Genomic DNA, 288,358 nt, shown 5'->3' with positions numbered 1-288,358 from the left:
GGAAGCAATGGCGCAGTTAATTAAAAAATCATTTATATTTGGCTTTGCAGTGCATTTCTGTTCTTGGATTGGAATATGAGTATGTTCTATGTTCTAGGAATACAGTGTGACTCCATTTAATTTTGTGGTTTATTTTTTTTTAGGGATTGTTCAAGAAGAGTTTGAGAGCTTGTTTTCTTCTCACCTCACCCATGATGCCCCCTCCCAACACTGCTTCCATTGTCACCTTCCTTCCTGCCTCCCCTGCTCCATTTCTCATCTACCCATTTCCCATAAGCCTTTGAGATAGAGACAAAGTATCCACTCAAGCAAGTTTCTTTAAATGGGTTAAAAGTCTAGCCCAGACCTTTCTTTGAGTTGAGAGGGAGTGATTCTATGTACCCTTGAAAGGTACTGCTGGGTTGGATTATAAAAATAACGAAGAAGAAGAAGAAGAAGAAGAAGAAGAATTTATATGGTGATTTAAGATTTGCATAGTGATTTACAAATATCATCTCATTTTATCTTCCCAACAACCTTGGGAAGTAGGTGCCATTATTATCACCTCCACTTTACAGATGAGGAAACTGACGTAGACAGAAGGTAAATGACTTGCTCAGAATCACATAACTAGTAAGTATCTAAAATGGGGATTTGAACCCAGGACTGGTATGTGTCCTCTCTTCTCTCTTTCCACAAAAGGTAAATAAAACAGTCCCTGCCTTGAAGCAGCCTATATTCTACGGACGTACAGAAAGGAATGGTGGCCTGTTAAGGGTGTTTTGGTTTTAGAAGCCCCAGGAACAGTGAGTGGAGCCGTAGGATGGTTGGCTGGCATGTCCTTTCTAGGAATGGTTTGATTCCTGTTCCCAGAGCTGGAGGTGGAAAGGAGTTGAGGGATCGGGGCATGGCTAGAGCACAAAGCTTCTGAGGCCAGGCTATGTCAGGTGAGCTCTCTCCAGGAAGGTGCATAGGACCATGAAGCTGGAGTGCCCCATGAGAGATAGTGAGTGACTCACAGCTGCATGGCCAGAGAGTCTGGGGCTGGGACTGATATGGCAGACCTGCACAATCTTCCGCTTATTCCTTGGGTCTACTTAAGGAGCATGAGGGTATACTCTCATCCCTGATGTTAAAAAGGCTGCCTAATGGGGGCAGCTAGGTGGCGCAGTGGATAAAGCACTGGCTTTGGATTCAGGAGGACCTGAGTTCAAATCCAGCCTCAGACACTTGACACTTAACTAGCTGTGTGACCCTGGGCAAGTCACTTAACCCTCATTGCCCTGCAAAAAAAAAAAAAAAAAAAAAAGACTGCCTAATGCAAATGACCCCAAGCTATGTGGAATTGGGGTGGGGAGGAGGGAGAGGGGGGATAGAGAGAGGGAGGGAGGGAGGGGGAAAGGGAGAGAGTTGAGATGACGAGTTGAGAAAATCAGAGAAGTCTGTGAATGAAGGCTTCAGCCCAGCCCTAGGTATTTGGGGCTCAGTGTGACCAGAATATCATCAGCAGGGGAGTTCTTTTTTTGGATCCCAGTGACCCCCAACCCTGATCCCATGCAGCACTCCCAGGAGTTTCTGATTTCCTTGCATTTTTTTCAAGGAAATAAAGTATAGGGAGGCAAAGAGGGGAAATGAAGAGAAAGGGAAAGGAGACCTAGAGAGAAGGAATGAGTGAGGGCAACATGACTTTGAATATGAGGCTCATAAAACTTAGTTGCGGTTCAGCTGCTTAGCTGGCTGCCTACCTATCCTTTAAAGTTCAACTCATAGGGTTGGAAGTGAACCAGAGTTTACAGAGTCCATTTTACAGATCAGGAAACTGAGGTACATAAAAGTGGAATAACTTACCCAGCATCACATCATTAGCTGAAGCAGAATCCAAATCTCAGTGCTCCTGACTCCCCATCCAGCATTCTACCCACTACATCATGCTGCCTCTCAACTCAGATGCCACCCCCTCCAGGAAGCCCTCCCTCAATCTGCTCCATTTTATAACAACCTTCCCCCCCAGATCTCATCTAGTGCTCTGTCTTCCATTCTGTCTGGTGATATCAGATAGCCTAGTTGTCTGTGTTTGAGTTCTTTCCTCACAAAGGACCAGGTTTTATATGAATTTCATCTCTGGCCCGGCAGCAACACAGGACCCTACACAGTGCATGTGCTTGACAAATGTTAATTTCATTGATAATAACAACTTACATTTCATTTCTATAGTTCAAGTGCACACCGCATGAAGCATGTAGTTCTGCAAAGATCGTTCTTGTCATTTGCCAGATGAAGAAACTGAGGCATGGAATAGAGCAGCAACATCCTCAAAGTAACACAGTGGATCAGTGCTGAGAGTCCAACCCAGGCCTTCTGACCCCGGGTTCTCTCTCCTCCTTCACGGTGCCTCCCTTCATCTCTGCTGATGTATTTCACAGAATCACAGAACTGGACTTTCGGCCGGGACCTGGGCGGCCAACTAGTCTGACCTGTTTAGGAAAGGAATCTCCATTATAATGTACTGGCCGACAAGGGTTGGGGAGAGCCGGGTTTGTTGGCCTTGTTCAGTCATAAGGATCCCAAACCCCCAAGCAGGGATCATGTCTCTCTCGACACCCGTTTCTCTTCTCTGCAGCCCAGAGCACAGTTTAAAGTTCCTGAATAATTAATAATGCCAACATAAGCTGAATCGGTAACTGTTGTTACTGCCCTCAACCCTCCCTCACAGGGGGCACAGAGAGAAAATCGGGGTGCAAATTCAGTCAGCTGATCCAGAATCCTAATTTGGGTCTCTTTTTCCCACAAACCCCATCAGACCTCCCTTTCCCCTTCCTCCTTAGATTCACGGACTATTAAAGGAAGACAAGACCTTAGAGAAAGACTCATCATTGTAGAGATGGAGAAGCTGAGGCCCAGTGATTAGCTCCAAGTCACACTGCCACGAAGCCAGGATCCAGACCCAGGTCCTCTGGCACCAAACCCAGGGATCCTCAGGTGTCCCGAGTCCTCAGAGTCCAGCTGTCCTTCCCCTTTTCTCTGAAATCCTTCCATCCCTCCAGGAAGAATGACCCAAATTGGCCCCTCAGTTCCTGATGGAATTCTGCAGTGGTTTGATATAATGGTGCAATATTTCCTATATCATTTCCTCAGCATGTTTTTTAAACAGCCCCCCGGAGGCTCTATTTACCTTGCAGCCAGAGCCCAGGATGGCTATTTCCATTGGGCAGCTTCCAATAAGCCCTAAGTATCCATGATGACTCTTAAGTTGTTTTTCCTGGGAGGATTCTGCAGGTTCAGAGCCCAGAAACATATAAGGTAATAAAGCTTTGCCTTCACGCAAGCAGAGAGCTCAAAGCACATTATAGTCATTAACTCATCCATCTTCACCGGGGACTTGGAAGGGAGGCTGGTAGCCAGCGGATCTGGCTCGGCCCAGCAAAGAGATTGGGAGAATTCCCAGTCACTTAATAGCCCGAGCAGTCTTGGCTGTGTCCCCTATCCCCGTAGACTTTTCCTATCCAGCTGTTTCCTTTCTACTTTTTTTGTTTCCAAAGTAATTTATAGCCACAAAGCACAAAATACCAGTTTCTCCAATGCTGTAGACCACCCAAGGGGCAATGGAGAGACATGAGCAGGCTACAGCATGTAACCAAGGAAGAATGCCTGGAAGACATGGCATAAAAGATCACAGATGGGGGGCTAGAAGGGACTATAGAAGTCCCTGGGTTCTGATCCTGGCTCTGCCACTTACCACCTGTGGGAGTATAATGTGCCTGGGCCTCAGTTTCCTCCTCTGTAAAATGGGGTGGAGAAGGAAATGGCAAATCACTCCATCATCTTTACCAAGAAAAACCCAAATGAGGTCATGAAGAGTCAGACACTATGGAGCAACAACAAAAAATCCCCTGCTACCCAAATCAGTTCTCTAGGTCTGGGACATTTCTCCCTTTCTAGAGTCTAAATATGCCCCTTTGCAACCTCTGTCCAGTGTTCTCAATTCTACCCTCTGAGATCAAGTTGAATAAATCTAATCTTTAACTACTAGAACCAAATCATCTTGGCCTCCCATCCCCAAGTCTTCCCTTTTCTAAGCTAAACAAGACAAGGCAACAAGCAGTTATTAAGCACTTAGTGCTAAGAGTTGGGGCAAGCAAAAAAAAAAAAAAAAAAGACAGTGCCTGCCCTCAAGGGATTTTCAGTCTAATGGAGCAGAAAAGGGGGTTGAGGAGCACTCAGCCAATCCATGCACAGGGGCAAAGTCTAGAGAGTCAGAAACCCAGCAGGAGGGAGAGGAATGAAACATGGTCAGGTTGAGCCTGTCCCCAAAATGGAACCCAGCCTCCCAAGAAAGAGCTCACCAATGGAAGAAAGGGCCCAGAACAGTGTCTTGAGATTCTTCACCTAATTCCATGGTGTGATCTCAAGACCATTCACCATACTGGTTGCCTGCCCCTCTGAATATTCTCCAGCTTTAAATGTGTCCATCCTAAAATGGAGAGTTGTGAACTGAACCCAGCATTCCAGATACAATATGACCAGGGCAGAGATGATAATGAGGCCATCATCTCCTTAGGAATATTGGACACTAGGCTTTTTTTTTTTTTAGTTTTCAACATTTGTTTATGTAAGATTTCCAATTTCAAATTTTTCTTCCTTCCTCCACCCTCCCCAAGACAGCAGGTAATCTGACATAGGAGATATATATACATACATATATATATATATATGTGTGTGTGTGTGTGTGTGTGTATAATAACATTAAACATATTTCTGCATCAGTCATGTTATAAGAAAAGAATCAGAGCAAAAAAGGAAAAAGCTTACAAAAGAAAAACAACAGCACCATATTCCACAGTTCTTTTTTTTCTGGATTTGGAGAGACTTTTCCATCATGAATCCTTTGGAACTTTCTTGTACCATTGGATTGGTGAGAAGAATCTAATCTATCACAGTTGATCAACACATAATGTTGACGATACTGTGTACAGTGTTCTTCTGGTTCTGCTCATCTCACTCATCATCAGTTCATGCAAGTCCTTCCAGGTTTCTCTAAACTCCTCCTGCTCATCGTTTCTTACAGCAGAATAGAATTCCATTGCATTCATATACCACAACTTGTTCAGCCATTCCCCAGTTGATGGGCAACCCCTCAATTTCCAATTCCTTGCCACCAGAAAAAGAGCAGCTATAAATATTTTTGTACATGTGGGTCCTTTTCCCTTTTTATGATCTCTTTGGGAAAAAGACCCAAAAGTGGTATTGCTGGGTCAAAGGGTATGCACAGCTTTATAGCCCTTTGGGCATAATTCCAAATTGATCTCCAGAATGGTTGGATCAGTTCACAGCTCCACCAACAATGCATTGACACTAGGCATTTTTAATGCAGTTTAAGAGTATGCTGGCTTTTTTGGGGGGGGGAGGTGATACCCTATCTTGTGATAAAGCAAATCACCTCTCTTTTACTGAACCTTATCTGTGAAATAGGTACAGTTCACTATCGCCCCACCTGCTTCACAGGGTTGTAGTAAGGCACAAATTAATATTTTATATATATATATATATATATATATATATGCACAGATATATGTACTTTGAAACAGCCTAAAAGCTACCTACATACTTTCTTCAACATCTCAAGGACCTACGATTAAACCAATTTGGATATTGTCTCCACTGATGTACATTATAACCCCTCAGTGCATTAGGGGGGAAAACCCCAAGCATTTAAGCACCATTGCAATGACAGGCTAAGAATTTTACAAATATTCTCTCCTTCGATCTTCACAACAACCCTGGAAGGTAGGTGCTATTATTATCCCCATTGCACAACTGCGAAAACTGAGGCAGACAGAGGTTAAGTGACTTGCCCAGCATCATGTAGGTATCTAAGACCAGATATCTACCATACCCTCAAGCTGTCTCAGTCACAGCATCTTAGAAGATAGTCTAGAAGACAGTTACTGTGACCAAAAACCCTTGTTCTCAGATGTCTGTCCCCCAGACCCAGCCATGAGCCTTTCTCTGCACAGTCAGTCTATACTGAGGCTAATATGCATAATCTTTACATTTTAAAATTATAGGATTGTGAGCTGTCAGTCACTGAGTACTTATGAAGCACCTGCTGTGTTCAAGGCCTCGTGCTAAGGCTGCAAACAAACATGGAAATAACTTTAAAGATGATGCTCTGGGATAGAGCACTGGCCTTGGAGTCAGGAGGACCTGAGTTCAAATCCGGCCTCAGACACTTAACACTTACTAGCTGTGTGACCCTGGGCAAGTCACTTAACCCCAATTGCCTCACTAAAAAAAAAAAAAGATGATGCTCTGACCAGCTCACTTTTATGCATTCAGAAATTTGGTAGGATCTGCCAGATCTGGTCCTCCTCTGACGCAGCCTTCAAGAATCAAGGGTCACGTGGAGCCAGGTGCATGGAAGGCTCTTCAGAAGTGCAAGATAGATGGATGGATGGATGGATGGATGGATGGATGGATGGATGTTGCAATGTGGCATCTGAATTATACAACATGAGGTTTGTTATATGCACAAATACGACCCTTAATGCATGAATGTACATGTCTGGTATGAACCAATTCTCTTTGTCGTTGTTGTCTTTCAAAATTTTAATGAAAAGACTTTGCTTTTCGATCACTTTCACTTCCCAATAGAACATTTCTTCCTTTCTCTACCCAATAAGATGCCCCTTGTAATAAAGTATGAGAGCAGGAGAAAAAAATCAGTTCTGGGAAACTAAACACTATTTCAATCACATCTGACAGTGAGAGCAATATTCCACAACTATGGGTTCTCACCTCTACAGAAAGAGAAAAGGGAATGGAGGGGGAGAGGGAGAGAGAGAGTGGGGAGAGAGAGAGAAAAAGAGAGAGGGGGGTATGCATCTTCTCTCTTCTTTGGGGACAAGTTTCATAGTTATAATTCCACACTTAAATCATGCTTTTTAATAGACTGTAATCACAGAATATCAGAGCTGGGAGGGGACTCAGAACATAAAATGTTAGCCCTGGCTGCAAGGGACCTTGGCAACCAACACTCCAACTGTCTCATTTTACATTTGGGGAAACTGAGGCTGGGAATGGTGAAATGATATGCTGCTGATTGCAGAGCCTATAAGTGCCAGTGCTGGGACCCACTCCCTCATCTTCTGAGTCCTTTCTCCATTTACAAGGTTTCAGAGTTCATTCTTGGCACGTGGTGCTTTTCGTTGAAGTAGCAGGATAGCAGGAGATCAGTATTTATCCATCTCTGTATTCCTTCCTTTCATGCTATCCTCTATATCATCCCTCATCATTCTGTCATTCACTCACTCATTCAACAGGTTGTTAAGGATCTAGGCAGCAAGATGGAACAATAGATAGAATGCTGGACTCATAATCAAGAAGACCTGAGTTCAAATCTAGGCTCAAACACTTAGTAGCTATGTGGCCCTGGGCCCTCTCAGTCTCAGTTTTCTGATCTGAAAAATGGATATATAATAATAGCACCTACTTCAATCAGTTGTTGTAAGGATCAAATGAGATAATATATATAAAGTACTATACAGGGGGGCGGCTAGGTGGCGCAGTGGATAAAGCACCGGCCCTGGATTCAGGAGTACCTGAGTTCAAATCCGGCCTCAGACACTTACTAGCTGTGTGACCCTGGGCAAGTCACTTAACCCCCATTGCCCCGCAAAAACAAAAAAAAACAAAAATAAAATAAAATAAAATAAAATAAAGTACTATACAAATGCTAGGTTATCATTATCATTGCCAACTGTAAGTGGCAAAGTTGCCTAGTGGATAGAACTGGACGTGTAGTCAGGAAGTCCTAGATTTAAATCCCATCTCTGAGCCTTAAGTCACTCTTTTTTTTAGTGAGGCAATTGGGGTTAAGTGACTTGCCCAGGGTCACACAGCTAGGAAGTGTTAAGTGTCTGAGGCCGGATTTGAACTCAGGTACTCCTGACTCCAGGGTCGGTGCTCTATCCACTGCGCCATCTAGCTGCCCCTTAAGTCACTCTTAAAGACTATATATTTGTAGGACTATAGATCCTGGAAGTCACTTTAAATGCCATCAGGTCCAACCAACTTATTTTATAGGCAAGGAAACTCGGGCAGACAGAAGTGAAGTGACTGGCAGAGTCACTTGGTTAGTCAGTGTCTGAGGTAGCATTTGAACTTAGATCCTCTTTACTCCAAGCCCATCACTCTGTGTACTGTGGAGCCTCCCCTACCACCTTTCTGTCCACCTAGCCTCAATGGTCAAAGTCCCCACACCGGTGAAATCACAGGTCTTAGATGAATTGATGATCTCCTATGTACAGAGAGCTATGATGGACCCTGAGGATGCCAGAGTAAATTTTAGAGAATACATTCTTCCCTACATCTTAGGGCCCTCATGTGTCTCCCGTACTCCCCACCAGGAACAACCTGACCTGGACCTCCAGAAGTCAAGCGCCTTCCCCCCCCAAAAAAACCTGAGGGAGTTAACCCTTGCCACTCCACTTGGGCCAGGACTGTCCTGATTGGAGGGTGAGTGAATGAGTGAAAATTCACCTAATCCGCTTCCTCTTGTGGACTCAGACCATGCTTCTAATCCCATCCAGTCACTGACCAGGAAAAAAGGTCCTAACTAGTGCACACATCTTGCTGTCAGTGCCCATGTGGCATTCTTTGCCCTCTTTCCATCCCTTACTCCTGCTCTGAGGGCAAGAATCAAATCAGTGTTAATGTTGATACCCGGAAGGGTGTGACCCTTGACTGCCCTTCAATATTACTCACTACCTTTGTTCCCTCCCAGATCAAAACAGCCATCCCTGACTCTCTGAAGGCAAAGACCATCTCATCCCTACCTTGGTATTCCTAACATAGTGCCTGCATTAGAACAGGAACCTAATATATGCTTATTTCTTCATCCATAGATCTCTTATTATGTGAGAGGGATGAGATACAGAGACAGATAATTAAAATGCATGCCAAGATCATGGATGTGGAGCTGGGAAGGATATTAAAGTTCATCTGATCCAACACCACCCCATCTCCCATTTTACAGATGAATAACTGAGGCCCTAGAACAATGAGGTAACTCACCCAAAGAAGGCCACACAGGTAGTACATGGCAGAGACAGGTTTTGAATCCAAAACTATTGATCCCAAACCCAGCATGCTCAATCAAAGTTTGATGGACTAATGAATGAATGAGTCCCCAGTGACCTTTCCAGAAACATGAAAACAGGCTTCTCTTCTCCTTTAGGACTGTCCAGCTTCTAATTCTGTCCATCTGTTTGGGCCAAGGAAGGACAGATGGGAAGACAGGCCTGGAGGAAAGATTTTGGCTGCAAGTTATTTTTCCTGCCAAAGGAGGGTACTGAGAAGCAACCAAAGCATCGAGCAAGAGAGTCTGGAACAACTCCTGGCCTGGCCACAGCTGATAAAGGATTTAGGAAGCCTAGCCAGGAAGATCAAATCTCCAGGGGGAGTTCTTCCAGGAAGTAAGAAGGGGGTTTCGAAGCCACAAAAACCTCTCTTGTTCAAGAGGGAAAATGAGAGTCAAGGAAAAGAGAAAAATAATCAACTTTGATGAAATTCTCTCCAACCCTTGCCTAATGTTCAGAACCCTGGAGAGCAGCCACCAACAATGGTGGCCACTGGCTGGCTACAGAACCATTGCCTTCTTGCTGAGAAAATGAGCCCACTCCATGGCTCCCTTGTTCCTGTCCCCTGGCCCAGAGCTCCTGGCAGGACCCCAGGTACAAGCCCATGCCAGCCCTGAAAAGCAACCTTTACTATCTGCTAGTGGCTTTTGAGTCAGGTCTGCAAGGCACCAATAGGGGTGGGGGGTGCCTGGGGAACAGCAGGGAGGCAGAGGAGATAGACGGCAAGAGAGCAGTCTGGCAGTACTGAGATTTGGCCCAGAGAGACTCAGACATTGGACTTGTTTGGGCTATGAGAGAACCCAGGACACCAGGCAGGAAGAACCACACTGAGAAGCATAAAATACCATACATACCATAAGCTGTGTGCTTCAGGGTGGCACCTTCTCCTCTCTAGTCTCAGTTTCTCCATCTGAAAAATGAAATTGGATTATCTAGTCACTCTGGTCCTTACTAGCTCTGACATTCTATGTTCTAAGGTCTTTCTTCAGCTCTGATATTTTACATTCTAAGGGCCTTTCTGGTTCTAAAATTGTTTGTTCTAAGGTTCCTTCCAACTCTAACATCTTTTATTTTAAGATACTTTCCAGGTCTGATAATCATTGTTCTAAGTCTAACATTAAGGAACCACCACTATTGGACCCATAAGGGATTGAGGAAGTATTCCCACAACCTATTCTGTACCCATACACCTAGGCATGACTTTTGGACCTTGGTCAGTCCTGAGAGAACCTGCCTCTATCAATAATGGGCCAGGCTTCCTTATGTTGCACTTTGCTGCTCCTTAAACCCCAACTCCAGCATCCTAGGGACAATTTTACCTAGATCTTAGGTTATGATTCTAAGGCTTCCTCAAAAATGGGGGAGTAAAAAGGTACTCATTAAACAATATGAATCAGATATGGGATATTCCTACACAGAAGGAATTCTAATGAAGTTGGCATTTGACAAAACAAATAGTAACAGAATTCAGTAATTTAATGTATAACTACTGTATCCATCCATTTAGTGGCTGATACTTCAACCTCAATGGGGCATCAAGCAGTTTTCAGAACGGCTAACTGGGCATTTTGCATTTCACCTTGGCTCTGCGCTGTCCAAATAACTCCTGGCCTGTGTCTGCTGGTGAAATAGGCAAGCTTGGGCCAGTCCTCTTGTCAGTAATCTCCAAGAGCATTCGGAGTAAACTACCAGCAGATTTTTCTCCTCTATCTCCATTCAGCTCCAATCCAATGGGACTTCTAGAATTCTTGAAATCCAAGATTACTGCTAAGCCTGGATGCCTCCATCTCTAAGTTCAGGAAAAAAGGAACACAAAAGAGGCAGCCCCAACCCAGGCTCAAGCTTGCATAGGACACCCTCATGCTTTAGATGCCATGTGCTCAAAGTGGCTTTGGCCCTCCTCCTACTTGGCTGGCCACCCCCTGCTGCAGATTTCCTCTAACCTCCTGGTCCTTGCCACCCCCTGAGCCTAATTCCAATATACTAGTTTTACCCCCCCATTCCCTCAGGGTCCTGAGAGGCTGTTAATTTGAAAAACTAATCTATGCTAATATGCTCAGTGGATGCTAATGGACTGGATGGCTTCCCCCAGTGCCAGGTAATGTGCATTTCATTAAGAGAGGCCTTCAGTTCCTTAACCCAGGGGAATGGCTTTAATAGGAGAAGTTGGCAGCAGCAGGGCAGTCCAGTAGGGAAAAGATTTGGGAGAAGATGGGTCTTTCAGAGGGGCCCTTGAAATTTCCTAGTCAAAGACTGTCATATCTAGATGGAACCTCTGAACACAAAACATTAGGCCACCCAGAAGGAGTCTGACTCAGCCAGGGACTAAAAAAAAAATGAATGCAATTTAAGGAAATTGAGGTTACATCAAGAGAAGCCCAGCTTTTAAGAACAGGGAGGTCACAGTGCCAAGTCCTCTGCCCTAGTCAGACCTTATTTGCTGTTCTGTGTTCAGGTCCAGACATAAAGGTCTAGGAAGGACGTTGATAATCTGAAGCATGGACAGAGGGGAACAACCAGGATGGAGAAGGGCTTTGAGTCCATGCCATATACCGGTTCAATTGAAGGAACTAGCAATGTTTAGACTGGGGAAGAGAGGACTCATGGGTGATGTGGCAGCTGTCTTTGAGTATCTGAAAATCTATCATTGGAAGAGGGGTTAGATTGGGTCCCAACAGCCAGAACTCTGACCAATGGGCGGAAATTGCAAAGGAACAAATTTAATTTCAGGGGGGGAAGATGTTGTGACAATTAAAGCCGTCTTCTAATTAGAATGGGCTAGAGGTAATTGGTTCCTCTCGATTGGAGGACTTGAAACCGAAGCTGTCAGACCACCTGGCAGGTGCATTACTGTTAGCAGGAATTCCTTTTGCAGGGAGGGGGAGTGGCTGTTCAGACTAGATGACCACCCAGACCTGCCCTAACTCTGAAACTGAATCTGCAGAGATGGAGCGCCAAAGCTGGGACAGACCTTGGAGATCTCTAATCTGGTCCCTTCCCTTTGCAGGTGGGGAAACAGAAACTCAAAGACAATTAACTTGCCCAATATCACCAGTGGGGCAAGAGCAAGCAGAGCCTTCCAGAATCCTCCTCTCCTCTCTCATCCCAGGGCAGTGCTCTCTCCACTAAACTACCCATGTGGGCAGGGTTCCGTTCCCAAGCACTCCCAGGGATTTGTCATTCCTCTGTCATCCACTGTCCAGTCTCCCAAGCAAGGACGCGGAGCAGGAAGCCCAGCAAATCAAAAGACAGGAAGTCTCCCCCTTCCCCAGCCCCCCTCACCCCAGGCCCAGCTGAACAGGCTTAGTCTTCTCCCCCTAACCAATTAGCAGACCTGGGGAGGTCTCTGGGGAGCCCTGCTCAGCAATGGTGGTATTGATCAGGTCGAGGATTGGAGTGTCAGGCTGGAGAGAGTGCTCATTTAAGCAGCGTTCTCCTCCTTCCGAGACAGAGAGAGACAGGGAGAATCCGGAGGTGAAAAGTAAGTTGTATTTACTGTGATGGTAATTGAAAGGCAGTGGCAAGCACCCCACATTGTCACCGCCAATACCTAATTGCTACACAGAAAACTGCTGGGCATGGTGGGGAGGTGAAGGGGGAGGGGAGAGAAAAAAGTTAATATAGCTAAGAATCAATAGAGAAAGCATTCACAGTGTCAGGCACAATAAATGGGGCTGAACAACTGGAAACTGCAGAAAATTAGCCTCCGGGCTGATGCTGTTTGAAAGCTAAAAGCTGGTAAATGCAGAAACAGAAGGGAGTTCTCTGTCGCTCCTTATGTTGATGTGTTTACAGGAGACTGGAAGGCAAGCCACAGGATGGTAGGCTTGATCAAAAATGGTCCTCCCAGACACATGGGCTGTCAGAACCAGGAGGAAACTTGGGGGTCACCTAGTCCATCCCCCTCATTGTACAAAGGAGGAAATCGAGGCCCAGACAATAAGCAGCATCATATACCACCACCACCGTACTCTATCTGTAGGATGCTGGGAAATAGAATGTGGAATATAGAGGAAACCTTACAAAATGGAAATTTATGCTGGAAAGGACCTTAGAACAGAGGGGGGGCTTAGATTACTGAATGTCAGAGATGGGAGGGCCCTTAGAACATAGGAGGTCAGAGCTGGGAGGGCCCTTAGAACACAGGAGGTCAGAGCTGGGAGGGCCCTTAGAACACTGAGAGTCAGAGCTGGGAGGGCCCTTAGAACACAGGAAGTCAGAGCTGGGAGGGTCCTTAGAACACAGGATGTCAGAGTTGGGAGGGCCCTTAGAACACAGGATGTCAGAGCTGGGAGGGCCCTTAGAACACTGAGAGTCAGAGCTGGGAGGGAGGAACCTAGACAATAAAGCTCTGAGGCATCTGGGAGATGATACATCCAGTCCTTACAATTGCAGAATGGCAAACAGATGCAGAAAGCAGTGAATTTTCCAGGGTGGAGCCGACCTGCCCGACCTGGTGATGATCTGGACCACAGAAAGGCTTCAGTCCTGTATCCCTAGAGCCACAAAGGTGGCCACCTAAGGGGGAGGGACGCTTGAAAATCTCTTCAGGCCTAAGATTTGCATAAATCAGGCAACAGGGAAATCCCATTTGAGTCCATCTAGATGGACTAGTGGACCCTGGACCCCAGTCTCTTGGACCAGAGAATTAGTTTTAGTTTCTCCCCTGGGTAGGAATGGCTTCAGTCAGAGGTCAAGGACTATCAGATACCAGGACCCAACCAAAGGGCTGATCCCACTCCCTATCAGGGATCCTCTCCCACCAACTGATACCCAGATGCTGTCCCCAAAGAGGAACATCAGTCATAGCCTTGTTGGCAACCGGCTGCTTGTCTGGATTTGGGTTGTTGGAAGGGGAATGAGGAGGAGTGTATAGAATAAGGAGAATGGAGACTGATGGAGTTAAATATCAATAGGCAATAGTTTTCTTTTGAAAGCTCTCAAGCTGACTGATAGTATGTCAGGACTGGAAGAAACGTTAGAATATGGGATGTCAGAATTAGAAAGAACCTTAGAGAATGTCAGGACTGGGATGGGGCCTTAGAACATGGAATATCAGATCTGGGAGGGCCCTTAGAACCCAGAATGTAAGGGCTGGGAAGGCCTTTAGAACACAGAATGTCAGTGGTGGGAGGGCTCTTAGAACATGGAATGTCAGAGCTGAGAGGACCCTTGAAACATGGAATGTCAGAGCTGGGAGGGACCTTAGAATATAGGATGTAGTATGTCCTTATTAATATTTAATAAATAAATGTAGAATAATACATGTAAAATAAATGTAGAATATTAGACCTGGAAGAGAGATTAGAGCCCAAACAAACCTAAGAACACAGAATATCAGGGCTAGGAGGGACCCTAGAACAGAGAGCATCAGAGCTGGAAAAAGCTTAGATTAGCTAGTCCAGTCCACCTCTCCTGGCCACCCCATCATTTCTCCCACATGACAGGAGCCATGAGGGAAGCCAGTTGTCTCCCATCCATAGGCAAAAACAAGGCTGGTGGAAATAAACCATTCTGAGCAGCTCACAGTGGGCATAGGGCACTGGCCCCCACCAGGCAAGGGTGGAGGAGGAATGATGCCACCCATGCACCTTTCTGTCTTCTTGGAAAGCTGATTGCTTGCAAATGTAACACCTGCACTTGGTCTCCCTAATTGGCACTCACTCATTAAAGCCATTTCATCTAGATAATATATATATATATATATCTACCTATATATTTCATATATATTTCCATGAAATATCTGAGGATGACGAGGCAGGACTTCTGAAATATAAAAGGGAGGTTCTGTGGAATATGGGTGAGCTGGGCATCAGAATAAAGAGAAGAGAAAGGCCCAGAGAGACAGGAAGGGGCCCCAGAGGGGCCGAAGGGGATTTAGTCAGGAGCCTTCCAGGCCGATGGGATGAAAATTGGATATGTTTGTTGTGTCACTGATAGCTCCAGCTTCCAATGAGCCCATGTGGAAGTAGATGGCATCGAGGGGTATGGCATCTGGGAGCAATGAAATAGCTGTCTGCCCAGCCTTCTGTTGTAGAATAATGGAATGAGAATTATAGAATTTAGAGCTAGAGAGCTCGCCAGAAGGGACAGTGGAAGCCACCTCAGCCGGAACGACTCATTGAATGAGAAGCAAGGGAAACGCAGTGACACGCGCGCACCCTGAGAGGAAGAAGAGCTAGGATTTGAACTCAGGTCCCAGGACTCTGAGTTCAGCACTCTTTGCACCACACTGCCTCTGAAGGATCCCAGACGGACAGCCTCAATAGTTGTTATCCAATACAACGCCCTCATTTACAGATGAGGAAACTGAATTGAAATTCCAACAGGTTTCCTCTGACTACACGTCCAGCGGTCTCCCTGATACACTATGAAAGCAACAAGCTAACTAGCATCTATTAAGTGCTTGCTGTGTGCCAGGTACTGTCCTAAGTAATAGGATACAGATAAAAGCCAAAAAAGGGGGGGGGGCAATGCCTGCCCTCAGGGAGTTTAGTCTAATGAAAGAAGACAATGCATAAAGGGAGTTGAAAAGGGATGGATGGAAGTGAAGAAAGGGATGAACGGTACCTGGTTTGGGGGCATAGTTTTGAAAGCTGTAAACTTAGGAGCAGACCCAGGGAAATGAAGGTTGGCCATGCTGGGACCCTCTCCCAGATGGAGACCCCAGAAGGAACTCTCCAATGGGGGAGGAGGGCCGGACTGGCAGAGGAATATTCTCGGCTGAGAAGGACACTGGGATAGTTGAATGTTCCAGGGTGAAGAGGTCCCAGGAACTTAAGGAAGTTCCAGGATGAGATAGCGGCTGAGGTATGGTTCTGAAGTCTAAATTACTATGTGAAAATCTCTGGACTTGAAATCCCGAGAGCTGAGTTCAAATTCTCGTTGGGTATTTTCTAGTTGTGTGAATCTCCTTTCTCGGAGTTTTTATTTTCTCATTTATAACAAGAGAGGGTTGGATCAAAGGGCTCTAAGATCCCTGACATTTCGAGAATTCTTGAGTTCTTTCAGTACTGCTTTATCAGGGAAGTACAGGAGGCAAAGAAGATTATCTGAATCACTGGTTTTCAGCCCAATTAATATCTCCCCCACCCCAGCCCCTTGTCCCAGGGACCCATTGCTTAAGTTGCTTGACCCACCTCCTAAATAGTCAGCAGTGGTGAAACCCCTAAGGAAAAAAGAGATTGGTGGCTCTCAGATCTGGGAGCCCCTGAACTGGCAAGCCAAACCCAAGACTGGATGCTTTTACCACCAGAAGAGAGAAGGACAATGATGCCAAGCCCATATTGAGAAAACTCTCTAAGGTCACAGGACGGACCAATAAGGACAAACCAATGAGTCTACCCTTCTTTCCTCCATCCGACAGAAGCTGCCATGTAGTGTTTGGGCTGGGATTGGGGCAGGATGGACAAGCTGTTTGGGGTGGACACAAAGGAATAGTCCCCATCACTTGATATGCAAGGGCTGGCAGTTGGAAATGCAGCGGAGAGGAGATAGGATGTCAAATGTAGAGAGGACCTTAAAACATAATGTCGGAGCTGGACAGGACCTTAGAACACAGAATGGTGATGTTGGGAGGGATTTTAGAACATAAAATGTCAGAGGTAGAAAGGATTTTATACCAATATTCCCATTTTATAGCTGAGGACACTGAGTCCTATAGGAAGGAGCAGCTTTGTCCAAGGTCATACAAGATATTAGTGATCCTTCCTGTCCCAGAGGAGAAGAGAACCTCTGACCCTCCCTGGACTGGTTCATTGTCTAATCTTTCCCAGTGGAAAATCAGCCTGATTCCTACACTCCTTTTAAAGAAACAAAACCCGGGGACAGCTAGGTGGCTTAGTGGATAAAGCATCAGCCCTGGATTCAGGAGTACCCGAGTTCAAATTTGGCCTCAGACACTTGACACTTACTAGCTGTGTGACCCTGGGCAAATCGCTTAACCCTCATTGTCCCACAAAAAAAATAATTTTAATTTTAAAAAGAAAGAAAACTCTGGATTAAGCCTCCAGGAGTTGAGAGAGCTGAGTTCAAATCCTGCCTTGTCCATGGTTTCCCAGTGATCTTGGACAAATTGCTTTACCCTCCTGATGCCAAACAATGAAAGCCCGGGTAATGTAGCCTGCTCCTCCCAGGGGACCAGCAGGATGATGACTTCTCTTAAAAGTCTGTCAGGGGCTGCTGCTGAAGAGCAGAGGTGTTATGTCACCACCAGGTGTTTCTATAGGAAGGATAAGGTGCTAAGTCTATACTTCCAGTCTCTCTAAGTGGTTGTTTAGCCAACTAGAACAGAGAGACCTGAGTGCTAATTGCATCACACAACACCCCCATCTCAGCGTCTTGCAGAGAAACACTGATCCAATTAACATGGATCGAGTGACCCTGGTGTGTCTCTCATGTTGATGCATTTCTCCAGTGAAATTGTTTCCCTTCCTCCACACCCCTCTCAGTTGGTTGCCATGCCCACATGAGGTCAGAGAAAAAGCAGAGGGAAGGAAAGGCTCTTCCTGCACAACAGGGTATTATGGGGAGGGGTGGGGACAAGACATCCTAAGGTGTGGGTGGAGATGGGGGGGGGAGATAGTGGGGAGAAGAAAGAGGGCAGGAGGAACCAAAAAAGGCAGAGTCAGGGTTGGAAGGACCCTTGGAACACAGGACATCAGAGTTGGGAGGGCCTTTAGAACCCAGAATGTCAGAGCTGGGAGGGCCCTTAGAACAAAGGATGTCAGAACTGGGAAGGGCCTTAGAACATATCATGTCAGACCTGGGAGGGGCCTTAGAACACAGAATGTAAGAGCTGGGAGGGCCCTTAGAACACAGAATGTTAGAACATAGAGTTGTGAGAGCAAGAAGAAACTTAAAAATGATCTAGTATGAATGCCGTCAATTCAGAAACGGGTGAACTGAGGCTAAGAGACAACTGACCTCCCCAGTATCCCTCAGTGATTTCTCTGCAAAACTGGGACCAGAACCCTGAACTCCATACAAATAGCCCAGGATCCCTCCCTGGGCATCCAGTGGCCATGATTGTGTGTTTCAGAGCTGATCTGCTCTGGGATAGGAAGCCCCAGGTAGAAAGATGCAGCAGGCATCCTAATACGGGCCATGACCTCCCTGATGTTGGTTTGCAGGCACACATGGGCTTTCCCCAACCAGCTGTCAGAGGTCCATTTCTATGCAGAGAGACTGGAAATAGACTCATAATAGAATTTGATTGTGTTTGCTTAGTGAGAGCTCACCTGGAACTGGGAGGGTAGAAGCAAAATCTCAACAGAAGCCTCCTAATAAAGAAACACACACACCACCTGGTGCTGGTCCTACTTTTAGGCACTACTGGCTCCCATGGGGCCCTGCCTCAACTGTTGTTGAGTTATTTTCAGTCGTGTCTGACTCTCCGTGACCCCATTGGGAGTTTTCTTGTCAGAGATACTGGAGTGGTTTGCCATTCCCTTTTCCAGCTCATTTTACAGATGAAGAAACTGAGGCAAACAGGGTGAAGTGACTTGCCCAGGGTCACACAGCTAGTAAGTCTCTAGAGTCAGATTTGAACTCAGAAAGATAAATCTTCCTGACTCCACTGCACCACCTAGCTGCCTACCTCAGTACAGAGATACCTAGATTTTCCTATTTGTGGGAACAATTTCCAGAGAAATTCATTCACTCAGGAAGCATTGAAGTGCCTAGAGACAGCTGGTGACACAGTGGTTAAAGCACTGGTCCTGGAGTCAAAAAGACCCGAGTTCAAATCTGACCTCAGACATTTAGTAGCTACATGGCGCCGAGCAAGTCACTTGACCTATCTGCCTCAAGTTTCCTCATCTGTAAAAATGGGGATAACAGCAACATCTCCCAGGGTTGTTGAGAAGATAAAATGAGCTACTAATTGTAAAATGTTAAAAAAAAATTGTAAAATGCTACATAAATGATAGCCTTTCCTACAACTACAACTACGGCAATGTTGACTACTAGTCTCTGGGACCTCAGAAGGAACTCTTCTTAAGTTGTGTGTGTGTGTGTTTGTGTTGTCCATGCTCTCAAGCATTACAGACCCCTTAGTCTAGGGACGTCTGTGGACTTCATCCCCATTTCTTCTCCCTGTATAATTTGCATCCAAGAGTATCGATGAATCTCCCATAGCAGATCCATCCAATACACTGCGGGTTTCTGAAGGCCCCTGCCTTCATTGCTTCATCGATGCCTGGCACTTCATAAATCTTTATTGACTGATTGATTCCCCTGGTTCCTCCCCAGCAGTCTTCAGGCTTTCTGGCCATCTTCCTCTCCTTTCCTCTTATTACATGACCAAGCCCCCTCCTTTTGCCATTGAAAAGATTTAAATTGATCCTGTATCATTTTCTTATGGACCCTACTTACAAGGTATTGATTTCGCCCCCAACTGCTTTTGTCCTGTAACTGCTTAACTCACGATCCTTTGTCTCTGAACTTGGTCCAGAGTTTAGCTGGCCCGCAATGGGTTAAGTTTTTGAAAATCCAGCTCTTCTTGCCTCAAAGAATTTTGCTAAGCTAGGGGAGTGTGTGGGAAAACAAGGGAGTCTGGAGCTGATACCTTCATTCCACTAAGCTATATTCAGGGATGTCTGGTTTGCCGTCCAAAAGTCTGGACCACAGCATTGCACCTGGACTCAGACAATGAGCGCTTCTTATCATCATGAGGGAAGAAGGAGAGTTGTTGATTAGAAATAATAACATAAATTTAATGTGTTCTATGTAATACATTTACATACGTATCTGTATATAAATCTCATTCAAGCCTCACAACCATTTTTTGATATTACAAATAGGACAATATTCATTTTGCAGATGAGGAAAGTGGGGCTAAGAGGAACTTCTGTCATTCACGACCCCGTTTTGCCAGAGAAATTTTTACACAACCCCTGGTATATTGGTATGTAATCAAACATTTCCTGCCAAATTTTTCATGAGCCCCACATTCAGTGACGCAGCCCCATATGGGGTCACAACCCACAGTTTAAGCTTTGTCCAAAAGTTTCTCCCTACTCGAAAATTCCATGTTCTGAGTCCCCTTCCAGCTCTGATGGTCTGTTTTTAAGCATGTCTGATTCTGACAATAGTATTCTATGTTCTAAGATCCTTTCCTAAGGGCTAACATTAATATTCTATTTCCTAATGTCTCTTCAGTCAGTCAACCAGTCTTAAGTGTCTACTATGTACCAGGCACTGTGTCTGAGGCAGCTGAGTGGCTCAGTGAATAGAACACTGGGCTTCAGTGAGGAAGACCTGAGTTCAAATTTGGCCTCAGGCACTTACTAGCTGTGTGACCCTGGGAAAGTCATTTCACTGGAGAAGGAAATTGCAGAACATTCCAGTATCTTTACCAAGAAAACACCACGGGCAGTATCAGCATTTTATGGTCCGCGGGTCACAAAGAGCCAGATATGACTGAACAACAACAAATATGCCAGGCACTATACTAAATTCTGGGGAGACAAAAAAAGGCAAAAGAGCTGCCCTCAGGGAGCTCACAATCTAAAATATTTAAGGGTAAATCAGGAGCAATCTCAGCGAGAAGGCAGATTAAGATTAAGGGGAATTGGGAAAGACTTCTTCTAGGAAAATGGGGCTTTGAGAGAGACCTGAAGGAAGCCAGGGAAGGGGGAAGACATAGATGAGGAGGGGGAGAGTCCCAGGCATGGGGGAGAGCCAGGGAAAATGGACTGAGCAGGGTCTGAGGTAAGGGACAGCAGGGAGGTGAGTGCTAACACTCCATGATCCCCAGTGACTGCTTAGTTAACTACTGCAGTTACCAAATGATTTTTTTTTTATTCATGTAAGCATTTAAAGCTATAAATTTTTCCCTAAGCACTACTTTGGCTGCATCCCATAGATTTTGGTATGTTGTCTCATTATTGTCATTCTCTTCGATAAAGTTATTGATTGTTTCTATGATTTCTTGTTTGGCCCATTCATTCTTTAGAATCAAATTATTTAGTTTCCAATTGATTTTCATTCTACTTTTCCCTGGCTCTTTCTTACATGTAATTTTTATTGCATCATGATCTGAGAAGGATGCATTTACTATTTCTGCCTTTCTACATTTGACTATGATGTTTTTGTGCCCTAATACATGGTCAATTTTTGAAAATGTGCCATGTACTGCTGAGAAAAAGGTATATTCCTTTCTATCCCCATTCAATTTTCTCCAGACATCTATCATGTCTAACTTTTCTAGTAATCTATTCACCTCTTTCACTTCTTTCTTATTTATTTTTTGGCTATATTTATCTAATTCTGAGAGGGGGAGATTCAGATCCCCCACTAGTATAGTATTACTGTCTATTTCCTCTTGTAACTCATTTAACTTCTCCTCTAAGAACTTGGATTCTATACCACTTGGCGCATACATATTTAATATTGATATTACTTCATTATCTATAGTACCTTTAAGTAAGATGTAATTTCTTTCCTTATCTCTTTTAATGAGATCTATTTTTGCCTGCACTTTGTCTGAGATAAGGATTGCTACCCCTGCCTTTTTTACTTTAGCTGAGGCATAATATATTCTGCTCCAGCCTTTTACCTTTACTCTATGTGTATCTCTCTGCTTCAAATGTGTTTCTTGTAAACAGCATATTGTAGGGTTCTGGTTTTTAATCCACTCTGCAATTCACTTCCGTTTTATAGCAGAGTTCATCCCATTCACATTCACAGTTATTATTAATGACTGTCTAATCCCCTCCATTCTATTTACCCCCTTTGTACTTTTCCCCCCTTCTTTCACCCTATTCCTCCTCACAGACGTTTTACTTCTTACCCCTGCCTCCCCCGATCTGCCCTCCCTTTTTATCACCCCCCTCTCTTTTCTTTACCCTTTTCTCCCTTGCTTTTGTCCTCCCTTCTATCAGTCCCCCCTTTCCCTTCCCCTTTTGTTTCCCTAAAGAATGAGTTAAGTTTCTTTATCCCAATGAACATATATGTTATTCCCTCTTTGAGTCAAATCTAATGAGAATAGGGTTGAAACAATGTTCCCCCCTCCTTTCTTTCCCTCTATTGTAATAGTTTTTTTTTCCACCTCTTCATATGATATAATTCATCCCAGTCCTCCTCCCCTTTCCTCTCCTCCCCATAGACTCCCTTTTTAACCCCTTAATTCTTTTGTATCATCACATCAAAGACAATTTATATTTATACCCTCTATGTAAAGTCCTTCTCTCTGCCCAAATACATTTACAGTTCTTAAGAGTTATGAGTATTATCTTCCTGTGTAGGGATATAAACAGTTTAACCTAATAGGGTAACCTTTTTTTCCCCCCTCTGTTTGCCTTTTTAAACTTCTCTTGAGTCTTGTATGTTGAGATCAAATTTTCTATTCAGTTCTGGTCTTTTCACCAGGAAAGATTGAAAGTCCCCAATGTCATTAAATGTCCATCTTTTCCCCTGAAAGAAAATGCACATTTTTGCTGGGTAATAGATTCTTGGCTGCAATCCAAGCTCCTTTGCCTTCCGGAATATCATATTCCAAGCCTTGCGGTCCTTTAATGTTGAAGCTGCCAGGTCCTGAGCAATCCTGACTGTGGCTCCATGATATTTAAATTGCTTCTTTCTGGCTGCTTGGAGTATTTTCTCCTTCACCTGATAATTCTGGAATTTGGCTACAATATTCCTTGGAGTTTTCCTTTTGGGGTCTCTTTCAGGAGGTGATCGGTGGATTCTTTCAATGATGATTTTATCCTCTGATTCTATGATATCAGGGCAGTTCTCCTTAATAATTTCCTGGAATATGGTGTCTAGATTCTTTTTCTGGTCATGGCTTTCAGGCAGTCCAATGATTCTCAAATTGTCTCTCCTTGATCTGTTTTCCAGATCAGTTGTCTTTCCAATGAGGTATTTCACATTTTCTTCTATTTTTTCATTTTTTTGATTCTGCTTGACTGATTCCTGGTGTCTCATGGATTCCTTATCTTCCAACTGTCCCACTTTAATTTTTAAGGCAGTGTTTTCTTCAATGAGATTATGCACCTTTTTTTCCATTTGGCCAGATGAATTTTTTAAGGTATTGTTTTCTTCAGTGAGATTATGCACCTTTTTTCCATTTGGCCAAATGAATTTTTTAAGGCTTTGTTTTCTTCAGTAAAATTATGTGCTTCCTTTTCCAAGCTGCTGATTCTTTTTTCATAGTTTTCTTGTTTTGCTTTCATTTCTCTCCCCATTTTTTCTTCTACCTCTTGCAGTTGATTTTTAAAATCCTTTTTGAACTCTTCCAGGAAGGCTTTTTGTTCTTGAGACCAATTCACCTTCCCTCATGAGGCTTCAGATGTAGTCAATTTGAGGCTATTGTCTTCATCTGAGTTTGTGTTGGCTTCTTCCCTATTGATACAGAAGCTCTCAATGGAGAGGGCTCTTTTTTGCTTCGTACTCATTATTGCAGCTTATTTATTTATTTTTTAAGTTGAGCTGAGGTCTGCTCTGGGGGCACCAGGGTCCCTGTTTTGGGCTTCTTGTGCAGGGGTATAGGTGCTGTGTGACCGGGTTTTTACTCTGAGGCCTTTATGGTGTGTGGGGATCCCCCGCCCTGCACATCCTGTCTGATTGTGCTCGGCCAGCCAGGCGCTGGACCCCGGCGTCTGATCCCGCCTGACCTGTTCGTGGCCCTCTCGGCCGGTGCAGGTAGGTTTTTCCACTGTCCTTCTTGGCCACCAGATTTTTAAACCAGGTTCCAGGGGCCTCAGTTGTTCGGCTGTGGCCAGCAGCTCCTGCTGACTTGCCCCGACCCCCTCGGCGCTGGGCTGCTGCCCTGCACTGGGTCTCCCTTTTGCCCAAGTCAGACTGACCTTTTCCTGAAGTCTTCTAAATTATCTCTGGTTGGAGGACTGTGTCTCTCTGTCTCTTTGCAGGTTCTGTAGTTTCAGAATCCGTCCAGAGGCTTGATTTAATGTTCATTTTGAGGGAACAGAAGGAGAGCTCAGGCAGCTTGCTGCTTCCTCTCCGCCATCTTGGCTCCACCCCCCCAAATGATTTTTTTTAATAGTTAAGGCATGGACAGAATTCAGCTGATTGTTTCCAAATTAATGGGTTGGATTTCCTACCTGTGTGATCATTGGCAAGGAAGGAGTTTAATCCCCCTAGACCTTTGTCTCGCTATAGAATGAGATTGGTCTATACCAGCCCTAAGGACCTTCCCACCTCTAAATCCTATGCTCTTTTTCAGGTGGGGGTGGGGGGTTGTGGTGAGGCAGTTGGTGTGAAGTGACTTGCCCAGGGTCACACAGCTAGTAAGTTGTCAAGTGTCTGAAGCCGGATTTGAACTCAGGTCCTCCTGACTCCAGGGCCAGTGCTCTATCCACTGTGCCACCTAGCTGCCCCAATCCTATGCTCTTTTGAATATAATTTGTTACTTAAAGAACAGGTTCCTTTTTGACTCAGCTCAACCAGTTGTTTTCCCAATCTCCAGTCAATGGACAGAATTTAACTAGTTCCTTCTTTCACAAAGTGAGTCTGTTTTTTGTTGGTGTTCAGTCCAGTCTGACTCTTCTTGACCCCATTTGGGGTTTTCTTGGCAAAGATACTAGAGCGGTTTGCCATTTCCTTCTCCAGCCCATTTTACAAATGAGGAAACTGAGGCAAACAGGGTTAAATGATTTGCCCAGGGTCACACAGCTAACAAGTGTCTGAGACTGGATTTGAACTCATGGATATGTGTCTTTTAGAAAGACTGCAAGCCCAGTGCTCTATCTACTGTGTGTTGCCAACAGCTAAATCACAACCCTGGCTGGGAGGTGTGAGGACATCCAGTTATCCCCTTGGCTGGAGCACCACTCTACTTATCGGGCTGTTTGTTTGCATCGGAGAGGGTCCAGCAGACAGATGATGGTGGCGGCTACAAATTGACTGTTCTTCGGGACCTGCTCCAAGCTCGTCTGTTTGAAAAAGAGGTCAGTGGGCAGAGTTTCTGCATTGCAGAGCCCACAGGCTAGCAGGGGAAGGAACTTGCCTGAGGATGTTTCTCTGGTCCCATGCTGACAAACCTGATGACTATTATCGGGATGATTATTGATAGGCTGAGCAGGGTGGCTCTGGCACTTGATAAAACACAGAGAAACCGACATTCTCCGCTCGTTGTAGCTTTGGATCCCAGCTGGAAGATAGCGATGGAGCTCCGTGATTGGGGAGATGGGCAGCAAAGGTTGGGATGAAGCAGCAAACCCTGTGGAGGAATTGGAAAGAGGAGAGGGAGGCCAGAAGAGGAGTAGCGGAGAGAATGGCCCAAGCAGTGCTCATCTGTCACTGTGTGTGGAAAGATTCTGAGAACACAGAATGTCAGTGCTGAGAGGGCCTTAGAACACAGGATGTCAGAGCTGGGAAGGCCTTAGAAAACAGGATGACAGAGCTGGGAGGGCCTTAGAACGCAGGATGCCAGAACTGAACTGAAAGGGAGCTTAGAATGTGAAAGGTCAGAGGTGGGAGGGCCCTTAGAACACAGAATGTCAGTGCTGAGAGGGCCTTAGAACACAGGATGACAGAGTTGGGAGGACCCTTAGAACACAAAATGTCAGAAGTGGAAGGAAACTTAGAACACAAAATGTCACAGCTGGGAGGGAGCTTAGAATACAGAATGTCAGAGTTAAGAGGGTCTTAGAACACAGAATATTCTCTTTTATATATTTTATTCTTCCCCAATTTCATGCAAAAACCACTTTTAACATCCATTTTAAAAATGTTTGAGTTCCAAATTCTCTTCTTCCTTTCCTCCCTCCCTTCTTCCTTCATTGAAAAGGCAAGCAATTTGATATAGGTTGTACATGTGCAGTGATGCAAAACATATTAGTCATGTTGTGAAAGAAAACACAGACCAAAAAAAAAAACCCAAGAAAAATAAAGAAAGGCTTTTTAAGTGCTTTGATCTGCATTCAGACCTCATCAGTTCTTTCTCTGAAGGCAAACTGCATTTTTCGTAAGTCCTTCAGAATTGTCTTGGATCATTGTTATTGTTGAGAAGAGCTAAATCATTTACTTGATCATCAGACAATGTTGCTATTACTGTTGTAAAATGTTCTCCTGGTTCTGCTCACCTCACTTTACATTCGTTCATGTAAGTCTTTCCAGATTTTTCCGAAAGCATCCTGCTTGTCATTTCTTAACTTACAATAATATTCCATCACAATCATATACCACAACTTGTTTAGCGATTCTCCAATTGATGGGCATCCCCTCAATTTTCAATTCTTTGCCACCACTAAAAGAGCTGCTATAAATATTTGTGTACATCTTGGCCCTTTTCCTTTTTTGCTTTTTAACTCTTTGGAATAAGGGCCTAGTTGCTGTATTGCTGGGACAAAGGGAATAAATGAGCAGTGGCCACTCCCTGATAAAACCATATAGGCAGATGGGTTAAACCAGGTTGAAGGTAACTGATGGGAAACTTATGAGTTATGGGGATGTCTACCCCAAGCATATGAAGAATTCTTCCCAGCAGAATGGCGGGTGAGAACAACTCATTCCAATAGTCTCGAAAGCAGCTGAAGCAGGAGTGCTTAGAGCTTGGTCAGATACCAAATCACCAGTGGAGGGGCAGCTAGGTGGTGCAATGGAAAGAGGACCTGTCCTGATTTCAAATCCAGGCTCAGACACTTACTAGCTGTGTGACCCTAGTCAAGTCACTTAATCCTGATTGGAAGAAAGACACCATAGTCGTCCACTGAATTCCAGGGCCATCACCAGTCATTCTTGACCTTTGTCTTGCCACTTGACTTCAATGACTCTAGAGGAGAAAGTGAGGGTGATGACTTTGTGCAACTCTGCCTCACATAAATCCAATTCATGCACAGGTCAAGACATTACCTCATGGTGTCATTGGTCCTCTTGGAAAATCAAGGACAAACAACAACACTTTGAACCTAATGCTATTCTCTGGGGCCAAGCAAAGTCTCTTCTCCATCCAAGGCAGCCCTTCTTCCAATACCAGCATCTCTTTTTCATATTAATTATTGTCTAGTGTTGTCCAGTGCCCCCCATGTTTGAGGAGTAGAAATGATGCTGGCACTGGAGTCAGAAGACCTGAGTTTGAATCTTATTTCAGCTCCTGATGACTGTATGACATCTAGCACATCACTCCCTGTCTCTGGGCCTCAATTCTGTCCTTTCTAAAATAACACTAGTCAGTCTCTCGGAGCTATAGATCTGTGGTCCTACCATTCCCGTCTTGCATTGGTGATGTTGATTTTCTTAACCCTATCCATATTCTAGTTCACCTCATAAGCTCTACCCACTGAGACTGGTTTAGATCCTGACTCTAGCGACCGACATCTTGGTTCTTCCTCTTGAATTGAGCTCAGTTGGAAAGTTCACAAATATGCCAACTGTGCTTCCATCCAAGTAATTGCCTACAAGGTAGTGTCAGTTGATAGCTCCTAGCATCATAGATTTGGAAGGGGAGGAGCCCTAGAGTCCAGCCCACTAGAGATCTCCCTCCAAGTGGGTATCATGTCATAGACTGCATTCTCATGCCAGCCATTGGATCAGCTAAATCCACTTCACTGTGTGATAACCTCACCCATATCTCCCCACTTCTTCCCAAATATAGTCAGAGAGACTTTATGGAGTTGAAAGGGAATGTAAGAATCATCAAGTCCAACCCTCTTATTCTTCAGACAGAAAAACTAAGGCCCAGATAGATTAAGTGAATCGCTTACAGTCACTCAGTTGGTCAAGGACAGAATTGGGTCTAAGATACAATCTCAGGAAATGAGGAGAGAGAGAGGAAATAAATCTGGAGACTCATGTAGAAGACAGTGTTATAGATATTTATGTCAAAAAGACCTGAATAGGCAGTGGCAATAAGAGCACTATACTTATAATCAGAGGACCTGGGTTCAAATCTTGATAATGGCTATGATCACAAGCAAGTTGCTACCCTCCTCTGGATATTTGCAAAATGGAGGTTGGAGGGGTCAGGTGGACTAGATGGGTGGGGTCAAATGCAAATAGAAACAGCTGGGACTAAACTGTAAAGCCTTGTTGTGGTGGTGGTTGTTCCGTCCTCACTGAACAATAACAACATTATCCATGTTCTATCGTATTTTGATTTATTTTGTTAAATATTTCTCAATTACATTTGAATCTGGTTTAACCCTACAGAAGAATGTTGCCTATGATTGTTGTGCAGAAACTGCATTTCCCTTCCTCTGTGTGTGTGTAAGAGAGAAAAAAAAGAGAGAGATTGATTGATTGATTGATTCTGGAGTATTGTATTCAATTGGGAACAGCACAGTTTGAGATGGACATTGGTAAACTGGAGAGTGTGGGGGGGCAATCATGATGGTGAAAGAACTAGAGGTTATGTCATAGCAGGGTCAGTTGAAGGAACTGGACATGTTCAGCCTAGAGAAGAGAAGATTTAGAGACATATGACAGTGGGTTTTAAGCATTTAAAGGGGTGTCATATGGAAAGATCAGACTTGTTCTCTTGAGACCCCCAGAGCAAGACTGGGAACAATGGATGGTGATCCAAAGAGGAGAATTTAGGCTTAATGATATCAGGGAAAACTTCCCCAAAATGGGGGGGGAGGGCTCTCCATAAATGGCACTTGCTGCTTGGGGAAGTAATGGGCTCCCTGTCACTGGAAGGGTTTAAGCAGAGACCAGATTCCCCACCAGTCAGGTATGATATCAGAGCACATTCTAATGCAGGGAGGTATGGGCGGGTCTGGGTGGTCTTAGGGGAAGGGGCCTCCAGCTCTGAGATCCTGTGGTCCTGTCATGTGAACATTCTCTCCTGCCTCAGACATGCAAACTCTTGAGTCTGGAGCCAGAAGCAGACTGTATGTCCCCAGAATTGCCCTTTAAATTAACCTTTAGATGTATCCAGTTAACAACTTAATCCATCTTCCATTCCACCCCACCCTGAGACAGACAGACCCACTGGCTCCCCTCTCTCTGGGTGTGGCTCACAGCAAGGTGAGGTCCCTCACCAGTCAGACAGTGGAGCTGGGTGAATATTCTAGGGAAAGAAGGCTGTTTCCCAAGGGTTAAAACTGAAGGCAGAGGGACCATTCTTTTGAGGACTGAGATAGAAGGATGCCAAAGCTTCTCCCCTTGTTAGCATGCACAGGGCTAGTGCTGGCCATTGATTCAATCTCCCTTTACCAGCCAGCTAGCTTTGTAGAATGGAAAATTTTTTGTTCATTGAGTCCACACAGCACTTCTGGACCCATCTGGTTCATAAGGAAAAGAGATTATTTTAAGTAGGCTGGGAGAGAGAACGTGGGTAAGTCACCGATGACTACTGCCACTCGCAATCTTGGGATTGGAAGGAGCTTTGGAGGTCACCCCATCCAGTCCCCTACCTGAAGCAGAAATCCTTTCAATGATCTCCCCAAAAAGTAGTCATTTGGTGTCTATAACAAAGTTAGAGAATTTCAGAGTCAGAAGGGACCACTCTAACTAGCTAATCGAGCCCATACCTCTAACCCCTCAAAGTGGTCATCTGCAATGATGAAGAACTCACTACCTATAAAGGTAGCCCACTTCTCACAAAAGAACGAAACATAGTTCCTCTTGCTGCTGGGTCACAGGTATCATCCCCCCCCCCCCACAAAGGATAGGAAATTTAAAATGTAACCCTGAGATATTTTTTTGGAAAGGTTTATAGGAACGTATTAAAGACACTCAGAAGGCCCTTCGAATATCAAACAGCTGTGAGCAAACACTAATTTGATGCTATAAGTGTTAATGAATCCCAGACATGCAGATTAAATTCTCTTTAAATCACACGTGGTTTTAAAATGTATTTCTCTGTCTAGAGTACCTAGTTCCATACAAGGTTATTGAAACACCTGGGAGACAACTACACCAGGCTGTGAGGGATGAAAGAAACAGAAGACCTCTCCCCTGCCCTCAGGAAGAGTACAGTTTAGAGAGACCAGACACACAGATATGGACCCATTCGTTTTAATACTGAAACAAGGCTGCTTAGAATTAAATCATGTGTTGTGACATCTGGGCCTCAAGTTCCTCCTCTGTAAAATGAGAGGTTTAGACTAAATGATCTCTAAAGACTTTTCTGGGCAGTCAGTTAGAGCTCTGGGCTTGGAATCGGGAAAACCTGAGTTTAAATCCTGTCTTAAATATTGACTAGTTGTGTGACTCTGGGCAAATCACTTTATTTCTCAACCTTAGTTTCCTCATCTATAAAATTCAAATAACAATTGCATCTAATACATAGGATTGATATGAGTATCAAATGAAGTAATATGGGTAAATTGCTTTGAAATCAATTATTAACAATCTGTGTTCTGAGGCCCCTCACAGATCTGACATTCTTTGTTCTAAGATTCCTTCCAGCACTGACATTCCATGCTCTAAGGGTCTTTTCAGCTGTGAAATTCTGTGTTCTTAGGGCTCTCCCAGCTCTGACATTCTGGGTTCTAAGAGCCCTCCCAGCTCTGACATCCTGTGTTCTAAGAGCCCTCCCCAGCTCTGACATTCTGGGCCCTCTCAGTTTTGATGCTCAGTGAGGGCATTTGAAAACATCACCCCCAGAAGGAAGCCTTTCCCTGATCCCTCAGTAGATCATGACCTTGCCTCTCAGACATCCCATAGCCCTTTGTTTTTTTCATGTCCTCTAGTGTGTTTATCATGCCATAGGTATATGATTCTTCCATGTCTTATCCATCAGGCCTCTTGTCTTTTTAAACTTTGTGCTTTCCCGGCTGTATTGCATGTTGTTCGATATTCACTTGATACATGTTTATTGGACGGATGGATGAATGAATGAAGTTGGGTCGTTCCTCTTCCTCAGAGATGAAAACCTCTTCTCAGGAGGAGACTGAAGTGAACAGAAGAGAACAGTGAAGACCGGAGAAATTCTTTCCCTGGGGGCCTTGGCCACAGAAGTGAACCCTGTGCCTTTGTGGATGGAAGGGGACTGATGAGACAGGGAGCAGAACACGCTGCCCTGGGATGTGCGTCCTGGGGGTTCCCCTCACCAGAGGTCTTCAACCATAGGTTGGGTGGCCACTGTTGGGGTTCATTGCAGAGGGGACCCCTGTCTGGGCACTGGTTAGACTGTAGGGCCTCTGAGATTCCCTCCTGACTCTGGGATGCCACGATTCCCAGAAGTGGCCTGAGGCCTAAACTCTGCCCTCCAGTCTGGCCAGCTCAGGCGCCTCCTCTCTAGCCATCTGGGGCCACCCTTTAGAGGACACCAACTCAAGGTCGCTCCTTATGCCGTAGGGGACGCTGGAGCACGGCTCCGCCCCTGGCCCGGGACAGGGTTGAGGTAGCACCACGCGTGGCTGGGATTCTGCTCTGGGCCTTGTTGGGGAAGGGCCAAAACAGGTTGAGGAAAATAGCCGTACTCCCTGTTCTGTCCAAACCCATTAAGCACCTATTTCATTTCACTTACAGCCCGAGAAGCCACATCAACACATAATCAGAACTACCTCAGCACACTTGTCACTTTGGGTTTACACAATTTTCTTGTTTGGCTCTATTGACAAGAGGGAAAAGCCCCTGGCAGGGAGCTGGGGGCAGGGAAGGGACTTTCAGCACTACTTGTCTGCAGAGGCAAAGGCCCCCCTGCTCCCAGAAGGGAAGGACACTCATAAAGCCAGAGTTCCAAGCCCACACCTGCCCTCAGAACAGAGGATCTCAGAGCTGGAAGGAGCCTTGGAACAAAGAATGACAGAGCTGTAGAGCCCTTAGAACACAGTGTCAGAGCTGGAAGGACCCTTAAAACAGAGATTGTCAGGGCTGGGAGGGCCCTTAGAACACAGGATATCAGAGCAGGGAAGAGCCTGAAAGCCTAGACTCTCAGAGTCAGGAAGACCCTTAGAGCATAGAATATCAAAGCTGGTATAGTTCTCTGAACATAGAATGTCAGAGCAAAAGGGAAACGTAGAACATAGAATATTAGAGCTGTAAAAAAAACGTAGTGCTGGGGCAGCTAGGTGGCACAGTGGATAGAGCACTGGCCCTGGATTCAGGAGGACCTGAGTTCAAATCCAGCCTCAGACCCTTGACACTTACTAGCTGTGTGACCCTGGGCAAGTGACTTAATCCCAATTGTCTCACCAAAACACACACACACACACACACACACACACACACACAAACCAACAACAACAGCAACAACAACAAAGTGCTATGGTCCAGACCTTATATTCCACAAGAGCCACACCCAGGGTCTCAGAATAGCCTGAAAGAAGCCTGGAGATCTCTCAGTGCTTTGTCGAGCCTGCATGGCTTCAGCCTCACCTGCACTCCTCACATAACCCTGAGCCCTCACCTGCCTCAATCCATTCAGACACTATCCCATCCATCACCCTCAATGCCAGTTTCCTTTGTCCATCTCTGGGTCCTTGTGTACGTAATTGAACAGTCCAATGATACTGGTGCCTTCCTCTCTGTCCTGCTTCAGCCCACTCTTCTGCTTATTATCAAATGCTCTCCTGGCCCTCGCTGGTTGTTAGCTCTTCCCAGTCATGGAAACAGAGAAATGATAGGGCTGAAAGAGACCTTAGACCAGAGACTAAATGAACACAGAATGGTCAAGCTGGAAGGAAATTGAATCATCATCTAACCCTGGGCTTCATAACCTAGGGGTAGGAAGTGGTTTCCTTTGTAATCCTGTTGTTTTTATTTTGTACATTTAAGAACATTATTCTGAGAAGGGGTCTGTAGGCTCCACTGGACCCTGCCCAAGAAAGGTCCAGAAACCCTGCTCTAATACAACCCCTTCTCCTCCACCTGAGATGGCAGGTGACTTGGCAAAGGTCACACAGTGAATATGGATAAGCTAGGATCTGAATCCAGCTCATGTCTCCCTTTCTACTAAACCTTCCTGGAAGTAGCCCAAGTCTAGGCTCACATAAGGGATAGGGTTTGGGGTCCAAGTTGAGCCCCTGTAAGTCCTTTACATCTCTCTGTGTGTGTCTCTGTTTCTCTATATATCTCTCTTTGTTTCTCTCTGTGTCTCTCTCTGTCTCTGTCTCTCTGTCTCTGTGTCTCTGTCTCTTTCTGTCTCTCTGTCTGTCTCTGTCTGTCTGTCTGTCTGTCTGTCTGTCTGTCTGTCTGTCTGTCTGTCTCTCTCTCTCTCTCTCTCTCTCTCTCTCTCTCCCCCAAGTGGTGACACTTGGCAGGTACCAGTTTCCTAGGACTATTCAAGGTTCTAAAGTAAGGGAAGGAGATAGGGGGATGTCACACTCTGATGATCTGTAGGACTCTTTATTTTCCCCAAATATGCCCTCTGAATCAGTAGACCCTTAAGGTACCCCTGATTATAGGAAATAAAATTGCCAGTTCAACAGTTACACATCAATGGGAAACTCTATCAAGGACCGGGAATTTGTCACCGAAGACCCACTGGACCAGGAGCTGACCAACCTCCATGGGGCCAGGATTTCCATACAAGGAACTGGGATTTGAGACTTGGTCCTTGATTAGACCCTCAATCACCAAGCTCATTTACGACTCCATGCAGTCGACAGAGTCTTCATCTCTCTCCCAAGCTCCGGTCCCTCGTCTCTGCCATTTTTGGACATCTCTACCTAGATGCCCCATAGGCATCTCAAAAACAGAACTCATTGCCTCCTTCCCTAAACTCATCCCTTCACCTAACTCCCCTATTTCTTTCAAGGACACCACCTTCTTCCAGTATCCCAGGTTTGCAACTTCAGAACCATCACTTCTCTCTCCCCCATCAGATCCAATCAATTATCTTGTACTAATAATTCTACCTCCACAACAATCCCATTCATACCCTCATTATTTCTTCCCTGGACAGTTGAAATTGCCTCCTAATACATCTCCCTGCATCCAGCCTTTCCCTTCTTCAATCCATCTTACCCTCAATTTCCAAATTCATATTCCTAAGGAACAAGTCTGTCCATGTCCTTCTGTGTTTGGAAAGTTTCAGTGGCCCCCTATTACCTCCATGATCAAATACCCATGCTTGTGTTTGGCATTTCAAGTCCTTGTTAAGCTGATTCTTCCTCCTCATGCTCTCTACATTCTGCTCAACTGGCTTAATTGCTATTTCTTGTTCGCTCCAATCCATCTCCACCTCTTTGCACAGCCTGTTCCCCAAGTCTAGACTCTTAGAGCCTCTGGCTCTCTTTAAGGCTCATCTACAATGCCACTTCCTACAAGAGACTTTTCCTTGCCCCATCTCCCAAAATTGTTACTTCATATTTATTCTTTTTTGGGGGGGGCAGTTGGGGTTAAGTGACTTGCCCAGGGTCGCACAGCTAGTGTCAAGTGTCTGAGGCTGGATTTGAACTCAGGTCCTCCTGAATCCAGGGCTGGTGCTTTATCCACTGCACCACCTAGCTGCCCTTCTCTTCATATTTATTCTACTGGCACAGTGGATAAAGCACCGGCCCTGGATTCAGGAGGACCTGAGTTCAAATCCAGCCTCAGACACTTGACACTAGCTGTGCAACCCTGGGCAAGTCACTTAACCCCAATTGCCTCACACACACACAAAAAAGTCCCAACTACTCTACCAGTATTTTATTTTTACTTTTCTTTGTACATGTCATAGCAACCACCCCAATAGGGTATAAGCTTCTTGAGCACAGGGACTATTTTCTTTATGTCTTTGTGTCCCTTGTACCTAGCACAGTGCCTGGCTGTTGTCACTGAATTGCCAGTAAACACATCCTCCTCAGGGATTTCCAGATAGCTCTAAAACCTACAGGGAACCAAGAGCCTTCTGCTCAGCACTGGGATAAAAAAAAATTACCCAATCCCTGACTTCAAGGGGCTTACAGTCTAAGAGTGGAGATCATACACTATACATATAAAAATAACTAGCATTTATATATTGGCTTAAAGTTTGCAAAGCACTTTTCATATATTGTCTTATAGGATCCTCATAGAAACACTGTGAAATATTACTATTAACTCCATTTTACATGTGAAGAAATTGAGGCAAACAGAAGTTAGGTGACCTGCCAAGAATCACACAGCTAGTTAAGTGTCTAAGGCAGTATTTGAATATGGGTCTTCATGACAAGTTCAAAACTCTATCCATTATACCTCCTAGATAAGAATAGTACAAGGTAGGGGGTAATTTGCTAGTGGGGATGGGGGGTGGGAAGGGAGGAGAGAAGAGATTCAAAATGCTCCAGGATTATTTGAGGAGGGGAAAATTGTTTTCACTCAGGGAAGGCTTCATGGAGAAAGTGGGAGCCAAATGAGGCCATGAAAAAAGGGGGAGGCTTTTCAAAAGAAGAAGTGTGGAGGAAGGGCATTCTAATTACACAAATGGACAAATACCAGGGAACAGCTGATCATCCAATCTGGCTGAAACATACAATGTGCTAAATGGGATAGTGAATTGAGACTAGAAAAAAATCAGATTACAGGCACAGCCTCAAAAGCCAGGCTTAGGAGTTTGGACTTTATCCTCAAGGAAATGGGCAGCCATTGAAGGTGTAAGCAAAGAAGTAACATAGTCGAACCTATGTCTCAAGGAGATTGTTTTTTACAACTGTGTGAAGGATGTAAAGAGTCAGTTCACCTCTTTGTATGTCAATTTCCCCATCTGTTAAATGGGAATGATAATCATTTACTACCTACCTCAAAGGGTTGTTATGGAGGAAGTGCTTTGTAAACAGTAATGAACTATAGAAATGTGAGCTAAGATTATTATCAGTAGGGGTAGAAATAGGGAAGAGGTAGCTGGATGAGAAAGAAGAGGGTTAAGAGCTCTTAGGGACTGAGGAGACTTGGAGACAGGGAGACCAATTAGGGGGCTACTGAAATAGTCCAGATAAAAAGTGATAAAGACCTGGACTAGGGTGGTGAGAGCTTCAATAAAGAAAAAGGGAAGGATTTAAGAGATACCGTGGAGGAAAAAAAATCAACAGGACTTGACAACTGAATTGGATAGAATGAGTAAGGGAGAGAGAAGAGTCAAGACTGGGGATCCTGGGGAGATGGTGAGGGTAAAGTCAGAGAGGATGCTCTGTCTCTTTCATAGTTGGGGAAAGTGAGGTCCAAAAGAGAGGAGGCGATGGACTGAAGATGATATGACAAGTCAATGATAAATCCAGCACTTGAACCCAGGGTCTCTGCCATCTATCCATGATATTCAGGGCACTTCTCCTCATGCCCCTTCTCTCCCATGACCCAAGGCCTCACTCTAGGGAGAATAAGACCTCGTGGCAGCCCCCTCCCTCTCTCCCCAGGCTCCAGCCAGCACCTGACATCAACTCCCTCCCACCAAGCAGAGGCCCACGTGGGTGCCTTGCGATCACAAACACTCCTCAGGACGTCTTAAAGTCTTTATCAGCGGCAAGAGCGATGTTCTCGGAACACTTGTCTTTCAAGGTTCAGGGAGAAATAAAAATAGATTGGGGACAGCAAAAGTTATCATTGTCTTCCTTTTGTCATTCCAGCCAACGGGCTGAGGCGAGCCCCTAATCCGTCATGTTGTCTCATCACACTCAGGATCCGCTGCTGGCAGGCGAGGGGCCCTGGTGGCAGCTGATGACGGTGGCTGTCAGTCTCTTTATGAACACCTTATTTACATGATGAGAGTTCAGAAGCCCCTCCTTGTCCTGGGGGGCAATGATGAAGATGCCAGGTTGGGGGTGTGGGCTGGGGGGAGGCTGGGGAAGAGCACCTAGTCTTCTTGGCTCCTTCAGGCACTTGAGATCATCCAACCACGGAAGCCAGAAGAGGATCCCTTTTGTCAAATTTTTATTTTCCCACAAGCTCCCTCTCATCCTCAGCTCTAAGAGAGTCAGATATCACGTTTGTTCGAAGTAATGAAGTTGTGGTATCTCAGGGATAATCACAAAGATGCTCTCAGTGGGAAAGAGTTGTCTCATATGCTGATAAAATGTGAATGTCAAGGGGCAGCTAGGTGGCGCTTTGGATAGAGCACCGGCCCTGGAGTCAGGAGGACCTGAGTTCAAATTTAGCCTCAGACGCTTAACACTTACTAGCTGTGTGACCCTGGGCAAGTCACTTAACTCCAATTGCCTCACTAAAAAAAAAAACAAAAAACCCACAACCAAATGTTGAAAACTATCTCTACATGTAACTAGAAAATAATAAAATTCTAAAAAAAAAAAAGGGGGGGGGCAGCTAGGTGGCGCAGTGGATAGAGCACTGGCTCTGGAGTCAGGAGGACCTGAGTTCAAATCTGGCCTCAGACACTTAACACTTATTAGCTGTGTGACCCTGGGCAAGTCACTTAACCCCAATTGCCTCACTTTAAAAAAAATGTGAATGTCAGAGCTGGGAGGGCCTTAGAACACAGGATGTCAAGAGCTGGGAGGGCCTTAGAACATAGAATGTCAGAGCTGAGAGGGGCCTTAGAACACAGAATGTCAGAACTGGGAGAGCCCTTAGAACACAGAATGTCAGAGATGGGAAGGACATGAGAAATTTTCTGTTTCCACCCTCCTCCTCCATTTACACAGGAATATATATTTTTTCCAACATGAATCTATCATTTCTCTACTCCAGAGGGGTCTTGATCCCACACTTATCTCTTCCCTCTCTAATATTTTCATTCTTTAACCCTCCATTCACTCTGTCCTCTTTGAAATCCCTAGCTAAAAGACACATAGGTGGTGCAATCCTGAGGTCAGGAAGAGCTGAGTTCCAATCCACCCTTAGACACTTTCTAGCTGTATGACCCTGAGCAAGTCAGTTTCCCTCTCTCTGCCTTGGTTTCCTATTCTGTAAAATGGAGATAATAATAATAATACCCACCACCTGGCAGCTGTTATGAAGATAAAATTAGATAATATTTAAAAAGAACTTTGTGAACCTTGAAGCACTTTCTAAATGCTAACTATCGTTATTCTTACTGTCTTACATGTCAAATGGGTAGTAGATATTTATGAGTGCCAGTGCTTCTTCTCCCTCATCTCTTCACCATTCTAATATTCTTCTGGATGTCTTGGCCTCCAGAGTCTGGCTTCTCTACCCTGGGAGGATGGAGGGAAAGCATAAGGGTTGTCTTCAAGAATTTGAAGGGGTGACTCCCCCAAAAGAGAACCGATTTGTAATGCTTGACCCAGAAAGACCAATTATGGACCAATGGATGGAAGAGGCAAGCATGGGTTCAAGATCAGAACAGGTCTCCAGATAGCGGGAACTGTCCAACAACAGGAGGCGCTGCCTTCCCCAAAGGGTCTTCCTACCACTTGTCAAGGATGTTATAGGGAAGATCTTGCTCAGATTGGGTCAGATGTTCTCTGAGGTCTCTTCTGTGTCCAAGATTCCAGAATTGTCATCGATCCTTCTCAATGTGGCCCCAGCTACCACCACGCTGAGGAACCTGACTTCTTTATTGGACAAATCCAATATAGTTCTTCTCTAGAGCCTTTCTATTGTATTTGATACTGTTGACCCATGCTGCCTCTCTTCTACGGAGCCTTTCCAACTCTTTGACTGCCTCCTCTTCTTTCTCCTGACCCCTAAACAAATGTTCTCTTTCCTTTTCCTTCCCTCTTGTCCTCTGTTCTTTTCTCTCCTGGCTCTATCTTAGGGAGCTTAGTAATTTTCATAACTTCAGCTCTCACCTCTGAGATGATGATTCCCAAACCCATATTCTTGGCCCTGACCTCTCTCCCAAGCAAGCCCAGATCTCCAGTTACTTGAGAGATGCCACTGTCTGTATATCCCAAGATCTCTTCAAACTCAACATACCTGAGTCTTAACTTATCTTCCCCATAAAAATCTTAACTTCCCTCTTTCTGTTGAGGCCACCATAATTTTCTCAGTCACTGAGATTCATCCCTCTCTCATACCCCTTTCCTACCCACCCTGACCACACACACACACACGTATTCAGTCACCAGCTTGTAAACTAAACTTGTCCATTTCTGAGCACGATTTATAACAGAGTTAGAAGGAATTTTAGACATCTTTATAGGTATGGTCTAATGCCTTCATTTTAGGAAAGAAGACAGGGTGAGAAAGAGGAATTGAATTGCCCAGGTAATAAACACAACAAAGGGGATCCAAATTCTGGTCCTCTCTCTCCAAGTCCAAATCATCCTGGACATTGCCATGACTACTTTATCCTTTGAGGGTTATTCTTTGTCCCTTTTAGTACCAGTGTTAACTCTGACAGAACCACTCTGTTCTAGGACCTGACCCAGCATTTGCCTTTCCCTTTCCCTCACAATCTCTGGGCCCCAGGACAGTTGGCCAATCTGCACTCTACCCTTGGTTAGACCATTGACTTATCAGGTCAGGGATATCATTGCCACCCGTATGCCAGGAAGAGACAAAACTTGGTAATAGACATCAGGTAGAAGTGAGATGCATGGAGTAGGACCTAGGGTCAGAAATTATCATTTTCTTCAGAGAGCCACGGGGAAAAGGGGACCAGGGAAGCCAGTGAGATAGCATCCATCCTAGAAAGCTGATGCTATGTGTTAGAATTTGTCCCAAGAGGGACAGCCTTGGCCCATTCTCTGCCAAGTGCCAAACCCACCCTTATTTTCCCTCCAATGGCCCTCCAAGGCCATTTAGAATAAACTGGATATCCTCAAACATCAACCTGCTGAGTTAGGCCCCAAAGCTAATGATCCAAAGGCCAAAGTCCAGGTCTGAAGCATGCCCCTTCCTCAAAGTCTCTTAGACTCCTTCAAAGCTATCAAGTGTTGGGGCAGCTAGGTGGTGCAGTGGAGCACCAGCCCTGGATTCAGGAGGACCTGAGTTCAAATCTGACCTCAGACACTTGACACTTACTAGCTGTGTGACCTTGGGCAAGTCACCTAACCCCAATTGCCTCACGTAAAAAAAAAAGAGAAAGAAAAGAAAAGAAACAAAGCTATCAAGTGCTATCCTGCTGCCTGGAACCTTTCCTGATTCCCCCCCAGCTCCCTTATGGACTCCTCCATCCAGCCCACAGGCACCTGTCTCCCCCATCACTACCTTTTCAGGTTCATTTTCTATGTTGTCTTCTCCACTGGAATATAAGTTCCTTGAGGGCAGGCTCTTTCTTGTATTCCTATCCTCAGTTCTCAGCACAGTGCCTGGCATATTTATTGTTCGGTCATGTCCAACTCTTCACAGCCCTGTGGACTTTACTGTCCATGGGGTTGCCTTGGAGAAGATCCTGGAGTGGTTTGGCATTTTCTCCCCCAGACCCGGATATAGTAAGAGCTTAATAAATGCTTCCTGGTATTGATTTTTGCTCTTGGATTCCCATTTGTAGTATCTGGCTGGGCACTTAATAAATGCTTGTTCATTGATTATTTGATTGATCTGTGAGGAAGCTGGCCCAAGTCCACAGGAGGTTACACCTTTCTAAAAAAACATATGATATAAAGAAAAGAGCTATGAACTTATGGCCCAGAGACCTGGGTTCAAATGCTATCTCTAGGGGCAGCTAGGTGGTGCAGTGGATAAAGCACCAGCCCTGGATTCAGGAGGACCTGAGTTCAAATATGACCTCAGACACTTGACACTTACTAGCTGTGTGACCCTGATAAAATCACTTAACCTTCATTTCCATGAAAAAAAATAAAAATAAAAAGAGGGGCATATCAAATGCTGTCTCTGCTACTTCTTAGCTGCAAGATGCTAGACAAGCAATCCTTTTCTCAGCCTCAGTTTCTTTAATGAGAATAAAGGGGTGGTGACTCACCAACCTTCTCACAAGGTTGCTGTGAGAAGTGCGGCAGATAAACTTTAAAGCATTATGGAGGGGGCAGCTAGATGGTGCAGTGGATAAAGCACCGGCCCTGGATTCTGGAGGACCTGTGTTCAAATCCAGCCTCAGACACTTGACACTTACTAGCTTTGTGACCCTGGGCAAGTCACTTAACCATCATTGCCCCGCAAAAACAAAACAAAAGCAAAAAATGCATTTTGGAAATGGGGGTGCCCAGAGGTGCCTCTCCAGAATGTTAGCACTGAAAGGAACCTTCAAAGCCATTCAGTCTAACTCCCTAATTTTAGAGATAAGGAAACTGAGGTCAGAAGAAATAAAAGACTCTGTCCAAGGTCTAAGCCGCTTACCTTGGGGACCTCACTCCTTGGCCCCAACAGGGAAGCAACAGTCAGTGCTTTGCCAAACACCAAATGCCCCAAAACTGAATGTGGAACCTAGGAGGGGTCCTGGGTTCACCCCACCTCCCCAACCAACCTGACAAACCAGAGGCAAAGGAAGAAAAAGGAGAAAGGCGCTCAAGGGCTCAGTTGTTAAATGAAAGAAGGGTCACTCTACCATAGATTAATGTTCTGCTCTTCCAGTGGGAAGCCCTCCTCCCAAAACAACAGCTCCCTCCTCTCAAGTCCTTTAGGTGTCACCAAGCACCTTGCTGTAATATCCCTATTTTAATAATAATAATGACCGCTAACATATGGCACCTACTGTGTGCTAGGCGCTAAGCACTTTATAAATATCTCAGTTGATCCTCCCAACAACTCTGAGAGGTAGGTGTTATTATTATCCCCATTTCACAGAGGGAGAAACTGAGACTCCAGAAGGGAAGTGATCTACCCAGAAGTTGCTCTCCCTAGCTAGTAAGCATCCAGACCAGGAATTCAGGTCCAAAGCTTTCCTGACTCCATTTCCAGGACCTGAGGGGGCCAGGAAGCCAGAGCAGAGGACAAAGGGTCCCGAAGTCCTCATTACTTCCTCTCAAAAGCTCCCAAGGGGGGCAGCTAGATGGCGCAGTGGTTAAAGCACCGGCCCTGGATTCAGGAGTACTTGAGTTCAAATCCGGCCTCAGACACTTGACACTTACTAGCTGTGTGACCCTGGGCAAGTCACTTAACCCCCATTGCCTGAAAAAAAAAAAAAAAAAAACCAAAAAGCTCCCAGGCCCAGACCTCATCACCCTTCAGCCCTGACCCTCGAAAGGCCTGCTCCTCTAAGGGTGCCCAACTTCTCCATGCTGCCCCCCACCTCTTGCCAGTGCTCCCCTCCCACACAACCCCCAAGCTCTCCCTGTAGGATTCACCGAGCTCGGTACCCACACACAATATAACCACCTGCAGTGAAATAGATTGAATTCCTGAAAAGGTGAAGTGGGGTAGAGACTATTTAATGTATTTCAATGATGACACAGGTCCAGGCCATTGGTATGACTGAAGGGAAGGGAGGGGATCTGAGGTCCCCTAGAAGGAACCTTCGAGGTTGTCCAGCCCAATTCCTCATCTACAGTAGAGGAAACTTAGGGCCCAGAGATGACTTGACTCACCCCAAATCACACAGGTAGTGAGGGATTTAAACCTAGGACTCTTGTGGAGTCACCACACTCATTGGAGGTAGATGGCTCCATGGATAGAGCACTGGGCCCGGCGTCAGGAAGTTGTTGTTCAGTCATGTCTGACTCTTCGTGATCCCATTTGGGGTTTTCTTGGCAGATTCTGTTTCCTTCTCCAGTTCATTTTATAGATGAGGAAACTGAGGCAAACGGGGTGAAGTGACTTGTCCAGGATCACACAGCTAGTGAGTGTCTGAGGCTGGATTTGAACTCAGGTCTTCCTGACTCCAGGCCCAGAGCTCTATCCACTGCACTACCTAGCTGACCCTACAAGTATTATTGTCCCCATTTTATAGGTGAAAAAACTGAACCTCTCAGAGGTCTTGTTCAAGGTCAACTGGTTTGTAAGTTTCCAAGTGAGGACTTGAACTCTTAATACAGGGTTCTTTCTACTAGATTCCCCCAGAGGAGGGGATCTAGGAAGACTTTAACCTCTGATGAGGTCATCAACAGCATACATTTAGAATTGGAAGCAATTTTAGAGGTCAGCTAGTCCAGCTTCCTTCTTTTACAGCTGGGGAAACTGAGGCCCATAGAGGTTAGGTGACTTGCCCAAGGTCATGCAGTAGCAAAGCCAAGATTTGAAACAAGGGCCCATGACTACAAATTCAACTTCCCAAGACGCTACTTTGTCTTATCCTGGTCCTGCCCACTGATAGAACAGGGGGTCTAGTCACCAGTCTGATCCTGGGCCCTGGGGGTGGTTTACAGAGGAGGGGAGGACTCCTTGGGAGGATAGACGCACATACCCTACACCCAGAGTGTGAAGACAAGTAAGAGCCCTGTAACAAGTGGGGGGTAGGGAAAGGATGGGGAAGGGCTGCATGTCGTCCCCATCAGCCTCAATAGAAACAAATGATTACCATGGGGATGGGGAGGAAAGTGAGGATGCAGAGAACAGGGAGGGGGTGTTAAAGGGTTAGCAAAGCCGCTTCAGAGGCCTTGGCCTCTGCTGCCCCCTGGTGGCCACACCTCGGGTTTCATTTTTTTTTTTTCCAATGGCATCCAGGAACGGCTAGACTTGAGAGATGGACAGGGGAAAGAAAGAATGACTATATCCCTATGGATACAGAGAGCCTCGCACAAAGACATGCCCATTGGAGGCACTCAAATATTGCTTGAGTGAATGAATGAACGGACCCATTGTATGAGAAACCAGGGTATATACTTCAAATAACGAATATTTTTAAAAGAATGTTTTGTGGGAGGGCCCTTAGATACAGAATGTCAGAGCTGGAAGTGACCTTAGAACATGGAATGTCAAGGGCAGAAGGGATATTAGAATATACAATGTCAGAGCTGGGAGGGGCTCGAGAACACAGTGGGTAACACTTTAGAACAAAGATCGGCTTCTGTGTTGTCTGCAAGTAACATGTGACTGAAAGAAAGTCACTCATCTTTTCTGAACCAGAGACTCAGAATCTGAGAGCTTAAAGGGACTTTGGTAATGATCTAGTTTATCCCCAAATAAGGAAGGTTATATAGGGAGGCAATTTTCCCAAGGTCACCCAACTCGTTGATGGCAGATACTGTGACAGGGACCTGAACTTCTGTCTTCCAGTCCCCTGTGACTTTCAGCTCTCCACAGGGAACCTAATGAAAGTATCTCTGCCTTCCACCTTCTGGGAAACATTGCCCTCCCAGGTAAGGGCCAGGTATGACATCCTGAGACCTCAGATGTGGCCAAGGAGACACAGGAAGCCAAAAGATCCGATGATTGCCCTCCTTGGGAACCTCTGCTTGGTCCTCTGTGAAATGGAAGAGGAGAGTAGTCTAGGTTTGGGGTGCCTCACCTCTTTTGTGGACCACTTGGACAGTTTTTGAAGCCTATGCAGAAGGGTCTCACAAGAATGTTTTTCTTTTTTTTTTTTTTTTTGGTGAGGTAATTGGGGTTAAGTGACTTGCCCAGGGTCACACAGCTAGTAAGTGTCAAGTGTCCAAGGCTGGATTTGAACTCGGGTCCTCCTGAGTCCAGGGCCAGTGCTCTATCCACTGCACTGCCCAGCTGCCCCAGAAGAATGTTTTTTTCAATGCATAACTCAAAATACAGAGGATGACAAAAGAAGCCAATTACACTGAACTACAGTGATCAAATATTTAAAAGCAGGTTCATCGACCCCATGTTAAGGACCCTAGGACTAAGGTCTTTTCGGCTTCAAATCCTATGATCCTAATCCTGGGTTGGAATCCTGTCTTGGCACTTCCTCGCTATGTGACCATGGGCAAGTCATTTAACTCTTAAGGCCTCGGTTTCTGCATCTATAAAATGGGACTTTTACCACTGACCTCACAGGACTGTGTGTCAACCTCAAGATGCTATAGAAATAGAAGCTATTGTTATGATTATGTTGGAATCTTGAGTCTGCCCTTCATTTTGTGCCTACCTGGAAGGATGCTGAGGTTGGAGTCGGTGGTCCCTGCAGGGATTCTTGAGACTAGAAAAAAATAAATTGGGCTCCATCCACCTGGAAAGATGAAGAGGAGGGGGGGGATAGGATAGAAGTCTCTAAGCCCCTGAGGGAGATGGAGACAGGAGCACACCAAAGCCTAGGTGCATTAGAGCTTAGAAGAGAGACATGGAGACCAAATAAGAGGCTTTTCTATTTCCTACAAGAGGGAGTAAATGAATGGGGCTCATAACTACAAGACGGGTACTGAGAATAGATATCGACTCAAGAATACACACACACACACACACACACACACTCACACACACACACAGAGGAATACATATCACTTAACAAGGAAATCAGAGGGAAAGGGGAGGTGGGAGGGGAATTAGGCGGAGGGTAGATTAAGGGAGGGATTAGTTCTAAGCAAAACAAACTCTAACTAAGGATATACAAAATATTTATAGCTCTGTTTCCAGTGGCAAAGAATCGGGAACTGAAGGGGCGTCAATCAACAAGGGGACGGCTGAACACGTTATGGGAGATGAATGTGACAGAACGCTATTGTGCTGTAAGAAATGATGAAGGAGATGGTTTCAGAAAAACCTGGGAAGGCTTCTATGAACTGATATACAGAGAAGGGAGCAGAACAAAGAGAACAATTTACACAAGGTCAGCAATATGGTAAAGACAGTCGACTTTGAAAGAATTAGAAACCCTGATCAGTGTTAATGACCAATCTCAATTCCAGAGGACTGATGATAAAGCTTGCTACCCACCTCCTGATAAAGAAGTGAAAGGCAGGGGCAGCTAAGTGGCGTAGTGGATAAAGCACTGGCCCTGGATTCAGGAGGACCTGAGTTCAAATTCTACCTCAGACACTTGACACTTACTAGCTGTGTGACCCTGGGTAAGTCACTTAACCCTCATTGCCCCACAGAAGAAGAAGAAGAAGAAGAAGAAGACGAAGAAGAAGAAGAAGAAGAAGAAGACGACGAAGAAGAAGAAGAAGAAGTAAAAGGCAAAATGAGAAGACAAAGTATGTGAATATGTTGTGCATATACACACAATACATATATATGGGGGGGGTGTAATATGCAATCAGGGTTTTTGCTTTTCTTTTGTTCACAGTAGAGAGGGCAGAGGTTGGGGTAGGAGATCGAGAAGGCAGATTTTACTGAATGGAAAAATATTTTTTTTTAATAAAAAAAGAATTCGGATCAAGAAGGATTTGAGTCTATTAAGGGAATTGGGGACTATTTAGGGGCATAAGGAAACAGCATACAGTAGATAATCAAGAGACCTACAATTCAGTCCTGGCTCACCATGTGACCTTGGGGGAGTGATCTCCCCGATACAGACCTCAGGGTCCTCTCCCGCAAGAGGACGAGTTTGGAATGAATGTCCTCTAAGGCTTATTCAAGTTTATCTGATATTCTGTGTTCTCAGGTAGTTCCTGTGCTAACATTTCATGCTCTAGCACTCTCTCTTCTAGCCTTCTTTGTTCTAGAATACTTCCCGTGTCTGATGTTCTATGTCCTAACATTTTTTCTTCTAGATTTCTATGTTCTAGAGTCCTTTCCATGTCTGAAATTCTCTGTTCTAACATGTGCTATGCTAAGGTTCTATAAGATATCTTAGCCCCGATATGTCAAACATGTAGCCCAAAGGTGCTTCCTGGAGAGTGGCTGAGCCGGATTACATTGTGATTGGGAAATATTTAACAAAGCTAATATAAGTACAATAAAACATAGGTAATGTTAATTTGTGGTTTTCTGAGTCAATATGCAGTTGGCAGGGATCCACCTCAGCTCTCATGTTTCAGAAGTCAGCATGAGCATCCTGACCAGAGCCCTGAATAGTGCATGTGGTTGACCCAGCATCACGTGTCTTAGGTTTTAATGAACCCAGAAGTCCTGCCCTGCCACCAACCACCAGCCTTCCCTTTCTGGGTCTGGGAGCTCACAGTTTAGAACAGGAATTTATCTGAATAAAGGTTCTCCCAGAATACCCTGAATGATCCTGCCTCTCATCAGCTCTTCCTTGGTTCGATGCCCTGAGTCTCCTCCAGGTTGTAGGTAATAAAAAGGGGCATCAGTCAGGCCCGAGGTGAATTGTGTACCTGCCACCAGGAGCTGCCAGGGACTTTTATCACTGACAATGTCTTTTGCTTCTCTCTGTGTTATCATTTGCCGTCTGGCTGGGTCATTTTTAAAAATTTGAAGCCTCATCACATGGAAATTTTCTTTTTAAAAAATCAGAGCACTGGGGTTTCACTGGGGCTCAGAAATTCATTTTCCAATATATCCTAGGATTTATCACCTTCAAAAGAATGTGGTCCCTAGCTCAGTGCTGAACAATTTTTTAAAAAAACACTGGATTTGGCATTTGGAACCTGGATTCAAATCCCAGTTCTGCTATTTCTTAACCGTGTGACCTTAGGCAAGTTACTTAATTTTTTAGTGTTCCAAATAACTCTCTACGACTATAAATTGCAGAGCAATTGCTTATCTTCTTTGTTAGGGGGAGTTTCCTTTTGAATGCTTCCATGGTCTGAGACCAATTAATATTTTTTTGGAAGTTTTAGATGTTGGAGCTGTGACTTTGTTATTATCTTTTTCTGAGGGTGTATTTTTCCCCAAAAAAAGCTTCCTATAATCCACTGATTTCTTTACCTACTCATCTCAACCCAGAAGCAGATGTCCAATTGAAATCTGATTCTCTATGGTCAGAAGTTTGGTGTGCCTGTGCCCCTCCGCCACTAGGCTGCCACCACTAGAGTCCACCCACTGGATCAGAATCTGGGTGCTTTGCCCCAAATCCAGCAGAGACCGCAGCCACTTCACCCTGGCCAACCGCCGAGCCCCCTCACTGGTCTGCAAGATGAGTCTCAGAAGAAGCCCCTGGCGCTGAAGATTCCAAGGCCCTGGAAGCACTGTCTGTTCCAGGCCGGGTCCATACTGAGCACCAAGCTCCTCTCTCCATCCGTAGGCTGAGTTCCAAAAGCATCTGCTGCCACAGTTGAGTCAGAGGTTCCCAAGGCCTGGTTCTCTGAGGCTGGGGCTGGGTCCACTCAGTGGGTTCCACTCTCACCCTGGTATAACAGACCTCTCCTGGTGACCCTCTAAGCTGTCTTTGGCTGGAAAATTATTTCAGCCTGTCCTTTTTTGGGTTCTGCTGCTTCAACCATTGTCCTATGGCATTATTTGAAGGTATTTGGAGGGGTTTGGGGGAGAGGTCAGGGAAGTCACTGCCTTTCCTCCGTTATCTTGGCCCCAGGGAGAGTTTCCTTACACTAATGAAATTCCAGGTCTAACCCCAAGAAAGGAAAATGCCTCCTTCACTTATGATCCTTGATGCATAGTCTCCCAAGCCTGGGCCAGCCTTTCCCTTTCCTGATGTTTAGTCCCCTCTACTCTTGGGAGGTTTCTTCAAAGTCTGCCTTCTCTAGGAAGCCTACCAGGCTTTCTCTAAATCCTTCCAATAGTACCCAGCTACTAATTAATTCCCTTTTGTACCTATTATGTCAATAATAGAGCCCACTCAATCACCCTATAGAAGGTCTATAGCTTTGTTTGATGGTAATAAAACTCAGGGGGGCAGCTAGATGGCGCAGTGGATAGAGCACTGGCCCTGGAGTCAGGAGTACCTGAGTTCAAGTCTGGCCTCAGACACTTAACACTTACTAGCTGTGTGACCTTGGGCAAGTCACTTAACCCCAATTGCCTCACTTAAAAAAAAAAAAACTCAGGGAGCTGCCCAAATCCAATGACCGTAAGGACAAGATCTTGGGTTTGAGAATGATAGGACCTTAGAATATAGGATAACAAAGCTGAGAGGAATGAGGTCCATGAACTTTTTTTAATATATCTTTTTTTTTTGCAGGGCAGTGAGGGTTAAGTGACTTGCCCAGGGTCACACAGCTAGTAAGTGTCAAGTGTCCAAGGCTGAATTTGAACTCAGGTCCTCTTGAATCCAGGGCTAGTGCTATATCCACTTTGCCACCTAGCTGCCCCCTTAATATATCTTGATAAATGGATTTCAACATAATTGGTAATCCTGTGGATTTTATTTTATGCATTTTAAATATTATGCTGAGGAGTCCCTAGGTTTTGCCAGATGACCCAAGGGGCCCAGGACACACAAAAGGGTTAAGCCCCCTAAGACAGTACAAGACCCTCATTTTACAGAGGTCCAGGAATTTCTCAGTCACAATCTGTCTGAAAAAGGTATGGGGGGCAGCTAGGTGGCGCAGTGGATAAAGCACTGGCCTTGGATTCAGGAGGACCTGAGTTCAAATCCAGCCTCAGACACTTGACACTTAACTAGCTGTGTGACCCTGGGCAAGTCACTTAACCCTCACTGCCCTGCGAAAAATAAAAAACAAAACCAAAAAAGATATGGGGGTACTAGTGGAAGGAGATGGGGGTGTTTTACCAGGAGAAGAGAAGGTAAGATGGGGTTGGGGGATACCTGGTGACTGTCTGCCCCACAAAAGAGGGTTTAGACTTCTTCTGTTTGGTCCAAGAGGGTAACACCAGGAACAATGGGTGGTAGGTGTCAAGGGATAGATGGAGGCTGGCCATCAGGAAACATTGCCTGGAGGTCAGAGGTGGGCTGCCTTTAGGTGCCCGTGGGTCCCTTGGGCAGAGGTCAGAGGGTCCCCTGCCAGGGATTCCTAGCCAGAGGCAGGCTGGCTTTTGTGACCTTTGGGGTCCCTTCTGGCCCTGGATCTCTATGATCCTGGGCTTCTTTGCTTTCTATCCTCAAATCTTTGCCAACTTGAAAGCGTCGTGGCATCTATCCCCATTGTGTTGATCCAGTTTCTAGAGGTAGAGGATTGCCCCTTTGGCTCAGGAACCGCAGCGTTCCATGCCCCATCAGATGGAGTTCCGGGACACAGACCTAGACTACTGCATGTGTCTCCACCACCCCCTCCTTCCCTAGTGTAGTTAGCTTCTCCAATAAACAGAGCTAACAGCCCTCAGAGGGCCCCAGGTCACCAGCTTTCCAACTGCCTTCTATGAAATGAGCATAAAATGAGAGTCAAGAGAGCTGAGTTCTAATCCCCACTCTGCCTCTTACTGTCTTTGGGCAATTTGGGGCCTCAGTTTCCTCGTTTGGAAAATGAGGAGGAGGTGGGAAGATGTGTGAAACGGCATGCAATGCTTAGCTCCATGTGAGCTAGGACTGGGTCTTATCTAAACTATTTTTATCTCCCCCAGTGCTCTTCAAACAATAGCCATTTAATAAATATTTGTGGAAGTGATTATAATTTTGTCAGAAAGAAAAATATCACTCAGGCGGAATACAGAAAGGCAGCATCAAAGCAAGAGAAGAGAGAAGAAAGGAAATCAGATAAATTAAGAAGATGGCCTCCAAGGCCCCTTTAAATTCTAAAGCCTACATTCAGTCATTCAAACAACATTTATTTAGTGTCTGCTGTGTGCAGAGTGTTTGGCTAGGCTGCAGGAGAGGCAATGTGTACAAGGTTAAGAGAAGACTTGGGCCATGCCTCCATCAAGTTTCTAGTCTAGAGGAAGTGTCACAAACACAGAGAACTAGGAGATACAATTTGATGTAAATGTACTCTGGAGGAGCTATAAAACCGTATAAGGGGAGAGTAATCAAGGAAGGCTGCTTGGAAGAGCCTTCATTTGAGTTGGGCATTAAAAACGAGACTATAACTCAGCAGATGAAGCAAGGAGACCATTCCAGTCATAGAGAACCAATCTTCAAAAAGTCTATAGTCGAAATTCTAACAGAGCTATGATGGCCTATGGTTCAAGGGCTCATGTTGATGTGGTAGTGTACATTCTAAGGGCCCTCCCAGCTCTGACATTCTGTGTTCCAAGGGCCCTCCCAGCTCTGACATCCAGTGTTCTAAGGGCCCTCCCAGCTCTGACATCCAGTGTTCTGAGGGCCCTCCCAGCTCTGACACCCTGTGTTCTAAGGGCCCTCCCAGCTCTGACATCCTGTGTTCTAAGGGCCCTTCTAGCTCTGACATCCTGTGTTCTAAGGGCCCTCCCTCCTCTGATATCCTGTCTTCTAAGGGCCCTCCCAGCTCTGACATCCTGTGTTCTAAGGGCCTCCCAGCTGACATTCTGTGTTCTAAGATACTTACTTTCCAACTCTGACATTCCATATCCTAAGGCTATCCCAGCTCAGACATTCCATGTTCTAAAGTCCCTCTCAGATCCTCCATTCTATGTTCTAAGATCCCCCAGCTACCACATACCTCCCAGCCCCCTCGCACCTCTACTGCTCTCTTGTTCTCTCTACTAGTTCATATTGCAGCAGCTCCTGGCCTTGCCTTATCATGCTCTCTATCTGGCTTCACAAATGGGCCTGGGCACAGTTCCCTCCACCCCCCACGCCCCCTCCACCTCCCCCCTTCTCTTTAGAGGCCATTGGGTCCTGCCTGAGCAGGTCCTGGGTCCCTGGGGTCCCTGTGCCCCCTTCAGCCTTCGTTGGCATTCAGGGGATGATGTGAGCGAGGCAGCCTCAAGCAGGAGGGCTATAAAGGGGGCAGCCACCTGTCCACTTCCAGCCCCATAAAACGGAGCTGGAGCGTGAATTGATGGGCCTATAAAAAGCCCAGAGCACAGCTCCGCGATGTCTTCCGCAGTTTATAAACACATAAAAAAGGCCTCGGTCGCAGCCACACACCAGGGCCTCCTTTAGCCCAGGATAAATGGGTCTCCCCAGGAGGGAGCCAGTGGTGACAATGCCGCCAGGCTGTTCCCTATAATACGAGATGGGTGGGAGAATGGATCCTTCTTCCTGCACCTCACCTAAGGATTCTCAGGCCTAGAATGTAGCTATATTGTTTTTTTTTTAATTAATATCATTAATGACCATAGCTCACATTTCACTTGGGCTATGAAGTTTGTAAAGTGCTTTCTTCATGGCTAGATGGTGCAGTCAGTCTCATCCCCACTTCACAGATGAAGAAACTGAGACTGGGAGAGGAATACATGATTGGCCCGCAGTTACACCGCTAGTAAGTCCAAGATCCAGGATTTGAACCAATTAGTCAAGTCTTTCCTGACTTGGTGGAGCTTGGTGGCACAGTGGATAGAACTCCAGGCCTGCAGTAAAGAAGACCTGAGGGGGCAGCTAGGTGGCGCAGTGGATAAAGCACTGGCCCTGGATTCAGGAGGACCTGAGTTCAAATCCGACCTCAGACACTTGACACTTACTAGCTGTGTGACCTTGGGCAAGTCACTTAACCTCCATTGTCCCACCAAACAAAAAAGACCTGAGTTCAAATCCAGCCTCAAACACTTACTAGCTGTGTGACCCTAGGCACTTAACTTTGTTTGCCTCAGTTTCCTCATCTGTAAAATGTGCTGGAGAAGGAAATGGCAAACTGATCTGGTATCTTTGCCAAGAAAATTCCAAATGAGGCCATGAAGAGTCAGAAAAGACCAAAGAACAGCAACATTCCTGACTTACCAACTCCAATATCAAACCATCTCTTCCTCTGCCTCCACTTGGGGATCCAGCCTGGGCCCAAAGCCACACTTCCCATACTTTCCACATGATGCTGCTTTGATCTTTGTTCCCCTAAAAATGTTTTCTAGGAGAGGAAGGGAAGAGCCGGGACAAAGCCGGAGAGAGGCTGCTCAGCCTCCAGTTCCCAGGTGGTCAGGAGCAGGACCAGGATTCAAGGGTGTCTCTTAGAGCCACGCTGACTCGTTCATCTCTTCAATCAGCATATGCTGAGTAGCCCATCCCCCATCTTCCAAGCGCTGGGCTAGGTACTGGGGGACAAAGATAAAAACAAAAGCAGTCCCTGCCCTCTGGGAGCTTATGGTCTGCCAGGGAAATAATAAACACAGAAAAGTAAATACTGCACAAAAGCTATTCAAAGAGCCAAGAATTAGGAGCATCAGGCTGGGATTCTTGTAGAAGGTAACATTTGAGTTAATCCCTAAAGTGATATAGGGATTCTAAGAGATAGAGGGGAGCAGGGAGAGTGCACCAGGCAGAGGGTATAGCATGTGGAAACAGTTGGAGGCTGGAGAGGGGGTCTCACATATGGGGAACAGTAAGTGGGCTGGCTCAGCTTTAATGTGGAATATGTGAAAGAGATAAATAGGTGAGGAGCCCGAAAAGCTTTACCCACCAAACAGAGGTGTGCCACTGATAAGATGGGACCACCGTAGTTTCTTGAACAAGGGAGTGACCCCAGCAGATCTGCGTTCTAGACAAGATGACGTATGTCACTGAACCACAGCTGCAGCATGCCCGGAGTGCAGATGTTCTACAGATGTGAGGCTGGGGGTTATCTCTATAGCTCACTTTTCTCCAGTTCTCTAAGGCTTGCAAATTGCTTTGCTCTTCACAACCCTGTGGGGCATTCAGTGTGAGGATTATTTTCATCCCCATTCTACATATAAGAAAACAGAGGCTCAAAGAAGAAGATCCAGACTAGGACCCAGGTCTCCTAAGTCCTCCTCCAGCAAGCTCATGTCACAGAAAAGTTCACACAGATATTAGAGGGCAGGTCACATGGACATGCTAGAGATGTTGTCTAGGACACTGTGCCAACTGTGTGGTCCTGTTACTATTTTCTCTCGGGTCTCCTAGGTTCTTTCTTCTTCCCCTTTTCAAAAGTTCCCTCATTTTGGGGCAACTAGGTGGCGCAGTGGATAGAGCACCGGCCCTGGATTCAGGAGTACCTGAGTTCAAATCCAGCCTCAGACACTTAACACTTACTAGCTGTGTGACCCTGGGCAAGTCACTTAACCCCAATTGTCTCACTAAAAAAAAAAAAATTTGTTTTTTAAAGTTCCCTCATTTTATTGGTCTTGTTGTTTCCTCCATCAATGCGCAACCCAACCCATCTCTGAAGTTTACAAAGCACTTCACACAACCTGTTCTCTCACCTGATTCTCACAATGGGCTCTACACACACCTCTATTATTATCCCCATCTTATATACGTGGAAACTGAGACCAAGGAAGGTGAAATGATTTTCCCAAAGCAACACAGGCAGTGTGGCAGAGGTGGAATTTGAAGCCAGGTCCCTACTAAGCCCAAATACACTCTTTTGACTAAACTATGTATCCTCTTAGTATTGTGGGAAAGTCTTAGAACTGGAGATTAGATAGATAGATAGATAGATAGATAGATAGATAGATAGATAGATAGATAGATAGATAGATAGATAGATAGATGATAGATAGATAGATAGATAGATAGATAGATAGATAGATAGATAGATAGATAGATAGATGACGGATAGATGGACAGATAGATAGATAAATAGACAGACAGATCTTTATTAAGTCCTTACAATGTTACTGACACTGTGCTAAATGCTGAGGATACAAAAAGAAGCAAATGCCCTCACCTTTCACAGCTTACAGTGTAAGGGCACACAATACGCAAACACATTTGTACAAACAGGCTATGTTCAGGATAAATAGGAAATATCATTGTTTGTCTTTCAGTTTCAATGAGGACCAATGTAACCACAGGGTGATGTCTTGACTTGTGCGTGAATCGGATTGAAGTGAGGCAGAGTTGCACAAAGTCGTCAGGCCACTCTCTCTTCCAGAATCATCTAAGTGCAGTGACAAGACAACGGATGAGGGCTGGGATGGCCCAGGACACAGTGGATGAATGACCTTTGCATCTTCAATGCCTGACCAAGCTCTAAGCACTCCACAGCGCCTACTTCAGCCACCTTCTTGGCCATTGGCACAAATTATTCTCATCCTCCTATTTTGCCAGGGAAAGTCTTCACATGACACTTTCTAACTCACTGACAGGCTTGAGATCTGTCTGTCACTTTCAACCTGGCTTAGCCTGTCTCCCTACACAGTTTTACCTGCTGCCCAGGCTACAACTTCTTTTTCTGTGTGTGGGGCAATGAGAGTTAAGTGACTTGCCCATGGTCACACAGCTTGTAATTGTCGAGTGTCTGAGGTCGGATTGGAACTCAGGTCCTCCTGAATCCAGGGCTGGTGCTTTATCCACTGGCTGCCCCCAGGCTACAGTTTCTTGGAGTCACAAGTAAGAAATGGATGGATCAGGAGGACGCAAAAGGTAGATGAGCAGCCCTCACCCCAGAGGTGCTAGTCCTCCTGAATACCCCACAGACCCCAAATAAGAAATTTACTAAAAGGGAGAAGGCTCTAGAATGAAGAGGAGTTGGAATAGGCTTCCTGCAGAAAAGGGGCTTAAATTCTACCATGAGGAGATGACACACTTACAAGAACTAGAAAGCTGGGAGGGAGGAGGGAGATTCAAGGCCTAGCTCCAAGACCTGCTAATTGTTTGACTTAGGGACATTGTTGATATTGTTCAGTTGTTTCCAGTCATGTCCAACTCTTCCTGACCCCCATTTGGGATTTGCTTGGCAGAGATCCTGGAGTGGTTTGCCATTTCCTTCTCCAGCTCATTTTACAGATGAGGAAACTGAGGCAAACAAGGTTAAGTGACTTGCCCAGGGTCACACGGCTAGGAAACATCTGAGGCCAGATTTGAATTTGGGTCTTCCTGATTCCTCTAATTCTGGTGATTTATCCACTTTGCCACCTATTACTTAACCTTTCTGATTGTTTGTTTTTCCTCTATCAAAGGACCATGTTAATCACATTTATACTTCCTATGGCACAGGATTTTTGTGAGTAGAGCATCTTGTAAACCTTAATGAGTTGGCATTTTCATTATGAATTGCTGTGGCTCAAAAAAATTCAATCTGCCGTCCTTAGGGGGCCAACCTCCAGGGGATGCAGCTCTCAGTTCTTAGCTAGGCTGGTTCTTGGATGCTATGCACCAAGTCACCCACTTGAAGTCTTAGCCCAACCAGCCTTGGCTTGTGGTCTGCTAGGCCTGCTCTGCTGAGGGATCCAGGAGGATTTTCCATGAAAGGCCTTGGGGAACCACCAATCTTCTCTACTGCTAATGATGCCATGTTCCCCAGGGTCTTGTCCTTGCTCTGAGGCCTGTGACCCAACCTGGCCCTCTTCCCTAGCCCAAGGCCAAGAATCCTGAGGCACAGAAAGGGCTCAGTCCCTTCCCCTCCGGAAGACAGAGAGGGGAAGGGACATCAGGATCATTCCCCAGCTTCAAGGACAAGGCATTTACATTCTACGGGGTCAGAGCTAGAAAAGACCTTATGAGCCAGTGACTCCAACCCTCTTATTTTATAGAAAACTTTGGCCTAGAAAAGCTAAATGACATAGCCAAAGTCACACCAGGTAGAAAGTGGCAAAAGCAGGATTCAAAGCCAGGGCTTTGGACTCCAAATTGAAATGACTTTCCCCTGCACCATGCTGCCACCTTCCCTGTAAGCAGCAGGCTGGCATCTGGGAGGCGAGAGCACGAGGCCAAATGTCCCAGAGCTGAGCAGACCCTTCCTGCCCCCTCCTCTGAGGACAGGACCCAACAGGTAGGATTCCTCCAGAACAGGTTCTACTGCTTGTGCTAGAGTGAGGAGGGCACCGAGCCCAGAGAACCAGAAGGCCCAGCTTCAAAAAGACAGCTCTCACGGGCTCTGGGCTACTTCCCCTATGTGGGCTGGGCTTTTCTAGAATGTCTTACAGACTGCTACTTTTATTATCTATCTCACTATAGTCTCACAGAATGCCACCCTCTCTCCCTTCCCCTGTCCTCAGTCAATCAGAAAGGATTCTTCGCACCTGGCATGGCCTCCTCATTTTTTTTTCTCCTCTCTGGACATGATTTGGAGAACAGAGATACACTGTTGTTATTTTTCTATGTAGTCCAGTCCCGTCCGGTGCTGAAATTCTATTGTTCCAAGAATCCTCCCAGCTCTGACACCCTGGGTTCTAAGGGCCCTCCCAGCTCTGACATTCTCTGTTCTAAGGGCCCTCCCAGCTCTGACATCTTGGGTTCTAAGGCCCCTCCCAGTTCTGACATTCTCTGTTCTAAGGGCCCTCCCAGCTCTGACATTCTCTGTTCTAAGGGCCCTCCTGGCTCTGACATCCTGGGTTCTAAGGGCCCTCCCAGCTCTGACATTCTCTATTCTAAGGGCCCTCCCAGCTCTGACATCTTGGGTTCTAAGGGCCCTCCCAGCTCTGACACCCTGGGTTCTAAGGGCCCTCCCAGCTCTGACGTTCTATAATTCACTATTGGATAGGACAAGGGCCAGGAGGATCATTCCATCTCCTTCCTTGAGCCTTTTCACTAGACAAGGAAATGGCTGTCTGACCCAGCTGTAGCCATTACAGGCAAAGGACTATCCCTTGTTACCCTCCTCCCCTTCCATCCCTAGGGAGCATCTCATGTACTGGAGGCCCACACGCCAGTATTTTTTTTTTCATGTGCTTTGGCACCACCTAGTGGCTACTTGTTGCAATGCAGGCTACCTTTACTGAGCATCATCTTCCCAGACTGATCCCCTGGCTTAGAAATGACGACAATATCTTTGACCAGAGGTTGCATTTCCAGAGTGCTTATTTTCCTACCACCCTCTCTCCCTTCCCCTGACCTCAGTCAATCAGAAGTTATTCCTCACACTTGTCATGGACTCTTCATTCTCTGTTCTCCAAATCATGCCCAGAGAGGAGAAAAAATGAGCAAGTCTCTATTGTGTCCGTTATGTTGCCTTTCTTTTTAAGTTCAACCTGAAATTTTCAAAGCTGTCCTGCCAGTCTGTGTTTCTTCCCAGCCCAGGCAACTTTCCAACGTAAGTTACAGGGCAGCCAGGTGACAATACATAGAGTGCCAGCTCTGGACTCAGGAACACTCAGCTTCATGAGTTCAAATCTGGCCTCAGACACTAGCCATGTGACCCTGGGCAAGTCACTTAATCCTGTTTGCCTCAGTTTCCTCATCTGTAAAATGAACTGGAGAAGGAAATGCAAACCACTCCAGTATCTGTGCCAAATTTTTCTTAGAAAAACCAAATGGGGTCAAGAAGAACTGCACATGACTGAAACAACCAAACAACAATAAAAATTGCAGGGAGATAACCTATTTGTGTTTGTAGAGGGAACATCCTCACTTGGAATTCCCTCCCTATACCAATGAAATCATGGGTCCAGATTCCCAAGTGTGGGAGGCTCTTCAAGTCACAAATTGAACAGGCTCTCCCTTAGGGGGAGGGAGGGAATATGTATTCAAAGACATAAACACAAAGTAATTCAGGAGAGAATGAGCACTAACTGGGGGAATGGGGGCACAATCAGAGAAGGCTTCCAGGAGGAGATAGCTCCTGAGCTGAGCCAGGAAGAAAGCTCAAGATTCTAAGAGGTGGAGGTGAGGAGTGCATTCCAGGCATAGGGGATGGCCCGGGCAAAGGCACAGACAACTAGGAGCACAGTTTGGGAGAAATGCAAGGGACTTGGACAGGAGTAAAGATTGAAAAGACAGCCTGGCGCCAAATTGTGGAGAGCTCTAAATGCCAGGGAGAGGGATTTTTTTATTTTATCCTACAAGGAAGCAGAGAGCCACGGAAGACTTTTGTATAAAAGAGTCTCATTATCTGACCTGTGTTTTACAAGTAAAAAGCTAGCAGCTCTCTGGAGGATGGACTGGAGAGACTGAAGGGTGGGAGACCAATTAGGAGCCTTTGTTGAGTGCCTACTAAGTGCTTAGGGGAAGCTAGGTGGCTCAATAGATAGAGCACTGGCCCTGAAGTTGGGAGGACTTGAGTTCAGATCTCACCTCAGATACTTACTAGCTGTGTGACCCTGGGTAAGTCACTTAACCCCATTTGCCTTTAAAATAATCCAGGGCCATCTCCAGTTGTCCTGATATATATCTTGCCACTGGACCCAGATGGCTCTGGAGAAGAGAGTGAGGTTGGTGACCTTGCACAGCCCTGCCTCACTTAAACCCAATTCAGTGCAAGTCATGACATCTCCTCCCAATGTCATGGTCCTCTCTAAGAATGAAGGACCAACAACAATAACAAAGTGCTTACACAGGGCTATGTACCTAATAGGTGCCTTGTGTAGAAATTTTAGAATTTTCAACCTGGAAGGGACCTTAATATTTAATGTTAAAACACAAAATATCAGAGCAGGAAGATAATGTTAGAATTGGGAGGGACCATTCATTTTAATACCTTTAAGACCAACCCTTTCATTTTAATACCTAGATTTTGAGAGTCAGTTTGCTGCAGCTAGGGGGTGCCACAGTGCACAGAGCATTGGGCCTGGAGTCAGGAAGACCTGAGTTCAAATCCAGCCTTAGACACTTACTAGCTTTGTGACTCTGGGCAAGTCACTCAACCTGTGTTTGCCTCAGTTTCCTCAACTATAAAATGGGGGTAATAGAACCTCCTTCCCTGGGTTTTTGTGAGGATTGAATGAGATAATATTTGTATAAATCACTTAGCACAGTACCTAGAACATAGTAGGTACTCTGCTAAGTATTAAATGCTTATTTAAGTAATAAATGCATATTGCCTTCTCTTCTCCTCATGTTTTAGAGTTCCAGCTATGAAGTTATAGAAACCTGGGTTCAAGTCTTGCTTCTTACACATACCAGCTAAGTGACCCTGGACAAGTTGCTTAACTTCTTAGACACCCAGGGACCAAAAGGCTTATTTATAATTAATAAATTAAGAATTAATAAACGAATCAATTGCAGCACAGACACCAATTTGCACTGCATAAAATTTCCTCACCAGGAGTTCTCTTGGACTAAGAAATCATAAGTCTGGTCGAAAATGGGGCGGGGGGGGGGGGCGGGGGGGAGGGATTGTTGCCACTCTTGTAGAACCTTAAAATTTTCAAAAATTTTGCCAATATATTACACATATTATTTCATTTGAGCTTCACAAGCACATTTTACAGAAGAGGAAACTGAGGCCTTGGTGAGTGAATTGTCTCTATGTAGGGGGGTGGGGTGCAATTCAGATCCAGGTACACCTGATTTTGCATCTAGAGCTCTACCCACTGCACCACAGCGTCTCTATGTGAGAAGGCTGAGGCACAGAGAGGGATAGCACCTTTCCCCAAGACACGCAGCTCCTCAGCAGCAGAACCAGGAGAGTGGTCAGCTCCACGGGCCGGCTGAGTGCCTCCTCTGCTTGGCACCATGCCCTGGCTTCAGGAAAGGCGGTGTGTGCTTTCTCTGCTCCCATGTCCTCACCCTTCCATCCTCCTAAAGACCTCCTTCAGCGGCATCGATTTTCTTTAAAGACTTAGGTGGATCCCTCGATCTTTGGGGGGCTTGTCATTCTTCTCGGCCTCCTGGTCGATTGACCTCTTTGTTCCAGTCATTAGGAGGCTTTTCATCACCAGCTGGGAAGCTCTTTGTCAGGGCAGAGCTAGCAGAAACCAAGCTAGAACATCGAGTCGAACTCCCATTGACAAATAAGGAAACTGAGGCCCGGAAGAGGCTTGACCATGATAATAATAGCTAGGATTTATATGGCACTTTGAGGTTTTTAATCCTCCCAACCACCCCAGGAGGTAGATAATGTTAACTCCCAAATCACGATTCCCCTAAGCCTCGCGTAGATTTATTCCAAGAGAAATGAACCTGCATGTGGAACTCCTATTATTATCCCCACTTCACAGAGGAGGCAGACAGAGGTGAAATGCCCAGAGTCACACAGCATCAGAGGCTAGACCTGAACTCAGATCTTCCTAGTTCCAGGTCCCAAGCTCTACCCGCTTCAACACTTAGCTGCCTCTTGTTGGATGTCACAGCTAATGGATGATCCAGGACTTAGAACCTAGTCTTCTGACACTAAGGCATGGACCTTCCCTGCCCTGCTCCACCTTCTGCTTTTCTACCTCAAGTCTCTAGGAGACTCAGTGATCTCTCACCCAGCTCAGCCTAACCATATGAGAGATAGAGAGACTATATACCCCTGGGCATGGAAGTCCAGTCATCCAGCAGCAGGACGAGTAAGATGGGGATCATGGAATATTGGAAATACCCCAGAGTGGGTAGATTTCATCCAGTAAACTAATGGTCTCCAAATGCTTTTGATCACACACCTCAATCAGGTAAAAAAAAAATTAGCATGCACCCCCAATAGGTGTATACTTACTTATTTATAAACTACTGTCAACTGGATGACATAATGGATAGAGCACGGAAGGCCTGAGTTCAAATTCCACCTCAGACACTTCCTGTAGGACTCTAAACAAGTCACTTGACCTCTTTCTTCCTGTTTCCTTCTCTCTAAAATGGGAATGATTATAGCAGCTACCTTCCCATGGCTATTATGAAGATAAGGTGTGGTAATATATGTAAAATTCTTGTCAAACCCCCAAGTGCTATTTTTATCAAAATACTATTAGTGTTATTATCATTATTGTCATCGTTATTATTATCCTTATCATCATCACCATCATATAAAAATACCCTGATGCAGGGGCAGCTAGGTGACTCAGTGGACAGAGTGCTGGGCCTGCATTCAGAAGACTCAGCTTCATGAGTTCAAATCTGGCCTCAGACACTTACTAGCTGTGTGACCCTGGGCAGGTCACTTAACCCTCATTGCTCCACAAAACAAACAAACAAAAAAAGAATTAATATAAGAATTGATGCGTACCTGAACCACGATGGGGTCTGTGAGTGAAGCTAAGGTGACAAGTGACAGATGCTACAAAAGTGGAAATGATGAGATTTGGCACCACGGTATCTGGGGATGTGAAATGGACATGAGTATGAGTGAGGCATCAGAGAGGACAGTGAACCCTGCAGGCTGCCAGGAGGAGGTAAGGCAGTTCCCTCAACAGAAATAGGAAAATCTGGAGCGGAGTTAGGGGGCAGGAGGAGCAGAGATAATGTTTGCCTATTCATCCTTTGTGACTCCTTCTGTCCCACTCAAAATGCAAAGGAGGGAGGGAAGCAGGCAGAGCCCGCCCTCTAGAGGCTGCCTGTGTAGCCACAGAATGATGTGGGAGGCAGGGAGTGTGCATGGTGGTGGGAAGGCTGGAAAATTTCCCAGTGGTTCCCATTCACATAGCAGCTGCTTTGGATTCCTGGGTAGAAGGTTAGATTTATAACTCCCTTAGGGCTTAGGTTCCCTCCAGGATGGAAGGAAGAAAGGAAAGAAAGAAGGAGGGAGGGAGGGAAGGAAGGGATGGAGGGAGGAATTTCTCCCGCAACACCACCGGTCAGAATTAAACATGTGACATTGAAATAAGGAAAAGGAAGAGGGAGGACTAAATAGCAATTTAGAAACTTTAAATGTATGATATGTATAGAATATAGTATTTGTTATTTATTCATTTTTCAATCACATTCTACTCTTCATGACCCCACTTGGAATTTTCTTGGCAGAGATACTGGAGTAGTCTGCCATTTTCTTCTCCAGCTCATTTTACAGATGAGGAAACTGAGGCAAACAGAGTTAAGTGACCTGCACATAGTCACGCAACTAGTTTTAATACACATTTATATTATAAATTATATATAACATGTTTATATTATGTATATTTCTAAATATACATCTATATTATGTAGCCATATTTATATTATATAGTATAGAAATATATTAAAATATCTTTCTATGAGATATATACATTAAAACTATGTAAAATCATACAATATGATTAACATAGGAAGGAAATGAGCATTTATTAGACCCCTACTATACGTGTCAGACACTGTGCAGATCACTTTACAAATATAATCTCATTTGATCTTTACAACAACCCTACAAGGTAGGTACTAATATGATCTTCATTTTATATATATATATATGGAAACAGAGACAGGCAGAGGTGAAGTGAATCTCTCAGTGTCACACAGCTAGGATGTGTCTAAGGTTGGATTTGAACTTGGGTCTTCCTGACTCCAGGCCCAGTGCTCTATCCACTGTTTTGCCTAATAGCCTCAGCATGATTCCCTGAAATCAAATGTAAACCAGGTAGCATGAAATGAAAATAGCTTGGAATAGAGGGAAATTCCCCAAAACATTCCTGAAAGGCAGTATGGGAGAGTGGGAAGAGTGATCTTTTTGAAGTCAGAAGCTCTGGGTTCCAATCCAGCTCTGTCACCTGCCAACTGTGTGGACTTGGCTGGGTAATTTAACCTACCTGGGCCCAAGCCTTCCCATCTGTAAAATGAGGGGCTTGGATGAGACAGCCTAATATGATCTTCATTTTATATATATATATATATATATATGGAAACAGAGACAGGCAGAGGTGAAGTGACTCTCTCAGTGTCACACAGCTAGGATGTGTCTAAGGTTGGATTTGAACTTGGGTCTTCCTGACTCCAGGCCCAGTGCTCTATCCACTGTTTTGCCTAATAGCCTCAGCATGATTCCCTGAAATCAAATGTAAACCAGGTAGCATGAAATGAAAATAGCTTGGAATAGAGGGAAATTCCCCAAAACATTCCTGAAAGGCAGTATGGGAGAGTGGGAAGAGTGATCTTTTTGAAGTCAGAAGCTCTGGGTTCCAATCCAGCTCTGTCACCTGCCAACTGTGTGGACTTGGCTGGGTAATTTAACCTACCTGGGCCCAAGCCTTCCCATCTGTAAAATGAGGGGCTTGGATGAGACAGCCTCCAAAGTCCCTTCCAACCATGAATGGATGATTCCATGATCCAAGGTCCCAGGCCGTTCTGCCTTCTTTCCCCTCCTAGCCCTGGCCCTGGCTCTGATTGGCAGAACCATGCCTTCCCTATTGCTGGCCCAACTGGAAACTTCCCCCAGTGCATAGGGTCTTGTAGCCCTAGAACAGCCTCCCTACCCAGCCTCCCACTCACCCTGACATATTCCTCCCAGGGGCCCACCTACATTTGGTGGAAGGGCCCAGGCAAGCCTTCCTGCATTCACCTCCTGGACTTGTTCCTGACTTTCTGGACTTGAAATCATGATCCCAAGCCAGGAACATTCATTCCCCATTTCTTCTTACTTTTCAGCTTCCTTTATGTGTTGTCTTTCTCCATTAGAATGTAAGCTTCTTGAGAGTAAGGGCTGCCTTTCTGCTTGTATTTGTGCTTAGCAAACAGTAAGCGCTTAATGAATGCTTGTTTCCTTCCTGTGCCTCAATTTCCTAGGACAGTGTGGGGTGACTTGCCCAATCCCTGAAGTACAGCATGTTATCATAGGATGTCAGCAAAGCAGCCAGAGCAGATACACCGAGAATTCTGGGTTTTCTTGGCCCAGGAACCCCGGGACGGCTCTCTCACCCTCGTCATCACAAACTGGGTGAGACCCTGAAGCCTCAGCTCTGGAAAGTGCCTCACTTTGGGGATACTCTCCCCTTCTTGGATTTTCATGATATGCTGCGAAATCTTTGCCCCTAAATCCACCCTTTGTCTTCCTTACTTCTTTTTTTAGAGCAATTCTTCCATTCACCAAGATTCATAAACTAGATGTCACTCCCCACCTAACTCACCTTGTACAGCCAATCATTTGCTAAGTCTTGCCTGTTCTGCTTCCTCAATATCCCTTACATCTATCCCTTCTCCACTCACAGTAGCCATCCTAATTTAAGCCTTCATCTCCTCTCACCTGGACTCTTGCAATAGCCGACTCCCTGCCTTCAGGCTCTCTCCTCTCCAATCCACCTTCTGAACAGCTGCCAAATTAGTAATGTTCCTAAAGAACAAGCCTGATCATGTTACTCCTTTACTCAAGGAATATCGGTGGCTCCCCGCTACCTCTAGGACAAAACCAAACTCCTCTTTTAAGCATTTAAAGCCTTTCATAATCTGATGCCGGTCTAGTTTTAGAAGGTGATTACACATTACTCACAACCCTAATACTTTACACTCCAGCCAAACTGGCTTATTGGCTGTTGTCCCTACACAGCCTTCCATCTCCTTCCCCCACACCTTTGCCCAAGCTGTGTCCCAAGCTTGGAATCCTATTTCTCCTCACCTCCTCTTCTTGAAGCCCCTAGCTCCCTTCCAGGCCAGGTCTTTCAAGAAACCTTTCCTGATTTCCCCATTTGTTAAGGCTTCTCCTCCCCCCAGATAACTTTGCTTTGTTTTGACTATTTCTGATATTTACAAATCTATGATATGTTGTATCCCTGCAACTGAACATAATCTCCCTGAAACCTCCGACTGCTTCACTCTTTGTCTTTGTCTTGACAGGGCCAAGCACACTGCCAGGCACATGGTATGTGTTTAATAAATGTCTGTCGAATTTTGATTTATCAGCTAGAAACCAGAGGCCCAGGATGCTTTGGTCTCTGCTATTCCTCCTCTCCTTCTTGCACAAACTCTTGGGAGTTTTTCTCTCTCTCTAGTCCTGGGATCCTAAACCTTTTGTGTCATGGACCCCCATTAGCAGGTTGGTATAGTCTATGGAGCTTGAAAATAATTTTTTAAATCAGAAATACTAAATTTTGATTAGAGATTAGTGAAAATAAAGATGAATGTTTTTTTTCCATCCATATTCATGGGCCCCCCTGAGATTCCAGGTTAAGAAATTCATCTTTAGGGGCAGCTAGGTGGCGCAGTGGATAGAGCACCGGCCCTGGAGTCAGGAGTACCTGAGTTCAAATCCAGCCTCAGCCATTTAACTCTTACTAGCTGCGTGACCCTGGGCAAGTCACTTAACCCCAATTGCCTCACTAAAAAAAAAAAAAAAAAAAAAGGAAATTCATCTTTAGCCTGACATTTCTTTCACTCATCTTCTCTCAAGAGTTCTTCCCCAGTGACTTTAAACCTATTTTGTACTGATGAATTCTGTGTATACCTATATATGTACAAATTATCTCCCCTGGTAACATATAAATTCCCTGAGGTGAACAGTTTCCTTTTTGTCTTTATATCTATCCTCCCACCTAGGAGAGTGCCTGGTAGTTTGATTGGCATGGAACCAAATAAGTATGTTAATTGAGGTAGAATTGTCATTTTTATTACATTGTCTTGACCTAATCATGAGCAATTAATATTTCTCCAGTTGTTTAGTTCTGTCTTTATTTGTATGAAAAGTGTTTTGTAATTGTTTTCTTACAGTTCCTGGAATTGTCTTGGCAGATCTACTGTATTTTGTGTTGTCCGCAGTTATTTTAAATGAAATTTCTCTATCTCTTGCTGCTAGGCAGCGTTATATATAGAAATGCTAATGATTTATGTGGGTTTACTTTATGTCCTTCAAGTTTGCTACAGTTGTTAATTGTTTCAACTAGTTTTTAGTTGATTCTCTAGGGTTCTCTAAGTATGTCATCATATCATCTGTAAAGGGTGATCGGTTCCTTTTTGTTATTCTTATTCCTTCTACTTCTTTTTCTTATCTTATTGCTATATCTAGCATTTCTAGTACAATATTGAAGAATAGTGGTGATAATGGGCATCCTTGCTTCACCCCTGATCCTATCAGGAAGATTTTTGGTTGGTCCTCATTCCAAATAATGCTTGCTCTTAGTTTTAGTTGCATATAAGAAAGTTTCCATTTATTCCTATGCTTTCTAGAACTTTTTTTTTTTTTTTAGTGAGGCAATTGGGGTTAAGTGACTTGCCCAGGGTCACACAGCTAGTTCAAGTGTTAAGTGTCTGAGGCCTGATTTGAACCCAGGTACTCCTGACTCCAGGGCCGGTGCTCTATCCACTGTGCCACCTGGCTGCCACTTTTCTAGAACTTTTGTTTTGTTTTTGTTTTTGTTTTTGTGAGGCAATTGGAGTTAAGCGACTTGCCCAGGGTCACACAGCTAGTGTTAAGTGTCTGAGGCCAGATTTGAACTCAGGTACTCCTGAATCCAGGGCCAGTGCTCTATCCACTGCGCCATCTAGCTGCCCCTTTCCTATAACTTTTTGGTTTTTTTTTTCAGGACAATGGGGGTTAAGTGACTTGCCCAGGGTCACACAGCTAGTAAGTGTCAAGTGTCTGAGGCCGGATTTGAACTCAGGTCCTCCTGACTCCAGGGCCAGTGCTTTATCCACTGTGCCACCTAGGCGCCCCCTCCTAGAACTTTTAATAGGAATAGGTGTTGCATGTTGTCAAAAGCCTTTTGTGCATCTATTGAGATAACCATGTAATTTTTGCTGGTTTTGTTATTGATATGGTCAATTATACCTATACTTTTCCTAATATCAAACCAGCCTTACATTCTTGGTATAAATTCCACCTAATCATAATGTGTGCTCTTTGTGAATGTTGCTGTAATCTCCTTGCTAGTGTTCTATTTAAAATTTTTGCATCAATATTCATTAAGAAAATTGTTCTATAGTTTTCTTTCTCTGTTTTTGCTTTCCCTGGTTTAGGTATCAAAACAATGTTATTGGAGCAGCTGGGTGGTGTAGTGAATAGGGCACTGGCCCTGGATTCAGGAGGACCTGAGTTCAAATCCGGCCTCAGACACTTGACACTAGCTGTGTGTCCCTGGGCAAATCACTTAACCCCAAATGCTTCACCAAAAAAAAAAAAAATGTTATTCTTTCCTATTGTTTTATTTTTATTGTGTTATTTTATGTCATAGGGGGAATTTGGTAGGATTATTTCTTTACCTATTTTTTTCAAATTATATGCTATTGGAACTAATTGTTCTTTAACTGTTTGGTAGAATTCACTTTTTTTTGTGGGACAATGGGGGTTAAGTGACTTGCCCAGGGTCACACAGCTAGTAAGTGTCAAGTGTCTGAGGCCAGATTTGAACTTAGTTGCCCCTGACTCCAGGGCCGGTGCTCTATCCACTGCGCCCGCCACCTAGCTGCCCCAAATTCACTTTTGAATCCATCTAGTCTTGAAATGCCCCCCCTTTTAGAGTTCACTTATTGATGGTTCAATTTATTTTTCTAAAATAAGGTTATTTAAGTATTATATTTCCCTATCTGTTAATCTGAACAATTTACATTTTTGTAAGTATTTATCTACTTCACTGAGATCATCAGTTTTATTGGCATATAATTCCTAATAATTGCTTTAATTATTTGATTTGTGGTGTGTTCACCCTTTTCATTTATGATACTGATAATATGGTTTTCTTATTTTTAAAAATCAAATTAACCAATAGTTTACCTATTTTATTGAATTTTTCATAAAACCAGCTCCTAATTTTATTTATTAGTTCATTAGGTGTTTTTTAACATTCAATTTTACTAATCTCTCCTTTTACTTTCAGGATTTCTATTTTGGTGTTTAATTGAGGATTTTTCATTTGTTCTTTTTCTAATTTTTAAAATTTCATGCCCAATTCATTGATCTTTTCTTTCTCTTTTTAACTAATATAAGCATTAAGAGATAGGAATCTTCTCCCAACTACTGCTTTGGCTGCATGCCACAAATTTTGGTGTATTGTCTCATCTTGTCATTATCACTTATTAAATGATTGATTGTTTCTACGATTTGTTTTTGACCCACTCATTCCTTAGGATTAGATTATTTCGGTTCCAATTAATTTAAAATTTATGCTTCCAAGGCCTTTTATTGTATGTAATTTTTTATTGCACTATTGTCCCAAAAGGGTATATTTAATATTTCTGTTTTTCTGCATTTGTTTGTGAGTCTTAAATCCTAATATGATTTTTGTGAAGGTGCCATCCACAGCTGAGAAAAAAGGTATATTCCTTTCTATTCCTATTCAACTTTCTCCTGAGGTCAATCATAGCTAACTCGTCTCCTCAGCTTCTTTCTTATTTATTTTATGGTTAGACTCATCTAATCCCAAGAGGGGAAAGTTGAGGTCCCCCTCTAGTAGTTTTACCATCTACTTCCTCCTGTAACACATTTATCTCTCCTTCATTTTCAAACAGCTCCTGAAACCCACCTAACCCCTCAAGAAACTTTTCCTGATTGACCTTTGCCTGATTGACACTGCCTCTTGCCTAGATCTGAATGGAAACAAACTTGATTTCTATCTCTGACTTCCCTTCTAACCCAACCAGCTCATTCTGCCTCATCCCCTAAAAGGTCACCCCCTAAACTGTACACCCTGGCTTCTTAAACTGCACATCACTGAATGTGGGGGTTGTGAAAAATTTGGCAACAGTAAAAGGTTATGTGTACCTATTTTATGTGCCTATATACCCAGAGTTGTGTAAAAATGTCTCAGGAGAAAAGGTGTCATGAGTGGAAAAAGTTTAAGAAGCCCTGGTGTACACAAAAGTAACCAGATTGTCTAGCTACCCTATAGTCATACTGTATGAGAGACAGAAGGGTCCTTAAATGTCAGAGCTAGGAGAGGCCTTAAAACACAGAATGTCAGAGGTGGGAGGGCCCTTAGAATACAGAATGTCAGAGCTGGGAAGGGCCTTAGAACACAGGATGTCAGAAGTGGGAGGGGCCTTAGAACACAGGATGTCAGAGCTGGGATGGCCCTTAGGACACAGAATGTCAGAGCTTGGAGGGACCTTAGAACACAGGATGTCAGAGAAGGGAAGGCTCTTAGAACACAGGAGGTCAGAGCTTGGAATGACCCTAGAACATAAAATATTATAACTGGGAGGCATTTTAGATCACAGAATGTCAAAATTGGAATTCACCTTTAACACATTGAACATTAGAGGGAGCTCTCTCTCTCTCTCTCTCTCTCTCTCTCTCACACACACACACACACACACACACAGAGCAGAAGGGCAGGATTCACCAAAGCCTCCCCACAGCTTTAGCTCCCCACCCCCCCACCCCTCTGCCAGTGAGTGACAGGGCCTGCAGGTGAGGGACAGCTTCCAACTTGTTGAATAGCCTGTTCACACGCGTGGATTTCCTGCCTCCTGACCCTGACGTGACACAGCAGGTGAGGTCTCCAATCCCTCTGCCAGATCCCCCATCTTTCACACTCACTCACTTTGATATAATCTTGGCAAGGGCACGTCTTCTCCGCTCGAATGCAAGCCAGACGCCAGTTTCTCCGGGGAGTGGGGGTGGGGGCGGGGAGAAGGAGACATAAGGGAAGAAAGGCAGCTCCTGGGGTCATCTTTAAGGGGACTCCCATAGTCCCCACTTTTCCTGACCCTCCAATCTCCCACACACACACCTTCCCAGCCCTCTCCGGGCCCCAAAGTCCCAAAGTCCTTTGCCTCCTGCTGAAATTGCCCCAGCATAGCTTGGGGCGCCTGCTTCCCATTACTCACGACCCTGCAGCAGCTACTGGTCCAGGGCCTGCTGTCAGTTCCCCTTTCCCACCCCATCCATCCTCTTTCCCCAGACAAGGATAAATGGCAGCAGAGGCTTGTTACTGGCAGGCCGATTTCACCCCCCTAACCAAAGGCAGTGAGGCTCAGCCCTCACCCAAAGGCCCTCAGAGACAGGTCAGGCAGCTCATAAGAACTATGAGGGGGCAGCTGGGTGGCCAGTGTGGATCGGGCCACTGGGCAAGCCAGGGCAGATGGTTTAGAGGGTCCCATCCCCACTAATGGGGAGGCAAGTGAAAAGGAGAAGGAGTCTTGGGGTTGGATTCGTACCATCAACTTCTTTCTGAGTTCTTCTCTAACTGGGAGGGTTTCTGTGGAGCCAAAGAGACTCAGGCCTGTGACTGAAGTTGTAGCCAATAAAAGGGATCATAATCACAATTAGCTAGCATTTACCTAGGGCTTTAAGATTTGTAAAAGACTTTACATCCATTATCTCATTTGGTCCTCACAACAGCCCTGTGAACTAGGTGTTATTATTATTATCCCATTTTATAGATGAGAAAACAGACTAAGAAAGGATATGTGACTTGCCCAAGGTCACACAGCTAGTAAGTGTCTGAAGACAGATTTGAGCTCAAGTCTTCCTGACTCCAGGCCTCACTGTATACAATGTGCCACCTAGCTGCCCACACAGCTAAGATCCAGGACTATTTTCTAACATAGAGGAATTGGGGGCCGGACCAGCTCTGAGTAAAGTAATAAAATAGAGCTGATCTTGAGCATCTGACCTACCTTTCTGGCCCAACTCATGGTATAATGAAAAGCTCAAGGCACTGACTGTCAGGAGAATGGTCCTCTATGTTTAATCCCTCAGGGCTAAGTGCAAGAGCAAGTGACAATGAGCAAGTCACAAATCCACATTCTATGACTCAGTTTCTTTACCTGTCAAATTTAGATGATTACTATAGTCCTTTCTAGCCCTGAGTTTCCAAGTCCTAAGACCCTTGGTAGTTCAGACACTGTACGTTTTAGAACCCCTCACAGGTCTACCATTGTCCTAAGCTCCCTCCCAGCCCTTGATAATCTATGTTTTAAAGTCCCTCCCAGGTCTGACATTCTCTGTTCTAAAGCCCCTCCAAGCTCTGACATTCTGTGCTCTAAGGGCCCTGCAAGCTCTGACATTCCGTGTTCTAAGGGCCCTCCCAGCTCTGATATCCTGTGTTCTAAGACCCCTCCCAGCTCTGACATCCTGTGTTCTAAGGACCACTCCAAGCTCTGACATTCTGTGTTCTAAGAACCCTCCAAGCTCTGACATTGTGTTGTAAGGCCCTTCCCAGTTCTGACATTCTGTGTTCTAAGGCCCTTCCCAGCTCTGACGTTCTGTGTTCTAAGGCCCTTCCCAGCTCTGACATCTTGTGTTCTAAGGCCCTTCCCAGTTCTGACATTCTGTGTTCTAAGGACCCTCCAAGCTCTGACATTGTGTTCTAAGGCCCTTCCCAGCTCTGACATCCTATGTTCTAAGGGCCCTCCAAGCTCTGACATCCTCTATTCTAAGGACCTTTGCAAACCTTACATACTAAGTGCTAAGATGCACACTCCCAGTTCCAACATTCTTTATCCTAGGGTCCCTTCCAGCTTGAACATTCCATGCTCTACTATCCCTTCTAGGACATTTTCTGTCCTGAGGCTTCCTCTGGCTCTTACATTCTCCTCCATTCTTTCCTGAAAACAGAGTTTAATTGGATATGGAGTGGGAAGTAGGGGTGGAGAGGATGAAGAGGGATTCTTCTCGCCAAAGGCCAGCTTCACAACATTTAAGTAAGGCCAAGGCACTGCTTCCTCCCATCTACCCCCAAAGGGAGGTTGTTGTAGCTCTCCTTGAAGGGAAGGCTATTTGTGATAAAGACCACAAGGTGGCAGCATCCGTCCATCAACCCACTTAGGAAGCTGGGATTTTCTGGATTTGGGAGTTTGGGTCAACCTAGAAATACTGGACAAGGGAATAAATCCCACCAGAAAAGCCTTTCCCTGTCTATTCTACAAAGCCAAGAGGCCCTGACCTTCCCAGCCCTGCTCACCACTCATCTCCCCAGAAAAAGGTCATGAATAACAATGGCCATCTTTCAAGTCAAGCCAGGAAGCTCTTGAGTGCTTACTAGGTACCAGGCAATGTAAAACACTCAGCACAGTGCCCAGCAAATGATAAGCACTATATAAATGTTAGTGATTATAAGCACTATATAATATAATGATAAGCACTATATAAATGTTAGTTATTATTATTCCTAAAGTACAGGTCTGACCACGTTACTCCCCCTGACCAAGAAACCACAGCATCTGCCTCTTGTCTCAAGAATAAAATGACCATTCCCATCTGGTCTTTATAGCTCTTCACACTGGCTCCCACCCAATTCTCCCTCCCACACTCTACACTCCTGCCAAACTGACCCATGACAGTCCTTCTCCAGTCTGTCTACGTGCCTGAAATGCTCCTCATCCTCACCTGTGCCACTTAGAATCTCTGTTTCCTTCCAAAGCTCACCTAAGTGGAAGCTCCTCTAGTAAACTTGTATCAGTCCCTTCGGTTACCAGTACCACCCTCCAGGACATTACTTTGCATATATTTTATATTTAATTTTCTCCGTACACGTTGTTTGTACCTAGTAGAACAGAACTTCCTTGAGGGCTAGACTGATTTAATTTTTGTCTTTGTATTCCCCATTCCTGATGCAGGGTAGTGAACCTGCATGGGTCTTAACTACTGGCATCCAGAGACACCTTGAAAGAGTGTGATGTGAGGGGCAGCTAGGTGACACAGTGAATAAAGTCCCAGCCCTAGATTCAGGAGGACCTGAGTTCAAATCCAGCTTTGGACACTTGACATTTGCTAGCTGTGTGACCCTGGGCAGGTCACTTAACCCTCATTGTCCCACAAAAAAAAAGAAAGAAATGTAAAAATTAAAACAAGGGTAGGCTAGTTTATCTTTCATCTAAGCATCAGGAGATAGGGAATAAAGATTAACTGAGAATAAGGAAATCCTAGGTTTCAATCCTGCCTCAGATACTGTGTGCCCTAAGCAAGTCACTTCATTGACCTCAGCTTCCTCATCTGTAAAATGGGCGTAGCAACAGCCCCTATTTGAGGATCAAATGAGACAATATTTGTTAAAAAAAAAAATAGTGCCCAGCACATAGTAGGTGCTATATAAATGTTAACTGTTGTTATTATATGTAAACCATTCTATCAATGACTGTTACCATTATTTTTTTTTTAAGTGAGGCAATTGGGGTTAAGTGACTTGCCCAGAGTCACACAGATAGCAAGTGTTAAATGTCTGAGGCCGGATTTGAACTCAGGTACTCCTGACTCCAGGGCTGGTGCTCTATCCACTGCGCCACCTAGCTGCCCCACCATTATTTTTTTTATTTTTTATTTTGTTTTTGGTTTTTGCTGAGGCAATGGGGGTTAAGTGACTTGCCCAGGGTCACACAGCTAGTAAGTGTGAAGTGTCTGAGGCCGGATTTGAACTCAGGTCCTCCTGACTCCAGGGCCGGTGCTCTATTGACTGCGCCACCCAGCTGCTCAACTGTTATTTTTTTTAAAGATGTTCCTTCCAAACAAGCAAGAAGCAAATATTATGTTACAGACACTGTGCTAAACATTAAGGAAACGAGGGTGAACATAGTCTTTGCCCTCCAGAAACTTACATACTAATGAGACCAGGGTAGAACAATATGCAAAAAACTATGCCCCTTCAGGTTATAGAGTAGAAGGGAGGTTATATAGTATCTGTGAGCTATAAAAGTATTATAAATAGTTAATCTGTGTATATTGTTAATATAATAATGATGCATTATTAATGCATAGATAAATTAATTGTGTTGAGTTATGTTCTATTGTGCTCTGTTCAGTTGTGTAAATTATTGTTATTATTCTATAAATCAATTTTATTAAGTAAACATTAAATTAATTTTATTAAATGAACACTTTTCCCACCTTCTTCCTGGGTTATTAGGAGAATGTAGTGCAGTAGAAAGCGCCTGAGGTTTAAAGTTTAGGGGTTTTGATTCAAATCTCATTTCTGACACTCCTTATTTGATCTCAGGCAAATCATCTCCTGTAAAATAAAGGGGTTAAACCAGAGGATATTTCTCAGGAAATGTGGGTCTCTAGACCTTCCATTTGTGGGAAAGGACAAAGGGAGGAGCTGGCCTGGAACTGCCTCCTGTCTCTTACTCTTACTTGCTCCCTAGTGCCTGAGGTCCTTTCATCATGCAGTTAGGGTTTAAGAGCTAGAAGGAACCTTAGAGACCAACAAAACTCCCCTTCCCCTAATTTACAGATAAGGAAACTGAGTCACAGAGAGGAACTTACCCAGGGTCACACAGCTAGTTAATCTCTGGTGCAGGATTTGAACTCCGGTCTCTTTTTCTTTTTTTTTGGGGGGGGGGCTTTTTGTTTTATTTTGCCTTTTTTGTATCACCAGTACTTAGCACAGTGCCTAGCATATAGTAGGTGCTTAATAAATGCTTGTTGACCAATCAAAAGTCCAGGCCCTGTCCCATTATGCAGTGGTGAAAAATTCAAATGGGGGAAGAATTAAGCCAAACATAAGGACCCCTGCAAGGGGCAGCAAGGTGGTGCAATGGATGGAGCACTGACCCTGGAGTCAAGAGAACCTGAGTTCCAATCTCACCTCAGACACTTATTAGCTGTGTGACCCTGGGCAAGTCACTTAACCCCAATTGCTTTAACATCCAGGAGCATTTCCAGTTATCCTGATATCTATCTCAGTGAACCTAGATGGCTGTGGAGGAGAGAGTGAGGTTGGTGACCTTACACCAGCTTTCCCTCACTTAAAACATGCTCCTCTTTGAGAATGAAGGACAAACAACAAGGATCCCTGCAGATCACATTTTGACCTAGCTTTTAACTGTAAATTTGTTTTGTTTTGTTTTGTTTTTAATTTGGGGCAGCTAGGCGGCTCAATGGATAGAGCACCAGGCCTGGAGTCAGGAAGCTCTTCCTGAGCTCGAATCCAATCTCAGACACTTCCTAGCTGTATGACCCTGGGCAAGTCACTTAATTCTCTTTGCCTCAGCTTCCTCATCTGTGAAATGAGCTAGAGAAAGAAATGGCAAACCACTCCAGTGTCTTTGCCAAGAAAACCCCAGCAGTCACGAAGAGTCAGACACAACAAAAAACAACTAAAATAACAAACGTTTTTTATTTATTTTATAAAATATGATCTGGTTTGGTCCGCACCAAAACATTTACTGGCTGTGTGACCATGGGCAAGTCACTTAACCTGTTTGCTTTAGTTTCCTCAACTGTAAATAGGGATAATAATAGCACCTACCTCCCTGGGTTGTTGTGAGGATCAAATGAGATAATATTTCTAAAGCACTCATCACAGTGATGTGCACATGATAGGTACTATACAAATGTTTATTTCCTTCTTGTTCCCTCTCGGGCTAAAACCATAGGACTGATCTTTCCCCAAAAAAGGTGAATAACAAAGCTCTGTCAAGTTTTCAGTTAGTTGAAGCAGCTAGGTGGCACAGTGGAAAAGGCACTGGCCCTGGATTCAGGAGGACCTGAGTTCAAATCCGACCTCAGACACTTGACACATACTAGCTGTGTGACCCTGGGCAAGTCACTTAATCCCCATTGCTCCACCAAAAAAAAAGTTTTCAGTTATTTTAGCTGAAGTGAGATGCAATGTTCTGGGTTTTGGAGATCTGCAAGGCTGCTATTCCTGGTGCTCCCTAGGGCAAGAGCTCCCTGAACTGCATCAACTAATTAAGGAAACTCAATTTGTGCTCAGCTGAAATGCCCAGTGCTTCCCTGGCCCAATCCCCTCATTGACTGGGAGATGTGTGTGTGTATGTGCATGTGTTTGTCCTTCATTCTCAGAAAGGACCATGACATTGGGAGTTGATGTCATGAACTTGCACTGAATTGGATTTAAGTGAGGAAGGGCTATGCAAAGTCATCAACCTCACTCTCTTCTCCACAGCCATCTGGGTGCAGTGGCAAGATATACATCAAGATGACGAGATGGCCCCAGATGTTTTAAGGCAATTGGGGTTAAGTGATTTGCCCAGGATCACATACCTAATAAGTGTCTGAGGTGAGATTTGAACTCAGGTCCTCCTGACTCCAGGGCCAGTGTTTTAGCTACTTCACCACTTAGCTGAATGGGACATAGGTCAGGTACGGATACTCCCAGAGCAGAAAGAGTCAAAACAAGGCACACCCACTTGGCCCCAAGCAGACACGGGATGCTTGGGTTCTGGACAAGGAGCAGGCAGACGGCAGAGCACAAAGCTGAAAAGAAGGAAGGAGACATGTTCACAAATTACATTTCGGACAGTCTGCTGAGAAGATTAGGATCAAGCCAGGGTTGGGAGCCAGCACAGGCTCCCAGACAAACAGATCTTTGTAAAAAGAAAGAGGAGAAAGAAAGAGACCGAGCCTCAGACAGGAGGGAAATGGGAGTGGACACAGGAGGGAGAAAAAGAAGGGAGGGAGAAAGAAACAGAGAGAGGGAGAGTTCAGAGGACAGGAAAAAGACTGAAAAGGATCCAGAGAAATGGAGAGAGACAGAGAAGAGGGGGTATGGACGGGAGAGAGACCCAGAGAGAAGAGAAAAACAAAAAGAGGTGACAGGAGACAGAGAGACATGAGAGCGAGAGACAGAGAGTCACAGGAGAGGAGAGAGATACAGAGAGGGTTATGGGAAAACACAGAAAGCGGCAAAGGGGGAGATCTGGAGGGGGAGAGTCAGAGGAACTACATACAAAGTCACAGAGAACCAAGGAGACACACACACAGGGAGAAAGACAGTCAGGGGAAGAAGGGAGGGGGGAAGGCAGACCAGGCAGGGAAAGGAAGGGAAGAAAGAGAAGACAGAGGGACTCCTTAAATGAAAAATGGGATTTCCTCAAGGCCTTCTGGGGATTTGGGTCATCCACAGGAAAGGTGTCTTGGCTGGGAACCAAGGAGCTACTCGGAGTTAATGATGAGGATGAGGAAGATGAAGATAAGAGGAAATTGTTGTTGTGTATTGCCATTTTCTTATTTCACCATTTTCCCCTCTGTTTCCTCAAAGCATCCCTCTGAGGGAGGCTGGCCATGAACTGGTCTCCCATTTTGCAGATGTTATATCTGAGGGCTGGAGATGAGAAGTGACTTTGACCTCGGTAAGACATGCTGCCCCAAACACAGCATGGTATAGTAGAAAGAGGGCTGGCCTAGGAATCAGAGACTCTGGGTTTGAATTCCAGCTCTGCTCCGAATGTAATAGTTGACCTTGGACAAGCCATGAGGTCGTGGGACTCTGCTGTGCCTGTGTGCACTGCAGAGTCCCACGTGCACTTCATTCAATCAACAAGCATTTGTGAAGTGCTTACTGTATGCCAGACACTGGGCTGGTCACTGGGGATACAGAGACAGAAATGAAGCAGTGCCTGCCCTCAGGGCACTTACATGCTATTGGGGAAAACACTGTGGATGCATAGAAATAAACATGAGATAGTTTGGGGAGGGAGGGTGCTAACAGTTGGTGGATCAGGAAAAGCTTCATGCAGGAACTGATACTTGAGTCAAACTTTGAAGGGAAGTCCACATTCTAAAAGGGGAAGCAAGGAGGGAGTGCATCGCAACTAACCTAGGCAAAGACTCAGAGATGGGAGGCTGGGTTTCATGAATGGGGAACAAAGAGAGGGCCAGTTTAACCAAAGAAAAAGGGAGATGAAGGAGTATGACGTTTATTGAGGATAGATTTTAGCCAGGCTGTGAAGGCTAGATGTAAATAGAAGAAAGTCTACTTTATCCTAGAGGTGATAGGCAGCCACTGAAGCTTTTTGAGTGAGTGATCTGGTCAGATCCATGCTTTATTAATATGAATTTGGAGTCTGTGTTGTTGTTTGTCCTTTGTTCTCAGAGAACCATGACATCGGGGTGATGTCAGGACTTGCAGTGAATTGGATTTAAGTGAGGGAGGGCTGTGCAAAGTCACCAGCCTCACTCTCTCCTCCAGGGACATCTGGGTCCAGTGGCAGGATATAGATCAGGACGACTGGAGATGGCCCCGGATACTGTGGGAGACCTTGGCCTTTTGAAGCTAAGGTCTTTCCCAGGTCTTGGTGTCTGTGTGGAGGATGGTTTGAAGAGGAGATAGTGAAGGAAGGGAAGCAGGTCAATGGGTTCTGCTGCTTACTACCTGTATGACCTTGGATAAATCACTTCACCTTAGTAGTTTCTGCATCTATAAAATGAGGGAGGTGGGACTAGATGAATGATCTCAATGGTCCCTTCCCTCTCTGGAACCTATGAGGGTTGGGAGGAAGAGGAGGAGCCTGGGGATTCTTCCCTGAGCATTCCTCCCCCACCTCATCACTACCCATCACCCTCCCCTCCATGCTGGCTTGCAGCTGCCTTGGCCTTGAAATTTGAGCTCTCTCATTGTTCTCCTGGATAAAAATCGGGAAATGATTCTTCACCAAACCACAGAATCAGCCCATCTTCACACACAAACAAAACCCCAGGGTCATCTGAGGCAGGAAACAAACTCGAAATGCGAAACCCAATTCTCCTTCCCCCTCACCCCATCAACAGCATCTCCCGCCTTTGGGCAGTAGACTGGGAACCTACAAACTGGACACCCCGGAGACATCCGAAAGGGGTGGACTCCACTGCTCCCTTGTGGCCCAGCATAGCACTGACCACAGAGCCACACAGCCTTGGGGAAAACTCAGGGCCTTAGGATGCCAAAGCTCATCTTAACCAATGTCCTCATTTAACAAAGGGGTAAACTGAGGCTGAGAGAGAGGGAGCAATGTTTCGAATCCAGATCTTCTGACCCCAAATAGGGGATTCTTTCTGTTGTATTTCACTCGCTGAAAAATCTCCTATTGGAGAGAATACTGGTTCTGGACTCAAAGGTGCACAGTTCGAATCCTGCCTCTGACATTTACTACCTTAAACAAAGTCACTTCAATTCTCTGGGCCTCAGTTTGCTCATTTCTGAGATGATCGGGGAGGGGGTGAATGACTCAGAAAGCCTCTTCCAGCTCAACAAGGCCGAGAGGTCAATATGATGGTTATTATGACTCTCCCTTTATAACTGGAGAAACTGAGTCAGAAAGTTAGGGCATGTCCAAGGCAGCATCTAAACCTGACTCAGTCAGCCCCACTATGCTGCCTCATGCCATCCTAGGATGGGCACTGGCATGGCCCTTAAAAATCATTTAGTCCGACCCCTCAACTTTGTAATGATTGGAATTGAGGACAGTGGATCTTCACAGCTGAAGGTGACATAAGCTAGAAAAGGGCAGATCAGGAATTCAAACCCAACTCCTCTGACCCAGATCCAATATTCTTTCCATTCTACCATAGCTGAAAAAAATGTTCCTGGTCCCTGGTCAATAGTAGTCAGGCAGTCAATCAATCAACATTTGTGAAACATCTACTATGTGCAAAGCGCTGTGAGCTAGGAATACAAAGAAAGGTAAAAGATAACCCCTCCTCTCAAGAAGCTCATAAACTAATGGGGAGAGAACATGCAAACAGCTATATTCAAATAAGCTACAGACAGGTAAATGTGAAAAATCAACAGACAGGAGGCATTAGGGTGATCAGGAAAGACTTCCTGTAGAAGGGGGTCTTTAGCTAGGACTTGAAGGAAGTCAGGGAAGTTAAAAGGAGGAAATGAAGAGAGAGAGAGTCAAAGCATGGGGCACAGCCAATGAAAATGTCTGGAGTTGAGAGCAGGAGTGTCTAGTTTGAGAAGTAGTAAGGAGGCCAGTGTTACCAACAACATACTTGGTGGGGTGTAAGGTGACTAGAAGGTGGGGGGTGGCAGCCTAGGAAGGGCTCTGAATATCAAACAGAGGATTTTTTAATTTGATCTTAGAGGTAATAGGGAGCCACTAAAGTTTATTGAGTAGGGGAGTGAGGAGTTTACTGAACAGGAGAGACCCGTGATTCAAGAAGGTCACTAATAGCTGAGTGGGGAGACATGTATGACAGGGAGACCAACCAGATGGCTTTTTCAATAGTCTAGGCTTGAAATGATGAGGGCCTATACCACGGTGGAGGCAGTGCCCAAGAGAAGAGGGGAGAGGTATTTGAAAGATGTTACAAAGGTATAGTATAGTATAGTAGTGAAGGGTTGCCCTGAGTCATCCCCAATCCCTTGTCATGTGTTCACTGTCTATAAACCAGCCAAATTGTGTTTAGAGAATAAAGCAAGGGGGCAGCTAGGTGGCGCAGTGGATAGAGCACCGGCCCTGCATTCAGGAGGTCCTGAGTTCAAATCTGGCCTCAGATACTTGATACTTACTAGCTGTGTGACCCTAGGCAAGTCACTTAACCCCAATTGCCTCACCAAAAAAAAAAAAGAGTTCTGAGAATAAAGCAAAGTCAACTGAGCCTGTTTGGGAATAAGCCCCATGGCGGTGGCTTTACCAACTGCAGGTTACTGAACTGGGGCTCAGAGATAGGCAAGAACTGGCCCAAGGTCATTCGGAAAGATGATAGAAGATGAGAGTTGAACTCACAAGGGTCTCTGGGCCTGTCCTACCACCAAGACCTTCTGGTGTTCACTGGCCAATTCTGTCCTTTGCTCCCAGCTTGGAGAGCTAGACTACAATGAGAAGCCATCTCACTGGGAGCTGAAGAAACCACAGGGCCCAACAGCTCAGTTAAGTCTGAATCAGAGGGAAATAATTGAGGTTAATTCCTAAGCATCTACCCCATACCACCCACCTCTCTCCCAGCAGGCTGGGGAGGATTTAGGAGTTAACAGAGGCATTGTCATGTAAAGGGCTTTGAGATCCTCCAAGGGAGTGCCCTGGGGAAGTGGGAAGTATGAAATGGGAGGTATAATGGCATTAGTGCCCAATTATTCCTGGGAAAGACTCTCTCTCTCCTGCCGCGGAGATCACCAGAATCAAATCACCCTCCCCCACACAGACTCCTGCTCTTCAGTGTGAGGGGAGGCTGGCTCTGATGTCTAGGGCTGGGAGCAAAAAGCCCCCAGACTACTGGGGAGAAGACCTGCTTCTCCCGACTAGCTTCCTGCCTTTAGGCAAATCACTTCTTCTCTGGACCTCACTTTCATCCTCGATCAGAAAGAGGGGGATAGATAACAGGAGTTCAAAAGTCCTTTCTAAAACTCACATTCTACGATCCACCCCAGCTCTGACATTCTGTGTAACAGCTTTCTATGTTCTAAGGTCCCTTCAAGCTCCAACATTCTCTGTTTTAAGACCCCTTCTGGCTTTGCCATTCCATGTTCTAAGGCCTCTCTGAGTTCTAACATACTACGGGCCCTGCTAGCTCTGACATCCTTTGTTCTAAGGCCCCTCCCAGCTCTGACAACCTGTGTTCTAAGGGCCCTCCCAGCTCTGGCATTCTGTGTTCTAAAGCTCCTCCCAGCTCTGACATCCTGTGTTCTAAGGGCCCTCCCAGCTCTGACATCTTGTATTCTAAGGGCCCTCGCAGTTCTGATGTTATGTGTTCTAAAGGCCCTCCCAGCTCTGACATCCTGTATTCTAAGAGCCCTCCCAGCTCTGACATTCTGTGTAACAGCTTTCTATGTTCTAAGGTCCCTTCAAGTTCCAACATTCTCTGTTTTAAGATCCCTTCTGGCTTTGCCATTCCATGTTCTAAGGCCTCTCCGAGTTCTAACATTCTATGGGCCCTGCTAGCTCTGACATCTTTTGTTCTAAGGCCCCTCCCAGCTCTGACAACCTGTGTTCTAAGGCCCCTCCCAGCTCTGACATTCTGTGTTCCAAGGGCCCTCCCAGCTCTGACATATAACATTCCATATTCAAAGCCAAAGGAGTCAGAGGATGTCAGTATGTCAATAAACATTTATTAAGCACCTACTATGTTCCAGTCACTGTTGTTATTTGTCCTTTGTTCCCTAAGAGGACCATGACATCAGGTGATGTCATGACTTACACTGACAGTGCTAAGCACTGGAAATACCAAAAAAAAAAAAAAAAGGGAAAAGACAGTCCCTGCCCATAAGGAGTTTACAGACTAATGAAGGAGAAAATAAGCAAACAAATATGGACAAACAAGTTATATACAGGATAAATAGGAAGTAAATTTAGAGAGGAAAGACACTTGTGTTAAGATGGCTTGGAAAAGGAGATTTTAATTGGGCCTTAAAGGAAGCTGGGAAAACCAGTAGAGAAGGATAAGGAAGGAGAGCATTTCAGGAAGAGGAGACAGGGGCAGCGAGGTGGCGCAGTGGATAGAGCACCAGCCCTGGATTCAGGAGGACCTGAGTTCAAATCTGACCCCAGACACTTAACGCCTCCTAGCTGTGTGACCCTGAGCAAGTCACTTAACCCCAATTGCCTCACCCCCCCCCCAAAAAAAAAGGAAGGAAGGAAGAGGGGACAGCCACGAGCCAAGACATGGGAGTAACTTATTCAAGGAAAAGCCAGGAGGCCAGTGTCCCTGGACTGAAGAGCACAGATTGGGGAGTAAGGGATAAGAAGACTAGGAAGGGAAGAGGGGGCTGGGTAAGAAAGGCCTTGAATGCCAAACAGAGCATTTTGTATTTGATCCCGGAGGCACTGGAGTTTATTGGGCAGTGGGGTGGTGACATGATTGGATTTGTGGAAAATCACTTTAGTAACTGGAGTGAGGAGTGACTTGAGGCAGGCAGAACTACTAGCATCCTACTGCAATAATCCAATCATGAAGTGAAAAGGGCCTGGACCAGAGTGGTGACAAGGTTAGAGCAGACAAGGGTGTGTATTGGAGAGTTGCCAGAAAGGTAGAATCAACAGGTCTTGGCAAGGATTGGATATGGAAGGTGAAACATAGTAAGGGGTTGAGGATGACACCTAGGTTATGAACCTGAAGGATGGGAAAATGGTGGCATCCTCAAAAGTAAAAAGGAAGTTAAAAAGGAGGGAAGGTTGGGGCAGCTAGGTGGCACAGTGGATAGAGCACCAACCCTGGAGTCAGGAGTATCTGAGTTCAAATCTGGTCTCAGACACTTAAACACTTAGTAGCTGTGTGACCCTGGGCAAGTCACTTAACCCCAATTGACTCACTAAAAAAAAAAAAAAAAAAAAAAAAGGAGGAGGGAAGGTTTAGGTGGGGAAAGATAATGAGTTCTGTTTTAGACATGTTGAGTTGAAGATGACTGCTGGACACCCAGTTCAGCATGTGTGAAAGGCTATTGGAGATGTGAGATTGGAGATGAGCAAAGAGATGAAGGCAGGATGGATAGATTTGACATGAGTTCAGGTGTTCTAAGGTCCTTCTCAGTTCTGACATTCTTTGTGTAAGATATTTGGTCTCTTACCAACACCCCCCAACCAAGAAGCCCAAGAAGCCCAGGATCTAATCACAGAAAGTATGAGTCTTATAATTAATGTTAAACTAACTAGGAAACATCCATTTACGAAGAGTGAACAAATTTCTTGACTGAATTAAATGAGATCATGACCATTGGCTAGGAGATGATTGTCCACACCCTTAAAAGACAAGTCATTTTCAGATAGATAGATGATAGATAGATAAATGGATTGATGGATGGATGGATGGATGGATGGATAGATAGATAGAATCTGCATTAAATTGTAGCTTTCTTTAGGGCAGGGGGTGGGGTTGGGGATAGGAAGGGGGGATTAAAAAGTGCACAACAGAAAACAAAATAAAACCCAGAAGAAAGCAAAGCTGAGTGGCTTTGAAAACATTGTGTAGTATTTATTATATAGGTTTTCTTGAAATGGAAATGTGCTGTTTTATATTGAATGTTATCCTATGTTTGGCTTGTGTACATGGAGATGTTCTTTTTTTTCTAATTTTGTACTTAAATTTAAAACCAATTAAAAATTTACCAAAAACAAACAAACAAACAAACAAGACAAGTCATTTTGAGTAAAGTCAATTCTGGTGAATCTAGGCTAGAAGCATCTTTATAGAGTATAACCACTCTTGGGGGTTGGAGATTTTTCTCTCCATACCCTGCAGTCAACCATAGTACCTGGCAACAAAGTTACTCAATTTAGAGGAAATGTCCCATTTAGTCAGTTTGATAGAGTAGGAGGCATAGTTGAGGAAACAGAGACATACTCTTCAGACAATCAAAGACACAAAGAGAAAGTCACTGGAGACCAGACGCAGCTTCAGGAATTATGAAAAGAAGAGAGATATCAGAAAAGAGATAACTATAAGTTCAAGGAAGAACTAGCCCTGGTCATTGAGGATCAAGTCGATCAAGTCCTCAAGAAAGAACTCCACAAGTTCAGGGAGGACCTTGGGACCCTGTTGTACTAAAGTGTGAGTTTCCTTCACATTTTGTACTCACTTCAAGTTTTTACCCACTTTTCTCACCAGTGCTGTGCATATTTTTAGAAGAGTACAGCTCAGGTTTATGGCAGAAATGTTTTACAGCTATTGTTCTTACAATGCCATCTTAGTAAATACCTTTTCTTTACAACAATTGGGTCTAGTGGCTATTAATAGATAACATAATGGTGGGGGCTCATAACTTATAGTTGTAGGAATAGAGAGCCAAAGGGTAAACTTTAAACCTGAGAATCATAATCACGGGATTGGTGGGAAAGGAGGGAAAGGTAGCCCCAGTAAAGTGTTACAAATGTAACAACATTCTATGATCTAAAGTATATTCAGCTCTAATATTCTAGGTAATAGTATTCATTGTTCTAAGATCTCTACCAGTTTTGACATTCTGTGTTCTAAGGTTTCTTCCAGCTCTGACATTCTATTTTTTTAAGATTCTAGGTTCTAAATTTCCTTCTTGCTCTAAAATAACATATATGTATATGTATACACATATATACATACACACACATACACACATACATATATACATACAAATGCACATGTATCTATAGCATATATATGCTAAAAATAAAAAATTTTAAATCACTAAAATGTACATATTCTATGACCAAGGAATCTCACTGCTAAGAAAATCCCACATTTGTTGACCAGCTGATTGACTGACTGACTGATCAATGAAGTCAAAGACAGATGGACAGTTCCCATACATACAAATCTTATAAAACAGAAGCACCACTTAGCTGGGATTCACCAAGGCTGGGGTGCTGGCTCCTCCATGTCCTATACCAGCTACTGTGCTTTGCAGACTGGGTTCTTAGAGACATGAGAGTCCCCTTTCCAATACCATTGGCTCACTAAATCCCCACCCCAGAATCCAGAGGACAATATTACTATTTGATTCAAGTCTAGACCCCTAGACCTAGATTCAAGTCCAAAAAGAGGAGAGTAGGAAACAGATAATTCAACATACAGTATTAATCAAGTATAAAAATAGACATTTATTCCTATGTTGAAAGCAATTATGACACTAAAAAGAATCATAATATGGATCAAAAGAATGGTCTAAACAAGACTCAGTAACTGGATGTATGATTATAAGGATAATTCTCTATGTGGGTAATGTTCAGATCTTGTTGGAAGGGAGGGAACAACATTTATATATCACCTACTACTCACCAGGCACTGCGCAAACATCATCTCATTTGCTCCTCACAACAACCCTGGGAGGTAGGTGCTATTATTATTCCCATTTTACAAATGAGGAAACTGAGGCAGGCAGCGGTCAAAAGACTTACCCAGGGTCTCACAGCTAGTAAGTATCTGAGGCTGGGTTTGAACTTGGGTCTTCCTGACTCTAGGCCCAGCTCTCTATCCACTGCCCCACCTAGCTATCTTCAGAAGTGATGGGAGATATTTCAGAATTTTACATTTCTCTTCAGCACTAGGCACTCGGATCAAACTGTTAAAGCTTCACCTTCTTTCCATAGCCTGTCTCTCCTTCTGATGTAGCAGGGGTAACACTCTGCAGCTGCCGCTTTTCTCAGGTGACTCTTTTGTTGTTGTTGTTGTTGTTGTTGTTGTTGTTGTTGTTGTTGTTTAGGTGTTGTTTTGGTGAGGCAGTTGGGGTTAAGTGACTTGCCCAAGGTCACACAGCTAGTTAAGTGTCACGTGTCAGAGGTCAGATTTGAACTCAGGTCCTCCTGAATCCAGGACCAGTGCTCTATCCACTGAGCCACCTAGCCACCCCCCTCAGGTGACTCTTTCTGTATCCTTATGCCCCAGGTGTGTCTCTCAAGTCCCAATGCCATCATCCACTAGCATCAGTGGATGCCACTCCTCAGGTGGTAGCCACAGACCTCCAGCAAAGAGCTAGAAGGAAAGTGGGTATTCACCAATTGGTGAAAGGCTGAACAAATTTAGGAATATATTGAGCTGTTTGGTTTTTTTATCATACTGTGAGAAATAACAAGTATGAAGAATGCAGAGAAACTCAGGAGCACTTGTGTGAACTTATGCAAAGCCAAATGAGCAAAGCTGAGAAAACAATATATGTAACAGCTATAATAATGCAAAAGAAAATAACTTTAAAAGACATAAGAATTGGGGCAGCTAGGTGGCGCAGTGGATAAAGCACCAGCCCTGGATTCAGGAGGTCCTGAGTTCAAATCTGACCTCAGACACTTGACACTTACTAGCTGTGTGACCCTGGGCAAGTCACTTAACCCCAATTGCCTCACACACACACACACAAAATTTTTTTTAAATAGAAAGTGAAGCATGCCTGCCCCTTGCTTCTCAGCAGAGAGGTGGTGGTCAATGGATGCAGAATGAGGCATACATGTTAGACAAGGCCAACATAACTTATTTGTTTTAACCGTACTCATTACAGGGGAGACATCTGAAAGTGACCAGATTTTAAAACATCAACAAGGGGCAGCTAGGTGGTGCAGTGGATAAAGCACCGGCCCTGGATTCAGAAAGACCTGAGTTTAAATCTGGCCTCAGACACTACACTAGCTATGTGACCCTGGGCAAGTCACTTAACCCTCATTGCCCCACAAAAAAAAAAAAAAAAACATCAACAAAACACGTGTGTATGTGTGTTCTGAGGTGAATGTTCTTGTGCTCTTGTTCCCACCATGCCTCTCTTTCCTGGCCCTCTCCCTTAGGGGAACCTGACTTGACTTCTCTATAAACTCTACCATTTCTTCATTATACAGGCAGTTCTATCACTTTATTCCCTAAGAGCTGAAGGGTTGTGACAAAAATTAAGATAGACGTCTGTAAGGGGGTGGATCTTGTTTAGGGTACAAGCTGGTCTAAGGCATAAGGAACTTTGAGAAAATGAGAGACAGGTAGACAGAGACAGACAGAGACAGAGAGACTCAATTTTACCCCTGCTCTCCAGGAAATATACATTCTGGGGATGAAGCTTGCTGGTCAGCTATTTATAAAGAAAGCCAGCAGAGACAGAGAGACAGAGACACAGAAAGAGACAGAGAGATGGGGATGGGGTGGGGGAGGAGACAGAGAGAGAGAGAGAGAGAGAGAGAGAGAGAGAGAGAGAGAGAGAGAGAGAGAGAGAAGCAGACTAAGAGGCATCAAGAAAAGTAGAGAGAAAAACAGAGTAACAAGGCCAATACCAAATGCTCCAGATGAGGCCTACTCTCCCACCTTCCCTCCACTCCCCACCCCCAGCCAAAGGCAGCCCCCAATTACTCAAGGATTAGGAGCTGGAAAAACAACCAGCCACTACCAAACCCCGCAGAATACAAAATATTTCTAGCCACTCCATGGCTCCCACTCCCCTACCCCTGGGGTCACTGGGTGCCTTGAGGGAGGCCTGCCCACTCTCCCAGGGCCTGGAGCCCCTCAGGCCCAGCCTGTCATCATCCAGGTCCCAAGCATTCACTGGCTAGCCTCCTCCTCCAGTCAGTCCACCACACTTGCCTCATGCTGCCTTCTGCCCTTCAGAAGTTAATTCCTCAGAAACTTTATTTGGGAGCAATTTTCAGCTCTTATTATACCCGCTGCGCTAGCCCGACTCCTCAGCTATCTGGCTCCTTACAGCAGGGAAGATAGTTAGACTTTTGCCTGCAATAACAGAGGTGATGGTGCAGGGGGAAGGCTCTCGGGATTACGATAAGGGTTGGCTGCCCGATTGGTATGCCAAGCATGGCCACTAACTTTCCTTTCCATATTGGGGTGATAAAGACAATTTTCCACACGGGGTCCCTATCTCCTATCGAGACCAAACATTCAAATGCAGCAGACGTTCAAGAGCCCACACCTCCCTGGCAGATTCCTCCTCTTCCAAAGGAAATTGAACTATATGATTTAAAAAAAAATTAATATAAGTAGCCAGGTCATTTATTTCCTCCCTATCAACTCCTAGATTTAATGAAAAAAGAACATTTTGAAAATATGGGGGGAGGGGGCAGTCCAACCTACCACTGGAGGGGCTTGGTAGACTTAGGCAGACAAGAAACTGCATCTATTGGCTCAGGTGGCATTGAGAAGGCCCTTCCACTGGGGGTCATTTGGAACAATGTGATGGCATTCAAAGAACCCCAGATCTTGTGCCCAAGAATCTGGGTTCAGCTCCCGATTCTTTGGCTTAACTCCATGTGACCTTGTAGAAGGCACCCTGGGCCTGGAGGCCTCCTCTCTAAATAAACTGAGGGTGTCACACTCCCTGTGTAAATGTAAATATAAACTCCTTGTAAGTAGCAATTGTTTGAACTTGTATCCCAAGTGCCTAGCACGGTGTGGACACATTTATCAAGCACATAGTAGGTGCTTAATAAAGTCGATTGATCGAACTAGAATGAGAGGTTCTTAGTTTTTTGTGTGTCTTGGACCCCTTTGGTGATCTGGTGTGGCCAATGTAGCCTTCTAGAAAAAGAGTCTTAAATACATAAAAATAAAATAACACAGGATTACTAAAGAAATCAGTTATGTTGAAATATAGAGGAAGGGAAAGGGGAAAGGAATAAACATTCATATAGTGCTTATTACTATGCATCAGATGCTGTGCAGTTTTACAAATACTATCTCCTTTTATATATTTTTAAAATACAATAATCAAAAGTATTTTTTAAAAAACCACTTAATGGGGGGCAGCTAGGTGGCCCAGTGGATAGAGCAGCAGCCCTGGAGTCAGGAGTACCTGAGTTCAAATCCAGCCTCAGACCCTTAACACTTACTAGCTGTGTGATCCTGGGCAAGTCACTTAACCCCTATTGCCTCACCAAAATAATAAATTAATTAAAAAAAAAAAACAATTAATGGGCTCTGGCTTAAGAACACCTGAGAGATGATGTCTAAGGGTCCTTCTTGTTCGAAGCTGATGGGCCACTGATCTTATGAAGAGATTTTTCCCCAAATCATTTCTAGGGTACTTTGGCATCAAGGTTCTGAAATTTAAGATTAAGCAACCTTATGGCAGGATACCTGGACCAAAATAAAAATACAGTGGGGGGAGAAGGTAGGGAAGACAGCCTGGCTTAATTTCCCTTTTCAATGAAATCTCACCAAATGAGACACTGACTTTTTCAGGTTTGGGGTTTTTTTAAGTGTTTTTGAATTGTTTCCTGGGTTCAGAGCCTGTCAGCGGAATATTTATTGTACTTTATGGTGCATTAGTAACTAGATTGTCTTCCATTTCAGAGCTGACTTCAAACCCCTGATCTATCTGGATGGAAAGTATATGAAGTAGGAGAATTTCTTTCTGCTACAGTCAGCATGTCCGCCAGAGCCTGGAAACTCACAGGAATCCCCCAGGGTTTCTTGGCTTCTGGGGCTGCCTGGGCCTCCTTGGACCACAGTTTGCTTTGGTTAACAGCTGGGCCTTCTCCAAGAAGTAAGGCAGGCCACCCCACTCCCCACCTCAGAGCCCAAAGGGAATGGACCCACCCTTTATTAGGCCCCACTGGACACCTTTCACCAGCACCCTTCCCCCATCCTCCAGCAGAGTGGGCACCCAAGGGCAGACTAGGCAAGCAGTTTCACGGGATATGGTGACAAAAGGCTGAGGGAGAGACGGCATCCCTGGACAGATTTTTTTGTGTGACTTTTTATAATCGTGCATATGTTTAATGCCAGCAAATTCCTCTCCCTGTTGCCCAGAGGGATTGTGTTACTTTATGGTGACATAGGAAAAGGGCAGTGGGGAAGTATTAGGGAAGGGGGCTGGGTTTGAACTCAGAAGGCTCAGTTTCGAATTCCAGCTCGGCTGACTTGCTCTCCTATCCGTGTCACCTTAGGCAAGCCATTTAATTTTTCTAGGTTTCCCTTTCCTTATCTGTAAAATGAGCTGTTTGGAAAGGAGGGCTACATGGACGACGGGACATTGGGGAGGGAGGTAGAGTCGTTGGAAAATGACATTGATGTGGAAAAAAAAGAAAGAAAAGAGAAATGATCAACCTGAAAAATGAAGTGGAGATGAGGCCTCTGGAATCTTTTCAATGCTGCCATTCTGGAAGGTTCCAAGTTCCTGTATTCTGTAACACCCTCATTCCAAGGTTGGGATTTTCTTAAACCTTGTCCTGTATATACAAATAGCCAGTGTCCTCTGCTGAGCAGGGACAGCCTAGAAGACAAAGCCCTCCATTGAACCTAAAACAAGCGGGCAGGAAGGGTGAGCAACCACAGTGCATTCAACAGACCTAGAAAAGAGAATGTACTGAAAGAGACATAGAGAGAGTTCAGAGGGCCTTTAGAACACAAGATGTCAGAGCTAGGAGGGCCCTTAGAACCCAGGATGTCAGAGCTAGGAGGGCCCTTAGGGATCATCTAATGTAACTACTTCATTTTACAGAAGAAGAAACTAAGGTCCCCAAAAGGAGAAGTAACTTGCCTAAGTTCACTCAGCAGGTGAGAGGTAGAATCAGGCCTGAAATGGTGCCCAAGGCTCCCACAGATGCTCTTCCAAGACAATCTGACTCCTTTTTTGAGTATTTCCCACCCTACTTTCCTAAGCCCCCATCTCTTTTACCTCCTGAACTTTTCAATGTACTATTATTAGGGACTACATGTGGGGAATGAAGAGGGGAAAACAGAGGCGCCCCCTCGAGAGCTTTGGCCCCTTCCCCTCCTACTTATGCCCTCCCCCTTCCTCCTCCAGCTCCAGCCTAGTAAACCCAGCCTCAAACAGCCCCCAAATTACAAGATAGAGAGAGCCCAGATGACGGTCCTGCAGGAATGGAGCGGCCCCGGGGGCCAGGGGATGAGGTCCACCCTCGATGGGGAGCCAGCAAACAAAGGCACAAAGCCTGTCTGCATGAAGCCGGCCTTGCCAAAGAGCCCAGAGAGTCCCTGGGTGAGCTGCTCAGAGCTAATTGGAGCTCCTCATACAGGTTTTACAGGTCTTTGGCAAAGGCAGGGGGGAGAGAGGCTTCCACAAGCCATTAATTACAAATTGGTTAAGGGAGGGGAGAAGGTCTCAAAGAGGGTTTCACATCACTGCCTCAGCACAGGGGGGACCCACAAGCTCACTGGGAAATTCCAGGCCTTTAAACACAGAGGAGCCACACGAGGCTGCGAAACATCCACCTGGGGGCTGGGGCAGGCCAAGGGATGGGGTCCCCTGCCTTTCTCTCTGCTCCTCTCTGTATCCCCGGCACTTAGCGCCAGGCCGTCACATAGCTGATGTTTAATCAATGCTTAGTTCCTTCTTCCCATCCTTGTTCGAGTTATGGCTTCATCACTTATTAACTGCATGAGCTTAGGCTTGTCATATCCTCTCTGGGTCTCAACTTTCTCCTGTCAAAGGAGAGTCTTGTATTCAGGTGGTCTCTAAGGTTCCTTCCGACTCTCACATTCTACATCCTAAGGTCCCTTCTAGCTGTGACAGTCTGTGTTCTAAAAGCTCTCCCACATCAGATACTTTATGCTCTTAGCTCTTTTCCAGATCTGACTCTCTGTGTTCTAAGGCCCCTTCTGGTCTTCCAACTATGATATGCTGTATTCTAGGCTCCATCCCAGCTTAATATCCTATGTTCTAAGGTCATGTATTGTTCTGACATTCTTTGTTCTTAGGGCCCTCCCAGCTCTGACATCCTGTGTTCTAAGGGCCCTCCCATTTCTGACATCTTGTGTTCTAAAGGCCCTCCCATTTCTGACAGTCTATATTCAAAGACCCCTCCCATTTCTGACATCATGTGTTCTAAGGGCCCCCCCAGTCCTGACATCCTGTGTTCTAAGGGTCCTCCCAGCTTTGACATTCCATGTTCTAAGGGCCCTCCCATTTCTGACAGTCTATATTCTAAGGATCCTCCCATTTCTGACAGTCTATATTCTAAGGATCCTCCCAGCCCTGACATTCTGTGTTCTAAGGACCTTCCCACCTCTGACAGTCTATATTCTAAGGGTACTCCCAGCTCTGATATCCTGTGTTCTAAGGGTCTTTCTTTCAGTGCACAGAACAATCCACCCGCTTACCCAGACACCGCACACCAAGAAAATATCCCAGGAATGGGGTCACAGAAAACCTAGCAAAATTTGATGGTGAGACCCTTTTTCCCTGGGTTGATCATTTTATCTCTCTCCTGGAAGATGTCACCTCTCAACTGAACATTGAGGACAAAGGAGTAGCCAAAGAGACACTGATGAGAGGTCAGGGATGCATAATCTCAGTCCCAGGTCCAGAGAGCTCAGAAATAGCCATTTCAATTCCACCAACAATTCTTCTGCACCTGCGCCACACGGAGGCCCTGGCACCAAACATAAGGATGAAAAGTAACATTTTCTGCCCTTGAGAACTGTCACACAACCAACAATGACAGTTAGCATTCACAGGGCACTTTAAGGTTTGCAAAGTGCTTTATGGATTTGCTTATTTGGGCCCCACAGTGGCTTTGGGCAGAAACTGCTATTCATATCAATATCCCCATTTTACAAGTGAGGAAACTGATGCTGAGAGTGAGGTTATGTGACTCGCCCAGGATCACTCAGCTAGGAAAGTTGATGAAGCCAGATTTGAACTCAGGTCTTCCTGACTCCAGACTCAATGCTCTAGGCACTGTGTCACCTAACTAAAACACAAATTCTAACATGATCGCTTTGCAGAGATGGACCCCAAGTGGTTTAAGAGGTTCAAGATTGTGAGAGAAGAACACAAATAGTCACAGTGTTGTGGAAAAAATGAATAATGCAGGAGAGAAGTATAAAGCAGGTACAATGAGAACTGCAAAGAAAGATCTGAGGCCAGGAAAGGTGGAGAAAGGCACCTCCTAAGCTGGGCCTTGAAGCAAGGAGGGGCAGGTATCTTGCACATTTGGTACCCATGGCATTGGAACAGATGTCCATGCCAGCTCTCAAAGTCTACGTTCTTAGAACCTTATTGCCCCCCACAAACATCCCTAAGTCCTTCCCAAGTCACAGGAGCAGGATCATCTCCCTGACGGAACCAGTCCCTGTGGCATAAGGACATCTGCTCAGGATAATCAACTACGACAGCCGGAAGAGATCTTAGAACATACAACATCGAACGTTAGAACCACGAGGGCCCCTTAGTTCCTGAAATGTTAGAAAATAGAATGTTGGCAAGATGAGGGTAAATTTGAGAGTACTATGAAAATACGGACTGTAGCATCAGCATCAGCATCATTATGGAAAGTGAGAATCAGAAGGGACTTTAGAGATTTCCTGAGCCTGCAGTTATCACAATGTGGTCCAGGGACCTCTGGGTGCTACCCCACCCCCGCCCCAACCTTTCAGGAGTTCCATGGGATCAAAACTATTTTCATCATAAGGCTAAGACTTTTAAGTTGCAATACAGTAAATATAGACAGATATAAGCTACATTTCAACAAAAGCTCTTTGGGGTCCTCGATAATTTTTAAGAGCTAAAAGGGGTCCCGAGGCCCTAAAGCTTGAGAAGCACAGAGGCCCAGAGAGGGCAATTGATTTAGCCAAGGTCACACAGCCGAGACAGCACTAGTATCGTGTCCCTTGACTCCTAGCCCAGGGCTCTTTGGGAAAGACAGAACAATGGAGTTTATTATCTAAATTTCAAGGCTTTCAGTACAACTTCTCCATTCCCCTGGGCTGGGGGGAAGAACAGAAAGAAATCTTTGCGGGGCTCAATTGCTACAAAAGTTTTTCAAAGCCTTTGCTAACCTAATATATGTAAAGAAATCTTTGGAGAGCCCTCGCCTGTTAATCAGCTGTCAGCAGCGGTTGGGTGGTGGGAGAATTGCAGAGCAGAGACACTCAGCTCATTACCCAGGCTCTGTCTTTAGGATGGCTGAAATGAGTTTTGAGAGTCCAGTTTCTCTAAGGGCGTCTTCTAGGATGGACAATTTCTCCAGGGCCACTAACCCCATCAGATGATATAACCCTGCAAAGTTAGTCAAGACAAGGACCATCCAGAAAGAATTCCTTGTCCTTTTGGGAGGAACGGGGAAGGGAAGGGGGTGAAATTAACAATACCATTCTGATTTACCCTTAAAATAAGTGAAGTTGTGGTATTGGAAACCAAGTAGTTCCCCCTGTCTATATAGTCTAAATCACTCTAATGGCCAGGTCTACACTGTCTCCCCAATAAACCCATAGTACGTAAAAACCCACTAATAATAAGATCCTGAAATCACAATTTTGGGGCTGGAAGTGACCTTAGATGCCATCAAGTCAAACTCCCTTATTTTACAGATGAGAAAACTACATCAGAAAGGTTAAGCATCTTGCCTGGGGTCACACAGCCAGTACTTACTGAGGATTTTAACCCATGAGTCTCTAATGCTTGATAAAGTATATTCCTGAAATTCTGCACTTCCACTTCACACCCTCCCCGCCAAGACTGACAAAGATGACAAAAAGGGAAAATGACAGTGGGGGGGGGGGACTTCTGGAAAACAGAAATATGACTATACCATTGCTGGACTTGTCATTGGTCCATCCATTCTGGAAGGCAATCTGGGAGCCAGGCACCTCAGATGGCTAAACTGTGTACCCTTTGACCTAGCAATACCACTAGTAGGCTTCTACCCCCAAAGAGATCAAAGAAAGAGGAAAAGGACTCTTATGTACACAAATATTTGTAGCAGATCTTTTCCCAACAGCCCCAAACCGGAGCCTATTGTGAAATGACTAAATAAACTGTAGTCTATGGATGTGATGGGATATTGTTGTCCCATAAGAAATTGGGAAGGCCTCCCTGAACTGTTGTCTCTCTGAACAAGACTAGAACAATTTCTATGATATTATAAAGCAAAACCGATTTGAAAGACTTCAGAAATCTGATCAACCCAATAACAGACCCATGATTCCAGAAAAATGTAGATGAAGTGTGTCGCCCACCTCCTACTAGAGAAGGTAATAGACCTAAAATCCAGGAGACCTACATTTTTGGACAGAGCCATTGTGGGAATTTGTTTTGCTGGACTGTGTATATTTGTTATGGGGGGAGGGTTGTTCAGTCATTTCAGTCTCGTCTGACTCTTTGTTATGACCCCATTTGGGTTTTCTTGGCAGAGATACTGGAGTGGTTTGCCATTTCCTTCTGCAGCTCATTTTATAGATGAGGAAACTGAGGCAGACAGGCTGAAGTGATAAGCCCAGGGTCACACAAATAGTGTCTGAGGTCAGATTTGAACTCGGGTTTTCCTGATTCCAGGTCCTGTGCTCTATCCTCTGCATTGCCTAGCTGCTCAACAACTGCTTACGAGGGACCTACTATGTTCCAGGCATTGGACTAAGCACTGGAGATACAAAAGAAAGGTCAAAGCAGACCCTGATTTCAAGGAGCTCAGAATCTAAAGGGGGAGACAACTTGCAAACAATGAAGTATAAACAAGATGGAAGGTGGTCTCAGAAGGGCAGGTACAGTCTGGAGAAGGCCTCCTGTGGAAGGTGGCATCCGAGCTGAGTGTTGAAAGGTACCTGGGGCAGAAAGAGCAAAGCTGAGTACATGCTCATGTCACATATGTCCCCACAAATTTTTACATCACACGTGACCACACACACACACACACACACACACACACATATGCACGGGAGGTTCTGTATTTCTAAATTTTGTAGTAAAGAAATGTCACCATTCCTCAGGTATTCCTGTTCAAATATGGTTTTCTCCCAGATCTTGATGGAGAAATCCATTAGTGTGGAAAGCCGTGGTCCAGTATAAATCCTCCTTGACTGTGTGAGGCAGAGCTGAAGCCGTATTGAGTCTGGGGGCTGGGGTTCAATACTTTCTGTTTTCTCCATGGTACCTTGTCCCTCTCCCCACCTCTGTACCGGGAGAACAGAGTGATTCAGGCCTCGATCTGCTTCTCTCTCCTCCCACCCCCCCACCCCCGCCCCGGTCTGGGAGGGAGAAAAGCATAAGAGGAATTACTCTGAAACTGCTTCCAGAAAGGGGCCCACTGAGGACTTCTTAACGCCATCACAAAGTGTCCTTCTTTCCCAGCATGACTGGAAAATTGCCTATCTGACTAAATTCAGAGTTTTATTTATTTATTGTAATATATATATATATATATAAAATTTTCTCCCCAATTATACGTTAAAACAATTTTTAACATTTTTTTAAAAGTTAAATTCAGGGGCAGCTAGGTGGTGCAGTGGATAGAGCACCGGCCCTGGAGTCAGGAGTTAGCTGGGTTCAAATCTGGCCTCAGACACTTAACACTTACTAGCTGTGTGACCCTGGGCAAGTCACTTAAGCCCAATTGCCTCACTAAAAAAAAAAAAGTTAAATTCGGAGTTTTAAAATTTTGCTTGTTTTTCAGATGGCTAGAGTTCAAATTTAGCTATGTGTGTCTGTGTGTCTGTGTGTCTGTGTCTGTGTGTGTTACCCCAATTAGGGCACAGTGCTAAGAAAGGGAAAGGGTTCAGTTCAAGGCCCATCTTGGACCATTAGCCTCACTCAGAGAAAAAACTGTTTCACAGCCATCAAGGGCACCTTAACTTGGGTCAACATCATTGGTCACAAAAGGGAACTGAGTGTGTAGGATTCAGTAGACCCCAAAGTCCACAGATGAAGGGGGAAAAATAACTCTGAGAATTTAGCAGAGGGTCTAGCACATTGTAGGTGCTTAATAAATTCTTGTTGACTGACTGCCATCCTACCGACAGTGAAGGGAGTCAAGGACGTTAGTCTGTACACCCAGGACAAAGATATAGTGTGGCAGCTGTTAGAGTCAGAAAGACTGGGTTTGAATTCTACCTTTATGAATACTAGCTGTGTGACCACAGGCAACTCACTCAATCCCTCTGAACCTCAACTATCCAAGATGTATCTGCTAAATTATAGATGGTTGTGATTTATATGACTCAAGGAAGTTTTATGTGTCAGATATAGATACCATAGATAGATAGATAGATAGATAGATAGATAGATAGATAGATAGATAGATAGATAGATAGATAGATAGATAGATAGATAGATGGATGGATGGATGGATGGATGGATGGATGGATGGATGGATGGATGGATGGATGGATGGATGGATGGGTGGAAGGATGGATGGATGGATGGATGGATGGATGGATGGATGGATGGATGGATGGATGGAAGTGGATAGATGGATGAATGGTAGGATGGAAGGAAAGATAGATAGAATGATAGGTATATAGAATGATAGATAAATAGATAATAGACTGATATATGGAAAGATAGATAATGGATGGAAGAATAGATAGATGGTTGATAGATGGATAGATAGATGGATGGAAGGTTAGATAGATGGATGGATGGATAGATAGAAGGATGGGTGAGTAGGTGGATGGATGATAGAAGGATGGAAGTGGATGGATGGATGAATGGAAGGATGGCAGGAAATATAGATATAGAATGATAGGAAGATAGATTGATAGATAAATAGATAATAAACTGATAGATGGAAGGATAGATAGATAATGGATGGAATAATAGGTGGTTGATAGAAAGATGATAGGTGGATAGATATATGGAAGGATAGATAGAAAGATGATGGATAGATAGGTAGATGGATGGATGGATGGATGGATGGATGGGTGGGTGGGTATGTGGATGGATAGGTAGAAGAATAGATAGATAAATAGATGATAGATGGAAGGATAGATAGAAGAGATAGATGGTAGATAGAAAGATGATGGATAGATAGATGGATGGATGGAAGAGATAGATATTTTATTTTTAGTCCAGATTTTTTATTTCATCAGTGTTGGGAACTCCCATAATGGGAACTCCTTCCACCAATGGAGACGAGCAGCTCTTCTGTAATTTAACACCATAAAGAGGTGTTTGGGACATTGGGAGACTAGATGTCATGCCCAGACTCTAGAGTACAGAACAAGTGTGTGTCTGAAACAGGACGTGAACCAAGAGCCTCCTCACTCCAACTCTGTCTACTATAGCATGCCGCCTCTCATATAACATAGTCTGGTCTGGTCTGGTGTGATATCCCATCACATCATCTTATCACCCCACACCACACCATGTCATAGCCCCCATGTTGTAGTACATGACGCCATCCTAGCTTAGTGGAGCGACAGGCACATAGGAAGCGCTTTATAATTGCTTGTTGATGACTCACAGTACATGTGCATATATATATATATACAACATATATATATGTATACCTACACACACACATGCACAAACTTGGAGAGGGCCCCCAGACAACTTTTTAAATCTCAAAGTCCTACAGAAGACACGTTTCTGGATTGATAGGGCAAGTTTCTTGGGTGAAATGGCAGGTCTGGTATATATGTATACATGCACACATGTATACATATACATAATCACATATATATGTGTGTGCATGTGTTTCTACACATAGACACACATGCACACTGTTTAGGTACCCCTGTGTGTGCACGTCTACACATATACAATTGCCCCTACACATTATAGACTCTCCCTGATAGGGGGTTCCTTAGAGACCAGCTGGTTTTTAATACCCCTCATTTTATACAAGAAGAAACTGAGGCTCCCAGTGTGGAAGTGACTCTGCCAAGGTCCTACAGTGACTCAGTGATGTGGAGTCTCCCTGCTTCTTGGATTAATAAAGAGAACATCCAGCTCAATACTCCATTTCCCCCCAATTCAGCATCTGGAGGTGGATGGGGGCGGGGGTTGGGGGGAAATCCAGGTGAATTTTAAAAAGGACGACAGGGGAGGGAGGGGAATGAAGCCCTCTGCAAATGCCCCTTTTTGATCTGCTCTGGCTGCTAGTATAGAGAATTAAATGAAATTCATTTTTATGATGAAGGAATTAATGGTGATGGAGAGAATCAGGTTCAGGTGGAAGACTTGAATCCAAAGAAGGGAATAAAGCCTTGAAATTCAAATGAAAAATTATTATATAAGCATAAAGGAAACCTATTTTACACCTGTAAGACTAAATGTATAAATATGAACCAACTGCTCCCTCTGGGAAACGGGGATTGTGCTTGTAATTCACCTAGACAAATACTCAGCCCAGCTCCCCTCCAATCCCATACATTTCAATGAAGGCCAGCAGACCGAAGAGCGGCTGGCTCCCCAGTGCCCGCCCCACCCCCCTAGACCCCCATCGCCTTCTGCCACTCTCCTCCTGGCGAAAAGAAAGCTTCCGAGGGAGTCCTTTCTGCCCTCGCCTTCCACAATCCTCCCCCTGACCCACGGCCTTGCATCAAGAGCTTGGCTAATAATGCCATAAACCAAGTAGCTCTACCTTAATGAAGACCCTGGCTCTACCCCCGCCCATGCCTGCCATTCTCTCCTTCCTCACCTCCAGTCCTTAAAGCCCCCAGCTCTACTCCAGGCTCAGCACAATGGCCACTGATTACAAGAGGGCCTTCAAGATCCACCCCCCACGCCTTCCCATCCCCTCACTTATTCACAGCGATCTCTCCTACTCCTACAATCACTGTAGAATCCCCAGCTCCATTACCCCTCACTGCTAGTGACCTCGATATATCTCCAAGTCCAGAACTCATATAAGAGCAGTGTCTCTGCACCAGCAGAAAGTTCCCATCAAAGGAAATCCTTCTACGAATGAAATCAAAGGTCTGGATTGAAGGGTCTACATCACAGCTGTCACACACACACACACACACACACACGATATATACATATACACACACACATATGATATGGAAATACATGTACATTTTATTTCCCCCATTAGATTGTAAGCCCCTTGAAGGTAAGGATTGTATTTTGCCTTTCTTTGTGTCCCCAGTGTTTACCATAATGCCTGGCACATAGTGGGTGATTCATAAATGTTTGTTGACTGACCGACCGACTGGCTTCCTTCAAGACTCAGCTACAGGGGGCAGCTAGGTGGCACAATAGATAGAGCACCGGCCCTGGAATCAGGAGTACCTGAGTTCAAATCTGGCCTCAGACACTTAACACTTACTAGCTGTGTGACCCTGGGCTAGTCACTTAACCCCAATTGCCACACACACACACACACACACACACACACACACACACACACAGACTCAACTACAACACTTCCTGCAAGAGGACTTTCCGTGTCTTCCCAAATAATACCAAGGTTATCTTTCATCAGCTCTGTACATATGGTGTACATGCCCCCACCAGACTATAAGCTCTATGAGGGCAGAGCCTGTTTAATTTTGTCTCTGTATCCCTAGGGCCTAGCACCATACCTGGAACATAATAAGTGCATAATAAATTCTTTAATTAAATTGGAGTAAAATGATTCATAATAATCATAATAGCTTAAAAGTTTGCAAAGCACTTTACAAACATGATCTCATATGAGCCTCACTAATGCTGAGAGGTAGATGCAATTATCATACCTATTTACCAATGAGGAAACTGAGTCAAATTGAGAATTGCTCAGGGTCACACAGTCAGGAAATATCTGGGGCTGGATTTGAACTCAGATCTTCTTGACTCCAAGTCAGTCGGAAGCAGCCTATGGACTCAAGAAACATAGCTTGTAATTTATTGTAGCCTCCTATAAAAAGAGTTGACTTGGGTTCCAAAGGACTTGGGTTCAAATTCTCCTTTTGATGTTTATGTGATCTTAGGCAATTCACTTTTTCTCCCTAGGCCTTTTTCCATTCTAGATTTGGGATCCTCCCATGCTTCAAATGTCACAAAGTGATTCCCTCATGAAAACCTAATGTGGTTAGTGTGATTCTCCTCATTAGACAGGGGAGGAAACTGAGGGAGGCTTCCAAGAGGCTCATTGGCTTGTTCATAGACACAACTAACATGTTAGAGCTGGGATTTGGATTTATATTTTCTGTCTTCTGATTCCAAGACCAAAGCTCTTTTAATTCTGCTTTGATTCAACAATTCCCAGATATTTATTGAACACAGGATGTCAGAGCTGGAAGGACCCTACAACCCAGAATGGTATAGGTGGGAGGGGCCTTAGAACCCAGAATGTCAGGACTGGAACAAGTCTCCAATAGGGCCAACAGGAACAAAGTGAGGCTGAAAGAGGTCAACTGTCCAGTTCATTATGACACATTATGGTCGAGCCACAATTAAGCTCAGGTCTCCCCAGTTTCCCTCATCTCCAAAGGGCCCGTCTTCTCCAGACATTTCTGCTTGGGTGCCTAAAGTCTAAATCTTCAGGCTCATCTCCACTTCCCACCCCCATCTCCTTTTGCTCCTACCATCACAGGAGCCAAATAAATGTGAGGGAAAGGGAAATCAATTAAGAGAGGGATGATAAGCCAGAAAAACATAATGATACTTCAGTGAGACTGTTTCCTCCAAGCACCAACAAGCTCTAGAGCTGTTGGTAGGTATTGTTCCATCTTCTGGAAGCTCCTAAACCCAGCAGGGCTGGGGATGAGAGACGAGCCGGGGATCGTTGGTTTTCTTTGGAAGCTCGGAGCACGATAGCCACCGCTGGGCCCGGCCTCCTTATTTTGGTTTGTTTAATGAAAATACTTTGCCCATTCCAGAGATGTCATGCTCTGATAAGGTAATTGTCCAAGGATGCAGTTTACGTCCTATTAATGCTGGACCTGGTGCAAATTGAACTTGGAGAGTTGATCCAAGGAGGCCCAGGGAGAGATAGCCACAAGCTTTGACACTCGCTCTTTTGTTTGGGGAGCTGGGAGCTCCCAAGTAAACTTATCTCCCCCACTGCAGACAGGCCCCTTCCCAAAAGAAATTCCCATGGCCCAACCCCAGTGCAAACACACATGCCTGCACCACACTCGTTCGTTTATTCATTCATTCATTCAGCTGACATCTTCAAGCCCCTAGTCACCCCAGGGGATAAATAAAACTCAAGTAAGGCCCAGGGGCTTATCCTAGCAACCTGTGGAACACATACACACACATACACATCTGAGTAGACACAGACACATACATATATGTATAGGAATACACATTCAGCACAGAAACATAGGGTACAAAGAACATGAGACCAAGTCCTCACCCTTCCACTTACTACCTGGGTCACCTTGGGCAATCCTTTATGTTCCCTAGGCTTCAGTTTCTTCATCTGTAAAATGGAGATAGGGGTGGAATGAAAAACCCCTGACATCCCTTTTTTATATTATCTTTTTTTTTTGCAGGGCAATGAGGGTTAAGTGACTTGCCCAGGGTCACACAGCCAGTAAGTGTTAAGTGTCCTGAGGCCGGATTTGAACTCAAGTCCTCCTGAATCCAGGGCTGGTGCTTTATCCACTGCACCACCTAGCTGCCCCTTGACATCCCTTTTTGCTCTGAATCCATGATATGTAATCTTACATAGGAAGGAAACAAGCATTTATTAAGCACCTACCATGTGCCATGCAGTGTGTTAAGTGCTTTACAAATATGATCTCATTTGATCCTCACAATAACCTTGGGATGTGGGGGTTCCTATTATCTAGGTTCTACAGCTGAGGAAACTGAGGCAGACAGAGGCGAAGTGGCTTCCTCGTGATCATTCTTATAATATGGGTCAGAGTCAGGGCTTTCTGGCTCCAAGGCTAAATTTCTGTCCACTCTCCCACTCTGCTTTTCCATATGTATAAATTCAATTCAATACACACCTACTCTGTGCCCACAACCACTGTACTAGGGCCCTGGGAATACAAAGACCAAAAACTCCCATCCTACTGGGAGGGAACAGTATATGTACAAGTAAGTAAATATTGAAGCAAATACAGGACAACTTTAAGGAGTCACTCAGTATGCAATGCATGAACAATTAGACACAAGTATCTAATCTCATACTAACAACGGTATACATGTAGCTAAACTTGTTGGTCCCCAGCATTTATAATGTGCAGAAGTTGTTCGGGTTCCGTTTTACAGCTAGGTGGCACCATAGAGCACAGAACACCAGGCCTGGAGTCAGGAAGACTCATTTTCCTGAGTTCAAATCCAACCTCAGACACTTATTAGCTGTATGGCCCTGGACAAGTCGCTTAACCCTGTTTGCCTCAGTTTCCTCATCTGCAAAATGAGGTGGAAAAAGGAAATGGCAAACCACTCCAGTATCTTTGCCAAGAAAACCCCAAATGGGGTCACAAAGAGTCAAACACGACTGAAAAACAACAAAATATCGATGTGTTCATATACACAGGTTGGTGTAAAAGTACAGTTAGAACCCACCCACCACCACCAAACAAAACTCAGGGTCATCTTTCTCATCCCCAGGGGTTCCTCTCAAGCATCTCAGGACAGGAACATTCCTGGAGGGAGGCGGGTAGGGCAGAATCACTGTATTTCTTCCTCTTGATGGAGGAGGGGAGCGATGCTGGCAGAGAATGACTGGGTAGAGGGAGACCTTAGAAGCCACATAGTCCGACCTCATCTGTAAGATGAGGAAACTGAAGCAGAGATGTGAATTACCCAAGAACATGCAGGCAGAAAGAAACCTAAGCAGTATCTGAACTCAGAGCCAGTCCTTTGCCTCAGTGTCCCACACAGCTCTGCAGACCATCACACAGGTAGATACATAGAATAACTGCTTTTTGTAATGAAATACAAATATTGGGATGTGAGCTCATTTTTAGGCTCACCAAAAGCACCTTAATCGCAAGTATTACCACTCTAAAGAATAATAGAAGGGGACACTTTCTTTATTTGAGGAAAACCTTTCTAACAGTGTGTCATCTCCCTGTTCAGTTCTGAGTCTACATTTCAAGGTCACCGGTGGAATAGCTCGAGTGGTTAAGAAAAATTGGATTTGGGGTTGCCAAAAATGTGTTATTTTTCAAGGGTGCCTTTTCAACTCTCTCAGGACTGAGGGTTAGTCTCCTCGAGTCTTCCCTTTGTTCATCCCTCTCTCATTTTCCCCTCCTCCACACCTCCACCTACTTCTTACTTCTACCTGGTTATAAAATCTTTGCGTATGGTGGGGTGGTGGGGGGAGTGGAATTTACAAAGTGAGCTTCTGCTCCTGTGGTTGAAAAAAGTCTAGTCCGGTCATTTGCAAAAGCAAAGACCCCTTCCAAAGAAAGCCCTCTGGTTTTCAGAGTGGATTTATCACCTTTTTAAAGGGAGATTTATTGGTTAATCGCTTTAAAAGAAAATACTCATTGCTGGGAGATCTCTGCTCAAAAGAGCAGGCCTTCCTTTTTTCGGCAGCTGCTCCTGGTAATGATCTGGTAATTCCAGCTCTGTTTTGAAATAGCCCTGCTCTCCCCAGTCATAATTCAGCCTCACACTTTGAAACAATCCATGAGAGGGGGGAGTGGAGGGAGAAGAGGAGGACATGAGGGATAGAGTGGAAAACTAAGCTAGCCCATTTCTTCCCTGCTTTCTGCTGGGTTTATGTCATGGCTATGCTACTTATTGGCATGTTATTAGCTGGGTATCATTGGGTGAGTCACACACACTATTGACCACAATTGTCCCATCTGTAAAATGGGACTAGACTAGGTGATCTCTAAGGTCACTCACTCATTTCCAGTTCCAAGACCTAGAATCTTATGCCAGGAAACTCCCTCCTCCATTTCCTTTTCTGTAAAATAACATCTCTATAGCTAGACTGGACAGAGCTGATTTTTTAAAAGATGAATTTGGGAAATTTTATTTGGAAACCACTGCATAAAGATGTCTTGTTTTGTTTTTCAAATTATCCTTTAAAAGGATGGTAGTCGGGGCAGCTAGATGGCGCAGTGGATAGAGCACCGGCCCTGGATTCAGGAGGACCTGAGTTCAAATCCGGCCTCAGACACTTAATACTTACTAGCTGTGTGACCCTGGGCAAGTCACTTAACCCCAATTGCCTCACAAAAAAAAAAAAAAAAAGGATGATAGTAGTGGGTAAATAACCGGGGTGGGGGTGGGAAGGCAGAAGGAAGTTTTTTTAGAGTAATGGAGGAGGAGGGGGAGGCTACTAATGTATTCCTTGACCCTACTTTCTTGGACAATTCCAACAGCTTCAAAGGCCCCTTTATCCAAAGCCTCACTCTTAAAAGTTGCTCCTCTGGCCCCTCCCTAGATCTGAGGGAACACGTCCACCTGTGCGAAGGCGATCGCGCGCGCGCGCACACACACACACACACACACACACACACACACACACACACACACACACTCTCTCTCCTTCCTCCTCCCAGTATTCTCCTAAAAATTTTTTTAAGATATCTACACTAAACACTGTCTTTCCAGTTTCTCCCCAAACCTGTCTCTCACCAGCCCCCAAGCCTTGCCTTTCTCTAGGCCCCCCCAAACCGGCTTCTAATAACTGTCCCTCCCATGAAACCTTTGCCTCCCTCCCCTAATCCCTTTCTCTCTCCAGCCTTTCTTCCCACTCCAGCACCTTCCCTACTCCAAAGAAGGGGGACGGGGCGGGGGGGGGTCTTGAAGTTGATTTCCCCAACCATTTATTTATCCAGTCCACGTATCAATGGAAGACATATCTTAAAGAAATTATGACTTATACACAGACACATGAGAGAGGGATGTCAGAGACTGAATTGCACAAGCCCCCTACTCCTTTTCCTCAAACGGAGCCCCCTATTAACAGGACTTTTCTTATTTTATTTTTGGGGGGGGTGGGGGAAGCTCCGGGTTCTGGGAGTTGAATGATGTTTGTTTTAATGGATGGGAGAGTCGAAGACAGAGACAGAGAGACAAACAGAAGGGGAAAAGTGAGAGAGAGAGAGAGAGAGAGAGAGAGAGAGAGAGAGAGAGAGAGAGAGAGAGAGAGAGAGAGAGAGAATAAGCAGAAAACACAGAGAAAAATAAAATTGTTATAGACAAAGACCCGGAGAAACCGACAGGAAGACAGAAAGAGAGGCAAAGGTAGAAGCCGAGAAATAGACAAAGACACAGAAAGTCTGATGTAGATGAGAAAGAAAGAGACTCAGAGAGACTGGAAAGACCGAGACACAGAAAGAGGAAGAGACAGCGAGACTGACTGACCGACAGGCGGACAGAGGCAGCGGAAGATGGAGGAGGAGGGGGAAGCCCCGGCTAAAGCTCCTCCCTCTCTCAGTTAACAGGTAAATCCCTCCCCAGTCTACTCCCGCCACCCACCCCGCCCCCACCCGCGGCCTGGATGTGAAATCGCCATTTCATCCTGCACACTGCTTAATTGTTGCAAATATTATTTGTGAAATTGGCCTCCAACAGGAGTGAACCGCCACGCTCATTCTACCCGACAATCCCCTGCCCCCCAGTCCCCCGCCTCTGTCCTCCTCCTTCTCCTCTGCCTCCCCCCCCCCATTCTCCTGTCCCGCAGAGCTGACCAGCTCCTGACCTATGAAATCTCCACCCCTTCCAAAAACAAACAAACACTAAACGAAGGACTCTAGTGGCCTTGCTACACCCTGGGCCCAGTTGAAGGAAAGGTAAATTGGGTGTTGGGCAGAAGGGAGAGGAGGGTTAATCCTCTCTGCACCTTCAGAAGTAAACAAGTTTATTTGTTTGGGACCGGGGAGGAAGTCAATTCCACGTTGTCCCTTGACTTGAGAGGCTGCCCCGGCAGGAAGAGACCAGAATGTGGCCCCGTTCATTTACGGGCTCTTGGGGAATCCTGTTTTGAATATCAATCCCGTTCCGAGCTTTGCCTTTTAATTCTGATTAAGGACCTAGTTGAGGGCGGAGGGGAGGCGAACGCTGAACGCTGCTCTAGTTTGGACCGTGTACTCGCGAGATGTAGCAAAGTGGTCTGGAAAGAGCTTGGACTAGTGTCTGGTATATAGTAGGAGCTTAATAAATGCTTGTTGGTTGATTGGATTTGTCGTTTGAAGGTCTGGGTTCTAAACCTTACTCTCTGCGCCATGACGTTGAGCTTCGGTTTCCCCGACTTGTAAAATGAGGGGGTCCGACCAGGAGACTTCTAAAAGGACTTCCAGCTCTGAAATACACCGCCCCCCCCTCCCCCCAGCCGCTTACTGCATGCGTGAACTTGGACAGGTTATTTAGGTTCTTCTTTGGAAAAATGAGGATGTTGAAATAGAAGTCCCTCGGAGTTCCACCCAGCTCTGAGTTTACGACGCTCTGAACATATGATTCCTAGGACGAGACAAATAAGGAAAAAAGGGCTGCAACTGGGAGACGAGGGGAAATGGCCTGGCTATTTGGAGAGACTTGATTTTGCGACCAAGTGGCAGCAACTGTGGGCCAAGCCCACCACAGGGTCGGACGGAGCCTCTGCGCCCTGGAACGACTTTCGATCAATAACCAGAATGGCCGCTTGGAAATTAGATTCTTTGAACACGTTTAGCGGTGTCGAAGACCCCCAGGCTCCGGCTGCTGGGGCTGCCTCCCTCTACTCTTCTCCCTCCCCCTATCCGCCTCACCCCCCCCCCATCACCTGCTGGGTGTCTGCCCCTTCTAAGTGGAGTCTGGCCCAAGAGCTCAGACCTCCGGGCTTTTCTTTCATCTGTCCTGGGGGTGTGGTGGGTGTCCCGCCCCTCCCCTCCCCGAAAACTAACATACAAATACCCTGAATGTGGGTTCAGTCGGACGTCCCAGAATGAGATCCTGCCCCAGAGGTGTGAGGAGAGGGCTAGATAAGAGAAAAAAATCAGCACACACCCCTCTGCCACTTACTCCCTGGGAAACCCTAGGCAAGTCATTTAACCTCCTCCGGCCTCAGTTTTCTCGTCTGTTAATTGAGGGGATTTGGGCTAGGTAGCCTCTTAAGGTTCCCTTAGATCTAAGACCATAATCTCTCTCTAAGGTCCCTTCCAGAGCTACATACCACAACTCCGGACTGCATTGCGCCTCCCTCTGGAGCCGCTCGGGACTTCCAGAGGCGTCCAGGGCCTGGGGGAATTCTGCCAAAGATGTGTAGGGGCTGGGAGTGCAGTGCAGATCTGCGCAGGGATCTTACTTTCCCGGCCTCTACACCGCCCAGGACACCCGGGAGTCTTGCTCGGATGAAGGGCTCAGTGAATACTGGGGAAAGGACTGCGTGTGCCAATAAGGCGAAGCAACACTGGATACTCTCCCTCTCCAAGAATTCTTACTTCCGTCTTTGGGTACACACAGATATAACCTTAGGACAAGAGTGGGTCCATACTGATTTTATTCTCTCCCCCGATGTCTCCTCAGTTTCCTAGTTTACGGAGAGGAGTGGCCAGAATTTCACTGAGTTGAACCTCAGAGGTCATCTAGTCATCCCTCCCCGTGCCCATTTCTCCATTGCTTGAATCGGGGAGTTTTCAGTGCAGGTTGAGGGGAGGCTGGGTTGGCCAGCGGGGAAGGCAATGTCATCTGGAGCCTGGGGAGGCCGAGGGCCTCGGATTCAGCACCGGTTTGCTTGCCTTCCTGCCTTGCTTCGGTCTCCCGGGCGCCCTGCGCCTTTCTGATGACCCCGGGGAGGTTTCAGCAGCAGAGTTTTGCTGGGCTGGGAGTGGGGGTTGGAGGGGAGGGGAGGGAGCCGTACAGAGATGAAACGCTGAGTTTGCAAAAAAGAGTTTGCAGGTAAGAAAAAGGAAGGAAGCGTACGCGAAAGCTTTGGCCTGATCGGCTCTAGGTATCCGCGGGGTCAGGCTGAAGGACGACCTTCCACAAGGCCTAGGAGTCGGAAAAAGAGGACAAAGTTTGCTGGCTGGGTTCATTTTATTGTATCTTGCCTCCAGGGTAGAGCCCGAGATCCGCGGGGGGGGGGGGGGGGGGCAGAGACAAAAGGCCAGCAGCCCTGGCGTCCTGCCCCGCTGGGAGGGCGTTCCCCCCCCAAGTCTCCCCTCCCTAGATCTCTTCCTGAATCGAGAACTTCCGGTCACTATGCTGTGCTGGACCGAGGGTTCGAGGACCCCTCCCTCCCTACTGCACTCACCTCAACATCAGGATTCAGTCCCTTAAGCCTGGAAAGTCTCTGATAGTCCCACCTTCACCCTTCGCTTCCTTGCCCAGGTCCCTCAACAACTCACCGCCACCCCCTTGTCCCCAGCTCCTGGTCCCGATCCTTAGTGGGCCTGATTCGCTGATCGGTGGCACGGACTGACTGTAACCTCAGTCCGGAGAGATGAGCCCACCTGCTGAGGGCAGGACCGCAGGAGCTTGCAGAGAAGGTTTGGACTGGGGAGCTCGGTTTAGGCAGAACTGGAGATTACTGTGTGAGGATTGGGGAGGGGAGAGAATTAAGGGGAGGGGTCCTGGCAAACGGGAAGGAGTCTCCCCTATTCAAAACTGGCCCCAAATACAAGCCATATGCCCCCACTCCCAACTCCGCCTGGCTCCTGTAGCAGGTGGCACTTTGGGACTCGGGACAGGCCCTGGCAGATGAGGTGGCTGCACTATCCCGAAGACAGTACAGAAATTCCTCCCCAAATCGCTTCCCTTTTTAATTCTCTTCATTTCCTGACCTGTGCGGGTGATGCCCCCTGAAAGAGGAGCAAAAGGGCCGAGTGAGAGAATTCGATTTGTAAACAACGGACCCTTCCCATTCTACTTTGATGGGAAAGGGGGGCATGTAGGGACGGCACCAAGGCACCCAGAAAGCAAGAGGGAGAGGAGGAGAGAAATGCGCATTCCTTTGGGCTGGTGATGAGTGTCGCCGCCGCCACTTCTTTTTTTGGGGGGGGGGGGGGAGGGTGGTGGAGGAGAATCTTCTGTGGATCTAGTCCATTCATCAAAGAAGACATTGGGACAAAGTTTGGCTATCTCCTCCAGGCCCCTCGATTCCCCCGCCTTTTCTCCTCTTCCTCAGCTACATTCGCACCCGGTTTTAATGGGCAGTTCTGTTCCTCTCCCTGACCAGGCCGAACCGCGGGTTTTAAAATACAGATATATTCGTTGTAAATTTCTTTTCACTATTGGCCCTTCGGTCCCTTCCGCCGGGCCCCCTTTCCTCCTCATGAATAAAAGAAAAAGTCAGAGCCTATCAGATCCCAGTCACTACTGCTTCTCTCCTCCTCCTCCTCCTCCTCCTCCTCCTCCTTCCTCTTCCTCCTCCTTCTCCTCCTCCTCTTCTTCCTCCTCCAAGAAGTAAAGTACTTTAAACAACTTACGTAGACGATCACTCTCCCTCCACCCTCTCTACTCCCCTTCTCTCCAAAAGTCTCCCTATATAACCTCCCTTCTCCTCCCACCCACACCCCCCAAACCAACTAGACACCTTCCTCCTCCTTCAATCACCCCTTCTTGGAAGGGAAAGGATTGTGTGTGTGCGCGCGTGTTGGAGGGGGGGGGGGTCAGAGAAAGAGAGGGCGTAGTGGAGAGAGGAGAGGAGAGGAGGGAGAGAGAGAGAGAGAGAGAGAGAGAGAGAGAGAATAGAAATAAATAAATAACCCCAAAGAAATCCGCTTCGCAGCTTCAGCTCAGAAACTTTAGCTGCTAGTGTGAGAGCCGGTGTCCTTAGCTCTTCTGGGGCTGGGGGGGGAACAGGATTCCCACCCCGCCTCCTCCCCCCATCTTCACAGCGCCGGCTTCCAGCTTTGCCTCCCCACCTCTGCCCCCACAACTTCTGGCGGAGGGGGACCGAGGGAGACTTGGGTCGGGTTTGTTTGTTTTAACTTCCTTACCACCCCCGCCCCCACCTCACCCCCCCCCCCGGTTTCCCAGCTTCTGGACGCGTTTGACTGCAGCCGGGGGTGGGGTGGGGGGTAGGGAGTGTGTGGGGGTGGAGGGGGGGAGAGGTTTTTTTAAAAAAGGAGAAAGGGAGAGAGACGGGAAGAAAGAGCTCACAGTGGGGGAAAAGAGAGAAGACAGGAAGGATTTCTGAGGACTCCGGACCTGTCCCTGGCGTGTCCAGAATGGCGGCTCTCCCCGGCACCGTACCGAGAATGATGAGACCCGCTCCGGGACAGAACTACCCCCGGACAGGATTTCCCCTGGAAGGTAAGGCCGCTTGGGTTCTACTCTCTTCCGCTCCTTTCCGGGCAGCCCACCCTTCCTCCTTGTCCTCGGGGACCCGGACTGTCTCGAAGGGCACACTGCGGTGGTGGCTGCGGAGAGCGGGTGGTGCCCCCAGATTTCCCGGGCACTGGAGGGAACGAGCCTTCCTCAACTTCGGTCCCCGGGAGTCGCTGGGACCTGGGAACTTTCCCGGGACCTCCACTTGTCAATGTCCTAGTTAGTTTCCTTGCCCTGGGGGCTTCGGCTTCACTCCCCCCCTCCCAGACTTTCTTCCCCCCACCCCCAACCTCGGGAAGGTTCAGCTGCTAGTAAATTTCACCTCCTTATCCAATTTCACTTACTTTCCCTGCGACGTTCTCCGCCTTCACCAGACCCAGCCACCCGGCCATATGTTGGTTTTCGTTTTTTATTTCGACCACGAAGATTCGTTTACAAAACATTTTATTTTAGAGGATTATCCATAGTGAATATTCTGGGGGCAGTATCGTACAGATGATGGCTTCAGTATTCTTCCCGGAAAGAAATTAACCCTAAAAAACTCTCTCCCTTCTCGGCCTGCTCCCAAAGCTATACGAAAAGAGAACGATTTAATTTTAAAAACTTTTAGGCCGGACTCCCAAACTCTGGGATTTTCAGAGAGCACCCCCCCCCCCATCGCGCCCTCATCGCCTTGAACGAGAGACGGTAGCTGCATAGAGAAAGGGGAGCAAAGAATTTGTTTCCCAAAGTTTTTCCCAAAATCAAATTTGCAAGGAAAAGGCACGGTAAAGCGCCTTCGTCCAGTCAGGAGAGGGTGTGTGTGTGTGTGTGTGTGTGTGTGTGTGTGTGTGTGTGTGTGTGTGTGTGTGTGTGTGTGTGTGTGTGTGTGTGTTTATGCAATTTTAGCTAATTAAAACTTGTCACTGAAAACTAACGTCAGGCAGATTCTGGGAATGGGGGTGTCTCGCGGAAGTGTTTCGAGGGTCCCCACTTCATCCCCAAGATCGCTGAAATTTCAATTTTGAGATTTGTGAATGCGCCGGGAGCCTGAGGAGGAGGAAGAGGAGAGAGTAAAGGGAGAAAGAATCGCTGAGCAGGGGGGAAAGGGGGCTGGGCAGGAGGAATGAGCCGGGCAGCCCGCCCGAGATCGGGGGAGCGAGGAGGCGGCCCCGTCCCCGAAGGAGACGAAGGCGAGTGAGTGTTTCCGTGATCAAGTGCGCGAGAGAAAGTGGTGGGAAGCCACGCAGGCGGGAAAACCTCCACGCCGGGGGGATTTGGTGGAGTGCCTTGCTCTAGCGATGCCGGGGAAGCAGACGGCGCGAGGACGGCTCGGAGGATTAGGACAATATTTGCACACCATGCCGGAGAATACAGAGAAGGCAGAAGTGGCGGCCGCTGGAGAGGCTCTTGAATATAAAGTTGGCCACTCGAGAGCTCTCGTCCGCTAATGGCATAGCGGGCCGCGGAGGCCGGGTGACTCCGCCGCTGTGGCGCGGGATGGCTGATTAAATGCGGAGGTAGCTGCAGACACCGACTTTGGCAAAGAGTGGGGGCTGGAGGGAGGGGAGGGGGAGCACGGGGGAAGGGGGAGACAGTGCTGCAGCCCGAGACTTCTCTCCCCCTCCTTCCCACCCCACCCCCTCCTTGCCTCCCAATTATGCAGCCAGCTTCCTCCATCCGGGCGGCTGTGAAATTGTATTAATCTGCTAGATTTCCTCGGCGATGCAGTCCCCACACTGGGGGCTCGGGTCCGGATTAGAGCAGTCCCCCTCCCCAGCACACCTTCTGGGAGAAAGGGGTGCCAGCGGCGCAGCAGGAGCTCGGCTAAGGAGCCCCCCCAGTAGCGCGCGCACACACCCCAAACGTACAGCCCTAGTCCGGTGCTGGTGTTGGTGTTGGAACTGAGAGGCGCTGATCTTGCCCTTTCCAGCACAGTCCAGGCCCGGGAGCAGCCCCGCAGGCCGGTAGCAAGGAACAAGGGTAGAGAAACGTTTCGGGGAATGCAGAAAGTTTTACCCACGAACCCCTTCCATCCGCCCATCCCCGCCTCTCTCAACCTCGGTCTGACCTACAACGAAATAAATCCTCGGGCAGCGAATCGGGGGGAGGAGGCAGGCCCCAGAGGTCTAGGCCTGGCCCTGGCTGCCCCCTCTGGGGAAACCCTAGTAGAGGCCACTGACTATCGCGATATACTGCGATCTCCCGGCCTCTTCCTACTTGCTCTTCCTTTCGCCGGTTTGCTTAGCCCACAGGAAGTCTGGACACCTCTCTAGTCCATACCAAGTACGGGTTACTTAACTCCCCCAGCTCCCGCGCTCTCAGATGGGTTTGTCCAAACTCCCGATCTGGAACAGACGATCCCAAGGGATTCCTTTGGGTCCAAGTATCGTGACTGGCGTTGTCCCTGCTCAAAAAAAAAAAAATGGGCTTTGTCTCTGAGTTGTTCCGGGCCGAGCCAAACCCGAGGGTCGGGACTCGCAGTTCTCAGCCCAGTGGATTTGGTTTAAGGGTGGATCGAGTACGGATGGGCAAGGGAAAGAGAGTTTGGGGACTTTCCCCCGGATCCTTAGGCTATATCTATGATGCTCTCCACCCACTCTACCTCACCCTACCACCATCACCGGCGTCCCTTTCCTTCTAAAGTTCAATTCGATTCTCCCACCTGCGTCCTCACACATACCTCCGCCCCCCCCCCAATCCCTTGTCCGTAGATATGGGGAGGTCAGGTAATGAAACTGGAGCCTTGTAAGAAGTATCCCCCTCTCTACACAACAGGTACCTTCTTCACCCGAACCTGGAAACCTCCAAATGCGAAGGCTGGGGAGGGTAGCGGACAGGGTCCATCTAAGGACTGGGAGCAAAGCGGCCTTCAGATCTGATTGGGCATATGCTTTCGCAGTTAATGGGCTGGCGCCTGCTCTACAAACCTAGGGAATAAGCTGTACCCTAAACTACCTTCCTTCCATCTTTGTAATAGACTTCTTCCTTCCTTTTCTGATTCTCCTCTCTTCCCACCTTCCCTACAGTGTCCACGCCACTGGGCCAGGGCCGGGTGAATCAACTTGGCGGGGTCTTTATCAACGGCAGGCCGCTACCCAACCACATACGCCACAAGATCGTGGAGATGGCCCACCACGGCATCCGGCCCTGCGTCATCTCTCGCCAGCTTCGTGTCTCCCACGGCTGTGTCTCCAAAATCCTATGCCGCTACCAGGAGACTGGCTCTATCCGGCCTGGGGCCATCGGGGGCAGTAAACCCAGGGTGAGTGTCCTGGGGAGCCCCAGGTTCCTCCACCACCATCCTCCCAGCTCAAGAACCTGAGAGTGGAGGGAACCTACTTCGAGTTCCAAGAGCTGAAGGCCATGTGTCCCCGAGCGAAACACCGACTCAGAGCAAGTTATTTGGGGTGCCATCCCCAAGAACCCTTCCCACCCCCAGTGTATATCTATAAGAGGTAAAGGCAGGAAAGACAGCATCTATACTATCTCCCTCAATAATCCACCTCAGAGAAATGAAGGCCAAATCTTCACTTCCCAAATCCACGGCTCTCCTCAAATAGCCAGATAATTCAAGGGCGTCCTTATTCTGAAAAATTTCCTTTGGCCCTTCACGATCTGGATGATTGAGGACAATTTGTCGGGATCGCTCCGTCTTTTGAAGCCTGGTAGACCTTGCTAGAAGAAGCATGAGTGACATTCCCAGAGTCCCTGGCCTGGAAACAACTCCTTGACTGCCTGGGTACCTATACCCTCCACAAGTTGTCTATTTCCTCCCGGAGCCTGGAGGGAGCTAGGATTCCCTGCAACACAAGCAGCCCTCATCTACTGGCTGGTCTTGGCCAGGTTTAGGGAGCCATAAGGCATCCTTCACTTCCCCCATTCCCTCCCTTCAGCTGTCGCTGAGAACTTCCTTTGAGCTAGAGTGGCAAAATAACAACAGCAAACAACTCATATGAATTTATTTAGCACTTTACAATTTTTCAAAACTCCTCCCTCACAACATCCCCATGAGGTAGGCAGAGCAGTATTAGGGCATCATCCCCATTTGGCAATTGAGAAAACAGAGCCTGAAAGAGGCTAATCAACCGGTCCAGTGGGAAAACTACTCTCAAGTGATACAGATTGGATAAGAAACCAGGTTTTCTTGACCCTGAGGCTTTTTTTTTTTTGGCCCAGCCTCCAGCTTAGTAGAAAGATCAGGGGTTCATAGCTGTGAGACCTGAGTTCAGCGTCTTAGTTTTATGACTAACTCTGTGTCACCCTGAATAAGTTGCTGCCCTCTCTGGGCCTCCATTCCTCCTTCGATAAAATAAGAGGGACCTCTAAGGTCCCTCCCAGTTCAGATTATCTATAACTAAGGTCACTGCCTCTCTTCTATATAGGATTTCTTCTCATAATCTGAATGCCCCCAATTTTAGGTTTATATTGAAAGTGATTTCTTTCCTTCCCCCCCCCCTTTCCTTTGCTACTCTTTCCCCCTGTCCTACTCCCACATTCCCTCACTAAAGCAGGTAGCCACTCCAGACGTGGAAAAGAAAATAGAGGAATACAAAAGAGAGAACCCTGGGATGTTTAGCTGGGAAATCCGAGATCGGCTGCTCAAGGATGGACACTGTGACCGGAGCACAGTGCCCTCAGGTGAGAAGGCAGCTGAGTTGGCTGGGCGCCGGAGCGACAGGGGAAATGAAGCCTCCTGTGGGTACCAGCCCAGGGTGCCTTGCCTTCTATTTCCAGAACTTCCCTGCCAGAAGGCGTCAGATGGGAAATCTATTCAGAGGGGGGGGGGGAGGTAATTCTGTGAAGAGGGAGAGGGACCGTAGAGAGAAACAGAGGAATTAGGAAAGGCGGGAGGGAAGGATGAATGAGAAAGAAAATGGTACTAACAAGCTCTGAGAAAGAGGAAGAAAGAAGTTTGAGGACAGAGAAGGCACTAAGAAAAGGGGGATAAAGATACTGAAAGAACTAAAAAAAAGGTGAGGAAGTGAGGAAAGAAGAACGGAGAGAGACAGAGGGAAAAGAGGATACAATCCCAAAGCTTGTATTATCTAACGAACTGAACTTGGTAGGGGAAGAAAGTTGTGATGGGACTCAGTTGCTGGTTGCAGAAAATCGACCCGGACAGACTTGTTCTCCGGAGCGCCGGAATCCTTGGTTCCGGCACCTAAACCTTGACCCGGGTCAGCAGCCGGCTTCATTGCAGGCTCTCGGCCGGCTCCATCACGCGAGGGTCACAACCTGCTGGTTTAATCTCTTGGGCGGTGGGCTCAGGCCTTCCCCTCTGCGCTTTCAGCCTGGTCTGCACTCGGTGCTGCGCGTCTGGGATTCAGACCCGGAGATGCGTTTGAGAGCCTCGGTCCGGGTGGGGTGGGGTGGCGTGTGCTCCGACAAGCTAGGGTGCGGAGTTCGGTGTGCCGGTGGCTTAATTGTCTTTAATTAGGGACAACTAAGGATGGGGATCGATTTAGATATGTGTGGGAAGTATGTATAAGTGTGTGAGGATGTGTGTGTACAGGTGTTTGTAAGTGTGTAGAGAAACGGAGATATCAGTGTGTTTAGGAGTGTGCATAAAGGTGTGTGGGTATAAATGAGCAGTGTGTTCGTGGATGCCTAAGTGGCTGTAGGTGTATGTTTGAGTGTGTGACTAGGTGTATATAAATATTAGGTGTAAATGTGGGGTTTACACGCGTGTGAATGTGCCTGTATGTATACAACAGGGAAGACATGGGGGTGCACCTGGGGATATATTCGCTGGTACACATGTGTGTAAATTGTATATTTGGATGTGTGTTACTTTCTCGGAGGCTCTGAGTGGATGCCAGTCGCCCTGGGACACTTGCAGGGGTAGCTGAGAGCTTTCCTCTTTCCCCAAACCCTCTAGGGGCCAGGCCCCTGGTGGTAAGGGGGAGAGGAAGATTTATTTTCTTTCTTCACAACTTATACTTTCTCTTTTGCCTTTGAATTTCTGAGGTTTAGTGAGTTCGATTAGCCGTGTGCTCAGAATCAAATTCGGGAAGAAAGAGGAAGAGGATGAGTGTGACAAGAAGGAGGAAGACGGCGAGAAGAAGGCCAAACACAGCATCGACGGCATCCTGGGCGACAAAGGTAGAGAAAGGCCCCTCCGGCGGCCTTTGCGTCCGACGCCTGAGTTCTGGGAAGAGGGGACGGAGAGAGAGAGACTTGTTTGTCCAGTGTGGTATCGGGAAGGGAGACAGAGGTGGAGAACCAACATTGTGCCTTGACCTGGAAGTCAGGACACCTGAGTTCAAGTCTCGCCACAGCCATTAATTGCCAAGTAAACCGGGACAAATCACTTTCTCTCTTAGAAACTCATTCTCCTTATCTGGAAAATGGGCATGAGAGAACTTGTCCTGTCCCCATCACAAAACTATTGTGAAGATCAAAGGATCGAAATGAATAAGATCGGCAAGGGTGTGGTGGGTAGAGTCCTGGACTTGGAAGTTAGTAAACCTGACCCCTAATTCTTGCTGTGTGACCACGGACAAATCGCTTAACCTCTCTGAACCTCAGTTGTCCGTAAAAGGGGCTTACTTGCATTACTCACTCACCTCTTAGGATTATGTGTAAAAGATAGTCCCTGAAAAATTCTAAAAGCTTTATAAAAGCCAGATGTGGTTAAATGGATGTAAAGCGCTTTGTATCCCCAAAGCGCTAAGAAGGGATAGATTGTTATTGAGACGTTAAGGATAAAGCAACCGAATTGCATAGGGTAGGAATTGCCCGAGGTTAGGGGCGATTAATATATTTGGATCTGGAGAAACGGACTCTCTCTTTTCCTACCCCAACACCAATCGCGTTGTTGCTATTATTTCTGGTCTTTGTATTAGGTGAACAAGGCAAGAATGTGTCTCTATACCGTCATTGTATCACCTCCTATTACAGTCTGTTTTCTCAGAGGAGTGAAGTTCAGGGATTCAGAAGGAAGTTATGTGTGAGGGAGCTTTGTGAATGAAAATTCTACACCCATCCCCATTCCAGATAAGTGGGGGTCAGTCGGATCTCCCTTTTCTATCCCCCTTCCTCGTCTTGAGTCCAGGAAGGCGTTGGCATGTTCTCGGGTAGTTGGGTCCCGATCAATTATTTATAGGAAAGTAGAGGCGAGGGGAGGGCTAGGGAAGGGCAGCCGGAAAGGGGGGGGGGCGTATCGCGGTTCCCTAAATGAATTTGTTCGACAGCTTTTTCTACTGCTCTCTAAACGGTCCCTTGAAACTCCTCCTGACAGATGAGTGATCGGTGCAATCAATATCAATTAGAGAGCGCGGGGGAATCCGGTACCTCTCCCTGGCCGGGGCCGAGCTGAGCAGATCGCTGGCTTGCCTGAAAGGTGGGAAAAGCCCGGTCTCCTCTCCCCCGGGAAGAAGTCCGTTTGGGGTGGGCCCACGGCAAGTGAAAAGGACAAAAAAAAAAGACTAGTGCTGAAATTTCCGGCTCGATCGTGGGATAAGGGAAAAGGCATTATCCCCGTAGTTCGGGAGTGTGGGACAGTCTCGAGCCCAAGGCTCGATAATAGGGGCGAGATAGGACTACGGGTCTGCCCGCCCCCTCCTAGACTCTGCTCCCCTCATTCCGAACCCTTGATTTGTTAGAAACCGACGCTCCAACTTCAATCCCTGTGGCCAGTTTCCCTCTCTGCAACCCCGGGTCGCGCAGGACTCGGGGAAGATTTCTCTGGGGAGGCGCGCCCACTAGAAAACGAATCTTGAATTTGAAGCGTAGGAGACGCAGAGAGTAGTTGTCCTATTCCACACTCTTCTTCCAGGCAGAGAGGAGACTGTAACAGCGCACGAGACTAGAGCGCGTGGGTAGAGAGCTGGTGAAAAAGCTGTATGGAGAGGTAGAACTCGGAAGAGTTTCGAGGGAATTGGCGGAGAGGGGTGGGGGGAAACCACTCCAAAACTGGCAGAGCAACAATTCCGGCAAGACAAGGAGGCAGGCGCACTGCTTCTCTCTCTGTGTTGTTGCTACGAGACTTTGGGAAAGGCGGAGAAAGGAGTTAGGCAAAAAACTTTTAAACTCCTCGATCAGACTTTTTTGTTTGTTTATTTGTTTATTTATTTATTTATTTATTTATTTATTTATTTATTTATTTATTTATTTATTTATTTATTTATTTATTTATTTATATTTTGAGCAGTCCCTTTCTCCCCTAACCGCCCGCAACACATCAGGCCCGCGGTTGACTCTTCCCTCCCAACCTTGAAGATGAACTTCAGAGACAAAGCCCCCTAGTTTGTTGCCGCCTCCCGAGCCCAGATCCTGCCCCACAAAGGCAGCCCCAGTACAAGAAGAAGGACGACTGGGGAACGGAGGGAAAGGGCCCAAGTCCTAGGGAGGGGAGCGGGGGAAGGGGCGGGCTATTGACATTCAAAAACGTGCGAGCAGCCGCGCAGCTCTGGGACAAAGGGCCAGGCTGGAGGCGAAGAAAGGGAGCTAAGTTATTCGGCCGCTCCCCGCTGCTCTCTAGAGTGCCGAGGAATATTCTAAGGCCCCTCCGGCGCCGGCCTGAGGCCCCGGACGCAGCGAAATATTGCATCCAGGGAGGGCCTGGACACGCTCAGTCTCTAAGGGTCGGCTGCGGGCTTTGGGTTTTTTTTTTTTAGGGGGATAGGTGAGTGGAATACTTGCGTCTGCGATTTAAAAAAAGAACAGAACAGAACTTTGTATTTCTTGCTAGTGGAAAAAGTCCCCAACCCTGAGCCGAAATAAAAATCCATTTTCCTTCTATGTTCCCTTACTCCTGCACATATGAGGCAGATCGAAGCTGACTACAAGGGATCTTTTTAGTCCGAGCAAGAGGGAGCTGTCCGAGGGGAGGGAAGCTACTCGCTTCTCGGAGCCGGCTCTCTTGTTCCCAGGTAGCAGGTCTGAGGGCCTCAGGGTTGGTGGCACTGGAGGGAAGTCTCCGCCAGGTACCGAGATTTCGCTTCGCTTCTCCGTGGGGCGTAGGGGCGGGCAAAGGGGCCAAAGCAGGGACCAGTCAGCAGAGTGGGAGCTGGTGGTTTCTTAGCCCCACCAGCGGCCTCGAGATGCTAACTCTGGACCATTGCCGAACTGCCTTCGCTAGACAGAGGTTTCCCCCGAAGGACCCGTAAGGAGTCGGAGTTGCTAGGCGAAAGGAAAGGGCTCTGGGGGAGAAAAGCCCATTTATCCCGAGCTTGGGGTGAAAGATAGACCCTGCCTTTCGGTTACGCATGAAAGGAAAAGGATCTAGAAAGAAGAGCTGGCGATTCCGTGAGGATAACTCAAATCCCGAATAAAATGTCCTAACGAAAGGAGCAAGTGTGGGGCCGGAACTGTGCAACGGAGTGTGGTCCGAGAGTCTTGGGGGGGCGGCGGGTGTGTTGGCTCTGAGTGGGTGAGTGAGTCTGGACGTAGCCAGGGCTCCCGGCGCGTGGACCCGATTTGTAACCCTTTATTTCTGAACTTATTTTGGATAAGGGCATTTTGGGGTTCCCCCTCCCCACAGTCAGCCACAGGGTTCAAACCCAAACCTGCGGCCTTCTTCTGACTTGGCCACGGCGAGGGGAAAAGACCTAGGAATAAGGAAAGCTAGGGCACCAGGGGTGCACGGAGGGCGCGGGGGTAGGGGGGGAGGACAGCCACAACTTTGTTTTGGCTTCTCTTGTGACAAATGCCCTCTCGGGGGGTTGCTCCTCTCCTCGCGGGGAGTCGACAAAGAAGGGGCTTAAGAGCTCTCCTCTTTAAGAGCTAAGGAGAGATTCCTCCCTGCGCTGGTTTCTTTCTATCGTCTGCTTGGCATTTAATAATGCTAAGACTTATTAGAGCTGGTAATGAAAAGTGGGGCTGCTGAATAGGGAACTGTGTTGGAGAGGGGTGTAATAGCTTCGAGGCATGGTAAGAAACTATTTATCCGCAATCAGTCCTCACTCTCAGAGTTTGAAGCACAAACGTTAAGTCGAAGGGTTTTAAAGCAGATTAAATTGGGCTTTTATTTCTCTGCACTTTCATCTTTGAACAGCTCACTCCTGCTTGCCTTGGGCTGATATTCATGAGCCTTCGTATTCCTCCTCTCTCTCTCTCTCTCTCTCTCTCTCTCTCTCTCTCTCTCTCTCTCTCTCTCTCTCCCTCCCTCCCTCCCTCCCTCCCTCCCTCTCCCTTGCTCTCTCGCTCTCTCATTCTCTTTTTCTCTCATTTTCTCTTTCTTTTTCCTTTCTTCCTCCCTCTCTCTCCTCTTTCTCCTCTTTTTTCTAATTTTTCTCTTCTCTCTACTCTCTCTCTCTCTCTCTCTCTCTCTCTCTCTCTCTCTCTCTCTCTCTCTCTCTCCCTCTCCCCCCCTTCCTCCCCTCTCCCCTCCTCCTCTCTCCCCCTCTCCCGTCTCCCCTCTCGCTTCCGCTTTCTACTCTTATCCTTGTTAAGACTGAGTTATTACCATCCAAGCTGCTAATATTATTACACCACCGCCCTGGATCCCAGCTTTTAGCCGGCACTGTCTTCCTCACCTGGGAAGAAGATGGGCCACCTCTTTGTCCCCCTTTCCTCCCGCCTCTTTACTCCAATTCTTCTCCCCACTCTAGTCCTGTCCCTCCTTACCACCAGTCTCCAAGGATCGAAGGGGGAAAGAGTGACCAAAAGCTGTTTGTGAAGAAGGAAAGGAAGTTTCTCTACCTCTTGATTCTGGGAGGGACAGACAAGTTGGAAAGAGTCGGGGAAAGGGAACCCAGGTTGAGTAGTCGTTGAGGAAACTAGGGGCACTGGAAGAAGGGTTGTGACTGAAGACAATACACACTACACACTACACACTACACACACGAAACTCGGCGAGTTGCATCAGCGTTGAAACTGACCAGGTCACAGTTGAAACTGGCGGGGTCGGAGCTGGAAAGCAGACCTAGGAAAGAAGCCCAGTGTGGGCACGGGAAACGATTTCGGTCAAACTAATGAAGGAAATCTTCCTTCCCCCTTGCCCCCCAATCTGAAAAACCCACTCACGAAATGTCTCTTTTGGAGTCCGGGAGTCTTGGAGAGAAAGCGGCTGGGGCTCCGGGTGGCCCAGGAAGGGTCTAGGGCAGTGTGTGTGGGCGGATCCGGGTCGTGTCTCTTTGTTTTCTTTTTATTTTACTCTTATTTCTTTTTAAGCGGGCGGAAGGGGGCTGATGAATTTACAGGTGGAGTACAGGAGTAGGAAGTATCGACGGGAGGGGGGAAGGTCTATTTAGACACTTGAAAAGAGGAGGTAGCAACAATTTAATTTGGCCGAGTCTGCTAATGCGGTTTTCTGTGGCTTGCTACACTGGAGGAAGCTGTTTTGATTGTGCGTACAAGGACCTGCCAAATTTAATTAGGCTCCGGGGGAGCGAGTGAATAGGGGAAGGGGGAGCAGCTCCTCTCGGCCCCCGCGGTATTTTCGGCTTCGCACCTGGGAGTGGCATTGTTTACTGGCCTAGTGAGAAGAAGGTGGGAGGGAGAGAAGTGTGTGCTTGCCTCGGTGTGTGTTGGGGAGGGGGGGACGCAGAGGAAAAAACAAGGAGAGGAAGGGAGCCTGAGCAGGTTGGGGGGGGGGCTAGCTGATAGTCAATTTATCAGAAGCCATCTGCATTGATTTAAACCAACAAGTTCCCTCCTCGGTAAATGTGTGTTTAGAGAGAGGTAATTGACACTTCACCAAATCAAAGGATTACCCCGGTTGGCAATCTAATCAAACAGAGACCAGGCTGGATTTGTGCCTGTTCAGAGAAGGATCAACTTCGCATAATGGGGGCCAGGAGAAAGATAGGAGGGTGTCAGGCAATTCGCTGGCTTTCGCCTGGGCTCCTCCGTGCATATTCAGTGGGGCTAGGGAGGGGAGAGAGAGGGAGAGAGAGAGAGAGAGAGAGAGAGAGAGAGAGAGAGAGAGAGAGAGAGAGAGAGAGAGAGAGAGAGAGAGAGAGAGAGAGTTGGGTGGTGGGGGTGGAGAAAGAGGGTTGAAGGGAGTGAGAAAGTCCCAGCAGAGATGGCCATTTCCAGAGAGTTAGAACACCCGGTGCTGACAGCCAGCCCCCCCCTACCCCTCCCCCCCAAAAAGCAGAACACGAAGCTGAGACAAATGCAATACAACAATAAAGAGAGATAACAATTACAAAGGCAAACACAGGCTTTCGCTAGCTAGTAGCCTCAGAACCTGGTGTAAATAAACAAAGTAGGCAAATGTTTGCAAGATAAACTCCCTCCTAAATCAAGTGTGACGGGAAGGAGAGAAGAGACAGAAGGAGATAAGGTTGGAGGGAGAATGAACAGCATAATCGAATACAAGACATTTTAAAAAGCAAACTTTAAACAAGGGGAAGCAGGGGAGGGGAGAGTAATTATCCACCCAGGAGAGGGCAGGGAAGCCCAAGCCGGTGCTCCTAAGGGGGAGCCTGGAAGGGGGAAGTATTGGAGGAGAAGGGGGAGATACATTTCAGGGATTTTGAGAATGTCCAGGATAAGCCCATGAAATCAGACTATCAGGTCTGGAGAGGACCTCCTTGAGAATCCTTAGAACATAGAACATCAGAACCCGAAGGAATCTTAGAACACAGGCTACCAGAACTGAGAGTGCCCTTAGAACACAATGTCAGAGCTGGAAGGGACCTTAGAATACTGGCTGTCCAAGTTAAAAGAGACCTAAGCACACATAGAATGTGACAGCTGGGAGACCTGAGGACACAATGTCACAGCTGGAAGGGATCTGAGATGGGGATCTAGTTCATTGGCTTGACTTTACAAAGGAGGAAATTGAGGCCCAGAGAGTCGTAGTGATTTGGAAAAGGCCATACTTTGTCCAGGGATTTACTGCTTGGGCTTTGTTGTTGAAAGAAGGAAGGAAGGGAGGGAGGAAAGGAGGAAGGAAGGAAAGAAAGAAAGAAAGAAAGAAAGAAAGAAAGAAAGAAAGAAAGAAGGAAAGAAAGAAAGAAAGAAAAGAAAGAAAGCCATATCCTAATCTTGGCTTCCCAGTTCGTCCTGAAGTCACCTCTCCTAAGCATTACCAAATGGGGACCAATCTGCTCTGTGTGTGCCAGTGTCTGTGCCTGTGCGTCCACCTCAAGACATCTCCTAACAGGGAGGTTTTCCAGGCACTGTACATAAGAGACTGGCAATTGGCCCAGTGGTTAAAGGAATTAGATATTTACCAGTTTGAAATAAGCCTGGTTAAGAAAAGGAGGAAGAGCGAGAGAGAGACATTGAAAAGATGAGACAGGGGGAAGACTTCAAACGAATTCATCATTTGGAATGGTGAAGGGGAGATTTACCAGACAGTATTGGGAAGTTATTTAGATATTAATAACATATTTTCCCGAGGCGGGCCGACTGCCGCCATCTGCACTTCTCTCGCAGCTATTTGGCTGGGTGAAATATGGGAGCCTCAAATGTTGGGGAGAGATAACACAATCAGGCTAACCCTGGTCCTGTGACTGCATCATAGCGTTAAACCCGGATTAACCTTCCCCCCCTCCCCCTTCCCTTTCCCCTCCCCCTGCCTCAGCTTTCCAAATTTTCAGTGGAATTTACATGGAAGGATTTAAAAGCACATATAACACTAGCCTTAAAGCGATAAGGTGATTATTTGGCCTTGAAAAAAACACACTCTATGTCTTTGTGAATATGATAGTTGTCACAGGCAGTATTTCTGTATAGGTATGGAGAGGGAGAGGGAGAGAGACTCTAAGCAAAACAAAGATTCCCTCCAAAGTTCTATCACCAGCATCCAAAAGAATACGTTTTTTCATTGGGCACCTATTGTTTGGTCTAGCTAAGCCTGGAGATACAAGGCTAATTTTTAAAAATCAGTCCTTGAGAACACAAGTTCACTATCTCATTGGGAAAAACAAGATTCATGCCCAGGAAAAAAAGAACAAATAGGGGAGTCAGAGGCCATCATCACTACTAGAGGAGTAGGGCATGCAAAGTACTTTTTCTCATCTGTAAAAGGGAGATAATAATCCCTGCTCTGCCCCACTCACAGCAGGGACTTTGAGAAGATCAGTTGGGTAAAAGAGGGCGTTGGAAACCATCCCCCCCCCCAAAAAAAAAACTCATATAAGTAGTTGGCATTGCTGCTGTGATTTACTATTATTGTTATTAATGTTCTTTTAAGAACTGACTTGTCTAGGGTGCAAAGAGAAGGCTTCACAAGGATTGTGGGACATGAGTTGGGGCCTTGAAGGATGGGTAAAGGGGAGGAGGGGACAACATTCCAGGCATTCCTAAGAAGGCATTGGTTAAAAAAAGAAGAAAAGAGATCAATAGAATCTTAGAACCACAGAATGTTAGAGATTCAAGGGGCCTTAGAACGAACATTTTATGTTCTAAGAGTTTAAAGGGGCCTTAGAACACAGAATGTTAGAGCTGAAAGAGAACTTAGAAAATAAAATGTCAGAGTTGGAAGAGACATTAGAACATAGAATATTAGAGCTGGGAGGGGTCTTAGAACAGAGTATCAGAGTTGGGAGGGACAGCTTAGAACATAAAATGGGAAGAGAGCTTAGAACATAGAATGTTAGAGTTCTGGAGAGTTATGGGAGAATTCTAAAATTGCCATTTAGTGACAGTCAGGACCAGAATTGAGGTCTCTTGCTTCCCAGCCCAGGGACCTCTGTACCTAACAGCCTTTTCCCTTGAATTTAGCATGAACCCAAATCCCTGCATTTAAAGTTCTTCAGTGATCAGGCCCTCGTTTCTAAAAAAGACAGTTTATCATTTGCAAATAATGTTTGTGTCGGGGTAGATTCCTACCCCGTTCTTCTCTCTAAATTTGGAAATCGGGTGCTTAATGTAGTCACTCTCCATCCCAGCCTCCAGTGTCTTCCTGAATTCTCTCTTCACTGCCTTCGTCCCCCATAACCTCCCCCCCCCCCAAAAAAAAAAACCCTTTCAAGACAACTTTGGCTGGAAGGGGAAAAAAGGTGTAAGCGGGGTCAGTGCTTCCTTGGGTTGTTCCGGAGGCTGTGGGCCCGGGCTAGGGTCGAGCTGGGGCGGGGGCGGGGGGGGGGGAGCTCCCAAATCGAATCAAGGCAGAACGGTGACCTAAGGCGGGGGGGGGGGAGGTAGGAGAGAAGGGCAGCTATTAGAAAGTTCTTTCCTGAACTTCAAACAAAGAGGGGGAGGGGGAGGCAGGTCAAGGGTCAGGGGGAGACGGGGGGGGGGCAGGGAGAAGGGGGAGAGGGACAAGAGGAGGAAGGGAAGGAGACGAGGGGAGGAGGATTCGGGGAAAGAGGAAGGGATTGAAAGCAGGGAAGTGGGGGGAGCAGATCCTTCCCCTCTTCCCCCGCAGTCACAGACCAAGGGGTCAAAGAGGCGGGTACTTGGACCGTCAGGTGTCCCTGGGCAGTGGTAAAGAGGCTAGAGGGCTAGAAACCACGGTGTCGTGTGCCCGCAAAGGTAGCTGGGGCATCCGTGGGCCCCAGCTCCAGCTCAGGAGCTGGGAATCGCTAGAGGGAGCTACGGGGGTGGGGCTGCGATCTGCGTATTTTATTGCAGAACCCGAGTGTATGCGCAACCCCTTTGTAAACCTCAAAGCGCTGTATGATGAAAGCTACTATTATTTTTTTTTTCTATTTTTCCATTATTATTTGTGTGTCCTCTGCAGAGGACACCCCCCTGCCCCGTAGTTGCTACCCTTGGGACTGGAACCACACAAAGTGTACATCCGTGGGGACACGTCTGTCTTTTTTTATTCTGTGGATGTACAAGTGTGTCCCCAGGCGATACACAAGGCTCTGGGCAGTACTGACCCGTCCAAGTGTGTTTCCCTGGAACTGTCTGGATTGTGACGTTGTGACTGCGTGGGCCTGAGTGTGTTCTTGGCCAGTGGGACAGGAGATGTTTTCTTCTAAATCGGTGGCTGCAGATCTTGGGGCAGGAACCCGGACTTGGGGAGTCGGACAGTGATCTCATTGCTGCAGCTGGGTGCCGGACTTCAACCGGTAGCTCCCCCGCCCCTCCTCCAAGGGAGAGGAAAAGAAAGACGCACAAAGAGAGCGAAAGACACACACAGTGAAAAAGAACCTTAGGAAGACAGATGGGAACCATCTAGAGAGAAACAAGGAGGCAGAAAACCAGAAGATAGGGACAAATCGTGAAAGCTAAGGACCGAAAGAGTCGGAAATGTGGAAAGAGGCTTAGACAGAGAAACACAAATAGACAGGGACTGGGACTCTAGAGATACAGGGAGATAGTGAGGGATGGGAAAGAGACAGGAGAAAGAGGAGAGAGAGACAGAGGAGAGGAGAGGAGGGGAGAGGAGAGATGGGGAGAGGAGGGGAGAGGAGAGGAGGGAAAGTGGCTGCAGGACTGGAGGAAGCCGAGGAGCGAGGGCCTTTTGATCCTCGCTTTGCTTCCCCTTATCAGAAACATTTTCGGTGACACGGGCACAAAGGGAGTTCATCATATTACCGCACGGCCCGGCGGCTCGCAGGGATCGCGGGCTATTAATTAGAGCCTAGCTCTGGCTGGCGGGGCGGGCGCGGACATCTGAGGAGCCCCGATTACTTGCTTCGCTAGCTCTGGCCGAGAAGGGGATGGTCCTGAACGCCTCCCGGGGCTGGGGTAGTGGTGGCTGCAGATGGAGAGGGGGGAGCTGATTCATTCAATAAATAAACAGACTCTTAGACCTACGGAGGGAGGGGTGGTGGAGAATGAAGGGAGATAAGTGAGCCTTGAAGACTGACCACACCTCATCTCTTACCTTTCCCAGACCCAAGAGTCGCTTCAGCGGTCTTGGTTTCATTTTCCGGGGTTTTGACTGAAATGTGCTTGTCCCTCTGGGAGATAGGAAGCGTGGATCATCGTCCCCAAGCCTGCGGCTGGGGAAATTGCTGGTCCCAAAGGGCTAGTGTATGAGAGGCAAATGGGGCAAAAGTAGGACCCAGGGCTTCCTCCTCACAGCCTGCTCCCCGGGTTTCTGTTTATCCGGATAAACGGAATGTTAGTTCTGGAAGGGACCTTAAGAACGTGGTCCCTTAAAAGCATGGGATGTCGGAGCTGGAAGGCCCCTCAGAACACAGGGGTGTCCGAGCTGGGAGGGGCTTAGGATATAGAATGTTAGAGCTGAGAAAGAGCTTAGAATACAGAGACAGCTGGAAAGCACCATAGAGACGGACCATCTTGTCTCTCCCTTTTACAGTTGAAGAAAGAACCTTAGAGAGGGAGAAGTGACTTGTTCAGGAAGGAATTTCCTTTCCTTTCCTTTCCTTTCCTTTGAAAGGGGCTCATCTTTTTTCCCCAAGCCCGGCCAGCTCTCGGGGCACGCACCACATCAGCCAGTTGCTTAAACAGGGGTGATACATTTGAATCCAGGTTGTGTGTTCTCCCCATCCTTTCTGCCCCCCACCCCCACCCCGCAGTGGTCTCATCTGTACCGGGTGTAGTTCAAAGAGACCCTCCTCCAACACCAGAAACAAGAAGGAAGCGCCACAGCACAAAAGAAAAAAAAAAAAAGCTGATCTCTGGGAAGGACTGCCAGCCCTATGAGGGCCCCTGCCACAGCGTAGGGGGCAGTGGGACTGGCGGTAGATATTCTAGGGGTGAAGAGGAAAAGGAGACAAACTCGGACCCTCCCCACCTTCTTGACGTTTCCCAACATCAGTAACCAGGACGTAGGAGGCCAAGCTTGCAACTACAGAATTTGTTGCGCTCTCCTTTCCCAAGTACTGACAAGGGCTCTTCTGGCCGAGGAGCCGGAGGGAAGCACAGAGCAGATACCCTGGAGAGAGTTTGTAGGTCATTTTATGAGTGAAGATTAGTTCTCTGTCCTATAACACACACTCCTCACACCCACCCCGGAGTATTGTTCTTTCTCCTTGGTCCCTCTAGACTGCATGGATGCGTGTGTGTTTGGGGTTGAGTCTAAAATTGGAAGGAAGCCCTCCGCTTGACCCCGGAGAGCACTGTTGGTCGGGGTCCTTCCAGCCTGGGGTCCGAGGTGCCTGAGGGAGGAGGGGCCTAGTACTAGGGGCACCCGGGGGGCTTTCGCCTTCAGTGCTCTCTTTGTCTGAGGCGCCTAAAGATCGCAGATCAAAGAGACACTGGACCTTCCTTCCCAACAAAAAAAGGGGGGGGTGGCGGGAGGGCTCGAGAAACATTCTGAAAACCCTGGTCTGAACTCTCCCGGCGTGTCTATGGCCCCGGCGAGATTCACCTCCCATTCCATCCCCGCCCCCACTCCCCCCCCCCCCCCCGCAAAAGCAATGTGGATGCGGCAAGTTTGGAAAACTCTTCTGTCCCACCACTTCCTCCTTTCCGTTCCAACTATTCCAAAGCCACGCAGAGATTTGAGTCTTTGGGGATTCCCGGGTGGGAGGGGGAGGAAGAAAAGGGGCAAATGGAGCCGGACGAAGAGGAGTGGGATTGGACCCCCGAAAGAGCTTGATAATTCACCCGCTCCCGGCTTCCACCAGACCAAGAGAGATGAGGCTATTTGGCGGGTGCTAGGGGATCTAGGACAGAGGAGGCAGGGGGAACCCCTCGATTTCTCTGCAGAGCCTCCTTTAATGCTGCCCAGGAGTGACTTTCGGGTCCCAAGACAGAGGACAGAAATTACTCGTTGGAGAAGTGTGTGTGTGTGTGTGTGTGTGTGTGTGTTTGTGATTGTGTAATTTTACGTGCTTGCGTGCGAGGTATGGATTGTTTTTCTTCCTTTGTGTTGGTTTCCAACTCTGTTGTGGTTTGTGTGTTGTATTTTTGTATGGATTATTTTGTTGTGTTCTGTAACCTCTCTGGTTTTGCCGTGTCTTACGTGCAGATTTATTGTGGTCCTGGTATTTTCCCCTCTGTTGCGGTCTTTGTGTGTACTGGGGTTTGTTTGTTGGACGTACAGTCGCCACCAGTTTCTTCGGAACTTCTTGTAGGGTCGGCTACAGGCAGAGAGAAACAGCGACTGGGCTGTGCTACGACTCCTACCCGACAGCAGGCCTGGGAGTGCCAGGGGCGGGGAGATTGGGGGCAAAAGCCAGTAACTCGGAAAATCGAGAGCGTGTCCCAGAGAAAAACTTCGGCGGGGGGAGGGGGAGAGGCCCGGGAGAGAAGAGCTCTTTGTGGTCCCCAAGGCCTGGCCCTAGTGACCCTGGCCAGGAGAAGGAGGTTGGGGTCTTCCCCGCCCCACCCCGGCCGGACGCTCAGACCGCCTCCCCAAGCATGACCACTATCGCGGGAGCCACGAAAACTCCTCCCGTGCATAAGCTCTATTTAAACTTGGAGGGTCCCTGAGCCCTAAGCTCGGTGCTAGCACAGCCCCTGCCAGTGGTGTCGGCCTGCCCGGGGCCAAAGGGGTGGGGGGTGGGGGGCAGTAAATAAACAGTCTCTGGGACCCAACTCAAATCTTCTGGCCTGGGTTGGGTGGAGTTTGAGGGATTCTCCCTCAAGTCACCTGCTTCGGGACTTCCGAGGTTTTCTGGGCGATGGCCAGCGTCTGGGCGTGGGGAGGTTACGTGGGGAGCTGGGTGACACCACCCACCCGCAAGAAAGACCCAGACTTCCAGGAAGTAATAATGAGTCGTTCTGTAGCACTTTCTTCCCGACAGTCCATTGAAGTGCAAGGTTTCTAGCGCTTTAAACTTGATCGGGCCGTTCACTACATGTTATCCTTACAATTTTGTGAGATAGAGCAAATATTGATATCCCCATTTTGTAGATGACAATACTGAGGCTTGGTGCTAAGAAGTAATGCGCATAAAATCATTATCATAGTTTGCCTTTCGAGATGGAATTTGAACCCAGTTCCTCTGCCCAAGGAGGGCTCCTTCCCAGGGCCTCTACTGCTCCCATCCTTAGTCTCCCCACCTCGTTTGAGAAAATCGAGCATCGGGGCTAGGGATGGGGAAGGTAGATATGCCCACGAATCCCTCCTACACACTGCCCAAAGCATCTCCCTGGGGAGCAGCGCTGGGGCTCTCCAGAGAATGGAAACCAGCAGGAATCGACCACCACTGAGGCCGCAGAAATAGTTGGCTGAGGGCACTTATGAAAGGAAATAACAGGAGCAGGTTTCGAGCTGGTGTTGACCATCCTCTCGCAGTCTTTGCGCTGGCCATACCCTCTCACTCCGTCAGGGTGGTTTAAGAGTGGGAACAGGTAACACTCTGGGGTCAAGGAGCCCCAGGTTCCAATGTGATCTCCGCCACTTACTTGTGAGGTTAAGCTGTGACCTGGGGAAGAGTCCCTTCCTGTCTCCGCACCTTCTTTCCCATTTGTCAGATAACGGAGTCTGACTAAAAGCTCTCTCCCCACCCCCCAGCTCTGAACTTCATTCGATGGCTGGAGGTCCCTGTGCTCATTGCTAACATTCCACGTTCTTGGGCCATTCCATACAGCTAACATCCCACGTTCTAAGGTCTCTAGAGGCTTGGTCATTCCAAGGCCCCCAACCCTGACTCTCTGTGTCTCGGTCCCCGGATCTCTCTGGGTAGTTCAGAAGTGTCTGTGGCCTCGAATCTGTGGGTTTTCTCTCCCCCAAACAAACTCCCCAGTGGCTCCCCGGACAGTGGCTCCTGGGCCCAAGACTCAATCTGTCCCTCCCCCCAGCTGCCAGGGCTTCAGCCTCTCCTCCCCCCTCCCTTCCCCCACCCTCCCCTTCCCCTCCCCCTCGCAGTTTTGTGAGCCCCCTCGCCCTCTGCAGTCCCCTCCTCCCCCTGCTCCCCCTCCTCCCTCTCCCCCCGCCCCGCCCTCGCGCCTCAGTGGCCACTTTAGAAATACAAACAACTTGAAAGATGAAGTGGCCCTGCCCGACTGGGGCCCTCCAAAGCCGAATGCTTGTTCGCGCCTAACTATGGAGTGTGCAGCGGCCTCTGTCTAATCCCGTTTTCAGTTTCGCCGACAAGCGCCGGGGAAGTTCTGCCGGCCTCCCGGCCCCTCAGGAGGCTGATTAGACAACAAAAAAACCCCATTATCCCAAGAAGAAAACCGGGAGGCGACGCGGGGCGCTCCCCGCTCAGGCCGGGGGGAGGGGACGGGGCGGGGTGGGGGAGAGGGGTGGGGGAGGAGAGCCGCTACAAAACTATTGACTTAGTGGATAAAGTCAAGAGGTGGACACTTCGGAGCCGCGGGGGGGGGGGGATCGCCAGAGGGGGAGCCGAGGGAAAGCCGGCGACCGTGGCCCACGCCTCAGTCAGCATGGATGCCACCCGCCAGCAGGAGATCTCGGGGGTGGAGGGAGACACTTTCCCATCTCTGAGCCTCAGTTTCTTCATCTGTAAATGAAAGGGATTGGTCTCTTCCAACTCTCATTGTAGGCACTTAATAATTACTAGTTGAATAGCTGACTATTCCAACGTCCTTCCCAACTCTAAAATTCTGCGTTCTAAAGTCCTTCCAGTTCTGACATCTATGATCTGAGGTCTCTCCAAGGAACGACGTTCTATATTCTAAATTCCTTCCAGTTCTTAATGATCTGTGTTCTAAAATTATTAGGCTGTGTTCTAAAATCCCTCCCAACTTTGACATTCTATCTACCAACGTCCTTCTCGGTCTATGTTCTCACGTCCCTTCCAACTTTGACATTCTGTGTTTCTGTTCCTCCCAGCTCCGAAAGTCTAAGGTTTTCTTGTGGAACCTTCTGAAAATGGCTTTAAGTGGTGATTTACACACACACACACACCTACCTACCTACCTTGATTTTGCTGTTGTTTAGCCGTTTCAGACTTCGTTACTTCATTTGAAGTTTTCTTGGCAAAGATACCGGAGTGGACTGCCATTTTCTTCTCTAGTTCATTTTACAGATGAGGAAACCGAGGCAAAGAAAGTGACATCCCCAAGGTCACATAGCGAGTGACTGAGGTCGGATTTGAACTCAGGTCTTCCTGGTGCTAGACTTCGCACTCTATCCACTGCACCACGTAGCTGCCATGATTTTTTTTTTCCTCTTATAAGAAAGCAAAACAATGATGGAAAGATCTGGGATTTCGTATGCGTAGAATTGTCAAATGATTCAGTAAAGAAGTCGTAGGGATTTGCTTAGAAGTTAGGGAACTTGCTTAATGTCACACAGTTAGTATCACAGGTGGAATTTAAACCAAAGTCTTCTTGACTCCAAATCCAGCACACAATCTACAGGCTGCTTCAAAAATTCTTCTTTCTAGATATGATTTTTTTTTTGAATTAACTTCTTTGACTTTTCAAAAATAGTTTCTCTTGAAAGAGAATGTTTTAAAGGGGAAAAAATAAAGACAAAAACAAGTCCTGGAGAACCCATGTCACACCAAGTTCTTTAAGGAACAATGTTCTGTGATTCTAAAATTCTACAATTCCAGAATTTTCTTCTCTGGATCTCAGTGGGAATAATCATCTCTACCCTACCTTTCTGATGGTTGTGAGGATTAAGTAAAATATAGGAGTGAACAAGTTTTTTAAACAATGAGACTTTGGGGGCTGGGGGCTCTAGTGGAGGAGAATCCCAAGCACACAGCACCCCAAAAGGCTTTCCCCTCCTTGTCTAGCAAAAGAAAACAAAACACCTCTCCAAAGCCCTCTTTGTTCCTTTCCTTCTCTTGAAGTTTCATTTTTGGGACCACAATAGTGATCAGTGACTAGTAATAATAGTTCGTATCCTACTTTAGAACTCTCAAAGCATTTTTCACTACCTCCCTACTCAAAGGTGGATAATGTAACTACTATAATCCTCTTTGTATAGATAAGGAAACCAAGGCAAAATGACTTGCCCAAGGTTACACAGCTTGTATTGGCAGATAGATATTTCTCAACAGCCGAACCATATCCCAAAGAGCTTAGAAAACGGCCAGGTGGGGCAGCCAGGTGGCGTAGTGGGTGAAGCACCGGCCCTAGATTCAGAAGCACCTGAGTTCAAATCCGGCCTCGGACACTTGACACTTACTAGCTGTGTGACCCTGGGCAAGTCACCTAACCCTCATTGCCCAGCAAATTAAAAAAAATGGCCAGGTGCTGCAGATGGTGATGGGTGATGGTGATGCCTACAACTACTGTGTAATCCTGTCTCTGCTTTAGACTATAGTCCAATCGAGACTTCTTAGAGAGAAGTTTTCACGCATGTTTACAAAGGATTCTGTTTCTCGCCAAAGAGGTGAAGTGATTTACCTGTGTCGCCGTAGGCAAGTCATTTTAATCTTTGTGCCTTCGGTTCACAATCTGTGAAACAAGGCGGGGGGTGGGGGGGGGATTGGAGTAGGTAATATTTAAGATATCTTTCATATAAAACATTCTATTGTCTTCTTGGTCCAGGATTCGACAAATTAGTTCAGAAGATCCCCTCAAAGTCTTGAAAGTTGAGATCCAGCCTTCGGTAAACTGAGGGGGAAGGATCACCAAGGCTAGAGTTTGAACACATGGGTTTTCCCCTGCGCTTTACCAATAACTCATGGTATGACTTTGAGCAAGTCACTTTCTCTCTCTGGGACTCAGTTTCCTCCTCCATAAAATGAGGTATTAGATCAGATGGTGTTAATGGTTCCTTCTAGTTCTGAATTCTGAGCCTCCGGTGGGGGAGGGGCGGGGAACTCGTCTAAGAAACCGTTTAAAGGAAAGAAGTGTATTCCTCCCGGAAGGCTGGATAAGGTGTAGCCCCACAGGTGCTGTCCTCGTTCCTCCCCAATCAGACAGGACCCGAGGTGAGCCGACAATCTCCTATCTCCATCAGCAGTGGGAAGAGGGCCTGGCTGCCTTCCCCCAGTTCTGGGATCAGAGCCCCGGGGCACTGTTAATGGACTTTAGAGATAAGGGCCTATTGCTTATCTGGTGGCAAATGATCCCTCTTCTCTTCCTTTTCCCTTCTTTCTATTATGTGATGGCCCGTGGGGTTTGGACTAAAAGATCTCTAAGCTCCCTCCTGGCTTTAAATCTGAATGACTCTCTAGCGCTTGGCTGCCTGCTCAAATAGAGACCAGGCCCGGCTGGGAATAGGTCACTGGGGGCCTATTTCAGACTCAATTCTTGGCTTGCTGTGGGACCCTGGATGGGGTCTCTAGGCTTCAATTGTTTGGTAAAAATGGAGCTGTGGATGCTTTCCTTAGAAGGACAGTGAGGAGGAGTTAAACCTCTCCACTAAGAGTCCTTTCCTGCAGGAGGGGGTTCAGGCAAATCTGGAAAGGTTAATATAGAATCCTTAGTCTCTCTGAGCTGAATGGGACTTGGAACCATAGGAGGGGGGAGAGGGAGGGGAGGTGCTGGGGGGAGGATGAGGGGAGACAGGAGAGGGTCATCGGCTATATTTAAAGGTAGAAGAGAATCTAGACATTTAATTTCAACCTCCTCGTTTGACATGTGGAAAGTGAGATCCAAAGATGTTAACACTTTTGCCTACGGTCACACAAGTGGTAGATAGCAGAGCTAGAATCTGAGCCTCTAATTTTCTTATTCGGTGTTCAATTCAGGATACCAAAACTATCTCCTTGGAATGTTAGAACTGGAAAGCACATTAGAAAATGGAATGTCAGAGCTGGGAGGGCCCTTAGAATACAGGATGTCAGAGCTGACAGGATCCTTAGAACACATTGTCAGAGCTGAAAGGCCTTAGAACACAGAATGTAAGAGCCGAGAGAGCCCTTAGAACACAGGATGGGGACACTTCCGGGGCGGAGCCAAGATGGGGGAGGAACGGCAGAGAGCTCCTGAACTCATGACACGATGGCTCCAAAAAACATCCAAATAACGCCATAGGAAAATGTCCGGAGTAGAACACAGGATGTCAGAACTGGGAGGGCCCTTAGAACACGGGATGTCAGAGCTGACAAGATCCTTAGAACACAAATTGTCAGAACTGGAAGGACACAGAATGTAAGAGCCAAGAGGGCCCTTAGAACACAGGATGTCAGAGCTGGAAGAAACATTAGGACATAGAATATCTGAGTTGGAGGGGCTCTTGAAAGCTAGAAGTTTAAAGAATGAAGGGGGCAGCTAGGTGGTGCCAGTGGATAAAGTACCAGCCCTAGATTCAGGAGGACCTGAGTTCAAATCCGGCCTCAGACAACTTGATACTTACTAGCTGTGTGACCCTGGGCAAGTCACTTAACCCTCATTGCCCCACAAAAACAAACAAACAAAAAGAATGAAGGGACCTTGCCCAGAACACAGAATGAATGGTCATTGAACATCAATGTAGACAAGAACCTTAGAACATACATTAGCCAGACTGGAAGAGGACTTAGAAAATAGAAAGTCAGACTAGAAGATGTCAGAGCCAGAAGCAGTCTGAGAAGGCAATGTTAGATTAGAGAATGTGGAAGCTGGAAGGACCCTTGGAGATCATCCAGTTAAACTTCATTTTACAAAAGAGAAAACTAAGGAGGGTAAGGGATTGGGGGGAGGGGGGAGTGGGGAAGACGGAAGTGAGCTGTCCAGGATGACGGAGACCATGGTGGAAAAGACAAGAGTAAACTCTGATTCTTCGTCACTGGGGCTCCTAGTGAAACCTACATGGTGGCTGCCGACTAGAAATGAGAAATTTACTAACGAGTCTCCATTTTTCTACCAACTCCTGAACTGAAACCTTACACAAGTCCTGGGGTTCTTCTCCTGACCCCTCAACCGAGAGACAAGGAGCCCCCTTCCTCCAGTCTCTCTTCTAGCTGTTTGTCCACTTGTCTTCTGAATTTCCTCCCACACCAAGATGGACATTCTTTGGGCCGAGGCCTTTGCCTTGGTGACCGATGCGCCCCCTCCCCCTCCCCCTCGATCCTTTTTCTAGCGAACACACACACACACACACACACACACACACACACATTCCTGAGTGGACAGAGCAAGGCACTCCATCTAGCTAGGCCGTCTCCCCCTTCCTGCCTGCACCTGCCCAATTGCAAACCTTCCGGGGCTTTCCTGGCCAGTGGCTTCAAAGGGCCAGAGCTGGGCCCAGGATCTCATTTGAAAGGGGAAGTGGCATTTTAGACCCTTTAATGAGATGTAAACAAGAATAGGGCCGGGGCTCTCTGGTCAGGCCAGCCCAATTGTTCAGGGATTAACACCTAAGTAAACCAATAAAGACAAAACGAGAGCCAGGAACAGGCAGGCGGCAGGCCAGATCAACTCCCCAGCAGTTACCCTTAGCAAACACGCCCTCCTCCCCACCCAGCGGGCATATTAATAAAATACCATAGAAGGCGACTCCGGGAGGTGGCCCAGCCGGCCTTCAGCCCTTTCCACCCTTAGCTTCCCCCTTGGCATTTTGTCCACAAAATGGGGTGTATTGGGGGTATGTGAGCTATGGAGGGTGGAGGGGAAAGGGGAGGGGGAAAATTTTGAAAAGGTGTCATTTTCATTAGAAAACCCTAGCTTAACCGTGTATTTATCACATGCAATATGGGGGTATTATTATTGTTTCAAGCCTCTAAATATCTTATCTTCTGGAGGGAAGGGACTTTATTGGTATTTAAAATAGGAATGTCAGATTTTTAAAAGTTGAGAGGGAGGCAGAATGTTAGAACTGGAAGGACTTTAGAACATGGAACATTAGAATGGCTTTAAGAAGTGAGAATACATAGTTTGAATTCAATATTCACACTCGTTGGAACCTAGAATGTTGTCCCTAGAAAAGACGTTAGAACACTTGGTGTTAGAATGTAGCATGTTAGAGCTGGAAGGAACCTTAAAATATTAAGTGTCAGATCTGGAAGGGCCCTTAGAACACAGTACGTTAGGGCTGGGAGGGCCCTTAGAACACAGAATGTCAGGGCTGGGAGAGCCATTTGAACACAGAACTTTAGAATGAGGAGGAATCATAGAAGGGAAAGGGGAGGGAATAAGCATTTATGTAGGGCCTACTATGTGCCAGGCACAGTGCCAAGGCCTTTATAAATATTAGCTCACTTGATCCTCACAACATCCCTAGGAGGTTGGTGCCATAATTAAACCCATTTTATAGTTGAGGAAACTGAGAGGCAAACAGAGATTAACTGACTTGTTCTGGATCACACAGTTAGAAAGTATCTGAGGCTGCACGTTAGAACATAGAATATGAGACCTGGGTGGAACCATAGAAAAAATAGCATGCAAGAGCTGGGAAGGACCTTAATTCACAGGATATCAGAGCTGAAAGGAACCTTAGAACATAGAATGTTAGGCCAGGGAATGACCTTAGACATCATCTCTCTCAACCCCCTTATAGTCCAGTTGAAGAATGAAGACCCAGAGAAATGAAATGGCTGGTCCAAGCCCATGTAACTCGTCAGTGGCAGAGATGGGACTAGAACTCAGGTTTCTCAGCTCCAAGAGCAGCCAGGTGACACAATGGATAGAACTCCAGGCCTGAAGTCAGGAAAACCTGAGTTCAAATCTGGCCTCAGACACTCACTAGCTGCGTGACCCTGGGCAAGTCACTTTCGCCTGTTTACCTCAGTTTTCTCATCTATAAAATGAACTGGAGAAGGAAATGGCAAGAAAACCCCAAATGGGGTCACAAAGGGTCAGCTAGGACTGAAATGACTGAAATAATAATAAAGGCTGTAAGTAGGAGTGCCAGGACGTGACCAAATACACGTCATCTTAGAGTCTCGGATCCCCTGGTCCTCACAGGAAGATTCATACCAAGCCCTCTAGGGTGGGAATCTTTCTCCTTCCAAACTGCAAACAAGGACAGATTAATCTGAGCAGTCCAGGAGAGGGTAACAATGGGGAGACGGGAGAAGTGGAGGAATCGAAAAAGAAAAACTCCCCAGTTTGTTCCCAGCCAGGGAGGAGTCCACCAAGTCAGAGAGCCGGACTGAATGTGACCTTCTCTCCCCACCTTAGGAGCGGGTGCCTGGGGGAGAGGAGACTGGGCAGTTAATGAAATTCTTCATAAAGAGAAAGTTTCTTACAAGGCTCACTGCCCCCTTTCCTAGCCTGGACCAGAGATTAGAGATAAAACCGAGGAAGGGGAGGGGCCCTAAACATATGCAAAGAGAGACAGAGCTGGGGGGGGGGGGCTGGAGACCTGACCCATAGGAAAAATAGGGGAATACTATAGCCAAAGACAGAGACTCCAAGCCAACCCAGATTTAACCAGACCTTGGACAAAACTTCTTCTTTCTTCTTCAAGTCCTCACTCACACAGGCGAAGTAGCAGCTTAGGACATGGAGCCAAAGAATTTCAGAGCTGACAGGGGCCTGAGAATATCAAAGCTGGGAGGGCTTTTAGAGTGGAGAAAGTCAGAGCTGGGAGGGACATGAGAACATAGAATATTTGAGCTGGAAGGAGCCTTAGCAAATGGAATGTCAGAGCTGGGAGGACCCTTAGAACACAGGATGTCACAGCTGGGAGGGCCCTTAGAACACAGAATGTCAGAGCTGGGAGGGCCCCTAGAACACAGAATGTCAGGGCTGGCAGAGGCCTTAGCTCACAGAATGTCAGGGCTGGGAGGGGCCTCAGAGATCATAGAATCCCATCATTTTACACGTGAGGAAACTGAGGCACAGACAGTGGTGATGACTTGTCCAACACTGGGCACACAGTGACTAGAACCCAGGTCTTTTGACCCCAGATGCAATCTAGGGCTCTTCTTACTGAACTACACTGCCTCTTCATCCCCAAAGCTGAGTTTGCTCCTCTCCTCTCACCTCTCCCCTTCAGCATCTTTTTATTTACAGCATCTACTTTGGACTCTTCTCTTCACTACCTTTACCACTCCCCAATCTAAGGCTGTATCACGAGCACCACACCCAACAAACCCGGGGTTCACCAAAACACCTACATTAGTCCTGAATCTCAGTGATCAGACACGTCAGTAGTCCCCATCCCTCTTCCCTTCTCCCTTCCCCCTCTTCTCAAGGCCCTCTTGCTAAACTCAGGTACCACCTACCTGAAAGGCAGCCCAGGATCATTGACAAGGTAATTGATCAAGATTCAGGAAGACCTTTCTGATTCTTCACTGTTTCTGTGGTGCTGGTTCCCCCTTCCCTCTTCTGGCCAGGTCCCTGAATACCTCCGAGCCTATTTCATCCCAGAATTTTTGTGAGGACTGAATGAGGAAATGTATAGAAAGTACTTGGCCAACCCGAAACATGTATAAAAATGTGATCTGTCGTCACTGTCATAATTTTCTTCCATACCAACAGATTGGCCTCTCACCAGCTTGGGCCTTTTTCAGCAGGGTGATGTTTGCTCCTACACCTTCCTGGGCCGGGAGAGAGAGAGAGAGAGAGAGAGAGAGAGAGAGAGAGAGAGAGAGAGAGAGAGACCCTTTCTCCTAACCTGCCCCTACCATCACATCCCAATTCCCCCCCCCCCCTTCTCCCAGCTCTTTCCGAGACTGGTCTCTCAGGATTCCTGCCTATTTTCTCCTCTCAACACTCTCTCTCTCTCTCTCTCTCTCTCTCTCTCTCTCTCTCTCTCTCTCTCTCTCTCTCTCTCTCTCTCTCTCCCTCTCTCATACACACACACACACACACACACACACACACACACACACACACACACACACACACACACGCATGCACAGAGTCTTCTGTCCCAAGTGGCTCCAGTTCAGCGTTTTACAGGCCTAATGAGTGTTGACAAGTTTAATGAGTTTGTTTTAAATCAGGAGGAGGGTTACTGGTCAAGTTGAGATTTCCGAGTCAAATGCATTAGCACAGGCCAGCCAAACTTCAGCTGACAGCTCTAAAAACACTTACGGCTCAGCAGGGCCCAGAGCCATCAGCCCGAGGGTCACTGGGCCTCTGCTGGGCCCTGAGCCAATGTCCGGGCACTGGGGCAGCCCCGAGGAGTCCGTTTCACTTTTTTGGAGCCCAAGGGTGTATGTAGGACTACCCCTAATCCTTCTCCTGGGCTTTTCAAGCTCCCATCCAACCAACCCTGCTCATTACCTCCCCCCTCCGCCAGTGCTTGGCACCCAAATAGAAATTTGATTAAAAGCCAGCTTGGCACTTGTTTGCATATTGATAGCATGGTAATTAGGCACCTTCATCTGCAGAGGGCCGGAGCCACCTGCATTTCCAAGTGCCTCAACAACAGGGACAGGCAGACTCCGAGGCCGTGAAAACTGGGGCCCCTGGGACTGGCTAGTGGCTGCTAAAGGCAGCCTGCATCCTCTGGCCTTCAATTATCACTCTCAGGCTCTCCTCCTCATTGAGATGAAGCTGGTGGCTGGTTAGCAGTATCCCTCACAAAAGCTTACAGTTCGAAGGAACCTTATAAGCATATGAAGTCACTGTGTCACTTTGGGCAAGACAGTCAGTCAAGAAACTTGTTTACCTTTTACTAACAGATACTTCATCTCCTGGGAGCTCAACACCCCCACTTCAGTGTAACTGAAGGGGTTGGATTAGGTGATATCCCTCCCCTGTCTGATATTCCATGTTCTAAGGCCCTTGTCAGTTCTGACATTCTGTGTTCTAAGCCTTCTCCCAGCCCTGACATTCTGTGTTCTAAGGGCTCTCCCAGCTCCAGTATTCTCTGTTCTGTGGTCCTTTCCAGCTTTCAAAGTCTATGTTGTAACATTCTGTATTCCAAAGTCTCTTTCAGTGCTAATATCCAACGTTCCATGCTTGCTTTAACAAGGCCTGTCCACTCTGCTGTCCTATCCCACGTTCTAAGGTCTTTCCTAATTCTTACAGTCTGTACTCTCAGGTCCTTCGCCCTCCCAACTCCCATAGTACCTATACAAGCATTCACGGTTCTCACATTCTAAGGTTGCAGCGTAGGATGTTCCAGTCTCCCTCCTCAGTATACATGCATTCCGCATCCCAACATTCTGTGTTCTAAAGCCCTTTCTGTCAGCCTGACCGTCTGTGCTATACCATACAATATTCCAAGGCCCCTCCCAGAGCCCAGGTCTGTGATGCTTAAATCTTGTGGTTACAGAGAAGCCAGGATCTACTTCCCAAGGCCTGCTCCCAGCTAGCTAGGGCTCTGCAATTCAACCCATTCCTCTTTTCTCCCCAATCTCCCCAAAGCTATAAAACTAGCTTCAGACGGGCTTCTGAAAGCTGCCAAGTGAGCCCAACTGGTCGATTTCAGGGGCCCCTCATGAATGGGGGTTTTGTCCCGGATCCCTTTTAGGGGGTTTGTGTATGTGTGTGTTTTTAGGTGGGGGTATCCACAGCCTCCTTGCTCTCTCCTCCCCCCTTTTTTTAAAAGGCCCCCTTTAAAAAGAAGAAGAAGAAGCCGGCCCTTCTGCTATTTTCCTGTCCCCTCTGAGAATGAGAACATCAGCCACTGAAGTGGATTGATGAACTCTCCCCAAAAGTTTATTAAGAGAATCGAAAACAAAGGCAGTCAAAGGCTGCAGGCAACTGAACAGTCAGTTTATATACTGGGGCCTATTGTCCCCCCCAGGCTGAAGCCTGAATACCTTTCAATGGCTCTCTTCAGAATGACAAGATCAAGCCAGACAACGGCATGTTAAAAAGAAATCGGAGGCCTGCTCCTCTCTTTTCCAACCAAAGGGTCTGTCCCCCCTTCTCTTGCATTAATGTACATCTGCAGGGGGAGGAATAATCAGTGGGGATTCTGTAGGTTTTTTTTTAATGCGCCCTTCCTCCCCCCTGCCCCACCCCCTCCCTGACCTGCCTCCTCCCTCTCACCCACCCCCCACCCCACCCCCCCCCCCCCCCCCCCCGCCCCAAGCTGGATCGCCCTCTCTTCTCCATCCTTCCCCTGCTCTATGGGCCTCACTGGCTCCATATGCTACAGATCAGAGGCCCGGCCGGCTTGGAGGCACCCCGTGTCTTTGAGGAAGGCCGGGATGGGCATTACTGGTGAAGAAGGGCGGGGTGGGGGGGCGAGTAGGGGGGAGGGACAGATTGGGGGGTGGGAGCTCAGGGTGGGGGAGGGATTGGCCATATGGTTCAGTGGGAGGGAGCTGGCCACAGCTGTGCTGGGGTGCCCAGGGTTGTGACTGTATCCTTGCTGCCCCATACACTACACACATATTACCCTACCTATCTCTCTCTCCCTCTCTCTCTCCCTCCCTCTCTCTCTCCCTCTCACTCTCTCTCTCTCTCTCACTCTCTCTCTCTCTCTCTCTCTCTCTCTCTCTCTCTCTCTCTCTCTCTCTCTCTCTCTCTCTCTCTCTCTCTCTCTCTCTCTCTCTCTCTCTCTCACACACACACACACACACACACACACACACACAAACATACACATACACATACACACACACACAATCTCCCCAGAATAGTGATATTCACTAACAGCCATCCTTAGGTCTTCCATTCAGGGCCAAGACATTTTTCCCCCTGAAGATGAGAGTTGGGGAAGTCAAAAATTTTTCTTTTAAAAGATGTGGTCCTGAAACCATTTATTGTGTGTGATACTCAAGAGTCCCAAGTTCTGATCCTAGCTCAGCCACAGGTTTGTTTCATGAGTGATCTTGGACAAGTACTTCATGCCTTCGTAGAATGAAGTTTTCTGTAGATAAACCACCGGCCCTGGATTCAGGAGGACATGAGTTCAAATCCGGCCTCAGACCCATGAAACTCAGTAGCTGTGTGACCCTGGGCAAGTCATTTAACCCTCATTGCCCTAACCAAAAATTTTTAAAAAGAGAGAATGAAGTTTTCTCATCAGCCCCATAATACATATGAAAGTGGTTCAGAATTATTGAGCTTTGCACAAATAATAGGTAGTTTTATTATGGGGAGGAATGTTGGGTCCCCTCTCTGGCCCATGGTAAGTGGAGAAGACCCCTCTAGGCCTTAATGTCATCATCTGGAAAATGAGTTGAAGTTAGACTAAGGTCCCTTCCAGCTCTCACATTCTGTGTCCTAAGGTCTCTTCCAGCTTCAATATTCTATCATGGTCCTTTTCAGTTCTGATATTCCAAGGTCTGACACCTTTCCCATCTCTGACATCCTGTGTTCTAAGGACCCTCCCAACTCTAATACCCTGTGTTCTAAGGGCCCTCTTAGCTCTGACATTCTATGTTCTAAGGGCCCTCCCAGCTCTAACATCCTGTGTTCTAAGGACCTTCCCAGCCTCTGACATCCTGTGTTCTAAGGGTCCTCCCAGCTCTGACATCCTGTGTTCTAAGGGCCCTCCCAGCCCTGACTTTCTAGGATTCTATCACTATGTCCCTCTCTTGGGGCTGAGTCCCCAAACTCCCATGTAATATCTCTTTCCCACCCTAGAAATTGGGATTGGAACAGCCCTGGGGAGGAGCCATCCAGCTGATTTCCCTTTTGAGAAGTAATTTGAGCTTCTGTCTCCTGTCCTTATAGTAGCTTAGGGAGGAGGAAGGACAGACTCCCTGAGTGAATGAGACTTGGCTCCTTTCCCTCCACATGCCTCTCCCTCCCTGAGGTCTTGCCCCATCCTTTGGGCTCTGCGATGGACCCATTGGATTGGGAGGGGAAAAGGGGGCAAGCACAAAGACTAGAAATCCAGATGGGGTCCTGTTTACCGAGGCTAGAGCCAAGCCCACTTAGGAGGGGGAGTGGGTTGGGAGGTCAATGGAGAATCATTATAATTTTAAAAATCCCACCCCCTCCCCCTCTTCTGAACAGAACAGTTGCTATTTCATGGATGACTAGAGCCGAACTTCCCCCAAGGGGAGCTCCATGACTTTTGACCCCTGTAACCTGTACTTAGCACTTTCAAAAGCTCCCAGTCCCCCTGGAGAGATGCCCTAAGTTGGGAGGGCAGGGTTATAAACAAACCAGCCAGAGACAGTCCTGAGTGAAAAAGCAGAGGGTTGGGGCAGGCCCTAGCAGCCCAGCTCCGTGACTGAAGTGTGTGTGCCAGGGAGTGTGTGGCTGCAGAGGAGAGGAAGGGGCATGGGAGCAGGGTGGAGCTCTCATTGACCTTGTAGAAAGAGCCTTGGCACCTGTAAGATCTGGATTCTGATCTTCCCAGCTAGGTGACCTTGGATATGTCCCGTCACCTCTTTGTGACTCAGTTTCTTTATCTGTAAAATGATAATGATCTCTACTATCGATTGAATTAAATGAGATAATTAAAGTATACAAGGATTCCCGAGGGCCACATATTGACTTAGAAAACCACACAGCAACATCATCTCTGTTTCATTGTATTTTTACTTATTTCATTCAATATTTTCCAATTCTGTTTTATTCCCCTTTGCCTGGAAGCCTGGTGGGCATCAATGCCCCTGGCTGGCTGAGTGTTTTGACACCTCTGATGGAGAGAAAGAAGAGTTAGCCTCAAAGCCAGGAAAACCTGGGTCCAAGTCCCTTCCAAGACACGTCAAGGCTTTGTGACTCTGGTCAAGTCCCTTTGCCTCTCTAAGACTCTATATTTTGTTGATTTTAATTTTTTTATTCTCAATTTACATATAACAAATAACATTTCTATATAGGCAACAGAAAACACAGCAAGAAAATCCTTTATGAAACTCCAAGCCTCCATTCTGAATTGCTAATCTAATCTCTGAGGCTGTAGAGAAGGTGTCCCCGCATTTTCCTGATGAGAAAGACTGAGACCCAAGAAATGGGAAATAGCTTATCTCAAACTCAGGACTAACAAACTATATGCTGTGGACTAGAGTACCAGGCCCTGGCTGATGCAGAGCTAATAATCGGTGGAACTTCAACCACAAAGCTGGGAGGAAAGCTTGCTGGTGCCCTAAAAATTGGGGAAGGGGATCTTTAGGGATTCTTGGCTCTCCCTGCTGTGGGTCAGAGGCAGAAGAGAGAGTGTCAAGAATGGAAGCTGGCTGTGTGACCCTGGGCAAGTCACTTAACCCCAATTGCCTCAAAAATTAAAAAAAAAGATTGGAAACTGGACCATAAAACATGAGACAGGGATAGAAAGAACCTTCTAGTTTAGTGTCCCCCTCCTTTCATCGTAGGGATGGGAAGGAGAATGAAAGCTCTATGGGGGTTTGTGTTTGTTTCACCTTGCAGAGGTGGCTTATAAGCACCTAGCAGAGTGTCCTGGTACATAGTAGGTACTCAATAAGTTATCTGATTGAAGTTACTTGCCCCAGAATGAAGGTGGTTCAAGGCAGGGCTGGGGTGAGAACCAGGAACACATAGCTAGCGAATAAGTGCTTAAGGAAGGAGTCAAACTCTGGTCTTCCAGACCCAAGGGTCCAACACGCTAGCCACAGAACCAACTCCTTGCCTGATAAACCGTAATGCCTGCCCTCATGGAGGTCACAGTCCAGTCGGAGGATAAGGCAACAAAACAGATAAGGGTAATATGCATTGTTATTTAGTGAGGGCATTTTTGTGGTATGGACACAGTGCCAGGTGAGGTCTGACTGGGGAGAGGGGAAGGGAGGGAAGCAGGGAGGCCTTCCTGGAGGAGGTGACTTATGAATTGGACTTGAAAGTATGGGAGAAAATTCAAGAGGGGAAGTTGGGAGCACAGGAGAGGGCACAGAGGAGTCTGGGAGAATAGAGAGGAGCCCCAGTTTGGCTGAGAGCATAAAGTGCAGAGGGGAGTGATGTGAGATAAAGCAGAAAAGGTAGGGGGTACTCCAGATCTTGGGGGGTCCTGATGCAAAGTGAGAGTATAATGGGACAGGCAAAAGGAAATACTGGAGTGTATTGGCCCAAAGAGTGGCCAGATCTAGGTCAGTATATTGGTCTATACAAAAGGAAGATGAATCTGAGACGGAACAGAGGATGAATTAGAGGAGATGCAAGGTCATCTCAGTATGGGAGGGACCCTTTTCCCTGAGAGAAAACTCTAGACTAGGCTATGAACTAAGATGCCCCAGTCAGCTTGATGATCCACCCAGGAACAAGACTTAGCAGTCCCTGTTTCCCTTCACTGGCCTCCTTAGAATCTGGATAGGGCAATGGAATGACCAGTCTTCCTGGATCCAAGACCCTAAAGATGGGTCTCATCATATGGAAAGGCCATTGGCTTGTCCAGAACCAAGAGGCTGGGAGATTCCCTTGATGTCTTGTAATGTTCTAAGGGCACTCCCAGCTCTGACATCCTGTGTTCTAAGGGCCCTCCCAGCTCTGACGTCCTGTGTTCTCAGGCCCCTACAAGTGTTCTAAAGTACCAGATTTCTTGTTTCCTATATCCTTCTAGACAGGATTCTATCAGAAGGCAGAGCTTGCAGGAGGAGTGGGAGGGGCCCCAGGCATCCCAGCCTGCCAGGACTAAAATCTCCCTGCCACAGTGGGAGGCTTGGACTTTAAAGCTGAGCTCCAGTCCAATGAATGAACTCCAGGACAATGTGGTACAACTCTTATCTCAGCAATTTGCCCTAAGGTAGCCTGGGTCAAAGGAGAGTGAGGAGGGGAAAGAGTTCAATGACTGTGTAATTAATTGCTGACCAAGCAGGGGAAGTTTTATTGTTTTTATATTCTGCCCAGTCTTGGAATGAAAGGATTTTGGGGGTGGGGGTGGGGATGGGAAGAGGCAAAGGAAGAGAAGACACTCACTTAGGAGAGGGGGAGGCCTGCTTTTTCTCTTTCCTTTTTTGTCCCTTGGTTTGCACAGTCTGCTCTCTCTGCTTCTGCTCCTACCTAAATTCTCGCTCATTAGAGCTGGCTGGGCCTTGGACTGGTTAATAGAACAGAGACTTCTCAAGAAGGAGGAGTATTTTATCTTTGTCTTTGTGTCCCAGGGCTTAGCACAATGCCTGGTATGCAGTAGGCACTTAATAAGTATCCACTTGGGGGCAGCTAGGTGGTGCAGTGGATAAAGCACCGGCCTTGAATTCAGGAGGACCTGAGTTCAAATCTGGCCTCAGACACTCGACACTTACTAGCTGTGTGACCTTGGGCAAGTCACTTAACCCTCATTGGCCCACAAAAGAAAAAAAGAAAAAAAAAGTATCCACTTTGTCCAAGCTGGGAGGGCCCTTAGAACACAGAATGTCAGAGCTGGGAGGGACCTTAAAAGACTAGAATTCAGAGCCAGGAGGGGCCTTCAAATAGAGAATGTCAGAATTTGGAGGGATCCTAGAATAGACAATGTGAGAGGTAGATGAACCCTTGGAACAGAGTGTTGGTGCTTGGAGATTTGTTGTTGTTCAGTCGTATCTGACCCTCTCTGACCCCATTTGGGGTCTTCTTGACAGAGATGCTGGAGTGGTTTGCCATTTCCTTCTCCAACTCATTTTACAGATGAGGAAACTGAGGCAATCAAGGTTAAGTGACTTGCCCAGGGTCACACAGCTAGTAAGTAAGTGTCTGGAGGCCAGATTTGAACTCAGGAAGCTGAGTCTTCCTGACTCTAGATCCCTCATTCTATCTACTGTATGCAACCTAGGGATCCAGAGCTTGGAGATAAACACTGACTATTAGAACAAAGACCCTCAAACTTAGAATTATTAGCATTAGAAGGGGCGTTAGAGGTACTCTCACCCAATCCTGCCACACTGGGGAAAGGGGTACCTAAGGGGAAACTGAGGCCCAGAGACAGAAACCAGAGGAGGAAAAAACATTGGACTTGACTCGGAAGATCTGGATTTGGATCTCGTCTATGTGGTTTGCTGCTTGTGTGAGTAATTAGTTTACCCTCTCTGGGCCTCATTTCCTCATTTATGAAACAGTGAGTGGGACTAAGTGGTTCTTTCTAGCTCTGGGTATATGATTCCCCTTTATCTTTTCTTTATTGAATAGAATTTTATTTTCCAAAATATATGTGAAAACAAATTTTAACATCAATTTAAAAAAAAAATTTGTATTCCAACTTCTCTTCCTCCTCCATTCCCACCCCCCACCCACTAGGGCTGGAAAAACTAAATTACTTACCTCAACATCACATAATGAGTTTGTGCTGGAGTCAGACCTAGAGCCCCTCCCCAGCAATCATTCAACAAACATGGCCTCCTCTGTGCCTGGTTCTGTGTTCTTTGGGATCTAAAAATGCTTTGCTACTCATACTTTCTCAGCATCCTCTGCCCCTATGGATGAAGGCTGGTGAGCCCCTCCTAGAAACTCCTTTTAAGGAGGGCACCCAGGCCTACCATCTTTTCATTCCCCATTAGCCTCCTCCAACATGCCCCAAATCTCGTATCTTCCACACTGGGCTCGTTGTTTTTTTGGTTTTTTCAGGTTCCTTTAGTATCTTCACTCTCCCCCACCCCCCCCCTTAGATTGTGATCTCTCTGAGGACAGGAACTGTCTTTTTTTTGTATTTATATCCCATCATAACACAGTGCTTGGCACATAGTAGGTCTTTAATAAATGCTTATTGAATGACAAATTGCCTCAGTTCCTTAGGGAGCCTCAAATCTAGGAAAATAGCAACAATAATAAATAGTAATACCAACAGCATTATAATAAGCCTTAACAGTGGTCCCTGGGGGCAGTATGAGAAGAGAAGTAGTCTCTACCCCCAAAGAGTTTGGGATTAAATGGTAGGAGGTTAGAGGTTGGAGGGGGGGCTAAGTGATCTTTAAAACCCCTCTAGCCCAGGGGCAGCTAGGTCATGCAGTGGATAAAGCACTGACCCTGAATTCAGGAGGACCCAAATTCAAATCCGGCCTCAGATACTTGATACTTACTAGCGGTATGACCCTGGGCAAGTCACTTAACCCTCACTGCCCCACCAAAAAAAAAAAAAACAAAACAACCCCCCCCCCAAAAACAAAACAAAACAAAAAACCCAAAAACTAATGAGAGAAGTTTATATGGGTCAGCCAGGTGGCGCAGTGGATAAAGCACCGGCCCTGGAGTCAGGAGGACCTGAGTTCAAATCCAGTCTCAGACACTTGACACTTACTAGCTGTGTGACCCTGGGCAAGTCACTTAACACCCATTTCCCCGCAAAAGAAAGAAAGAAAGAAAGAAAAACCCTTTGGCCCCTTACATTTTGAGGCTTGCACCATAACAGTGGTCTAAGGGTGAGGAAGGAAGGCTTCATGGAGAAGGGAGCCCCTAAGTTGAGTCTTGAACAAAGGAGACATAGACAGGGAGGAGTACGCTGCCTGGAGAGGTGGTGGGTTCCAGCCTCCAAGGAGGCTGGATGATCACTAACTAGGATGTGAATAGAAGAGGTTCCTTTTAGGTGTGGGTTGGCCTCCATGGTCATTGAGGTCCCTCCCCCAACTCTCTATGACTTGCTCAAAGTCACACAGTGAACTCCCCTAGAAAAGTCAGGATTGGAATGAAGGGTCTCTGGCCTCCCCAATCCGGGGCTCTCTGCCCTCCACTTTGCTGCCTCCAGAATACCCTGACCCTCCTCCTCCTCCTTCTTCCACCCTTCTGAGAAGGAATAGAGCCAGGCAGGTGAGAAAAAGACCCCCTCCCATGTCCACTTGGAGAAGGGATTGTATCCTAGAACCTCAGTTTCCTTTACCAGATTCCTTCCTAATCTCTGGCCAACCCCTATCTTAACCTAACCTCTTTCAAGGTCTAAGGTAGTACCAGACTCAATTACTGCAGCAGGAAAGGCACCTGCTCTTCCTGGCTTCTCTCATCTAGCAGTCACCCCTAGAACGGGCACACCCTTATATTTGGGCATGGCAGGTCTACCCCTGTTCATCATTTTGAGCTCCAAAATCTGCCAGGGAGGATTGGACCTAGCATGGTAGAACACCCAGAATGAGGTAGGGCGGTGGAGCTGAGAGTCAGGCTAAGGGAACCAGCCAACCAGCTAGTCAGCCCCAGGGAAGGGAAAGGCCCCTGGTAGAAGGGTAAAGGTGTTGGCCCCCTTTTCCTTGTGGCATGGCAGTGTTCCATCTAGATCAAAGGCTTGGGGAGAGAAGGGTTTTTGGGTGGTTGTTTTGTTTTGTTTTATAAGTAAGGATCCCAAGGCATCTGAACCCTTAAAGCCTTCTTAGCAAATATACTTTGGGCAAAGGGAGAGAAAATGAAAGCAGGATTGAGTTTCCTCCCAGACTCACCTGGTAAAGAACTAGGAAGGTGGGGATGGGGCCCAGGATGGGGTGGGGAGAAGCAATGTACAAGTGGTGGGAGGCCCGAATGGAGAGTCAAAGGCCCTGGGTTCAAATCCAGCTCAGGTGCTTCCTACTCACCTGACCTTGGACAGCTTTAAGACCCCTGTCATCTCTGACATCTTGTGTTCTAAGAGCCCTCCCAGCTCTGACATTCTGTGTTCTAAGGGCCCTCCCAGCTCTGACATTCTGTGTTCTAAGAGCCCTCCCAGCTCTGACATATTGTGTTCTAAGGGCCCTCCCAGCTCTGACATTCTGTGTTCTAAGGGCCCTCCTAGCTCTGACATCTTGTGTTCTAAGGGCCCTCCCAGCTCTGACATTCTGTGTTCTAAGGGCCCTCCCAGCTCTGACATCTTGTGTTCTAAGGGCCCTCCCAGCTCTGACATTTTATGTTCCAAGGCTTCTTGCATTTCAATACCTTGCATTTTAAAGTGTAACCTGATATGTGATGTTAGGCCAAGGTCCTTCATTTCTTTGGGCCTCAGTTTCTTGCTCTGTGATATGCGCAGGTTAGACTAGATAGTCTGAGGTCCCTCCTGTTCCTGAGAGTCTATAGTCTTTGGGTAATTGTTCTGGCATGATTGGGAGTGGCTGGATTGCCCAATGGAGAGAGCATTGCCGTTGGACTCCAACACCTGAGTTTGAGTCCCAGATGCAATATTTACTATCTGTGTGACCTTAAGCAGGTCACCTTCCTCTCACACCCCAGTCTCCATACTTTTCTTTTGTGAGGCAATTGGGATTAAGTGACTTGCCCAGGGTCACACAGCTAGTAAGTGTCAAGTGTCTGAGGCAGAATTTGAACTCAGGTCCTCCTGACTCCAGGGCCGGTGCTCTATCCACTGCACCACCTAGCTGCCTCCAGTCTCCATACTTGTAAAAAGATGGCTTGATAATACTTGCACTCCTGCCCTCTCAGGATGATTATGACAAGGAAAACATTTTGTAAACTTTAAAGTGCTAGAAAAATGAGATTCGTTATCCCATTAGCATGGGAGCTTCTGAAAATGACATGGTGCCCATAATGGCATTTGGATCCAGGAGGAGGCAGAGACCTTGTACTCTAGTCAATACAAAGGGGACATTGGTAACAATAGGGAAGAACCTTCCCAAGGAAACTGTCAAGGAGGCAGTCAAAAGAACTAGAATAGTCACAGAATATCAGCATTAGGAGGGCCCTCAGAACACAGTATGCCAGAGCTGAGAGGCCCCTTAGAACTCAGAATATCAGGGCTGGGAGGGGTTTTAGAATGTAGAATGTTGGAATTGGAAATTACTTTAGAACATAGAATATTGGAACTGAAAGGAGGCTTAGAGATCTCATACCCAAGGGTTATAAGAAATTTGTCAAGAGGTTACAAGAAATATTTGGTAAATAAATATATTATTCTACTGAAACATTCTAAAAGGTTTTTCATTCTGTTTATAACAGCTTATTTATATGACTCAGTAGTCTCGGTCCTACTCTCAATTGCTTTTTTTGTTTGTTTGTTTTTTGGTGAGGCAATTAGGGTTAAGTGACTTGCCCAGGGTCACACAGCTAGTAAGTGTCAAGTGTCTGAGGTCAGATTTGAACTCAGGTCCTCCTGACTCCAGGGCTGGTGCTCTATCCACTGCGCCACCTAGCTGCCCCTCAATTGCTTTTTTATTTCTCATGTTTGTGAATGACAAACTTCAAGACTTATTTCCTTTTGTACTGAATGGGGGTTATGGTAAAGGTTACGGAAAGCAATGGGCCTACAATCCTAGAAAACGTTGAGGACTCCTGAACGGTCCAACCCTTCCTTCCCATAATACAGACAAGGAAACTGAGCCCTGGAGAGGGCCACTGATTTGCTCAGAGTCACACAGCAACGCCCGGAAGGACCAGGATGAAAATTCAGCTTCTCCCTTGACCCCCAAAGCCATTTCCCTGGGTCTGGTGTGGGCAGGGTGTGTGTCTGTGAGTGGTGGAAGAGTTGAGGCTGTTTCTTGTTGGAGCATATCTTAGGTAACCTTCAGCAAACAGTGACTCAGTGTGTTGGCCAGAGTCCGACGGTTTCCTTGGCCTCTCCTAAGTCCTGAGTCTTTCTACATCTATCTGCTTAGGGTTTTCTCTCCCAACATGTCCAGACCCAAGACAATCTGGCAGGAATCTTTGTCATTTTCCCTTAAGGGCAGGGTGGGGGGGGAGTGGGGGGTGGGGGGAGTGCCAAGGAGCAGGGTAGATGAGAGAGACTGATGCATCAGAGACAGGCATGCTAGAGGGACACGGGAAGGCTGGGGATTCTTAGAATGGCTCTTGGACACATGATTTCTGGGGAGGAGGGTGGCTTAGTGGGAGTAGGGGGATCTGCAGTCAAATTCCTTCTCTGAGACTTATCTGTGGGAGACCCTAGGCAAGTCACTCAACTTCACTGAGAATCCCTTTCTTTTTTCTGTAAAATAGGAATAATGATGCCAGCGGTACTTACTTTCTAAGACAGCAAGCAATGTGATATAGTTTATACACTACAGTCATGTGAAATATATTTCCACATTAGTCATGTTATAAGAGAAGAATCAGAACAAAAGGGGAAAAAATGCAAGAAAGAATAAACAGGAACAATAACAAAAAAGTCTGCTTCAATCTGCATTCAGACTCCATAGTTCTTTTTCTGAATGTGGAGAGCACTTTCCACCATAAGCCTTTTTGGCACTGTCTTGGATCATTGCATTTCAGAGAAGAGTTAAGTTTATCACAGCTACCTGATCATCACACAGTGTGGTTGATACTGTGTTCAACGTTCTCTTGGTTCTGCTCATTTCACTCAGCATCAATTCATGTAAGTCTTTCCAGGTTTTTCTGAAATCCGAAACATGAGAATTCTTACCCCCAATTTTTCAGATAAGAAAACTAAAAAACAGGGGAAATGACTTGTCCAGGGTCATCCATGTAGTAAGTGGCTCAGTAAGGATTAGGAGCAAGGATTTTTTTTTAATTCATATTTTTTAAAATAAAATGTTGATATCTTTTGGTTTTGCATCACCTTAATTTATCTGGGTATCCTTCCTCTTCCTCTTCCTCCTCCTCCCAAGGAACCATCCCATAGAACAACAACAACAACAAAAAATTTAAAGGAAAAGAAAAAGAAAAAAATTCAGCAAAACTGATTGATACGGGGGCAGCTAGGTGGTGCAGAGCACCAGCTCTGGAGTCAAGAGGACCTGAGTTCAAATTCAGCCTCAGACACTTAACACTTACTAGCTGTGTGACCCTAGGCAAGTCACTTAACCCCAATTGTCACACACACAAACACAAACAAAAACAAAAGCAAAAAACTGATTAATACATACTCACCCCCCAACATATGGCATGTTCCAGCCTGAGCTTCCAAGCCTGAGCACCCAAGCCACCTTTGCAAAAGAATCGAGGGGGGTGTCTTTTCATGTATTTTCTTTGGGATCAAGTTTGTTCTTTGTAAATTTTGCAACATTTGCTTTCCGTTGTTTTGTGGCTCTCATTCTTTCCATTTACAGTGTTGAAGGGTTCAGGATTTTTAAAGAGCTCACAGAAAAACATTTTTGCTTTCTATTTTTATTTCTGATTTTAAGATTGGGGAAACTGAGACCCAGGGACTTCACATGATTTGTCCACGGTCACATAGTGTGCTATTGCCACAGCTGGGGCTAGAACTTGTCCTCTTCTCACCCAGGCATTGAAGAAAATGTTACTCTGGCTGTGAGGCATGCTTATGGACAGGGATCCCCATGGAGATTTTTCTTCCATACCCTGAGAATGAGCTGATGACAAATGTTGGAAGTTTGGAGATGTTAGTGTGATTGTTCAAAGCATTCCTTTTCCCCAGGGAATCTTAGTGAGGTGGGACCCAGCCTAAGGGAGGTTCCGATGGCAGTGGAGTAGATCAAAGCTGTAGCTGGGGGATGGGAACCCCCAATTTCCATCCCAGATCAAGATGAAGCAAAATGGGAACTCACTAATCCGTCCAAGGTCAAAAGCTTGTCAGCCAGTAGTAGTGATGGGGGGGGGGGGGAGTTGGTAAGAGAAGTAACCTGTGGTGGGAGAATTAAAAAAAACACCCAGACCTGGTGCCCCAGAGCATTCTGGGTGGAGATAGGTCATGGATTTATAAATGAAAGGGCTCACAAGATCCCAGGCTATGGGATCCCAGCTTTGGAGCTAGAAAGAATCTTTGAGAACATCTCAGAGGCCAGACCCTTCTGGCTATAGATGAGGAACCTGACACTCAGAAAGGAAGGGTTTTGTCTAAAGTCACAGCAGGAGTAAGCGAGAGAGCTGAGAATCTAATCCAAATTCTCTGCCTCCAAAACCAACTCTCTACTGAAATCAAACTGCTTTTGCCTAAAATACTCAGATTTCTAGGTCGAGCAGACAAGGCCACCCATGGGCATGTCCTTGGGTCTATTGCTTGACATCATTCCCCACAATTCTTCTTCAGTTGAAGACCCAGAAGTGATACCAGGATCCCATTTTTAAAGCTCGCCAGTCAGGGACAGCTATGTGGAGCAGTGGATAAAGCACTGGCCCTGGATTCAGGAGGAACTGAGTTCAAATCTGGCTTCAGATACTTGACACTTACTAGCTGTGTGACCCTGGGCAAGTCACTTAACCCTCATTGCTCCCCCCCCCCCCCCGCAAAAAAAGCATCGATTAAAGCTCCCCAGTCCTTCTTCCAACAACATAGCCAATAGTCTTGGCCACCATGGCAATGGTGTCTGCACAGCCCCGAGATCCAGTCTCCTCCTTCAGTATCCCTCCACCCTCTTGACTCTCCATTAGGCCAGGGCTCCCACATCCTAATTCAGGAAACCTGTTGAGTCAGGGCCCAGATTGGCAGCCCTCGGGGGCTTCCACTGAGGCCAACCAACTCACACGGGAAACCTCTGGCTGGCCTTGCTCCAGAGACCCGGGGGGGGGGGCGGGGAGGAGGGTTCTGGGGTGGGGATGGGGAGGAGGGGGCTGGAGGGGCAAAAGGGGTGTCCTGTATTCCGATGGAACCACCTGGCTCCTCTTCCCATCAGGCACTACTTAAGATGATGTACCTTTAAGTGGGGAGGTGGGAGGGGGCATGGAATCAACTTCAGAAATGTAAATGTTGGCCATTTGTTTATGATTTATCCGCTGACATGTAACGGGAACCTGATGCGTCCAATAAAGGCTCCAACCTTACCCGGCTTCCTACCTCAAAAGTGCTGGAGACTCTCCAGTTCTCTTGGAGGCAAATGAATCTTAAAGCTGAACAAAATGCTTGTCTCTCTCTCTCTCTCTCTCTCTCTCTCTCTCTCTCTCTCTCTCTCTCTCTCTCTCTCTCTCTCTCTCTCTCTCTCCTCTCCTCTCCTCTCTCCCTTGCTCTCTCTTTTTCTCTTTCCCCTGTCTCTCTCTCCATCTCTCTCCTCCACTACAACCTTTATCCCTTCCTTTTATCTTTCTCAAGTTTTGAAAGAGCCCTCACTGTTCCCAAGACCAATCGGGTCAGCAAGGCCAAGTTCCTTCCCATCCACATAATCTAGATCAGTATTTCTTATGCTGTGGACCAAGGATGCCTGCAGGGTCTACAGAGTTCTTACAAGAGGCCCTAGGGTCCATGCACACACGAAGAATTCTCATTTTGATCTTTATTTAGCTCTAGCAAAATCATTTCATGGTGGGGGCAGGGGGATGTTCTGTGAAGCTTTTCATTATTAAAAGGGGCTCTCTGCCCCAAATGCTTAAGTATGTAGATGGACGTGGCCAGTCATCTCTTTAGGCATCAGTTTCCCTATCTGTCAAATGAAAAAGCTAGTCTAAAATCAAGTTCTTTTCAGGCCTTCTGATTTTATGTTCTAAAGTTCCTTTGATCTCTTCTGTTCTAATATTCTATAATCTAAGGTCCTTCCCAGCTTGGACATCCTGTGCTCTAAGGTTCTTTCAAGCTCTAATGATGCATGTGCCAGAGTTCTTCCCAGCATTGGCATTCTGTGATCTAAAGTCCATCAGAACTCTGACCTTTCTGGTTCTAAGAATTCTTCCAGTTCCAACATTCCAAGCTCCAAGGCCTTCAGCTCTGAGTTTCTTTGTTCCTAGGTCCCTTCAACCTCTGACATGATGGGTTATTATAGTTTATGCTCTCAGGACCCTACAATTTGGATGTTTGGTGAGGCTCAAAGAATAATGTTTACAAATCACTTTGAATACCTTAAAAAAAACTTTTCTTCTCCCTGTCTGAACAACCCCATTCTTTACTCTCCTTTCTGTCTTCCATGAACTTCTTCTTTTTCTTTTCTCTCTTTTCTCCAAACCTGGTTGCCCTTCCTATAACCTCTCAATTTCTTTCTTCTTCCTTCAATTCAATAAATGTTTACTGAACCAATGGCTATGTGCAAGACATGATACAAAACTGAAATAGGAAAATAATCCTACCCTCAAAGAGATTACATTTTCCTTCACTCTTTCCTCCTCCTCCATTACTCTCTCCTGACCCTTCCTACCATCTATCTCCTCTTCTCCTTCTCTCCTTCCTCCCCATTCCTACCAGTTTCCCTTCAAACCTAGATTTCAGGGTGATTCTTGCATTTCATTCAATTGTATTCAACAGATATTTTTGTTGTTGAATCATTTCAGTTGTATTTGACCCTTCATGACCCCATTTGGGGTTTTCTTGGCAAAGATATTTGAGTGTTTTGCCATTTCCTCCTCCAGCTCATTTTACAGATGAGGAAACTGAGGCAAAAGGGTCACATAGCTAGTAAGTATATGAGGCCAGATTTGAACTCAGGAAGATGAGTCTTCCTGATTCTAGTCTTGGCTCTCTATCCACTGGTCCACCTAGCTGATTCTTGCATTTCATTCAGTTGTATTCAACAGACATTTAGCAAGCACTTACTATGCAAGATAATGATGAAAAAATAATGCTGTTCTTGTACTTAGGGAGCTTCCAGCCTAGCACTTGTCCACAAATAAAGATGAAACACAGTAGAATTAGATGAGTGCAAAGGAAAGATCTAGACACAGTGTTCCAAACAAAATGGAGGAAGGAAAGGGTTTCAGTTGGGAGAATGGGGAATAACATCAGGAAGGCTTCATGGAGGAGGTATAACCTGAGATAGACTATAAAGAAGGGCTACCAACAACAACAGCAAAGGTGTGAAAGGATGAACCTCCAGGGATGGGGGAATCACCTGATGAGACTGTACAAAGACGGGAGATGGGAGAGCAAGGTGAGAGGACAGCCAATGGCACAGAGAGATGACTATAGAGGACACAAAAGCCAAGCTGGACATTCAAATGCAGAATACCTGGAGGTGTAAAAGTGTCTGGTGGATGGGTTTCTGTGGGAGCACCAGGTTCTGAGTGTCTGTTGAATTAACAAACTTCTAAAATGATTATATATATTATTTCTAAAAAATATCAATATTGACTTAATAAACAAAATAAAACAACAAGCACCCAAACATAGTATACCCTTGTTATAATGCAGCTCATTATAACATAAACATCCCCAGAAATATAACAACTCCATGGAGTCAAGGCTTACTTAAGAGGCTTGTAATGTGAGACGGGTGGCAATCTTATCCTTAAAGCCAACTTTATAAAGATGGTGTCAGGGTCCCATGATGTCTTTCTACAAAGGTCTCAGGTCTCATGAAGTTCAGAAAGTGTTGTCAAGGACACAGATACTGCTAGGCTTTTGTCAGAGAATCAACATTGCCCAAACCCTTTGATATTCTTTGTACACAATACTCTGGATAGCTCACAGTGTACATGGGTTAATAAGGCTTTCCTAAGGTATGTTCATGGAAAGAAGGAATGTAGGGAAAGTCACCCAGGAAGATGCTTCTTCCCCAACAAGGCACACTCCAATTGTATGACAATATGTTACCCGGCTCTTGTTTTCCTTTTTGTTCACGAAATCAGTTCTATAGTCTGGTTGGACTTACCCTGATTTTATAATATTTTTTTAAATAGCTAATACTTAGCATGTTAAAGTTTACAAAACACTTTCCATATATTATCTCATTTGATTCCCATGACAACCCTGTGAGTACCATGTTTATCCCTACTTTATAGGTGAAGAAACTGAGGCTGAGATATTATGTATCCAGAGCCATATAGCTAATGTCTGAGTCAGATTTATGAACTTGTATCTTTTAACTTCCAGTACAGGGGCAGCTAGGTGGCACAGTGGATAGAGCACCGGCCCTGGAGTCAGGAGTACCTGAGTTCAAATCTGGCCTCAGACACTTAACACTTAACTAGCTGTGTGACCCTGGGCAAAGTAACTTAACCCCAATTGCCTCACTAAAACAAACAAACAAACAAAAAAAACTTCCAGTCCAGTCCTTTATCCATTACGCCAAGCTTTTTTCTTGCTCTACGGTGTGCTTTCAGGCAGCTTCAGAGTGAGAGAAAGAGATTGGAGTCCTCCATTAAATCTATTGGCAGCAGCTACTGTCTTCCTGCTCCCACAGATGAAGTGCTCTGCCTACTGATTGTGGTCACTGGGAGGGCCATGCTTTTCCTGTAAGCTTTCCCTCCCCTTTCCAGAGCAAACCCTCAAGATACTGCCAACTTTGAAATCCATGAGGAAAGGTCACAAAGCCAGAGTTAGGTTTTCAGAGAGGCCAAATTTAGGAAGCCAGGATAAAGGGGATGGGCAGCAGTGGCAAGAGGAGAGAGAGACAAACCCTTATAGGGTGGGCTGGGTATCCCACTCTTCTAGTTTGCTGGAGGGAATAGGAAGGGCCCTAGCATTGTCATCGAGAGGCCACTCCTAGTACTTGCTAGCTGTGGTTTTGGGGCCACTAAACTTGTCTTTTTTCCAGTTTCCTCAACTATAAAATGATGATGTCATTACCTCATAGCTTTGTTGTGAGGGTCTGTGGAAGTGATGTTAGCTACCATTGTTATTTCACAAATGATGGAGCAGCTGTTTCATAGGTAACCATAGAAAGGGAAATCACACCAATGTAGCCTTGGGCAGAAGGGTTATTCCATAATGTGGAAAAGTCCATCCGTTTGGGATGGTGAGGACCGAGGGATGCTGAGCACATCAATTCTTCTCTCTGGGCGGGCTTCTTTAATTTTTTTTTATTTTAAATTATTTCTTTCTCAACTCACAAAAAAAATTATTTTTTCCTTCACCTACCTTTTTTTTTTTTGTGGGGCAATGAGGGTTAAGTGACTTGCCCGAGGTCACACAGCTAGTGTCAAGTGTCTGGGGCCAAATTTGAACTCAGGTCCTTCTGCATCCAGGGCTGGTGCTTTATCTACTTCGCCACCTAGCTGCCCCCTTCACCTACCTTCTTACCCCCCAGTGAAAAAGAAAGAAAAATAAAATCTATGTAACAAATATGCAGTTAACCAAAATAGACTATTGTGTTGGACACATATGAAAATGTACCTCATTCTGCTTCTTTATTCCATCCCCATTTTTCTCAGGAGAGGGTCACATGCTTCCTCATCAGTTTTCTGGAATCATGGTTGGATAGCAAAGTTCTTGAGTCTTTCAAGGTTGTTTTTCTTTACAGTATTGTTGTAACTGCATGAATCGTTCTTCTTGCTCTGCCCATGTTGCTCCGTATCAGTTCATCTAGTCTTCCCAGGTTTCTCTGAAATGGTCACCTTCATTTCTTACAGCACAATAGTGTACTATGACACTCATATGCCATAATTTATTCAACCATTCCCCAACCAATGGCCACCCTTTAAGTTTCCAGTTCTTTGCTATCCCAAGAAGAGCTGTTATAAATATCTTTGAATATATGGGTCCTTTTTCCTCTTTCTTTGATCTCTTTGGGGTATAGATCTTGGAGTGGTATCAATGAGTCAGAGGGTACGTACAGGTACAGTTTAGAAACATTTTGTCCATATTTCCAAATTACTTCCCCAAATGGCTAAACCAATTCATAAGTCCACCAACAGTATGTGAACGAATGTGCCTGCTTCCCTCACAGCCCCGATGATTTCCTGTGCTTCCTCTGCTGTTCAATTCAGTAATCTCAGGTCTCTGTCAGCTCTAACACACTATGTTCTGAAGTGCCTTCTGCCTTGGATTTCTGGGTTTTAAAGTCCCTTCCAGCTCTAACACTATGCATTCTAAGGTACTTCCTGTCTCTGAATTCTGTATTCTAAGGGCCCTCCCAGCTCTGACATCTTGTGTTCTAAGGGCCCTCCCAGCTCTGACATCTTGTGTTCTAAGGGCCCTCCCAGCTCTGACATTCTGTGTTCTAAGGGCCCTCCAAGTTCTGACATTTCATGTTCTAAGAGCCCTCCCAGCTCTGACATTCTGTGTTCTAAGGGCCCTCCCAGCTCTGACATCTTGTGTTCTAAGGGCCCTCCCAGCTCTGACATTCTGTGTTCTAAGGGCCCTCTCAGTTCTGACATTCTGTGTTGTGTTCTAAGCACTTCCAGCTCTGACAGCCTCTGTTCTAAAGGGTTTTGAACCTGAAATAATGAGCTGCTTCTCTCACGGAGGCTGTAACACCCTGTTCCTCCTCAGGTGTTTTCGCTTTCCACACCCTTCTTTAGAAGGAGCCCTGGCTGATGCTCCCTCCTCCTGAGGCCCTAGGAGGTGGCCCTGCTCTCTTCCCCTTGCCTCCACCCCTGAAGCCGGCCTTCTGATTGACATGGAGCCTTGGCTCAGCCCTACGGTGGCTATGGGCTAACTTTTTCAGGCCCAGGGCAGGGTTTGCCGCATCAGCCTGACATAATGTGTAACAGTAATTAAGAAATAAGCTTTCTTGCCCAGCTTCACAGCAATCATTTAGCTAAGTAACTACCATGGTCCAGTGACTCAAAAATCACCATTAGCCTATGCTACTTAGGGCCATAAAATTTCTCGTTTTCTGCTTTTCATTGGCCTCTCCTTGCAGTCTTCGTTGGGCTTTATTTATACATCGACTCGCAAACAATGGCAATAAACTCTTTCCCAGAGTGTTGCAAATCAGAAATTTGTCCACATTTTTTCCACCACCTTCCACTATGGGCTGGCCTTGCTGAGGAACAGACCTGACAGGGGCCAGCTGGAAGAGGGCCTGCTTACACAGAGATTGACTGGGGAGGGCTGTGGGAGGAATGGGGCAGAAGGAGGTGGCAGGAGAAGGAGGAGCATGGGAAGGGGGAAGAGGGAGCTGGGAAACATGGCCTGAAAGGCATCCCTTGGTGACAGGAGGCAGAAATCAATGGCTGGCTATGGAGCATTATAACAGGGGATAGAGGACACAGCGACATAGAATGTCAGAATTGGGGGGGGGCCCTTAGAACATGGAATGTCAGAGCTGGAAGGGCCCTTAGAACACAGAATGTCAGAGCTGGGAGGGCCCTTAGAACATGGAATGTCAGAGATGGAAGGGCCCTTAGAACATGAAATGCTAGAACTGGGAGGGCCCTTAGAACACAGTGTCAAAGCTGTGAGGACCTTTAGAGTAGAGAATATCAGAGCTGGAAGGGCCCTTAGAACACAGAATACTAGAATTGGGAGGGCCCTTAGAACACAGTGTCAAAGCTGGGAGGACCTTTAGAATAGAGAATGTCAATGCTGGGAGGGCCTTTAGAACTCAGGATGGCAGAGCTAAGGGAACTCTTAGAACACAGGATGTCAGAGCTGGGAGGGCCCTTAGAACATGCCAGCTCCAATCTTTTTTTTTTTTAGATGATATAACTGATTAGAACAAGTGACTGTGAGTTAGTGACAAGGCAAGGACTTTCAGATCCCAGGTCACCTGATTCCTATCATGAGCTCTTTTCATTATAATTAACCCTTTCATTCATATTCCTTTAAAGTGAAAAATAGTGTTTTGATTTGTAGAACAACAAAGAACAATCCAGACCCTAGTTTAGAAGTATATGGATGTTTTGCCTGTAATCTGCACCGAAACCCCCTCAGACATGGCTTCCCTGCTGTATGTTTCTTTTTTTTCTTTTTCCTTTTTTTGGTGAGGCAATTGGGGTTACATGACTTGCCCAGGGTCACACAGTTAGTGTTAAGTGTCTGAGGTAGAATTTGAACTCAGGTCCTCCTGACTCCAGGGCCAGTGCTCTATTCACTGCACTGCCTAGCTGCCCCCCTGCTGTGTATTTCATACCCAGAATCTCCTAAGCAGTCCCATCGAAAGCGAACTAGACTATGGGTCCTTTCTTTGCCTAAGGTGGCCGCTAGCGAATCCGACAAACCAATATACTCAGCGTTCACTGGAGCAAGCACCAGCTGGGACTGTGGTGGCAAGGGGGGACACTCTGATCAGGTGCTGTATTTTCTGCCCCTCTCCCTGTCTCTCCGCCTCTCTTTCTGCCTGCCTTCCTCAGGTCTCTTTCAGCTCCAGTATTTTATGATCTAAAGTCCTTTCCAGCTGTGATGTTCCATGTTCTAAGGCCCCTCTCAGCTCCGACATTTGGTGATCCCATAAATTGAATTGAATTATGGCGGGGGATCAGGTAGACTCCATGAAACCCTTTTCCCAGATAGGGAACCACCCCCAACATAACTCCCTCCCCAGTGTTATTTCTCTATCTCTGGCTCCCAGTAGTGAAGATTCCTGCAGCTCTAAGGAAGACGGACAGAGGGGAGGGAGCAGGGCAGGGCTGATGTCCGTGGGCATATGTTTCATTCAGGGAGACTTCTTGGGCTTGGAAGGGAAAGTGAACACAGGTCCATGCCCCCTCCACACTGATCTGAAGGCTCTCCAGCAAATGATCATCTTCCCACTACTGACCTTTGTTATAGCCCTGGCTCTCTGTTGTTCCACCCTCACCTAAGCCCAGGCTGCCCCTCTCTGGGCTAGAGACAGGGCAGCCTCTGCAAGGCAAGGGAAGTGTATACAGTCCTGTGTAAACCACACAGACTGGTTTCCTTATCAAGAAACACTTGCACTAGATGACCTCTCAGCTTTGATGTTCTGTGTCCTAGGTCTCTCTCAGCTCTGACAATTTCTCTTCTAAGATGCCCCTCTCTTCTGTACAAACTATGACATTTTATGTTCTGACATTCTGTGCTCTAAGGTCCTCCTAGCTCTGACATTCTATGTTTTAGTGACTGTTCTAAGGGCTTTTCCAGCTCTTATATTCTCTATTCTAAGGGCCCTCCCAGCTCTGACATTCTGTGTTCTAAGGTCTCCCTCCCAGCTCTGACATCCTGTATTCTAAGAACCCTCCCAGCTCTGACATTCTGTGTTCTAAGAACCCTCCCAGCTCTGACATCCTGTATTCTAAGAACCCTCCCAGCTCTGACATCTTGTGTGCTAAGGGCCCTGGCTCTAAATCTGTGATACTTATGATCCTTCTCTTCCCTCACAGTACGGGTATGTTCTCACAAGTTCGTGTGCGATAATGGTGTTGATGATGACAACCAATACTAGATTTAAGATCGGGGATTTGGGTTAAACCCCGGCTCTGCTACTTTGGTCTGTGTGACCGGGGATAAGTCCTTCCCCTTCTCTGGGCCTTGGCTTTCTTCTCTGTAAAGGAAACAATTTGTATTTGAGGGTCTCCGGTGTTCACTCTGACCCTGTAACAGTTGTGTAACAATAACCTCTGTGTTTATAGGGCTTTTAAAGGACTTTCATATCCATATCCAATGTGATCCTCACAACATCACTCTGAGGGAGGCAGGAAAGATATTATTGTACCCACTCTCCAGAGGAGAAAACTGAGACTTGTTGAAGCAGAGACACAGCCATAGTCATGTAGCAAGTATAGAGAACAGAGCTAGGGGACCTAGCTCCTCAGACTCGCCAGCCAGCCAGCCAGCCAGCCAGGAGGAATAGAGAGCAGAGAGAAGCACCAGGGTGGATAGACAGACCAAAGGATCCTCAAGGTAAACTTTGCCCTTGGATGGATGTGTATGAGAGCTAAGGACCTGAAGGACTGCACCATGAACTTCAGAGTAATGAAGTTCACCCCCCCCCCTTCTACACCTCTCTCAGCTCCTTGTCTAATGCTTCCTCTACCTCCTGTGGCAACGAGCCCATTCATCCCTCCCCTGACATACTGTGACTCAGCCCCTGCTCCTCCCCATTCTCCATGACCACCATTTATGTATTTCTCCATCAATACATCCCAATCTCCAAAGTGTTTTATGGCCAGATTAGTTTGGAAGCGATGCTTTAGGCTATTGGCACAACCACCCAGTATAATTCCAAACTATTGACTGCCTCCTGCTTCCTCTGTAGTTGCCTCCCCTCAATCTGTAAAACCAGTGCCCTCTATTGCCCAGTGAAAATACTGCATCATTACTGATAGTCGTCCCCATGAATTGGGAGCCTTATAGAAGGTATGATCTTGGCCTTGGGCTGGAATACCACTACAGCATTATTCATGCAGTGTGTGAACCTCGTGACTGAGGACTGGAAGCTACCTGGAGAGTCTGATCAGATGAGCCCCTTCTTGATCCCCAGAAAACTGGGGGTGGGAAGGGGAAGGCACCTCAGGTGCCAACACTTGGTGTTACCTGTTTAAATGGTGGAGGAGGGGAGGTTAGCATGGCTGGTAGGGATGCATTTAATGGTGGATTTTCCAGAGACAGGGTGGGATAGTAGAAGAAGCAACCTCTCTTTCTCACATTGCTACCACAATCACTTTCTTAAAGCACAGTTCTGACCATGTCACCCTTTGCCCAAGAACATTCAGTGGCTCCCTATTGACACTTGGATAACATACACAGTCCTCAGCTTGGCAAGTACATCCTTTTTGTAGTCTGGCTTCAGCCTATTTTTTCCTACTCTATGTCCCAGCCAAACTAGAAGGCTACTCGATTTAAACAGGCTTTCCCATTCCTGGAGTGACTTCTGCCTTTTAGAATCTATAACTTCCCTCAAAGATCAGATCAACTGTCATCTCCTACCAAAAAAAAAGCTCCTTTTCTGATCCCCTTAGTTGTTTTTTTTTAATTACCTTATTTTTATTGAAGACCTTTGTTTTATATCACATTCATTTTAAATTTATGCCTTCTCCTTCCCTAACAAGAATGTAGTTAGTAGTAAACCCGTGACCCCAAATATCTATACACAAATGCCCAAAGTTTGTGTAACCAACAAGAAGAATCAGAGGTTCCTCAAGGAGGCAAATTTGATCTCACAGGTATCAGTGAGACTGGGTAGAAAAGTCCATGACCGTTCATGGCTTTGAATTGTGTATTAAGAAGGTGCATGCATGGGAGGAAATCCAGGAACTAAGGAACTAAGGCGAGGAAGCATGACAGAATATTTGAATGAGGGAGAAACAGAAGTGATTTTTGTCATTGGAGTATGCTACAAACCACCTGGACAGAAAGACAAAATAGCTGATGAGTCCAGACCTGCACAGAAACTATATAGTAATAATGGGGGGAGTCAGCTATACAGACATTGTCTGCATCTCTCTCCCTCTCGCTCGCTCACGCTCTCTCTCTCTCTCCCCCTCTCTCTCTCTCTCAAAAGCAGAACAGCTAATAAATAGTTTCTTGACTTGCCTCAGGGAGAATTTAATCCTTCAAAAAGTGGAGAAACCAACAAGGAAAAGAATTTAATCTGGATCTGATTCTCACTCATAGGAAGGAACTAGTTGCTGGGGTGGAAATGATAGAAATTTCAGGAGGAAAGTAACCACCTCCTCTAGAGATTGTGACAGAGGAGAGGGAATTCAGCTGGTCTGACAAAACCCTAGATTTGGGGAAAGTATATTTCAAGGGGTTTGGAATGAAGATCTGTAGCACCAAAAGCATTAAAATGTTTTAGAACAAGTCTTCCCAGGAGGTATAGAAGGTTTTTGGTTTTATTTTATTTTGTTTTTCAACAATATTGAGAGAAAGAAAGATCAAATCAGGGAGAGGACTTCTGACTAATGTGTACAGGACAGTAACAACTGACACTAGAGCCATCCAATTCTTTTTTCTCCCATCAAGGAGAATTATCTGTGCTTTGGAAATGACAGAACAAAAACAATTAACAAGGAATGGATACTCAAGATTTGTTGTTGTTTAAGTCATTGAGGTTGTGTTGGACCTTTTATGAACTCCTTTGAGATTTTCCTGGCAAAGATACTAGAAGGGTTTGCCATTTCCTTCTCCAGCCCATTTTACAGATGCAGAAACAGAGGCAAAGAGGGTAAAGTGACTCGCCTAGGGTCACACAGCTAGTAAGTGTCTGAGGTCAGATTTGATCTCAGGAAGATGAGTCTTCCTGACCCAATGCCCTGACACCCAGCTGTCCATTTTGAATTCAACTCACCTGGCCCAAATGAACTACATCCTCTGGTCCAGAAAGAGCTGGCTGAAGTAATTGCTGAGTTACTAATTGCTGACATTTGAAAAATCATAGAAAATGGGAGAAGTGCCACAAGATTAAAGAATAGCAAGTTTTGTCATGATTTCCCAAAAGCAAAGAGGACAGAGTCTACCAACTACCAACCAGTGAGCTTGAATTCAATTCTGGGGAAGATTCTAGAATGTGTCATTAAAGGGTTGGTTGGTGAACATGTAGAAACGGAAGCAGTGATTATGGAGAGCCAGTTGGTCCTTATTTATTTATTTGCTTGTTTGTTTGTTTATTTATTCATTTATTTACTTACTTACTTATTTTAGTGAGGCAATTGGGGTTAAGTGACTTGCCCAGGGTCACACAGCTAGTAAGTGTTAAGTGTCTGAGGCCAGATTTGAACTCAGGTACTCCTGACTCCAGGGCCAGTGCTCTATCCACTTCACCATCTAGCTTATTAAGAACCTGTCCCAGGATAGACTAACATTTCCTTTTTTCACCAAGGAAGATAACTAAGTTAGTAGGGAAGGGAGTAAGCATTTATATTGTGCCTACTAAACGCCAGGCACGATATTAAGAACTTTATAAATATTTTCTCATCTGGTTCTCACAACTACCCTGGGAGGCAGGTTTTATTACCCCCATTTTATAGTTGAGGAAACTGAGGCAAATAGAGGTTAAATGACTGGCCCAAGGTCACACAGCTGGTAAGTGTCTGAGGCTGGATTTGACTTAAGTTCTTCCTGATTCCAGGTCCCATATTCGATCCTCTGTGCCACCAGCTGCTCTAAGTATATGAGGGAAATGTCATGGATAGGTAGCATTTTCCTGAATTTTAGCAAAGTTCAATGAAGTCTCTCATACTATTCTTGTGGAGAAGATGGAGATATCCAGTATAAATGAGAATACAATCAGAAGACCTGGTCAGATAGCTGGATTTAGGAATAATGGACCAACGTCAATGTAGCAGGCTATCTCCCTGTGGAATATCAGAGGGATTTGTGCTGGGCCCTATGCTGTTTTCCAGGCAGCTAGAGAAGGCCATTGTGTGTGTGTGTGTGTGTGTGTGTGTGTGTGTGTGTGTGTGTGTGTGTGTGTGTGTGTGAGAGAGAGAGAGAGAGAGAGAGAGAGAGAGAGAGAGAGAGAGAGATACCTGGCTTGTTCCATGGAGTTAGAACCAGGCAGGGTAGCAGATGCAAAGTGGAGTGAGTCCAATTTCTATAAAACAGCACTTCTTAAACTTTCCACCCCCTGTCCCACCCCCGCCCCCTCCAGCTTTCTCAGAGCAGACACCGGACAAAGCTCAAGAGATGCCCTTTTAGTGAAAAGGCCACTGATATAGAGCCAAAGACCCTGGATATCAATCCTTTCTCTGATGCTTACTACCTCCTCAACCTTAGCGGGAAGTCACTCTGTGCCTCAGTTTCCTTTTCTGTAAAATGAAGGGATTCGACCAAGATGACCTTTAAGGCTCCTCTCAGCTGGGATCTGTGGACCCTCTGTGACTATTGTCAGTAGTCCGCTTGCTTAAAGACCCTGTTGGGAGTGGGTCTCCCTTAGCTAGCGGCCCCATCGGGCCCTCTTCCTGCCTTGGCTGTGCCCTGGCTCTCCTCCCCCATTCCATGCCTATTCTCTAGGTCCCGGCCTCAGGTTTTAATATTCAAGGCATCCCTTCCCCAGGAGCGGGACTGAAGAGCTGACATTGAGATCACAGTTTATTGAGATCACAGTTGCAGGCGCAGGGGCTGTCAACTCAGCATTCAGCCCCACTTGGCCCCCTAGGGTGGCTGCCAGCATCAGAGCGAGGCGGGCTTCGAAAGGCCCAGAGGTTTTGTGCGAGGTGGGACAGAGCCCCAGCCAGGCCCCAGGGCCCACTGATATCTTGCTTTCTTTAAATTCCTTCCATTCAAGCTGGCTTTAAAAAAAAAATCTTTTGTCCTTTCTCTTTGGGGTCTGTCCTCTCCTTCCCAACTCAGCCCAGCTAGCTTTCCTCTCCTTAGTCCCCTTCCCCAGGCTGGGCAAAGGGGAGGAAGTGAGAGGGCAGGCAGAGCTATGATCTCGAGCCTTGGGTTCAAGGCTTGTCTGTACCACTCACTGTCTGTAGGATCTTAGGAAGTCTTTTCATCTCTCCGGGGCCCACAGGAAAACATGAGAACTGTGAGGAAGCTCAGGAGCCATCCAGTTCAACCATATCCGAAAAAGAATTTTTTTTTTTTTTGTGGGGCAATGAGGGTTAAGTGACTTGCCCAGGGTCACACAGCTAGTAAGTGTCAAGTGTCTGAAGCCAGATTTGAACTCAGGTACTCCTGAATCCAGGGCCTGTGCTTTATCCACAGCACCACCTAGTTGCCCCCCGAAAATAATTTTTAAAAAATTCTTTATAACATATGAGATTCGGAACCTGACTTATCCAGTGTGTTAGTATTTATTGAGCCCTGAACCCCGATATTTTTATCTAGTGCTTTAAGGTCTGCTAATAAACACGTTACATTTGTTCCTCACAACTCAGTGAGGTAGGTGCCATTGTTATTCCCATTTTCCTGAGAAGGAAACTGAGGCTGGGAGAACCAAGTGTCTTGTCCAGGGTTGCACAGCTAGTAAGTGACTGAGGCAGGGAAGTGCTAACTCAGGGAAAGCTTTCTGGAGCACGTGGGGCCCCAGAAGGGCCTTAAAAGATGAATAGAATTTGTATAGGGAGGGGGAGGGGAGAGGTCGCTTTAAGTAGGGAAAGTGATGTGGCATTTTTAATGGATTGGGGAGTGGGTTGAGGGGGGTGGGTTAGAACAGTGGGAAGTGAAGTTGTCGAAATGACAGGTCCAGATTGTAGAAGGCATTGAATGCCAGGCAGGCAACAACGAGAGGGGGCTTTAGTTGGGCTGCAGAAATGTTCAGTTCATCCAGGGTGGATCTCAGCTCCCATGGGTACATTAAAAGTCCAAATGGAATCCAGGAAAAATAAAGGTGTGTGTGTGTGGGGGGAGTGCTCGGGAAGAGGAGAGAGGCAAGAAAAGGCAGCAGGAATGTGGTGAGGGAGGCAGAGGGGCCTGGGAATTAATGGATATTCCATCTGCTAAAGTTTAGGTCATAGGAAGGAGCCAAAAAAGACCCCAGGCCCCTTTGGGCCACCTGTGATTCCCTCTTCCTCTGGCTCCTTCCCTCTGGGAGAGGTGGTCCTGTTTCTAGGCATCCCATCATGCCCAGTGTCTAATCTGATAAGGAGGGGGGGAGGGGCGGGACTGGCTAAGAGGGAAGGAGTGCCTATCTTGGTGATGCCCGTCAGTGCCCCTGCTAATCTCAGACAACAATGACAGTTAGATTCTGGAACAGGAAGATGGGGAGATTTAAAAAAATGCTGAATCTGGAGTGAGCAAGACCTGGGTTCAAATTCTACTTCTTAACACCCAACAGTTGTGGGATTCCTGGTTAATACACTTAATCTTATTCTCTGGGTCCTTCTAGGTAAAATGGGAGTGCCTATTGTCCCTCCAGGTCTTGAGGTGCAAATGAGACAATATATGTAAATCCCAACGAAATCTTTAAGACCTAAGTAAAAATCTACTAGTGAAAAAATGAAGAACTACTGTTTCCTTCACAGCCTGATGAAGGGAGATAGGGAAAGAAATGGTCAGGGTGAAAATGGCCCTGAGACCCCTTCCTCATGCCACAAGGCTGCCCAGGATCCAACCTTCCCCTTCCTAGAAAGGATCCTTATTCCTCAAGAGGGTGATTTTGAAGAGCAGCAGGCAGGGAACTTGTAGGAAGGAGCCTGGACAGCAAGTGTGGAGAGAGGAAGCCCTGAGGGCCAGTGTGTTGTTGGGGGAGGCCTCTAAATCTTCCTTTAGCTCATCTGCGCTGTCGCTGAACTCTCCGCAGAAATGGCCTCTGGAAGCTGCATTTACTGAAAGACCAGACATATAGTTCTCCTAATTTAGAAGATGGAGAGCCCTTAGAACAGAGCATGTCAGAGCTGGGAGGGCCCTTAGAACAGAGCATGTCAGAGCTGGGAGGGCCCTTAGAACAGAGCATGTCAGAGCTGGGAGGGCCCTTAGAACAGAGTATGTCAGAGCTGGGAGGAGCCTTAGAACAGAGCATGTCCAGAGCTGGGAGGAGCCTTAGAACAGAGGATGTCAGAGCTGGGAGGGCCCTTAGAACAGAGCATGTCAGAGCTGGGAGGGCCCTTAGAACACAGAATGTCAGAGCTGGGAGGGCCCTTAGAACAGAGCATGTCAGAGCTGGGAGGAGCCTTAGAACAGAGAATGTCAGGGCTGGGAGGGCCCTTAGAACAGAGCATGTCAGAGTTGGGAGGGCCCTCTGAACACAGAATGTCAGATTAGGATCGTCCATTGGACGCCATTATTCATTCCTTATCTTGCAGATGGGGAGCACACTCCCCAAGTTGTGACCTTCTACAAAGTCCTATAGCAAATTAATGTTTTGCATGGTAGAGAGCAGAACCCGGCCCCTGCCTTTTGGGAGCTTACAGTCAAATAAGGGAGATCCATGTGAGTTCAGGGGAACTGTGTTATTGCCCACCCAAGCCAGTAAACTAGGAGCTAGGAGCTATGGGAAGAAGGAGGTCACGGTGAAAAGGGAGAGACCAGAATTGATACCAGGGAACTTCCTGGAAGGCGATTCTGGGAGAAAGCAAGCTCTGTATCCTCAGTTCTGAGCATAGTACCTGAGCCACAGTAACCATTTGACAAAGGTTTGTTACATTGTTGAATTGAGACGACCTCCATCTGCTACAAAGCAAGCTCTGGATGTCAAGTGGCAAGAGAAGACGGGTCCCTCCCCAAGCAAAGACAGGAGGAGGTAGCTGAATGTAAACCCCGAGGTAGGGGCCGGGGAAGGATCCAGGCTTGAAACTGAGCTCTCACATTTACTAGCTCTGGGACTTTGGGCAAGTTGATTAACCTCAATCAGCCTCAGTTTCTTTGTCCATAAAATGGGGATAATAATCCGTCCTCAGTCTCCTTCCTCCAGGGAAGTGTCATCGTGAGGAAGGTCCTTTGTCTAGCCGCCTGTGTCGTATAATGTAAGCTATTACCGCCAGGCTTGATATCTGCCGTCCACCCCAAGGTGGTCCTTCTCCCACGCTGAGAGAGCCACTAGCTTCCCCCATCCTACCCCCTCTGCCCACCCTCCCTCCCCCATCACCACTGCCGCACCCCCTCCTTTCTTCCCCCACCTCAAGCTTATTGTTCCTGTTGATTCCCAAGTTGTAAGTCCATCAGGGGCATTACGGAGAGCAGAGCTTTGGTTACAGTTGACCAGTTTGGTGTCTGAAAAAAATCAGCCCCGCAAAGCGCATCTCCGAAGGCCCCGGCGAGCGGGCTGCGCAGAGCCCTCGGTCCCCAGCTGAGCTCCAAATGATTTTTCTATTTTTCCAGCCCTGCTCCCCGGGCTGCTTGGTATTCAAGGACACCCTGCCCACACTCCCCATCACTCCGCTAGGCCCGAATTACTTGATTAAAACGCATATCAACTATTATGCGATTCGCTTCTCTGCCACAACAGCTCCACACCAGGGCCTGAGTTAACTGTAATAAGAGGGAGAGGGAGACAGAAGGGGTGAAGGGGCTTTCCAGATGTCGGGGAGCAGGAGGGGGCACAGAAACGAACCCTCAAAGCCAGATGCTTGGAGAGCAATGCTAGCTAGCATTTTCAACCCCCTTGCTTATGACTTAGATAACCTTGGTCCCTCTCTGGGGCTCAGTTTCTTCATCTGTAAAGTGTGGGCCCTAGACTAGGTTTCCAAGGTCCCTCGAGAATGAAAACCCTGTGGACTAGGCTCTATGAGTAAGCTGACTCCCATTTTGCAGATGAAGGGATTGAGGCCCAGAAAGAAAGGAAATTCCTTATGATGGTCGCGCTGCTATTAAATGAAGAAATGACTCAAACCCAGGTCTATCAATTCCAAACCCAACGTTCTTTTCCCTATCACAGGCTTTTGTTGTTGGGTCGTTTTTCAGTTATGTTCGACTCTTCATCATCCCATTTGGGGTTTTCTTGGCAAAGACACTGGAGTGGTTTCCATTTCCTTCTTCAGCTCATTTTACAGATGGGGAAACTGAGGCAAACATGGTGCAGTGACTTGCCCAGAGTCACACAGCTAGTAAGTGTCTAGGGACAGATTTGAACTCAAGTCTTCCTGACTCCCTTGGGGCTGGTGCCACCCAGCTGTCCCTATTCTAGACTGCTTTTTTTTTTCAGTAGTTCTAGAGAAAGGCCCTAGAGAAAAGGAGTGGATTGGCTCTTGGGCATTTGGGAGAAGCTCTGATGTTCCGGAAAAGTCATTGGGTTCATGGTATTTATGTGGAAGAGAGATCAGATATAGTATCTCATTGTTGTCAATAGCCATCTCCTTCAAGGACTTCCCAATCAACCCAATCCCTTTACAAGACTAAGTCCCAGCACATGAGCTCTGTGGTGTCTCTCGGAGTTAAGCCTCACTTGACTTTGTTTCTCTCTTTTTCTGGACTCAGTGTTTTCCTATATATGAAAAAGAATCATCCCTGCCTCTCCCCTCCCTTTTCTTCTTTCTCCCAAAGGGAGTCATGAAAATGGTAGCAATATTTGCTTTTGAAGTGTTTGGAGCTGAGGTGAGAAAAGCATTTCAGAGAGAGAAGTTTGTCATTATCCCCAGACTTACTTTCAGTATGACCTTGGGCAAGTCTCTGGGCCTCCATTTCTTCATCTGTAAAATGGGAGACTTGGAGCCCCTGACTCTGAAGTACTTCCAGCTCCAGATCTATGATCGACAATTATGCTCTCCTCCCCTGGCAGGGGCCTCTTAGACTGGCCCCAGGTTTCCCATCTGCCAAAGAGCTCAGAGCTTGGAGCTCAGGTCTGGGGTTTATCCTCTTAGCCCCAAGGAAGTTGGAGGAAGAGGAAGCATTGGATCTGAAGTCAGAGGAGCCCTAGGTTTGAACCCTGCCTGTGGTGCTTCTGATCTGTGTGAAATTGCCTCTCTGTGCCTCAGTTTCCTTCTCTGTAAAACGAGGGAGTTGGACTGGATGATCTTAGGAAATCTTCAGTCCTGCGGACCGAGGTGGTCAAGGAGGGCTTCCTGGAGGTGCTGGCCTTGGCCAAGAGAGCAAGTCAGTTTTAGAGATGAGCGGCTGAGGGGTTAGGGACACAGCTTGGCTGAACATCCCGGAGCATCCAGCTTTGGGGTTCATTTCTATCCCCTTCCTCCTTCATAACACCTGGAAGCCCCTCCCCTAGTTAGTCTGCCCCCCCCAACACAAATAAACAGCTTTCTTGCCTTCACCATCATCACCATCATCAGGTTAAATCTCCCCATCAGACTGGGGGCACCCTGAGGACAGGGGCATGTTCCAAGGGCACTCGGAGCCTCTTGAATTCTCCCCTCCCCCTCAACCTGCCCCCTCTACAGCCCTGAATAGCCACCCTCCTCTAGCCTCCCTGCCCAGGCTGCACCATTCTCTCTGGATAGTCTTATTTGGGAGAGAACTAAGGAAAGGAGGCGTGGGAGACAGAGACAGAGAGACAGAGCCAGAGAGCCAGTCATGTAGACCAGAAGTAAGTGAGGCCTTGAGGGAGGGAGGATGGGGGGGGCAGTCCCCCAGGCTCCCTCCTCCCCCCTCCTCCTCTCCCTCTCCCTCCCCATCCCAAGTGGGCTTTAATGAATGCGCTCCCATGCGCGCTCCTGCCTGCACAGCCCCAAGGCCAGCTTCTGGGTGCTTCACACGCAGAGGCAGCGGGTCCTCAAGGAGCGTCAAGGGCTCAGCTTCATCCTCGGGGCCTCACTGTGGCCGATTCCTCCTAATCCTGTTGATTAATTTAACTCCAAGGCTAAGAGGCTACCAGGAGCCTTGGGAGGAGGGGGGATGGGTGCTGGGCTGGAGGCAAGGGATGCAAGGGAGGTGTGGGTTCAGCACAATCCCCTTTCCCCACTCAAATCTTTTTGTTCCAGGCCCCTATTAAGCCCCAACTATGCTTCTTTCCTGCTGTCTGCCCTTCACCTCCCACCTATGATAGTTTGCTCAAATTTATGCTGCACAATCCTGGTCTTGGGTTCAAATCTCACAACAGCCCGGGGACACAGGCAGCAAAAGTAGTGTTATTCCCATTTCATAGAAGAGAAAAAATGAAGCCTAGAGGGCAACGAGATGGTACAGTGAATCAAGCACCGGCCCTGGATTCAGGAGGCCCTGAGTTCAAATCCGGTCTCAGACACTTGACACATACTAGCTATGTGACCCTGGGCAAGTCACTTAACCCTCATTGCCCCACCAAAAAAAGAAAAAGAAAAATGAGGCCTATAGAAGGAAAGGCACTGAGGGGATAGACTGTCACCAACTGGGAGTACTTCATGGAAGCTGTGTGGTTAGTTCAATCAGACGATCTGGGTTCAAATCCTGAGTTTCTTCTATTGACTGGTGACCTGGGGCAAGTCACCTCACTCACTAGGCCTTAGTTTCCCCATCTGTAAAATGAGGAATTTGGACCTGATCATCCCTAAAGTCCCTTTCAGAGACATACATATAAGGGAAAGGGCACTGGAACCTAAGGACCTGGGTTCAAATCCCACTTCTGCCCTGATAGCCTTTTTTTAAAAATCTCTGTCCAATCATTTAACTTCCCTGGGGTGGGGGGAGACATGCACCTTATCTCTTAAATTAGAGGGCTTCCGGAGGTTTCTTCTAGCTTCTAGTTAGCATTGGTAGAATTCCTTAAGGTTTGCAAAGCACTTTATCTGTGTTATTTCTTTTGTTTTCATTTTTGGTTTGGGGGTTTTTTTTTGGCTCTGCAATGAGGGTTAAGTGACTTGCCCAGGGTCACACAGCTAGTAAGTGTCAAGTATCTGAGGCCAGATTTGAACTCAGGTCCTCCTGAATCCAGGGCCAGCGCTTTATCCACTGCACCACCCAGCCGCCCCTATCTGTGTTATTTCGTTTGTCCCAGGTGGGTTTTATTGTTATTCTCATTTTATAGATGAGGAAACTGAGGCACAGAGCAGTTGACTTGCCCAGGTTCCTCGAGATCCCTGCTTTTATAACCCTATAAGATTATGACTCATCCAGGATTACAGAGCTAGTAGTTATCAGGGGCAGAATTTGAACCCAGGCCTCCTATTTCCAAGTCAAATGTTATTTCTACTGTAGCATATTTCCTCCCAAAATTAAAAAAAAAATTGGTGGGGGGAGGCAATCAGGGTTAAATGACTTCTCCAGGGTCACACAGCCAGTAAGTGTCTGGGACTGGATTTGAACTCGATTCCTCCTGACTCCAGGGGCTGGTGGTCAATCCTCTGTGTGACATAGCTGTACCACTCTCCCCAAATCCCTCCCCGCAGCCTCAATCACTGATTTTTGAGTACTGTTTGTGAGCAGATGGGCAGCTAGGCTTCTCTACTTACATCCAGCCGCCCCTCCCCGAGCCCCATCCTGGGACACTAAGTAAGCATCAAGCAACTGCCTGGAGCAACAGAGGAAAGTCTTTGCTAAGGCAGGCAACAAGCACTTAGTAAGTGCGGAGGATACAGATACAAGCAACAAAGAAAGACAGTCCCTACCCTCAAGGAATTCTGGAATTCTTTTTTTTTTTTTTTTTGGTGAGGCAATTGGGGTTAAGTGACTTGCCCAGGGTCACACAGCTAGTAAGTGGAAGGAATTCTATTCTAATGAAGGAAGGCAACACACACACACACAAAAGGAGGGGGCGGTGTGGAGGCAACATGTGGAGCGCCAGAAGCCAGGCCAGCCTGGACCCATCCCCAAGGTGGAGGTCCTCAATGGTACTGGCCAACGGGAGAAGGGAGTCAGCCCGCCCGAAGCTTGTTCTGGGGTGAGCGGTCAGCCGCCTCATCGCTCAGAGGTCCAGATGGGTAGAAGCGAGCATCACAAGATCCCACGTGATCCTGGGCTAGTTAGTCATTGCCTCGCTCTGAGCCTCAGTTTCCACTTCTTTAAAACGAAGATGATAAAACCCGCTGGGCCTCTGGTTAAGCCCTTGCCCTGGAAGGAGTTTTGTAAATCTAAAAATTAAAACGGGGGCTCTCCTTATATTCCTCCGGTGAAAGCGGAAGTGCCCTGAAGCCGGGGACAGGATCTTTATTATTCGTTGCAATGGTACCTTCTTAGAAGAACATCAGGTTCAGAGCCGGAGGGAGACTTAGAAATCATCTAGTCCCACTGACTGGACCTTCTGGGACCTCAGTTTCTCTATCTGTAAAAGGAGGGGGGAGGGGGAAAGGCTCAAGTCTGAGGTTTCTCCCACGAGCCTATGAGATTAGGCAGGAAATGTTGGATGTCGCCAGATGGCGGAATGCCTTGAACCCCGAGCAGAGAGTTTAAACTCTTTAAGACAATAGGGAGCCTTTGTAGAATTGATATGTATAAGGAAAATTATGTTGGTAATGATGTATAAGATGAATTGGAGGAGGGAGAGATTGGATAGGGGGAAAGACCATACTGTTATGTTCTGAGAAGGCGTCCAGTCACCCCGGAAGGGATGGGGATTAGAGCTAGCGTAGAGACGGAATCAATAATGCTGGGTAATTGGATACGAGAGCAAAGGGAGATGGCAATCCCAAGATTCTGAACGGGAGAGGTGTGTGCGGATATAATGAGGTCAGGAGGAAGAGCAAGTTAGCAGAGGAAAGGTGACAGCTCAGTGGGGGCATGTTTAGTTTGAGGGCCAGTGTTGGGCATGAGTCTGGAGTTCCAAGGAGATCAGCAGAGAGCTAGAGAGCTAGCCACATCTGCATACCGCCAGTAGTTGAATGAATGAAATTGTCAAGGGAGAAGGGGTAGAGAGAGAGAAAATCCCGGTCCTTTTCTCTCCTGCTCAGCCCCCCTCCTTCCTCCCTCCAGTGCCATCTCAAGGCCTCTTTCCTCTCCCTATCATCCTCAGTCTATGTCAGGAATCCTGAATCAGGAAATTAAAGCTGTGTTGTCAGTGTTACCAATACCAGGGAACTAATCCTGGGGATTAGTTGTCTTTGGCTCCCAGCCTCCTGATATGCCTTGGGGAGACAGGGCACTGGGGGACGCCAGCTGTAGCCCCCTGACTGTGGCAGGAGGATCTGGCCCCAAGCCCAGGCCAGGAGGGCCTCCACATCCGGAATGGCCCAACATGGTGGGAACAAGTGAGGGAGATTCCCCAGTCTTAGATCTCCCCACCAGCCAGTCTCTGTAATCACTGGGACAAGTGGGTAGGAGAAAATGCCAATGGGCATAGATGACAGAATTTGGTTCTTGAGAAGTGTCATGAAAATACTGAATTGATTTGGTATCCTCCTCCAACCAATCAGGAAGCAGGAACTAATTACACCCCTCCCCCTTCACAGGGATGCTTACTCATTGTAAGTGCATGGAGCAGGAGGGATGTGGGAGGGACATTCACTCCTACGATTTGGGTGGGGATCCTGATCTTCTTCAAGGGTGAGGATGAAGCAGCTGGGGCCTGAGCCTGAGACGGTGTCCTCTTCCCCATGAGCCAATGGGAAGCCTCCCTGACCTCAGGGCAGGGAAACAGAATGAGCCAGAGGACACCATTTTCATTTTAGGTCAGAGATCCAGAGATCCTGTGTTGGAAAGGAATCCAGAGGCCATCTTGTCCAATCTCACCCCAGTCCCCCATTTTACAGATGGGAAAGGCATGGCCTGGGGATGTCAAGTGGCTTACTTGTCCAAGGTCACACAGGCAGGAGCTCTTACAGACCATCCATCCAGCTCTCTCATTTTATAGATGAGCAAACTGAGGCCCTTCAGAGGGCCTTAAATGGCCTGCCCAAGGTCACACAGCTAGGAAGCAAGGCAGAAGGCCTGGCCTGAATCCAGTCTCTGCTACTTATATGACCTTGGGTAAGTCATCTCCTTTCTGTGGTTCTCAGTTTACATATGTGTAAAATGAGGGCATTAGGATCGAATGACTTCCAAGGGCCTTTTCAGCTCTTAATTCAGTGTATGTTTCTCCATCCATTTGACACATGTGGCCAGAGTTTCTTAGGGTCAAAGAGACTTAAAGGTTTCATTTTAAAGATGGAGAAATTGAAGTTGGCTCCGAACCTGGCTAAGTCCACAGTTCAGGCACCTCCAGTAGTTTTCTTTTGCCTCTTCAGTCAAGTCAGAATCCTTCAGCTTGATGTTCAAGCCTGTCCACCCGGGACCTTACCTATGTGTTCAGACCGCCCTCCCATGCCTCCCCTCTAGATAGGCCCCCTCTTCCCTGTGCAGGGGTTAGGGGGGCAGAGCCTATCCCTGATTCTGAGCAGGGGCCTCAGCTTCTCCATCCTATCTGTCTTGAACAGTCTTCCTCCTTTCTCTCTTTAAATTCAACAGTGCTCCATTTAACATTCAGCTCTTCCATGGATCCTTTCTTGAGCAAAGATAATCCTAATCCTGACTCTCTGGAAGAAAAGAAGGAAGGGAGGGAAGGAAGGAAGGAAGGGAGAGAGAGAAAAGAGAGGAGGAAGGGAGGGAAAGAAGAGAGGGAGGCAGGGAAGAAGGGGAGGAGGGAAGGAAGAAAGGAAAGAAGGAATAAGGGAGAGAGGGAAGGGAGGAAGGAAGAAAGGAGGTAAAAAAGAGGGAAGAAAAGAGGAAGGGAGGGAATGGAGGGAGGGAAGAAGGGGAGGAGGGAAGGAGGAAAGGAAAGAAGGAATAAGGGAGGGAAGGATAGGAAGATGCAAGTGAGGGAAGGAGAAAGAGAAGGCTGGAAGAAAGGAGGGAGGGAGGAAGGAAAGAAGGGAAGAAGGTAAAACTATGAGGGAAAGAAAAGAAAGAAAAATAGAGAAAGCAAAGAAGAAAGAAAATGGTAGGAAGAAAAGCCTTGGCCTCCTCCCCTACTTTTCCTTCCCCTTCTCTGTGGTGGAAGGTTCCTGAAGCATGGCTTGAGCATATCCCACCCTGAGGGTGGGTCCAAGGCCTGGCCTAAGAGAGAACCCAGCTGGCGCTTGGCTTCGCTTCGGGTCAGTGCCAGGGGAGCTGGGCGAGATTGATGGCCGGGGAGGCAGCCAGAACAGTAGCTGGGGAAAGGGCTGAGCCAGAGCAGTCTCCTCACCCTGCAGCAGCTGAGGAGTTTGGCCCAACCTTTTCTGGGAGCTCCCAGGGTCTGAGGGCTGGAGGAGGAGGGGGAGGAGGAGAGGAGGGAAAGGAAGGGGAGATTTAACCTGACAGTTGATAGTCCTGTCCACAAGCGAGCGACGAGCTGGCCATCAGCCTTCTCAGGCCTCTCTTGCAGGGCCAAGAAAGGCCCTATCTCATGCAAGGGAAGCTCAGGAGCTGTGTGGAAGGAGTCACGGCCAATGCAGTAAGGAGAGGGTCTGGCCCTGCCCTCCCCACCCCAGGGTTCCCCACAATTCCTGGGGATGCCCAAAGCCCTCTTGCACAAACACACACTCACCTACTCCAAGACCCCAGAACACTCGATCTGCCGGCCCAGGGGCCCTTAAACCCACATTCTTTAAAAAGCATCATATTTAAAAGGAAATGTTATGGCTGGATCCTTTTTTTACACCACTGTTGTATCCCAACAGCCCATTCCCTTCCCTTGACACAAAAAATGACGGTTAAGCAAAAGTGAACTAAAAACATGACTGAGTTCTATAGAAGATGAAACATTCAGCTGTGATCTTCCCCAGCTCTACCCTAGTAAGTGGAAGGAGCTGATGCCATCCTGGGTTTTCCAGGACCAAGGTTCATTGCCATGAATTTTTGCTGTTACCTTTCGAAGCTGCTTCTGTTCACTGCATGTGTGATAGATGATGTTTCCTGGATTGTGCTTAATGCAAGTTTTTCTAGAATCATGGTATTTTTTTTTAGAGCTGGAAGGGACCAAGGAATGATAGAACAGAAAATGTTAAAGCTAAAAGGGAACTTAGAACATGGAATTGGAAGGGGTCTTAGAACATGGAATGTCAATGGATCATGGATTTGGAACTGGAAGGGACATCAGAGGTCACCAAATGCAAACCCTTCGTTGGTAAATGAAGAAACTGAGGCCCAAAGAGATTAAATGACTTGCCCAGGTTCACAGAGCTAGTGACAGAATTTGAACTCAGGTCTTCCTGAATCCAAGACCAGCTCTCTTCACTTATACCAGTAAGAACTGCAAAGAGGACATAGAAAATAGAATGTCAGGTGTGGGAATGAGCTTAGAACATAGAATGTCAGGGTCTAGAGAGAGCTTAGAATATCAAATGTCAGAGCTGGGAGGGCCCTTAGAACACAGAATGTCAGAGCTGGGAGGGGCTTTAGAACACAGAATGTCAGGTCTAGAGAGCTTAGAATATAGGATGTCTCAGGTGGGAGGGGCCTTAGGACACAAAATGCCAGATCTTGAAAAGGCCATGTTTGCATGTTTCCCTACATTTTACAGACATGAAAACTGAGGCCACGATAAGGCAAGTGACTTTCCCAAGGTTTTATCGCTAATAAGTAGCAGAACTAAGATTTAAACCAGGTTTTCTGGTTTCCAGAACTCAGAGGAGCCTTAGAACATGGAACGCTAGTTAGAAGAGACCTTAGAACATCAGGGTTGGGAAGCATGTTAAAGCACAAGAGTGTTAGCACTAGTGGCAGGGCCTGTGTCCTTAACAGAGGACACCCTCTGGGTGGGGATAGCCGGACCCCTCTCTCTGGCTCTGATTTCTTAGCCCTAAGCCCTCTTGCTCTCCTCTCTCCCACCCTCCAGGAAACCGGCTGGATGAAGGCTCTGATGTGGAGTCTGAGCCTGACCTCCCCTTGAAGCGGAAGCAGCGCCGCAGCCGGACCACCTTCACGGCCGAGCAGCTGGAGGAGCTGGAGAAGGCTTTTGAGAGAACCCACTACCCTGACATCTACACCCGGGAGGAGCTGGCCCAAAGGACCAAGCTGACAGAGGCCCGGGTCCAAGTAAGCGAGGGCTGGGCCTTCCCCGGAGAAAACCTAGGGCTCGTGCTGGGGGTGGGGGGGGCAGTGCCCAGGGACCAGGCGCTGCAGCCTGAGCTGCCACCTTCTGTCAGGAGGCAAGTCTGACTGTGGGCATGGAGACTAGAGCCTGGGGAATGGATGCCTTGGCCTACCACGGGATCCTGGGATCCTCAAGGCCCAGAGAGGCTCACCAATCCATAGCCCTCAGGTTAGAAGGGGCCTCGGAGGCCATTTTTCCAGATGAGGAACTGAGGTTCAGAGTGGAGAAGGAATTTGCCCATGGATAAACAGCCAGTCAACACCAGATGCAGGATCTGAACCTAGATCTTCTTGATGCCCACATCCAACATCCCATCCACTCTACCACATTAGCTCTCATCTATGTATATGTGTATGGAGTGGGGAAAGGGCACACAATGTTGTAGCCCATACCTGGGTGATAGTAATTGGTGGTGGAGACTATAGACTAACTTAGATCAGGAATTGTGATACAGGAGAAAGATCACTGGTCAGTGCCAATCAGAAAACTTGGATCTAAATCCCCACCTTTTCTGCTTCAGAGCAAGGTGATCTTGGCCAAGTCCTTTCCCCAGTGGACCTCAGTTTCTTCAATGTCCAGGGACCTTTAAGATCCACAGCTATGATTCTGTGATTGCCAGGGGAAGGATGGGGCCCTACGGACCTTCAGGAGGATGGAAGGGAATGCAGATAAAAGAGGGAAGGAGAGGCACGGGGTCTACACTGTACAGCCCACAGTGGAGGGGTGGGAGGAGGGGATGGAAAGGGATCACTTAATCTTCCTGGGCTAAGATATCACATCCTGCAAGTTCTGCAGATTCTCCACGTGAAAAGTGTGTGAGTCTGCTATCTCCTGGGACTTTGCTCGAAAAGCCAAGCAGAAGATGGGGGATGGGGTGGGGCACTGACTTAGGACATGATAAATAGCTCTTTGGGGGATTTCCAGACTATAGGCCCCCATCTCCTCTATGGATGTGTGTATGGGTTGGGGGCCGCTCAGGACGGCAGTGTGTCTTAGCAGGTAGCAGGGCTGTGGGGCTGATGGGGAGATATTCTTGTGTATAAACTGGGGAGAGAAATGATGAACTGCTTAGGGGGATCCTGACAGAGAGGGGACGGACTTGAGACATATATTTCTTGGATGTGAAGGATGTTTTGTTTGACTTTGCATATTTGTTGCAAGTGTTTTGTTTTCTTTCTTTTTCAGTGGGGGACTGGAAGTAGGAGGGAAAGAAATATATATGTTTTTGTTCATTGAAAAATTAAATTTTTAAAAAAGAGTTTCTTAGTGGGGATAGTGGAGACTCCAAAGGGTTTGTTAAGCATCTTTCTGTGCTAGGCACTATGCTAAGTACTTAGGATACAAAGAGAGACAAAAATATGGTCCCTGCCCTAAAGAAGGGGTGACAGTATGTGCATAACTGTTCATGTACAAGATATATACAGAGCAGAGGGAAGGAAATCTTAGAAGGAAGTGAACAGCAGCCAGCAGGACCGAGGAAGGCTTCCTTCAGAAGGTGGGAGTTGAATTGAGCCTTGAAGGAAGTCAGGGAAATCTAAGAGTCAGACCACTGTGGTCATGGGGGAATGGCTGAATGCAAATCTATGGAGTCTGGAGACTGGGGGCTATTTGAGACATTGTAAGAAGGCCCCTGTTGCTAGATCATCAGTTGGGTGACCCTAAGCCTACATTTCTGCGTCCAGCCTTCCCCATCTGGAGTCAGATGGAAGGCTGGGATGAGTCCGGCCCCTGGAAGGTTGGAGAGAATGGGGACACGGGGACAGGAAATCCTTAGGAACACTGTGGTGATTTCTTGCAATGAGTAAGAAATTGGACGGAGTACTCTTATAATCCCTTCCCAGCCCTGAAACTCCAAGAAGATGTAATTCTTTAAAAAAATAAATAAATAAAAATTACAATTTAGAATCTTAGAGCCAGGAGGGGGCCCTTAGCACACACAGCGGAATGTCAGAGCTTGAAGGGACCCTAGTCCGGTGGTAGTTCAGTTTTCGGTCATGTCTAACTTTCCATGACCCCAGTGGTTTGCCATCGCCTTATCCAACTCATTTGACAGATGGGGAAACTGAGGCAAACAGGGTGAAGTGACTTGCCCAGGGTCACACAGTGTCTGAGGCTGGATTTGAACTCAGGAAGAGGAGTCTTCCTGATTCCAGGCCCAGCACTCTATCCACTGCACCACTTAGCTGCCCTAGAATTAATTCTGTGAAGGGGAAAAGTGAGGATCAGAAAGGGGGTGATTTAACAAAGGTCGCACAGTAAGTGGAAGAATCAGAACGTCAAAAGAGTCAGCACCATGGACTGGACTGCCCCTGTCTGCCGCCTATATGAGACCCTGTGGAGAAAGTCCAGAGAAGACTCAGATCTGCTCTAAGGCAGGGAACTCCCATTTAAAGGGAAAATTGGGATTCACACTTAAAACACATGTGTTATATTGAGTTACATCAGGTGGTTTTTTTTTTCCAGGGCAATGAGGGTTAAGTGACTTGCCCAGGGTCACACAGCTAGTAAGTGTCAAGTATTTGAGGCCAAATTTGAACTCAGGTCCTCCTGAATCCAGGGCCAGTGCTCTATCCACTGTGCCACCTAGCTGCCCTTACATCAGGAGTTCTTAACCTCTGTGTGTGTGATGGACTCCTTTGAGTCAGACAAAGCCTATGGACCCCTTCTCAGTATAACACTTTAAAATACACTCAAGGAAATACATCAGATTACTAAGGAAACTAACCATATTGAAATACAATTATAAAAATATATATATTTTAAAAGTTTACAGACCCCAGGTTAAGAGCTTCTGGTCTAAATAAAAACTACTGTTAAATATAGGCCACCTCCTAAAATGAGATCTCTTTGAAAGGGAAAAATAAGAGTTTTACACCAAAAAAAGAAAAAAAAGACAAATTCTAGACTACACTCAAGTTTATATAAGCCAGATTTGGGAGAGCCATGGGGTCTATACTGAGACCAATATGGCAAGATCACTTGATAGCATGTGCAAATTATATACCCGAGAGTTGAAAGAACAATGGATTGATGGAATTTACTGAGTCAGATGAGAATGGTCAGGGGAGGCTTCTTCAAGGAGGCATGGTTTGGAGGTCAGGGTAGATTGACTTAGTGTGGGGAAAATGGATATCTCATTCTATCCTGGAAACAACCTTGAAAAGTAGATAAGAGTGGTGATTATTTTTTTTTAAATTAACCTTTCATTTTTGTTGTTGTTGTTTTTTGTTTTTTTTTCGAGGCAATGAGGGTTAAGTGACTTGCCCAGGGTCACACAGCTAGTGAATGTCAAGTGTCTGAGGTCAAATTTGAACTCAGGTCTTCCTGAATCCAGGGCCAGGGGTTTATCCACTGTGCCACCTAGCTGCCCTTGAGAGTGGTGATTATTACCAATTTGGCTCAGAGAGGTCACGGGAGTGACACAGAGTCACACAGCAAATCCATGGCACAACTGGGCTGGGAATCCAGGCCTCCTGGCTCCCCAACGTCCAGTGCTCTTTCCATTCTACCAAACCACTTTCCTAGAGAGGCTGCTGACTGAGTGTGCCCCAGGAGGCCATGGTTGCTTCATTGTTTTCCATTTCTTCCTGGAGGGCATTTTTCTGTTTTTGGAGGGGAGCCCGATAGGGAAAGGAGAAAACCTATCACAAGCCCCCTACTCTCCGAGTGTGATATCTGAGTCGATGGAGGCCCCCACCCCCGCCTCCCTCCACCCCTTAGCCCTTGGCGGGCCCCTGGGACTCAGCAGCCAGAAGCCTCCAAGCAGCTGTTCTCTAGGGCACATTCCTTGAGGCTTTCTCATCCCAGTCTCCTGGAAGCCTCCAATGCTTCCCACCACTTTTAAGCCTTGCCGCCCCTTGTAAAATTTTCTGGCTATCAGAGGGGATCTTTTATTGGCTTGTGGGAGCCAACAACATGTGTCAATCAAGTTCTGGGGCGAGGCGAGGGGGGGGTGTGAAGCAAAAGGCCCAGAGGACAAACAAACCCCCAAACATGCCAGTATTGGGCAGAGCTTGGGTGACCACCTGTCAAGCATGCTAGAGAAGAGATTTCCTGCCCTGAGTAGGAAATTGGGCATGATGCTCTGCCCAGGTCCCTTCCCAACGCTAAGATTCTAAGATCAGGTTGGTTTTTTTTAAATTAGTTTTTCGTTGCTATCTTTAATTTTTGCCACTGCCTAGATTTCTTCCTCTATCTTATCCCTTCCCCTCTCAGAGAACCATCCCCTTACAACAAAGAACTTTAAAAAGAGAAGGGAGGGGCAGCTAGGTGGTGCAGTGGATAGAGCAGCAGCCCTGGAGTTAGGAGTACCTGAGTTCAAATCCGGCCTCAGACACTTAATACTTATTAGCTGTGTGACCCTGGGCAAGTCACTTAACCCCAACTGCCTCACTAAAGAGAGAGAGAGAGAGAGAGAGAGAGAGAGAGAGAGAGAGAGAGAGAGAGAGAGAGAAGGGAAACGAAGGGGGGAGAGATTCAGCAAAACTGATTGACACAAGATGATATGATCTGAAGCTTCTCTTGTGATGTTGTGGGGGAGAAAGGACCAGGGATAGGGGCAGAACACCTGAGTTTGGTTCCCAGCTCTACTCCCCAGGGAACAGCTACTTGAGTGCCCTGAGGCGAGTTACTAAAAACTCCCTGACGTGTAAATTGCAGGTGTCAGGCAGGAGCAAGAATTCCTCACCTGGAGGCTGAGGTTTTGTTGTTGGTTTTTTAAAATATATATTCTGATCACTGTATTTCAATAGAACTGGTGTCCTTTGTCATCCTCTGGATTTTATTTTATGCATTTAAAAGCATGATGCTGAGCAGGGGGCTATAGGGTTCCCCAGCCTGACTGTCAAAGGAGACCAGGACCCACAAAAGGTGCTCTCCAAGGTCCCTCCCAATTTGGAATTCTCTTCATTTGTTCAGCAAGCATTTATTCATTAAGCACATGCTATGTGCCAGACTCAGTGATGGGCATTGGGGAAACAAAGAGAAACACAAATTGGCCCTTGTCTTCAGAGCCAACAGTTTTTCGTGCTGTTCAGACTCTCCATGACCCCATTTTCTTGGCAAAGATACTGGAGTGGTTTGTCATTCCCTTCTGCAGTACATTTTACAGATGAAGAAACTGAGGCAAACAGGGTGAAGTGACTTGCTCAGGGTCACACAGCTAGTGAGTGTCTGAGGTTACATTTGAATTCAGGTCTTCCCGACTCCATTCCCAGCACTTTATCCACTGCACCACCTAGTTGTCCCATATTCTACTATTACTAATAATTATAATCATATATGATATAATGGTATATTATATAAGTAATATGAAATATAATTATATAATATAATAACAACCACACTTAGTATTTATAGAGAGCTTTAAGGTTTGTTTGCAAAGAGCTTTGCAAATATTATCAAATTTTATCCTCACAACAACCTGGGAAGCAGGTTTTTTATTATCCCCATTTTACAGATAAGGAAACTGAAGCAGACAGGGTAAGTGACTTGGCTCAGTGTCACACAGCTACGAAATATCTGAGGCTGGCTTTGCACTCAAGTTTCAGGGAAAGTATTCCACACTAAGGGAAAATTAAACACCAGACAGATACAAAGTAATTTCTGGATGGAGTGACTAGCCATGAGAGGGATCAGAAGGCTCCTGGAGGAAGTGGCCCTTGTGTCGATCTTTGAAGGAAGCTAGGGCGTCTTCGAGGTGGAGGAGAAGAGGGAGAGCATTTGCAAGCACAGGGGCACAGCCTATGCAAAGGCATGGAAATGGGATATTGAATCTAGAAAACAGCAAAGAAAGCCAATTTGGCCGGAATGGACAGAGCACAAAGGAGATTGGCTGTAAGCCTGGGAAGCAGGGCTGGAGGAGTGTTTTTATTTTATCTTCTTGGAAAGACACTTCTTGAACATGACCTGGTCAGACCCGACTCTAATTTATGATTCTAAAATCCTGGGAGCCCATGATCCCAATGATTCAGTGGGTCCGGGATTCTAAGAGTCTCAACTTCTACATGTCTTAGGATTCTGTTTCCAGGGTTCCAACGTTCCAGGGGGATACTTAGCCCTGTTCTAAGAAATTCCAACTGTGGTTCGGCTTACCTACACTAGTGGATATGATGTCGTTCCCTACCCCCCCCCTTCCCCCAGCCCTCATTCCCTCCAGGTCAGTGGGAGCCCCACCCCAGGGGTAATGAGATCCTTTCACAAGGGGCTCCTGAAGGGCTCGCCAGACCTGACCCACGCCCCGGCAGGAGCGGCCTCCCTTTGAAGCCGGCACCACATTACATGGTCCTTCCCCTCGATTTGGCTGATGTGCCAATAAAAGGATGCCTACCCTCAGCAGGAAGCCTGACCCACCTGTGGGAAGGGGAGGGGGGTGGGGAGGGAGCAGGGGAGGAGAAGAGGCTGGGGCCGAGGAGGGGGAGGGTTCGTGATGTTGGCCGTAGTGGCCTTTTTTCTCTAGGGGGTGTTTAATTTTTATTTTCTATGGGGACTGCCCAGCATGTACTTTCCCTGAAGGACAATAAACCTCGCTGTGTCCTGAGTGGCTGGTTGGATGTCTCTATGTGTTTCCATTTGAAACGGAGGCTCTTGGGATTGATCTGGTCCTAAGCCAACATGAACAGCCCTCCTGTGCTTAGCTGAGCATGAAAAAATACCATTCTTATTCCGGTCACAGAGTGGGTGCTTAATAAACACTTGTTGATTGATTAATTGATTGATCGACAACAGCTTGTAGCTGTAATTTGATTTGCTTAATAGCCAACCAAGTGCCCGAACAACTTTCATAAACCAAATCCATTTTCGTTTACAACCTAAGTGACCTTGGGTGTGTCTCTTAACCTAGCTGGGCCTCAGTTTCCTCATCTATAAAACGAGGGGGATGGGCTACGTGGCCTCTCAGATACCTTTCAGTTGCGGGTCTGTGGTCTTGTGTTTCTAAATACAATTGTGGAAGCCCATATTTAAGGACTCCTATGATGAATTATTCTCTTTAATTTATTTTCTCAAAGTGGAACTCACCCATATTTTAAGTGTCCAGTAGCTCCCCATTTGGTGGAACGCACCCCCTTTCTCCCCTATCCCCACAAATGCACCCCTCATCAGAATTCCTTATGTTGAAGTTTCTAAAGCAAAATTCCCAGAAACTCTAACAATTATTGATGAAGGCTTGGGTTTTTACAAAGAGGAATGAGATGAGCTAAGCTCTGGGGGTAGGGATGCCAACTTAGATACCATTGTTCTGGGCTAAATGTCAGCTGGGCTGAGGAGTCAGAGGGAGCGGATCAGGGGAAGGAACCAGAATCAGAAAATGTCAGAGATGGGAAGGCCCTTAGAACTGGAAAGAGCTGGAAAAAACCTTGGAACAGAGGAGTCAGTCAGCAAATAGCCTCCAAGCACTTAGCAGGTAGGAGCATACAATATCAGAAGAAGGACCGAGCAGGCAATCTAACCAAACTTCTCCCCTCATGCAGTAAACGCCCTTGGCAGCATCCTTGAAAGGTACTCCTCCAGCCTGTGTCTGAGAATATAACAATAATAACAATAACAACAGTAATCGCTAGCTTTCATGCAATGTCTTACGGTCTGCAAAGCAACTTGACAGGTATCTCACTTTATCCTCACAATAATTCCAAGAGGTATGTGCTGTTGTTATCCTCATTGTACAAATGGGGAAACTGAGTCAGGCAGCAGTCAAGTGATTTGCTCAGGGTTGCACAGCTAGTGTCAGGGGCCAGATTTGAATGTAGATCTGCCCCTCTATCAGCTAGCTAGCTGCCTATATCCAAAGTGATGGGGAGCTTACTACTCAACAAAGCATCCCATTCCTTTGTTGGGTAGTCCCAATTATTAGGAAGCTCTTCCTTATATCTCTGTGCCACCAGGACTTAGCACAATGCCTGGTATACAGCAGGTGCTTAATAAATGCTCGGCTTTATTTGACTTCTTCAGCCTTGTAGAAACAACTGAGCATACCCACCCGTTAGAAAGAATGATGGCTAAAAATAAGATGCTAAAGACTGAAGCATACTATTTTCACTTTGGTTGTTGCTTTTTTTGTTATTGTTCTTGTTTATTCTTTCTTGTGTTTTTTCCCTTTTGTTCTAATTAACATGGAAATTTGTTCAACATGATAGTAATGTATAACCTGTATCAAATTGCTTGCTGGCCTCAGGAGGGGGGAGGGAAGGGAAGGTGGGGAAAATTTGGAACTCAAAAATATCTTTACATGTAATTAAGAAAAAATTAAAATTAAAAAATGTTTAGGGGGTAGCTAGGTGGCGCAGTGGATAGAGCACCGGCCCTGAATTCAGGAGGACCTGAGTTCAAATTCGGCCTCAGACAGTTGACACTTACTAGCTGTGTGACCCTGGGCAAGTCACTTAACCCCAATTGCCTCACTAAAAACAAACAAACAAAAAATGTTTAAATAATAATAAAATAAGATGCTACAGGCATCATCTTCCCACCCTGGCCCTATCCTGCTCTCACCTTCCATTCGGCAACAACCCCCCACTGGCAGCTGCCTGGAGATTCTGTAACACCCCACCCCCAACCCCACACAACATCTGCTTAGTGTCTTAGGATATCTTCCCTCTTGGGGTCTTGTGTCCTTTCCCTTTTAACTGCAGAAATCATGGAATTATAGATTTAGAGCTGGATGGAATCAAAGAGTCCTAGTCCAGCCCCATTATTTTACAGATAAGCAAACTGAGCCTCAGCAAGGGGAAGTGACTCACCTAAGGTCACACAGGTAGTTAAGTGACAGACCTGGAATTTGAACTATTGTCCTCTTACTCCCAATCCGGGGTTCTTTCCACTGCACAATTGATGCCTCCCTTACTTTGGTCTTAGAAGATTAGGGCCAGCCTTCAAGTTCTTAGACTTCCCTAATAACTCATTGTGGTCTTATATTCCCCATAATTCATTTATCTAAATTCTTATGAAACAAAAGAAAGGCTACAATAATAACAACAATGATTATTTGGGGGAGATCATTTTACAGGGAACTTCTGGTGAGAAACTTCCCTCCACCAATGCAGATTGTTTACTTGTTTATAGTCTTTTCTTCCTTTTTTTTACAGTGTACTCTTTTTTTTTTTGGTGAGGCAATGAGGATTAAGTAACTTGCCCAAGGTCACATAGCTAGTAAGTGTCAAGTGTCTGAGGGAAGATTTGAACTCAGGTCCTCCTGAATCCAGGGCCAGTGCTTTATCCACTGTCCCACCTAGCTGCCCCCTCCTTTTTAAAATAGAATTTTCCCCCAGTTATATGATAAACAATTTTTAAACATTTTTTCTTTATACAGTCATAAAGAGGTCACTGGGGTGCTGAGGGATTAAGTGACTTGTCCAGGGTCACACAAGCAGCATGCATCAGGTGCAGGATTTTGCACCCAAGTCTTCTTGATGCTCAAGCTGATCCTCTATCCATTACAACTCACATCCTGTCAACATAATAAGTGACATACATAAGACTTTAAAGTTTGCAAATATACATGATCTAATTTGATCCAACTGCCCCAGGTAGAATCATTGTAGATATTATTTCCATTGATTTGCCCATGGTAACACAGCAAATAAAGGTCCAAATCAGAATTTGAATCCAAGCCTTCCTGACACCAGGTCTAGCACAATATCTCATGTTTCCCCTTGTCGACTAAAGATCCAGGAGGGTTAGGACCTTGCCTTGTCAACTTCATTTCTTCCTGAGTGACAAGTGCAGTGTTGTGTATACAGTAAGTGCTTAATAAAGTATGTGTAAATTGTAAATTTTCAAGGAAAAGGGGGAGGAGACAAAAGGGAAAGAAAGAAGAATGGAGAAAAGTGGGGAGGTAGAAGAGGGAAAAGACATATGGGGAAAAAAGGGAAGAAAGCCGAATGATCTTGAGCAAGTCCTTTCCCCCCTACTCCCATGGGCCTGTTTTATCATATGCAAAATGAGAGGACAGGCCTAGGTCTTCTCTACCATATATTCAAGTTTCTCTATAAAAAAAAAATACTGCTTGTAGAAAAGGGATGTCTTTACTTTGTAGCTCACTCCTTCCTTCCTTCATTCATTTATTACCATAATAGTCACATAGTGAAAAAAGACACAGACCTAAAAGGGGAAAAAGGAGAGTGAAGAATATTATGCATTCAGACTCCCATCAGTTTTTTTCTCTGGGGGTGGAGAGCATTTTTAAAAATCATGAATCCTTTGGAATTGTCTCAAATCATTCTGTTGCTGAGAAGAGCTAAGTCATTCACAGTTGATCATTGTTTAATATTGCTGTTAGTGCGTACAACGTTCTGCTTCTGCTCACTTCACTTTGCATCGGTTTGTGTAAGTCTTCCTATGTTTTTCTGAAATTTACCTGTTTGTCATTTCTTACAGAACAGTAGGGTTCCATCACATATAACACAACTTGTTATTCCCCAATTGATGAGAATACCCTCCATTTCCAGTTCTTTTCCATCCCAAAGAGAGCTGCGATCAATATTTTATAATATATAGATTCTTTTCCTTTTTTTCCCTATTACCTTGGGAAACAGAACTAACAGTAGTCTTGCTGGGTCAAAGAGTAAACAGTTTTATAATTCTTTGAGCATAATCCCAGATTGCTCTCCAAAACAGTTGGATCAGTTCACAGTTCCTATTACTTTCTTTTTTCTTTTTTTCTTTTTTTTTGTGAGGGGCAATGAGGGTTAAGTGACTTGCCCAGGGTCACACAGCTATAAGTGTCAACTGTCTGAGGCCGGATTTGAACTTAGGTCTTCCTGAATCCAGGGCTGGTGCTCTATCCACTGTGCCACCTAGCTGCCCTTCCTATTACTTTCAAATGCGTCAAGGGACACTTGTTACCCCTATGATCTTAGGCAAGTCACAAGCTCCTTGAGCCTCAGATTCCTCAACCATAAAATGAGGGGTTGGATTTAATGGCCTCTGAGGTCTGCTCCAGCCCTGGAGATGATCTGGAGATTTCGTGATGTAGGGACTCCTGGTTCAGGGATCTCCTCCTCTGATGTGAATCACACACTCAAGGTGTTAGTTAAATAGCTTCCAGTTACACAGATAGGAAATGCTTTAGCAAGATTGGAACTCAGATCTTCCTAACCTAATTCTGCATTTACTACTACACCTGGCTGGGTCTATAGTACAAGGTGTGTGTGTGTGTCTGTAAGAGAGATGGAGAGAAAGAGGGTGAGAGACAGGGAGAGAGACACAGAGAGATGGAGAGACAGTGGGAAGGGGAAGAAGAGAGACAGAGATAGGAAGAGAGACAGAGAAAGGTGAGAGAGGGAAGATAATACAAGATACACACACACACACACACATATATATACACATACATGTATACACACATGTACACAAATGTACACACATATATACATGTATACATATGATAGGCACTTTGAGATCAAATAAGGAAGCGATCCCTTCCAGACTGGTGGGGCGGGGGTAGAAAAGGCTTTCTGGAGAATGGAGCATTGCAGGAAGCCTTTGTAGGACAGTGATCAAGGGCACCTAAGTATTTATTGATGTACAAGGGAAAGTTCTTATGAGTCTAAAGGTAAAATGATCATACTTCTCTTTACTTTCTCTGGGGAAGACAGGGTGAGAGTCTGCCCACTTTCCATAGGAAGAAGCAGGAGCCCTGCCCAGGCTTGTGGTCAGTGGTTCAGTTCGGATCCCAAACTGGCCAGTCCAGCCCAATTCTCTCCCACCCCCAGCAGCATTCTGAGGGGCCTGCAGGGCCGTGGGAAGGTGGGGGAGGGGAGAGCCTGGCCTCTGCTTGCCTGGCTTACACTCTGGAGCTGGCTCTCATCACCCTCTGCCTTGCATATGAAACCTAATCGGGCCTTGCTGTCCTGGACAAACCCAGCAGCTGCTCTCTCATCTGGCCTGAAAGCTTATCCTGCTTCCCTCCCCCACCTCCCACAAGGGAGAGAAAAACAAATACTGGGGATCAGAGGAACCCTAGACCTAGGACCCTGGGGCTGGGTGAGAGGTATAGGGCAGGAAGGGGCGTCCCCACCTAGTACAGGGAAGGAAGTTGAGAAGCAGTCCATCACAGAACGTGAGCATGGAGAGGGGCAGCAGGCTGTCTTTGGGACTCCTGGCTAGCTATGTGACCTTGAGCAAGTCACCTACCTGAGCCTAAGCTTTCTCTTTTGTAAAATGAAGAGGGTTAGGCTAGATGGCTGCTCTAAAGCTATGAGGATATAACCCCTTATTTCCAAGCAGGACTCTGTGTGTGTGTGTGTGTGTGTGTGTGTGTGTGTGTGTGTGTGTGTGTTTAGTGAGTCCCAGACAGGCAGCGACCCTCAGGGGAAGATTTCATCAACATGCTAGAGCAGAGTGGGCGAGGGGCTTAATGTCACCAGGCTCTGGGTCCAGTCTTGGCTCAGTCACATACCAGCTGTGTGACAAAAGGCCCTCAGAAGGAGGAAAGGGATGAGGGGAAATTTAGATGATTTTAAGAGTACCTTCGAGCCCTGACATGCTGTTTTAAGATTTCTTCTAGGTTTGGCAAAGGGTCATGCCATTTATAGGTCACAAATGGAAGGAATCCTAGAGGCTAAGCAGACCCATTTTATATTCTAAGGACCCTCCCAGCTCTGACATTCTGTGTTCTAAGGGCCATCCCAGCTCTGACCTTCTGTGTTCTAAGGGCCATCCCAGCTCCAACCTTCTGTGTTCTAAGGGCCATCCCAGCTCCAACCTTCTGTGTTCTAAGGGCCATCCCAGCTCCAACCTTCTGTGTTCTAAGGGCCATCCCAGCTCCGACCTTCTGTGTTCTAAGGGCCATCCCAGCTCCGACCTTCTGTGTTCTAAGGGCCATCCCAGCTCCGACCTTCTGTGTTCTAAGGGCCATCCCAGCTCCGACCTTCTGTGTTCTAAGGGCCATCCCAGCTCCGACCTTCTGTGTTCTAAGGGCCATCCCAGCTCCGACCTTCTGTGTTCTAAGGGCCATCCCAGCTCCGACCTTCTGTGTTCTAAGGGCCATCCCAGCTCCGACCTTCTGTGTTCTAAGGGCCATCCCAGCTCCGACCTTCTGTGTTCTAAGGGCCATCCCAGCTCTGACCTTCTGTGTTCTAAGGGCCATCCCAGCTCTGACCTTCTGTGTTCTAAGGGCCTTCCCAGCTCTGACATTCTAAGACTATGACTTTGACATTGCTTATAGGCTCTTCCTTGCCATCGTGTTACTTTTCCTCTGCTTCTCTGCCCAGCTATTGGACAAGAGAACTGGGTAACTTTTTTTCATTGGTGTCGATGAGTCACCTTGAATGGGTTACCCCTTCACGAGCCACCACACTCAGGAGTGAAGCATGTCCCCAAGTGCAATTTTCTTATTATGATAGAGAGTGAGGGAGGTGGGAAGGGAGGCTACCCAATATGGGGTTTGAGAAGGAGTAGTGACTGGCTAGCTACTGGCTAGCTGGGGCGGGGGGCCTCTCTGGACTTCAGGTTCCTCCTCTTTAAAATGGGAATGATACTCTTTCTACCACCTGACGCCCAAGATAGGCTATGGAATCAGGGTACCTGGGTTCAAACCTCGCTTCTGCTATTTTAGTAAATGTGTGATGACAGGCACATTACTTCTCCTCCTGGAGGCTCAGTTTCTTATCTATAAAATGAGAAAAGGGTGAAATTATCTTTAAGGATTCTTCCATATCCAGATTCTATGGTCCTAGAAATAAAATCATAGATGTTAAGCACTTTCTAACTAGCCCTTCAGAACTTGGCTCTGGCTTAGCACACATCACTCCCCACCATGCTCTTTGGTCCAGTCAAACTGCACCTCACGGTCCTCGATCAGCCGGCAAGTGCTTCCAGGAACTGATTGATTGTTTGACCTTTTTTGTCTTCCTCACACACATCTTTCTGTTTTCTAGGACCACTGGCCATCTCTCATGTCTCTCTTCTCTGTCTCTCCCTCTCTCTGTCTGTCTGTCTCTTTCTTTCTCCATCCATCCATCCCTCTCCCTTCATCCCTGTCTCTCTCCCTCGTTCTTCTCCTCTCTCTGTGTCTCTGTATCTCTTTCTTTCCTCTCATCCTCTCTTTCTCTCTCTCCCCCCTCCCTCTCCCTTCATCCCTGTCTCTCTCCTTTCTCTCTCCTCTCATTCTCTTTCCTCCCTTTATCTCTCTTCCTTCTCTCTTCTCTCATTCTCTTTCCCCTTTTTCTTTTTTTCTCTCCCTTTCTCTCTTCCTTCTCTCTTCTCATTCTCTTTTCCCTCTCCCTTTCTCTTTTCTCTTTCTCCTCTCTTCTCTTTAGCCCTTTCTCCTTTCCTTCTCTTTTCTCTCTCCTCTCTCCATTCCCTTTCTCTCTTCTTATTCTTTCATCTCCCTCTCTTTCCCTTTTCTCCCTTTTCACTTTCTCTTTCCCTCTCTTCCTTTCTCTTTTTTCTTTCCCTTTCTCTCTTCCTTTTCCTCTCAGCTCTCTCTCCCTTTCTCTCTTTCTCCTTTTTTCTCTTTTCCTTCTCTTTCTCCTATCTCTGTCTTTCTCTCTCTCTCTCTCTCTCTCTCTCTCTCTCTCTCTCTCTCTCTCTCTCTCTCTCTCTCTCTCTCTCCACAGTTCCCCACCACCACCTTCCCTCATGTCATCTTCAAAATTCATTCCAAATGCTACTTTTTCCCTGATGCCTTTGTCCTTTATTGCTCCAGATTCAAGTGCCTTCTGGCTCAAACTACCTTGCCTATATAAAGCAGATTTCACATATACCTATGGGTGTGAGTTCCACCTCACTTAATAGAATGAAAAATCCTTGAAGACAAGAACTAATTCATATCTGTTTCTGTATGCCAAGCACCTGGCACATAGTGAGTGATTGATAAATGCTTGCTGAACGATTGGCTGATTGGCAGATGCCCATAAAGGACTGTGTAAATGTGAGCATCCCTGTACAAGGGGGAGAGTCCCACAGCTCTAGGGTGGCCAGCAAGGAAAGCTGGATGCTTTGCTTTGGTTACCAGCTGATGTTGGCCTGGTTCCGGGCCGGGCATGGGTAGGAGTGGGGTAGAGTTCCTTAACGCTCATCTCTCACCCTCCATCCCACTCACTACTTTGCCCTTCTCTCCCTCCCAGGTGTGGTTCAGTAACCGTAGGGCACGGTGGCGCAAGCAGGCAGGCGCCAATCAGCTTGCGGCATTCAACCACCTTCTCCCGGGAGGCTTCCCTCCTACAGGCATGCCCACCATCCCGCCATATCAACTGCCGGACTCCACCTATCCCAGTACCACCATTTCACAAGGTGAGTCGGGGCCCAGGAGTTGTCAGCACTCCTTTCCCCTCTGGCCCCTTCTTCTTCTGGTCTCCCTCCTGTACCACCCCACCCCCTCCCTCAGATCCCCCAGGAACCAGCACCTGCTGCTGCAGATCTTGTCCCGGAACCCTGACGTCAGACGGCAGCTGTGGCCACACAGGGCCAAATCACCCCTAGGAAGATGGGCTAAAGGCCTGGCCCAGCCTCCAGATGTTTCCAGGGCATCTCGCTTTTTGGCAAGGAGAAGCCCAAACCTCTGGGGAGCTGACGGAAACATTTCTCATCTGGGAATTTGGCATTGTGGACAGACAAAGCTCGGGTCTGTCCTGGAAGGGGGGGGGATTGGCGGGAATGTGAAGGCTGGGACAATTTGTCTGCACCATTCAGGCTCCCAAATCTATAGCAGGTGCAAGAAAAATAAGGTTTCTGGCTTATTAAATCCAGTTGGGTTGAAATAACTTTGAGGATCTCATTCGCCCAGTGCATTTGGTATTATGAGAATTTGTTTGGCCTGCTCAAGGAAGGTGGGGGGGGGGTTGCTTTTCATAGGTGGGGTTCTATTGGTTTGGAGTTAGGAGGCCAGGGTTATACTCTCAGTTCTGTTGTATACTCTGTACTGACCCTCAACAGGCTGCAATTTTCTTCATTATAAAGTAAAGTTATTGAATTAGATTATCTTTAAGAGATCTTCCTCCTCTAAAATACTTCTTTGGCCACCTCCCAGTTCTGACATCCTGTGTTCTAAGGGCCCTTCCAGCTCTGACATCCTGTGTTCTAAGGGCCCTTCCAGCTCTGGCATCCTGTGTTCTGAGGGCCCTTCCAGCTCTGACATCCTGTGTTCTAAGGGTCCTTCCAGCTCTGACATCCTGTGTTCTGAGGGCCCTTCCAGCTCTGACATCCTGTGTTCTAAGGGCCCTCCCAGCTCTGACATCCTGTGTTCTAAGGGCCCTGCCTGAAAATTTCTACCCTAGGTTCCCTTGGCACTCCAACATTCTTTGTTCTAACATTCCACCTTCTAAGATCTCTGTCAGTTCTATCATTAGGCATTCCAAGGCCTCATCCACCCCTAACATTCTTCACTCCTATAATTCTAAGGCATCATCCTGGTCTCTTGGCAGATGGGGGAAGCACTGTACACCGGCCTCAGCCCCTCCCACCGTCCACCATGCACCAGGGGGGCCTGGCTGCCGCTGCTGCCGCCGCTGACACCAGCTCTGCCTATGGGGCCCGCCACAGCTTCTCCAGCTACTCAGACAGCTTCATGAACCCAGCGGCCCCCACCAACCACATGAACGCCGTCAGCAGTGGGCTATCTCCCCAGGTATGTGCTGTACACCATCACTCCCACGTTGTCTCCTGTTTTTCCCAGTTGGTGAGAGGCATCTCTTAACAAGACAGGGGTGCTGTTGACTGGTGAAAACAACTAGCTGGGTGACCCTGAGTAAGTCACTTAACCTCTGTTTGCCTCAGTTTCCATGCCTATAAAATGGAGATAATAATAGCGCCCACCTCCCAGAGTCCTTATGAGAATCAGATGAGATATCTGTAGACCATGCCTGGCACATAGTAGGTGCATTACAAAAGCTTATTCTCTCATTTTCCTCCTAATTCCAAGGTCTTATAGGGGACAGAGTGAGGTGGGCAGGGTCTCTCCAGAAGCCTAAGGTCCCTGAGCAGTTTCAATCTGAGCTTGAGTAAATGAAGACCATCTATCATTCCCTATTCCTGTAGCCTTCCATGCTACCTTGACCTTCACAAGGGGTTATATCTAATTGTGTTGTTGACAACTGTCTCCTGGTCTCCCATTAGTTTCTATAATAGATGGTGCTTCCCATCAGTCAGGTGCCAGGCAGCAAATATTTATTGAATGAATTGCATCTAGGCCTCACCAGGAACCCAAACCCCATCAACACGTTCCTCTTGCCCAACCTGCTCACACAACCCTTGTCCGAGGGTTAGTTCCATCTTGTCCTGCTCTACTTGCTCTCCTAACTAGTTAGCCTCTGCAAAGAAGGCCTAATGAGGGCATTTCATTGGCTGATAGAGACGGCCCCGTGTTTATCATAGAATATTGCTTGTGATTGGGCTTCTGAAACTAGAACCTTCTGTCCTTATCCCCCTTTCCCTGACCCCACAGTAGGAACAAATAGGACTGTTACTGAGTATCCCATTGTCCAAGGGACAATAAAACAAAGGTCCATAAAACTGGAGCTTTATCCTAACCTTGCCCTTTGGAAGTGAACCCCATTGAGAATGGTGATTGCTTGCCCGAATGAACGAAGGGTCACGAGAGGACTAAAAAGGACCTTGGAATCTGCTCTGGGAGGAGGACCTGAGCTAGCTGTGAGTTGGGATTGCTGTTAGATGATGGAAATGGGAGACAACTTCCAGGCCCATACTGGGTTACCACAGTCATATCTTGTGTATCCAAGGCAATTTTCCCCTTAAGTTTTCTTTTATTTATTTTGAACTCTGAAAATGTCAATAAACATGAACATTTTTGTACATGAAGAACAGAAGAAGAGGATCATCCGTGAAGGAATGAATCTGTATCTGTAGCTTAGTTTTCATATTTTTCATATTTATATTTAGTTTTAATATTAAATTTAACCCAGTAGCACCAATAGTGCTGCTCTCCTAGTCTATGTCCTCTTCTCAACCCCTTCCTTTTCTCTCTCTTTTTTTTTTGTGAGGCAGTTGGGGTTAAGTGACTTGCCCAGGGTCACACAGCTAGTAAGTGTTAAGTGTCTGAGGCCTGATTTGAACTCAGGTATTCCTGACTCCAGGGCCGGTGCTCTATCCACTGTGCCAACTAGCTGCCCCTCCTTTTCTCTTTCGGTGTATTTTGGATAATTTCATTAATTTGTCTTCGTTTTTTCTCTCTCTTTTATTTTTTGCCTTTATCATTACTACCCTACTCTCGTCACCCCATGATTCTTCCCTCAACAAATACTATGTAACAACTGAATATACATAGATTCACATATTGGTTGTATCTGAAAATATATATCTTATTTTAAACCTATAGTCCATCACCTCTCTGCCAAGAGGTAGGTGGCATTCTTTATCATCTGTCCTCTGGAATGATGGTTGACCATTGAATTGATAATAGTTCCCAAGTCTTTCAAAGTGGTTTGTCTTTATAATGTTGTCATTATTCTCCTGGTCTTATTCACTTCCCTCTGCATCAGTTCATATAAGTCTTACCAGGTTTCTCTTGACAAAATAGACGGAAAGACATCTCTCCAGATTGGTGAGAAAATGCCAGTTACATCCACAGTATTGTCTGAGGTTGAACAAACTCTTGCTAAAGCTTATAATTTATTGGCAACCACTCATTGATATTTTAGACAGTATAGCTAGAATTTTAGCCCCTTACACTCTAAAGCCATCCCATTCATCATTTCTTACAACACAATAGTATTCTGTCATACCCAAATACCATTATTTCTTCAACCATTCTCCAAATGATGGCTACCTCCTTAGTTTTCAATTCTAGGCTACAACTACTTAGAATATTTTTTATATATCACAACAAAATTTTTAATCACAGCATAGTTTTTCCCTATTATCCACCATGCTCCGGAGTCTCCTATCCTTGGTATCAACTGATCAGAGATCAGGAAATGTAAACTCACTTCTATATCAACAAAAGGAAATATATAAAAAGGAAGGTAAAGGACTTCCCTAAAAATGGGATTTCCAAAGTCATACTGCCTTTTTTTAAAGTTATCCATATGCCTTTTCATTAGTATCAATGATTACAGTTTAGCAGATTTCAGATTTCCTGACTATGGTATTCTAAATATTCTTAGGCATGTAAATTTCCTAGTCTTCATCTAGAGCAATGAATACTTATTCCTGTGCCATTGTTTGTATCCACAAATGACACTCTTAGCATGGCAGCCATAGGGCCCCTGCTTTGATTTTACATCTGGCCAGTGGGGATGTCCAGGCTGCCCCAAGCCAGTCACACCCTCTCACCCCGAGACTCAAGGCTTACATTAGGGGGTATAGCCATAGAGCTAACTAAGCTTTTCTGATGGAAGCTAATTGGCCCCAGTGGGGATTGAACCCATGACCTTGAGCTCATTAGCCCTGAGGGCTAACCAGCTGAGTTAACCTTTAGGCATAGGTAGATAGACACAACAGAAACTTCAATAAGGATGGATGAGGGACCCAGGAGTTGGAGGGGGTGGGAGGAGACTGGTTCTGCTCCTTATAAGAGACTGTTAGTGGTCTAGCTAATGTTTGTTGAAAGAAGTGAGTATGTAAGGAGTATTAGTATAGTACATTTCAGCTGAAAGGAATGGCGAAGCCCTTGGAACATAGAATGGCAGAACTGGGAGGGCTAGAACACAGGATGTCAGGGCTGGGAAGGCCCTTAGAACATAGAATGTCAGAGCTGAGAGGGCCTTAGAACCCAGGATGTCATAGCTGGGAGGGTCCTTAGAATACAGAATGTCAATGGAAAAGGCTCTCCAAATCCAAAAGGAAAAAAAAAAAAAAGGAACTGTGGAATATAGATGCTGATCGGACCATACTATTTCTTTTGTTCTTGGTGCTGTTGGTTTTCTGATTTGAGGTTTTTCCTTTGTGCTCTGATCCTTCTCGTATAACATGACTAATGCAGAAATATGCTTAATGTTATTATGTACATATAACCTATAGCAGATTGCTTGCTGTCGAGAGGAGGGGGGGGAAGGGAGGGGAGGGAGGGAGAAAAATTTGAAATTGGAAATCTTATATAAACAAATGTTGAAAATTATTTCTACATGTAACTGGAAAATAAATAATTTTTAAATTTTTAAAAAAGGAATACAGGATGTCAGAGCTGGGAGGGCCCTTAGAACACAGGATGTCAGGGCTGGGAAGGCCCTTAGAACATAGAATGTCAGAGCTGAGAGGTGCCTTAGTAGAGAGAGTACTGGGCCTAGAGTCAGGAAAAACTAAGTTCAAATCCAGCGTTAGACACTTCCTGGCTGTTTAACCCTGGGCAAGTCCTTTAATCTCTCTCTGCTTCAGTTTCTTCAATTTTAAAATGAGAACAATAACAACACTTACCTCAAAGGGCTCTTGTGAAGATCAAATGAGAGCATGTTTGTAAGTCGGTGCATAGGAGGTGCTATATAATGCTAGCAATTATTATTATTAGATGGCCTCTCACTTTGGGGTTTAGCTTTCAGAAGTTCAAAGGTCTAGAGCTGGAGGGTATCTTAGAAGCCATCTCATGCAGACCTCTCATTTTAAAGATAGGGAAACTGAGGCCCAGGAAATTGAAGGGAATTGCCAAAGGCTTTTTATGCTATTTTGTTGTCTGACTCTGGGCAAGTCTCTAAGACTATAAGTTACAGAACAGGTATTGGTATGCACTGATGGAGGGTGTTTCCTTACCAAGAGACCTTTATACCAATGAAATCATCCATCCAATTGAAAAGGGGCGGGGGAGCAGCTAGCTGGCGCAGTGGATAGAGCACCGGCCCTGGAGTCAGAGGACTTGAGTTCAAATCCAGCTTCAGACACTTGACACATACTAGCTGTGTGACCCTGGGCAAGTCACTTAACCCCAATTGCCCTGCCGCCCCCCCTCCCCCCGCAAAAAAAGAAAAGAAAAGTAGACTCTAAGTTCCTTGAGGGTAGCACCTTGTCATTTAAAAAAATTTGTGTATCCTTATTGTAAGTGCAGAACTTTGTAGACAGTAAGCACTTACTAAATGTATATAGAGTTTTCAGTGCTTTGAACCCAGCAGATGCTCAATTAATGTTGGAATTGAATGCCAGGTGCAGTGTTCAAGTTACCTGCCCCTGAGTCCTGCCATCTTTCTCTATCTGGTTCCTGATTACTGGAGATGTTGGGGTAGAGGTTAAAGGATCATGTGTTGAGGTATGTCATAGAAGTGACTCCTGCTTCCAACAGGGGTTGGACTAGATACAATTGAACAAACATTTATTAAATGCCTGCTACATACAAGACATTGTGCTAGGTTCTGTGGGTACAAAGGGTAGAGGGGAATAGAGACTAGAGCTGTAGTTTCATTGGTGGAGGCAATGTAGACTCTCCCTCTACCAATGAAGGTTGACCCTTTCTCTGCAGCTTGGAGGGTTGCCCAGCACCCTACAAGATGAAGGGACAACCAAAGTCACAGAGCCAGGAGTCATCAGAGGTGGGATTCGAACCCAGTTCTTCCTGGGTCCAAGACCAGCTTTTTATCTACTATGTTACTCTGTCTCCTGGGAATGCAAAGTCATAATAGAAAACAATCCCTGCCTTCAGGAAGCTTATAATCTTTCCTTCCAATAAGTTGTTTTAATGGATATCAAGTGTCCAGAATGATGGAGGTTACTAGGCCTACTGCTCTCTGCTCTGGTCAGACCAGAGTTTAGTTCCTTTAAAAAGGAGCACAGGTGCTCCAAAGCCAAATAGAAAGGGGGGAAATATCATGTGTCCCTCTATTGGTGTCAGTCATTGAGAATTAGTTGTATTCAGATTTCCTAACAGTGGTGTTCTCAAAGCCAGCAGGGATGTAGGTGCATGGTCTTCAGCAAGGGAAATAACCCCTACTCATGTCCCTGTATTTCCTCTCTCCATACCTTCATTTGTTCGTTCCTTCCTTCCTTTCTTCCTTCCATCTCTGTATCCTTCCCCCTTTCCTTTCCTATCCTTTTCTTTCCTTCCTTTCTCTTATTATTCCTTCCTTCCTTCCTTTCCTTTCTTTCTTTCTTCCTTCCTTTCTACCTTCCATCATCCCTTCCTCTTTGTCCATCCATCCTTCCTTCCTTCCTTCCTTTTCTTTTTCTTTTTTTTTTTTTGCAGGGCAATGGGGGTTAAGTGACTTGCCCAGGGTCACACAGCTAGTAAGTATCAAATGTCTGAGGCCAGATTTGAACTCAGGTACTCCCGACTCCAGGGCCGGTGCTTTATCCACTGTGCCACCTAGCTGCCCCCTTATTATTTTTGTTTGTTTTTGCGGGGCAGTGGGGGTTAAGTGACTTGCCCAGGGTCACACAGCTAGTACGTATCAAGTGTCTTAGAGCAGATTTGAACTCAGGTTCTCCTGAATCCAGGGCCAGTGCTTTATCCACTGCACCACCTAGCTGCCGCCTTTTCTTTTCTTTCTTTTCTTTCTTTCTTTCTTTTGGTGGGTTTTTTTTTGGGTGGGGCAATTGGGGTTAAGTGACTTCCCCAGGGTCACACAACTAGTAAGTGTCAAGTGTCTGAGGCAGGATTTGAACTCAGGTCCTCCTGAATCCAGGGCTGGTGCTTTAATCCACTGCGCCACCTAGCTGCCCCCTCCTTCCTTTTATTTCTTTCTTTTCTTTTCTTTTCTTTTTTTTTTTCCAGAGCTGCTCAGAGACCCAATTTCAATGGTGATTCCCATATCCCTTTGATCTGCTCCATTTCCAACCTGGTTGGATTTGCCTCTCCTTAGGCAATCAGCTGATGCCCCCCCTCCCCCGCTCTTCAGGGATAGTCCATTGATGCCCAACTTAATGCTGACACCCTGTAGTTTTAGAGCACTCTAGCCCAGAACTCCCAAGCTCAGGAGATCAGCCAGTCTCAGCCTCCCTGTTAGCTGGGATTATGGACTTGGACCATAACCCAGCTCTCTCTTTCTCTCTCCCCCTCTCTCTCCCTCTCCCTCCCTCTCTCTGTCTCTGACTCTCTCTAGCTCTCTTTCTCTCCCTCCCTCCCTCCCTCACTCTGTCTCTGACTTTCTTTCTCTCTCTGTCTCTGTCTCTCTCTGTCCCTCTCTCTGTCTGTCTGTCTCTGTCTCTGTCTCTCCCTCTCTCTCTCTCTCTCTGACTCTCTCTGGCTCTCTTTCTCTCCCTCCCTCACTCTCTGTCTCTGACTTTCTCTCTGTCTGTCTCTGTCTCTCACTGTCTCTCTCTCTCTCTCTATCTCTGTCTCTCCCTCTCACTCCCTCTCTCTCTCTCTCTCTCTCTCTCTCTGACTCTCTCTGGCTCTCTTTCTCTCCCTCCCTCACTCTCCCTCTGTCTCTGACTTTCTCTCTTTCTGTCTCTGTCTCTCTCTCTGTCCCTCTCTCTGTCTGTCTCTATCTCTCTATCTCTGTCTCTCCCTCTCACTCCCTCTCACTCCCTCTCTCTGACTCTCTCTGACTCTCTCTCTCTCTCTCTCTCTCTCTGACTCTCTCTGGCTCTCTTTCTCTCCCTCCCTCACTCTCACTCTGTCTCTGACTTTCTCTCTTTCTGTCTCTCTGTCTCTGTCTCTGTCTCTGTGTCTGTGTCTCTCTGTTTCTGTCTCTCTCTCTGTCCCTCTCTCTGTCTCTCTGTCTCTGTCTCTGTCTCTGTCTCTCTCTCTCTCTCTCTCTCTCACTCTCTCTGGCTTTCTTTCTCTCCCTCCCTCACTCTCCCTCTGTCTCTGACTTTCTCTCTTTCTGTCTCTCTGTGTCTGTCTCTGTGTCTGTGTCTCTCTGTTTCTGTCTCTCTCTCTGTCCCTCTCTCTGTCTGTCTCTGACTCTCTCTCTCTCTCTCTCTCTCTCTCTCTCTCTCTCTCTCTCACTCACTCTCTCTGGCTCTCTTTCTCTCCCTCCCTCACTCTCCCTCTGTCTCTGACTTTCTCTCTTTCTGTCTCTCTGTGTCTGTCTCTGTGTCTGTGTCTCTCTGTCTCTGTGTCTGTCTCTCTCCACCATCGGCTCCAACTTGTCTTCTCATCACATTCTATAAAAGACACTGACAGGTTGGAGTGAGTCCAGAGGGAGGTGGCCAGGACAGTGAAAACACCAGAGACCATGTATTATAAGCATTGACAGAAAGTCTAGAGAAAGAAGACTTCAAGGTGTGTGTTTGGAGGAGGGGACATTAGCACTGTCTCCTAGTCATGTCTGAAGGGCTCTGCTGATTAGACTTATTCTGCTCAGCCCCAGGGGGCTGGACTCTACATAAAGGGGCATGAGGGAGGGCAAATTACCGAGAGGGACATTTCTATCAGGTGACATTTGCCAACAACGAGAGCTGTCCAACACAGAGATCTTCAAGGGATTCCTCCTTCAGATGTGGTTTGAACTAGTTGGTCCCTGAGGTCCTTCCAATGCAGAGATTCTGTGATGATGCCGCAAACAGGAAGCGATTTCTTTGTCCCTCAGCTGCGGTGAAAGGGAGGAGGGAGCAGGCTACATCCAGTAGTGGCCTGCCGGCCTTGCTGCTCTTCTATTGGCCTGTCCAGTTACTCCGGTATGGGGTGTCTTGGCCAGAACCCCATCGGCCTCAATCCTGATGACTGAAATTCTACAGGGGAGGGTATTTTTCAGCCTTGCAAAAGGGATTGGATAGGGAATCAGCAGACATGACCTCTCCGACAGAGCCCTGAAGCCAACCTAGCTTGTTGCCTGAGGATGAAAAGGCCTTCTCCCTTGCTCAGGAGATGTGGAGGAGGATGACAGAGCTCACCAAGCAGGTCTGGAATGAGGGGGTGGGGTGGGGAGGGGGACGTTTGCTGCTCATTGGCACACCACTCTGCCCCACTGTCTTTTTTTCCCATCAGAACCCAGACCTGTTCTTTCTAATTAGATAGGCATGGCCTTTACTTCAAAATCGACTTAAGGGATCCTCCACTCCAACTCATTACTTTCAAAAGTGTTTTCATTTTCAAATATGTCCTCCCCCATCCACCAAGCCATCTCTTGTGAAACAAAGGACGAAAAGGAGAGGGAGAATAAAGTGATCCCCCCAAACTAAATGCTTTCCCCAAAGTTTGACAGTCTGATGTTCCACACCCACAACGGCAAAAAAAATCAACCCATTCATTTTATAAAGACTGAGGCCCAAAGACATTGTCCAAGGTCACATGACTAGCAAACAATGAAGGCTGCATTCACACCCAGTTTTCCTGATACCTGTTTCAGAGCTCCTTCCACTGTTCCAAGTGACTTCCTCAAACTTCCATTGGGTTTTTTAAGGTCTGTGAATCCCTTTCCTCATGAAAACTGTGAGATTAAGAACATAAGCCTTATTCACCTCATTTTATAGATGAGAGAACTGAGCCTCATAGAGATCCTCAGTGCATTTATTAAGCACCCACTGTGTGCTGGGCACAGTTCTAAACCCTGGGGATTCCAAGAACAGTGAAAATGGTCCCTGCCCTCAAAGAGCTTACAGTCTAATGGGGTAGAACATATATGATGAAAGGTAATCTTAGAGAGGAATCTGCCACCTAGCTGCCCCTGTGAGCTGAGTCTTGAAGGAGGCCCGGGAGGCAGGAGTGAGAAGGAACAGCATCGTAGGCATGGGGACCAACTTGGGCAAAGGCAAGAAGATGGGAAGTGGAGCATTGTGTGAAAGGAATAGCAAGTAGGGTAGTGTACCTGGATTACTGAGTTTGTGGAGGAGCCTGGAAAGGTATGAAGCCCTCAGCCTTAAATGAGGAACAGAGGACTTCATTTAAGTGATTGGCCCAGGGATGAATAGAATTAGAACTGGAAGAGACTAACTAGTTCACAATTATTAATCCTTTTGTTTTCCAGATGAGGAAGGCAAAGGTCCCCTCTCTAGGCTTGCATTCTGAACCCAAAGGTGCTGACTCGTCTCCAATGTTCTTTCAACCTTCCTTCTCTCCCCAGCGGTTGCCCCCAGCTACCTCATGTGCTTACTGTGAGGATCATGGGAATAAAGGGATATAGGAATGTTGTTCAGAGTTCAATGGAAGTGGGTTTCCCTGAAGACCTGGGATGTGCAGATACTCCATCCTTGTTTATTCTTTAGTGATTAGAAGGGAAACATTAGAGCATCTGAGTCCATGGAAGGGAGCCCAGAAAGGCAGGAGCTTCCAAGAAGTATGGAACAGGGGATTTGGCACTGGTAGGGGAGCTAGGAGCCACCAAAAAGATTCAAGAAAGGCCTCTGCCCAACAGACAGAACCTTCATCTTCTCTTATCAGGTTGAAGGATGGAGCATTTTTAGGTTCTTATATATACAGATGAGTTCTCAAGGACCAGTGTGAGTCCCCCACAAGAGCAAGGCATTATGAGAAGACACATTATGCCCCAGAGCAAGAGAAGAGACCTGGAGGAAATAGATCCACTGACAGTGCCAGGGTGGGAGGGGACAAGACCAACAGACAGATCTGAGTGGAGCAGAGACCATATTGAGAAGTAATGAAAGACAAGATTAAAGAATGGGGGAGGGGAAGGACCAGAATGCCTAGCAGTGACTCATGGGCTTCCAGTTTCATATTCAGAAGTCAGGTTATTGATTACTTAGGCCACTGTTTCTGCCCTCCATATAAGAGCAAAAATCTCCTGTGTAACTTTTTTTTTTTTGTGAGGCAATTGGGGTTAAGTGACTTGACCAGGGTCACACAGCTAGTGTTAAGTGTCTGAGTCCAGATTTGAACTTAGGTCCTCCTGAATCCAGGGCAGGTGCTCTATCCACTGCACCACCTAGCTGCCCCCTGTATAACATTTTTGACAGTCATCCAGATAACTACACCTAACACAGAGTAGGTGCTTAATAAAAGCCTGTTTATTTTTGATAATAAGCCATCAAGTTTACTACACATGGTACAGAATAGGTGCTTCATCTGGAGTCCCCCCAGTTATGGGGAACTTACTATCCCCTGAGACATCCCTTTCTGCTGCTGAACAGCTCTGTTAGTAAATTCTTCTTTATATAGAGTCCAAATGGGTATCATTGCTACTGGGTCTACCTTTGGTGGCCAAGCAGAATGTCTAATCTGAATTCTACACAACTCTTCAAATGATGAAAACAGCATTTGCCATCCTATCCCCTCCCTCCCCTCCCTGCCCCTTGCCCAAGTCTTCCATTCTCTAGGGCTTTGGATTTGGTCCAGTGGGCACTGTTGTATCAGTGGTTCCCAGGGGGAAATGAGAAGCCCTCAGTAGGCAGCTTCAGACAAACAGCAGGTGCCTAGGTCTGTAGGTATTCATCTCATCAGTGGCTGATTGCTCCTGGCATCTGCCTCACTCTACAGACAAGACATGGGATGTTTCCATGACCACACCCCAGGGAGGCAGATACTGAGCATCTTCTCCAGTAGAGAGATACCACAGCAAAGGCAGAGATTTGCACAGAAGAAAGAGAAGCCAGTATCCCCAGAAGATGACTAGCTATGACATTTTCCGTCATAAGGTCCCTCCTCTCTCTAACACTGTGTTCTAAGCTTCCTCCTAGGTTCTCTTGTTTTGAGATCCCTTCTAACATCCTGTGTTCTAAGGACCCTCCCAGCTCTGACATCCTGTGTTCTAAGGCTTCTGGCTTTGACATTCTTCATTGGAACTCATTCTAGAATGAAATTTCTAGATACTTTGATTCCCAGCCAAGGCCTAGAGTATTAAAGTGAACCTGCCCGAGGTCATTCAGGAAATTAGTGGTCAAGGCAGGACTCAAGCCCATCTCTCCAGATTCTCAACCTAGGTCTTCTTCCAATGGGTTAGTAGGTACCGAATTAAATTATCTGATCAACATAATTGTCTAAAGTCTTCCTGCCCCTACTTCTTCCCATCCCCTTTACCACCTCCTTCTTTTCCTTCCAGGTCACTCTTCCTTCCTTCCTACCTATCCCCTTTCCTTCCTTTTTTCCTTCCTCCCTCCCTCTCTCCTTCCTGCCTTTCTTCATGCCTCCCTCCCTCTGTCCTCCCTCATCTTTCTCTCCTTCCTTCTTCCTACCTTATTTCTCTTCTACCTCCTTCCTTCCTTCCTTCCTTCCTTCCTTCCTTCCTTCCTTCCTTCCTTCCTTCCTTCCTTCCTTCCTTCCTTCCTTCCTCCTTCCTTCCTTCCTTCCTTCCTTCCTTCCTTCCTTCCTTCCTTCCTTCCTTCCTTCCTTCCTTCCTTCCTTCCTTCCTTCCTTCCTTCCTTCCTTCCTTCCTTCCTCCCTCCCTCCCTCCCTCCCTTCCTATCTTCCTCCCTTGCATGAGAGAGAGAAACTTTAGTGCAATAGAAAGAATACTGAACTTATAGACCTAGCACAGTGTCTCACATATAGTAGGTACTTAATAAACTTATGTTGAATTAGATTGCATGGACTCTGGATAGATCCAGATTTCAGTCCTGACTCTGAGACTTATCATGGATTCAAGACGTCAGTTCACCTCTGAGACTCAGTTTTCTCATCTGTAAAAGGGTAATAATACCTGCGCCACCTCCTTCACGGGGCTTTTTGTAAGGAAAGCGCTTGGCTGTTTAAAGTGCTGTACGGATGTGACCCATTACTCATTCATTCTTTCACCCAATGAATATTTATTACTTAAATGCTCTGGATAGTGTATATGCTATGCCAGGTGCCAAGGGAAATACAAAGTTAAATACAACACGGTCCCTGTCTCCAAGGAACTTCTAACTTAGTGGGGGAAGAGGCCTGTCTACGGAAACACAGAACACAGAATGAGCTGTGATCGATGCGGACAGTGAGCACAAAGAGTAACAGCAATGCCATTGGTGGAGGATGGATGGTATCACGGAAGCCTTAGATAACCTCATCCAAGCCCCTTGTTTTTGTGAGGAGGGAATGGGGGCCCAGAGAGGGGAAGTGACCTACCTAAGGTCACCCAGAGAGTAAGGAGCAGAATTAGGAGCTGTCAGCTCTCCGGAGTCTCTACCTGTGCTTTCTTCCCAGTGTACAGTAGCAGCAGCCTCCTACCTGCCCGCGTTAGAGAAGAACAACGTGTCAGGCCTCAGGGACTCCCTCCAGCTCTCTCCCTCCTCTGGATTTTAGTTTTTGATTTGTTTATTTCTATTGATAACACCCTGTTTATAATGAACATTGACAAGGAGCAGTGGTGGACCAGAGAAATATAAGAAGGAGAAAGAGATTTGTCATAAGGAAACTGGGGAGGGGGATGAGGGGAGGGGGAGGTATTAAAGAGCCCAGAATTTAAAAAAAAAACAGATGCAAATCACTAGTAGGAGAGAAAATTATGTGCAATTACTTCCTGATATTGGAAGGCTTTGCTCAGCCCAAGCAACAAGATCTCATTAACAAGCAGAAAATAAGATTGAAATGGTGTGTAAAAGAGCTGAAAAATGAATTTGAATGCTGCATTTGTCCACAATTACCCCCTCCTTCACACATATTTTATTGCAATTTTTTTATTATTCTTAATCTCTCCATCCCTCAAAGCAGATTGGGGACATCCTGGCATTACCGGGGCGGCTGGAGGAAGCACTGAGGATTTCCCATTTGCCTGAAAAGGAGACCCTTCTCTCACAAATTTTCCAGGGTTGGGTTTTGGAGGGATCAGAATTCATTTCCCCAGCTTATCAGGCTGTAGGAACACAGGGCTTTTGCACAGGTTCGAACCTCAGCTGATCTCTCTCTCTCGTTCCCACCAAAGCCTTTCTTCTCCCTTCCTGGAAGCCTCTCTTTTGGCCTGTGGCTAATGTCATCTCATCAGATCATAGGATTTAGAGCAGGAAGGGACCTTAGAAATCATCCCATCCAACCCTTTCATTTCACTTAGGAGGAAATGGAGATCCAGAGGGAAGAAGTAACTTCTCCAAGGTAGCACAGCTGGTAGGAAGCAGAACCTCTGACTCTAGATCCTTATTCCACCCTGTCTCCTTGCTTGTGCCTTCTCCCTTTGGTTTCCCTTGTCTCCTTCAACCTCTTTCTGGTATCTTTTTGCACCATCTTGTCAGTTCAAGTCTCTCCCTTCTTCCTCCTTCCTCTGTCTCTGTCTCTGTCTCTCTCTCCTCCTTTACTCCATTGTTGTTTAATTCCCACTGGACAATGGGGGCTTACTAGCCAGTACCTGACCTGAGACCTATGGAATAGAAACAACTTAACCCAAGTAGGAATCAGCCCTGCCCTGGGGAAGTAATATAAAGAACAGTTTCTACCTGGGCGTTTTCTGTGTGCTCAGAGCTATTGACATAGTAGAACCCCATCAAGAGACTCTGCTATTACCTGTGTGACCTTAGGCAAGTCACTGCCTCTATATGGGCCTTCTCAGTTTCCATCCCCAGTAAGAGAATCATCAGGGTTCCTTGTAGCCCTGACATGAAATGCTTCAAATTCAGTGCCAGCTCTGACATTCTATCAAGTGGTAACAATCTATTCATTTACACGCAATAGTAGAAGGGCCCCTCCACTACTGATCATTTATCTTCAGACACAGTGTGTTCCATAGAGGGGTCAGTCACTACCTCTCCATGGCCGCTATCTCTGAGGTCAAGAGGCTCTCTGGAGAGGGCTGTGTGGATAGACAGCTTCTATCTCTGTCTTGTCTCTCTGTCTCTGTCTCTATTTATTTCTGTGTGTGTGTGTATGTGTGTGTATCTCTCTGTGTCTCTGTCTCTGTCTCTGTCTCTCTCTCTCTCTCTCTGTCTCTCCCTCCCTGCACTTTCCCCCTTTCTTCTTCCCTCCCTCCTCCCTACTTCCCAGGCATCCAAGTCAGGTCTCAGAGGGTAAAACCTCTCTAAATTCTGCTTTCTGTCCATTCTCAAGATTTTGCCCACTGGCTCTCTCCCCCTCAGATCTGTCTGGTCCCTTGAAAGGGCCAGATGTACAATAACCATGACTCAGTGAATCATCCAGCTGGCCAACAGGTAACCAGAAGGCAAGGGTCCTGTTCCCCTCCCCCTTAAGGAGGTAGGAGAAGAGCTACCACCCTTTTCAAAGGCAGGACAGATAATGTCCACACCTGCTATATAGAGAGATCATCAAGCCTTATCTCCAAACAGGTCAATTCCAATCATACTTCTATAACGATGAGCTCATCCAACTCTTGCACTCAGTTCTGCCATGATATCTTTTAAAGCCTCTTCTAGCTTTTATGTTCTATGTTCTAAGATTCCTGCCACTTCTGACATTAAATGTTCTAAGTGTTTACCTCCCAGCTCTGACATCCTCTGTTCTAAGGGCCCTCCCAGCTCTGACATCCTCTGTTTTAAGGCCCCTCCCAGATCTGACACTCTGTGTTCTAAGGGCCCTCCCAGCTCTGACATGCTCTGTGTTCTAAGGGCCCTCCCAGCTCTGACATCCTATGTTCTAAGGGCCCCCCCAGCTCTGACACTCTGTGTTCTAAGGGCCCTCCCAGCTCTGACATGCTCTGTGTTCTAAGGGCCCTCCCAGCTCTGACATCCTATGTTCTAAGGGCCCCCCCCAGCTCTGACACTCTGTGTTCTAAGAGCCCTCCCAGCTCTGACAGTCTGTGTTCTAAGGGCCCTCCCAGCTCTGACAGTCTGTGTTCTAAGGTCACTGCCAGCTCTGACACTCTGTGTTCTAAGGGCCCTCCCAGCTCTGACATCCTATGTTCTAAGGGCCCTCCCAGCTCTGACACTCTGTGTTCTAAGAGCCCTCCCAGCTCTGACACTCTGTGTTCTAAGGGCCCTCCCAGCTCTGACAGTCTGTGTTCTAAGGTCACTGCCAGCTCTGACACTCTGTGTTCTAAGGGCCCTCCCAGCTCTGACATCCTATGTTCTAAGGGCCCTCCCAGCTCTGACACTCTGTGTTTTAAGGGCCCTCCCAGCTCTAACATCCTATGTTCTGAGGTCCCTCCCAGTTCTCACATTCCATTTGCTAAGGTCTTTTCAAGTTCTACCATTCTATGAGTCTATGACAGCCATTTGTTGTGTGCCTGCTCTGTAACTAGACTTTACCAGGTGATGGGTTCATAAAGACAAAAATTAAACAATTCCTGCCTTCAAGGAGCTTACCTTCTCGTAGAAAGATGAAACTGGTTCAGATGAAATGCAGTAAGTGATTAGGCAGTGGGTGAAGTAGGAAGTACTAAGGTCTGTGTGTGTTGCGGGGGAGGGGGTGCAGATCAGGAAAAGCCTCTTGGCTTTAGAAGGAGTTCAGAATTCCAAGAGGTGGAGGTGAAGAGAGACTACATTTCAGGCATGAGGCACAGCCACTGCAAAGGCATGGAGGTGGGAGATGGAGTGTGGGGAACAGCCAGGAGACCAGTGTCTCTGGATCATGGGGGGTGTACAGGGCAGCAGTAAAGTATCAGAAGAGGTCTTTGAGCTTCTACCCCACACTGAAATTCCCCTCTGTGCCCCTGAATGCGTTCTCAGCCCCTCGCTGGAGCCTGTGGCGTGCATTGTCAGGCCCGACAGTATTAGGTGGCAGCGGGGATGTGGAAGGCTTCCATCCTGGCACCCTTGGTCCTTTCCCAACCCAGGCTAGACAGCCCCTGCCAAGATGCCTTTGCTCTTTTCCTTCACTCTCACACCCTCAAATTCAGCTCCCGCTTTTGTGAACTTTTAATCTACATTATCCTGAAAAGCCGAGTTTTTTCCCCTCCTGCTCAAGTTTTTCACCAAACAATACCATCTGCTCATGTCAATTAGACGCTGAGGCTGTGGGCAGCAGGGGGAGGGGGAGGGGCGAGGTATTCTCATGTGAAAACAGACCCACATTTATTTCTATGCCTCTCTCACTTTTTCCTGGGTGGAGGCAAGGGAGAGAGGAAAAATCTACCCTGAGGAGAGGAGAGGAGAGGAGAGGGGGCTGGCCAGCATCCAAAAATCTTCCACTGGAGCAGCATCCTTTGGGGTGAAGATTTTTGAGAAAGTATGTGTGTGTGTGTGTGTGTGTGTGTGTGTGTGGTCTCCACTGGGGGCTAGGAGGCCGGGGTTCTTGTAGGGACTCCTATGCTATGTCAGATCAAATTCTCCAGGGTGGAGAGGGGAATAGAATCACAGGCATGGAATCTCTGTTTCTTAGAATCATCGAATTCTAGAAATTTGGGAGAATAAAATCCTGATTTCTTAGAACTTAAAATAATAGAATCTTAGGAATCTAGAATCACCAGATCCTGGTTCTTCTGACCCTCTTTGAATCTGAGAATCTTCGAAGGTTAGAATTGTAAAGGCAGCTTTAGGGGGACTAAACTCTGAGCTTTCCCTGCTTGGTTAAGTGCTTTCGGCTCAGCAAAGAAGGGAGAACACTATAAGTCCGCACTGCAGTGGGGCCTCATTTACTGGGATCCCACAAATTCAGAATGTGCAGACTGGAGTCCAGCCTTTGCCTTTCTTGATGATGAAAATTTTGCTAAATCAGTGGGTCGGGGTAGATGGGATTTGGAGGAGAATGTGGGATGCTTAACATAAGAAACGCCAGAATTTTCCAGCAGTAGATGCACACATTTCCACAGGTGTTGAAGCAGCTCTCATAGCAAAGTAATAAAACAAGTTTATACTTGAAGGCAATAACATGACATTTCTTGAAAATTCAGCCAGTTGGTGATTTACCCAGATCACCCTTCATGGAGGGGGTTACGAAGATGACTGACATCAGAGATCTGAAGCTAAAAAGGACCTTAACCCAGTCCCCTCATTTTATGGAAACTGAGGCCTTGAGAGGGTCACCCAGGCAGCAAGTGAGAGATGGGGGCTTTGACCTCCTGCCCCTCATCTCCAAGTTCAGGGCCATTTCCACTGCACTCTCTCTGTCTCCATGCTCAAGGGGTCTGGTTAGGGAGCCAAGTCTCAAACATGTGAAATAATTAGCAATGAAAGTGATGTGGAAAGAGTCCTGGATTTTGGAGTTAGAGGAACAAGATTCAAACCCCAGTTTTGCCACTTATTATTACCTCTGTTAGCTAGGTGGTGCAATGGATAGAGCCCCGGGGAGCCTGGAAGTCGTGAGTTCAAATGTGGCCTCAGATACTTACTGTGTAACCCTAGACAAGTCACTTAACCTTGTTTGCCTCAGTTTCCCCATCTGTAAAATGAGCCAGAGAAGTAAATGGTAAACTACTCCAGTGTCTCTGCCAAGAAAACCCCAAATGGGGTCCTGGAGAGTCTGAAATGACTGAACAATAACAATGACCTCTCTCTGTGTCCTTAGACAAGTCACCTCCAGACTGTAGTTTTCCTCAGCTGTATCATGAGGGCTGGTGGGAGGTGCGGAGTTACACGAGATCCCTTTAAATCCTATGACAGCACCCTACCCTCGCCCCAACCCCCCAATAACTGCAATGAGGCTCGGTGACCAGGGAAAAGTGACAAGGGCAAGGGGAGCTGGAGCTGAGTCTTGAAAGATGGGGCGATCTTGGAGGGGTAGAGGGGAAGAGGAGACATTCCAGGCACAGAGTGGAACAGCATGAGCTAAACAAGGGAAAACGTCCTCTAATCCAGACTTGCCACTAATTATAGCAGGTTAGCCCACCCCACCCACTGAGGCTGAGCTGGCCAGGCCGACAGTATTTATGGGCTTCGTTTCTGATCCTATCAAGGGTATAAATAACTTTGAGACTGAGACACTCCGACCCTTCCCAATGCCACAGACCCAACCCAGAATTCCCCTTAGAGGAAGGAATACTGAACTGGGAACTGGGGGCCCCAGGTTTGAGTCTCAACCCTGCCGTTCATCACCTAGGTGTCCTTGGCCAAATCATCTTCCTCCTTGGCACTTCAGGGTTCTGATGTGGAAAAGAAGACTGGACTCAATGATATATTCCAGCTCTTAAGAGTCTCTAAGTATGAGGCAGCTAGGTGGTGCAGAGTATCTAAGTATATTATTTCTTGTTTGTTTGTTTTTGCAGGGCAGCTTTGTGGCCCTGGACAAGTCACTTAACTTCTGTTTGCCTCAGTTTCCTTAACTGTAAAATGGGGTTAATAATAGCATCCACTGGGGGGCAGTTAGGTGGTGCAGTGGATAGAGCACCGGCCCTGGATTCAGGAGGACCTGAGTTCCGATCCAGCCTCAGACACTTACCAGCTGTGTGACCCTGGGCAAGTCACTTAACCCCAATTGCCTCACCCCCCCAAAAAAATCCTTTAAAAATAATAGCATGGGGGGGGGCAGCTAGGTGGTGCAGTGGATAAAGCACTGACCCTGGATTCAGGAGGACCTGAGTTCAGATCCAGCCTCAGATACTTGACACTAGCTGTGTGACCTTGGGCAAGTTACTTAACCCTTATTTCCCTGCCCCCCTCCCAAATAGCATCCATCTCCCAGGGCAGGATCAAATGAGATAATATTTATAAAGTGCTTAACACAGTGCCTGGCACATAGTAGGTCCTTTTTAAGTGTTAACTGTGAGGATGGTGATGATAGACAGTTACTTCCCAATCCGAGATCTATATGTGTATATGTTTTCCAAATCAAGAACACATGTGGCTCAGTTTCCCAGATCTGTATCTGTAACACCCTTCTATGTCGGACAGCTTCCTAGACTCAGGACCCTTCACTTCATGACGCAGATTCTTGTATCAGTAACCTATTTGCATGTGTGACATGGCTTCCCAGATCAAGGGAGAGGGAGGGTTGACTCTCCCCTGCTGCCCTTTTCCCTGCTCCTCGTCCCCTGAGGATCTTTGCTTGGCAATGGATTCCTGTCTGGGGGTGGTTTATCACGACTGAGATGGGGAGCCTGGCGGGTTAAGCATGCAAATGCTGGATTTGTCCTTCTTTCTGATTAATAGGAGAGCTCAGGACAAGGCAAGGCAAGCAGATAGAGGGGGAGAAAATGAGAGAGATTAGCAATTAATACTGCAGGCAGACTGGGTGAGAACCAAGGCGGCCCATCCCTGGGGGATTCCTTGCAGGAGGGAGGCAGCCAGGGGGATCAGGGCCCTGCCACAGAGAACTCAGGACTGAGGTCTGGGAGCTGGGGAGAGGAAACCTGGGCGGGGGAGACCAGAAACAGCACGGGTCTGCCAGGCCAGGGAGATCAAGGGGGTGCAGGAGCAAGGTCTGGGAAGGCCAAGATGGCCAAGTCAGGAAGAGGGGAGAATAGGAGAAAGCTTCCCTGTTGTCATCTAGGGGACATGCCTAGTCTGCATCTACCATTCTGTCTACCTAGGAACGTGAGATTTAGAGCTGGAAGGGACTTTGGCCTGTAGAATGTGAAACTAGAATGTCAGAGCTGGGAGGGGCCTTAGGAACCATTTCATATAACCCCCCTCATTCTGCAGGTGAGGAGATTGAAGGCAAGGAAGATTAAAATGGCTTGCCCCAGGTTGAACTGCTAATACTCAGCAGAGTCAAGATTCAAACCCAGATCTTTTCACCTTAAATCCAGCACCTAGACCACTGCACTATGGTGTAGCACCACTCTGTGCTTGTTCCTCCTGCCCTCCTCCTTTCTTTCCTTTTCTCTCTTTGACTCTTGGGCCTCTTCTTGTCTACCTGGCTTTTAGACCTTCAGGCTTTCTCTCTGTCTCTCTCTCTGTCTGTCTGTCCCTCTCTGTCTGTCTGTCTCTCTCTTTCTCTCTGTCTCTCTCTCTTTCTCTCTGTCTCTCTCTCTGTTCCTCTCTTTCTGTCTATCTGTGTCTCTCTCCCTCTCTGTCTCTCTCTGTGTCTCTGTCTCTCTCTGTCTCTATCTGTCTCTCTCTGTCTCTGTCTATCTGTCTGTCTGTCTCCCCTCCTTCTCTCCCTCCCCCTCTTCTCACCATATTTTCAACCACCACCGAGGGGCTCCATGAGCTTCCCTCCAGCCCCTCCTTCTTTCCCTTTCTATCTAAGCTCTGCTCCTGATGCCCTCTGTGCCCTTGGGCTAGTGGAGGGAGGGAAGGATCCTGAATCTGTCAGTAGGGGAACTGAGTCTGAACCCCAGCTGTCTTACTCGTGACTTACATAAGACCTTGGGCCAACCTTGTCCCTTCTCCAGGACTCATCCTCATTTATAAGAGAAGATGTCAGGATGAGCTTGTCTCTGATTCTTAGAATCATCAAATTTTGTAGAAATTTGGAAAAACAAACACCTAGTTTGGTAGAACTTTTAAAAAAGAGAATCTTAGTAACCTGGAATCACCAAATCCTGCTTCCTCTGACCCTCTTGGAATCCCAGAATCTTAGCAGGTTAGGACTGTAAAGGGGATATTGGGAGCCAACCCCCTGAGCCCTCCCTGCCTCCCATTAGTGCCTGGGTTAAATGCTTTGAGCTCAGCAAAGAAAGCTGTCCGTTGCAGCTCTAACTTTCTCCATTCTTGGGTCTCTTCCAGCTCAGACCCTTGGGGTTCTTGGGTCCTTTCCCATTTCTGCTGGGATCTGTGATTCCATGATTAACAAAATGGTTGACTTAAGATTTAAACTGCTTTGCCATTAGGAGTGTTGAATGATGCTCAGCCAGCCATACTTTTTTGTCCAATTCCAGTGACCAATAATAGCTCAGGGACTTTGCATGCATTCATGCCATTTGATCCTCACAACAACCTTGGGGGGGGTCAGGTGATATCATTACCCCATTTTACAGATGAGGAAACTAAGGCTTGAAGGGTCAAAGTTACTTGCACAGAGTCTCACAGTTTTTGAAATCAGGTAGTCCTGACTCCACGTCTGTTACCATGCTATGGGGACTCTACCAGATACTGGGAGATCGCCCAGCCTAGAGTACCCTTTACAGTGAGGAAACTTCATGGCCCATTAACCCACTGTTTCCCAAGGAGCAACACTTAGACACTTCTGTGTGTTGTGAAGTAGTGGTTTGGGGTTTTTTTGGGGGGGGGTTTGTTTGTTTGTTTTTACCCCATGACAATGTTTCATCAAGATAGTGGAGGAAAGCAGTTTTGTGAAGGGTGAGAGGAGAGAGGACGGCTGATAGGCACATGCTTTATTGGAGTTAAGTGACTTGCCCAGGGTCACACAGCTAGTAAGTGTCTGAGTCTGGATTTGAACTCAGGTCCTCCTGACTCCACTATGACACTATGGACCCATGATTTCACTATTGTCACCTGTCCTGCAACAACATTACAAAAGGAGAGAGTTCTTTGAGGGGAAACTAAGAGATTATATGACCTGGCCAAAATCACACAGCCAATATAACACACCAGAGGCAAGATCTGAACCCACATTTCCTTAACTCCAGTGCCATTTCTCTATCCATTAGACAACAATGCAATAATGTTGCTATTATTATTTGATACTCCATAGTAGCCCCTGAAAAAAGAATGGGACAGCTCTACCTAGGAAGGTTCATTCAGAATTAATGAGATGTCTTCTGTCTAGTCCCATCTCTGCTACTAACTCACCTTGCACAAATTCCTTGCTCAGTGAGGGAGGTGGTGGACCACAACATATCCTCCGAAGTCCTTTCCAGCTCTAAAATTCAAGATTATAAATTCTTTCAGGGGGCAGCTAGGTGGCACAGTGGATAAAGCACTAGCTCTGGATTCAGGGGGACCTGAGTTCAAATCCGACCTCAGACATGACACTTATCAGCTGAGCAAGTCACTTAACCCTCAATGCCCTACAAAAAATAAACAAATTAATGAATGAATGAACAAATAAATAAACAAATAAATGAATGAATGAATGAATGAATGAATGAATAGATAGATAGATAAATTATTTCACCTCAAAGACCTGCCCTCAGGAAACTTCCAGTCTCATAGAGAAGAAAGAATCCCTGGCCTTTGGGATTCTTCATCTAGCCCAGAGCTCCTTAAACTTTTTCCACTGGCGACCCCTTTTCACCGCAGAAATGTTTACACACCCCTGGGGTATGTAGGTATATAACATAGCCACACATAACCTTTTACTGTTGCTAGATTTTTTACAACTCCCACATTCAGTTAAGTGACCCCAGATCGGGTTGTGACCCATAGTTTAAGAAACTTTGGACTAGAAAATGAAAGGGTTGGATGAGATGATCTCCAAAGTCCTTTACAGCTTTAAAATTTGTACTATGATGGGGGGTGGGGGGGCTCGACTCGCTGGGAAGGAGGAAAGAGTGGAGAGAAACACAAATCCTGCCTCAGTCAGTTCCCAGTGTGGTACTGGTGACAGAATCTGGACCAGCAGGAAACCAGACCTCTAATGGAGAGATCCCGCCCCTGGCCTCAGTAACCTTCCACTCTGGGTTGGAGGAGAGGGCCCGGGTCACTATCACTGACCTCAGGGAGCCTTCACTCTGTGGAGAGAGACAGAACATTTAGAGTATGATCAAATGCACTGGTGTGTTGCTTACAGCAGGCACGAGGGAGGGTAGGTAGGCTTTTTAGATAACAGCAAGTGTTGGGGGGGTTCTTGGTATGAGGGGAGGGGTAACCCCCACAGGCAAGATGAGAGACTCTGACACCCTCCTTTCACCCTGCCTGCTCTGGGAGAACATGGCGGGGGAAGGGGGGGAGGGCTGGTTCAGGCTGTGAGCCCATTCTTCTGGCACAGACAGCCAAGACTATACCAGGGAGGGGCCCGGGTAGGAGACTGTGGGTCAGACTGAGTAATCAGGGTCCTTTGCTTCCAGTCTTGTCAATCCTGCCTTGCTCATCAGCTCTCCACAACCTATCCCCGAGTCCCATCTTCCCTTGCAACCTCATTATCTCTCTCCACCTGCCCAGCTTTGGCCCCTCTTGTCCTTCCAAGAGGGGCTGGGGCTGGCTTCCATCATTCTGCCTTGTATTACCCAGTGCTTTCGGTTCTCTCTCCCCCCCCCCCTCTCGCCCTGCATTTGTCTCTGTCTCTCTTCTCTTGCCTCTCTCATCTATCTCTTAGTTCCTTCCCCAATGTCTCTGACACTCCCATTCTTTCTCTCCTTCCCTTTCCTTTTTTCCTTCTCTGTTTCTCTGTCATTCTGTCTCCATCTGACTCTGTCTCTTGCTCTCCCTGGTCTTCTCTCTGTCTCTTTGTCTGCCTCTGTCTCTGTGCATGTGTGGGTGCCATCAGTCTCCCCATGTCTCTGTGTCTCTGTCCCTGCCTCTGCCGGTGGGCCGGGGCCAGGGCTGGGTAGGCAGGCAGGCAGGCAGGCAGGGCCGAGCTGGGGCTGGGCTCCCTCCCTGGCTGGGGGGGGGGGGATCAGCAGTAGCTGGGCCGCTCAGCGCCTCTCCTTTGATCCATGTCCTGAGGCCTGCTTGACAGTGAAAAAGGCATGGAGACAAAAACGACTCCGTCAAAGTGATTCCCGACAACTGTCTCCCTGAGATAAGGATGCGCTGCTCTCTGTCTTGGACAGCTTTTTTTTTTTTTTAATACCTCCTCTCCCTCTCTCTCCCTTTCCATAAGAAACAGAGTTACTTGAAACCAGAGGAATGAAGCTGGCAGCAAGGCTGCCCACCGCCCACCTGGAGAACAAGGGGCCTGCCCGCCCACCGGCAGCCCAGGTTCTTCCAGGAGGGGCCCCTTTTATAAACCTGCCCACACATCTGCTTCTCTTCTTTTATGTTTGTCTTGAAGTTCCCGGTGCCAGGCACCATCAGGGGCTGGGGGAGTAGGTCAGGGCCACTCTGCTGTGCCATGCTGGCTCTGGGCATGAAAGCCAACGTCTTCTCTCAGTGGGTGCCAATGTCTCACATCCTTTCAGTGGGTCTCTTGGGATTGGTGAGAAAGGAGGGAGACTCGGAGGAGGAACATGGCAATGCTCTCTGACCCCATCTCATGAGCTACTGGGGTCTGGTCATAACTGCCACCAACTAGTGAGATATCTAGCAAGGCACATAAGCTCTCTGAGCCTCAGCTTCCCTGTCTGTAAAATGAGAAGTCTGGACTAGTCACTACATAATCTGCTTTCAGCTCTAAGATTCTATGTTCCAACATTTTCTGCTCTTCAGATTCTTTCAGATTGAACAATCTTTGTTCCAAGGGCCCTTCCAGCCCTGATGTTCTCTGAGAAGGCTCTTCTGGCTCCCATCCTTCAGCTCTGACATTCAGTGTTCTAAAGCCCTCCCAGCTCTAACATCCTGTGTTCTAAGGGCCCTTCCAGTTCTGACATTCTGTGTTCTAAAGCCCCTCCTAGCTCTGACATTCTGTGTTCTGATGTCCTCTCCCAGCTCTGACATTCTATGTTCTAAGAACCCTCCCAACTCTGAAATTCTAGGTTCTGAGGCCCTTTCTGGTGCTAAATTCTATGAACATCATAAGCCCTTGTGTAGAAGGGACAGGAAAAAGGCCTTCCCCAGTGTCAGCCAAGCCCCTTTTTGTCCCTACCACCAGGGCCTACATCACACTCTGTGGTTGGGAACAAATACCTCTGAAGTAAACAATAAGAAAGCCAAAAGCAGTCCCTGCCCTCAAGAAGCTCACAGTCTAATGGGGGAGGAAGCATGTAAATAACAATGTCTGTACAAGATCTAAATAGAGTAAGTTAAATATTCTAAGAGTTGTCACAGGGAAGAGGGAGGAGGCCCAACTTCTGTGGCTTCAAAGGGGCAGAACTGAGACCAACAACAAGTAAAAGATTGAACTGGGAACAAGGAGATTTGCTAGAGAGCTGCTTGTCCATGCAGGGGAGAGGGCCCTGGGCCTGGAGTCAGGAAGAACTAAATTAAAATCCATCCTCAGGTGATAGCTGTGTGACCCTGGGCAAGTCACTTAACCCCATTTGCCTCAGTTTCCTCATCTGTAAAATGGTCCAGAGAAGGAAATGGTGAACCACTCCAGTATCTTTGCCAAGAAAACCCCCAAAGCGGGACATGACTGAAAACAATTAAATAACAATAACAAAACCCAAAATCCAACCAATGATGTCTTGAGGTGCCTTTCAGCTGTCAGTATTTATGAACCTCTGTGAGTGGAACAAAACGATGGGAAGGGGTTTCAGGCCGAGGGTCCCTCAGTGCTTGGACACCATAGCTCCCCTCCCCCTTCCTTCCAGTGGGAGTCGGGGAGGGAGGTGTTGCTAGAGGGGCTAGGGCAGGGGAGGAATACAGTTCTCCCAGCAGCCCTGGGATCAGTTCAAAATGAAAAGTCCTGAGGCCAAACCAATCCATTCAGCTCTTTAGAACTTCCCAGAACAGGGCCCCCTGACCTGAGGCGATGGATTAAGATCATGAGAGGGAGCTCTGTAGCCTTACTGAGGCTTGGCAAACCCCTTATCATACAGGGGACATGTCCAGATTGAAATAGAGTCGTCTAGCCAGAGGTGGAAGTTAAGAATCCCAAGCCCCTGAGGACAACTCTGTTCACCGACACCGCCCCCCCCCCCTTCCCATTTCTGTATCACACTGGAAGGCAGTTTCTTCTTCCCATCAACCCTGGGACGAAGGAGGAGCAGTGCAGTTGGCACTATCCCCATTTGACAGAGGGAGAAACTGAGGCCTGGAGTGAGTCTGCCACCAAGCCTGTATTAAGGTCCCTTTAAGCATTGGGGATTTTTTTTTAAAAGGCAAAAACCGTCCCCTCCCTGAAGGAGCCAGAGGAAAACATGTAAATGAGGCATAGAAGATATGCACAGAGTAAATGGGAAGTAATTTCAGAATGAAAGGGGGGACATGGAATAAGACCAGGAAAGGCCTCCTGAAGAAGGGGGTGTTTAAGATGAAAAGGGAAGGTAAGGGGCAGCTAGGTGGCGCAGTGGATAAAGCACCGGCCCTGGATTCAGGAGGACCTGAGTTCAAATTCGACCTCAGACACTAGACACTAGCTGTGTGACCCTGGACAAGTCATTTAACCCTCATTGCCCCACAAAAAAAAAAGAAAAGAAAAAGAAAAAAAGAAAAGAGAAGAGAAGGTAAAAGGCAAAGGTAAAGTCTCAGGTTATATCCACAACTGCCCAAAAGTTGGACAGCTCTCGCATTGTTGACTCCAAGGCAAAAAGGGCTCCTGCCTTCAAACCCAGGGCAAGAAACCATGACCCCCACCCTGGGAGCAGTGGGGGCCTGGGCAGGGGGGGAGATAGTGTGTTATGGGGGGAGGAGATTGGAGAACTAGACTTCGGGTCCATCCCTGATATTTCACATCTCTGTCCACCTTCTTGGAGTCTCTTGGACAATTCTGGCTGGACTTGCCCAGCACATTATAAGCATTTAAGAAATGCTTTTTCATTCATTCACCCATTTCCCCAAGGACATTTTGGACTTACCAATCCCTACAGTGTACAACTCCGAAGCCCTGACCCAGGCATGTATATAGGGGATTAGAAACTGACATTCAGATGAAAAGGTTTTCCCAGGAGGCTGTTGGGCAAGGCAGCCCTGATGAAAAGGGAGTCAGGATGCTGATTAAAGATTTCAGTTGTGGTGTAAGGGAAAGAAAAATGGATTTGGAATGCAAGACCCTGGGTTCAAATCTCAGCTCTGCTACTTCCACCTGGTGTGAGCTTTGACAAATCACTTCCTTTCTTTGAGCCTCAGTTTCCAGTGCTGTAAAATGAGCCATTTGAATCACTGTAAGGTTTCTTTCATCTTTAAACCCTATGATCAATGGGTTGTGGGTGGGCCTCTGGTTACAAAGGAATATTTCTATGGTGTACTTAGTTGTCAGAGATGTCATCATCTCATTCAGAGATAAGTGGTACCTTTCCCCAGCTCTCTAGTAGGTATTCTGTCCCCCTCCAGGGTGCCCATACCTCATTAGTCAAGTCGTTGTCCGAACTAGGGTGTTTGTTGGCATTTTCATCTCTATCCGAACAGCTCAGGAGCCCACAGTTGCAAAATGATGCCAGTGAAGTCACTCTTGGGGAAAAGATCAAATGGGAGACCATGGGAGCCAGGCCCAGACACTGCCAGGTGGGATCGCTGATTGGTGAGAGTGGGTGTGGGCATGGCCCATACTAAGGCTCTGAGAATGAACTTCAGTGTCTTCAAAACTAGAGTCACTTTATTGAACTTAAGCTTCATTTTCAGAGGATGTGTTCATCAAAGTATAACAGACTATAAAACACAAACTCAAGTGACCTTGGCCAAGTCATGAATCATGGCTCCACCACTTTGGGCTTTGGCTTCCCCAGAGATAAAATGAAGGGCCTAGATTAGATAAAGGGTTCTTAACCTCACAATGGGTCAGTGAACTTGGATGAAAAAGACCATCTTTATTTTCACTAACCTGTGAATAAAATTTAACATTTCCGTCAATTATGAATGTATGCAACCAACTTTATTCTGTAATGGTGTCCACAGGCTTCATCAGAATTGTCAAAGGGGTCCATTAAGAACTCCTGGGGGCAGCTAGGTGGCGCAGTGGATAAAGCACCGGCCCTGGAGTCAGGAGGACCTGAGTTCAAATCCGGCCTCAGACACTTAACACTTACTAGCTGTGTGACCCTAGGCAAGTCACTTAACCCCAATTGCCTCACTAAAAAAAAAAAGAACTCCTGGACTGGGGGCAGCTAGGTAGTACGGTGGATAAAACACCAGCCCTGGATTCAGGAGGACCTGAGTTCAAATCCTGCCTCAGACACTTGACACTTAGTAGTCGTGTGACCCTGGGCAAGTCACTTAATAACCCTCATTGCCCCGCCCCCCCAAAAGAACTCCTGGACTACCTGGTCTAAAATGTCCCTCCTAGCTCTGATATTCTTTGCTCTAAGGGCCCTTCTAGTTCTGACATCTTATGTGCTAAGGGCCTTCCCAGCTCTGACATCCTGGTTTCTAAGAGCTCTAAGAAATTAATTGTGATTTGGGGTTTCCATGAACTTTGAAAAAGCCCCACCTAGGAGGTCCCCCCCTCCACATGGACCTGGCCAAATTATAATGGGGACAGCCCAGGGGTATGTTGAACTAATTGGAGACTCAGCATAGCTAAGAACCTCCCTTCTGGTGAGAGAGGCAGGAAGGAAGGAAGGGAGAGAGAGAGAAGGAGAGAGAGGAGCTGGTGGTGGTGGACCTTCAGACCAAATCGGGAGATACTGCACAGCTGATTCTCCTTGAAACTACAGATGGCAGGGGGTGGTGAGTTTGTGTTATTGAAGTAAGACTGGCTCTTTAGGCCAGCTGAGCTGGAAGCAAGTTTAGGGTTTGAGTCAGTTTTTGTTCAAGCTAAGCTGTTCTGGGTAGCTGAGGAAACAGAGCTTATTTGAGGTACCTAGGGGCCTTTTTACCCTAGAGATTTAGATTCTTAATCATCTGGGAAGTGGGTTGTATCTTTCCCTTCCCCTATTCCCTTTCTCATTGTCCCTGGCTCTATTAACTTCACTTGTGTTGCAGATTTGTTCCCGTTAATAAAACCTGATTTGTTTGTGGAAAAGAGGCTGTTAATTTCCTTTCTTATCAGTCTTAGTGAAATAATTTAAAAAGGCAGTTTGGAAGAGAGGAAACTCTGAACCTAGAGGTCTCTTGTTATTTTCTGAACCCCAATATTGTGGCGAGCCACCCAATTAACTCTCCCCATACTAAATTTGGCCCATACAGTGCCCTCCTAGTTCTATTGTATGTTCTAAGGGCCCTCCCAGCTATGACATCCTGTGTTCTAAGGCCTCTCCCAGCTCTGATATTCTGTGTTCTAAGGCCCTTCCCAGCTGTGACATCCTGTGTTCTAAGGGCCCTCCCAGCTCTGACATTCTGTGTTCTAAGGACCCTCCCAGCTCTGACATCCTGTGTTCTAAGGGTTCTCCCAGCTCTGATATCCTGTGTTCTAAAGGCCCTCTAAACTCTGATATATGTTCTAAGGTCTCTTCTAGCTCTGACACTCTCTCTAGTCTAAGATTCCTTTCAGCACACACAGTAACAACAACAGCTAACATTTACATAGCGCTTCTTATGTTCCAGGCACTGTCTCAAGTGGGTTACAAATATTATCTCATTTGATCCTCACAACAGCCCTGAGAAGTAAGTGCTATTGTGCCCATTTTGAAACTGAGCAAACTGAGGCAGAGGCTTAGGGACTTAGCTAAGGCCACACAGCTGGATTTGAATTCAAGTCTTCCTGACTCCAGGCTCAGTATTCTATCCACTTTACCATGTAGCATTCCATGTTCTAAGATCTCTTTCAGTGCTAACATTCTATATTCTAAGGTCTTTTTCAACTCCCATGATCTACATTGAATCTCAGTCTACCTTATTTGTATGAATCCTAAATCCTAAGGACCAAGGGAGAACAAATGGAATCACACAACACTAGGAGGAATTCAGGCCAGACCTAAGGAAGAACTTCCCCCTACAAGAGGGACAATTAAGCATCCAGATGATCAGCCAAAAGGGCCTTGGTGATTGCCCCTAGGGCTTTAAAGATAGGAGAGGAGCCAGTTATCTTTGATAATTTTGGAAGCAGGGGGATGGCCTAAATGACATCCTGAGGTTCCTCCCAGCTCTCAAAGTCTCTTATTTGAGGCTCCCTTGTGGAAATTTTGTTTATATAAAGTGGGGGTGCATTGGAGAGTTAGGGGGCAGGGCAGGAAGATGAATCGTCAGGGTGGGGAGGGAGGAGATTAGGTGAGGGAGTCATGCTCCCCGAAAGAAGCAAGGAGGAAGAAGCAGAAGAGCAGGAGGGATATGGGTTAGGAGCCTCTCCCACCCAGAACTGTCCTGTGCCGAGCTGATAAACAGCCGAGGATCAGGGAGCAGGATTGCCACATTATCTAACCACTGCAGAAAATCAACATTTGAGTCTAAATCCGAAGAGATGGAGCTTCTAAGCTCCTCTGGCTGATGCAAGAAGTGAGCCCTGCTGGGGACGCTCCGGAGCTGAATGCCACCAGGCAGGGAGAGGAGACAGACAGACAGACAGACAGACAGACAGACAGAGCCTGAGACCAAAGGAAGGTGACAGAGACACACTGAAGCACCCAAGGACAGAATCTAAGAGAAGGAGGCATATAGAGGTAGAGGCAGGAAGAGACAAAGAGAGCAGAGGCAGAAAAAGAGACAGACAGACACAGAGACAGACAGACAGAGGGGAAGGGAGGGAGAGAGAGGGAAGGGGAGCAGGAGAGACAGCCACAGAGAGGGGAAGGGAGGGAAAGAGAGGAAAGGGGGGAAGAGAGACAGACACACAGAGAGAGAAAGGGGAAGGGAAGGAGAGAGAGGGAGACAGACAGACAGAGAGGAGGAGAGAGAGAGAGAGAAGGGGGGGGGAGATAAACAGCGTTTTAAGTCTGAGACAGAAAGGGAGAGGTAGGGCCTGTCTTGTGTTGGTTTCTGGGATCTCCATGAGGTTAGGGACCAAGTCCCTGCAGGGAATATGCAGCCAGGCATTGTTCAATGATGAGCTAGAAAGAAACAGAAGCCAAGTAAGAGAGAACGAAGGAGCCTGAAGTAGATGAAAACAGACTAGGTGAAAGAAACAGCAGAGAAGATGATGAGTTAAAGCAGGAGGGGCAGAGGCAGAGACACAAAAGAACAGACAGAGTAGAGACAGAGGAGAGGGGAAGAGGAGAGAGTGTGTAGGAAAGAGAGGGAGAGTCAGAAGTGAGGGGAAAGAAGAGAGGAAAAGGGAGAGGGAGAAGGAGAAAAGAAAGGAGAGGAGCTATTAATTAAGAGATAGCTAGAGAAAAATATCTGGAGCTAGGCTGGGGAAGGGGATAGAAACAAAATTCCTTAGTCCCCTCTCTTTCCTAGGGAAGTGCAATTCAAAAGTTAGTATGGAGCAGTGGAAAGTGCACCTGACTTTAGTGATTTAGCGTGGGGGGAGGGGGTCTTGGGCTAGAGTCCCCGACCTGCCACCCACTGACTTTCTTTGATCTCCCCACACTCCTGAGATCCCATCAGCTCCCCTGGCTTCACCTGTCAGCTCTGGGCAGTTGACCCTCCCACTCTGTTCTCCCTGCTGGATCTTTCCATGGGGATGCCCTATAGACATCTTGTGCAGAACCATCCCAAAACAGAACCCACCTTCCCCTGTTTCACTCACCTTTCCACCAAAGTTCTCTATTTCATTATGATAATAATAATAATATCTGACATTTACATAGTGCTTTAATCTTTGAAAAGTACTTTACATATGTTATGTCATCTGATCTACATAATAACCCTATGAGAGCAGGGCTATTATCATCACTCCCATTTTACAGATGGGGAAATTATGACTTACAGGGGTTAAGTGACTTGCCCAGGGTCATACAACTAAGAAGCGTTTAAGACAGGATTTGAACTCAGATCATCCTGACTCCCAAATTCAGCACCCTGACCACTGAGCTACATAGCTGAGGGCATCTCCATCCTTCTAGTCATTTATTTTCAACCCTGCAGTCAGCCTTGGTTCTTTCAGAACTTGAGAAAGGCTTGTTTTCTTCCTTCCTATCTGTCTGTCAGATATATTGATGGATGGATGGATGGATGGATGGATGGATGGATGGATGGATGGATGGATGGGTGGATGGAGAGATAGATGGATGAATGGATAAATAGATGGAGAGATGCCTGGATAAATGGATAAGTACATGAATCGATGATGGGTGGATAGGTGGATGGATAGATAGATAGATAAATAGATGATAGATGGATGGATGCATGATGGATAGATAGAAGGATAGATGGATGGATGGAATAGATTGGATGGATGGATGGATGGATGGATGGATGGATGGATGGATGGATGGATGGATAAATAGATAAATTGAGGGATGGCTGGATAGAGTTATTATCTACTTGTGTTCTTCAGAACCAGTCAGTTGTTAAGATTTATCGATTCTTCCTTCTTCCCTCACAGCATCTCTCATATCTTTCTCCTTTTCTCCACTCATGTGGCTACTTCTCTGGTTTAGATGCTCATCATCTCTCACTACTGGAAGAGCTTCCTAACTGATCTTCCTGCCTCCAGTCTGTTCCCTTTTCTGGTGTTTCATTCAGATGCCAAAATCATCTCCCTAAAGCATAGGTCTGACCAGGTCACTCTCCTTTTTTTAAAAGTATGTTATTATTTTCCAGTTACATATAAGAATAGTTTTAAACATTTGTTTTCACAGGATTTTTAGTTCCATTTTTTTCTCCCTTCCTCCTCCCCAAGATGGAAAGCAGTCTGATATAGGTTGTATATGTACAATCACATTAAACATATTTCTACATTAGTCATCTTGCAGGTCACTTTCCTTTTCAAAAGTCTTCAGTAGCTCACTTAGTCACTCCTACTAAGACAGTCTGACATTTTAATCCTTCAAAATCTTTTTTCCTGGCTACTTTTCTAGACATTCCATATTATTCCCCTTCATTATTTTTCAACCCAGTTCAGATAAATTGGCCCACTTAGTGGTCTCCCAACATATTGTTCCATTTCCCACCTCCAAGCTTTTGCTGCAGGCTGTCCCCTCATGCCTGACATGCTCTGCCTCTTCACCTCTGCCCCTTAGTATCACTAACTTCATTTAAGGCTCAACTCAGGTGCCATTTTTAACAGAAAGGTTTTTCTGATCTCCCAAGTTATTAGTGTTCCCTCCTTCCTCCAATGAACTTCAATTTACTTATCTGTTTAAAGGTGATATCACTCTAAGCAGAATGTGTCTTGAAAATGGAAACTCCTTCTTTCCTTCCTTCCTTCCTTCCTTCCTTCCTTCCTTCCTTCCTTCCTTCCTTCCTTCCTTCCTTCCTTCCTTCCTTCCTTCCTTCCTTCCTTCCTTCCTTCCTTCCTTCCTTCCTCCTTCCCCCTTTTTATACTCAGACCTTAACATACTACCATAGCCATTTTATTGTTGTTAAGTCTTTTCAGTCATGTCTGACTCTACGTGACCCTATTTGGGGTTTTCTTGGCAAAGATATTAGAGTGGTTTGCCATTTCCTTCTCCAGCTCATTTTACAGATGAGGAAACTGAGACAATCAGAGGTGAAGTGACTTACCCAGCTGGTAATAAGTAACTGAGATGGTAATTTGAACTCGACTCTGAGTCCAGCACCCCCCCACAATATACCACCACTCTGTCACCCTATTACCAATGAGGGCTGCAAGCCAATGGAACTCTGCCTGGGAAGCTGGGGGTCCACTTTCTGAGGTGCTCGGCTAAAAACCCCAGGACTCACTGCCTGTTAACCTCCCTGCCCCTCCAGCCACACTGTCCCTTCCTGCCTTTGGACCCAACCTATCTTCCCCTTCCCTTTAGTCTAATCTCCTCCCTTGTCTTGTTGGATTTTTTTCTCCCTGCTAAACCCACATGAAGTAGGATGAGGGAGAGGGGACTTAACTCTAAGCACTGAGGGAACCTGTAAGGCCTTTGCCCTTGGCAAGTACCCTAGCCTGGAGGTCCCCTAAGAGGGAGGCCTGGGGCTTAGCCTCAAGAACCCCAAGTCTGGGAGCTCTTGCTCTGGGAAATTTGGGACAAGGGATGCAGTAGTTGGTCCCAGAATCTTAGGGCCCCAGAGACCCAGGGGTGAAAGGTCCCCTCTTTCAACAAATGTTTCTATTTAGTTCCAGATGCCGACCTGACAGGTGCTTCCCGGTGATTAATTCCTTGCCTAGGCCCAAGTACTTCTCCCTAGCCTAGCCTTGCCTGGGAGAGGTGCTGGGGAAAGCACTGAATGGGGGCGGGGCAATGCTAGGCTGGGATTCGGGGCACTTAGGGACTAGTCTTGGGGCCCCCAGGTGTTCTATCATCAGACCTTGGCTAAGTTTCTCAGTCTTGACTTCTGTTTTCTCATCTGCCCCAAGGGATTTATGAACCTGTTGACCTTCCTGTTGTTGAGTGAAGGTCATACCAGCAAAGGGCCTAGAGGTATTCGGAGCAAGCTGGCCAGAAGCTCAAACAATAGCCGGATATCCGCATTATCCATAAGGAACATTGGAGGGATATAGTCATTCTAATAATTCATTCCTAGAGCCCTTTACCAACTGTCCCCACAAAAACTCTGGGAAATATGTAATTCATGGGCTACTGGCCCCATTTACAGATGAGGAAACTGAGGAGCTGAAAAGTTAAATAAATTGTTGCTGGTCCCTGATCCTACATAGAGCAGTGACCCAGGGTTCCCCATTGTAGATTCCATGCCTGATTCCAGGAATATCTTTATATGGAGTGTTTTTATAGATATCGGCTAGAAATCATATGGAAGTAGGGTTCTGTCGTATGTTTCTGTCAATTTAGAATGGTAAAATGATAGTGCTTTCCCCAGCACCTGTTGGAACATAGGCATGGATGGGTGGTACAGTGGGTAAAGCACTGTGCCCAGAGTTGGAAGACCTGAGTTCAAATACAGCTTTAGAAACTTACTAGATGTATGACCCTGGGCAGGTCATTTTAAGCTCTGTTTGCCTCAATTTGTTCAACTGTGGGCTAGTAATAGGAGCTACCTTGCAGGGATCAAATGAGATAATAGTTGTAAAGTACGTGACACAGTGCCTAGAATATAGTCGGCTCAATATGGGATCAGAGTTGGGAGAAGCCCTTTGTAAATATTAGCTATAATCATCATCATCACCTATTGTTAGAACTATATAGACCCTAGAACAAGGATTCTTAAACTGGGGTTAACAGACCACTAAGGGGCCAGTGTGGAGATCCTAGAGAGTCTCTGAATTTTTAAATTTTGCTTACTATTTCTATATAATTGATTTCCTCTGTAATTCTAAATAGTTTATTTTATTCATTTAAAATTTATTCTGAGAATGGATTCATAGGCTTCACTAGACACTGCTACAGGGGGCCATGACACAAAAAAATGTGAAGACCTAGAACACAGAATAGCAGAGCTAGAGGGGAAACAAGACCACAAAATATCAAAGTTGAAAGGGACCTTAGAACAGAGGATGTCAAAACTGGGAATGACCATAGAGAACCCAGCATGTCAGAGCTGGGAGGGCCCTTAGAACACAGGATGGCAGAGCTGGGAGGGCCCTTAACCCAGAATGTCAGAAACAGAAAATGAAGCACCAGAGTAGAAAGGGTCCTTAGAACCCATCTTGTTCCAGCCCCTCATATGTCATAGGTGTCTACCCAGAAAGGAGAAGTTACTTGCCCAAGGTTACACAACTTTGGATTGTCAAAGGGACCTCAGAAATTTAAGCACATTCAACAAGCACTTATTAGACACCTACAACATACCAGGCACTGAGAAAGACAATAGTCCCTGCCCTTTGAGACCACAGAGTCCAACCCCCTTCTTTTATAGCTAAGAAAACTGAGGCCCAGAGATGTGATGGAGCCAGTGGTGAAATGAAAAGAACTCAGACTTGTAGTAATAAGATAAGGGTTCAGTTCCCAGTCCAACTAGCTGTGTGACCCTGGACAAGTCACTTACGCCATCCTGGGCTTCAGTTGCTTCTTCTGGCAAATGAAGAGCCTGGACTTCCAGCTCTCTTGTCCTGTGGTTCTGAAACCTGCTGCCTCCCTGTTACAAAGCTATCCCACTACCTCTCCTCTAAGCATTTGTGGATGGTTTGATTGGATCCACATTCAGGTTGGGCAAAGGGAGGGGAGAAAGGATGGGGACCCCTTTTCCACCCACCCCCAACGGGGTTCTAATCCACCCAGAAATCACATTCCCCAAAGCCTGCAAGTTAAAGAGACAGCAGATATCTTCTTTACATCTTTCCCGGGGACCTGGGACAGAAAAAAAGAGAAATCCTTCTCCCCCCCACCCCTTTCTAGCTCATCCTCTTGTTTGTTCCGTGTGTCGGAGCCCTGGGCAAATTTTTGCTAATTTTGTGGCTGCCTTTATCAAACGGGGGATTCACTGGCGGCTTTATCCGAGATAAGTGGATTAGTCGTTGAGCTAAACAAGAAGGTGTCTGACGAGGGGGCCGTGCTAAAGAAGATGTTTGTTTCCCAAAGAATGGAGCCACGTTAGCTGCCCTGTTCTGGGTGAACCGGGGCTCTTCCAGTCCCTAGCCAGGAGGTCCCTGTCCCACCCCCTCTCAAGGGATTTTAGCAACTGGAGTGGGGATGGGCTGGGGGAGCCTGTTGGCCTAGAAGGAGGTGGGGATGGGAATCCAGCAGAAGCTCAGAATGAAAACTGCCATGGGTGGATAGGGGGATCCACTTGCCCTCTCTGGGTCTCAGTTTCCCTGTCAAATAAAGGGATTGACCCAGTAGCTTCTAAGTCCTCTTCAGTTCTAAAGTTCACTCCTCTAATTTCCCTTTCAGCTCCAACATTCTGTATTCTAATACAATTCGAATATTCCTCCCAGTTTTAATATTCAGTGTTCTAAGGGCCCTCCCAGCTCTGACATTCTCTGTTCTATGTGTCCTCCCAGCTCTGACATTCTCTGTTCTATGTGTCCTCCCAGCTCTGACATTCTGGGTTCTAAGGGCTCTCCTACTTCTCTTCTAAGGGCCCTCCCAGCTCTGACATTTTGTATTCTCAGTTCCAACCCAGCCCTAACAGTCTATATTCTGGGACTTCCTCCAACCCTAACATTTGGTCCTCTAAAGCAGTAGCATCAAACTCAAATAAAAACCTGGTAAGGATTCCTGCAGGCCCATGTTGGCTTAATCTTAAAATGTAATGTTATCTTTGTTTTGTTGTGTTTTTATTCATTTTCTTAAGTACTTCCCAATCATACTTCAATCTGGTTCTCCTCCAGCTCCTAAAATCTATGCTTATTGTCAATCGAAGCAAGGTCTGAACACTAGAACGTTGGGTTATAGAGCTCATCTAGATTGTCGGCAGTCTGGGATTTCTATCCTAGAAATGACTCTGTTACATTACAAAAACAACAACACCAACAACAAACACAACAAGAAAGAAACAAACAACAAGAACAAAGCGGAAAAACAAAAAGCCAAACAGGTACCAGAGTCTCTCATTGGATGGAGACATACTTGGCCCCCTCTAGGCATGGTGGCCTGGAATTGTTGCAGAGAAAGAGTCGGAGGCATAGAAGGCAGGCAGGCGTTCTAAGGGCTCTGCTTGTCCTGATGTACTGTGGGATGCTGGACAAATCACTGTCCCTCTCTGGGCTCCTATTTCTGACCTCCTATTTGTGTTCCCTAACACAAAAGAGAAGGACTGATATTGGCACCGAGCATTGACAGGGAGATCTCCATCCTCAGGATGCTGGCTTCATTGCTCTTGGGGATGGGGGACGCCAAGCCCCACAGCTGTGTTTGTTAGGGATACCACAAATAATGGTGTCCATTCATATTCTCCAGATTGGCTGGAAATAGGGCCCAGGCAGGAGGAAACCCCCCTGCCCCAAATCTCTGGGGAGGGAGGGGAAAGGAGGGGAGCTGGTGTTGCTGTTCTCAGAGGCTGCACATCTGGATGGGATCTGGGAGACAAGAGGACCACGGGAATCAGCCAGGCTCTTTCCCCACATCACAATGCATGGCACCAAGGGACTCAGACATCTGGATTTGGGCCCGGATCCCCACCCCACCCCCTTCTCTTGCCCCATTTTCCATCAGACCTTCCAATGGTCAGAGAAATTCTGTTTGCCTTGGCCACTGCAAGAAGGAGAGATTTGGGGAGCAGTGGCTGGGGGAGAGAGAATCCAAGAAGGAAGGAGAAAAAGAAGAAACCCCCATCCCCCCCCCACCGCCCAGCAACCCTGAGCTTGAGGTCCCCAGCTGGTGGTTAGTGGCATCTGTCCTCACCGAGGAGCCTCCAGCTGAGTGAGACTCACTGTTTATTTACATGTCATTATGGCGATGAGGTGCAGATATTAACTCTGTCAAGAGTAATTTGCTGTGACATTTTTCACTCGCTTGGTGCCCCCGCCCCCCTCGTGGTGCACTGAGGCTCCCCTCCCCCCGCCTCCCAACAGCTACCAGCTCTGTGGCCCGTTTGGGAGCTGCTCAGTCAGCGAGGCCAAGGCGAAGGCTGAGGCCAGCGCTGGCTCAGCAGCCCCTATTCGACCCATTGAACTTTGAAATTGAATTTGGGTCGGGCCTGAGTGCCCCCTGCAGCCGCCTGTCTCCCCACAGGGCCCAACTTGCTGGTGGCTGCCTTTGGCCATGGCAACGGGGGAGAGGAGGGGAGTAGCTGCTGTCCCACCCCTTCTTCTTAGGGCACAGAATGTCAGATAAGACTGAAGAGTGTAGAATGAAGAGACAGAAGGAACTTTGGGGCATACGATGTCAGGGCTGGGAGAGATTTTAGAGCAGAGGATGTCAGAGCTGGGAGGGCCCTTAGAACACAGTATGTAAGATCTGGGAGAACTTTTAGAACACAGGATGTCACAGCTGGGAGGACCCTTAGAACACAGAATGTCAGAGCTGGGAGGGCCCTTAGAACACAAGATATCAGAGCTGGGAGGGGCCTTAGAACACAGAATGTCATAACTGGGAGAACCCTTAGAACACAGGATGTCACAGCTGGGAGGACCCTTAAAACACAAGATGTCAGAGCTGGGAGGACCCTTAGAACACAGAAAGTCACAACTGGGAGGGGCCTTAGAACCCAGACAGAGGTTCAGTGACTTTCCCAGCTGAAGTGGGATTTTTTTTTTTTACAGGGCAATGAGGGTTAAGTGACTTTCCCAGGGTCACACAGTTAGTTAAGTGTCAAGTATCTGAGGCCAGATTTGAACTCAGGTATTCCTGAATCCAGAGCCGGTGCTTTATCCACTATTCCACCTAGCTGACCCTGAAGTGGGATTTGAACTCAGGTCTCCATGACTCCAGGGTCATCCACCATCCCTCATAGCTATGTAAAATAAGTTCAGGAAAGAAGTCAAGATGCTGTAGTCTCTAATCTCTGTCATAATCAGAGATGAGACAGAAACGGTCAGAGACAGAATTTCAGAGTGAGAAAGCATCTAGTCCAACTTGAACTTGAATGAGAATCCCATCAATAACCCACCCTTTCAGTGACCACCTGGCCTTATTTGCTTGAAGACTTTTAGGGAGGGGAGATACACTACCACTGAGGCAGCCGGAATCCAACCACCTTGTCCATGAACATCTATGTTCACCTTCAGTGAGTGGGGAGAGTGACATAAAGCCCATTGATGGTCCCTCCCCTCCTCAAGATCCTTTTAAGAAAAATACAAAATTGGGCAGTTAGGTGGTGCAGTGGATAAAGCACCAACCCTGGATTCAGGAGGACCTGAGTTCAAATCCAGCCTCAGACACTTGACACTTACTAGCTGTGTGACCCTGGGCAAGTCACTTAACCCTCATTGCCCCACAAAAACAAAAAGAAAAATGCAAAATCCTCAGCTTGGCACTAGAAGTCAATCAATCCCCAACTACTTTATTAGGCACTTACTGTGTGCCAGGCACTATGCTGAGTGATATACTGGCAAAGACAAAAGCAAAACGTGGCATTTTGTTCTCAGATAAGTATAGATGAAACACCCAAAAAGATACAAGATAACCTTGTTGATAGGAGCCCAGAGGACCAGGAAAAGCCTCATGGAGAGTGTGACCCTTGAATAGAATCCCAAGAGGCAGGATGAGGAAGAAGTACATCCCACAAATGGGGCACAGCTAATGCAAAGATCCAGAGGTAGGAGATGAGCACCATGTGTGCAGAGCAGTGAGCGGGTCAGTAAGTCTGGAAAATAGGGTACAAAGAGGGGAATCAATAAAGTTTAGGAAGACTGGTAAGGTAGGAAGGGGCCTTTAAGTAATTCCATCATGGGGCAATAGGGAGTCACACTAGGCTGTTGAGGGATGACTTAGGAAATCTCTTTGTCAGGCGAGTGGAGGATGGGAGTGGGCTTTGCCACATTGGTGCTTATGAAATGCTCAGTGGTTGGGTTGTACTGGACTGGGTTGGATTGGATGGGGTCACAGATGTGGAGCTGGGAGAGACCTCTCCGAGCACAGAGCTCTGCTCTATTTTACACAGGAGGAAAGGGAGAGCCTGGAGAGATTCTGACTTGTTCTAGGTCACACTGGCACTAAGAAAAAGATCACTAACTAGAAGCTCTGTGACTAAATCCAGGGCCTGTCCTGGTGAGGAGAAGGCAAGCAAGGAACACTTGTACATGGTCAGGAAGAGTCACAGAGACCACCCAACACTATTTTGGACCACTGGGGAGGGGGAAAGGGGCAGAAAATAAGATACAATCAACCATACAGGGAACAGCTTCACTTCAGTGACAAGATCCTGGAGCTAATGAGGTCACAGTCATGGTTGCAATGCCTAGAAAAGGACAAGCTGGCTTCATACAGAGGAAAACAATGTTTATGGGCCCCAAACTGGGCCCTCACTACAGTCTAAGGGCTGTGGCCCTGGTGCTGTTTGTTGAATGAATTCATTCGATCAAATCCTATGAAAATAAGTGGTGAGGATACAAAGACATCCCCCCAAAAAGGACAAATAGTTAATATGTAAACAGATAAACATTAGATAATCCAATGAGGCAGAGAGTAATAACAATTAGAAGGGTGTGAGGGGAGGGCATCAGGAGGAAAGGCTTCCTGTAAGAGGGAATATTTGAGCTGAGCTGTGAATAAGAGAGGGCATTCTGGGCAGGGAGACAGACTATGCAAAGGTAGGAAGGCAGGAGACAGAACGATGCTTGGCTGAAACATAGACTGCACAAATGAGAATTATTAGAATGATGTCTAGAAAGGGAAGGATGGGAAGGAGGGAGGAAAGAGGGGAAGGAAGGAAGGAGGAAGGGAAAGAGAGAAGGAAGGAAGAAGGAAGGAAGGAACGAATGAACCTCAGTCTTTGACCTAACCCTAGACTGAGCCTTGACTCCAGCCCTAGAGACAAAACCCAAATGACAACCAGATTTTTGTTTTTAAGTTTATACTGATTCTTTTTTTTACATCATAGTCATTTCTGGAAATACCCCTTCCCTTCATCCATCCACACCCACACCCACCTCCCCAGTGAACCTTCCCTTTTATCAAAGAAAAAAACCAAAACAAGCAAACATGCCTGATGTAGTAATTGCTTGCAAAGTATACATGCAATCTTGTGTCCTGTTAATCCCCCCCCACCTCTCATCTGTCTTTTAGCTATCAACAAGTCAGACAACTTTTTCACATGTTCATGCTTCTATTTACAAAGTATCCAGGATGAGACAGTCCAGAGAGCTCAGTAGCACCAATCCCTACTTCTGAAAACAGCTCAGACTGCACCTCTTATGATGTGTACTGTGATGGTGAGGCAGAATCACAGGGAGCTTAGTGGCCATCTGAGACAACCCACACCCTTATGGAATGCCCACTAAAACATACTCAACAAGTGACCATTAAGCTCCTGATTGAAGCCCTCCAATGAGGGGGACCCTAGCACCTCCTGGTGGAGTCACTTACCCTCTGGGACAGCTCCTAGTTTTTCATTATGTGAAGTCTATATTGACTTCTTTGCAACTTTTCCTCAGTGTCCCCAGCTCTTCTCTCTGGGGTCAGTGAGAATGAGCTTCATTCCTTATGACAGCCTTGCAAATACCTGAATAGCATGTCCCTCTTTCTACCCACACCCCAAGTTTTCTCTTCTACAGACCAGAAATCCCCAGTCCCTTCGACTGCTTTATAAATGGCAAAAGAGACATAGCCACCCCTTTTTCTGCTCCCTAAGGGATCAGGTTTTATCAAAGAGGGTTCAGAGGCCTGACTTCCCCTTGAAAAGCAGAATCCTCAGCCTTAACTGGCCCAACTGGAGGTGGGGGAAGGGGGTGGAAATAAGCATTTATATAGGCCACTGTGCTAAGCACTTTATAATCTGCCTCATGAGGAATGGCCTCCCTCCCAGGAGAGCTAGGAGAAACGTCCATTTTTAAAAGTTAAGCAGATACTTGGGTGAAATGCTGTGCATTTTGCTGGGTATTCTCAGATAAATCTAATTATATTGACTGATTCGATAAAGAGATGAAAACAGCTAGGTAGCTCAGTGGACAGAGCACTGGATCTGGAGTCAGGAAGACCTGAGTTCGCATCTGGCCTCAGGCACTAGCTGTGTGACCCTGGGCAAGTCATTTTACCACTGTCTGCCTCAGTTTCCTCATCTATAAAATGGAGATAATAACAGCACCTACATTCCAGGGTTGTTGTGAGGATCATCAAACGAGACAATAATATTTATAAAGTCCTTAGCACAGTACCCAACATGTAGTAAGTTCTATGTAAATAGTTATTACATATATGTATGTGATATAATTAGTATTATTATCATTATTAGATATGGGACCATAATAAGACTCTACTGAGTCCTAGCTAATGTTTATCACCTCAGAATGCTATCTAGCCAACTGAGGCATAGTGGAAAGAGCAGGAGCTTTGGAGGCAAAAAGACCTGTGTTCATATTCTGCCTCTGATATTTATTAGCTCCATGTGACTAAAAGGCAAGTTAATTAACCTCCCTGGCCATCATTTTCCTATTGAAAAGTATGTGTGTGCGAGCATGCATGCACGTGTGCACATGAGCAGAGCACTCAAGAGCGTGTGTTGGGGTGGGGGGGGGCCCGGGGAGGTTCTGGGGCATGTAGCAAACCTTAGCTATGCAAAAGCCAGTTGTTATTACCCAGGAGTCAATATTCTGTTGATTACTGCTGAAGACTTCTAATTTTCCTCCTGTTTTGTCAAATACTCTCCTCTTTACAGTAATCTCACCATCAGTGAGGTGTTTTTCTCCCTCCTGCTTCAGTCTGAGGGAGGAACTCATGAGCCATTGGAAAGGGGGGGAGGAGTAGGAAAAGGCCCATGGAACTTAAGTCTGGAAACCTAGGTTCTTGTGGTTGTTCAGTTGTGTCTGGCTGCTCATGGCCCCACTTGGGGTTTTCTTGGCAAAGATACTGGAATGGTCTACCATTTCCTTCTCCAGACCATTTTACAGATGGGGAAACTGAGGCAAACAGGGTGAAGTGACTTGCCATGGGTCACACAGCTAATAAATGTCTGAGGCAGGATTTGAACTAAGGTTCTGCTTCCAGGTCCAACTCTCCTATGCACTATGGTATCACTTAACTGCCCCAGTATTGTTTTGGAGTCTCCCTATTGTCGCCAACTTACTAAGGAAAATGCCTTCCCCCTTCTCTGAGCTTCATTTAGGGGCAGCTAAGTAGTGCAATGGATAGAGTACTGGCCCTGGAGTCAAGAGAACCTGAGTTCAAATCTCACCTCAAACACTAGCTGTATGACCCTGGGCAAGTCATTTAACCCCAATTGCTTTAAACATCCGGGACCATCTCCAGTAGTCCTGATATATATCTTGTCACTAGACCCAGATGGCTCTGGAGGAGTGAGGTTAGTAACCTTGCACAGCCCTCCCTTACTTCAAGTTATGACATCCCCCCATGCCATGGTCCTCTTCGAGAATGAAGGACAAACAACAACAACAACAACCCATCTGTAAACAGCATCTCCCCATTAGCACAGGCAGTTTTCCCATTCCCATTTTACAGATGAAGAAACTTGAGTTCCAGAAAAGTGAATTTTAGCTGAGTTGACAAAACCGAGATTCAAACCCACATCTTTGAGAATCCTGGGACCAGAAGAGAACTTAGGGCATAAAACAGTGTATCGTGGCATGTCTTTGCCTTAGAAGGAGACCTTCCAAGGGGCCTTGGAGCACAGAGCATTTGAACACAGATTGTTAGAGCTTGCTCGGAAGGGACCATGGAATACAGAGAACTTGAGAACTGGGAAGGAGAGTTTAGGGGCCATCTAGTCCAGTTGCCTCATTTTACAGATAAGGAAACTGAGACCCAGAGACTTTAAATGATCTGGCCAAGATAACCCAGGTACATAATTATGGGTACTTAGCATATTTGAGCCTGTTTGCTCACCTGCAAAATATGCTACCTCCTAAGGATCCTTGGGATGCATTTAAATGAGATAAGTTATGCAAAGTACCCTCTAACTAACTGTCAGCTATGTTATTTAGGAGCCGAGGAAGAAGGCAGTCTGGGCCCATGAAAAAAAGCCTTGGATTTGGGATCGCAGAACCTGGTGCTGCCATGTCCTATCTCTCTGACCTTGGGCCAGTTACTTAAATTCTCTGGGCCTCAGTTTCCTCCTCTGTAAGATGAGGAAGATGAACTAAATGGCCCCTCTAACCTGTATACTCTCCGTTACTCCCAAACTAATGGAGCTAACTGGTGGCTTAACTAGGATTAGAACTCAGGGATGTCTTAAGAGTGCTGAAATCAAGGCATAGGATCTGAATTCAAATCCCAGGTCTGCCAAATGCTACCAGTGTGGCCTCAGTTTCCCCCTCTGTGAAATGGGGGGGTTGGACCAAGTGGCCTCTTAAAGTCCCTAGGGTCCTATGAACCTCTATGGGCCTCAGTTTCCATGACAGTAAAATGGGGAGGGGGGAAGGGAATTGGATCAAATGACCACTCAGGTCCCTGGCAGCTCTAGACCTATGGATCCTAAAGGCCTGTGACTTCCCCTCATTCCTCGGTTTCCAACCCCAAGGCCCAGTGATCACTACCTAGGACCCTTAACGCATTGTGAGACGTGGCAGCTTGTTTGTGCAGGTAATAATGAGGCCTGCGTGTCGGCGCCCAGTCTCTGCCAGGGCTAATCTGCGTCCTCATCTTCGCCAATTAATGAGACACCAGTGCCTGCTCCCCTCCCCCTGCGCCCCAGGCCCCGGTCCCTCCCCCTGCGCCCACCAGCCCCATCGGGGCTGGGGCCCCGGGAGCCTGGGAGCCGCTGCCCTCCACTCCCTTCCCCTCTTCTCCTCTCCCGACCAGTCCCCCCCTCCCTTTCCCCACCCCCCTCCCTCCCCCTCCCCACTGGGCTCCTGACACCTGCACCGCCTGACAAATTGTTTCTGTCATCTGCTTTCTGTCTTCCATTAACTAGGAGGGGAGGGGGTGGGGGCCGGGCGGGGGGAGGGAGGAGGAGATGGGATCTGCCATGCTTAGCGAGGCCAGATACATTAATTACAAAACGGCCATTTGCCGCATGAAAATGTGCTAATTAAATTTATGCAATCATTATCTTTAAATAGTCATATCTTTCCGGGCGATCGGCCCCCTTCCCAGCCTCTCCTCTCCCTAGCGAAAGTCGTACTAATCCCCTTTCCGACATTTATCTCGCCATCAGCGAGGTGGGGCTTCCCCCCACCTCCCCAACTGCAGGGAGGGGGCTTGGGAGCAGCTGGGGGAGGAGTGCAGGGAAGAGAGCACAGGCGGGGCACTGCCGAGACCTGGCAGAGTGACCTTGGGCAAGTCCTTTCCCTGCTCTTGAACCTCTGTAAAACGAGACCATTAGATTTAGTTCAAGAACAGACCTTGAAGGATGTCTAGTCCAATCCCTTCGTTTTTCAGAGGAAAAGACAGACCTGGACCAGGGAAGGGAATTACCAGAAGTCACACTTAGGAAGCAGTCAGTCATATTTGAACTGGGGTCCTCCGACTCCAAGAAGCAAGGCCCTTTTCCTTGTATCACTTCCAGAAAGCAGATCCCATCCCCCAAACTATAAAAATACTGAAGGGATGGATGGTTGGGGCTTGGGACTCGCAACTGATAGGGCAGGTAGGTGGCACAGTGGATAGAATGGTGGACCTGGAGTCAGGAATAACTGAGTTCAAATCCAGCCTCAGATACTTACTAGCTGTGTGACCCTAAGCAAGTCACTTCACCCTGCCTGTTTCAATTTCCTCATCTGTAAAATGAGCTGGAGAAGGAAATGGCAAATCAACTCTAGTATCTTTGCCAAGAAAACCCCAAATAGGGTCAGAAAGAGTCTGACGAGATTGAACAACACCAACAGCAATTGATCTGTATCTTTTTCTGTCTTGGAAAGTTTGCTTGGGGCTATGTGAAGTTAAATAACTTACCCAGGGTCCAACAGCCAGTGTGTGTCCAAGGGATTTATTACAAGGGGCTTGAATCTGGGTCATTTTGACTTCAAGGCATGTCCAACACGTGGGCCAGAGATCCTTGTGTCCATTCCTCCATGTTCTAACAGGCTTTCCCTAAGCAATTACAGACAGTTTGAGTCTGGTTTTTTCAATCCAGATCCATGATTGCATTTCCAGGGAAGAAACTTCCCTCCACCAATGCAATTCAGTACCTGCTCTGCTCATTTAGGAGCTTAGGTGGTTGCTCAGGGCCTTGGAGAAGCAGTGAGTTCCTCCACTCTGCTGGACAGATCAGGAAAATGTCTTGACACTGAACTGGGATCTTCAGGATTCTCCATCAGCTCTTCATCCTCTCCACTGCCCAGATAGAACTTATATAAATCCCTAGAGGAAAGGTCACCCTTGGGTTCTTTCAGTTAGCCTTTCTATGGCCTAACAAAAGAAAGAAAGGCCTTTCCCAGGCCTAATCTGGATTCTCACCCAACTCATCACAACCCCAGCCCCACCGCCCTGGTCCTTACAGTATGGTGTTCAGTAGGGAGTGTTTGGTCATTGATATCTCTATTTTGTCTTTGTTTCCCCAGTGCCCAATACACAGTACACATTTAATAAAGACACATTCATTTTTTGTAACAACCCAAACGGTTTCTGGTGGAGAACTCTCCGTTTTCAAAGTGTTTCTCTGGCCTTGCATCTCATTCTCCACAGTATCTCCTTACTGGAGGAGGAGAAGGGGGGGCGAGTCTCATCTTTATACCATGGTGAGAACAGGACCCAGCAATCGTTTCTGTAAGCCCAAAACTCTAGAAGGAGTCAGACAATAAAACCTGTTTATACACCTGACGATCTTTGAGCTGTAGCAACCCCAGATATCCTGCTGGACTGGGTACATAATTGGCAAGCATCTACTAGGTACAAACCAATTGGGATAAAAAGGGCTAATTGCTGCTTCTAACAACAACAACAACAATAATAATAATAAACTTTATTGTGTCAGTGTGGAGACACAATAATAATAAAAATAATTCAACAAAACTTTATTAAGTGTCTGTGTGTAGGCACTTTATTAAGCAAAAAGGCAAAATCAACTGGCCCCTATCCTCCAGGATCTTACAATCAACTATAATAATTATAATAATATACAATCAACTCTAATCAGCATCATCATTTTGACTATGGTAAATTCCTTTAGAATAGGGCTTATTTCATCCTTTTTAAAAAAAAATTGGGGGGGGGCAGGGCAATGTGGGGTTAAGTGACTTGCCCAAGGTCACACAGCTAGTAAGTGTCAAGTGTCTGAAGCTGGATTTGAACTCAGATCCTCCTGAATCCAGGGCCAGTGCTTTATCCACTTCATGCCTTTTATTTTTAACCCCAGCACATAGCAGAGTACCTGAGGTACTTAATAATTGCTTATTCATTAATTGACAAGCTTACATCCTAATACTGCAGATGCAATTATTTTATCTACTTGTGCAATATAGTCCACAGAACATTTAACAGAAAAAGAAACATGAAATATCTACTTGTCCCAGTACCATTTCTACCTGAGCCCTATTGAAAAATACATGAATGAGATAATTACATGCATCTGTACTGTATGTATGTGTATATAGAACATAGCTCTTCATGGTTATAAAGCAGGGGGGGTGCGGTTAAGAGAGGAGCTGGGTGAACCCCCCCAGGGAAGGGAATCCAAGAAACAGATGATAACTGCTTCCAATTCTCTAGCATGATAATGTTAACAAAGTACCTTCTTAACCACAGCCCTGGGAGGAAGTAGGAAGTAAAGATATTATTAATTATAGTCGTTTATTTGGCATTTGGAGGGTTCCAAAGTGCTTTGCCTTCAGGCTCTCATTTAATCTTCACAGTAGCCCAGTGAGGTCAGTAATGTAAATATTAATATCTCTTTTTAACAGATGAGGAAACTGAAGGATCAGGGAAGGGAAATGACTTGCCCAGGGACACACAGCTAGTAAGCAACAAAGCCAAGTTGAATGCAAATGTCTTGTACTTTGAGATTGTAAGTGACAGAGGCAGGCAAAGGAACCCAGGTCTTCTAGGATTGAGGGCAGCATTTCATTATCAGGGGCGTGATCTATGGAGAATCTAACTTGGAAGTGAGCAGCCTCTGCCTTCCCTGGAAGGGCAGCAGACCTGCCTTCTAGCAAAACTGTCTCCCAGCAGCCCGTGAATGGAACTGTCCTGGGTTCCAAGGAATGTGGCATCAAAGGACACAGATTCTCACCAATAGTCTTTGTGGGGAAAGGGAAGGAAGCAGATTAGGAAACTGAGGACAGTAGCAGAGCTAGGGGAAACCCCAGACACCTGGTCTTCAACATGGTTGCCAAATTTTATGAGCAACTGGGATAAGGGAGTGTCATTAAAACCTAGAGAGGAGGAAGTATCTAGTGGGAGAGGGTGGTCAAATGCAGCAAAGAATGAAGAGGCCATCTGATCTGACAATTCAGAGACTGCTGGTAACTTTGGAAGAAACCGTTTCAGTTGAATGATAAAGTCAGAGAACAGACTACAAAGAGATGAAAATAAGAAGAGGCAGTAGAGGCAAAGAATATAGATGCCTTTGGTGGGTACGTTTAGCCTAGAGACTAAGGCTTGACCCAAGGAACAGGAACAGGAGGAGTGGGTACAAGTGACAAAGAGGCAAATAGAGGCTTGATGTTGGGACAGACGTCCTAATAATTTTTTTATCGAGTCATTTCAGTCACGTCCAACTCTTTGTGATGTCATTTGGGATTTTGTTGGCAAAGATACTGGAGGGGTTTGCCATTTCCTTCTCCAGCTCATTTTATAGATAAGGAAACTGAGGCAGACAGGGTTAAGTAACTTGTCCAGGGTCACACAGCTGGTAAGTATCTGCGGCAGGAACTGAACTCCAGTCTTCCTGACTCCAGGGCTGGCACTGTATCCACTATAGCACTTAAAAGCACAACAGGCTAACTCGAGAAGTAGTGGGTTCCTCCAAATACAAGCTACAGAAGAACTCAAAGTCACCTAAGAAAGGGGGCAACATCCTACAGTAGAAGGAATACTAATGTGAGAGTTCAAATCCCACCTCAGACACTAAGTGATAGCCATTATTTGTGTGTGTGTGTGTGTGTGTGTGTGTGTGTGTGTGTGTGTGTGGCAATTGGGGTTAAGTGACTTGCCTAGGGTCACACAGCTAAATTAAGGGTTAAGTTAAGTTAAGGCCGGATTTGAACTCAGGTCCTCCTGACTCCAGGGCCGGTGCTCTATCCACTGCGCCACCTAGCTGCCCCTTGGTTTGGTTTTTAAATGAACCATATGTTGTTTGTTAATAGGCATCAAAAATAATAATTTTAGAGGATTTTATTACAAGAAAAGTTTTGTTTAAACTAAAAGGTTCTACCACTATGGAAAAGTTTGAGAACTACTGGACTAAATAATAACTAGCATTTATATAGTACCTACTATGGGCAGGCACTGGACTAAGTGCTTTACCGGTATTATTTCGTTCGATCCTTACAACAACCCTGGGAGATAGGTGCTATTACTATTATTCCCATTTTATAGATAAGGAAAGAGGCAGAGGTTAAATGACTTTCCCAGAGTCACATAGCTAGTAAATGTCTGAGGCTGGATTTGAACTCAGGTTTCTGACTCCAGACCCAGAACTCTATCTAATGTGCTCTCTAGTTTACCTTACACAATCTGAAAGCCTCCTTCCACCTCTAAAACTCAAGGCTATTTCCAGCTGACAGTATGTAGAATCGTTATCCTCTCAAGTCATCATTCTCAAGTTCTTCTTTTCTTAGTCAAACTAGTAGAAAAAGGCATCTACATTCTTTGCCTCTGCTGCCTCTTCTTATTTTCATCTCTTTGTATTGTAGTCTGTTCTCTGACTTTATCATTCAACTGAAACGGTTTCTTCCAAAGTTACCTGCAGTCTCTGAATTGTCAGATCAGATGGCCTCTTCATTCTTTGCTGCATTTGACCACCCTCTCCCACTAGATACTTCCTCCTCTCTAGGTTTTAATGACACTCCCTTGATCTCTCTTGGTTCTCTGCCTTTGTATCTGATAGCACCCTCTCAATCCCCTTTGTTGTATCATCATCTATATCATGCCCCCTAATGACATGATATGGGAACATGATATATGGACATGATTCATGAATGTCCCCAGGGGTGTGCTGGTAAATGTTTAACAACTGGATTTCCAGGGGGAAAATAATGTAGTATGACACATTTTTTAATTTGACCTGTATTATTAAAATTTCCTACAAACTTTCTTAAGTCTAGACAATCACCAAAACAGTAAATCAAGCCATGGTTTGTAACATTTGCTGATTTCTCAAGTGCAAATGTTCTCACTGAAAATTTAACAATCAGCTCTTGGGAGACTGTTCCAACTGACTCCAGCAAATCTCAAGACTCTTTCCTGGGTGTTCTCTCTATATACTCTTTCATTCAATGACCTCATTAACCCCCATAATCATTATGTATGCAGATAATTCACAGATTTATAGAGCCAAACATAGTCTTTCTCCAGTCCTACATGACCAACTGCCATTAGATATTCCTAATTCGATTGGCCCAGAGACATCTCAAACTCATTATGTCCAAAACAGAACTCTCTCCCCCGACAAATCCATGTCTCTTTTTAACCTCCCTATCACTTGAAGGGTACCACTATCCTTCCGGACACCCAAAATCACCACCAAAATCACTCTAGTGTGATCCTCAAACTCCTCTCTCTCACTCACCCCATCCAATCAGTTACTAAATCTTTTCCTTTTTTACCGCCATAAAATTTCTCATATCTGTCCCCTTCTCTCAATTCACCCAGCTGCTTCCTTAGGTCAGGCCCTTATCACACCTCACCTGGATTGTGGCAGTTGTCTTTCTCCTCTCTCCCCATCCTCCTTATAGCTGTCCAGATGATCTGACAGTGTCATTCCCCTACTCAAGAAATTCCAGTATTCCCATTGCTATAGAATTAAATATAAACTCCTATGTTTGGCCACCTGACTCCAACCTACCATTATTACAAAGTATTCCTTTTCAAACACTCTATAATCCAACCTAACTTGGACTTGTTATTATTCCTCGTGACATGTCATGTGTCACACATGACACTTCATTTGCCATCACCCTGCCTTTATCCTGGCTGTCTACCATGCCTGGTAGGCACTACTTCATCCCTCTATTCCTTAGGATCCCTGATTTCCTTCAGCTGAGTCACTACCTTCTGCAGGAATCCCCTTCCGATTCCCTTAAATTTCTCGTGTCTTCCACATTCCCACTTTATATTTAATGCTGTGCGCATTTTATATCGTTGTTCAGTTGTTTTTCAATCATATCTGACTCTCCATGACCCCCCCCCCATTTAGGATCTTCTTGGCAAATATGCTGGAGTGGTTTGCCGGTTCCTTCTCCAGCCCATTTTACAGATGAGGAGACTGAGGCAAACAGGGTTCAGTGACTTGCCCAGGGTCATACAGCTAGAAAGTATCTGAGGTCACATCTGAACTCAGGAAGATGAGTCTTCTGGACTCCAGGCCCAGCGCTCTATACACTATGGTGCCCCCAGCTGCCCTTTCTTCTATACACCTCTAAGTTTATGGGTTTCCTTCCCCGTCCCCTTTGTAAAATAGAGAATCTTGAGGGTCAGGTCCGTTTCACTTTTAATTTGTGCTCTGCCCATAGAACAATGCCTGGCACTGAGTAGGGCTTATTAAGGGCTTGTCAGTGGGTTGGCTGACAGAATTCACTACCCTCCCCTCATCTTACATATGAGAAGACAGAGGTCCAGACAGACTGACTTGTCTCAGGCTAAAGGGCAAAGAAAGGAAGGATTCAAACCCAGGTCCTCTGATTCCCCGACCAGAGCTCTCTGCCTGTCTCCTTTCCTTTCCTTCAGGAAGGTTGGGGTCAGAGCTTCCTGCGAGTCACACACACACACACACACACACACACACACACACACACACACACACACACACACTCCAGTTGGAAGCAGGCCCTTCCTCACGATCCCCACCGTGCACTTAGGGGCCCCGTTCCCTCCCCTGGCCCGCACCGCCTGCCGATCCCCTCCTCACAGCCCCAGTGTCCCCGTACCCTCCCTCCGGTAAACCCCGCCACGGAGCCCCGATGATGGTACGGATGGCCCCTCCTAATTGGGAGGCGAGCTCCCAAAGCTTCGCTCGGTTATCACAGAGGGTGCAGATCTCCACAGCTCAGGCACCTCGGCCACAGGCCCTGAGGGCCAGCTCAGAGACGGAGGGAATTAATTACATTTTCTCCGTCTCCTTCTTTTAAAGTATGGGAGAGTGATGGAACGACCGGGGGAAGGGGGGGGGGGAGAAGAACTAGGGATGAGAAGGAGGTGGAAGTGGGCTCTGGAGGTGGGGGCTGGGGGCGGGAGCCGGTGTCGTGTAATGGGAAGAGTGGCAGAGTTGGGGTCCGAAGTTGTGGCTTGGAGTGCACTCTTCTGCCCCTTCCTAGCTTGGTGACCTCGGTTTAGTCACTTCCACTTCTCTGGGACTCAGTTTCCTCTACGGTAAAATGAAGAGATTAGCCTGGGAGATCTCCAAGATCCCTTACGACTCTGAAAAATCTGGGATTCTGGGAGCGTGGTGGGGGGGGGGGAAGGTTAGCTTTTGCTTTGAAAGTACTTTCTCTGTTACTCCAGCCCCATAACACACTCGGCCCCTTCCTTCCCCACCCCCAGCCCCCATTCCCCATTAACAAACAAGTTTCTAACTGGCGGAAACGAGGGCACTCATTGATTTACCCTGACGATGAAGCTGGGACTGATTTGGAGCAGATGAGGTTGGGGTTTTTTTTGGGGGGGGCGATGACTGAGCAAAGGAGGGGTAGGGATGCCTGTCAATCATTATGATAGGCAGCCTGGAGATTTGCCTTTAGATAAAATCTTACAGATGTGGAAAGGATATTGATTTTGAGTTAGCATCGGTAATGTACCAAGAAGTAATACATTAGACAAAAGCAAGGTCACAAAAAAATAATAATAATAATAATAATGAGGAAGGGGTGGGGTGAGAACCCACCCCATTAGAGGAGTTTGCATTCTTAAGAGAGGGGGATTATCACATCAGACCTGGACTTCCTGAAGTTCAAAAGTTTGCTCACCACAGACTTAGACCCCAGACCCAGGAGAGACCTTTTCCTGTCTTTAGAGAAAAGAGGGAACTAACTAGTTACCAGCTTCCTGGGGGTGCAGGACGAGGGGTAAATCCAGAAATGGTAGGCATAGCTGCTTCCTCCTCTCTGACCCCCTTCCCCCCCCCCCAGTATTGGAGATTCAGGTGTGATTGTCCAGTCAGGTTACTTTTCCTTTTCTCTCCACTATTGCAAATGATCTGGCTATAGGTGGAAGAGAAATGTGATATACACACAGATAACCTTAGAACAGAAGGATGATGGATCATAGAATGATGGAGCTGGGAAGGAAGGCCTTTAGAACATAGACTATCAGAGCTGGGAAGGGACTCAGAATATTGAATTGAGAGCTGGGAGGGCCCTTAGAACACAGGATGTTAAAAGCTGGAAGGGTCCTTAGACCACAGAATCCTAAATCCAATAGAGTGGAAAGAGACTCAGAGGTCATCTGCCTAACCTGTAACTGTAGGAATCCTTTCTATAACCTCCGCCCACAAAGCAGTTACCTAGACTCTGCTTAAAGACACCTGGTAAAGGGGAACACACTACATGCCAAGGCAACTCATTCTGAAACTTTTGTACAGCCCTAATTTTTACACAGAGCCTGACTCCCTTTTTCTGCAAATTCTACCTCTTCCTCCTAGTCGTTCCTTCTGGGGTGAAGCAGAGTAAATCAATTTGCCAATTTCAGTTAACTTCCAACATTTATTAAGTGCCTGCTGCGTGCAGGCACGATGCTATGTGCTGGAGATGAAAAGATTTGGGGGGGGGCCAGGGAAATGAAGCTTAAGTGACTTGCCCAGGGTCACACAGCTAGTGTCAAGTGTCTGAGGCTGGATTTGAACTCAGGTCCTCCTGAATCCAGGGCTGGTGTTTTATCCACTGCATCACCTAGCTGCCTCCAAAAGATTTTTTAAATGACAGTTCTTACCTTCAAGAAGCTTTCGTTCACTGAGGGGGACATAAGACACATACAGAAGAAGAATACAAATTAGCATTGACTCCATTAGTGAGTCTTCCTTGGGTCCAGCATTCAGTCAGTACAGAATCATAACAACGAGTGACTGGTTCACACCTCTCCACATCTCTCCATTACTCCAGAAAGAGAACGCTGGGGATTGTTAGGTACTTCGCTGAAATTTACACATCATATCTCTGATATTTCCCCACTTCACCAGCCCAAAATGAAATGTCAAAAAGGGAAATGAAGTTATTCTGACATAATCTGTTCTTGATAAAGCTGTGCTACTTCTTAGCAATCGCTTCCCCCCTTTTTATATATGGGCAAACCACCCCTGCAATAATGGGTTCTAGACTTTTGCCAAGAATCAATTGAAGCCAGAAGGGACCTTTGAACATAGAATGAATGTCAGAATTATAAGGGAAATAGAACATAGAATGTTAGAATATTTATTTTCAGAGGTGGAAGGTACTTTAAAAATCATTGGTGGGGCCGCTAGGTGGCGCAGTGGATAAAGCACCAGCCCTGGATTCAGGAGTACCTGAGTTCAAATCCAGCCTCAGATACTTGACACTTAACTAGCTGTGTGACCCTGGGCAAGTCACTTAACCCCTCATTGCCCTGCAAAAAGAAAAAAAATCATTGGTGAATGAGTGAATTAAAAAAAAAACATTTATTAAGTGTTTACTATGTGCCAAGTACTAAACTACACATTGAATATACAAATAGAAAACTCCAGACAGTCCCAATTCTCAAGGAGCCCACGCCATAACTGGAGGAAACAACTCATAGCAGGTGTCCAGTGGATGGATGAAAGGGCCAGGAAGCCCTAAGGTTTCTGCAGCAGGATGAAGGGCAAGGTCCAGGGGGTCTTCTATTGCAGGCATAGGATAGATGACAGTGCGCAAGGATGTGGAGGGCACAGAGACAGAGCAGATGGTAAGACCTACAGGACCTCAGGATGCAGCAGCAGGGTGGTGGAGAGAGGATATTGATTTTGAGTTAGCGTTGTTAATGTACCAAGAAGTTATACATTAGACAAAAGCAAGGTCACTGAAGGGCGGAAACAAAGAAGGGAAAAGGGAAAAGAGGATATATGGTCACCCATCTCCCTGGAAGGAACAGAATTGTTGACTCTTATATCGTCCAAGTGGTTCGAGTAGTCCAGCCTCTTCATTTTACAGCTGAGGAAACTGAGACCCACAGAAGTGAAGCTATTTGACATTTTAAACCCCTCTGTAAATGCCAGGGATGATCATGATGTTTGTCCAGGGTCGCATAGTTTATAAGAAATCTCTCACCCGAGACATGGGCCATTCACTCCATTAAGGCCTCAGTTTACTATTTGATAGTTCCACACACACTAGACTCATCCTCACCTCCTCACTTGCCTACATTATTTCATGTTTACATAGAGCTTTAAAGTTCGAAAAGCATTTCCCTTATAACATCCCTATGAAGTAGGCACTGTAGCTATGATTCCCCTCATCTTACTGGAGAGGAAACTGAGACTCAGAGATGTTAAGTGACTTGCCCAGAGTCACACAGCTAGGAAGCGCCAAAGACGGGATTTAGACTCTATCCACTACTCCACACTGCCCCCCAATTCCTTTTAACCTCATTGGCTATCCCACAGAGATATACCTGGTTACAAGGAGTGGACCAGAGAAAATGAGGTTGACCCCCTGATTCCTGGCCCTATTGCTCAACTCAAAAAGGCAACTTGGTTTGAGTGGATAGAGTGATGGACTTGGAGTTGGGGAGACCCAGGTTTGAATCCTGCCTTACAATTCACTAGCTCACACTAGGACAAGTCACCTTCTGTTACCATGAGCACCAGCATTATCACCACCACAGCTGTCATCCCCACTCTCACCTCCATCATCACTATCTCAACATCGACACCACAAGCACCATCTCCACCATCCCCACCATCATCACTACCCATTCCTACCATTAATGTCACTGTCGAGGTCTCTATGATCACCATCACCCACCCCACCACCATCACCAACACTGTCTCCACCACTACGGCGATCACCATCCCAATCACCATAGTCACTATGGCCATCAGAAGCATAAAAATGATTACTACTGGGGGGCAGCTAGGTGGCGCAGTGGATAAAGCACCGGCCCTGGATTCAGGAGTTCCTGAGTTCAAATCCGGCCTCAGACACTTGACACTTACTAGCTGTGTGACCCTGGGCAAGTCACTTAACCCCCATTGCCCTGCAAAAAACAAACCAAAAAAATGATTACTACTAATATAAAAAATAAGTGTCAATATGGCATAGTAGATAGGACTTGGATTCAGGAAAATTGAGATTCAAATGCAACCTCTGATGCTCAGGAATGTTGGGTGACTGGTCAAATCACTGAGCCACAGTTTTCTCATCTGTAAAATGGGGGTAATAATACTCTTTTTTTTTCATTATTTTTTTTAATTTTGTGTGTGTGAGGCAATTGGGGTTAAGTGACTTGCCCAGGGTCACACAGCTAGTAAGTGTTAAGTGTCTGAGGCTGGATTTGAACTCAGGTCCTCCTGACTCCAGGGCCAGTGCGCCACCTAGCTGCCCCAGTAATAATACTCTTAAAGCCTCCCTGATGCTGCGGTTTGGAGCCTAAAATGAGTTCACATATATAAATCACTTAGAAAACCTAAATGAGTTCTATGAACATCAGTTCTTGTATCATTATCACTATCAGCAGAACCTCAGGACCCCTACCACAGTCACCAGAATTCTTAGGTTAAGTGGAGAGGAGAGAAGGGAAAGGAAGGCATTATAAGAAGGAGGGATAGGAGAGAATGACCGAAGACATCCACTCATACCTCAGACGTTATTGGGGTTCTCCTGCTCTGATTGCTGACTCTTGCCCTATGTGATGCTTGGAAGCATCGTGCCAGATCTCTGGCACCTAGAATTGATTCCCTGTGATATTAGTAAGTTTCATGGGGTCCCTTCAGCTCTCCACTCATTCTCAAGCTTTCTTTCCCTTTCAGGTGATGAGTATCCTGAGCAACCCAAGCGGGGTGCCCCCCCAGCCCCAGGCTGACTTCTCCATTTCCCCACTGCACGGGGGTCTGGACACCGCCAACTCCATCTCGGCCAGCTGCAGCCAGCGCAGTGATTCAATCAAGTCTGTGGACAGCCTCCCCACTTCGCAGTCCTACTGCCCCCCCACCTACAGCACCACTGGCTACAGTGTGGACCCTGTGGCTGGCTACCAGTATGGCCAGTATGGACAGAGTGAGTGCACCTCTTCCCTCCCCCTTTCTGCATATGGGGGCTATCACCCCAATCCTTAACTTTTGGGGGGAAAGTGGGGTACAGCCATGCCCGGCCTTCTAACCCCAGCCTCCCTAAACCTAGGATCCCCTTAAAAGGGCAATTCATTCATTCACTCACTCAATCATTAAATGATTCAGTTAACCATTCATTCATCTAAGGAATCTTTATCAAGTATCTACTCTGTGTAAGACCCCGAGCTGGGCAGGATGAGGGATAGAACAATATTTAAACATGGTCTTTGTCCTCCAAAATACATCCTAGAGGGTTTTTCTAGATTTCACTCTTGTCTCCCAATAGCCACTATCTTTCTAGAGACGTCCTCTTCACAGTCCAGCCATCTGACCCCATCCCCCTCATTTTCCCCTCAATCCTCTGGGTTTCTTGAGTTTCTGTGGTTTAAGGCACACCCTACCACATAACTACCCATCAGGCCCATCTCAGGAGCCACTAGGAGATGGGAAAGAGAAGCCCTGAGCAGAGTGGGTAATTTAGACTTGAAGTCAGGGGGCCCTGGTCAATTCATCCTAGCTGTGTAACCTTGGCCAAGGCCCTTCCCTCCTCTGGACCTCAATTGAAAAGCACGGTTGCATGATGGGAGATCATTGGACTTGAAGTCATGGGTGCTGGCCTTGAGTCCCAGTTCTTTATCATTTGGGTAGCCTTGGGTAAAGAATAATGTGATGGACATAAGGGGAGTCTTGAAGACCAGGATTTAGGGCCTAGCTTGCCAACTTAGCACGTGACTTTGGGAAGCACGTGCCTTCCCTTCTCAGGCCCTTCCAAGGTAAAATGATGTGGCCAGATCTGCCTGCTCTAACCCATTCCCTTCGCCTCTGAGCCCCAGTTTCTGAAAAGTGGGGAATCTGTGAAACAAGGAGAGAAAAAAAATCCATTTCCCCGGGTTATTGGAGAGGAAAGGACTTTGTAAACTCGAAAGCATTATTGAAATGGGAATGATTACCCTTCTGTCCCCAGGGCCCCCGGACCCCTCCCCATCCCTTCCCAGCCGGGGCAGCTTCACCTGCTGGTGTCAAACTAATCAGAACGACGTGTGGCAACCCAGGGAGACCCGGCTGGGGTTAAAGGTGTATCCTTCCCCTGCCCCCCCTCCTTAGCTTGTCCTTGGTGACCCGAGACTGCACCTCTCCCCCCACCCCACCCCACCAATCGTACACACACCCCACAACGCCCCTTTAATGTCCTTAATTTCTTTAGCTAAATGGGAACCGGCTGCTGGGGGATCAATAGCAGCTTTCGACCCCCGTTCTCCCGGGGAGTGGGGGACGCCTGTGCTCCTGTGGTTTTTGCGAGGGAGCTGGAGCGGCGACCCCCTGACCTTCCCCTTGCTCTGGGTCCGGGAGGGGAGGTGGAGCGGTGGAACTGGACACGTGTTAATGATAAAGATCCGAAACCAATTCCAAGAGCGCTGAGTGGCCCCGACGCCCCCGGCCCGGGTTAGTCACACCCCGTGTGTGCCCGCAGACCGAGGCACAAAAAATAAAGCCCGGGTAGGAAATAAAATTAGCTCCCCTTCCCCCCTCCCCCTTATTGGGGAGAGAGAGAGAGAGAGAGGAAGAAAGGATCCAGGGAGATCAAAAGGGGGAAGGATGCGGGCTGGGGAGAAAGGGGAACAGGGGAGAATGGAGTGTTTGTTTGCTTTAGAGAAACCGCCTCGGGGAATGTGGGCCCGGGGAGCACCACTGGCCCCCCTCAGTCCGCCCCATTGTATTCACTCCGTGTCTTGACGGGCTTTCTCCCACTCCTGCTGGTTCGCCTGGAACGAGGCGCCTTTCTACCTAATCCCTTTCAGCCCCCCCCCCCCATTCCTGGACGTCCGAAGAACCACAGAATAGCAGAGCTGGACCGGCCCTAGAACAGAGAATATCAGAGTTGGGTGACGTTTTAGGACAGCGAGTGGCAGGGCTGGGAGGAGGTATGGAACACCAGAGTGGACTTGGGGGCTGGGGGCAGGAACCTTGGCACATAGAGTGTCAGAGCCGAAAGAATGTGTAATTGTCAAAGCTGAAAGGAACCTTAGAACGGGGAACACCAGAGCCGGAAAGCACGTTAGAGACTGTTTAGTGCGACCCATGCATTTTATAGATGCCCAAACTGAGTCTCACAGAGAAGGGTCTGGTCCAAAGTCCCTCCACTGCTAAGTGGAAGAACTAGCTGCCCCTCCCCACACCCCAGCTTGGAGCCTAGCACAGTTTCTTTTTTTTTTTAATTAAAAATATATATATATTTTTTGACAAACAGGTACTTAACAAACATCTGCAGTGACTCCCTTAGCCTGTCATATCGAACACTTTTTCATTCATTTTTAGAAAAGGGGTAAAGGCACACACTTTCCTGTTTCCCGGCCTTCTCCCCAAAAAACCCACAACAGTTTGTTGATTGCAAACAGAAAGAGGAGCACGTCCCTTTAACAGTGACCTTGCGGGGCAGCTAGATGGTGCAGTGGTTAAAGCACTGGCCCTGGATTCAGGAGGACCTGAGTTCAAATCCAGCCTCAGACACTTGACACTTACTAGTGTTGTGACCCTGGGCAAGTCACTTAACCCCCATTGTCCCACCAAAAAAAAAAAAACCAACAACAACAGTGACCTTGACCTGACTTTCTTTGTCTCTAGATGTTGAATTTGCTTACATGACTGTAATCTCCAGTGAATACTATTTCTTCAGTACCATAGTACCCCCCCCCATTTTCCCATTTCGGTGGGGTCCCCAAGCCCTCCAGGTGACCCTCTTTCATAGAAGAGCTAACTGAACTCAAGACCTATATCCTGTCCCACTTCTTCCTTGCCATAAATTGAACAAGAGGTCAACCCCAAAAGAGTGGGGTCTTAGGGAAACAGTTGAGGCATCTTTGTTATTTGGTCAGAATCCCAAGTCCCATAACAGCCCTCTATTGTCCCTGGTACAGATTTTGGGGAAGACTGAATCAGGAATGCCCCCTTCAATCCTTTCCATCATTCCCATGCCAATCTTCACATCAACCTCCGATGCAAACTGGGAATTTATCCTTCAATCCAGAAGTTGTTACTTTCTGAACCAAACTCCTTACTTTTCCCCCAAAAGCAAACTTCTTAGACCAGATGTGGTTTTCAAAGGGCCTTCTCAGCTCTGACATCCTGTGTTCGAAGGGTCCTCCCAACTCTGACGTCATATTCTAAGGTCTCTCCCAACTCTGACATCCTGTGTTCTGAAGACCCTGCCAGTTCTGACATCCTGTGTTCTAAGGACCCTCCCAGCTCTGACATCCTGTGTTCTAAGGACCCTCCTAGTTCTGACATTCAGTGTTCTAAGGGCCCTCCCAGTTCTGATATTCTATGTTCTAAGGCCCCTTCCAGCTCTGACATTCAATGTTCTAAGGGCCTTCCCAGCTCTGACATTTTGTGTGCTAAAGTCTCTTTGTACACATGTCTCATGATGCGCATCTGTCCACAAACCCATGTATGTGCTGGGCAAAACTCTAGCTAAGGTTGCTCCTTTGAATGTTGTCCCATTCTCTACCAAGCACATACAGAGATAAGCTGTCCGTCCGTCCATCCATCCATCCATCTATCCATCCCTTCATTCCTCTGTCTTTCAGTTTCTAGGGAGTGGGGGGGGGGGAGGTGGAAGGGGGCGGATGCCAGATTAATATAGTCCTGGCCGTTCCCAAAGGCCAGGGCCGAGCTAATGGTGCTGCTGATAGAACGCAGAAGTGTGAAAAGAATTTTAATAGATATGACAAGTCTAATAAGAATTTGTGTCTAGAAGGGGCCTCCTCTGGGGCTGGAGGCTGACGAGGCAGTGACGGCTGAGATTTGTTTACTCACTGGCACCGGCCCTCCGCATCTCCTGCCAACTCCTGATTAATCTAATTTGAGGCGTTTATAGCCAGGGAAAGAGGGAGAGGCAGAGGGAGAGACACACCGAGAGACAACGAGACTGAGAGAAGCTTTGACTGAGTCCCCTAATGAGGAATGTCACAGCCCTGCCCTTCCTGCCCCCCTCCTGTCGTCCCTGTCAAGGGGGAGACACACCATGGGTTCAGGATTTGTTGTCCTTCAAGTTGGCCCAGGGTTTGGAAAAGTCCAGTGTTTGTCACCTTCAGCCAAGTCACTGCAGCTCAATCGATAGAAATCCAGCAGCTCCTCTGGGCCCTTGGCTGGGCCCAGGGGATGCTGTCTAGGATGGAGCAGAGGGATCAGGGCAGGGTCCCTGCTCTCCAGGAGCTGCCACGAAACAGCCTGAAGGGAATATAAAAAGACTCATTCACTCAAATTATATTTCTTATGCACAACTGTGTGCAGAACATGGTGCTGGGGACTGTTTGCAGCAGGGAGAAGCAGACCATATAGAAGAATTCAGGGGGCATTTAGAGCCGGGGAAAGAGCACAGTGGGGGGTGGCTCAGTCTGAGAAAGCCTCAACTTAGTGGAGAAGACAGGCGAGGGCAGGAGTCATTGTACTTTCTCCTTCAGTTTCCATCTGCCCCCCCCCCAGCCCTGGGGGATGACATATGATCATAACCAACTGGTTATCAGAAAGGTCTGGTCCTTAATCAAGCTCAACGTGTCCAAAAGGGAACTCAGAATCACAATCACAGGATCTTGGAGGTGGGAGTGACCTCAGTAACCATCTAGTCCTGACCAAGAATCTCTTTGCAACATACAGTCTAGTGATCATCCAGGCTCCGCTTGAAGATCCCCTCCAGGGAGGAGGAACCTACCACCTCTCAAGGCAGACCATCCCACTTGGGGGGAGCTCTACTGTTGGGGAGTATTTTCTGACAACTAGCCTATTGTCCCTGGTTCTGGCCTCTACTGAGAAGAACAAGTTTGCTCATTCTTGAATATGATAGCTTTTGAATTCTTGAAGATAGCTGTCATAACCCCACCCTGAGACTTCCCAGTTTCTTCCATCAGTCCTCCTATGGCATGGATCCAAGGTTCCTGCACCATCCTACTCGTCTTCCTCGGGACACTCTCCAACTTATCAAAGTCCTTCTTAAAATGTGGTGGCCAGAATTGGTCCTTATGTGGTCTGACCAGGGCAAAGTACAGCTGAGAATCCTGGAAGCCATGCCCTCTCAATACAGCCCAAGGCTACATGAGATTTTTTTTTTATTCTATTGACTCATAGTGACCTTGAAGTCTACTAAAATCCCCAGACAAATTACAGTCTAGTCCTATCTCCTCCATCTTGTAAACATTGAATAAGTATTTTGGACCCAGAATCAGGACTTTATATTTCTGCCTATCAAACTGTTTCTTGTTCAATTCAAACCAAGGTTCTAACCTTTTAAGAACTTGGGGGGGGGGTCTGATTTTCCAATCCATTGTATTGGTTCTCTCTCCCAGCCTTGTTTCTTTTTTTTTTCTTTTTTGCGGGGCAATGAGAGTTAAGTGACTTGCCCAGTGTCACACAGCTAGTAAGTGTCAAGTGTCTGAGGTTGGATTTGAACTCAGGATCTCCTGAATCCAAGGCTAGTGTTTATCTACTGCGCCACCTAGTGGCCTTCCCTCCCCCACCCCACCCCAGACTTGTTTCAAATGCAGATTTAAGGAGCATGCTAATCTTTCTCCAAGCCCTTGGACAGCATAGGGCCAAGTACAGATCCCTGGGGCACTCCTCTGGTGACTTCATGCCTAGTTTCAGCAGGAGTGTTAATGAGTACTCTGAATCCAGCCATCGAACCAGGTTCAGGGTCTTTTCCTACATAGTTTTCATAAAACCAATTTTTGTCATCCTTAACTCTCCTCCAACTGAAGCTTATCTTGACCTTTAGCAGTCCTGAAACCACTTTACAGAACAGTGTTATGTTTTTATTCTCACCAGCTGCTATTTGCCTTTATCTCCGCCTTCTGTACATCTGTCTCTTTTCAGATCTAAGGTTGGTTGATGAGTCCACTGGGAAATCACATCTATCTCTAGATTGTTGCTGGAGTTTTTTCTTCCTCATCACAATTATTTCCTTTTTGTGTCTTCAGAATATCCATTGATATCGACAGTTGACAGTTTCTCATGCCTCCTCCGCCAACACCCTTCTATAGAATTTTGGTCCATCTGCTCCTCCTACCCTTCTTCTAAACCCTTTGACATCTCTCCCCAAAATCTAGGGTGCATGGAAGCCTATCCCTAACCTTTCTCTCCTTTACCACAAACTCTAACAAGGAGTGATCACTCCCCTCCAATATTCCTGTCATTTCTACCCCAGCAACCAGACCAAGAGTAGAATTTCCCCTTGTTGGTTCTTCCATGTTGGAAGGATGAAATAATCATTAAGAAAAGCCAAGAAGCTGTTCACTGTTCTGCTTTTGACTAAGAGGGTACTGTAGCAGATATCTGGATCATAGAAGTCTCTCCTCCTTATTATTCCATGCCTTGCACCAGGCTTGTGATCTGCTTTCCAAACTCATCTATTTTTTTTCACTCTGTCCTGGTGGTCTATAGTAGACTCCAATGATAAAATTACTTTTGTTTGTTCCTCCTTTGATCTTTAAACAAATGCTCTTCAACATGCCTTCCCACTCTGATTCTTGGATTTTTCTCACATATACTTTTGGGATATATAATGCTACTTCATTGCTTCCTTCCTCCTTCTTATACCTTTGCCTGTCCTCCTACCTTTGAATAAGGCATATCTTCCATCAAGAGCCACATTCTAGTCATGGGTCTCATGCCAGCAAACCTGTTATAGCTATGAGACTTAGTCTGAGGTCTCCTTGAGATCAGGGACTATCTTTTTCTTTTCTTTGTATCCCGCCGTGCCGCGCCCCCCCCCCCCCCCCGCATTAAATACAGTGCCTGGTACATATTAGGCACTTAATACATTCTAGTCAACTGACGGCAGTCAAATTTACCGACTTGCATTGGGACCCATAGTGAGTGTTACTGATTCTCCAAACTTTGTGTATAGACATTCAAAGTCTTGGATTTGTACTGATGCCTCCCTTTTTGGATTTCCATCTCCTGTGATTATCTAGGTATTTTAAAGGGTGACAGGCAGCTTGATACAGTGCAAAGAATATTCAATCTAGAGTCATAGGATCTGGATTCAAATGCTGGCTTCTGTCACCTGTGTGACCTCGGGCAAATCACTTAACCTGTATTGGCCTGAGGTTCTCATCTGTAAAATGTGGGGGTTGAACTAGATGGCTATGAAGTGCCAACACCATGTTCTTCCCTTTCTCTGGACTTTTACTCACATGGTACACTATATCTGGAGTGCCTGTCACCCTCCTCTATAGCTATCCACATTCTTCAAAGCCTTTCTGAGATGTACCCTCTCCACCAGTGGTCTTGAGACCACCACTGCCACAAAGGTATCTCTCTCTCGTGCATTTCTATATCTTCCAATTGTCACTTTGCATAGGCTGCTTTCATTGTATCATTGTTTAGATTTCTGTCTGTCTGTATCTTGTCTCCACAATTAAATTGCAAAGTTCTTGAGGGCAGGGAATGTGTCATATTTTTTGGCATGCTCCATCATGCTTAGCACAGTGTTAAGCTTAGATTATGGGTTCAATAAGCTTTTGCTGGGGGGGGCAGCTAGGTGGCGCAGTGGATAAAGCACCAGCCCTGGATTCAGGAGTACTTGAGTTCAAATCCGACCTCAGACACTTACTAGCTGTGTGACCATGGGCAAGTCACTTAACCTCCATTGCCCTGCCAAAAAAAAAAAAATTAATAAGCTTTTGCTGGATAGAGGACTGGAATAGTGGGTGGATGGATGGATGGAATGTAAAATACAGAATCTCCTCTATGCCATACTCAGCAATCAGTTACTCAACCTTGACTACAAGATCTTCAGTGAAAGGGAAGCCACTGCCTCCTGAGGTTGCCTACTCCCTTTTAGACAGTTTTTATTATTAGGGCATCTTTTTTCTCCTGACATCAACCCTTGATTTACGTCTCTGAAAGTTCTACACATTGTTCCTGGTTCTGCCTTCAGAGACCAAACAGAACAAGTCTAATCTTTCATCTATGTGTTAGCCTTTCAGATATTTTCTGACATCTATTATGTGCCATAGGTAGACTGGGGGATGAATGAAATCGTTGAAGAAATGGATTGATGGAGGGAGGGAGAGAGGGATGGATGGATAGATGGACAGATGGATAAGTAAGTGGATAGAGAGATAGGTGGATGGAGAGATCGGTGGTTGGACAGATGGGAAAAGACTAGGTGAATAGAAGGCTAGCTGAATGGAATGGAAGACTAGGTGAATAGAAGGCTAGCTGAATGGAATGGAAGACTAGGTGAATAGAAGGCTAGCTGAATGGAATGGAAGACTAGGTGAATAGAAGGCTAGCTGAATGGAATGGAAGACTAGGTGAATAGAATGATAGAGATGTGAGATTAGAATATCAATTGCTAAATATGTCTCTCCCTTTTTTTTTTTCTTAGCTGCTGTTGACTATCTGGCAAAGAACGTGAGCCTGTCCACACAGCGTCGGATGAAATTGGGCGAGCACTCAGCTGTGCTGGGGCTCCTGCCTGTGGAAACAGGCCAAGCATACTAAAGCCCTCGGGCCCCCTATCCCAGACCCTTGACTCCTGTATCCCCGCTATCCCTGCCAGCCTATCCTATACTCATCCCTGTGCCTCTCTGAACCCAAATCCCAGACCATCCTCCTAGACCCACTGATGCATCCTCTGAGAAAGTGGGACCAATACGCCCCAGTTTCTTCCCATGCCACTGCCCTCTGGCAAAAATCTGTGACCATAGACTCTGAGGGACACAATTGCAGTCTCTCTGCTGGCATCCCCCTCTGCCTCCTGATCCCAATCTTAATCCCAGCTGGATTACTGGACTGATTTAACCCCCTGCCCCCGACCTCAACCTTGCTTTAAGCAATGGGTAGAACCCAAGCCGAATTATGACTTCTATAAGATTTTTCTCTCACTCAAGGCCCTTCCCTTCCCTTCAATTGTATAGACTTTATTAATGCTTCCCATCACAGAGGGTGCAGCAGGCAAGACAGTTCCAAAAGGATAGGATGCTGGAGCTCTTAGTGTGGTGGAAAGAGCACTAGATTTGGAGTCAAAGTCTCTGGGTTCGAATCCCCAAACTGCCGCTTATGGTCTATGTGACTTTGGTCAAGTTATTGCTACTCTCTGGGTCTGTTTCATCATCAGAAAAGTGAAGAACCAAGACTAGCTGGCCTCTAAGGTCCCCTTCTATCTCCAAGTTAAAGGTTCACCTTTGTATCCCCTGTGAGAGTAGGGGGTAGCAAGTGGGCACCCTGCAGTAAAGATAATGCCATTTGACCAGGAGGGCTTTGGGAATGAAGGAACGAGACATGCTGTTCTCTCTTTCCCAAGCTGATGACCTGTGTGGGTGAGCATGACCAAAACCCAAATCCTTTAACCCTTCCAACAATAGGACCTTGGCGAGGAGACGGAGCTTCCAGTTCAAGAAGAAAAGCTGGGCTGGTTATGGCTAATATGGAATGTTGGGGCATGCCCTAGGCAGGGGCAGGTCAAGGAGGCCAAGGAGAGACTTTGACCTTAAAGGAAATACCTTTTGGAAATTTCAGTGGGCTTGCATCGTTAGCACTCACAGTCCCTCGGGGGGCAGATAAGGCAAGTTCTGACATACCATAGAGGTGACCATTCAGAAAGTGAAAGGCACTTAGGAGAGGAGCACCTTACCCAAGTCACTGGTACTTGGAGACATTGTATCTGGAAGCTATAAGTGGGAAGTTAAGGGTTCTGGATTGAAGCTCTGAACTCCCAGTTCTGTCCTTTCCCAAACTGATTTCCTGATTTCTCTGGAATGTCATCAGAAACAAAGAACACTTTGGCACCTCCAGCAAGGAGAACCCTACTTTCTTCAGGCCAGGCTGGACCTGATCATGCAAGGGTGACTGACCACCTGGGCAGGTGCACAAAATACAAGAGGTCCAGAAGGGAACTCTGGGTTTTTGACTTATCATCCTTCTTCTGGGGGTGGGGCAGAGAGGTGGGGAGGGACCGCAGATGAGAAAATGTTAAGATCTTTGTTGCTATTGATTCTGTCTCGTGAGTCCAGGGGTCTTCCCTGAGGTTACGCCTGTAGCTTTAACCCTGGTCCTCAGCAGGCTTCACCAATCCCATTTTGGTAGGAGCTCACACCCTTTCCCATAAAGATCCCTCCCTCCTGTGCTCTCTTGATCAAGAGTTGCCTTCCAAGAGGAGGCTTTGCCCTCCCATGGGCAGCTTAACGGGCATGAATGGGGGCTCTGACATGATTAAAAATCCCTCCAAAAGGGATTTTTAAACCAACTCCTTAGCAGCCATGCCAAACCCTTTCCTCTCCTGTGCTCTTGTCGAATGAATGGTGGCCACCCACTCTCTGAGGAAACCCCATCCCTAGTTCCTCTAAGCATTTCAGTGGGAAGGGGATGGGGTCCCTGCCCCACCCTGAAGCAGGAACCTCCAAAGTGAAGAAGGTGAGGAGCCTGGAGGTCCACCATTCCAACGTAGGGGCATCTCTGCCCAGCACACACCTCGGGGACATTCGTCAGGTTCAACATTGCCACAGCTGTCATTTAAGATCATAGGAAGGTTAATATCAATGACATCAGATGAGGTTGGCATTCTCCTGCCTTCCAGGGCCTTCTAATGGTTCTCCCCAGACCCTGTTTCATTGAAAGTTGTAACCCTTGGGCAGAAAGTTTGGGGCTCCTGGCTTCCATTGGATCTTTCTGGAATTATCGCCAGCCGCATTACCATTTTTAGCTTTCATCTTTTCCGCCCTTCGCTATCTACTATCATAATCCTCACTATGCTGTACAAGCTTAGAAATCTGAGCTCCTTCTCTGGCTCTGCTGTGTGACCCAGAACAAGTCACTCATCCTCTCTGGGACTGAAGCTTAAAGTCGCTGAACTGCTCTAGGGCTCAGTTTCTTTATCTGTAGAAGGAGAGGGTTGGACTAATGACCCCTAAGGTCCTTTCCAGCTCTCAATCAGATACTATGATCTCCACTTGAAAAATGGGGATAACAACACTCGTTCTCCCTACCTCACAGGGATGTTGTGAGGAAAGCAATTTGCAAACCCTAAAGCGTCATAGACGCAGAAGTTACTTTGTCATCATTGTCATCATCATGTCATCTTCGCTATCAAGTTGCCCAGAGGTCCCATCATGACATCCGGAAGTATTGGGCCCAAGTTGTCTTGTCTCGGTCTTGGATGACCATCAGGATGATGAGAAGCTTCCTGGGCATCTTCTCTAGACTCTCTTCCTCCTCCTTAAGTGAGACAAGACCAGGAGATCCTGCTGAAACATGGCCCTAGACCATTCCTGGGAAGCTGAGGGAAAGACAGAAAGAGGACTCCTGTGGGTATTTCCACCATGATGAACAGGAACTGGTTTCCTAACTTCAGACTTGGAGCCTGACTTAGGAGTATCACCAGATTGGCTGGCTACAGACAGATGGATCACTCCACTGAGGGTCAGGCATCACAGCGAGACTCTAGACCTGGGAGAGCTCCAGCCCTTGACATCCCCTAGTGATGTCTTTTTCCTTCAAGCCTTGGAGAGAAGAAGATGCCCCACCTTTCCTTGACAGCCCCCTTTAGGACTGAATAACTGTCACAACCAGGTCTTTCCTTCGGCCTAACTTTAGTCTTCAGAGACATTTCCTGAACAAGCATTCCTTCCCCTTGGAGGTTGTCTCCTGCTGATGGCTTGATTATATTTACAGGGACCACTTCTGGCCTGTTCTATTGTGTATTTTCTCAAAAACATGGTAACTGAAGCTTCCTCAGCTCCAGCCTTCAAGAGGTAACATTCCATGACCAGGACCAATTCACTTCCCCCACAAAACCTCTTCCCCAAACCTTCAAATGGAATGCCCAATACCTAAAGCATCTCCAGATCCCAGACAAGCCACTTCTCAGTGAACTCAACTCCCCCAGAGTTCACCAAATCTGCTCTCATGGGGACAAGAGACATATCCCCATAGGACCTTTCTCCTTTTGACTCCCATCTGGTTTTTCACCATGCCCTGTGTATGTTTGGACGGGAGAAGGAGGAATTGGGGATCCCTTCTATGTGAAGCAGCCCCTCGTGATAGTGGGCAGCATTATCGCCAGAGAGTATGAGAGGCAAGAGGCCTCCAAAGATCTGAGTCAAGAAGTCAAGCAGGTTCATCAAAGTATTACTCTGAAGGTATGCATTCCAGGTGGTTTGGAAAACCCCCAAGGCCACCCTCTCCAACTATCACTGTAAATAGAGTTCTTAGAGGAATAAGAAACTACCCCCTGTCTGATCGCAACTAGCTATTTACCCTTCCTCTGAGGTTGCCCCTCTGAGGGTCATTGTACATTAGCTCGAAACTTGGTGATGTGCTGTTTGTTTATAGCAAGTTTTTGTTGTTTTGTTTCTGTTTTGTTTTTTGATACTGAAAAGACAGCCCTCCCCCTCCCCACCCCATCCCACAGTGAGTGATGTGCTAGTACCACGGGGCCACCTGTAGAGATCTGCATATTGTGTGTTTGAAAAGATACATTCCAGGATCCGTTGGGATTATATTGTCTTCATCCTGTTCCCTTCCTCTGATTTTCCTCCCTTGTTACAAAAAGAAAGAAAAAGAGACATTCATGTGTGAAGAACTGAGAACCAGGCACTGTTTGCTTGCTTTAAAAAAATGCCCATTTGTTATGCCCCTGTCCTCTTTCCTCATCAAAGGAACAACATGGGGTCAGAGGAAACAGAGGGAGACAGAGGTGGGGGCGGAGAGGGGGGACAAGAGAGAAAGAAACACAGAGATTTGCCCAGAAGAAGAAATGAGAAGGTCAGTTTGGAGCTGAGTAGTGGGGTCCAGGATTGGACAGGACCTCAACAGCAGGAAAGCCAATCTGACTTCAGTAGCAGCAGCCAATCACAGTTTGGACAAAATGGGCCATGTGTTCTGACCCTCGAAAACTTCTCGTGCCCCCAAGAATCTCAAGCCTCTGTGTTTTTGCAACTCAAGGATACTCTCTGGGCCTACTCTCTTGGGACGATGCTTTTTCTCTCTCTCTCCTCTGCATCTGGACATTCTGGGGAGCAGATATATCTTCTCTCTGCCCACCTTTAGGGGTGCCAAACCAAGACCAAATTGAGGAGGAGGGGGACTCTAGCCACCTCCTTTAAACAGTGGCACCTCGCTGCTCAGAGACATTTGTGTATTTAATGCTTCTAACACAGCCACCTCCCTTACCCGGGCCATATCTGCTAGTGATATAGAACATTCCTTCTTGCTAGTATCTGCGAATTCATTTGCTTCTGTGTTTGAGTCATAACCATTTCCCTACATGTGAGAGCGAGTACATGTGTGCACGTGTGCGCAGGAGGCGTGCAGAAAAGTGTGTCCGGGCGAACGTGTGTTTAAATATAATCGCACCATAATTTATTCAGCTATATGGAGTAGTAGACTAGTAAGAGAAGCTGCCGGTTGCTTTCCTACCTGCTGCCTGTAGGTGTTTCCCTGTAACTCAGGCATAACTGTTATACATTAAAAAAATAAATTAAAAGCCACTTTGAAGGTTCAGTGTATTTAATGGGGTCCTGCAATATGACTGCAAACACACACACACACACACACACAGTGACCCCATGGCACTGACCTAGTTAAAAGGACCCTCCATGGGGCAACTAGGTGGTGCAGTGGATAAAGCACCGGCCTTGGATTCAGGAGGACCTGAGTTCAAATCCAGCCTCAGATATTTGACAGTTACTAGCTGTGTGACCTTGGGCAAGTCACTTAAACCTCATTGCCCCACAAATTTTTTTTTTTAGTGAGGCAATTGGGGTTAAGTGACTTGCCCAGGGTCACACAGCTAGTAAGTGTTAAGTGTCTGAGGCTGGATTTGAACTCAGGTCCTCCTGAATCCAGGGCCGGTGCTTTATCCACTGCGCCACCTAGCCGCCCCCCCCACAAAAATTTTTAAAAACAGACCCTGCCATGGAGAGATCAGGATATCAGCATTAGAGACTGGTTGGCAACCTGTCTTGCCCAAACCTACTTCAATGTTCCTAAGAATCAGCCACTCAGCTTCCTCTCCTGCTTGCATACCCAAAAGAGGACAAACTCAATTGTTTAAATTTAGCAGTTTATTGCTGGTCTACCATGTGTCAGGCCCTGGGCTAGGTACTAGTCAAAAAGTCAACAAGCATTTCTTTTCTTTTCTTTTTTTTTTTTCCGGGGCATTGAGGGTTTAGTGACATGCCCAGGGTCACACAGCTAGTGCCAGGTATTGGAGGCCAGACCTAAACTCAGGTCCTCTTGAATCCAGGGCCTGTGCCTTATCCACTGTGCCACCTAGCTGCCCATAACAGGCATTTCTTAAAGTTCTTACAGTGTGCACAACACTGTGCTGAGCTCTGGAAAGACAAATACAAATAGGAAAAAAAGGGAAAAAACCCTAGCCCCTTCCCTCAAAGAGCTTACATTCCAAAGGGGGAAGTCAACACATAAACTGAAACTGAACTGAAACAAGATTCTAACACCACCACCACCCCTAAAGCCAGAAAGAACACAGTCTCTGCCCTCAAGGAACTTTCATTCTAATGGGAGGGAGGAGGAGGTTTAAACCATGTACACAAAGAAGTAATTACAAAGTATAACAAAATGAATACAAAGTCATTTCGAGAGGGAGAGTATGCTAATAACTGGAGAAATCCGGGAAGGGCTTCATGGAGAAAGTGGTACGTGAGCTGTCCTTGGAAGGATGCTAGAGATTCTGCAAAGAGGAGAAGAGCAGGGAAATTCATCAAGACCTTACTCTTCTGGCCAATGGGATAAGTAGTGGCAAGTCTCTCCAGAACACGACCCCAAACGAGAAAGGAAGGAGGGGTTAGAAGGACCACTGGGTTCACATACTCCTCATAAAGTCGCTAAACCAAAGTCTAGCTTTTACCTGCTCGTTTAGGGACTCTTCTTTAATATGCAATAACAAATTCAGTTATCTGGTGTCCCGACCCACTGAAGCAGGAGGGTGGAAAGGCTTTTAGGGGCTGACATGAATCATCGAGAAGGGACGGTTGGTACCCTGGCAGGGGAAGAGGAAACAGACATACTCAAAGGCAGACATAGAACTGTGTCAAGTTTTAGTGCACAGAATAATAGCAGATGTTTAGAAGGATGGCCTTGAGTCTTAGAGAAAAGGTTACTATGTCTCCCTGTTTGTTCAATAGTCTTTGTTTAAGAAGGCAGAAGTATAAGATACATTTTTTTTAAAAATGTCTTCCATCAGACCTGACTTCTATTATATATATATATATATATGTATGTATATATATATAATTTTATTTTCCAAATTACATGTAAAATACAAATTTTGACATCAATTTTTTAAACTTTGTGTTCCAAATTCTCTTCCTCACTCCCTCCCCCTCTAAGAACTCAAGCAATTCAATATAAGCAATACATGAGCAGTCATGCAAAACATTTCCATGTTAACCAGGTTGTGAAAGAAAACAGACAAAAACAAAACTTCAGATAAAAGAACTAACAAAAAAAATTATCCTTCAATCTGTATTCAAATATCTTCAGTTCTCTCTCTGTAGATGGATTGCATTTTTCATAAGACCTTCAGAGTTGTCTTGGGTCATTGCATTGCCAAAAATAACCGAGTCATTCATAGCAGATCATCTCACAATATTGCTGCTATTTTGTATACAGTACATTTCACTTTGCTTCAGCTCATGCAGATCCTTGCAGGTCTTTCTGATAATAACACCATTTTCCCCCCATATCTGGCTTTTAAAAAAGAAAGTTTTGTCCCTTATATGGGATAATCTTCAGCTATTTCAAAGATTCACTTATATGGGTCACGTCATGCTCTGTTGATATCAGATACATGAAGCATCACTGTACAGATATGGGGAAAGAATACAAGGGAATCCTATAAGGGAGGAGTATAAGGAGAAATGACTCAGGAAAAGAGGGGAAATGACAATGGGTATGGGAAAAGAGCATTCATTGAATCTGGACTGGCTCCAGCGATGGCCAAAGAGGCCATTGTCTTCATAGGGCTGCTGGAAGATCACTGGAAAACACATCTAGAAAAGATTGCCCCCACTCAGGGCTATGGAGGCATGGTTCCTATGGGTTCCTCTCTATGTAAACATCATTATTACATTACATTTGTTCACAATAAGAGGTTAATGACCTATCCAACACTAGGATGGGGAGAGTATTGAGTGACTAGGAGATATAAGTGGAGGAAAAAATAAAATTGGTGATAGGGAAAGTAATGAGCCTGCTAGACAATTCAACCTGCTGACATTCTCTTTTCTGAGGCTCCTCCCAGCTCTGACATTCCATGTTCTAAGGCCCCTCCCAGCTCTGACATTCCATGTTCTAAGGCCCCTCCCAGCTCTGACATTCTGTGTTCTAAAGCCCCTCCCAGCTCTGACATTCCATGTTCTAAGGCCCCTCCCAGATCTGACATTCTGTGTTCTAAAGCCCCTCCCAGCTCTGACATCCTGTGTCTTAAGGGCCTTTCCACCTCTGACAGTCTCTGTTCTAAGAGCCCTCCCAGCTCTCACATTGTGTGTTCTAAGTCCCCTTCCAACTCGGACACTGTACTCTAAGGCCCCACTCTTGGCTCTGATATTTTATGCTCTAAGCTCTCTTAGAGAACTAACATTCTATGTTCTTGGGTGCATCAGTGTTCTAACCATCTATTTTCTGAGGCTCCTTCCTAGTTTTACATTTTCTATTCCATGGCTGTTGCATAAAACTCAGGAAAATCTCTGTAGGTTCTGGGAAACACTGTGCATTTTTGCTCCTGTCCTTAGGGCATGCAGGTCCAGGACAGCTGCCTAAAAATGAAGGAGGTGATCCCATCTCCCCTCCAGTCAACCAGAGCAAAGAAGTAGCAGATTGCAAGCTGGAAAAGAGCCCAGGGGGTGAGCACATTCCACTCCCCCAGTGGAATTTCTGGAGGGCTGTTGAAAACATTCTCCGAGCTCTGGCTTTTGGGAACCACATGGAAATGCACCCTCTGACAGCTGCTGCTGAGAAAGGTGGCAGTCCCTGGAGTTTTGAGGGGAGACTTGGGGGCCAGGGATAAGAGCAGTGCGTCTGGGGGCTGCTAGAGCTGTTCCTCTAGCAGCTTAGCCTGGCCGGAAATCCAGATGGGGCCCTTTCCAAGGCCAAGAGCAATGGAGGGATATGATGCTCATGAACTCCGAGCCCTTCATGGGGATTACAAGTTTGGTTTCAATCATCTTCATGGGTAAAAGAGCAGGGGTTGAGATTAGGGTTAGGATCTGGGATGGAGTTAGGCTAAAATTACAACAAAGGTGAGAATTAAGGGAACAGGGTCTGCGTAATTAACGTAGGGAGGAAATTTAGGGCTGAGGAGAGAGTGAGGGTTAGACATTGGGTTCGTGATGGGGCTAGAGTTACTTTTAGGATTAGCAGAAGGGTTAGGGTTGGATTTCAGATTGTGTAAAGGGCTGGGATTTAGGATTTGGAGATTACAAAGTAGCTGGTCTAAGGAATTCACAGTGCCCAGAGCCAGAAGAGTCCCAGCTCCATGGATTCCTAGCTGTGTGACCTTGGTCATTCCCTCTTCTTTCTGACACTCAGTTTTCCCCTGTGTAAAATGACAGGTTCCATTTGATAGTCTCTGAACTTCCTTTCCACTCTCCTTGATTTAGTACTGGAAAGTTACCTTAGAAACCATCGAGTCATTTTGTAGATAAGGTAAATGAGATTCAGAGAGGCAGACTATCTTGCCTTTTGTCACACAGCTGTGCTGAATTGGAAGTCCCTCTATTGTCGAGGACTGTGCCAGATCTGAGTTTTCCTTCTTCCTCTAGAATTTAGAAGCCATATCACATCAGACAAGTCACTTCATCTTTTCCCATTTTCCTTGTATGACTTAACACTGGAAGGAACCTTAGGCCAACTCCTCCACTTTAGACATGAGAAAGCTAAGGGCCAGAGAAGGGAGGTAACATGCCAATGGCCACAAACCTGTAAGTAGGAGACTCAGGAACTGAATCCAAATCTTCTGATGTTTTGTCCTATCTGATGCTATCTGATAATATGATAATGAGGGCAAGATGTTTTTGTACTGCTTGCTTCAGAGCAAAAGCTATTGGGATTTTGAGGGGGGGGGGTAGGAGGGGATGATATTTCATTGCCTCAAGGAGGCTCAAGTGAGGGAATTCCCTACACCAACACAGATTAGTGATTACTCTGCAATTTCTAGTCTTAGAGAACTTCTTGAGCCACCAAGATATTAGGTGACTTGACCAGGGTCACACAATCAGAATGTGTCAGAGGTGGGTCTTGAACTTTCTGACCATGAGGCCAGCTCTCCATTCATGATAACAGCTGCCCTTTGAGCTACTTTTAGCCTTAGGGTGAAGATTAGAATTGGGTCTAGACAAAGGTTGGATGGTCCAGTGGATAAAGTGCCAGCCTGAAGTCAGGAAGACTCATCTTCATGAGTTCAAATCTGCCCTCAGATACTTAGTAGCTGTATGACCCTACACAAGTCACTCAACCCTGTTTGCTTCAATTTCCTATAAAATGAGCTGGAGAAGGAAATGGCAAACCACTCCAATATTTTTGCCAAGAAAACCTCAAATAGGATCACAAAGAGTCAGACACGCCTGAACAGCAACAAAGGTTAGACTTAAAGTTCTAATTAGGGTTAGCTCCATTTAACACATTTGAAGACTTATTTATCAAAGATCCCTTGCCCTGGGGGTATCTGGGCAAGATAATCAAACTAAGTGATTTTTCAAACAACTTCCTGATCAACTGCCTGAATTATTTGCTGCATCAAGTGTCAGTCAGGGAGACATGGATAAAGGAATCCAAACAACTGGTCAGAAAGAGATTGTAGGGGACTTTTTGCAGGCACTGGGCATAGGACTCTGTTATATTGTCCAGTGCAGTTCTGGGGCACAGTCCCAGGGTGAAGAGGAGCACTAGCACACTAGAACAGGTAGCCCCCCAGGGGAATAGGAACCCTGATTACAGTTTTAGGGCAGAAAAGCGTACTTGTGGACACTCACAGACCAGACCAGGAGAGCAGTCACCACACCCCTCCTTACATCATACCATCTTGGAAGAACCAAAAACTTACAGAGCACAAACTAGCTCTGAAAGCAGCAACATGAAAACCTGAAACTTGGAACAGTGCTTCCCTCACCCCATTTAAAGAACTGAAAGACTTTGGGGATTTTGCGACAAAACACTCAGAACTTAAAGGGAAAATTCTACATATAACATCCAGAAGAAATATAAGGTAAACATTAAAGACCAGTTATAAGGGACTCAATAAGGTCAAATTGTTTTACTTCTCATATGTGAAAATATTAGCAGTATTTTTATTTATTTATTCATTCATTCATTCATCCATTTATTTATTTGTTTATCCATTTACTTGCTTATTTATATATTTGTTTGTTTATTTATTAACTTATCTGTTTATTTGTTTGTTTGTTCACTCATCTATTTGTTTATTAGCAATATTTTTATGACTGTCATCATGGTTTGGGTAGTCCTAGGCTGAGCTGAGTATAAGGGGTGGTTCTAAAAAAACTGTAGGGAGAGATAAAAAAAGGAGTGATTATCTCATACAAATGAAGCATAAAAAGGAAAAATTGATACAGAAAAAGCTAGTAGGGAGGAGGGTCAGTAGTGCTGGAACTTTACTCTCATCAGGAATGGGTTAAAGAGGGAACAGCAGGGGCAGCTAGGTGGCGCAGTGGATAAAGCACTGGCCCTGGATTCAGGAGGACCTGAGTTCAAATCTAGCCTCAAACACTTGACACTTACTAGCTGTGTGACCCTGGGCAAGTCACTTAACCCTCACTGCCCTGCCCAAAGAAAGGTGGGGGGAACAGCATATATATCTAGAAGGGTATAAAAGTCTTCAAAATTCAGAAAGAAATAAGAAAACAAGGGGATAAGGTGGGGGTAAAAAATAAGGGGTAGGTAGGTTAAGGAATAAGATGGCAAGGTAGTAGGTAAAGAAGAGGAGTGAGGAGGAATAGTGTAAATAGGGTGAAAAGGATAGTGAGAAAAAACAGGGAGCAGGAAAATAATTGTATCTTAGAATGTAAGTGGGATGAATTTACACATAAAACAGACACAGATAGCAGATTAAAAATTGAATTTAATAATATGTTGCTTCCAGGAAACATTATAAAAAGGAGAGATACACCAAAAAATAAAACAAAGGGCAGGAGTAAATTTAGTATGTAAAAAAAAAAAAAAAAGAGCAGGGGTTGTAAGTATAATCTCAACCAAAGTTAAAGTTAAACTAGATTTAATCAAAAGTGAAAAATAGAGAAGCTACACTATGTGTCAGCAATATTATTCAATATTGTTTTAGACCATTAAAAATAAATATACGGGGGCAGCTAGGTGGCGCAATGGATAAAGCACCAGCCCCAGATTCAGGAGGACCTGAGTTCAAATCTGACCTCAGACACTTGACACTTACTAGCTGTGTGACCCTGAGCAAGTCACTAAACCCTCATTGCCCCCACAAAAAACAAAGAAACAAAAAATAAATATACAGTATAAAATAAGTGAGCATATACTTGGTGAAACAGACACAGGAGCTATATGAATATAAAAACAAAACACTTTTTATACAAATAAAGTCAGATCTAAATAATGGAAATAATATTTATTGCTTATGGGTAAGTGAAACCCATATAAATTTTTAAATGACAATCTACCTAACTAATCTACTTATTCAATGTCATATCAATTAAATTACTAACAAATTACCTTTCTGAGTTGGGAAAAAATAATAATGGGGCAGCTGGGTGGCGCAGTGGATGGAGCACTGGCCCTGGATTAGGGAAGACCTGAGTTCAAGTCTGGCCTCGGACACTTGACACTTACTAGCTGTGTTACCCTGGGCAAGTCACTTAACCCCAATTGCCTCACCAAAAAAAAAAAGAAAAGAAAGAAAAGAAAGGAAAAAAAAGAAAAAATAATAACAAAATTCATTTGGAAGAACAAAAGGGCAGGAACCTCAAAGAAACCAGGGGGGAAAGATGTAAAGGAAGTAGATTCAGCAATATCAGACCTTAAACTATATTATAAGGTGAGAGCATTGTTGAATGTAAAATGGATAATTTTGATTATTTCTAAATTAAAATGTTTTTGTATAAACAAAGCTTATGTAGCCAGGAATAGAAGGAATACAGAAAATTGGAGGGAAACATTCATACACAATGTCTCAGGATGGAATTGGGTTGGAATATTGCTGTGGTGTAGTACATGATGAGCTGATTGATTTAGAAAAATATGGAAAGACTTGGACATATGAAGGAAAATGCTATCCAGCGAAACAGATAACAAGTGAAAATAAGCGTAGTACAATTTTACATACAAATGTATGAGTGTATATGTGTATATATGTGTATGATACAATGAAAGGTGGATTGGGAGAGGTGGTGGTCAGAAGTTAAATACTTGAGGAGAGACAGGATCAAAGGAGAGAGAAGAAAGCACAAATGGGGGAAAATAGGATAGAGGGAAATGCAGTTAGTAATTATAACTATGAATGTGAATGGGATAAACTCACCTATAAAATAGAAGCAGATAGAGTGGATTAAAAAACAGAATCTGACAATATGTTGTTTACAAGAAACATACTTGAAGCAGAGAAACACAAAGTAAAGGTAAGGTACTGGAACAGAATCTATTATGCTTCAGCTAAAGTAAAACAAGCAGGGGTAGCAATCATGATCTCAGACAAAGCAAAAGCAAAAATAAGCATAATTAAAAGAGATAAGCAGGGAAACCATATTTTGCTAAAATGTATCATAGACAATGAAGCAATAACAATATTAAACATATATGCACCAAATGGCATGGCATCCAAATTCTTAAAGGAAAAGTTAAATGAGTCACAGCAGGAAATTGGCAGTAACACTATACTAGTGGGGGGACCTCAACTTTCTCCTCTCTCTGGACTAGATAAATCTAACCAAAAAGTAAATAAGAAAAAAAGTTAAGGAAGTGGATACAATTTTACAAAATTAGATATGATAGATCTCTGGGGAAAATTGAATGGAAATAGAAAGGAATATTCCCTTTTCTCAGCAGTACATGGCAGCTACACAAAAATTAACCATGTAGTAGGGCTTTAAAAACTTCACTACTAAATGCAGGAAAGCAGAAATATTAAATACATCATTTAACATCATAATGCAATAAAATTACATTTAATAAAGGGCTGCAGAAACATAGATTAAAATTTAATTGGAAACTAAATAATCTAATCCTAAAGAATGAGTGGGTCAAAGAACAAATCATAGAAACAATAATTTCATTAAACAGAATGACAACATACTAAAATTGATGGAATGTAGCCAAAACAGGACTTAGGGGGGAATTTATATCTCTAAAAACATCAATAAAAATAGAGAAATAGCAGATCAATGAATTGGATGTGCAACCAAAGGAAAAAAAAAAACTAGAAAAAGAACAAATTAAAAATCCCCAATTAAATGTCAAATTGGAAATCCTGAAAAATCAAAGGAGAGAGTAATAAAATTGAAAGTAAGAAAACCATTGAACTAGTAGTTTTATGGGAAAAAACTAGTAATTTCATGAAAAAACTCAAAAAAATAAATTATTGGTTAATTTGATTTAAATTAAAAAGAAAACCAAATTATCGGTATCAAAAATGAGCAGGGTGAATTCACCACCAATGAAGAAGAAATTAAAGTAATTATTAGGAGCTATTTTGCCCAATTATATACCCATAAAGCTAAGAATCTAAGTGAAGTGGATAAATATTTATAAAAATATAAGTTGCTCAGATTAACAGAAGAGGAAATAGAATATTTAAATAATCTTATTTTAGAAAAATAAATTGAACAAACCATCAATGAGCTCCCTAAGAAAAATTCCTCAGGACCAAATGTATTCACAAGTGAATTCTACCAAACATTTAAAGAATAATTAATTACAAATACCAGGTAAACTATTTGGAAAAAATGGGCAAAGAAAGAGTGCTACCAAATTCCTTTTACAATATAAATATAATTCTGATACCTAAACCAGGAAGAGAAAAAATAGAGAAAGAAAACTATAGCCCAATTTCCCTAATGAGTATTGATGAAAATTTTATAAATAAAATACTAATAAGGAGATTATAGCAATATATCACAGAGATTTTATACTTTGGTCAGGTGGAATTTATACCAGGAACACAGGGCTGGTTCACTATTAGGAAAATTATCAGCATAATTGATCATATCAATAACAAAACCAGCAGAAACCATATGATTATCTCAATAGATGCAGAAAAAGCCTTTGATAAAATACAACTCTTATTCCTCTTAAAAACACTAGAAGGGGCAGCTAGCTGGCGCAGTGGATAGAGCACCGGCCCTGGAGTCGAGGACCTGAGTTCAAATCTGGCCTCAGACACTTAACACTTACTAGCTGTGTGACCCTGGGCAACTCACTTAACCGCAGTTGCCTCACCAAAAAAAAAAAAAAAAGTTGGGGCAGCTAGGTGGCACAGTGGATAGAGCACTGGCCCTGGAGTCAGGAGTACCTGAGTTCAAATCCAGCCTCAGACACTTAACACTTATTAGCTGTGTGACCCTGGGCAAGTCACTTAACCCCGATCGCCTCAATAAAAATAAATAAATAAATAAATAAAAATAAAAAAAATAAAACACTAGAAAGCATAGGAAATAAATGGAGCTTTCCTTTAAATGATAAGTAGTATCTATCTAAAACTATCAGCATGCATTTTTTGTAATAGGGATATGCTAGAATCCTTTTTGATAAGATTGGGGTGAAGCAAGGATGTCCATTATCAAACCTATTATTTAATATTGTACTAGAAATGCTAGCTATAGCAATAAGAGAAGAAAAATAAATTGAAGGAATTAGATTAGGCAATGATCAAACAAAACTATCAATCTTTGCAGATGATATGATGGCATACTTAGAGAATTCTAGAGAATCAACTAAAAAACTACTTGAAGTAATTAAAAACTTCAACAAAGTTTCAGGATATAAAATAAACCCACATAAATCTTCAGTACTTCTATATATTACCAACTTCAGTAGCAAGAGATAGAGAAATTCCATTTAAAATAACTATAGACAATATAAAATACTTGTGAGTTTACCTGCCAAGAGAAACCCAGGAACTACATGAACACAATTACAAAACACTTTTCACACAAATAATGTCCAAGAGACATTAAGGGAATCAATAGAAAAAAATGTGAGGGAAGGTGGCCTAGAAGTATTAGATCTCAAGCTGTATTACAAAGCTGTAATCATCAAAACAATCTGGTACTGGCTAAGAAATAGAGTAGTAGATAAATGAAATGGATTAGGTTCACGAGACAGTAGTAAATGACCATAATAATCTAGTGTTTGATAAACCCAAAGACCCAAGTTTTGGGGACAAGAACTCACTATGTGACAAAAACTGCTGAGAAAACCGGAGAACAGTATGCCAGAAACTAGGTATAGATCAACATCTTACAACATATTCTAAGATAAGGTCAAAATGGATATGTGATTTAGACATAAAAAGTGAAACCATAAATAAATTAGGAGAGCAAGGAATAATTTACCTGTTAGCTGTAGAAAGGAGAAGGGAAGAATTTATGACCAAACAAGAGAGCATTATGAGATATAAAGTGGATAATTTTGATTATATTAAATTTTAAAAGATTTTGCACAAACAAAACCAATCCAACCAAGATTAGAAGGAAAACAGAAAGCTGGGAGAGAAATTTTATAGCAAATGTCTCTGATAAAGGCCTTATTTCTCAAATATATAGAGAACTGAGTCAAATTTATAAGAATATACATCATTCCTCACTTGATAAATGGTCAAAGGATATAAACAGGGAGTTTTCAGATGAAGAAATCAAAGTTATCTGTAGTCACATAAAAATACCCCAAATCACAATTAGTCAGAGAAATGCTAATATGACAGAAAAGAAAAATGATAAATGTTGGAGGGGATATAGGAAAATTGGGACCCTGGTGCACTGTTGGTAGAGTTGTGAACTGATCCAACCATTCAGGAGATCAATTTGGAACTATGCTCAAATGATTATAAAACTGTGCATACCCTTTGATCCAGGAATACCACTGCTAAAAAAAAATACCACTACTAGGTCTGTATCCCAAATAGATAGAAAAAGGGGGAAAGAACCTATTTGAACAAAGATATTTATAGCAGTTCTTTTTGTGGTAGCAAAGCTTTAGAAATTGAGAGTATGTCCATCATTTGGAGAATGGCTGAATAAATTTTGGTATACAATCATGATCGAATACTATTGTGCTATAAGAAATGACAAAAGAAAAGAAAGAAAAGAAATGACAAACAGGATGTTTCAGGGAAAAAAAACAGGAAGGACTTAAATAAACTGATACAAAGTGACGTGAACAGAACTAAGAGAACGGTGTACACAGTAACAGCAATGCTGTATGATGATCAACTGTGAATGACTTAGTTAAACTTAGCAATACAATGATCCAGGATGAGTCTGAAGGACTTGTGATGAAAAATGCTATCTACCTCCAGAGAAAGAACTGATGGATTCTAAAAGCAGATTGAAGAATACTTTTTAAAAACTTTATTTTTCTTGGGCTTTTGTCTGTTTTCTTTCACAATATGACTAATATGGAAATGTTCTGCGTGACTGCACATGTATAACCTATATCAAATTGCTTGTCTTCTCAAAGAGAGGTGAAGGGAGGGAAGGAGGAAATTTGCAACTAAAAATTTTAAAATACGGATGTTGGAAATGGTTTTTACATGTAATTGAAAAAATATTTTTAAAAGAACATAGAATGGGAGATACTGAAAGGCCCTTGGAACACAGCAGGTCAGAGTTGGGAGAGTCCTTAGAACCAGAATGTCAGATTCGGGAGGGGTCTTAGAACGCATACTCTCTTCCAACTCTTATTTTTACATTCTAACATTCTTTGGTGGGCTGTCACATGGAAGAGAGATTAACCATGTTCTGCTTAGACTCAGAAGGCAGAAACAGGATAAAGAGATGGAAGATGAAGAGAAGCAAATTTAGGCTTAATGTAAGGAAAATGTTCTTAAGGCTTGGCACTATCCCAAAGCGGCACAGGAGGTGATGGGTTCTCCCTGATTAATTAGTATGATTTGGGCTAGGTGACCACTTAGATCCCTTCCATTTTTAAAATTCTATGAGTCTATGTTCTAAGTTCCCTTCCAGTTCTGATATTCCATGTCCTCAATTCTCTTCCAGATCTGACTTTTTGTGTTTTAAGGTCCCTCCCATCTCTGACATCCTGTGTTCTAAGGGATCTCCCAGTTTTGACATTCTGTGTTCTAAGGCCCCTTCCAGTTCTGACATTCTGTGTTCTAAGGCCCTTTCCAGCTTTGACATCCTGTGTTCTAAGGGCCCTCCCATCTCTAACATTCTGTTCTAAAGCCCTTTCTAGTCCTGACATTTATGATTCCAGATTTCTTGTAGCTATAACACTATCTTTTGAGATTCCTTCTAACACACACACACACACACACACACACACACACAGAGGTTCACAGATCTAGAACTGGAAAGGACCTTAGAGGTCATCTATCTAGTTCAACCCTCTCATTTTATGAAGAAACAGGCTGAGAGGAGTTCAAAACCTTGCCCAAATTCACCTGGGTCATCTTAGGCAGAGCTAGGATTGGTGTCCTCATATAGACCCCCATCCACATCACTGGGAATGTTGAAACATTTAGCCATCCCTTCATCCATTCCCTCTAGCTTCTGAGCCCTCTCTCCTATCTCCTGTCCTGAGCCCCTGTACCCTTTCCTTTCCCTCTCCCTTCCCCTGCCCCAGTCTTAGGTATCTTAGGTGGTCTTATTTCTTCCTGTTCATCACACAGTTGGGGGAGTCACTAAATATTCATTGATTGATTCGCTCACTAGTGATGTGAGAAAAATGTCTCTTTTTCTTTCTTTGAATGGGAGTGATCATTCACTTTGGGGAAGACTCTTGGAAAGGCATACCCTCAGTGATCAAAGAGAACAACTTCACAACTAACCCTAATTGCCAATTTTGGCCAGTATAATTATAATACATAAGGCTGCCAACCCAACCACCCTGGGGTGTCATCTCCTACTGAGAGCATGTAAAGAAAGAACCCATGTGAGGATTACTTGGTCATTGGGCCACTGTAGCTTAACCTTTTTTGAGTGCTTTCATGGCCTGAGACCAATTTATATTTTTCTTGGAAGCTTTGGATGTAGGAGCTTTGACTTTATTATTATCTGCTTCTGAGGGTATATTCTTTTTTTCCTGAGGGTATATTCTTGTCTACCTTCCCCACAAAGAAGCTTTCTATAGTCTGCTGCTTTCTCTGCCTACTCATCTTGACTGCCTATTTCTTGGCTTTTAACTCCTTATCTTGTAGTGCTGCTTCCAGGACACACTGTTCCAAGCTACAGCAGGTCCCAGGGGGTGATTAGGCTCATTCTTAGCCCTCCCGGCCTGTAAGTAACCATGGCCCACTTTTCTCTTTGACCTGGAAGCAGATGTCTGATTGAAATCTGATTCTCTATGGTGGGAAACTTGGCATGCTTGTGCCCCGCCCCCACTGGGCCACTGCAGCTCCAGTTTACATACTGGTTCAGAATATGAGTGCTCTGCCTTAGCTCCAGCAGAGACTACAGCTATTTCCCCCAACCACTGGACCTCCTCACTGGTCTGTGAGCTGAGTTTCAGAAGAAGCCACTGAAGATTCAGAGGCTCTGGAGGCATAGCCTGCCTGGGGCTGGTTCTGCACCACATGCTGAACTCCTCTCTCAGCCTGAACAACAGGTGATCCCAGTCACCTAATTAAGCCGTCTTTGGCTGGAAAATAGTCTTACTCTGTTCTTTTGTGGGTTATGCTGCTCCAGGAATTGTCTTATGGCATTATTTTTGGAGTGTGTGGATGGGTTTGTTGGGAGTGGGGAGAATCACAGCCTTTCCTCCACCATCTTGTGGCTTAAACTTTTGAGAGACTGTATAGCATAGTGGGTAGTCCTGGACTTGAAATCAGGAATACTTGGGTTCTAATTCTCCCTCAGACACTAACTGTGTGACCCTAGGTAAGTCACTTCATTTCTCTGGGCCTCAGTTTCCTTGCCTATAAAATGAAGGGGTTAGATTCAATGACCTGTGAGATCCCTTCCAGCTCTAAGTCTATGATCCTGGGACAGAGTCTGGTCTTTGACATCAAGTGTTGAAGTGGTGCAAGCTACTTAGATCAGGCCCCTTCACCCAGGGGCAGAGGGGCAACATCTGGATATGGATGACTGGAGTGACTGCCATTTATGAGTACAACTCTTGACTCCCAGCTTCCAGGGAAGTCCACCCAGCCTGATGGGTTGGTATTTTTATCTGACCTGTTCATGGTTGGGATAGGCAGAGTGAGCCTAGAACATCCAGATCCATTGGTCTGCCTTAGAATCAACCCCCTCCCCAAATTACCCCCTAATATCTGAGAGCCACTCAGGATCAGTCAACGGCCTAAGGTAAGCTGCTTGCCTGGAATTCAGCTGGGCACCTGTGACTCTTCCCATCATTGAATATGGCCACAGTAAGGACTTGAATGAACAATGAGCTCATCTTGTACGTTAACCTCTGGAGGAGAGAGGAGGAGAAAGGAGGGGAGGGGAGAGGAAGAGAGGGGAAAGAAAGGGAAAAGAGAGGAGGGGAGAAGAGAGAAGGAGAGAAGAAGGACCATTACATCAAAGCATTATCTAAAGGAAATGGAAATGTTTGGAATGAAGAGAAGACTTGGAAATGACATGATCCTTCCCTTCAATGGTCTGAACAGCTGGTATGTGGAAGGAAGGTAAGCTTCTCATACTTCACTGAAGAGGGAAGATCTGGGAAGAGTGACAGATGTTGGCTCAATGTATAGAAAATTCTACTGATTAGAGTTGTCAATTAACAAGCATTTATTAAGCACCTACTATGAGTTGTCAATCAATAAACAAGTATTTATTAATCACCTATTGTGTGCCAGGCACTATGCTAAACACTGTGGCTAAGAAATGGACCATTCCATTCCAACCAACTCCAGGACAAACTCCACGAGTTCATGGTATCCTTTTTGCTGGTCTTCAAGAGGAAGTTGCATGAACCAGTAATGGGATTGTCATCTGGGAGATTCCTGTTCAGGCATAGATTGGGCTGTTTAGACTTTGAAGTGACTTTTTTTTAAGTGACTTTCAACTTAAATCCTATCTCTGCCACCTCCCACCAGTGTGAGCTTGGACTTTAGCCCTCAACCTTGATGCAGCCCAATCTTCCCTCACTGTACAGCTAAAGAAACTGGGGCCCAGAGGGGATGAGTGACTTGCCTGATATCACATAGGGAATAAGTGACAGAGATAGGATTCAAATTCAGGGTCTAGAACAAGATCAGTAATTTTTTCAATGTACCACACTATTTCCTAGGCAAAATAAGAAAGGAAAGCTAACATACTATACAATAGAATCAGGTACCCAAACTGATTTTGAGATACTATAGCATAAGATGATAGAGAATAAGATGAAATGTAATTGGGACAAAGGGAGGGTTTTACACTTGAGTTTTTAAAAAATGACCTCACAAAGACAAGATAGTAAGAAGTATGGTTAGAGAGCTATTTGCCTGAAAAATATTTGAGAATTTAGTTTAGTAGACTATTGGCTCAATTGGGGCAGCTAGGTTGTACAGTGGATAGAGTGATGGATCTGGAGTCAGGAGGACCTGACTTCAAATCAGCCTCAGACACTTATTAGTTATATGAACAAATCACTTAACCCTATTTGCCTCAGTTTCCTCATCTGTAAAATGAGCTGGTGAAAGAAATTGCAAAACACTCCAGTGTCTTTGCAAAAAAACCCAAAACAAAACAAAACAAAAAAAACATTGACTCAATTTGAGTCGAGTTCTCTAGCAAAACAGAATTTATCATCTTTTTCCTCCAAAACCTTCCTTTCTTCTTAACTTTCCTATCTTTCTGCATATCTTCCAAATCCAGGTTCAAAATTTCAGTCATCTTGGTCTTCCTTCTTCTCCCCCACCCTCCAACCATATTTAGTCAGTTGCCAAGTCTTGTTAATCCTTTCTCTAAAACTCATTTCTCATGTCTGTTCACATGCCTGCTGTCCTTGTCCAGTACCCCATCACCTCTCATCTGGATTATTGTGGTAGGCTCTTAATTGGTTTCCCTGCCTCAGTACTCTCTGCCTTTCAGTCCACTCTCAAAATAGATGACCAATTGATATTCCCAAAGCACAGATCTGACCGCGTTACTCCCCTGCTCAAGAAATTTCAGTGGCTCCCTATTGCCCTGGGATGAAATAGAAAATCTTCTGTCTAGCTCCAGCCTCCCTCTCCAGGCTTATCACTCTCTTTGGTAAACTCTTAAGTTCTAGGCTAACTGGCATTCTTGCAGTTCTTCATTAGAACCTTCTATCTCTTGACTAGTGCCTTTGCACAGGCTGTCCCCCACTACTAATAATGCCTTCCTTCCTTCCCCCTCCCTCACAGAATCCCCAGCTTCCTTCAAGGCTCAGTTCAAGTGCCACCTCCAACATGAGGTTTATCCTCATCTCTCCTGATTGCTAGGACCTTCCCCATGAAATGAATTACCTTATTTTGTATTCACACATCTATGTTTATATTGTTTTCCCTTCCCAATAGAACGGAAATTCCTTGAGGGCATGGAGGACTTCATTTTTGTCTTTGTATCTTTACAACCCCCCAAAATACTGTACTATACAAGCACTTAGTAATTGCTTGTTAAATGGATGGGAGGATGGATGGAAGAGACCCCCAAAAGTAGTGTCATCTTTGGCTATAATAAGAGACATGAGCTAGAAGGGACCTTAGAACATAGAATGTCAGAGTTAGAAGGGACCTTAGAACATGAAAAATTCAGGAATAAGGAGATAGGAATCATTCTGTCTTTTGCCCTGGTTAGATCAACATCTGGTGTATTGTCATTAGTTCTAAGTGTTCCATAAGGATGTTGATAAACTGATAAAGTCCAAAGAAAGGCGACAACCAGAATGGGGAAAGTCCTCAAGCCTGTGACACGTGGGGATCGGTGGCAGGAACTAGGAAAGTTTAATCTGAAGAAGGATCGAGTCATCAGGAACATGAGCACCGTCTTCCAGCATCAGGAAGGCTGTTCCATGGAAGAATGATTAAATTTGTTCTGTTCATCCCCAGGGGGCAGAACCAGTAGTAAAAAGTGGAAGCTTCCAAGAGGCCAATTTGGGGTTCATTTAAGGGGAAAACTTGCTAATGAATAACACTATCCATAAATACAGGAGCTGCCTTTGGAGGTAGTGAGCTCTTTTTCACCCAAGGTCTTCAAACAGAAACTACATGGCCATTGGCTGGGTGGGGTGTAGTGGGGGTTGTTTGGGGTATGGGCTGGACTAGCTGGCCATTGAGGTCCCTTCCAACTCTAGATTCTGTAACCTTAGAACACAGAATGTCAGAGATGAAAGGAACCTTGGAATGTAGGATGTCAGGATTGAGAGGGACCTTTGTTTTGTTTTGTTTTGTTTTTTGTTTTTCGCAGGACAATAGGGGTTAAGTGACTTACCCAGGGTCACACAGCTACTAAGTGTCAAGCGTCTGAGGCCGGATTTGAACTCAGGTACTCCTGAATCCAGGGCCGGTGCTTTATCCACTGCTCTACCTAGCCGCCCCTGAGAGGGACCTTTGAACAAAGAATGTCAGAGCTGAGAGAGACCTTAGAACATAAAATGTCAGAGCTGGGAGGGACCTTGAAACATGAAAGGTTTGAGGAGGGAGGAACCTTAGAACATAGAATTGTGAGTTAGAAGGGACCTTTGAACATAGAATGTCAGAGTAAGAAGGGACCTTAGAACATAAAATGTCAGAGCTGGGAGAGACTTTAAAACATAAAAGGTTTGAGGTGGGAGGACCCTTAGAACATAGAACATGTGAGTTAGAAAGTATCTTAAAATATAGGATGTTAGACCTGGAAGAGACCTTAAATCATAGGATGTTAGAGCTGGAACAGACCTTACAACATAGAATGTCATAGCTAGAAGAGACCTTAGAATATAAAATGTCAGAGCTAGGAGAGACCTTCAAACAGAATGTTTGAGGTGGGAAAAACCTTAGAACATAGAATGTATGAGCTAGAAGGGACCTTAAAACATAAAATGTCAGAGCTGAGAGAGACCTTAGAACACAAAATGTCAGAGCTGGGAGGGACCTTAGAACATAGAATGTGTGAGCTAGAAGGGACCTTAGAACATAGAATGTCAGAACTAGAAGGGACCTTAGATCATGAAATATCAGAACTGGGACAGACCTTAGAACATATAATCTTGGAGCTGGAAGGGACCTTAGACCATAAAATGTTCAAAGATGGAAGGGACCTCAGAACACAGAACAGAGCTGGAAAGGATCTTTTGTTAGAGTAGGAAGGGAGTACAGAATATGGAATGCCTGAGCTGGGAAAGACCTGAGAACATAGAACAGCAGAGGCAGGAGGACCCATTATAATATGGAATGGCAGAGTTGAGTGGGACCTTAGAATCTATGACTATGAAATATGGAAAACCCCTTAGAACATAGAAGGTCAAGGCTAGGACAGCCCATAATGCCAGAACTGAAAGGGGTCTCAGAGACCATCTGTTCCAACTTCTTCATTTAATGGAAGAAAAAACAGAGGCCCAAAGGGAGGAAGAGGCATGTTCAAATTCAGCTGCCTCTCAGTGGCAGGAGAGCCCAAGTCTTTTGACTCTCAGCTCACTGTCTTGTCCACCGTCTTGTCCACCACTCTCCACTGCCTCCTTCCTCCTGCCATTTGTAATTTTTTCATAGGATCCCGAAAGTCATATTGGAGAAAATGTGAATATGGGGGTGGGAGCCCAGCACAGGTGGGGGGGGGTGAGAGAGATTTAGGAAGAGTAGATACACACACACACACACACACACACACAAGCACATACCAGAAGAAAGCTGTTTCTATTTCCTGAGATGCCCACCCGCTTTTATGACCATAAGTGGATTTGTAACAAGCATTGCAGCCGCATATAAGGCATTCAGACATGGAGACAATTTTACTAGATAATAGACTATCGTGCAGGATACAATTTAAATTAAAAAATGCA

The 288,358-nt window shown here is 46.2% G+C and overlaps 1 protein-coding gene across 3 annotated transcripts; it reads left to right on the top strand.

The window, feature by feature from the left end:
• Positions 1-110,532: 110,532 nt before the first annotated feature.
• On the top strand, positions 110,533-265,134 carry PAX7 (paired box 7). 3 transcript variants are annotated; one of them, XM_043996405.1, is made up of 12 exons: positions 110,533-110,654; positions 113,678-113,913; positions 115,160-115,289; positions 116,625-116,753; positions 181,220-181,419; positions 196,543-196,708; positions 197,839-198,041; positions 217,332-217,338; positions 225,078-225,098; positions 236,968-237,005; positions 254,954-255,200; positions 263,640-265,134. In XM_043996405.1, the coding sequence occupies exons 1-12, from the start codon at positions 110,570-110,572 to the stop codon at positions 263,753-263,755; spliced, it is 1,578 nt and encodes a 525-aa protein (XP_043852340.1). In that variant the 5' UTR covers positions 110,533-110,569; the 3' UTR covers positions 263,756-265,134. The 3 variants fall into 3 exon arrangements, with proteins under 3 accessions (XP_043852340.1, XP_043852339.1, XP_043852338.1); XM_043996404.1 differs by lacking the exons at positions 217,332-217,338; positions 225,078-225,098; positions 236,968-237,005; XM_043996403.1 differs by lacking the exons at positions 217,332-217,338; positions 225,078-225,098; positions 236,968-237,005 and having other exon boundaries at positions 116,619-116,753.
• Positions 265,135-288,358: the final 23,224 nt, after the last annotated feature.

The sequence above is a fragment of the Dromiciops gliroides genome, chromosome 3, assembly GCF_019393635.1.
Source record: "Dromiciops gliroides isolate mDroGli1 chromosome 3, mDroGli1.pri, whole genome shotgun sequence".
In the NCBI taxonomy this organism is placed as follows: Eukaryota; Metazoa; Chordata; class Mammalia; order Microbiotheria; family Microbiotheriidae; genus Dromiciops; species Dromiciops gliroides.
The sequence above is the reverse complement of the archived record's forward strand: the minus strand, read 5'-3'. Positions and strand labels throughout refer to the sequence as shown.

Coding starts and splice junctions, on each gene's coding strand:
- PAX7 (XM_043996405.1), top strand. CDS start 110,570: ATGGCGGCTCTCCCCGGCACCGTACCGAGAATGATGAGACCCGCTCCG. Junction 116,754..181,219: donor CGGCATCCTGGGCGACAAAG/GTAGAGAAAGGC, acceptor CCCACCCTCCAG/GAAACCGGCTGGATGAAGGC. Junction 196,709..197,838: donor CAGTACCACCATTTCACAAG/GTGAGTCGGGGC, acceptor GTCTCTTGGCAG/ATGGGGGAAGCACTGTACAC.